General features: G+C 40.4%; 3 protein-coding genes across 17 annotated transcripts; 1 reads left to right on the top strand and 2 right to left on the bottom strand.

The window, feature by feature from the left end:
- Positions 1-14,780: 14,780 nt before the first annotated feature.
- RBPJ (recombination signal binding protein for immunoglobulin kappa J region) lies at positions 14,781-171,751 on the bottom strand. Of its 5 annotated transcripts, XM_087736459.1 has the most exons (12): positions 171,310-171,751; positions 169,834-169,910; positions 44,641-44,679; positions 41,094-41,189; positions 31,379-31,544; positions 30,073-30,247; positions 28,430-28,567; positions 28,106-28,218; positions 25,739-25,879; positions 20,741-20,896; positions 19,788-19,891; positions 14,781-18,977 (listed from the first exon to the last, which is right to left on the bottom strand). In XM_087736459.1, the coding sequence occupies exons 4-12, from the start codon at positions 41,180-41,182 to the stop codon at positions 18,662-18,664; spliced, it is 1,398 nt and encodes a 465-aa protein (XP_087592585.1). In that variant the 5' UTR covers positions 41,183-41,189; positions 44,641-44,679; positions 169,834-169,910; positions 171,310-171,751; the 3' UTR covers positions 14,781-18,661. The 5 variants fall into 5 exon arrangements, with proteins under 5 accessions (XP_087592585.1, XP_087592584.1, XP_087592587.1 ...); XM_087736458.1 differs by lacking the exons at positions 169,834-169,910; positions 171,310-171,751 and adding an exon at positions 77,590-77,699; XM_087736461.1 differs by lacking the exons at positions 169,834-169,910; positions 171,310-171,751 and adding an exon at positions 56,567-56,586.
- Positions 152,831-183,490, bottom strand: SMIM20 (small integral membrane protein 20). Of its 10 annotated transcripts, none has more exons than XM_087736464.1 (4): positions 182,746-182,932; positions 178,816-178,872; positions 176,119-176,299; positions 169,834-169,910 (listed from the first exon to the last, which is right to left on the bottom strand). In XM_087736464.1, the coding sequence occupies exons 1-3, from the start codon at positions 182,852-182,854 to the stop codon at positions 176,145-176,147; spliced, it is 321 nt and encodes a 106-aa protein (XP_087592590.1). In that variant the 5' UTR covers positions 182,855-182,932; the 3' UTR covers positions 169,834-169,910; positions 176,119-176,144. The 10 variants fall into 10 exon arrangements, 6 of the variants coding, with proteins under 6 accessions (XP_087592591.1, XP_087592590.1, XP_087592589.1 ...); XR_015699672.1 differs by lacking the exon at positions 169,834-169,910 and adding an exon at positions 180,585-180,729 and having other exon boundaries at positions 176,269-176,299; positions 182,746-183,490; XR_015699670.1 differs by lacking the exons at positions 169,834-169,910; positions 176,119-176,299 and adding exons at positions 176,970-177,498; positions 180,585-180,729 and having other exon boundaries at positions 182,746-183,490.
- On the top strand, positions 183,490-221,887 carry SEL1L3 (SEL1L family member 3). Of its 2 annotated transcripts, XM_087736456.1 has the most exons (24): positions 183,490-183,702; positions 187,902-188,469; positions 190,039-190,165; positions 192,986-193,107; positions 194,455-194,570; positions 197,991-198,046; positions 199,022-199,154; positions 199,737-199,869; positions 200,606-200,749; positions 201,169-201,380; positions 202,937-203,116; positions 203,998-204,117; positions 204,740-204,880; positions 205,992-206,054; positions 208,253-208,429; positions 210,078-210,205; positions 210,845-210,928; positions 213,339-213,429; positions 213,539-213,623; positions 215,785-215,894; positions 217,194-217,321; positions 219,027-219,129; positions 219,224-219,296; positions 220,600-221,887. In XM_087736456.1, the coding sequence occupies exons 1-24, from the start codon at positions 183,625-183,627 to the stop codon at positions 220,764-220,766; spliced, it is 3,339 nt and encodes a 1,112-aa protein (XP_087592582.1). In that variant the 5' UTR covers positions 183,490-183,624; the 3' UTR covers positions 220,767-221,887. The 2 variants fall into 2 exon arrangements, with proteins under 2 accessions (XP_087592582.1, XP_087592583.1); XM_087736457.1 differs by lacking the exon at positions 202,937-203,116.
- Positions 221,888-229,188: the final 7,301 nt, after the last annotated feature.

The raw sequence follows: 229,188 nt of genomic DNA, 5'->3' as shown, positions 1-229,188 counted from the left end.
GGTGTTCAGGCCATGCCCTCTGCTCTCTGGAGCTTGGCAGGTGAAGTTATATCATTTCTTTTGTTTTGTGAAAATATCCTGTTGGAGATGCTCCTATCTTGTGGCTGAGTCAATAGCGTTTAAAAAACTTGTTAGTAGACAGAGATTAAATTTAAGCACAGTGTGAAATGTAGATGTGGATATTAAATATAACCCCTCTCAAGGTATTTAATCAGGAAAATCTGATCTCTTTACAGAATGATTTTAAATTGGAAATACAGTTTGAGTTCCAGGCACCCAGATGCACATTCTGCACTCAGTTATTGTCTGAAACAGTTTACCCATCGAACTTAGCACACAACTTTGGCTATTATTTTTTTTGCATCCAGCTTGTCCACAGACAGGATATTAAACAAAAATTCTAAACACTGTTTATGCACAATCCATAGAAACAATGTTTTGCCTGCCACATTATAAAGTAGCACTGTTCCCGTACTGAGACTACTGACATCGATCTGACCTTTTGCAAATACCCACCAAATTAAATTATGGGATTTAATTCATAACAATGAAATGAAAATTTTACTTCACTTAAGGATGCAGGATGAGACCCTCTACAAACCTGTCCTGCATGTTGAAACTGAAGAAGGAACAAACTTAGCTGCTTTTGGATTTGTGTGGAATAGTGAGAGCAGAAAAAATATTTGTGAAGCATTTTATACCATTTGAAAGTCTGGTTGTATTATAGAACATAGTTTAAAAATTGTTGTTTAAGGAAAAATAATCACATTTTAATAGTATACTGGATGTGAATATTGCTGACTATGCACTGTATAGAAAGACAGCCTACTTCACAGCTCTGTATGCACTTTAAAAGGCAAATTCCTTTTTGTAGATGTAGATTCTCTGGTACTTTCAGTGCCCATGTAGCAGTACGTGCACCATACACCTGCTCCCACTGATTTAGGCCGAGGATGGTGGTTTCAGATGAAAGGCAAAAGCTATTTTCAACAATGCCTTAATCAGATCACAGCCCCCTGTGGCCTCCAGTACTTGTGGCTGAAAGGAGCAGAGTTTCTGATTGATTCCCCACTCGTAACTATCAGGGAGCACAATTTAGAGGTGATGAAGTTAGGGAGGCAGGAGAAGAAGATCCTGATGGAGTGGCGGTCGGGCGACAATCAGGGAAGGGTTAGAAATGTGCCAGAAGGGACACGCTTCCTTTTGTCCAAGGCTCATCTATGCATGTGTTGCTCTTTCCCTCCATTGCTGCCTACGCACCTTTTTTCTTTTTAAACCAATGCATTAACTCTTTGACCAAGCTCCCAAAGTCAGGAGTCTTAAGTCAAATTCCAGCAAGGAGGAGGAATTAAGTTTTTAAAATGGAATATTGCAATCCAGCCATTTAGTCATCTTCTGCCCTGGTCTCCTAGCACAGGAAATTTCAGCCTTTCTGCAACTTGCATGAATCTGAATGCCATTTTCCCTGATCTGTGCATTGCAGAAGTCATTTCTGGCTCCGAATGTTGCCCTTTCATTGCTAAAGAGTTGTGGAATCCTCCCAGCACCTTTAATTCAGATACTGCTGTTAGTGGAAATATATCTTCAACAATAAATGTGGGTGGAATAAACATATCAAAATAAAAGAGCCCATGAAGTCTCCTTATTTTAACAGTAGTTTATAGGAGTTGGGGGGAGAAATCCTATCCTAAAAGTCTACTTCTACAATGGGCAGTACCTAAAGGCAAACTGTTTCCCAGATGTAGGGCAAACCAATAAATTTCAGGTGTATAATGCCCATAAATCTTTGAAGTCTTTCTCTTCTTCCCCTTTCTCCCCTGACTCCCAGGTTTTTACTCCCTTTGACTTTCTCGTATCTCTTTCAGCTCCACGTCACCATCTTTTTTTCTTCTGTACACTTCCCAGTCTCTAGGTGACTTCCCCCCCCCCCCCAACTGCTAGAATTTTTTTTCCTCTTTGACAGGTTTATTTTCCTTCCCAGATTTACTTTCCCAGAAAGCACTTTCATCTTCATTTCCCCCTATCATCTCTGGTTGACAGACTCCTGAAACGCATTGCTCCAAGCAATATATCCTGCCCACAACGCAACAGTTCTGCGGTCGCCTCTTACAACCCCATGCCTGAATTCACACATCGCCTCTCTTGAACACCGGCTCCTGGCATGCACAAACAAGCAGTATATACTAGTTCATAAAACACAACCATAGCACTAAATAACATCCAAGTCCTCCTTTGCTACTTCTGTCATTGTTACTTGCAACCTCTGTTATTAGGACACGCTTTAAGACAGATGCCTAAAATACTGCTAAATAGAGCACTTGTGGGGGGTCAAATTAAGGATACATTTCACTTGGCAATAAGGCGAAATACAGGTGCTCTGAATGAAAAGTGGCGTGTGGATTTAGAACTGCAGCAACTAAAAGTTGACACCCCCTTACACGAGTCGTGGCCTCTTTTCCGATGCTGCCAAGCCCTTCTCGGCAGGGTGGTGAGGCTGTCCGGGATCCCACCTGCTCCTCCATCCCCTCCTGCTCCTCCTGCCTCCGAGCCCAGGGATGGTGCAACCTGCATTTGTGTATCGTGGCTTGTCGTGACGCTTTTCTGGCTTGGCATAGATTATTTCAGGATCGGATGATACTGAAATAATACAATACAATACAGAAATATTGAAGTGAAAGCATAGCAAATAAACACACACTCACACAGTTTCTAACAGCATTTAGCAGGATTTCCCTTAAAAGCAGGCACTTGCTCAGACCACATGCGCAACCGTACTAGGGCAGAAGGCTGATCTGAAGATCGCTGCCTTTTGCGGGACCTGACAGATAGAGGCTGCCAGGAAAATCTGCGTGAACAACCATGTAGTGCAGGGTATCACACTGCTGGTGTTTCTGAATCAAAGCTAATCTACGGTCAGATGTACTCACACTATGCACAGAACAGAATGCAGTAGGCATTTACTGACTGCAGTCAAACCATCTTGTAATCTTATGATTGCAATGGTGAATGCAGTTTTTTAAATGTTTTTTTCCTCATGAAGCATTAATCTTGGAAGTATTCACTTATGTGCTGAGAGGATTTTAATAGCTACTCATCTTCTTTGTTTTCTCAGATACCGTGCTGGCTTTGGCTGGGGTAGAGTTAATTTTCTTTATAGTAGCTAGTATGGGGCTATGTTTTGGATTTGTGCTGGAAACAGTGTTGATAATACAGGGATGGTTTAGTTATCGCTGAGCAGCGCTTACACAGAGTCAAGGCCTCTTCTGCTTCTCACCCCACCCCACCAGCGAGGAGGCTGGGGGTGCACAAGAAGCTGGGAGGGGACACAGCCAGGACAGCTGACCCCAGCTGACCAAAGGGATATCCTGTACCCTATGACGTCATGCTTCGTGTATAAAACTGGGGGAAGAAGAAGGAAGGGGGGGACGTTCAGAGTGATGGCACTTGTCTTCCCAAGTAACTGTTATGCGTGATGGAGCCCTGCTTTCCTGGAGATGGCTGAACGCCTGCCTGCTGATGGGAAGTAGTGAATGGATTCTTTGTTTTGCTTTGCTTGCGTGTGCAGCTTTTGCTTTACCTATTAACCTGTCTTTATCTCAACCCACAAGTTTTCCCACTTCTACTCTTCCGATTTTCTCCCCCATCCCACCGGGGTGGGAGCGAGCGAGTGGCTGTGTGGGGCTTAGTTGCTGACTGGGGTTAAACCACGACAGATGCCCATTTTTCCATAGCTGATGCTTTTTTATACAAATCAAGATACACAAACTAAGAGTGTCTCCAGATTCAAGGACTGTACTTACTTCCTCTTCCGTTTCTCAGGATTTTGGTAAACATGCCTCTTTTTTTTCCGCAGTCTGAATTGAATGGATGTTGAGCTAAACTTAGGGTTCCTAGTGGCAAAAAATGCCTATTCTCAAGAGGAAAGTGAAGAAAGATAAAACATAATGGCTTTGAGTAGGGATTATTTGAAAGGGGAGGCTGTAATCTTTTTATTACAGCATCAGAGACAGGGTGATAGGTAGTATAAAAAAAAAGTTTGGATTATTTGGATGTTGGGGGTTTTTTGTTTTTGTTTTTTACAAAATGTCTTGCTCTTCCTTTTAGAATACGACACAGACCAACCAAATCACACTTCGCTCAGGTGTGCGTGTAGGTCAGCAGTTTGCTCGCCCTCTGACCCTCTTATCCATTTGTCTAGATGCATTATTCATTTCTGTTAAACAGCTCCAGCTTTTTAGGCACAATCCATCCCTGGCTCTTGTCTAGTAGTTACATCTACATCATAGTAATGTTTCCCTTAAAGATGCCAGAATTTCTGTCTAATTGGTTTATAAAAAGGCTCATTTCTAGCATTACCTGTTTATTTTTTCCTCCTCCAGTGCTTGTTAGGCTGCCTTGGGTACCTACCAAAGAAAAAAAATGCAAAGATGTTCATGAACTGTAAAAGCTCCTGCTTTGCATGCCTAATGGCAAATCATCCCTGTTAGGAGTTATTTGTCTGCATCTCTACAGATAATTATGGCATGAAGGGTTTTCTTTGGCTTCCGCTCCCAGTTGCGTCAAATATTTATTAGAACCAGGATAGACTTCCTTTGCTGCACACTGAAGCCGAGACTGACAAGCCTCCAATTACAGAGGCTGCGTGGAGAGGGAGAGAGAGAGGGAGAGAGCGCAAGCTGCAGGTGTACAGCTTTGCCCGATATTGCTTTTGTAAGATGTGTATGAGATTAATGAGACTGGTAGAAGAGCAAATATTTAGAAAGACAGTGACTGAAGACAAAGCTGAATCTGATGCACTTGCAGCTGGAAACGTGGCTCTGCAGAGCCCAAACACAGGGCTGGGGGAATGGAAGGGAAGGCGAACAGGAAACATTTCAGCCTTGTAGAATGGGAAAAAATTATAATAAGGAGGAAAGGACAATGTGATCTGAGCTGTGGAGAGAGAAGATCGTTGCAAACACTTTTTGGTTTTAGATTGTCAAGATTGAGAGCAAGAGAAAAGGCAGCTGTGCTCTGTATGTGAAGGAGGCACGTGGGGGGCAGACAAAAGTTTCCCCAGGCAGCAAGATGGAAGGAAAATCAAACTTCATTTTGGGTACGAAAGCACTCGTTATAGGCAGGGTTGAAAGTAGAGATTTGAAAAGAAAACAACTGTTGGAGAATGAATTTCTTTTCTACAGGCTTTGCATAGGGTTTTGCTGCTGAAGGGATTCTGAGAGCAGGACAGAGCAGGCGGGAGGAGCTGGGGGTCTCTGCAGCGTGCCCCAAGCAGAGAAGCCAGATGGAGAAGTGCCCTCAGGGCCATGGAGAACCCGCTGCATACAAAGTACTGCTAGCAAGCAGAGTGTGCTGTGTTACACCTGTACGGGTCAGGCATCTCTCACGTGAGGAGTTTAAACTACACTACCACAATATTGTTATGTTCTAGTCTAGCTGATGGGTTAGGAGAATATAAGGCTATGTTCCTCTGTCCCTGAAGCCTAATAGCCCAGAACATGGCACATCCATGGGACTTATTGAGAGCTGCACCTCCACATCTTGTCCACCAGCCAACAGAGACCTCACCTCTGCTACCACTGGCATAGTAGAGGCAGCCTATAGCGACCCTATATTCCATCAGACAGAGCTAGAAGTGACAAAGCTTTCAGAAACCATAGAAACCAGTTGCAGTCAGGCAAGTAGAAAAAGAAGGACCTAAATAAACAAGGGATTATTTAAAAAATAAACCAAAAAACCCCCACAACCAACTCCTCCTTCCCTCCCAAACTGTGGTGCTTGCATTTAATAGTTACCAGTAATCTAAACAGTCTACTCTTCACTAGTGTCCTGTAAACAAACTTAAAGAGAGTGGTACTCTCCGCTAGGAGGAAAGAGGTATTGCCTCTCCTGCCCCACCTCCAGCTCACTTTTGCTGAAGCTCTTTTTCACTGCAGAGCTTCCGTGTCCTCGTTCTGACGACTGACAGCAGCGGTCTGTTATGCATCTCGGTGCTACCGGCTGGCTTCGCTAGATAATAATTTCCAAATCTACGTGTCTGCTTAGACTACAATGCCTCGTACATTCAATTATTCTCCTAACTCTACCAAGAGCAACATGTTTCTAAATTAATATAAACTTACCAAAACGCAATTTTATAACTTATTCATGTTGCATCTGCACTTCCTCCAAATTTAGTTTGAATAATGTTTTCTAATCTACTGCCACATAAAAGAAACTGAAGAACTTTGATATTATTTTCATACGCCTGTGGGCACAAATATAGCCATCTGTGCAACTTCAGGCTCTGCTTCTGAGCCAAGAATTGTTATTTACTTATATTTGTCCTTGGTCCTCTCTGGAGGAACATATTTGTGCAAGTGCTTTTGAGTACTTTCCTGTGTCTGTGAGACTCTCTCCACCTGTGTGATCGCTTATCGGAGATAGCAGTCGGGAGAGCTTTTGAAGAAGGGACACTTGGAAACACCTGCTTTTTAGTTACACGATCAAGTAAGTTTACATCCACTTTTTTTTTTTTTTTTTTAAATACTGCAAAATTTCATATCTGGCTTGAGCTCCCTTTACTTTGTTTCATAGCTTTAATATGAACCTTTCTCTTTCATCTCCTGTGACTGATCTGTAATTCTGGCAATTCCCCTTTTTCATGTGGAGTATGTCAGATCTAACACGCTCACAAACAGGTCAGCAACAAAACCATTGTTGTTTTGTATCCAGAAAATTAAAGCAATTTTTGATTGCTCCTCCTGATGCATTTTGGTTGGTGTCATCAAACTCCAAGGTTAATTTTATTAATATTTCAGGATTTCCATGTTCTCTCTGACAAGTTACACTTTCGAAAACGTTGGACCATCTTGCACATTTTGGTTTCTCGCATTTGGACCCTTCAGCTCTTTCCCGGACATGAAGCGAGACATGATGACTAATCTGCCTCTTACGGAACGGCCTACCAATGGCACTGAAAATAAGGGGAGACACACATGTATTTTCTAGATTTCACTCTTTGTCAATGCATTTTAAGGACTGACAGCACATATATATGTATTGCTAAGGGAGGTGGAGGTTTGGGCAGCAAGGCGAGAGTGGATTAAAACTTTTGGCACCTGGTGAAGTAGGAGCAGCGTTTTCAGGCCACCGAATGAGTACATAGATTGTGTCTGTATTGGCATAAGAGGAAACTAGTTTAAAATGTAGACATTTAAATGTCTTTCGGCCTGGGTAAGCGGATGAGGTAGTTTATACTGCAACAGAAATCTTCAGAAAGGGGAAAATCTTGCAAGAAATGGTCTAAATAAAGGTGCAGAATACCTGAGGTGCTGCTGATGACTTGGAAACCTTGTATACTTCATCAGCTAGTTCTGCTTCAAACCCAGTCTGGGGTCAGTCCCATCTAATCCTATTTATTCCCCAACAGCAGCTTCTGCAAACAACTTTGGGCTTACAGTTACAGATTCTGTTGTCATCAGTGAGAGTTTGCCTGGGTAAGGATGTCAGAGTACAGCACAACTTCCCTTTTCTCTGGCTATCCCAGGAGACTGTATATTTATTTTCAAGTGTTTATTCCCAGTGGTCTTAAATACATCAGCCTGGAATCCCACTCAGGTGTGTCCAGTGGGGCTTTTAATCCTGACCCCAAACACCCATTTATGGGGAGTGGTGTGGGGCTGGGAGGCCACTGAAGCCAAGTCTCCATCGGGCCAGCTGAAGTACAGCTGCCTTTTATTTTCTTTTTTTTTTTTTTTTCCAGGTTATTTAGAGCAGATAGAACCGTTTTAGTGTTGCAGTAAGGTGCTGGAGGGTTTGTATCATTTACAAGAAAACAATTCTTCTTTCACCTTCCTAATGAACTGAAACTTTAGCTCTGCCTCTAAGCTGAGATTCCTGCATCTCTCCACTCAAAAGCTCGGCTGATTACCAGGCTGACTTATTTAGATGGCTTAGCAAGTAGAAACCCAGCACATTATTGGCATATTCCTTATCAAACAGCCAGCAGGGGTTTTCTGGGCAGCAGCTACAGTCTGAAGTCCAGTAGCCCCCATTTTCCCTTATATACAAATCCATTCTTATCCCTTGCATTTTCATCTATGGTCTGCTGTGCCCAGATCCTTATCAAGGACCTGAAAGTACTGAAGGCGATGGTTCTTTAGCATCCTCAGTTAACGTGACTTTGCTTTTCATTCGTGCGCATCAAATCGTTTGTATTTCTCCATCTCAGGGATATAATTCATTCCTTGAAGAGCTTTACAGTTCAACTTCAGCTGGGAAGTTAGGGGAAGTGAGAGTTCATCAGCTTTCCTATTAAACTATCTAAGCAAAAACTTTTTGATGGAGATGAGCCAGTCAGAGGGAACCCTTTTTGGCAGGGAGGAAGCTTCTCTAGTCCAAGCCAAAATTTCTGATTTAAGATGAGAGAGAATCAGGTTTTAGTTCTTTCTGTTCCTGCTTCAGAAAAACAATTTAAACCTCAGTTTGCTCCATTCCAGGCGGAATGGACCCACTAAACGGTTACCTGGAAGGCAGACTTTACAGCCTCTCTGGTCTGGGGTTTTATCAATGCCTATAAACTATTCTTAATTAGAAAAACAGATTATAAATACCTAGAGAAATGATTACTTCAGCGGGATGCAAGAGAGCTACTCATGTCCCAGCTTTGCATCCAAAGCAAGTATCTTGACCAGACTTTTTGGGTTTGTTTGGTTTTGGTTTTTTTTTGTTTGTTTGTTTGTTTTTTTCACTCTTTTCCACTGTTTTTTAAACTTGCTCTATGTGGCCCTATAAAATACATATAATTGGTTAAGATTAGGTGAATTCAAGATGATTTCAACTTGGATGGCACACATGCCTGAGTTTTCCTAGTAGATCTCTTGTATATGATTTGATATTTTATACCTGAGCTCTTGACTGTTTACAAACAAACAAATGACAATGAATTGCTAGAGAAAACCAGATTGTAACTCAGTTCTGCTGAAGTCCAGCAGCTAATTGAATTGTTGTTATCATTCATCTGTTATTTGATTTTTCCCATTTTACTTCGGTAGGTTTTAGAATAAAACAATTCATAACTTCTGGCCATCAAGGCGACACCTTAACTGGTACTCGACAGAGGGGTTTCATGTGTGATCGTCCTTCCTTCTGACCCAACATCACTGTTGGCCAGTGGAAAAAAAAACCCTAGCAAACAGCATATCCTCTATATGACAAGTAACACACAGACTTTAATGACTGCATCCATTACATGATTCATAACTCCCATCAGCCCTGAAATTTCCATCAGCCTGGTTTAAAAACTAGCATTCACCTTTGCTGTTACCTCTCTCCTTCCATCTTATGTAATAATTTGGCAGTACTTATGTTTAACTTAAGGTCTAAACTCATTTTTTCCACCTCCACCTGGGACCTGGACAAACGTCCTTTGCATCAGGATATCACTGTATTGGGACTGTGAATTTCCTGCATCAGGATAATGAAAACAGTTCAATTTGCATTGAACATGCCACAGTGCTTTTGCAGAGGACACTTCACAAGCTGACTAGCATTTAAACATCATTTTTAAAAGAAAGGAACATTTTCCTAGGCACATAAATACTGAATTAATTGAAAAACAAAGTAAACATCGATATTGTTAGTGTTCACTCTAACATGACCAGCTGCAAAAGAAATTTCCTTGTTAAAACAGGATGAAAGTACAGGTGAGAGAAAGAGAAGTTACACTGGAATATAATGTGAAACTGGTTAATAAACTTTTCTCAGATCCCAGCAGATGAATGGCAAAACTCTACCCATATTTCATAACTCTATTCCTCAAGGTAGCTGGAGGAACAAGCTGCCAACAGAGATTCACATATAATTTTCCAAAGCTATGACTGCCCGACATATTTAAATTCTCTTCTTGCTGTGAAGATAATCCCATGCAGGTAGTAAGCTGGGTTTCTTGTTTCACCATCCTAACCTCCAGCGAGAGGAGATGGATTTTTTTGTTTTCTAATTTAACACATTCATATTGGTAGCTGATACCTATTTTCTATAAGTTTAACTGTAAGCTGACAGTAAGTTGTGCAAAAGTAGAATTTTATCAAAATTTATCATTTCAAGCTCTGAATTTTGAAGAAGTCCAGGATATAAAGACACCCAGATCATAAGTTTTAGGATGAAACACACTTGGCTCATGACAGCTCAAGAGCCAAGGTACCTGAAGGCCGAAATACAAAACAACAATAAAACACCCACATTATGTGTTTCTTTGAATGAATAGCATAAAGTTGTTATTAACTTGAAAAATGAACCACTTGGTAGAAAGCGCAGATGTATTTGAAAGCTTAAACACTCACCGATTGCATTTATCCTCCCAAAATAAGGAAAAGAATTTTCCTTATCAACATTACTTGTAAATTAAATAAAGAATAAGCCATTTTTTCAGACCATTTTTTGATTCATACGTCTATTAAATCTCCAAGGTAAAACTGTGTACTAAAAGTTGATTTAGAAGTCCAAAACTTTCTGAGCGTGTGAAACTGGGAAGATGACATAAACATCAGTCTCACAACTGAGGTCATCACATCAAGCAGAGTCCAAAACCCAGACGGCTCCTGAAAGCCAGGCATGCTGTAAAAAGCAGTTATGTAGCAGCAAAAGGACTGTCAAAACAGATACACGTGCCTACACAAAGGCTAATTCACATCAGGCCCTTCAGAAATAATTTAATTTGCTTGGAACTCTATTCTGAAATTTGTGATAACTAATCAGTAATCTGCACAGCACTGCCACAAGACATTTTCATTTGGAAAAAATAAACCAAACTCCTTCGTCAAGAATTTTGTGTTAGTTGCTTACTTTGTCAATACAAGATTTAACACTTTTTTCTTTAATGGTTTCGTATGGCATTCTGCTTTGTATTTCTGTAGATTGCCAGACTGTGCCAACTTAGCAACTATACTTAATCACAGTGCTTGAAATGACTGCTATACACCTCTAAAATCTGAGCAGGATAAAGGAACAACGGGACTTGCTTACTTTCTGCCCTCAAAAGAAGAAAGAAGATGCTGTATTAGAAACTGCATTGACATGAAGAGGCAAATCTGCAGTTGCCTTGTCTGTATGCTGAGGTGCTTGTTTTCTCAATCTTGCAAACGAAGAATTCCACAGAATTATGTTAAACAGTGTGAGAAATTTCAAAGTCTTGCTTTCAAACGCAAAGCATAGAAACACCTTTCGTTAAGACCAAGATATGAGTACATTAAAAAAACCAGATATACCATTTGCTATCCTAATGATTTCTTTCATGTTAAAATCCAATAACGCTGCTAAATCTCTCACATTTGGGGGGAATTCCAAATTATGTTTTTTAACACAGTAAATTCAATCACCATGAATCCTCTATCTCCTTTCGCAATTTCCACAAAGTAAAATTGTTGGCAGTGAGAGAACTGAAATGGAATTTGAAACACACCTAATTGAGAAATAACAGAAAAAAAGTACAAGAATAGGAAAAAGACATAATTTAAGACATTATAGTAATAGATCACTGGGGATGAAAGGGAACAATGGAAGCTAACAAGATACAAAGCAACCATTTGTGTCTTTGGGTTTGGTTTTTTTTTTGTGTGTGTGTATATTTATATGGTGCTGCCTGACGTGTTTATGCAGGGAAAGAAGTATTTAGAGCTCACACTGAACTAAACTCTGCAACTACATGCACATACAGAAGTATCAGGCAAAGTTGTCTTGGATAGAGACCAAAAAACCAAGTTTGAAGTCACTGCTGTCACGTTTGCCATGTGTAACGAACACACCGATGTGGATCTCAGGATCGCATCCCACTTCACAGCACAGATACCTTGGCTGGATTAGCTCTAAACCGATTATGTACAATTCTATCAGAATTATCAAAATCAAGAAGAAACACTAGAACAAACTGTCTCACTCAAAAAAAAAAAAAAATCACTGTGCTCAAACCAGAATTAAACTCACTTGGAGATTCTAAGCACTAATTATATGTTTGTGACCAGTTGGCTATTGAAACAATTTCAAGACAGAGAACATACTATGTATAAAAGGTAGAAGCACAGATACGTACAATTGTTGAAGTTATTCTTCAAGCAGAACTAAGTTCTTAAAAAGATTCTGATTATATGGTCTGTAAGGCTGTGGTTTCTGTAACGAAATCCTTCTGTAAAGGATGGCCAACGGATAGCAAATTACTATCAATGTCTTAAGGTATTGGTACAGCAATGAACAAATGAATGCAGTTGTATGTCAAAGGCCTCAAAGTCAAGTCACTCAGAAGCTCAAGCAGAAAGTGAGAGATGGAGGTAGGGCACAGAAGTAGCTCAAACAGCACAAGGTCCCATCTTGCCTGAGAAACACATCTGTGGGGATCGCCATCGCAGACGTGGAAATGGACAAATTTCCCAGGGAACAAATCAGCAAATAGAACAAAGGTATTATAGTTAAAAGCAGAGAAGATTTAAGGTTTTAATGAACATAGATGAAGGGGCAACATGACAGCAAATATAATTAGAAGATGAATAATAAGGAAAGAACTTCTATATTCAGATAAAGATTCACAGGCACCTTTATAGGGTTCCAAATTACACGTCATCTCCAGATACAGACCTGCAGATCACTAAGGCCAGGTCTGCAGAAACTTCCATTCAATGTACCTACAAGCAGCTTAAAAACCAACCAACTAACATTTCTTTCTCCCCCACCCCACAGCACAACAGTAGAAACAGCACAGAGAGATGACAGCACGTAGTCTCAAAAGTTATAGTTCACCTGACTTAACACCGACTCCTCTCTCCTAAATTATGCAGCAAAATTTCCACATTCTGAGAACAACTGCAATCTAATTAAGGATCTGGAAAAGCACACATGAAAAGTAACAGAACTGAGACTAGAATACAAAGGCAATAGCACATGGAAAAGACAACATCAAACTTTAAACATCCTTTTCCATACTTGAAGGAGATGGAGAACCTGAAAGATGTCAAATTCAGGCTTTATCAGATCTTTTTCAGACAGCAGTTAGCTTGCAAGTTTGCTTCTATAGAGAATCAAGACTTCCTCAACTTATTTCTCTTTAGCATACATAATTAGTGTTGATATTCAATACAAAAGTATTCTTAAATAAATAATATGGGCTGTAACTCTTCATGGTTTTGGCCTCACACTAAGAATGCGCTACTGGATATCAGAAGTAAATATCCTTTACGGACACACTAATTGAGCACACACAGGTTTTTTCTGCTCTTCTCAGAAGCATGCAACTCCAATCCAAATAGGGCACTGCGAAAAGTAAACTACCTGTCCCAGTTCTGTAATTCCGAATGTTCTGAAATGGCATATATTGCATGTAATTCTCCAAATGAATCCTTTCCTCTAGCCAAATAATTTCACACCATTCTCCTTTTAATCCTCTGCTCTAGATTTTAACAGGATTTATTACTGAGACTATCTATATAGCTAATTGCCAAGGTTTAGATGAAGACATTTTTTTATATCTGTAGTTCTTCATCTAAGACCAGCACCATCCCACACAGCTTCTTCCAACTGTACCAACACTGAAGTTTAGCAAGTGACTGTTCTCTTTGCCAAAACTTCAGATCTAATTTCTATTCTGTTCCGGAAGAATCAATTTATCATTCCAGAACCAGACTGCAAGAGTCTTTAGCACAATTTTGAAATGTAATCTGCCCATACTGTCCCTGTTTCAAACAGCAGAAGCTCTACCAGTCTTGAGTTTCTGGCTATTTCATGTGTCTTAATAACAATGACATTCACCTTTGCAGATGTTTCAGTAAAAATCTGTAATGCTTCCTTGTAGTCAAATGATCTATTTTTTCCAATGAAATCTCTCTCTCTCTTGCTCTTGCCACACCTTCTTAACAACCACTTCTGGCCCCTTTGCAGCCTTATGGATAAACTAGCAATTCTTGCATTAGTTTAATACAAAACTAGTACTGGCAGGGTTCTGCCATTCCAAGTTCTCTCTCTGCTGTGTCCACTTCCCATCTCAGAAACTTTTTTCAAGTGACTGTGTCACTTGCGCTTGCAAACTAGAAGAGCACATAATTTCTAGTTGTTCCTTATGACCCTCCTAGAGTATTCTGTCAAAGCAAGAAATAAGCTAGCTTGCTAAACTTCTAGTTCTAATTAGTAACCGACTGAAAGAAGTATCAGGCAGTCTGCAACTAAGAAAAGGATGAAAATAAGTCAGGTATACTAGTTGCAATAATAAAGTTGCTAAAGTTAAACAATTAAACACAGTTCATTTTTTCTTATTTAATAAATAATATAAAAAGTGAACCTTTTTTTTTTTTTTTTTACATTATTGGAAAAAACAGTTTCTTATCTAACTCCAGCAATAATACAAGCAATAATGAAACCGATTTAGATTTTTGGTTGGACATTCCATATCCCGTTTAAGTGGAGTCCAGTGTGCACAGCCTCACAACTATTGATGACTTTTCCACTCCTGGGGTTGGTCTTCTTTTGTGTTGTTCTGGTTCCATAGATGACCTCACTGTTCATTCGAAAAACCAAAACCAAAAACAAAAAACCAAAACCCCAAACATATTCCTTGGTTAACATTGAAAAAAATCCACAAAAACTTGGCAAGTTTCAACACCTGATCAAATCATAACCACTTTTATGGTATAATCATACAGATGTTCAGTTACGTTTGTCACATCAACAGTAACACGGCATTTTATCTTTAGCCTTGTAGAAAAAAATGAAACCCGATAGTATATGCACATACACACACAGAGTACACTTGACAAAAACACTTTTACGTGGTTTACATTTCACTTTTATTTAATCCTCAGAACTGCCCATATTGCAGGGTTTTTCTTGATGAAATATGGAACTGAGCAATTAATTCTACAAAATTACGGTAAAAACTTGCTCATTTTTCTACCTTATTGCTAAGAAACTTTACAGGTGCACAGTTTGTAAAAATAACCCTTTTAAGACTGAATGTATACACATGCTACAGGATTTTAAAAAAATGACATTAGCATAGCACCTCCAGATGGGGCAAATGCAGTGCTGAACACAGACAGAATGTTTACAAAGTTAGAACTGCTCAGTTATTTTACAGCTTCTAAAGGGAAGAAATTGTTCAGTCCTAAAAGGGTTAAGTAGAAACCCTAATATACTTCTTTTTCTAACAAAGCTGCCACTCAATCCCACAGTACAGTGCTTGAAAACAAAGACAAAAGTCTGGCACAGGAAAGTATACACATTTGTTCAGTACTCATAAACACAGCTGCTTTTGAAAGAAAGTAAATAATATGGTTAATAATTGAAGAGCATCTTAGTTTCAAGATGGACACCTCTATGGAGTCATTTAATCAACAAGTGGGTAGCTTACTTCTAATAGATAATTTGTTTCACTTGGCATTAATATTCTGCATATGGGGAATTCACTGATTTATGTCTTGAGTCCATGTCTTTTCAGGTAACCATTCTGATCTTGTAAGTCTGTGCGATGAAAGGAAGTACAGAATACCATTATTAACACAGTTGTGGGATGCCCTCAGGGCAAATAATTAGGGAAAAACATCAGCAGCAGATTATTAAAGACTACGCTAGTGTTGAATTCTGAAATGCAGTTCCAAACAAAAGAAAACAAGAAAAGGCATAGCTAAATTTGAGCACTTAATTTGCTTTTTCTTCCTATAGTTGGAACTATAACAACATTCTGAACACAGACTCAATTTCTATGTATATAGAATTAACAGCAGACTTAACAGCTAGACTTGAACAGTTATAACAGTTTCATACTGAAACATTCTAAAAGTAGTTTTATCAAAATCTTGAGATATTGTTAATATAATGAAAATTGATTAACAGCTCACAAGGCCAATAAATGTAACAATATCACCCCACAGGAAAAAGTTCAGGAAGATAATATATCTGAACAACTGGACATCGTAACAACAGTAAGGACCTGGAAGACCATTTCGGTACGACAGAATAACTACTGGCAACAATGGAGCCACAAGCCCAAGGGAAAAATGGGGTTTAAAATGGTCTTGTAAGCAGAACGTAATAGTCTCTTTTTTTTTCATCCACTTGGCTGTAGTGTGCAGAACAGCAGAAATTAGGCTAAGTCATTAGGTTCTTTACAAGTCAAGGAATATTATATCTATTGGGCAAAATTATTGCAAGTAAAGAAAATGAATATAAAAAGTATTGCATTTATATGTAAAAATTTCAAAATAATGAGTATAAAAGCAGGTGTCAAGTTCCGAAAAGCTATTTTAAATAGTCTTTGAAGGTTAAAAGGCTTGTTATGGTTTGCCTACTGTGTGTATATCATGGTTTGTTCTCGAATACCCTCTAAATCTGAGATATATATATCTTGCTGATTTCAATTCTCAGTCTAATTAGTGATGAAAACTGTGGCTCTTGAATTAAGCTGTACTGTAAGATACTTATGTGCTTCTAACACAAACACTGTGAAATGATTCCTGCCACAACACAATTAAAACGAAATTTATAGCACATACAAAGGTAAACAGATTTGCAAGTAAATGCCAGTAAACAGTTTAAAACAGAGATAAGGCCACAATGAATTCTGCCCTTGGTCACTGAAACAGAGATGAGGTGAGGCAGTATTCACTAGTCTAAGAACCAGCATTGCGACTATGTCATGGAAATAAGTCTCATAATACAGAATAGGAAATATGAAGGCCTGTGGTAGAATACAAGCACATTTTAGAAGGACAGCGGCACTGATTTCACTATTAGCTAAATATGCTTTATAACCAATTTCTTCCTTTAACCACATTGTTTTCACACATACAACGGAACACTAAAGCAAACAAGTAGAGTGGAGCATCAGAATACATAAATATGGTGCCGAGACAATGCTTTAAAATGGTGGTGAGTGTTGAAACTGGAATAAGTGGTCAGAAATAAAAACCCTATGAAAATGGTCAACGGATAAGCTTGTAAAGCAATGCACTGTAGAAAGCCACAGGTTCACATTTACACAGCAGTTGTGGCTCTTGCTTCAGGGTATAGAAAAGGCCGAACACACCGTAAAATTTGTATTTTGGCTTTTAAAGAGGAAGATCACACTATCAGAACTTGCCCTACAAGTCTATGCCTAGTTCTGTGACTACAAATGAACTACTGGGGTATACTTTCAAATACAAACGAAGCAAGCAGGTCTACGAGGAAGGACAAAACATGGCAAAGTCAAAATGAAAAACAAATGCAACAACCAACAAAGTCAAAGTGCAAATGAGCCTTGAATTTATGATGGAGAGAAGACTTGAATGTTGCACAAGCTGTTGGCAGGGAAAGAGAAACCCACAGGAAATAAGGATGGGAGGAGTTGACATCTTCATAGTGCTTTTACGATTTTCTATTTGCCCATTTCTAAGTAATAAAATTTACTTCTAGTTATTATGGTATGATCACTTCACAATGAAAGCACGTTCTCAATACAAGTGTTACACCAAAGTCTGGCCTAATTTACTGAACAGTATGAAGAAAAACATGCTTGTTGTGATTCTCAGGTGATGAAGGGCACCACCTACCAATCCCATTTGTAGCACATACTTCTCATGGTATTTTAGTTACATGCCAACAAGACAGAAGACATGCTGCCAAATGAAGTTATTGGGAACATTCCACTTTCAAAATAAAACATTTAACTTACACTTAATACAAATTATGTACAAGATTAGAAAAACCTGAACAGATCCTGAAACATTTTCAGATGCAATATGACTGAGCAAGGAAGAGGGGGAGTAACCCAGTAACAACCCTTCAAAAACACCAACGTATGCCTGTGACATGAACAATCATTAATACGACTGCTTGAGATGCCACTTTAAAAAAAACTCACGTAATGTTAGAACCTCATGAATTATCACTATAAATACATATTTAAAAAAGGAAAACAGAAATAACTATTAACAATGACTGAAAACAGAGCACTAAAGTTAACATACATTGCATGTATTGCAGGCAAGGCAGAGGCATTTTTTAAAGCTTTTGCACAGACTTCATATAATCTTAAAAAAAATACGCTGGCCTTTACAAGGTTCTACTTGCTGAAATAAAAACAATTTCAGTTCATAAAAAGTCACAAGACTTCAGTTTAAAAAAAGGAACAGTTCCAGCCACAGACCAAAAATATATATATTTTTTTAAAACTGGAAGAGTATGGTAATTAGATTATACAAGCATGGTCAGGCTTGGAACCTGAATATACTTCAGAGCAAAAGCTCAGAGGAAAAAAAAATATAAACTATTTGGTAACAAAAGTGTACTATATGTTGTGATACAAAAAAGGTATGGTGAAAATGTACCTTTTATACTAAAGCTTATACAAGTTCCTTGGTCCATAAAAACTATGTTGTGTTCATGTTTTCTAGTTTGCTCAACATGTATCCCAGCCACATTTTTTGTTTCTTGCCCATTAAAAAAAACAGCTGAAAAATAGATTCTCAATAAAGTTCTTATGTTTCGGATGTATTTTTTTTTTTTTATTGTGGCTTCTATATTTAAGATCAGCACTTGCAGGTAACAAGGTTCAAATAATATCACCTAAAATGGAAAGGTGTTTTCCCATGAAACCACAAAAATTGTTCAGGTCTCTTGAATGTAGCACTTAAAAGTCAGTTAAAGTCCAGACAAACAACAGTAGTTAGGAAACTACAGTTGCTGTAGATGATGTGACATTGGTTGGATTTGTGCTGACGTTTGTGTAACTTCCCTCGCTGTTTGTATTTGTTTCACTGGAAGCCATGAGGCTTGAGTTGGCTCTGAGGATTGCTCCAGCAGCACTGCAGTGTGGTCGTGGCCCTGGTTCCGGTGTATATGTAAAGGTAAGGCTGGTGGAGTAAATTATGCCATCGTTACGGACCAAAGTTACTGGAACCTGGACTGGCTGACGGACCCACCTCCAACCCTCTCGAAATGCAGAAATGTCTGGAACAACACATAGCATGCTCTCTGCGCATCTGAAAAAAAAAGGAGAATCAACTGAGCATAATAAAACTGAAGCTTAAAGAATAGAATAGAACAGAATAGTTCAGTTGGAAGGGACCTACAACAATCATCTAGTCCAAATGCCTGACCAATTCAGGGCTGACCGAAAGTTAAAGCATATTATTAAGGCATTGTTCAAATGCCTCTTAAACACTGACAGGCTTGGGGCACTGACCACCTCTCTAGGAAGCCTGTTCCAGTGTTTGACTGCCCTCTCAGCAAAGAAATGTTTCCTAATGTCAAGTCTGAACCTCCCCTGATGCAGCTTTGAACCACTCCCACGCATCTTGGCACATGATACCAGGGAGAAGAGCTCAGCACCTCCCTCTGCACTTCCCCTCCTCAGGAAGCTGTAGAGAGCAATGAGGTCATCCCTCAGCCTCCTTTTCTCCAAACCAGACAAACCCAAAGTCCTTAGCCACTCCTCACAGGACATGCCTTCCAGCCCTTCACCAGCTTTGTTGCCCTCCTCTGGACGCATTCGAGGACCTTCACATCTTTCTTATATTGTGGGGCCCAGAACTGCACACAGTACTCAAGGTCAGGCTGCACCAATGCTAAATACAGGGGGATAATCACCTCTTTTGACCAGCTGGATGTGGTTTGCCCTCTTGGCTGCCAGGGCACACTGCTGACACATACTGAGCCTACTGTCAACCAGCACTCCCAGATCCCTTTCTGCAGGGCAGAAAGTATACACTTGAGTGTATACACACGAGTATACACTCTTCAAAGCATCCAGTAAAATGTAATCACCATAAAAGTAGTAGGAAATACTGTACCTGTACATGGTTTCAGCTTCCACATCCCCAAACCAGACACGTAAATTTGGAGTGAAGTTCTGTCCTGTAAGTTCCAACATTGCTACATCCCCACCACCATTCAACTGGAAAGGGAGTGAATGGAAGAAAGAAGAAAATCCACAAAAAAAAAATGTATTAATAAAAACAAGCACCCCCTCTCAGAAAAAAAAAAAAACAACAACAAAACAGAAAAAAGTTCTTCACATGCATACAAGAACTGTAAACAGTGCTGTTTCTATCAGCTAGATAAAACTGGAAGAAACACACCTACACAACTGAACTGTAAAGAAGTAACACATCTAAAAGATACTGCCAATTAATTTGATATCCTGAAGCAACTTCTAAGTTTTGATAGTGGCCACTTCGAATAGAAGTGAACAAGGCTTTGAAAACAAAGAACAAAGAATCTTTCAGAGAAAGTGTTAGGAGAGCTTCAAGTTTTTTCCACAGCAGAACGCTGATTTTCTTAATAAGGTTTCAGTCTGGCTCACTTTGATCTATAATTGGCTGTTTTAAGAGCCAAAATCAATTTCTAAATAATCAAACAGAAGTAGAAGTCCTTAGGATATCGCTACCATAGTATTTTAAGAAATAAAATTCTTCATGTATAGAACAATATTAACATTTATGCCAAACATTAGGACGTGGTTCAGTGGTGGACTTGGCAGTGCTAGGTTAACGATTGGACTTGATGATCTTAAAGGTCTTTTCTAACATAAACAATTCTATGATTCTATTATTCTTGTGATGGATAGGCTCATGTATTCTGAAATGTAGGTAAGAAAAATTATTGTAACATAAAGTAATTTTCTCATTTATAAAGCTAATAAGAATGCTCTCCTACAGTATTCCACAAAAGTACCATGAAGGTTAAATCAGTATGACAAAAATAATCTCACATAAAAGATTTTATTTGAAAAAAATAAACTTACTTGAAGACTTTCTACAACAGGCACAGGTGTCACTGGAGCATGGACCGGTCCCATCCCCTCATAAAATGTGTATTCTGCTTTATCTGTGCTAATGATTGTCCAAGAAGCTCCGTCATTAATCATTTCTTTATTTGGTTCTTTTGGGCATGGAGTGGCCTTAGAAAGAAAGTTAAGTTTTAAATCTGACCTGTAGACTCATTTGCCAAGTCACAGAGCTAAAAACCAACTCAGACAGTAACAATGTCTATTATTTCAAAAACATGTTTCCTTATGTTTTTCCTCGAACAAAATGACCTAGAGAAAGTCACATACATTTCAGCAAAACTAGCAGAAAACTAAAACTATAGTGAGAACACTGTAACTCTCACCTATGATACTGTCACCTCTCCAACCTTCTGTTTATTATTTTAGTTCAGCTTTCAACATTTTAACATTATTCAATAGCCATTAACCGACAAACTACAGCAACTAGAAGTAGCAACTTTATAATAGATCTTGTTTTATTAATGCAAAATGACTAAAACAGCTACAGACTGAAGTGGAATACTTTTCATTAGTTACGATTTACATCTGGCCAAGATAGTATACATACATATATACATAGATAGAAAATACACTGTAGACTATTTTTTATGGCAACAAAAGCCTCTCTGAACAATTCCATCATCTAGCAACCAATAAGGAAATTGTGTATAGGTTAAACAGCACAGAAAAAAATGGGACTCAAAAATTCTAATACCTAAATTCTGTTTTCTTCTATTAAGCTTTAAGGATATCTAGGTATGTAACCATAACCTTCACTCTTCAAAACTGTTAGATAAACTTCAATTAGCATGAATTTACCAGTTCAGGTGAAAGGAAGTTAAGATCAAAGCTGCATTCTCATGTAGACTCTTCATTCTGATATGATCACGTAAAAAAGCACTGACAACAGCTTGCAAGGGAAGTATGCAACAGGGATAGTAACTACAGATCTTTCCAAGCTCACGACCCAACTGATACTTTTATGAGAAACACATGGAGCTTCTAAATTACTAGCCCAACTTCAAGAGAGGAACTGTTGTATACTAGTTCAGTGCATGACATTTTTCCTACAGGTTGACTACAATTCCTGTTGCCATGGACTGACGTATTCCAACTCATTACAAATAAGACCATGGATATCAAAAATGAATGACCCTGTACAAGACCCCTGACTGGCTTCTTCAGCTCTACTAAAGCCCTGCCACAAAGTGGAAGGCAATTGCCACAGAATTTATTCTGAAAGTCCTGCTATGTCAAGAATCATTTCAGGAATACATTATTCCTTCTGTCACAGAAGGAATCCTTGAAAAATTACGATTCCTCTTCTAGAGAAGCATTCCTCCTTGTCACTTCCAAATACAGCAGTTTACCTCCAGGCACTTTTTTCCCCACCTCGTTCCTTTCCTTTTATAACTAAACTTTCTCAACAAGCGGCACTGGAAGACTGAAATGCCTTAACACCACGCCTAGTACCTCATGTATTGACTGGCTTCACATGGAGACAGGATGGGAAACAAACAATTGCCTAACTTTAACAGATAAAGGACAGAATTCCCCAAGAACTGATAAACACAGTAAGGGCACAGCAAAAGGAATCCAAGGAACATAATATATTTGGATTTAAAAAAAAAAACCACAAGCAACCAAACACCACTAACCCCTCGCCCCCCAAAAAACCTCAAGAAAGCTCTGTATCAAAGGATATTAAAGACATGAAATTATAATAGATTAGAAGAAGTTGTGGTTTTTTTTTTTTTTTAAAAGAAAGCTAATTACAGGAAAGCAAAAAGCAAAAGGTAGAACTTAACAGTCATCCTCCTTTCAAAACGCATAAAAGCCAACAGTGCAGTCCCCTCCCCGAGGCTGGTGTTGCAATCAGTTTTATTCAACATCCTCACCAGTGTGCTGGTAAAGTCAAATCTTCAAACTTCCGCATGATCCTAAGTTTTTCAGGTAGTTAAATGCTCTTACAATTGCTAGGATTTTATGTCCAGAAAGACATCAAAATGCACACAGAGAGCAAAAAAGTGGCAATGAGCTTCAATTTAGATAAAAGCAAGGTTTCTAAAGATTCTGTAAATGATGCCCACAAAATACTGAACTTGGAACTGGTAGTTACAACTCAGGATCCTGGAGTCACCACTGACAGTTTTATGGAATCACCAGCTCAATGTGCAGTGGCAGCCACAAGTGGCAACACAATGTTGGACACCATCAGAAAAAAATATTGAGAACAAGGTATCAGGTATTATTTTGCCAGTGTAAATCCTTTGTTCATCTCATCCTGGAATACTGCGTGCAGTTCTGGTTTTTCCATCTAAGAAAGCCATGGTGCAAATAAAGTAGGTACAGAAGGAGCAACTAAAATCACCAAGGAGCTGCTGACCTTATGAGAAGATATTGAAAAGACTGTGACTCTCCAATTTGGAAAGAAGAAATCAAGATGATGTTGGGTAAGGTGAATGCAGAACTGTTACTCACTAAATCCTACAAAACTGGAACTACGAATCACTCGGAAACTATTAGATTGTCGGTCTCTTCTCCCTAGTAACAAGCGATAGAACGAGAGGAAACAGCCTCAAGCTGCGCCAGGGGAAGTTTAGGTTGGATATTAGGAAAAACTTCTTCACTGAAAGGGCAGTCAGGCACTGGAACAGGCTGCCCAGGGAAGTGGTTGAGTCTCCATCCCTGGAGGTATTTAAAAGACGGGTAGACGTGGTGTTTGAGGATATGGTTTAGTGGTGGACTTGGCAGTGACAGGTTAATGGTTGGACTCGATGATCTTAAGGGTCTTTTCCAACCTAATGATTCTATGATTCTATGATCATTCAAAACAAATACAGCAGAAGCTTACTACACAGAGGACAGGAAACCACTTGAACTTTCTGCCACAGAATACTGCAGAAAAAGAGAGCATCAGCACATTCAAAAGGAATCAAACTGATCGACTACACATCTACAAAATGATACTAAAATAGAGTCAGGGATACAGCCTTTAACAACACTTACTACAAGAAGTGTGGATGCTGGCAGAGTACAACTGCGGTGGACTACATAAAGCAACCAGGTCTGCCTGCTTCCTGTAAGCACCACATCCTGTTGCTGCTGTTAGACATGCTGTTAGACGATGCTCTGATCCAGTAAGGCATTATTTATATTCTTTCTGTATTCTCCAGAATACATGGACATCTTTACAGAGAGATCTAGCTGGTACTTCAGCAACTGAATTTCAAGGTTTTTGTAGGTTCATGCTGACCTGCTGACTTTTTACAGCCTCTCTGCTTTAAGTCTCTAAGGTATCTATATTAGGCTATTTCCATTCACCCAAAAGAGACTTGGTCTTGGTCTTCTGCTCCAAAGGAAAAAACAGATAAAATGGGATTTCTCTCCTGCCACTGGTAGAAAGAGTTTATCTTCCATAGTGACTTCACCTACCAAAGAGTGGTAACAGCCCGATGTGCACGTTAACAGATTTTATTCAACAAGTAGAAGCAGCAGGTACCTACTCCACTAAAAGAATTCAGAATAGTGGGTTGTCCTTTTATCTAAGCCCAACCCACTTGGAAAGTTCAGAGCTCTTTGCAGATTGGGCTCCATGAGTGCTGCAGAAATTGAAGAGTGGTAGGATGTCCTGGTAGTCCCACAGGCAATTCCAGGATGTTGAACTAAGGCAGCTGTCAGAGAAGCAAGAGTTGCTTCTTCATTTAGCCCTTCCTATAAAGTACTTTGAGAAAGATCAAATAGCAAGGCTGATCCTGAGTTATTGCAATTCAAGTTTCATAGCCTTCTTTTCTTGATGAAGGTCCATTCTCCTTCACAAGAAAGTATCCCGATAGATATATCTCTGCTATGTGCTGTGCGTAGAACCAGTACATCTGGTGCCTTCTGAGCCACAAGTCATGAATGTGTTTCCTGAAATATGAACAAAGCTTCTCATATTCTCTTCCCATTGCCCCAATTCAGGATAGAAGTCAACTGAGCCTTTACCGATCCTTCTCGTCCCTTCCCTTAAATTAAGGGAAATCTTTAAAAAGTTAGCTTCCCCCTTTCCTACTTCTACCTTTCTTACCCAAGAAGCTACAGCTGTTCTCCTAAGGAAGTCCCAAGTCTTTCCCGAGTGTGGCCATCTTCCTGGAGCACAGCATTACCTCTCAACACCCCTTGCTATTTGAGCTGTCCTGGATGTTTAAAGAAAATTGCAATACTTAAGTAGGCCTGAACGTGGTCACAGTCTACTCTGATGGGAACTGCCATGCTGAAAGACTGCTAAAGGCATGCTAACATACATGAGACTAAACCCACAGTTTGTTAGCATACTGTATAAGCTGTCAGAACAATTGTACACTCTGGTATTTTTTTTACAGCTCTCCCTAGGGGTTCATTCCTGTTACAATAACTTGCTAGGGATATTTTTGTCCACCTGCTGGAGAAACAACTACTTGAAGACTGACACATCTACATTCTTTACAGACAAATCAAATTTCTGTGGCTTTGCAAATTACTGTGGTCAACTGCCATAGCTGCCTATGTTTATGCTCTTAGCCAAGAGCAAGACAGTGCACCTCTGCTAAGTTCACCATGAAATAAGACTATCATGAACTGTATCATTTCCTATTTGCTGTCATCTAGAAATGGACACACAAGTAATGCAACTCCACTGGCATATGTCAACATGTTAAGCCACAGTATCATGACTGCATGCACAAGTTCCTAGTATGTTTCCATTTCTTCTGTTAGAGAAAATAGAATTCATTGTCTAGACAGACATGGAAGAAGGTTATGAGGAAAGAACAACAGATTTGGAAAGGGACAGATAAGGTTTGTTGCTTTCCATCCTCTGTCTTTTCAAAACAAAATATTAGACTCGCATTCAAAACCAACTGCAAAACTGGCATTCATATATATTTTGGGAATATTTGGGAAAAACTTTGCAACGACGCTTCTCATCTATTCAAATAGTTTTAAACAACTCACTTGAAATTGGATTATTCTCTCCTGGGAAAGGCACAAATACATTCTCTCAGTGTCTTTAAGGTAAAATGCACATTTATGGAGCTGTGATACTGGATCATCTGCATCCAATAACGCTGTTTGTTTATCTACTTTTCGAATTATCTGTGAATGAAAATTGTACATATATATTTAGAACAATTTTTGTACTTCATTACATTGGAGATTGCATATGTACTGTTAGTAAAGAAAGTGAAAGGTCTTTTTTTTTTTTGATTTCTATGCCTCCTGTTTTAATAGCAACATTAGATTCATAATTCTCAATGCTTTTGAAACAAGAACACAACATTCAAGTGACACTCAGTACTACAGCTTCAATGTGCTGCATGCAAATATAGTTTATCTTTTTTGCTGTAAGAGTGGGGAAAAAACTTGAAGCTTCAGCAAAATCTACTTTTGTTCCATTTCCTGGTACAAAAGAGCAGTAGGTCAAGTATTAGTAGACTTCTACAGAAGCTTCTACCATTGATAGCACCTTTTGGGACAACAGCACCAACAACATTCTGTGGCAGACTGGCTGCTGAATGAGAACAGTTGAAAATAAGGATTTACTCAAAAGGTGTTGAGATGTCCTTAAGTACAGTTTTGCAAACACAGCAATCACAGCTATCTTAACAATAGGTGGTCATTAACTATTACTTAAAGACAACTGCAAAGAACAGTTGTTCTTTACATCTGGTAGTTCAGTGAAAAAATATCTGCTGACTTAATTCAGAGCTGTTATGCTAATTTATTTTTAAAAATTAAAAAAGTTATTCCCTTACAGACAGTGGAAATCTGTAGCTTGGAATTTTAACTCAACTTCTAGAAAAAAGTTTAATACTTCATTTTATGCAACATCAGCAGAAGCAGCAGCCAGTGCTTGAAGATTTCTAAGCCGACAATCAGAAAGCCAACCATGTCCTCTGGGATTTCTAATGATAATAAATGGCATTATTAGCAATATAAGTTTCAAGGTTAACTTGTTTCTTCAAAGTGCTTTGCATTAACCTATAAAATGTCTGCGAGTTACCATTTAATCGCATCACCTTCAATTAGTCTTGTAAGGCAGCATGACAAATGTTCCCAATAGCAAACAAAACAGGAACCTTTAGCCTAATTTGTTTTAATCTACTTCTATGTACAAATAAGGTTTCTGGAATCATAAACGATGGCATCTCCTTTCAGCAATAAGAAAACATTAACATGAAGCTCTCAAATAAAGTGAGATCATATTACTGAATTTCATGTGCACTGAACCAGATCAGTAGTAACCAGGTTTGTATTTTTCTGTCAAACAATGTGATTTAAAAAAAGATCTGTTTCAATGATTATTTTACACCATTTACTCTGAGCAGGCTATCTCCTTTTTTGGCTAAGTTTGATACTGGGAGAGAATTTCATATTACAGTCCTAGTAAAATAAGCCTGGGAAGGGGAACAAAAGCCTTCCTGCAGGGAAGGCTGGTTTTACATTGGCGCATTCTAAACATCATTTCTAGTTAAAAGTGGAATTAGCAAAGCCTTGTATGAAATTCATAATGGGCTGACAAACCACAATTTCACAGAAGACCTCATATGAAGCATTGTTTATTATCCGTCACAAAAAATTCCAATTAGGCTGGCATTAAGTGCACAAAACAGGAGGAAAAAAATCCATAATTATACTTAAATTTATTTATAAAAATCATTACTGTGTATCCAGCAATAATGTTTTTGGTTCACAAACCTTAACTGGTTATAATCGATTTTGTATGTGTGACAAAGACAAGGGCTGAAATTGTCACTTTCTAAAAAAGTTATTCCAAAGGCATTTCCAATGTTCCATATTTAAAACAGACAGTATTAATAAATGTCCAAAATGCTTTTGCAAGCTGGTATTGGTATAATTATGTATCCTTAGAAGTACACAGAAGTGCTTTTACATTCAAATCAGTAGATCATTTTTAAAGCTGTGCTGAACTCAACAAATGGAATAGTCCTACTGGCTGCAAAGCCTTTACTCGTCTATTCAATATCAATATTTAAAGTATTTTGCTACACTGGGACCTACATTACTGTTTTTAAAATAGACATTTTCTTAAGGACAGCTTGCAGATTAACCTACTTTGGCAGGTTTGAATTCTGAAAAATTCCCTATGCTTATTTTACAAGCTGTTCTTTGCTTACAGAATTAATCTGCAGATTTAAAAATACGCTTTTATTAAAATGAATGCCATTTTCCCTATAAAACATGTATTACCAAAAGGAAACATACAAAGCCAAAAATTGTAAACAATGCAAACCCAACTATGTAATTACTTTAAGTAGCCATCTACAAATTAATTACAGCATTGGAGAAATTAAACTGTACCAGTCTTGGGAGTGCCATGCCAGTAACTGAGCATACAAGTTTGACAGTCTGCCCATAATGAATGTAGCCGTCTCTCACTGTGAATTCTTCTCCTTCCGATTCATCATCATCCACTGCATGAAACGAATTTTCACATTATTTGTTTTAATCACTGTTTTCCTCGATAGAAGGAACATTCAACATCACACTATTACATCAAATATACACTCAGTAACAAAACAAATCTGCATATGGGCAATTAATATGGAGGAAAAAATGCAGGACTTTTTTTGTGGGGATGGAGGGAGAGAGGTGAAAAAAATATATTGCTTCATTTTTACTTACAGAGGTGAATGTAAAATGCTCCCCACTGTTGTGAACTGGCATGGAAATTACCACCTTCTACGTGCAAATATCTGGTGCTAACTGTTTGGGATCGAAGTCTATTAAATAGTGCCACTTTTGTCCCTGACGCAATACATACTGCAAGGAACACATACAGACTTGAGATTATAAAATTACTTCATTATTACATAGAAAAGTAACAAAGAGTCACAAATACAGTAAAATAGACTGATGAATACTGGACATCAAGAAATAATTCTCAACTGTTGGTTAATTTAGAAAATATATTTTTGTTCTGTCACAAATATAAAATCACAAAATTACAAGCGGGACAACATACACAGTGGCTGTTCTCCAAAGGCATGCTAGTTCACAGAATTTTGCCACTTAGCCAAACAGGCCAGTGCTTGCCAACTGAAAACTCCTTCCGTTCATAGTTCTCTAACAACTGATTATTTGAGCAGAAGCTTTAGCTTGCCCTTGCAAAGTACTTCAACTTTCAGTGACCATTTGAAGTATAAAGAAAAATTATTCTTACAAATAACAATCAGTTGAAAGGAAGACAGACATAACTATGTAAAATGGTAACCATGCAACTTGACATTTTCTCAGATCTGAACTTACTTATCATTCAAGAGAGAGAAATGCTAAGTCTGCTCCCCTAAAAAAATCAGCAACTAGCATTTTGCCATCAAAACGGCCATGCTTCTTCTACTTGGTTCATATTTACTATCGAAGAATGCTTGGTTCATATTCACTGTCCATCAAAACTATCTGTCTGAATACAAAGTCAGCAGTGCATACTCTGAGCCCATGGGTGTGAACTGCACAGCAACACATTGCAAGCTAGCGGCCCCAGGATCCACATTCCATAGGTGAATGGGTTCCAGCCCAACACAGATGGAAGAGCCTTTTAAAGCACTAGTGAAGAGAGAGAAAAAACAACAACAACAAAAAAAGGGTATCTCTTGAGGTGCTCCAGCGGTATGCAGGCATAAGCTCTGGAGGACAAGCAATAATGCTTGCAATTATACATTAGCACCAGAGATATCTTTAATTGAAAAGCATGGTAAGCAAATAAATCTGGGTGAAATATCACCATACAGATTTCTTAACCAATTACTTAAAAGGAACCACGCAAAAGATATTAAAAATAAAAACATCATGAAGATGGCACGAGACAATAAGAAGGTGGCTGTGATGTGACAAAATGCAGTTTGGATAACATGCTGCTACTCATTTATCACAGTCTGAAAGCTCTCTTTAATACTGATCAAAACATCCTAAGCACCAGATCATGACAGCTTAAGAGATCCATCAGGATCTCTTTCCTTTCTAAGGAAAGCTGAGGTAGAGCATTCTTTATGCATTTGTCTACAAGGATTCACTTCTCAGAATAAAGTTTTTTTGGTGGACCTTCTAGATTTACTAGATAATTAACTGTGACTGCATAAAACTCAGTGTAGCCTATCTATATTGGAATACTTCAAAATACACTGATGTGTACAGTTCTGAAATACATTAGAAAAAACAGAAACTGAAAATTTCATTGTATTTACCTCATAGCCAGACCTCAGAATACATAAGAAAAAATCAGTATGAGGCAAAATGAATTGCTACATAACGAATTGTAAAATACTTACAGTCTGCATTTTTCAGTGACTGTTTCTTTTTAGAAGGTTTGGAGATGACTTTGATCCGTTTACTGAGGAACACACCGATGTCGTCACTATTGCCATAGAACATTTTTACCGATAACATGAAGTGCTTTCTCTTGTCTGAGTCTGATATGTATAATGTTTTGGCAGTGCAATAATTCTGTAGGTGAAAACACACTGTTGTTTCTTCTTTCAAGTCAACCCAGTTCAAGAAACTATGTATATTTAATTATGAATAAAATAGGAAAACCGATGCAATAGTCTCTAAAACAGATCAGAAACTGCTTTTTCCATCTCTTCCATATGGATACTGTTTAGATTTGTGAAATTTAGCACCCAACTTCAGTACTTTAGCATCTTTCTAAAGACCCTTACCAGGACTGGAAAACACATGATTAGAGACTATAGCTGTGCCAAGGCCGTCTCTGAGTGGTTAAGAGCACTACTAAAAATTACATTTCAGTAGAGCTATACAGGCAGTACACTGGACATGTGCAAGAGGCTGCCTGTGCAGAAAATGTGTTGAGCCAAACTTTTCTTGAAAGGATGGGAGATGATTGGGTTTTGAAACACTAGAAAGTTACTTTTGGCTAAGTGTTTATGCTAGGTGACAACAGGAGCTTAAAAAAAAAAAAAAACAACTCAAAAAGAACTTTTATTCTTCTCCTATTCAGCAACATATGAAGCATTTCGAAGTAAACTGTGCTGGGAGTACTAGGTAGCTATAAAACACTGCTTAGTAAAACAACCAGCTAAAATGAGCACTCATGTGCTGCCAGTTCTATTCCAACTGTTTAAGTCATCACAAATATCTTTAAAAAAATCTTGTAACAATTTATATCACTGTAAAAAAATAATCTATTAAATTTGTTAAGATGTTATTATAATTGTATTTTTATGCAAAGGGACTTAAAAGACGACTTCTAGCAGGAGATGTTGTTCAGGTACTTCCTGGATGAGACTATCCATTCATGCAAGCCAGGGAGAGGGACACAGAGTTTGGGCCAGAAACCTTACTGCAGTTAACAATTGATGCCTACCAAATAACCTAACAGTTTACTGACTTTGAATCAACAACCTACAAATGAAAGGTTAGTACCCTTCTATGATCCCATGAACCAAATCCACCTATTTGATTGTCCTTTGAGGCATTTGTTTAAGCCACTTATGTCATATCTGCTACAGTGTAACAAAAGTTATCAAAAATAAGCAAGGGTATTCCTTGAAATATGCACCATGTAGCTATAATATCCTTTGCAGTAATCTGAGTGGTTTATTACAATTCTTCTACCTTTCCTTCTAAGTTCAGCTGCTGCATTTCTTGGTCGCTGTTTCCTATTCCAATGAAGGCGCAAGGTTGTGACTCTTGCTCAGTGCAACCATCCCGTTCCATTTGCTCTTTTTTTTTCTTCCATCCACTGCCCATAAGATACACACATGGAGGAGGACAAAAGAACCTGAAAATGAAAAATGCATTATGAGATTACACACAGCTTTAAGAAAATTCTTGAGACAGAAACTGTTGTGTACCCAAAGCCTTCTCAGCCCATTCACACTTTGCATTCGAGTTTATACGTGCATGCCCTTCATTTGCCTTGAAGATTTTCTAAAATGCAAATCAAAAAAAGAAAAAAATGCAAGGAAAATCAGCATTAGATTGTACTGTCACTGAGTATCTTTCCAGTTCAATATATGACAGGTAACAAAAACGAAAATGCTTTCTACCCTTACAAAGAAGAGATTCTAAAATAAAGAGACCTTGAAAGTGATGACAGTGTTTTGCTTTTGTAGGTGCTTAACATGATGCAGCGATTAATACACAGAACAGTTCCACAAACTAATTTAATGGACAACTGCTGACTACAATTCCTAAACATTTAATGTTCCATCATTAGCAATGAGGGAGTCTATTCCGTCCAAGCATAAATCTCCTTTCAGTGTTTAAACAGAATAGATGATTTTACATCTTCATCAGTAACTGTAAAAGGTATGATCTAGTCTTTAGCAGCACTGACTGAAATCAGTCTAGATGCTACTTACAGCAACGTGTTCAAAATTAAAGGCAGCGTTATAACACACGGTATTGGTCTTGAAGTTTCTGCAAATTGTTAAAACACAAATCCTAATTGCTTTTGGGTTTAGTATAGCCAACAGCTGCAGTGTTTTTATCATCATTTAGTTAAGATCAAAGTTAAAAAAGCAGAATAAGTACATCCAGTTGTGAGGTAAAGAGGCATGAAGGGAGAGGATAACTGAAGAAATTTTTAAATATTCTATTCATTTCAAATCGGAGAGTAGTGCTTAACTTGGCACTTGTAAAATCCAAAAGACGACTCCTACCTTATACAGGTACAGAGGTAGGATTTTTTTTTCTTTAAATTTGGCTTGGGACAACTGAATTAATGGATTATTTCTATTAAACACCATATAAACCTCGATTAGTGGAAGCCAGCTTTATTATGAAAATCAAGTCTAATATACTTCTTTATCTCGCCTGTTCAGTAAAATTATCTTTAAGATATAAAATGCTTTTCTAAGTAACAGAATTCTTAATAGATGAAACCAAAGTCCTGAGTTAATAATCACATAATAATAAAATGGAAATATTAAGAATCCATATAAATAAATGCAAAGATTTGTAATCATGTCAGTTAATGCACACAATTACTGCATATTCTTTGTTAGAGAAACAAACAACCAAATTTTAAGTTTTACTGCAATTCAAAATGTCTCAGTAGTTATGATAATGGGAAAAAGTTAGCCCCTGCAGGCAAAAAAAAAAAAAAAAAAAAAAATCAAACCTTCTATCTTGCCACATTGAAAATTTTTCACTTAATTTTGCTCTTTTTAAAACACAACAAAACTGATGATATACCAATATGCATACAGCTTAAACATCTATGAATATCTTTCAAAAATATTGTGCTCTGGTTTGAAAAAAGACTGCCTACAAAAGAGAATTTGTAGAAAGTAGCTCACTACGTGACATCAAAAGATCTGCATGTTTGAGAAGCCCATTAATTTGTGAAACTGCTCCTACAGATTGCTTTTTAAACTTAATAATTCTAAACAAATAGAAACAAATGCTGTATTTCTGCCATTATGATAATCCATTTCAGCAAAGACTTATAACAATTATTTGCTCCTTTTATTGCCTTCACACTGTTCTGAAGCATAGAAATTTTGATAAATATGGAATAATGAATCAACAGAAAACCACTTGTAGAAGCAAACTGTTCAAAGTTTAACAACTATATTTTTTTTATGTGCTTACTGCATCAGTTTTAACTATTTATATTTTATTCTTTGGGGTGATTATGGGTCATATGAAGACTCTGGAATTTTTTTTCTTCCAATTGAAAATGCAGAACACAGAGAACCAAGGCAACAGGTAGAAACTTGCCAATTTGCAAAGCAGATGTTTCCTGATGGAACTGTCAACTTGAGAAACTACACAATAAACTGCCTCAAAAATAAAATTTAACTCTTTCACAGTAGCAGCACAAGAGAATACTTCCACTAGCCCAGCCATGAATCATAAAGCTGAAATAGTTATCTGACATTAGAATGGGTTATTGTAACTTTTTTGCTGTAAGAATAGAAGTTCTGAAATTTGAAAATCACCACAAATAGAAAGAGTAAGCACTAATAAATGCTATCAAACAGCACACACTGTGTATCCCCTTTTTGCTTGCTATTATGCCTTTTGCTTCTTATATTCTGCTACCTGGCCTCCGTTCCAGCTTTCTTCATGAAGATGCTGAATGATACAGTAGGGGTATATTTAAGAACACTATGAGTTTCCGTTACATGCCAATTAAGTCCTCCCCTTCCTACTACAAATTTTTGATCTCAAAACCAGGAATGCATTTCCTACTTTTCAATTGCATTTATTTCAAACATTAGATCAGCACAGATGATGTGACCTAATCTCCCCCAAATGCTTCTCTACCCTAAAATAATCTTAACAGGACTTATGTTTGTGGGGGAGACAGTGCAATGACAATGGTCAAAATCATAGAATTCATATTAAAGTACAAGGTGTAGACTTACTTTCTACATTACCAATCTAATTTATATGTCTTGTATCACCCCACATCTTGATGTAAATACCATAACTGTTGTTAAAAATCTGTTCTGAGGCTCATTTACTTGTTGCTGCAGCTTTCAGCATGTTTTAGGAACACAGAAAACCAAAACAAAGCAAGAAATAACAGCTTTAGCATTACACTGAGAACTGTAGACAATTGTGATCACATTTAAAAAAAATACATAGATACGCACAGATATTTACACACACACACACACACACATATATATAGGGGTGGGAAGGAAGCAAGAGGATAAGAAAGAGTCACGTTTTTATTAGACTGGCAAGGGGTCAAGCGACAGCAACGATCATGCCCAAGTACTGTTTAGGAGGCCTACTCTACTTTGCCATCCCAGATACAGGACCACTGTCATGTTTCCCCTGTGAACAATACTTTTCAAATGGGGGTTATGAACTAACTCCAAGGATAGGAAATGCAAGGGGACGGGACACTTCAAGTAACAGATGCATTTATTCAAGAGTTGATCTTTTGGAAACAACCTCAGATTGCCAGAAAAAGCACACCACATATATAGTCAGCTTCTGAACTCTCAAACTCAAATGATAATACAAGATCCTTTCAGTGTTAATGGATGTATCCCAGTAATCTTCTTCTCAACAATTATAAGTTATTTCCAATAGACAAATTATACATAAAAAAATTAATATCAACCTTTATTAATGGAGAACGCTTTGCAAAAAAGAAACCAAACCCCTTGTATTCCAAGTAGGTATAATACCATAAAGCAAACATCACACATTTACCTTTCTTCCTTACGTACTCTTTTGTATTTGTCTTACTGGTTAGAACACAAGAAAAAAAACCCCAAACTTTTTTCATATCCTTTTTCGTTTCAGCCTTATTCTAAACCAAGTCCTTTGAATAACTATGGCCACTAGATGGCAATGGAGACCTATAAGAAACAAGTTTTAACCCATTGATGAAGAGAAAACAAGACACAACAATTAAAACACTCTTTCTAAATTAGAACACAGAAAAACCTTGGAAAACTACGACTTACTGAACAAAGAAACTTTTGAAGCTGAGAGAATTTTAATTTTGGTTAAAACTACCAAACAAGAGAAAGAGTCTGGACATTCACAATTTGAATGAGTTTTCTTATGTGTCAGCCTCTTACTCAACCTTCAGATATAGACAAGTAGAGTCTGGGGGCTTTTTACTTCATATTTACAATCCCAGGAACTCACGTATATAAGAGATTAACTATAAATTTTCTATCCGATATAGTGCGAGTAAACCATGAGTATCCTTGTATTTCTAATTTTCAGAGGATTAAAGAAAGTGTCTTTGATATGTATAAAATAACTGCTGGAAACAGGTTCTCTCATTAATAAAACATTCCCAATGTAAATAGGAATGTAAATGTTGATGTGAGAGGCTGGCTTTCACTTAACTATAAAGAGGAAAAGAGAAAGAAAATCACCTCCCCAAAACAAGTAAAGTAATTTAGGTAAAGTAATTTCCAGTATTACTGATGGGATATAAGGTAGGACAATGTTTGGTGGAAAAAATGAAAACACTCTTCCTTCGACCTTTGATTTACAGGGCCTACCTCTCTTCTTTAACCACAAAACTAAAGTAAGACTGAGTAGGAGGTAAAAATTCTTCTGACCTATAGTATTAGTATTAGCCTGACCTACAGTAAAGAGACTATATGTTGGAGGGAAAGGCAGCTGTGTCTGGTTCTCTGAGCTTGTTCAGAATTTTCAGTACAAGAAGTAATGGTGGAAAATCATGTAGGAAGTAATTTTCTCACTGAAATTATAACATATTCTCTTAATACCTCTTCTCTATGCCATGAGCAGACTGGCAATTTCTTGCTGAATGAGCAGTAAAACAACACAGGACATTCTTCCATGAGGTAAACATCTAACAACTTGATCTAAAAACCACATGAGATCTGTTAGGGATCAACTCTGTGAGCTCCTTCATAACAACCAGGACTGTATTTCCTGGACAAAACCTATTCCACACTTGTTAGAGCTGCATGACAAGACGCAGATTCAGTGCCTCCCACCTGCTGATATAAAGCACAGCGACTGAACCAGGGTAGCATTTTGCAATACCAGGTCTCTGCAAATACTTCATGTATTTAACATCTCTCTACAACATTTTGTTGAGGACTCCTATTTCCTCAGAAGAGGCTCTCTGTGATGCTCCTCCTATGCATCTTCCAAGAATCTGTGACCAGCGTAATTAAAACAATGGGCAGTTTTAAATGAAGCTAACATTGGGACTGATATTAGCCAGGAAAGGTCAGAGAATCAATCTTACACTATAATTTCAGGGGCTGCTCAACTGAAGAAAGACCATAGTGTTACCAACCTCACGTTAAGACTCCAGGCTCAGTAACTCAATACAGCAAACAGAAGCAAGCTGTTACTCATCTGTTCTGACAGATCTGTTCCATCAGACCAACTGGAAACTGAATATTCTTCCACGGCAAGAAAACCAAGCTGAGATTTGTCTAAGGATGCTCCCCTTTATTCCAAATGACTTGAAGGGAAGAACAAGATAATTTCTAGTGGTTTCTGAGTCTTAACTGCAACAACAGAAATTGGAGTAGGTTGTCTTTGGCACCTCCTGGACTATTATTTTAAATCAGACCAAAGAAGAAAATATTCCTTCAGTCAATTCAGTCCAATCAATACAGAGAAAACATGGTACTTCAAGTAGAGAAGCTACCCTAACTGAACTTGCCAGGAAGCAAGGGGTAGAAAGTAAAATAAAATCAGCTCATGTCATCGCTACGTAGTTCTATTGCACTCAATGCTCTTTTCAAACCACAGGCTTCTGTTCAAAGGTTTGCTTTTTCAAATCATCCAAGTCATCCCTGTGTTCATCTTATGGAAGTCTTCTCCTTCAGGAGGATTTAGAGGGGTCTACCAGCTGGTTTTCTTTATGTCCAGGGTGACATTAGCAGGGAAGTTTTTCCTTTGTACCTGTTGGTCAGTTCCGAGGTGGTCAAGGCAAGAAGCGTGTTTGTCAATTACACACATTGATCTGAGCATGAAACTACTCAGCAGTCTTCTTTCCTTCTTAGTAGCTGACAGAACTAATAACATCTGCTAAAGAATTCAATGCAACAACAAACAAATGAAAAATCATTAGGTTCTGGAGTGCTAAGGATGAAGTAGTGGAGCCATGGGGTAAGCCCTGGAAAAGGTTATGCTCTCAATAACAAAAGCATTAACCAGAGGGTAGGCACACTCAGTTCGGTGAAGGGAAGTATTTGAGCAGAAATTACAGAAGCTCCTTCACTAACAGCCGTAAAACAAGACACAGCTAGACCATTCCCAGGCTAATCAGTAGTGATAATGTTTAAACTCAGAACAGCATGTAATCCACAAATACCAGTCTGGCTCACAGTCTTTGATGAACTATGTCTTGGAATCAAAAACACTTCAGTCCTTTACACTGTTGAATGTTCACACTGTTCAGACTCTGAAGAGAGACGTCTCAGTGAATGGTAAATATGGAAAAAATAGAAGAAGCACAAGCCAAACACCCACACTCATCAGGACTAAACATCACCTGAGTCTCTATCAGCTGCACGCCTTTGAAAGATGACAGCCATCCAACAGGAAACATTAGGCAAAAAGTCTTAAATTCAACTGAAGTCCATCCCCGAGCTTCTTACCTCCTGGCTTCTTTGTTAAACTAAACTACATTAACTGTGGGAAGAGCAAGGCTAATAAGAAGAGTCCACTCAAAAAAGAAAGAAGCCTCCTTTCATTACTGGTTTTTAGGGGCAAGTATCAAGAACACTCTCAAATTAATCCAGAAAGTCTCCATCCTTGTGGCAACAACCTGGAATATTGTGTTTCTGTGAGGCCTATTTAAACCACACCACACTACGTGAGATCTGCGCCATCTACAACGAGTTTTCAACAGAATATTTCACCATCTACTCAGCCTCATCAAAACACTGAAAGGTAGTTATTGTGCTAACCATTTAATTATGCCATGCAAAGTTTATTAATGATAAATATTTTCCAGGACCTCACAACAAACAAGGTTTAAAGACTGGAACAAAAGGTGGAAGTTTGTTTAGGGTTTTTTTAGGTTCTATATTTACTTGAAAGACATCTCAAATTTAAGAAATAATTCCTTTTCTAACTTGAATTCTTAGTTACAAAGATAGTGCAATTTAACTTACTCTTTATGGATGAAAAGTTAACTAGATTATATCCATGCCATAATAAAGTCCCATGGAAAACATGAATTTTCTCCATAAAAACAGGTGTGAAACAGTTTTCTGTCTATAAAGCAGATGTATGCAAAACAACTCACTTCAGACATAGTATTTAATGTAAACATGATGAAAACTCGATTGACCAGTTGCATAAAGCAGCCTTAAACCTTTACTAACTTTGCTCAGTCCAGCAGTATGAAGAACCAAAGGGCATGTTCTGCTATGAATAAAATAGAAGCAATTAAAAAATACTCAAAAAAAGAAAGAAAAAAGAAAGAAGCTAATTCATCATTCAGTTTCACTAAGTACCTTAGGGCACACATGGACCCAAGGATTTAATAACTGGCATTTTTCTGTACGCTGATAACAACAGGACATCATTACTGATGCTAAGTCTGGGAAGTAGCAGAACAGTACCAGAGATAGTCTAAATGGTGTGTTAAAACATAAGAAAAACTAAAATATTTAAACTGAAAAATGAAATCTTAGTATGTATTTCAAACTTTCATTTCATACCCATACCAGAATGGCCATAATTTCAGCATCATATTATTTTATAAAAAAAAACATCCAACCATTTTCATTTCTAGTTGTCTTTTGCAAAGCTCTGAAATTCTCTACACTCATTTGACAGGCTTCCACTTTTAAAGAGGTGAATCTGAGATACCTTTCATGAACAAATGCAGCTGTGCTGAGACAGGCAACTGAACTGCACCTGACAAAATCTAAAGTGGTAAAAGAATGTCTAATTCCAGTTAGCAATCGTTTCAAGCGGTGAGAAACCAATGACTAGTTTACCCAACATTACCAGTACTTAGGTAATGCATGTGCCACAGTGACTTTTAACAGCATCAAATGAAGTATACATGTATATTCAAGGCAACAGGAATTTATGGCAATGCTATGAAATGCACAGAGGAGCTTTCAAAAGCTGTTAGCAAATAACAATTTGAAGCTTTGACCTGTACGCTTCAGAACACTTATGTAAGGTTTCCAAGCAGTAATGAAACTTTTAATAATCAAAATTACATACTTTATGATTTTATTTTCTCCCTTCTTTTGATGCAATTTGTTCTCCAAAATAATGATACACAGGACAGATTTGCAAAATGTTCCCGCCCTCGTGAACTGGTCTGGCCCCAGGAGAACAAACTGACTGAAGTTACAGATAAACTGTTTAGAAAGTCACTTTCTTATCTGCAGGCACACCCCTCATGTTTTGGGAGTAATATGCTTAACTCATCTGCGGTGATGAGTTAACTATGCAACTCTTGAATGACAATACAATCTGAGAAGACAACAAAGGTCCCTATATTGTTATGATAAATCTTTTTGGCTGTTGCGTTTGCTGCAAAGGTTTAAAGTTATCATTTACTGCTAGTAATGCCTTGCACTGCAACCCTTTTCCATTTAAGTATGGCAGTGAGCAAGAGGGCTGCACAGTTACATAGCAGGTACGCAGCATGCTTGTCTGCTTTCGTGCCCTTCCTCCTTCCTCTTTCACTGACTTCCCATTTGATTCTCGTCAAGAATTTCAGAAAGATCTAAAAAGCAGTTTGAGTAAACAATTCCATGGAGCTACAGAACCTGGACACTGCCCAAAAGAACGTACTTGACACACTGGCTAACAGAAAAGATGACACATTGAATGGCAAGTACTCAGGCACAGAATACTAAAGACCAGTTGAAAATATAGTCTGCATCTCTGTGATTCACAGACATCAGGAAATGTGATTTAGATTGGTAGCAACAAACCGAGAACTTTGCAGGCTTAATTCTAACATTCCTGTTTTCTAACACTTTCATACGTAAATGTGTTAAAATCTCAAATCTCAGAAAACTGTAAAAAACATAATGATGTAACAGGACTTACACAACAGTGGCAAAAGAAAGGTTAAAACTTCAAAACCATTAACATGCTGAATATGTCCTCTTTTGTGGTGAAAAAATATTAATAACAAAGTGTCTGAAAACTAACCAAATACTGCGCTATTTATTTTAGTGAAATTTATGGTAGAAAATTATAATTTATACTTAAAGAAAATTCTATTTCATCATGAGAAGACTAGAAATCTGTATATGAAGGACCATCCTATTTGCTTCTACTGACACATAAAAACATCACATAGAGAAGACTGCAGGAAATTCACCTTTGCCTAAAAGGCATTCATCCTCACGTCTTCTTGTAGATTCTGTCCCTTAGAAAACTACCTATTATTGTAGCTTGTACTGTATTTCTACGAGAGAACGTTTATCATGAATATGGTTATGATTGACCTGTCATTCTTTTTAACGCTATTACAGATCTGATTCAGAAAAGTATCTTACTGAGGCTAGCAATTTCTCCTTCATATTAATTTGAATTAACTCAGGAGAAAACTCCTCTACAAATAGTCTCCGTTAATCACCTTGTTTACTCCAGACTTAAAATGGAAGGTTTAAAATTAGAGCCGTTTTAGTTCAATGGAAGAAAAAGTTCACCCACAGATGGAGAACCCTGTTGGTAGAAATAGGCATCACTACATTGAATGCCACAGGTCTGCAGCATTTGTTAAATAATTAAATGATTTACAAGAACACATTTTGTTTTATGTTTCTTCAGACTATAGCGCAAACTGAGGAATTCTGCAGTGTACTACACACTATAGTTTCCCTAGCTAGGAGCTGTAAAGGAAAGCCAGGAAAGAATAGACACTTACCTTTTTTCATTTCCATACGATTTCTGCGCAACTTTCGCATGGAGTATTAGCACTGTTTGATCACCTCGCTCCTTTAGGTAATTTCGCATTGCTTCCCTAAAAATTAAAAGACAAAATAAGCTTTGAAAGTTCCTTTGGTTTTGTTTGTTTGTAACTATAATAATCCAAAACCAACTTTAGGACAAAAAAACCCACCTAAATTCAAGAAAGGCAACCATTAATAGGGTCAAGATGAGTTTGTTTAGTTTTTTAAGACAATTACACAGCAAAAAGCAGCAACTATCTTTCATGAAGCTAGCAGTACGGGTCTGTGGTCATTTACAATTACTACATTTCCCAGAAAAAAAGATGTTTGTGATGTACAATTGTACCAATGCCAATCACTACACCATGTTCAAAGCCTGATTTTATAAAGTACCTTGCCACAAATATTTGATTAGAACATGCTTTATTAATTCAATATTGTCGCCTTAACCAATTTATTCTCTCATGATAATGACAAATTGTTCTGAAATTTTGTTTAAGCTATTAACTAAATCAGTGCAATGTTTATATAAAAGTTTTCTTTTGATTGTGAAGATACTATGAAAAAGTTAAATTCTTCAGTTTATTGTTTCATCTAGTTTTCTAGAGAAAGCCTCTATTTCCTGCATACAATCAGGTAAAAAAAATTATTAGATTTTGTTGTTCATCATCACTGTAATGACAGACATCATATAAAAGCTATAATTACCTCAAACACACCAACAGCAATTCCTTGACAGAAGTAAGAGAACAACACACCCTATCATTCTTCTGTATAATAATCTAACTGTTCATTAAGCAGCATGCCAAATTCAACACTCTAGGGTTTAGCTGTGTCGGAGTGCTGACAGAACACTTTTAAGTCCCTGGAGGAGCTTTTGCAGGTTGAATGCCCACCAATGCACACATATTCAAAGTCATCAAGCAGAGAAACAAATTATGAATTTAACAGGAAGTTATAGGAAGAGATGAAACCGTACAGAAGAGGGATTTTTTTTTTTTTTGTGAATGGCACCCAACTGTTGAATTCCCTTCAGACAGGTCTACAAACCCAAACATGTCCAGTGAAAAAAGATGGAAGATAAAAAGCAATATTTTGGTGACAAGACCTTTTCTAAAAGAAATCTCCATAACCAGTTTCACAGAGGAAAGCAAGTAGATTGGGAGGGGGGTGGGGGGAAGGTGGTCGGACAACAACAACAATCCAGCTTTGCTAATGATGTTTTGTAAATTCTTGCATTTGTCATGCCTGGATAAGACAGTGATCAGTGTGCTAGATTTTCTGTGTAAATAGCAGGATATAAGATAAGAGAAAAGACTTGAATTACTGTTTTAAATTTGGACTAACTTGATCAATTTACATTTGACATTGGTAAAACTGATGTTTATCCATGAAAGCAGAGATGGAAGAACACTCTCAAAGCACACAGTCTTACTTTATTTCCAACCATTGTTGAAGAATATATTTCAAACAACAAAACATAATTCACTGTGAAATTATTGTTACACATTTCTTTATGATATATATTAGCTGCATTTAAGTGGTTTAAAAACTTTTTATCTAACAATTTGAAATACTCTATTAAGAATATTGTCATACTAAATTAAGAACATCCATCATACTAAAAACTTTTGAGTTGACTACCATTTTAAAAAACACTCAAAACCAGTAACCCATGCACAAAAACGCTAGGTGCTACCTAATGTTTATTTAGCATTGTATGAGGAAGAAATTCTGCCTTTTTTACTGGTCTGTTGCTACAGTGGACTTGTACAGTCCAAGCTCCTAGGAGAACTAGGAATGTTCCCCTTCAACCCCTCCCACCGATAAAGAAAACACATAATCATTGCAATTCTTAAACGACATTTTTCATTATTAAATCTTAACACTCTCCACAAAGGGAGTACTATTATAGTTTACATCTAAAAACAACTTGTACAGTATGAACAAAGTACTGTTGTTCCACTGGAGCTTGCATGACGATGAATAGATTATTAGACAAACAGGACTACTTTACACAAAAAAGCAGAATAGTTTTCCAATAATTGAACTAAATGCCTTTAAGTGTTTACAGATGCATTTTTTAGAATTACACAAACAAATCATACTCTTAAAAACTTGTGTGACGGTTTTTCCATTTCAGCATTTTTCTCTTCGGAGAAAGAAAGTTAGGTTGCTCATTTCCAGCCTCTATCAGTATACAAAAGGTTTGCAAACTACTGCTTTGAAGGATGGCCAGCAGTTCCCAGATGCCTACCCTGTACTCACAGGAAAGCGTACCTGCCACATCTAGTAGCTAAAATCCTGCACATGAAATTTAGAGGCACTGTAGTTAATAGGTAACTTAGTTAAAACACCTTACACTGAATAGTCATTGCTTTTGTTGTTCTTTTTAAATCGTAGAAGATAAATGCTATCAGTAACTTCGGGGTGATACTAACAGGTGTTAAAGATGGAAAAGGCGCTCAAGATGGAAAGCAGTTCATTACTTAAAAATTGGTATCTTCAAATACCCCTTAAAATAGGTAGGCCAACAGGAAACAGCAATGTTTGTTCAATTACTTAAGTCAGTATAGATCAATTTTGCATTAAATGAAGCTTAACAATGACATAGGTTAACCTGAAGCTTACCCAGAAATGCAATGAGACAGCCGCAACACAAAATGTAAATGCTCTCCCCCACCCTGTGCTTTACATGAGGCACCATAATTTCATTCAAAACAGAAGTAGGCCAGAGCGACAATGGGTTTCCATGTCTTTATACAGCACTATTGCCACACAAAACTATAAAAAAATTGCACATCTTTTATAATTCAAGCGAACAGTGGATTTTAAACTCAGTGGCTACTTATAATCAGCACAGTTTGTAGCACAGAATAATAAAAATTTGCATAGACTGTGTTACAACAGTTTGAAAAAATGGTGACTAGTTAACAGGTTCTAGTATAAATACTTCCCAGGCAGACCAGGAGCAAATCAGGCATGGCACTCCCTCCAATCACGCTTAACACTTCTCAGAATAAATCGACTAGATGGTACTATTTAATGCTATCTCTGACTGTTTGGGTTTCACCAAAAATTGGTTAAGATCACTCCTTGACAGCACTGTGTTCATTTTGCTCTTACCTGCTGCATGACAGCAGTAACGTAATAGCTGGATTTTGGCAGTAAAAAGTGTTATTTTACATGACCTCACAAGACACTTTTACCCAATAAAAGAAACCTGGCTCATTCCTGGTGATTTAAAACTACGCAGATTCACATCCTACTGAACAATCTACAATAACTGGTATGTGAAGTCAATACTGTTTCTAAAAAGGCATTTTGAGTATCATATTAAAACCAAGCCACTCACTGTTCAAAATTTTACTTCTGGCTTCTGATTGCATACAATAATTGAAAAGCTTTGATATTTAGAATTCTAGGATTAGCAAGCCATATTTTTTTAACTTAGAAATCCTTCTGAAAATGAAAAGGGTAACTTTAGAAAATTGTTAAAAACACAGTTTCTTTAATGCTTACCTGGTGAGCCGTTTCGGTTGAGGTCGCTCTCCAAATTTCCTGAAAAAAGAAGAAGTTGCTAATTTAAAACAAAAGTGTTTAGTCATAATTTTACAGTGAAATACTATCCCAATTTTAAAATTTTTGGAAATGTATTGGAATTTGGTGTCTTTTCTTTGTCATTTCCTAGCTAGATTACTATTAGAATATCAACCACCTCCTTGCAACAGCTTTTCTCACAATAGCAGAGGCTTTTTTTTTTAATTTGGAACACTAGGTAACTTTCTTTGCTGAAGTCACATTTACTTTCTCTCTGAATTGCTCTTGAAAAGTTCAGATATCACAAGTATGTAAATAACCAGGAGATCTTTGCCACAGCATTGACCAAAAGTGCCAACAAAAAGCAGTTGTTATTAACATCCAGAAATTAACAGACCTCTCTCTGAGTTGACAAATCACACTGAATGGTTCTTATCAAGACAATTTCTCAGAAAGCTGTTTTTCCTTAGTGACTTTTTACAAAAAGGTTGACAACGTATTTCACACATGCCAGTACAGAATTATAAGAAAAATCTCCCTTGTGGAATGTAGCCAAGCATGATCCAGAAACATCCTGCTATACACTTAATATTTTTTAGCCATAAAGTGTTTTGAGACAGCTATATTTCATTCAGTGCTTTAATGCTGTTCTTGAGAGAGAGTACACTCTTTACACTAGGTTAAGACTTTCCACAACAGTCTTTATTTACATAAGACACTGAATTTACACAGGACAGAAACATTTTCATTAACAAAAACATCCTCAGATTAAACGAAAATGGTCAGGTAAAAGACCTGAAAAAAAGGAAGGCTGTACCCAGCGACATACATCTGCTCAACCTGGTAAGGCAGTATATCCAACAGGCTAAAATGAGGACAAAGAGGGAAGAGGGGAGGGGAAGAAGAAGGGGCCGGGGGGGCGGGGAAAGGCAGGCTTAGCTTAACACCTTTCTATCTAAAAATAAATTGAGGCACAAGAGACTGCTTCTGCTGCCACTGTTCATAAATATCTCTATGACTTGCCAAACTCTTTGATAAGTGGGCATATCTTTCCCTTTATGCTTCCTGGATAGTGAAAAACACCCTCCCCTACTATTGCCCTACAACAGTGTTGGAGGCTCCCTAGGACAATAAGAACTTGATCATTCAATGATACGGCAAGAAATTCCCCTGTTCACGCAGTGGATCTGTCCTGAGCTCTACAGCAACTGGTGGTGGAATGATTTGATACATTCCGACTTCATTTGAGTAATTCTAGAAACGTACAAAGTAAAATACATAGCTATTGCCATCTATATAGTTGAGCAGAACAGCACTCTCCTGAAAAGATAATGACAAGAACATTCAGCAAATTTTGAAGTTATTTTTCAATACTTGAGAAATTAGACTTCTTAAATAGTGGTAGTCCACTCTACGTAGAGGAACTGAATAAACAAGATGAAGCCAAATTATTTTTTTTTCAGTTTAAACAATGAAATTAAAATTTACTTTTCCAACCAGACATAAGTTCCTTTCACGTTTTACTTTGTTGTTGTTAGTATACTGTTCACTTGTTTGGCTTTATTTTAACTTTAAATGAAACAATGAAACTAAAATTCTTGCTGCAAGATTTGTTTCTATGTATTTTAAATTTCAAGGTCTACTGGACACGTACTTCATTTATATTTTTCTGTGGTATGTATCACTGTGTTGTCATATTTGTAATGCAGAAAAGTAACTAGAAAATCAAAATAGCTTTGCAGTTTGGCAGCAGGAAAGTTATATCCCAAAGCCTTTCTGCTTCTACCACTTATCTTTTCAGGATCTGCCTAGCTTCATCTCCCAAGCATGTCCTGTGCCTCTGATTCTCCCTGGATAACAGTGTAAGTGGGTGTGCGTTTCCCACTCCCCTCCTGGTACTATCTATGTAGTTACTGTTCTCCCCTGAAGACCTAGGATCATAATATCTGGCAGAGGACTCACCTGTCTGTGACTCTCTGACTAGACAACAGATTACCTTTAAGCAATACTCTTACAGGCACACAACATCCCTATAGATTAGCTCCCTGATTTTGAGTAAAACTCCAGTCTTTGTTTCAATCCCTCTGCACATTTTAATTCACCATGAAAAAAAAAATTAAGAGGTGCCTATTTTGGAGCAAAGGAGGCATTAAGGACACCATGCTTGCTTGTACTGTGGCCAATAGATCCGATCCGAGATGAGGACATTAGTACATCAGAAACTGCATTAGACACAAAAAAACCTCCCAGATAAAATCTGACACTCCCCTAAGGCAACATCTACCCGTGCAGAACTCTTGAGCACAGCAGATATATTCCCCTTGCACATATGCTTATTGCTGCTTAAGAAGAACTTTATTAACAAGGCATCTACAACAAAACAGTTGCAATTACTTAAAGAAATAAACCCCATCTTTTTCTTCAGTCAAATCCTGACTACACAGCACAGGAAAAAGTACCAAAATCCCCATTCTTCAGAGGCCAAGCTAAAGCACTGAGTCATTCTGGAGCTGCACAGCATGCACAGGGTAAACTCCGATCATCTGATGCTCAGTGCAGTACCTTTATAAATCACATGCCAGCTTTCCCTAGCCTTCTCCATCCAAAATAAAGTTAAAGATGTCACTGTAATCAACTTGTGAACACATATAAATGCTACCTTTAGCAACACGAACCTTCCAAAGAGACAATGCAAACTAAATTTGCTAAATCTTTTATTATTCTTTCAATATACATCAGAGGGAGAGGTAGAATAGGAAGAAACCACATATTCATCTTTACTTAAAGTCCGATTTTTTTCTCCAAATTAAATTCAGCTACTTTTTCCTGAATAACATCACCTTGACAGATGACTGATAGTTATATACCCCAGCCTTGGTGTCAATGAACAGCACTTTCCTGTGCCACCTCAAAATCATTTCAAAGATCCCATAAATGTTCTTCAGAACTAATAACTCTAGGACTTGACCTACAAACCACTTAGATTAGTAGACATTTTCACAGGGATAATTACACTTTAGGAAAAATTAATGTGACTTGTACAAGAATGCCATAAATCAAATTATTTAAATAAGTGACCAATATGTACCTGAATAAGGTTTATTGACATTGCGTTCTTACACATCCAGTAAAAAACCTCCCTAGCTCAATAGCAAGTCAAAGAAGTTAGAATTCAGAAATGATTAAGAATGGAATAGGAAACACAAACATTACCATTTCATAGCATTATTCTGCCACACACCAACAATTCTGAAAACTGCCTGAAGTTCACTGAAAACGTAGCAGAAAAAAGTTCTCAGAGTAATAAAAGGTACCACAAAAATCTATATGGATGATCAATAGTTTTCATATGCAATTGGCTAAAACTCTTTAACCTTTAGTGAGAGCACAAGACAAAAAGTGACAGAGGCAAAGACCTAACAGACTAATAAAAGATATGCAAAATATGAAAAGGAGGTGGTTATTTTCTCCCACAAACACAGGAATCAGGACATATAGCTAATATCTGAAAATTTCACTTAGGATGAGAAAATTTTTCCTTGCTCTACAAACACTGTTATAACTCAGTTGTGAAACATATTGCTAGAGGATATTGTGGAGGCTGAAAGCACAAATAGACTCAAAAGATACAGAAGGTACAGAACTCCATTAGCTTCTATTAAGCATAATGACCTATTTTTTACAACCTTGTTCTCAGGAAAACCTAAACCATGTTCTACCAGCAGCAAAGAAGTTACCAGGAGGAAAAAAAAAAAAAGCCTACATTTACCCTGTCTTTCATATTCTTTTCTTAATCGTCCATTACTGATGACCAGCAGGTACTGTCCAGTATGTATACTCCTATCAACCTGGTATATTCCACAGCAGCAATTGTATCCAGCATGCCAGATTTTCAGTCACATTGCAAAACTCAAGACATACAAATAACACAAGAAAATTGAAAAAAAAGAAGTATCACATGTATTTCATTTAATGGTTCATCGGGTTTACTCTTTCCATATGTTCGCAACTTGATGTAGATACCTGTATTGACAACACAACCTGAAGTACAAAAGCTATCAGAAACTGCCATATAGAAGAAAAGACTAAGAGGCTTTTTAATTTTTCTGATGTTAAGACAGCCCATTTGAAAGTGCAAGAAACAAATCATCTATGGTTTTGTACTAAATGACAGACATTGTACAAGCTATGATTTGTATTTGACTGGCATGTTGAAAAATGAGCCAGTTCAGACATTTCAAGGTTGCCTGTCAGAGATGACAAGAGACTGCAACATTTTTCTTGTGCAGGTTTTCCCTGAATTTCACTGTTCTGGAATTTCTTTTTATATTCAGTATTACTATTCCTCCTCGTTGTTTACATCTTGAAAATATGCAGATTGATGGATAACAAAAATATACAGGAGAAGAAACTAAAAATGTATCATAGTTCTATTCCCATAGTGGTTATTAAACAAACCAAATATATGTAATTTGAAATCCTAATTATAAGTTATATATCATTATATCTGAATGCTCACCAAGTTCCTTTCCTTTCCTGTCTTTGTTATTTTACTACCCAAGACTAAGCGCTGTTTCAGGTGTACTGTATTGGAATTCTGGACATACACTTAAGTTGCCATTTCAATTCACAAAACTAATTCAGTGCAAACTGTATTTTATTAGTATTTCCCTAACACACTGCACTGCAAACATGAGCGTGAGCATTAGTCACACCATAATCACTTGCAGTTGCAGCAAGTTCTACTTGTTCTAATAATTTTTTTCCCAGTCCTGTATTTTCTCCAACCACTAGTTTGTATTCTGTTCTGTCCTGTACTTTGTCTTCTGATGCTTTGCATAAATTAATTTCACTTCCACATTTTGCACTGCAGGAATCTTTTCTCCCACATCATGTCCCAAATCATTCTTCTTTTCAAGTCCACCTTTTTCATTTAGCAAATCCCAGTCTGCCATTCAAACTTTTATTCAAACTTCTTTTCCCCATTCACAGAATGGGAAGTGAACTTACTGTTTTTCTTTTTACCTCTTTACTGCCTTTCAAGTAACTATGGAAATGAACAAGTGCACTAACATTAATCTTACAGGTACACAAACTAGTTTTGCTCAAACTTTTAATATTCTCAGGTTAGGTAAAAACATAACACAACATATAGGGTAAGTTTCAAATGTTTTCAGAAAATAGCAGAATGACAAATCCTGTTTAGAATTCCTAGCTCCAATACAATACATGCTATACTACAGTTTTCTATGGCTGCAGGAGTATGAATTTCCACTCTTTCCAGCATCTACAAAGGAGCACAAAGACAAAGAAAATCTATCAGTTATGATATGCCTCTACTAATAGTACCAAACTTTTTTTCTGTTATACAGTCTTACTTTCTGGAGAGAAACTTAACTGTTTGGGCTGAATTTTTTTGTCAACTTTTTTTTCAATTTTTTTTTCCCCCAATGGTTCTATGTGTCAAGTCAACTTTGGAAGGAAAAATAAAAAAAAATTAACCAAGACAGTTTTGCCATTTGCAAGAACAAAACTATTAAAAAAATATATATTAAAAAAATCACATGCTGTCCCATCGTCAACTTTCACTGAAAAATCAGGGGTCACTACACTGCTCTAGCATCCTCCTGCCTGGAATATGAACTTCAATTTTTCCCAGTATTGGCCTTCAGCCAAGAATATGCTTTTTACAGTCCCTGAGAAAGTCCATTCACCTTTATTTACCAAGCACAGAAGCCTTAAAAAAATATTTCTACAACATTCAAACAGAGGCAAACTTTAGCAATTTGCCTGAAGAATTCTATCTTCACTTGGCCTAGAGACTGACACAATTTTTGGCATCTAGTAAGAATAGCACGGATCTTTCTGTAAATAATGCTCTCCAGAGAGGCAAAAAGCAAAAGGGAGTTGTCAAATTTTAATACAGTAGGAATAACAGCTAAGCAGAAAGCAAGCATGTTGGAGAGGCCAACATGGGGGGAACAGCAGGAAGAGTGAGGACTGAGAACGGGAAGAAACGAGTGGCAAACTAAGACTCGCTAGGTGAGAACAATGGGCCCGAGAACAGTATGGGAGATGAGGCACCAGAAAAGCCTGTGGCGAGGCAAAACATTCAGATTTAACTCCAGAATATACAAAGACTAGTAAAAATACACTACAGTTACTGTTTTCTCTGTTGACTTTTTTTGGGACAGAAGTTTTCACAGTGTCTCAAAAATTTCAACGTTGAAAATAAAAGCAAAACGCTTGCCTTACCCTGAAGAATCCCGAAACACATTACAGCAGATATCCATGTGTTGAGATCTGCATTGAGATCTCTTTATTTTCTTTTTGCCTTACACAAGCATGAAGAGATCATCATGGGTGCTGGGGGCTAAGCCCAGTAGGCAACTAAGCGCCACACAGCCGCTTACTCCCTGCTGCCATCAGATGGGTGAAGAGAAAAGCATGAGTAAAAAGCAAGAGAACTTGTAGGTCGAGATAAAAACTGTTTAGCAAACAAAGGAGAAGTGGAAGGAGAGAGAAACAAAACAAAACAAGCCAATCACTCACCACGTCCCACGGGCAGACCGATGCCCAGCCAGTTCCCAAGAAAAAGCTGGGTAACCTCTCTAAACCCCCCTCCATTTTATTGCTGAGCATGACAATATATGGCATGGAATATCTCTTTGGCTGGTTCAGGTCGTCTGCCTGATTGTGCCCCCTCCCAGCGTCTTGCGCACCCCCCAGTCACTGTGGGGGGACAGACACGTGCAGAGTGAGAAACAGAGAAGGCCTTGATGCTGTGCAAACACTGTTCAGCAAGAGCTAAAACACTCATGTGTTATCAACACTGTTTTGGTCACAAAGAACGCAGCACCATACCAGCTGCTATGAAGAAAATTAACTCCATCCCAGCCAGACCCAGTACAACAAGAAAAATTAAAGAAAAATGGATGCTTTCTACATGGGAAACAAGTGCCGGATTTTGAAAAGGCACAGAGCGCCTGTTCATTGGAACAGTTTCACTCCCAAACGTCTGACTGCCAAATCATTTCCAATTGGACCTACACACTTGTTGGTGCTTTTGACTGATCTAGTAAGGGCCTAACATATTTCCTGAACAGCGAAACCAATTCTTTATTAGTCCAGTTATATGACAGCACGTATCACGGTACTTGCTGCAGAGCACATTAGAGGATCTCTTTAATAAGCTACAAGAGATGACTGTAATACCTCAGTAAGGGTTCTGGAAACGATCCCCAGACAAGTGCTCAGAAGGAAACTTCCCTGGAAGGAAGTGATCCCATAACTGTTCAGTGCAATCATTCCAGCTCCTCCTCCTGAAGCACAAACCTCTCAACATTGTCAGAAATAAGATACGGCAATCACTATTCCAGGGCAGTAGAAAACCCAGAGACTGAGTGGCAAGTCCCACTTGCCTTAAACAAAGCTGTCAAATAAATGGGTTTTGAGACAAACACAGTGTTCTTCGCATAGGCTTACTAGGGGATAGAGATGATTAAGAATAGTAAATTAAATACAGGAGAGAGACTAAAGGAAGTTTTTACTTTCTCAGAGGAGGTCTGAGGGGAAAATATGCTTGAAACAGGAGGAGTCTAATGAAAAGAATTTCAGAATCTATCCAAAAGTTTCAGAATACACTATGCAATTCAGAAAGAAAGAACGTAAGAAATTCCAACCTCTGCTCTCCAACAATACGAAGTGACAATGAAGTTTGGTGAGAGGCTGAAGTTAAGTTCCAACATTTCTAATATCTACTAAATAGCTGGTATCCCAAAAGCCATTAAGCGTGACAGGACTGGGGAGAAAGAAATACTGCCATTTCAACTACTATAGGTATACTGTAGTTAGGAATGTAGCAAAAGAAAGCTCTGTGCTTCGTTTAATCCCACTCCTAAAAACACAGTCAACTGTCAGATGCAACCTTCTTCTAGACCGCTTCTATAGCCATGAAACTTGTGAAAGAATGTGAAGATTTTGGGGTTGGACAGTGAGACAAAAGCCTTTTAAAGAAAGAAATTAAAATAAGACTAGTCATTTACAGGTATTTTTTAATCATTCTCCCTCAACTTTAAAACAGCTGCTACATATCTGGAAAGCTAGAAAGTCGTCCAAATGTACATTCAGCCTTTAGCACAAGACAACCCTCATCATAACAGGGCCTACTGCTTCTACCATAAGAAACAAAAATACTTTTCAAAGAATTCATTTCAAGTTGCTATGTGATCAGTTATCATAAACCTATTAAAGGTGGTGTACTACAAGCTCAGCAGTATGTGAGCTCACTCGGTTTGCCTACTGAGGTTGTCCAAGATCTAGGAAAGTAAAATACTAGGTTTTCTAGCTTTACATTTACAGTTTGAGGATTAATATAAAAGTATTCCTTTTCAGCTGTTAACAGAGACATCATCTGAGAAAAGCTGAAAGAGATGGATTCAAATAGCATGCTGGGACTCTATTTTCTCTCTTTCTTTTAATCCTCTATCCTCTGCCCATTTCCAGCTTCAATTTGCTTACCACAGACAAATTAGTGAGGAACTGAAGAAGCACTGAGGAAAGTTCATAGTCATGGAGTTTAAACATGCTTAAAATCATCAAAGCCAACATATATACAACAGTGCCCATGTACAGGACACACTGAATAGTTCTCAGGAGCTATCCCTTAATCTTCCATTTGTTAAAAATGTGTCATACAAGTTAAGCAGTATACTGCAACCTACATGGTAAGACAGCTACTCCACATCAGCTTTGTTTTGGTTTTGCTGATTTCTACATTTAGAGTAACATGTTACATCAATAGTAAAAGCAAAGTAGCAGATGTACGTTTTAAAACACAGGAATTTTCTGTTAATGTAATATTTTCCTGTGCGCAGATTTCTGTGAAGACAAGATGCAAATACTTAAAACATTTCTGTGCATTCACCTACACAACCATATTCTCTTACAAACATTTTGGAACAACTCCCAAGGGAAAGGATCTATCACTAGGAAACATTATCCCATCTGGTGGTTTCACAGACACAAAGAGAATTCCTACGTATTAAAAAATGGCCATTTATGATCTGGCACAAGCTGGCATATAAAAAAGATCACAAAATTTCATACAGTGGTTTCTGCTATGATCGGTCTATGAAATATACATTAAATGTAGCTGTTGATTCATATCACTCTAATATTTGTTTGCTGTTGGAGATAACTGATGCATGTCATTTCTATAGGTGCACCTTATTCCACACTGATATCCTTTATTTTTTAACTGAAGCTGAAATAGGGCACTGTTATGATTTGTCAGTGGTAAAAATGCGCAGCTCAAAAGTTATGTTCTGAAGGTTTAGCACATGATTAAAAAAACCAAAACACCTAAAGGACACAATTTCTAAGAAATTAATGCAAAAGACATATCATTGGATATATGAATTCAGTTAAGATGGAAGTAAACACAAGCAATTATTACTTATGCTCAAATAGAACATTTCACATTTATCTTTTCCATGGATGAGGATATTGAATAAATGAACCATACAAATGGCTAAAACAAAGACCTTCAGAAGGAAAATTTTATCTCTTCCAAAACAAAAAATGAGTTCAATATCCACAAGTTTGATCATTAAGGGAAACAGAGACAGTTGTACTACCAGTAACATCCAGTGCTAAACAAACACCACATTGGAAACAAACTAAAAGGAAAGAACTAAAATAAACTTACATGGTCAAAAGAAAGGACAGGTCATGAATTCTTCTCTCAGCCACTTTATACTCCACAGCCTACAATTCCACACAGCCTTAATTCTTCAGAAAGTTCTGAGTAATTTACTTTTCTCAGGCTACCCACCTCCATGTCCCACACGTATTTTTTCTTTGCCCTCCACTGATCTTTACAGTTATAACTTAATGCCATACAGCCTAATACAACCCAACCTACACTGTGAGTGTCCCTAACTACTGTGGCTTTATCTGTGTAGCATTTTAGAGAAAGGAGTTTTTAAATCCTTAAGACTACTCATACCCTAAACGTTTTATGGTCTTCTACTATTTCCTTTCACTTAGCAGAGCCACAGAAGTTGTTGCTGTGCTACTTCCTCAATAAAAATACCGCTGTGGCCATTACTCAGTTCTATGAAAGGTGCAGAAGACACTGAAGATTATGTAGATCCATTACTTTGCAGCGATATATATATATCTTAGGAGTGGTTTTTTTTTTTTTGCTATGAACATACTTACGTTTATGTAACATGACATATGCAACTAAATACACAGATAAATGATGCATTTCAGAGGCTCTTATTCTTTCTATAATACCACACACCTGAGGTACGGAAACTGCTGAAGAAATGACACCTATCTCCCCTGTTGCTCCCTCCAGATGCAACTGTGTTCATAAGCACGATCCTCTAGAGCTGATGAAGTCAGCAAAATGACAGTTTCCAGATCACCCATCAGGCCGCAGGCTGGTTCATCATTCAGGATGAACACATGCACAGAGTCACATGCAGTCATAAACTCACTCTCACTTTCACCTGCCAGCAGCACTTAGGCCCTGATTCTCATTAGGGTGTCTGCTGTAATAAATATTGCTATGAAGACTTTGTCCTGAAGATTAGGAGTTGAACTAAAAGCTTACCTGTTTTGAAAAATATATACAGTTTTCATATCCACACATAATGTACAAAGAGCCAACCTCAACCAACCTGCTCTGAAATACTACTGACTCAATATACCCTCTTGCTTATCCATCCTACAAAAGGAGATAAAATTAATTAAAACCTCACCATTCGAGAATGTGTAAGGGACATGAACAATGCTAGCATTTCTCCTACTCCTAAAGTCCTTTTCTCCCCGTAAAGAGCGAATGATGGGTGGTCCAACTGCACTGTGGCTCTTTGGAAGTAGGGGGCACAGCAGCCCCTGAAATCACAAAACCAGAAAGTTTTTGATCGATACACAAAACGTTCCCTCTCTTCAAGGAAAAAAAAAAAAAAAGACCCACCTGCTCCAGGATGAATGCCACCAACCACGCACTATCACATCTTTGTACTGCATGATCCTGTACCGCTCCAGCCTATACTAAAAGAATTTAAGTCCTCCAGCACAGGGAACATGTTACGTGTTTGAAACAAGTCTTCTACTGTACAGCACTATATACACTTTTGGCACTATATCAAATAATACTGACATAAATACAATAGAAAAAGCTCTGCTTCATTTAGTCACGCCCTCTCACTGGAAGTCACTGGTTCAATTAGAAACTCCCTCTCCCTTTTCTGACCCGCTTTCATCCTCCCACGTTGCTTTCATTATTGTCCTCTCTCTTTTCCAATTCCCATAAAAAGAAACCACAACTGCAATTTAAATACAGCTTGCACCGTATCAGTAAATAGACTCACTTTTAAACAACTTACAGAAGTAAACAAATTCACTTCTTTATAATAGTCTACCTACATTTGGAAAAAAACTTCATCCAGTAAATCACTGTACTTCTACATGATTTTAAAAATCAAAGGTCTAGTCCAAAATGAACATAATTTTAATCCAGACAGAACCTGCACAACTCTGCCACACTAAGTAAGGAAAGGAAATCAGTAATGACAACTTATTTAAGAACAAGAAAGTGGCTAAACATATATCTGGAGATGTGTTTTCCCTGCTTTTGCTTTTTGCTGTAGGTACCTGCTGCAAGAAGCTACAGTAGGCCAAAGATCTCAACTATACTAAAGAACTTAGATACTACCACCTTAAAGCATGCCATTAAAATGTTAGAATGGTGTAGAATGCGAGAAACATCATCAAAAATTACTCCATTTATTAAGATTTCTTTACATTCACAGGCTATTATTGCTTTTTGATTGACTCCCTAATAATGTTGGCTCAAATGTTCATTGGCAACTGCAGATTTGCACACACTTACCTCAGCAACTGAAAGAGTTATCAGCTTGAAAAATCAGCATGCCAACAGAATCTCAGTCCCTAAAACACAATATAATTTGGCTCAGCTATTTGTAACTCCATAGAGAATATGCAATACAAAGCTCATTATTTTTATCTTCATCCACGCAAACCAAAAAAGAGTAACTGCTAGGAAAAAGGTTCATGGTTTTCTTCGAATTGCCACCATTCGCTGTAATGCCAAAAATACATAATAGAAGCAGAAATTGTGAATGATTTTGCAAGGAAGTGGTAAAGAATCATACTGAGCTTGCAAAGGAGGAAGATTCTCAATAGCCAGCCTAACCTCACTAACCATAAAGGCAAATATGTATTTCTTTTGAACACCTCTTAAAGAGGTAACAGGTTCTTGACAGGGACAGTCATCGATCAGCGCAAAATTTCTAACCACCGCTCTATTAAAGTAATAGGTTAATCAGTCTTCCATATGCTTTTCCTTACTCTATACCCACATCAACAAAGGAGCTTCATTACTACAGTGACCTGCTTCCTATCAGCAGAAAAACAAGGAGAACGTACTAATTAATCTGTCTCTAAGGGGCTTACTGTCCTGCCCCAAGCTCCTCAACCAGCTTCCCCTGCACCACCTGCAGAGCTCAGACCTTCAGCAGGAGCCAGCTCAGTCCATCAATCTGTCACATCACCAATACACTGGGAAGCAGGAGACAGGGGGAATCGAGTGGGTTTGGTTGCAGAAAGCTGTTCGGTCACCTCATCAAATTCAACAGAAGCCAAAAAAGATTACACAGGAGGAGCAGCTAAGCTTGTTTTCTCCTACATTCTAGCAAGTCTGTAACTCTCATGGAAAAGAATTATATGTAAGAAAATAAAACACAGAAGAATTCTGTAACCTAGAAAGTTAAAAAAGTGTATCCACTACACTATTTGAATTTTTAATGTCTTGAGTCAGTTGTTTCCTTTTGTTTAAGGAAAAGGACTTGCAAAAAACAAGTCTTAAGCATAATTAAGAGATCTTACCAGCAGACTAACATCCTCAAAGTTTAGCTTAGGATAGTTCTAAGACTGTCACCCCAAACGCAGTCAGAACTTAATGCAAAATGACAGCTAAGTATACTGACATCTCTAAGGTTTAAGCAGACCAACTCTGACAAGTCTTGCCGTGACAGTTTAAGTCACCACTGTCTCAAATGCCTCTCCCACCTCTCTGCCGGGTCAGGGCACGCAGACGTGTCTGTGTCCAGCTGCTCCAGCTCACAGTTGGACTGCGGCTTCACAGGCAGCTGAGCTGATTTGTCACCACCAAACACAGGTCTTTCCTGCCAGTTCCCCCAGCTACCCTGACCTACCCTTACACACCAAACTCCAGCACTTGTCAGACCTTTCCACAGATAGATTCAAATCAGTAACCCAGAACAAAAACTATCTTTTTGGGGAGGAGGGGGATGAAAGGAAGGACGGGAAGTGAATTTTAGTGATTCAGTCAAAAACCCAATGAATGCCAGTGCCACCACAATGCAATCAACAGGAACACTCAGAGCAGAATGTGACCCCCCACTTCGGTAGCAGCGCGCTATTAGAAATCTGCTGCATCCATAGCTTCAGTTTAGTCCCACTTCACTGTGTTTTAAATAACGCAATTAAAAAAACCACAATTCATACATTCCCTTTACTGATCTTTTCTTAGCTCTGATAGCAATAGTATATACAGTGCTTAGCCCACCAAAGCAAAATTTTCAAGAGCCATTTTAAAAAAAATTATTATATTTTTATACTTCTAAACAACACCTTTAGGAAATGGGGACGATTCCCTATCATCTCCCTCCTCCAGCAACTCAGTCAGTTGAGTCAACTTTCTGTATTTTAGAGGTTTTTTTTAAAACAGTATTATTACAGTCTGCACCCTCTCCTTTCATTCCCTTTCTCCCTCCAACTTCCAAACTGCTGCAATCCTTCAAAATGCAAAATGGAAGCAGCTCCTCATATTCATTAAAAGGAAACTGCTAGAGTTGTATCAGCTTACTTCTATGCAACTCTCTCTCATCCACTGATTCTAGACTTGTAAAACAATTCACAAATGATATCAGTATGTAAGCAGAGAATAGGTTATCAGCTCAGAAGCAGGTTTCCATGCACACAGTAATTTCCAAATTGGCAAACAGAATTCATCTCTTCAGTAGATTAAAATGATGACACAAAACCTGTGAATACATACACTTTTTAACAAAGCCATATTTGGCACCAACCTGTTCTACAAAATTACAGGTTTTCCTAGATTTCAGATGTTTTCTTATTGCATCACCCAGGAATTATGTGGTTACACCAACATTAACTGGGCGCAGTTGCAAAATGAGCTGTCAGTATCCTAGAATTAATCAATCTCAAGGATATTGTTTCGTAATTAAGCTTATGAATACATAGTCCCATGAATATAAAAACAGCAGCAATAAACACACATCCCAGAAAAGAGGGAGAATTAGAAGGCTCGTTTTCAACTTTCTAGGACAGCTAAATCATTTGGAGGCCATTCTTCATCGTCAATCTTTTTCACTGCGGTTGTGCTAATGGTCTCCAACTGGGGAGCATTTTATATAAGCAAATTATTCTTAAAACCTTTGAAGTCACATAACTAGACAGCAAAATTAGGTGATATTCCCTCTGCAGTTTACAAACCTGTGTTTTAATAAAAACATAAATGTTTTAAAAGATTTAAAAGCTTTGGATTTGTTGTTGTTGTTGAATTGATTCATAGATTAATTACTTCTGTGTTTCTAAGAGATTAATTTATACTTCAGCTACAGCCCCTGCAATAATTAATTGAGCATTCCCACACAGGAAAGACACAGGAAATTCATATTCCCATTTGACAAATGCTTGACTCTTGAAAAAGGAAAACAGGGTATGTATAAAAACACATATATTTCTGTTCACACGGTATAAGCTAGAAATTCCTTTCAATTACTGCTATTATTAATTGCAAAACTCAAATATTTGCAAACAAATTGCCAGAGAAATATAATCTCCACAATACCTATCATCAAATATGATAATACTTTTAATAACTGTTGTGGTAAATGGGTCAATGATCCCCGAACAAGATAATTAAACGGACACTCCAAAAATACACTTTTAGTTCTCCTTATCACAGTAAATTTACAACAACCATACAAAAAGATTAGATTATGTGTCTGGGATGTCAGCAGGCTAAGACCATATCATCCTTTCTTCTGGTATTATAATATTACAGCTCTCTTACATAGTTACACATGCTCCTGTTGTGCACAAATAGCTCTTATGGGGCATTTTTCATAAGAAAAAAAAATCTGCAGAGCACAAATGCAAAGCAGTTATTATTGTCCATTTTTTTAAATGGAAATTGTGTGAATCATACTTAATTCAAGTAGGCTTGCTTTTCAGGTTTGTCAAGTTTAAACTCCACACAGATGCAAATTACTGGTAAAACTTCTCCCTGCATCTTAATGAGGTACACTATAAACTGTGAAGCCAACTTCAAAACAAGAATGTTTCTGAGACAGATTTTACTTGACCTAGGCATTCTGAGTGTTTAAGGAACTAGTATTTTAAAAGAAAGTTTTACCCAACAGCACTTAACTTCTGCATGATCTTGAACCTGTGACTGCTACAACACTAGTTTCCCAGAATAATGCCTGTGCTGGCACAGATTTTTGTGTAAGGGTTTTGCTGCATGATAAGCGTGCCTAAGCAGTGTTGCGAAGACTCCCAACTGCTGAGCTCGGAACCCAACCTCTTTTCAAAACATTGTCTCACCCTTTCAAGTACATTCAGGCCAGAAGGGAAAGTAAATTGTCAAAACTGTTTTGAAGTACTAAACAGCCAAAGTTAAGAAGTCATTTCAGTTAGCAGCTACTGCCGTCTCACTCTTATCTCGACCGGTTTAAAAATGATTGCCAACATAGGACTGCCAAGTGCGTAGTACCTGGAACACACTAATCAATAGGGAGATTTCCTTCCTGCAATTCCTGCCTACTGCTGCTTCACACAGGGCAGACTGAGCTCTCCAAGAAAAATGGGAAAATCAAGGACAAATGCAGTCATTAAGGTTCGGCAATCAGATAGATAAGCTGAACTCCTGAATTAAAACATGCAGATGCCTGTGCAGCCAAGACAAATGAACAAAAGAAGTCTCGTCCTAAAGAAAATCAGGGGATGACCTATATTAAAAGTTACGGCTTAGAATTCAGCATTTTAGAGAGATGGTATCTTTTCTTCCAAGGCATTAATGCATTCTGGAAAATATGGACACACTAATGTGTCCACAGAGCAGGCTTAGTATTCTACTAACAGCTAATACTACTTCATTGCTTCAGTTTCCCAGTTTACTAAAAAATGAAGCTTATGCTATGAAACTGATCAGCCATCCTTGCAATAACTTTGGAATCCATAAATCAGTTCTAAGTTTAAAAAGAAGAAAAGAGTTTTTAAAGTTGCTATGAGTTTTATGAAAACTGGAGGCTGGATAGACATTTCCAAAATACTGATGTCATTGAAAAAGACAAGCAGAACTTGGAAATTACGTACTGTTTCACAGCTGGTCACTTTGCATATGCCATTTGGATAGATAGTAAGCATATGCCTCAGCTATACTACAGCTACGCTTTGCCCATTAGGGATGAAGGAGCTCATGGTATTGTCCTGTAAACTTTCCCCACCATGCAGGGCACATATAAGAAACACAAGTTCTTTAGTCTTGGTGTTTATAGAACAACGTTGAGACCAAAAGAAACCTCTGTTACTTGACAATAGCATATGCAAAATGCAGTCTAAACAAATCAAGAAAATTCAGAATGACAATTTTAAAGTGCTTAAATTATCTTATATGGTTATGGGCAAGTTTAAATACTGTCAAAACAGCATTCACGCATATAGAATAGAATAACAGCATTTCATCTTACAAGTCTTTTCAATTTGTTATCTACATGCTGTTCACCCAGGCATAAGAAATATAGAAACCAACTGTTTGCTCTACAGTCAGACTGTAAGCAGAGGGCCTCCAGAATTTCTAATGACAATAATAAATTACGAAATGCAACTTAACTGTTGAGTTACACACAATTTAAGGGCCCCTGCCTTAAGTGGATTTTTAAACAAAACAAAAAAACCCATGAGTTGCATACTAGATTTATTTATGACTATAAACCTCTTGGAACAGGTATCAAATTCTGTTATGTTTACTAGCCTGAAGAAAGCCTAATAAAACGTTCTGGCAACTTAAAGATAAACACCAGAAAAGTATTTCACTGTGTAACTTAATTTTTTTTTTTTATTTCCCCAGTGGTTCACAGGTTGTTGTAATAATTTTGTGTGCCAAGTTACCTACCATATTAGCTATGATGGTGTCTAGCTCTTTAAATAGATGGTATTGCTGTGGAGACAGAGGAAGAACTGCCGGACTGTTTCTATGATGAGAAGGGTAGTGGGAGAAGTGAAATGTGAGTGGCAGGTTTGGAAGCCTGAGGTATTTCTCACTTCTGTTTTGTATTTTTTCCATATACACAGGAAACTCCCTTGGGGGGAGAAAGACCAACTTCCCTACAGCTAAATACAAGAACATGTGTAAAACAGAAAAGCCGTAAAGTCTTCAATGTTTCCATATATTAACAAAAAAAAATTTAAAGAATCAGACAAAAACTTCAACACTGAGATACTGAAATCTAATTTTCCCACCTCCAAAATTTGTTCAGACAACAAAGTCTTTACAGTAGTAGAAAATTCAAGAGAATCAAGAGACAAAAGAAGATTAGGATGCCTCCACACACACATCATCATCTGCCTTTGTGTTTAGAGAGTCCATTCACTTCCCCAACCCCAGACTACTGTCCATCCATTCCCCTCCACTCCCTTTTGCTGCTGCAAAGCAAGTGAAGCAGTGATGAAGAAGGGCAGAGTTAAGACAGTCCACCCAGAGGTGCAGGGCCTTCTGCTCCCACTGTTAGTGGACGCAGTGGTTATTCTTACTCAGGTCAAGGCTCCAGCAACCCATTTGTCCATCTCCAATAGCAAGATCAATGGACAGCTGAAGAAGAGTAAGAACCAGACAAACCTAAACGGTACTTCCCCTGAGCATTCTCCTGTCTATGACTATTTTCAGTTCAGGGGATTTCCGAGCCCAATGCTGATGCCAGGAATTAACAAAGCTTTTATTAATAACTGGACCTCACATGGTCCAAGCATACTGTAGGTAGTAAAGGACACATACCATGTGCTTTGGAGACCAGTGGGGCAGAGAAGAGATCAAGGGAGAGTCCTGCTATAGAATGTGCAAGGGAATCCCAAGGCAACTTGGCATCATCAGTATGATCAGCCTCAAAGGGTCACCCCACCCCAAAACTAAAATTCAGTTTTAACACCTCAGCAAAGCCAGTTTCATATCGGAGTGACACTTGAAAAGCCTGCAAATCACAGGGCTCAGAAGCCACAGACCTGAGCGCGGCGACAGAATGCCACAGCTGTCTGAAGGCACGCACAGAAAGCCAGCTGTCAAGTGCAGTATGATAATACAAATGTTTATTAATAAAATTAACTACAAACAGTAAGGGAAAGCATAATGAATCTCTACTAGTCATGTATCTGCTTTTCAGAAAGCTAATTTAAATAAGAAACCAGAGCTTCTACATTTGAGTGTCCCAAGCAGTTTTGCTTTGGTACCAGGCAACACAGCCCTGCTACCAGATGTTTCTAACTTCTGAGAACAAAATAAGACTTTTTTTTTTTTTTTTAAGAAAAAAAAAAACAGAAGCTGCAGATCCAACTGAGTTTTTTGGGGGGTTTTGTGGGGTGTTTTTTTGTTTGGTTTGGTCTATTTAAGGTTTTGTTTTTTTTTTTTTTTTCCAAAGAAAGGATTTTCCAGTTTTCCACAGAGACTGGCAACTACAAAGCACAATGTCCTTTAGGAAATATATCTTTGTTAACTACACAAACAATGTCATGACAAGCACCCAACAACTGCTCAGCTATGCTACTTTTAATAGTTACAAGATCTTGTCGACCATCCCAGCACACCTTAGGACAAACCTGAAGCATACTCACCATCAGGGCACCACTCTTCACAACACATAAGGTGTATAGAGAGCTCCTGAGAGCCCCAGTTATCCTGACTGGTTTTGTAATGAAAGCCAACACAGTCCATCCTTTCAGGTATACTAGAGCCCCTGTTAAAAGGGCTCCCTGAACCTGCATGCCACCCAACAGATAAAGTTTGCAAGCAGTATCAGTTATAGGTGAATACAGGCTACTTACAGGAACGATACCGTGCCAAGACCTAGGGCACTTTGAACTCAAAGAGTCCTCAAGAAGATGTTTCTAACAGCTACAATTAACTGTAGACGCTGTAGAAAACAGACAGAATAAGGAATCAAGACGACTGAGACAGAAACGCAAAAGCAAGTGGACGACGCAATAAATGGCCGCAGGCAGAAGAAAATGTAGTGGATTCCATTACAGATTATTTGGCAAAGGAGAAGCTGATAAATGACTCAACTCTTAGCAGAACAGCATGAAGTTACTTTTGGCTTCCAAGATAGAAATTTAGAAAGCAGCTGAAAAAAGGAAGAAGCCACAGACCGAAGGAGCAACGAAGATCTGGGACAAAGCTTAAGTGTTTGCTTCCTGTTTCTCCAACTACGGTCCAGTGTTGCAAGACCGAATGTTCGAAGGTTCCTTTTACCAAAGGAGAAAGGTTGCACACATTAAGGCTCGCTGGCTGGAATTACTATCCAATTCTGATATCCAAAGGACATGCCTATATGACTTTTCGAATTTTCTTGCAAAATGAAGGGAGGAGGAGTGTTTTAGCCAAAGGGCCACATGAGCTGCTTAATCACCGAGAGTAAACTGAGGCTCACTGTTAAAAGAAAAAGTGCACCAGTATTACACATCTACTTCAGGAATATCTTGGTGTTAACCTTTCAAATACATATTTTTTTATGACGTAACAATAGCAAGCAAATTCATGACAAGTGTATCCCAAAATCTACAAACTGCTAAAGATTCCTTCTCTGATGAGAAAAACAAATGTAGGAGAGAACTATTTCAATCAAACTGGCAGTTTTTAACCTGTATTAAAACACCCCAGTATAAATACCATTTCTCCAAGGTTCTGAAAAGGTATTAAGCAAAGCAAATCTAATGTTTGTATTCAACCACCGAACCAGGCAAAAAGAAAAGTTACAACTTAATGCAGAAAGTTACACATGTTCTTTTAACCCATCTTATGTTAGGAGAAACTTTCTGTGTAGTAAATATAAATTCAAGTTGTATAACAAAGCTGTGTAACAAACAGCCTGAAGTTTATCTGTATACACATACACACCCCTTTTTGGGCAATGCTTATTTACAGAATTTAGCTTTCAAAACCTGGTCTCAGCTTTCCTTTGTTTACTTTCATCACTTCAAAAACAATCCTTTCTCCCAGTTCTGTTGCTTTAGAAATGAACCATGTTAGTAAGAACAAAGTGTCCTGTTTCTTCACAGCTTTCAATACACTCCCTACAAAGCCACTAGCAACAGACTGCAGTCTCCGAATTCATTCAAGGTTCTATTTTATCCATCCCTCTTGGAGTAGCAAAAGGATAACAAAATAGTAATAGCTTCCCATACACTTCTAAGATGATGAAGAGGGCTGAAACATGCCAAAAGAGAGAAGGGTAGTGAAATGAACTAATGAAACTCCTCCAAAATAAAGTGATTCTCCACTATGCCTTCTTCCTGCCCCTCCCAAAATACATTTCCTACTTTCACAATATTAACATTTAGGGTCTTTCTTTGGCTTTCCCCATATAACTTAATTTTCTTCATCTCTCTGTATCAATGTTTTGTCTTTTGTTACAGAAGATAATTTGGGTTCTTCAATTCTTCAGATTCTATTTTCTCTCCAATCCTCACCAGTTCTTTAGCTGGGAGACGAGCAGCATACCGGTGCTCATGAGACATCCCCTCCCACAATCAAAGACACCGATATGGCCAAGCTCCAGAAAGCAAGGAACAGGGTTTGGACTTGACTTAAAACATATAGTTGTTAGATTATAACATTGGTTGAGTAGTAACAGTGACTTCCCCATTCTGTAGATAATGGTGATGATGCCCTAAGCACACCACAAGCCTTGCAGGGCTAGTAACACTTCGGTGTTACTGGAGGAAAGAAAGGAACATGACAGATGCAGAGTAAGGAGCAACACTGTTGGGAAGTACTCTGGAAGTACTGCTCTGGACAAAGGTAAGTGAACACAGACTGCCCAGGAACAAAGAGAATAGGGCTTATACAGAAATTTCACAGGGAAAAACGGGGAGAGAGAATACTCTGGTGTACTACACCATTAGGAAAAAAAATATGTAGAAGCAAAACTAATTGAGGGCTGGTCACTAATTCAGGAGAGAACAAGACTGAAAGCAACTACGTAAAATTAAAAAAACAACATCATTTCAATATGCTGCATATATAACAAGAGGAAGCAGAATTGGCTGGATCTAAATTGGAATCAGAGGAAAGGAATGCCAAGCAGTGGCTATACATATTTTTCAACTAATGTCAAAACAAAAAGGAGAAAATTGGTTGACAGCCGCCTGAACATGAGCCAGCAGTGTGCCCAGGTGGCCAACAGGGCCAATGGCATCCTGGCCTGTATCAAGAATAGTGTGGCCAGCAGGACCAGGGAGGTGATAGTGCCCCTGTACTGGGCACTGGTGAGGCCGCACCTTGAGTACTGTGTTCAGTTTTGGGCCCCTCACTACAAGAAGGACATCGAGGTGCTGGAGTGTGTCCAGAGGAGGGCAACGAAGTTGGTGAAGGGTCTAGAGCGCAATTCTTATGCGGAGCGGCTGAGGGAACTGGGGTTGTTTAGCCTGGAGAAGAGGAGGCTGAGGGGAGACCTTATTGCTCTCTACAACTACCTGAAAGGAGGTTGCAGCGAGGTGGGGGTCGGCCTCTTCTCCCTAGTAACAAGCGATAGAACGAGAGGAAACAGCCTCAAGCTGCGCCAGGGGAGGTTTAGGTTAGATATTAGGAAAAACTTCTTCACTGAGAGGGTGGTCAAGCATTGGAACAGGCTGCCCCGGGAAGTGGTTGAGTTTCCATCCCTGAAGGTATTTAAAGAACAGATAGATACAGTGCTTGAAGACATGGTATAGATGGACTTGGCAGTGATAGCGTTGACGGTTGGACTCGATCTTAAGGGTCTTTTCCAACCTTGACGATTCTATGATTCTATGAATATTAGTTAGGAAAGCAATTTGGACACTGGTAGAATAGTATCTTCTATCTTAAAAAAAAAAAAAGTAATATCATTACTGAAGGAAATTGCCTAAAATCAGGGCATTAAATAGGAGAATACTCAGTACAGCAGAGAAAGTATCACAAGCGCCACCAGTAAAATATATGTTAAGAAAGCACCTTAAACAACAATATCCACAGTTTGAATCCTATGCACCAGAGGCACAGAGGAAAACTTCCAGTAAGTGAAGTCTCTTATCTTTACAGATGTAACTCATTACTGCCTAACAACTTCTAGCAAGCATAGGTCTGTTGGTTTTTGCATTTTTTAAGAACTGTTCTAACCGAAAAAGATAAACTTTCAAATTTGAACTGATGCAATACAACTTTCATGACTATGCAAACTGACAAGTCTAACCAGTCTACTGCTAACTTTAAGTGCCATACAGCAATATGGTGAAACAGCTAAGAGTCAGTTCAGTTTTTCTGATTGCTTACTAAGTATTGAACGATATTAAAAAATAAATTAAGATTTTGTCCAGAAAAACTATCTGGATGAAACACTGGAAAATCACTGGAGATGTCCAGAGAGTTCTTTCTTATATATTTTATTTCCATATGGAAATTCAGCCTAGATTCAGGGAACACTCACACAAGCTGGGCCTTGACAGGTATCTTCAGCACATCTTCTGAGGTCACCTTTTATTTACTGTAGTCTCAAAAGCTACATATAGATGAAGCAGCTAGTTGAAAAGAACAACAATTATCATTACAGCTCAAGGGATCCAATAAAAGGAGTTGTCCTATATTTTCTAGTAGCCTTTACCACTTGCAAATGACTGTAAGAGCCTGGTCCACTTTTCCTTTGCTACCATTTGAAGCATGGTTTATCATTTCAACAAGCTACTTGTGAGTAAAACTTCTCAATAAGACCTTTTTTAAACATTGTTTCATAACGACTCCTTTGTTTTGCGTGTTCACTATTGTGAAATACAGGTATTTTGCCCATTGCAAATAAAAATGCAGAAGGTTCTGACATTTGGTTCGGTGTAGTTCTCACTTTTGTTTTAACACAGTTCTTAGTATTTTTAGAGTACTGCTATCAAACATAAGCACTGCAAACACAAATCTTACTTAATGTATTATCAAAACTGAACATGAACCTGGCCAATGTCTGTATTATTAAAATAGATACTAGAATAAGTTTTTATGCCTTAACTTTCATGTTTCTGAGGACCTTTATGGCTAAAAATTACTTCAGATCTAGAGAACTCCCTATTTTCTCTCTCTACATAATATATTCTTCTATCACTCTTGCAGACAAACTAAGAGGCACATTCACCTCCAGACTCAGCAGCAAAACAATTAATATTGGAAGCCACCCTTGTAAATTTAGAGATCTTCACATAAGTACTCAAACTTTTACATCATTATTAGGATTCATTAGTATCATCTGGGCTGACTGAAAGAGTTTGTCACAATGCATCAAGTGTGCTAAAAGCCTCTTCCAAAGAGAAAGCCCAATCCCAAATACTTATTTTGATTAACTGCTCTGCATAGCTTACTAATGAGAGATTTGTAATGCACATGTAAACAAAACAAAATCAACACCAACAATGCAATACTAAAAAAAAAAACTGAAATGCAAAAGGAAAATAAATAAATAAAAAAAAAACCCAAAACCCAAAAACAACACCCCAGGACTCAGTGCTGGCAAAGAAGTGCTGAACAGCAGAAGAAAAAAATTTGGCAGAAAAATACTTGGACAGAAAAGACACGTCTAAAATAGTTTTGTTATATCCCCTTCACTTCTGGAAGATATTACATTCTTATGGATTTTACTAGTCATCACTGTATATCTACTACAAAACTAAGAGAGCATGTAAAGAAACACACGCATGCAGATTAACACCAGTCTTTCAATAAAGCTTTTTCTTTTCTGAATTCTTACACTCACTGCTGAAGCCAGAGCTGGCTGGCTGATTTGGAAAGTGGTAAAATATTTTGAATTTTAAAAATAAATACCTATACAGAGTAATTTCTTCAGTAGTATAAAGACAGCTATGGCATACTGCAGCGCCACTTCATTTTTCTTCACACCATATTTATCCACTGGCCATGCCCTATCCATTGTTTTTACGTCTCAATTATGTAAAAGCGGCATCTTTCTAATGTCTATTCTAATATCCCTCACTTTTACCAAAACACATTAATTATGAATATGGTCACTCTTAGTCTTCCTTACCATATCTTTCTGTTATGCAGATTAAAAACCTAAGAAAGTCTGGTATCTTCTGACCATCTTTCACAGCCGCAGTAAGGAGAGAAGACATGGTGCCACCTGTCAAAACCCAGCAAACAGCCCATAACCACACAGAGCAACAAGAACCAAATCAGGAGACAGTAATTCTATTTCCACCTCTCCATGGACTCTGCATTTGACCTTGGCAAGTCACTGTTTTTTTGTGCTTGTTTTTTCACGTTCAGGACATGAAGGGCTTTTACGCAGATGGCTGGAACAACAACAACAACAAAATAACTGAGTAAGTTTAATTACTATTTATTCTATTATGCCAGGCCTTAGAACTCTTCCGCAATGGCATAAATTGAGAGTGAGTGCAAGCACCTCTGATTCTCTAGACCTTCATTTTGAAGTTCCCTTTACGTAAGAACACTGGTGAAAGCAGTAACTCATTACCAGAGACCCCCCCCACATTGTATCAAACTGATAAAAGCTTGGTTTCACAAATTCTTCCGCTGAGCAAACAAGTTTAACCTTATTTTCTACACTAGCAGCTCCTAATCCAGAGCTTACAAAAGAAACACTGCCTGCAAGATCCTCTGCCACTATTCACAGCCAAAATTAAACTATAAAGTTAAAATAAGAGCTGCCAGGAAAAGGAAAGTAGGATATTGCCTAGAGAGTATTTTTTACTCTGTGCCATCTCTGTGCTCCGGCAAAAATTAGGGACCAGTATTTTACACAATTCAATTCCCCTCTCTCAGGCTTAGAAAATTCTGAATTTCATGGCTGCCTGATCAAGTTTCATTCTGATACCAAGTTTTCCGGTAATCTCCCAAAGCACCACACACTGGAAATACGCCACAAGTATAGCTTTGAAAAAAATAAAGTGCAGATGAAACTTTCTACAGACCAAGCAATGTTATCAAGAATACTAGTAGAAAGACTTTTTCTGGCACATACAGAAAAATGTCTACATTTGTCCGTACTCACAAAGGGAAAAATTATAAATGTTCGTTCTGCTAGTCAAATAACTATAAATAATTAGATTAACTATCAAAAGACTGACTAAGACCCATTGCAATATATACCCTTGAATCTCACCTACCAGAAGCAGAAAAATTAAATGAAGTAACAGGTGTAATCTCACATAGAGCAGTCGAAAATCACCACTTGCCAATACAGCTTGTTGCCTATTACAAGTGTTCTAGATTTTTAATATACTGATTAAATGGCACTTCATACAAGTAAGTCACGCAATTACAATGAAAAGAAGATAGTTTTTGCTCCCGAGTAAGAAATAAATAAGGAAAAGTTACACCTTAACACAACCACCTTAATGTCTTCATGTTTTCCAAGTGAAGCAATGAAAGCAACTTTATTTAAATAATTACAGAAATATATACTTAAATTCAACAAGAAAGTTTTCAAGACTTATCTATGTAAAAAGACCACGTTCAAAAAAGAGCCTCACAAACTTACTGAAGAAACATGCTGTTGACTGAAATGTTCAGTTTGCTTTAGAAAGAATGCCTCAGCAGTATGTCATTCATCAAATAATCTGATTAATCAAAATAGTAGAACATTATAATGATTGTATCTTATGGTAAAATTTTATAGACCAGTCAAGCTTTTCAAAAATTACAAAAAATATTAAATGGAACACAAAAATAGTATTTATCCTTGTAAACTTATAGCTTCTGTCTATTGTAAGGATGTAAAACTGTGACCTTAATCAAGAGATTTCTCACACTGCACACACTGAAACCCCTACCTTCCTTCCTTTCTTGGTAAAAAAGTTTACCACTGCAAACATGTAGTTTATGCATTTACAAGGAAAAGAGCATGGAGATACATCGCCATATATCACTATCTGGCTAATTAAACTCCAGTTGAAGAGTATGAAGTAATTTTCAGAAAATGAAATCATTTTAATAGTATACATAGGCTCTGAAAAGTGGCCTATGATGTCCCATAGAAACAGGCAATAGCTCTTTAGGTTGCAAAGGCTAATTAACATTTTTCTTTAAAAAAAAGGTAGCAACCACAAAACACACACACACACGCGCGCGAATTATGAGTAGGAGCACCATAACATAAGTAGAACCCCAGGAAATGAGATAAAGTCAAACTCCAAGTTTAGCACTTACTTTTCCAAGACTCAGTAAGAATATAATGATATGGAAATTGCTACTTTCTATTAATAATTTTCTCTTCAAAGAAATTTATCGGCCATTTCCTTTTCTGAGTTTTTACATTGGAAAGAGATTACCATAATTCCATATTATTTCCTTGCCTCATATAATCTTAATTATTAATTATTGCAATTATGTTCAAGACAAGTATGAAAAGTGTACAATATTAGAACATTATAAGCATTTCCACATAAAAATAATGAAAATTCAGTAAGATCAAGAATATAATTTTACACTTATAATTATAAACTTGCCTTGAAATACTATGTGTCAACAGAATTAAGATTTCATCTGACAAGACAGCTAGTGACATTTACCTTTTTTTCTTCACCTAAATACAGAAAAAAATAAGCAACTCTTTAAAAGCAGGCAGACACTACAATTGCTTGACTTTTTAAAATACTGCAATAACGTAAATTAAGAAAAAATCCACTTAAAAGTACACCTCCCTGGTGAAGTGCTCTTGGGAGACAGTGATTCAGCACATTGCAGTGCCATATAGGTCAGTTAATAATGTGCTTGCAATTAACATCCAAAGAATTTAGGGTGGCAAGAATTACAAACATAGAAAAGATGTCCTGAAACTTTAAAATTCTGCTGATATGATTTGCTCTCCAAATGTGAAGCTAATATTTTGCATTAAATACATTCTTCATTCCCAACAGAGATTCAAATGTATTTCATAAGATAGAATACTTGTTTGTATTAAATATCTATTTTACAAATCTAAAATTACAATTTCTCTCTTCAATGCTATCAAAAAAACAGAGTAGAATAGGTACGTATTGCACCTTAACTGTACTCTTCACCAAAAATGAGTTACTAACTATAAAAGCTTTTTCCAAAACATTTGCCCATGAAGGCACCACAGGTCTTTTAGGAAGGCTTTATAAGTAGCTGTAGGCTACTTTAGGTTCTTTTCACGTTCTTTTTAAATATAGAAATTGCTTAAGATGAAAATAATGAAAAACAACCCTAGAATGAATTATTACTGCAAAGCAGAAATTAGCAAGTCAGAGGAAAGAAACTCTCTCTCATTCACAAACCCATGATCCTTTATGCAATTCATAGTACGGAATACCATACTTAAAAGAGAGTTATCTGCAAAGAGTTATCGGCAAAGGATATTGCCTTTTAACTAGCAGTAAAAAACACACAAATATTAAGCCTAATAAAACAGTCTACAGATTATTTCTGGAGAAATCAAGCTATAAAAAGATTATTTTCAAAGTTTTTTGTGCTCTATATCAAGTAGAATAAGTCAGAAATGACAGAGCTACTTAATACAATGAATAAACAATGAAAGCAAATAAAATACAAATCAAGAGCTTAACTTCATAAAATTGCTCCTACTGAAACTACAAAAGGTTAAAAGTATATTTGCAAGCATCTCAGAAGGCTCCTTCAAGAATATTGTGCTCACAAAGACTTCCCAATAGCCAGACTTAAGACACTGACACGATCCTTGATAATGATTTAAATGTTAGTCACACAAAACTATCTACTCATTTGATTGTAAATGAGTTTTCCCCAACCTTTAACACTCATCATGTGCACATACACAATACAATAGCCATAGTTATGCTGTTACTCAAATCTTAATAAGCACTACGTTTAAACCTCCAGTGACAGTAAAAACTATAGCCTGAAGATCCCATCCTTGAATTCTACTCCTATAGTCTATATTTTCTGTTTCCACTCCTCGAGCTTCACTGAAACCATTCTGACTAACAGCTCTTGCAGCCTAACCCTATGATGAGGCTCAGAATCAATATGTGATTCTTATCTTCCTAGACCTGTCAATCACCCAAGACTACCAGCAATCCTTCTTTTCCAGAAATATTCTCCCTGGTTTCCTTGGCATTGTTGCTCTCATGATTCATCCCTTATCATTCTACTTGTTCTTTCAGTGTATCCTCCTGAAGGAGCCTCCTCATTCACCTGTACTATTTTATGAATCATTTAATAGGTTTCTGTCTTGCATCCCTTTCCATTCTCCTTCACTTTATCCAGGGCCAGGATTCAAATTCAACTATTAACTCCCTGCCATTAATCAGAAACATACTTTCTCCTTCGTATCTCCCATGTTTGTCCAAGCTAACACCTCAGCTTGCGTCTCTCTTTCTCTGTACAGATGCCTCACTATCAGCTCAGTCTCAGCATAGACAAAACACCAGTCTTACTCTTTCTGTCATTGCTTCAGTCTCCTTTCCACCACTGCAAGTCATTAACTTTCAGGACTCCTAACTAAGCATTAGCCCTCGAACCATGGTTCTTTATAGATCCTAGAAATAACCTGGTTTTGAGATCCTGGCAATGCCCACCACATCGCTAAGTCACGCCTTTAGTAGTGTAAATTTTATCCTGTGACCACAGCAGTTCACATCTGAACTAGTGAAGCATCCTTCTTCATCTTTCAAAATCCAGATTTGACCCTGTTCTATTCATTCTGAACATTCCTCCCTAGACAGCTTTTTTAGCCGAAGGTCAGATCATACAAGTCCCCCCCACCCACCCTACCTCACCCCCCCATCTCTTGAGCAGCATTCGCTTCACTCTCTACTTCAAGACCCTTACTGGTCAATGTCCTCATCCTAAAACTACTAATCAGGATGTAGATGAGGTTACAGCTTCAATAAACTGTTATATTTTCATCTCTGAACTTCCCTTCTGCTGCCCTCATGGTTGGGAGAGCCCCACAAAGCAGCACCACCTTCTTTCAAACCAAGTTTTTCCATAGTTCTCATTAAAAACAAACAAACAAAACGACCAGATGGCTGGCACACCTAGACCACTACACTAAAATTCAGTGCACTGATGCCAAACATTCTCCTGTGTCATCCGACATCTGATGTATCTTCGCTTACCCTTAAATCGTTTAGTATTCTGGGTGAGGAAACACCTCTTAACCACAGAACTTTGGGATGACTAATTCAGACACATAACTGAAATAGTCTGATACTTAGAAAAGTGTTACTAAAACAATTTTCTACTTTACAGTGCCTATGGAAAACATCATACCAGTGATAAGCCCACTCAGTTATTTTTGTCTTTTTCAAGGCTTCTCAGTCTGTTTGACAAATAATCCAAGTACTATCTTGTATACTGCTATTACAGAGGTTTTCACTGCTAATCAAGTACTCAAACCTATGTCGAGCATTTATCATTTTTATCTACCCTTTCTAAACTTTGTTCACTTGTTTGGTGGTAGAGTAATCTTTGCAAGCATTTTTTTGCGATGGCTTCTTCCATTATTTTCTTGTATTTTAAAGCTCAGGTCACCCCAGGCTGCAGAGAAGACACTGTTCCATATTTTATGTCATTTTAAAATGACACAAATTCTTAGGATTAGAAATTCTCTCTGTCATATGATTATGTTAGGCGTAGCATAGCAATTTTCGAACTAATTTAGGCCTACAGGTATTTTTGTAGTATCAGTAATTATTTAAAACAAAGTGCTTTGCACTCAAAACGTGCTTCTCTAATTAAATAACACTTTCATTACTTTTGTCATCTTAAAATGATGAGTTTCCCTAAACCATTCACAAGCAAAACCAAAAATACTCCACAAAACCCCAAAATACTATCCTATTATCCCAGCCATAAATTAGCCACTTCATTTTAAATAATAGTTCAAATAGCTAATAATTCCTTTTCAGTTACTTGTCTCACGTTTCTGTGTACTTTCTCATTATATCTATTTCTCCCTTTGTGCAATTTAGGTTCAGTCATACTGTACATACAAGCAATTTTGATCAAAATGTCCCTTGTGATGCAAGTAGCAGGAGTGTGCCACACGCTGCAAACGAGAAACTGGTAATGTACTCTGACTGCCCCCCCAAAATTACTGCAGTAAATTCCTACTGTTCCATTCCAACACAGCATAAACCTACGTACCATAATTTAGGCTTAGGCATACAGTTTTCACAGGAAAGACTGTATTCTTACACTGACTGCAGAAAAGCTTTATCTCAAAGTTTGAGCACCCATAAGAACTGCAAGCTGCCCGTTAAAATACAATGCTGTATTTGGGTACTACATTCTTCAGTTATAGCTTTTTTATTTCAAGCATTTTGTTTCTGTGCAAGTCGGCTTTTACGGAACAGTCTAGAAAGAAAACTGTCTTTACCGACTATTTTGAAAAAGAAAAAATCAGCTACTGGAGTATCATCAATTTTTAACCCTAATACACGCAGACAACACCGCATCAGAGCTGCACTCCAAAAACAGGTCATAGAATAAAAAAAATCAGGCTCCTTAATGTAATCTAACTATAACATTAAGGAAAGCTAACAGAATTCATTTTACCTACACTAAAAATGTTTTAAAATAAGAAAACAAGACTACTTTTTCAGAGAATTATTTGACTTACAGGGTTTGAACAATAAATTTAGCATTGAAATCCTAAACTCTTTTTTCACTCTTGCTAAAATGCTGTTTTTTCTAACGTTCAAATTATTTGATCATTTATTTTAAAAAAATAACAACCTACAGTTGTTATTGTCAACATTTTAAGACATCTCTGAGAAGGATAAAAGTCACATCACAAACATGAGAACACTTCTGACAAACCTGTAACAATCAATAAACAAAAGGAAATGAAGCCCAAATATTCAGATGAGTAAACTAACAGAAACGTGGAAAACCTTAATCACTAACTAGAGTGCAGACTAATACTTACAGCACACTTTAAAAGCATTTGTTCCCTTCTTTCAACTCTAACCTCTAAAATAGTACACTCCAGGAACCATAACAAACAAGACCAGCTTCCCTAAAGAACATTTAATTGGGAAAACGTGTATGAGCTGCAAGAGGCCTTTATCAGGAGACAAATCAAGCAAAAGCTTCGATTTAGTTTTCGACAAACAAGAGTGTGCAATTGGAAACACTACTGCAGCCAAACAAAACAACAAAATACCATAATGCTACCTTCTCCATGAGAACAAAAGCTTCAACCACCAACTCCACCCCACCCCCAAGCAGGCTGTTGCTCTCTAACCACAGAGCCAATGCTGTAGACAATGTAATCCCACAGGGAAGACAGAAGGTCACAGACACACTGTGAAATCATAAAATAAGGTCCACGTTTTAAAAAAACAGAGCGGTACTTTCACCAGTCAAGATTTCATTTGCAACAAACAGGTGGAGCATAGAAACAGCGTGTTCTTCTTTTGACTGTCGCTTCACTCAGCACATAGAGGGAGGTCACACGTGCTCAGCGTAGTCCAAAATTAAGGACGTGGCACTTACAATAAGCAGCAGAATTCAAGATGTGGTGAGGATGGCAATATGCAATGTAACACTGCAGGTGAGATTGCGTACTGTATACCAGCAGTGGATCTGTTATTATTCATCAGCTGTAGGTGGCTAAGAGGGTGTCACTTATTACAGTGACACACGCTGCAGCTGGCTAGCCATGATTCAGTATTACCCAGTGTGGCTGAAAGGGATGGCAACTATCATTCACGATGATCCAGCGTGGCTTAGTGGGGCGGGGAGGCTGCTACCCTTCGCTGCAATGCAACATCAGGAGGAAGGCAGCTAAAACTCAACAAAGCCCTGGGAACGGTGCACAGGGAGGAGAGAAAGGCAACCTCAGGCCCCCGGCCCGAGAGAGCGGGTGTCCCGCTAGCAGGGGCGGAAAGCCTGGCCGCTCTCGGCGCGACCGAGAGCGCTCCACCGCAGCCGCGGCAGTGACAGAGCCGCTCCGCTCCCCAGCCCGGCCCGGGGGCCTCCCGCCGGCCCCCGCCCTGCGAGAGGGGCTGCGGCGGGGCAGCGACACCGCGCTCAACTTCTCCTGCCCGCAGCAGCAGCAGCCTTTGTCCGGGCGCAGTGGCCGAGGGAGCCCGGGGGTCCCCCTCCTGCGGCAGGAGGAGCTGGGGCGACGGAGAACGGGGAACGGCCTGCGCCAGCCCGGGGCGCCCTCCCCGCCGGGCTCCGCTGGTCCCTGGGAAGCCCCCAGAGACGGACCCCCCCCGAGCAGCCGGAGCGAGCAGTGACCCTGCACGGAGTCCCGACCGGTGTGCCCGTGCCGGAGAGACGGAGAGCAAAGGAAGAGCCCGGCCCTGCCGGGACCCCCGCGCCGGGGGGCCGCCAGAGAGGCCGGCCGCCGGCGGCCCGTCACCCGGGGCGCGGGGGGCCTGCTCCCGCCTGCCCACCCGGGGGGGATCCCAGCCCCCCGGGGTTTGCGTCTCGGGGCCTGCCGCCGGGCCGTCCGCAGGGCAGCCCTCGCTTCCCCTCAGCGGCGGCGGAGGCGCCGACGGGCGGAGGCCGCGCAGCTGGGGCCCCGGCACCCCCGGGAACAGACGGCTCCCGGCGCGGCGCGGCGAACCCCCCGCACTTACCCTGTCACAACAGGCGCCATCTTCCACAAACTCTCGCCAAAACTCCTACTCTCGCGAGAGCGCCCCCCTCCACGGGCCCGGAGCGCGCGTGCGCGGGCCCGTGAGACACGCGCGGGGCGGGGGGCGGCGCGCGCCGCCCACTCAGCGCCTGGGCTCTCCCCTCAGACACAACAGCCCGGGCGTGGGAACCGCGCCGCTCTCGCGAGAGCGGGGCGCCGCCAGCCGGCGCGCAGACCGGAGCGCGGGGCGGCTCTCGCGAGAGCAGAGGGCGCGGGGGGGGCGGGGCGGGGGGGAACCGAGGGATTCCCTCTGCCCGCTCGCGCTTCTCGCTCCTGCGCCTTCCCCCGCCCGCGGGGAGGGGCGGGCCAGCGCGGGGCGGGGGAGAAACCGTTCGGGGCGGGGAGGGAGGGGAGAGGTGGCCGGGGATTGGCCGCGAGCGCCGGCGGGGAGAGCTCGCGGGCGCCGCCTGCCTTCCCCCCCCCCGCCCCCCGCGGGAAGCGCGCGTGGGGCCGCCCGCCTCGTGCGGCCCGCGGGCCCGGCACGTGCGCGGCCTCGGCGGGCTCCGCGCTGCCCCGCCGCGCGCCCCGGCTGGGCCCCGCGGGGTCTGCAGCCCGCTGCGGGCCCGGCCGGCGCGGACGCGGGGCCTTCAGGCGGCGGCGGGGCGAGGCGGGTAGGCGCTGGGTGTACTGGGGAGACGGAGAGGGTTTTTCCCCCAGTATGAGGTGAATATTCTCTCAGGAGTTCAAACCGGAGCTTTCGCGGGAGGTTGGTCAGTAAGTGACGTGCCTGCTCTGCCTGAATCACTTAAATCGTACAGAACCAAACCCAAGGTGCTAACTGTTGAGCAGCTTGGGTTTCCTACCAGAGCTGTAAAGAAAGCAAAACCCACGGACTGGAGGTAAGCTGTGCCGTTGCTTTTGACAGCTCTGTCAGGCGGTGCGGACCAAACCCTTTTTTATTCGTATTTATTGAGTTTAAAAATTAATTCATACAGAGCTTGGAAACCAGCGGGAAATGGAAAACAAATTATTTTCCAAATAGTGAATGAAAACTGCAGTAGGAGGCTGGGATCTAGAGGCACAGCTATTGGGAAGATCTGTTAGATTTCTTACATAGAAATGTTACATCATGTTTTGAAAAATCAGTTTTAAATGAAAAGCCTGGTTTCATAATTTTGTTGTCATCTGCAACCAAAATGCATAAGATAGATACATTTGTTTAGCAAGCAAAAATTGTTGAGTCTGCTAAGACTCCAACCAATAAAGCAAACCTTGCGGTGACCTCTCGGATAGACTGCTGAATACAGGCACGGGAGCAGAAGGTACCTGCAGAACGAAATTACCTGGATGTCCTCCAACATTTTGACATAAAAAAAAAAGACGACCCCAATTTTGGATTCATTTAACAACATTACCGTTTCAAGGTGAGGGTCTGATCATCCATTAGAAGACTGTTTAAAAATTAATCCTTTTACCTCAAGGATTCTGTCCTGTCCGTTCCACTTCCTCTATGTCTTTAGTATAACGTCAACATAAATGCAACGTTGATTTAAAGATCTCCTGAGGTTCCAAAACCCACATCATTTTTATTACTTCACCTCTGTACCTCTGCTGTCTCCCAAATCAGGGAAAAAGATAACATTTCAGTAATCCTGTGAATATGATTTTGGGTTTCTCTCCCACTTATGCTCTCCGCTGCTAATACTAATTCAATGAATAATGTCTCAGATGAGTAAAATCATGTTTTAAGAGATTGCTTGGCAACAAAGTTTGCTGTAATTCTACTCACTGTACAAACAGCTATTGTTTGCTATCATTAGGGGACTTTCCCCATCGTGATTTCCCCCTCCTCATTAGGTATGAAAGGACTTCGATTGGCTCCCTCATAGGCGCAGTTCTCGGTAAAAGCACAATGCATACTGGAAATCCTTTGTATTGTTTGCAAAGAGCAACTCATAATCCCTTTGGAAATCTCTTCCTAAAAACATCTTCTCTCTCTCTTTTTTTTTTTTTTTTTTTTTCCTCCCAAGGCTAAAGAATGATCTCAGCTCATGCTAGCTCCATTGCATTAAGAATGGTTTCTGGATATTTGCCATGGACTGTCTCTAGATGGTCATTTTCTGGGGCCCCTCTTTAGTGTGTTTTGAATCAAACTGGAAAATCTAAAAATATAGCGCACAATAATCTGCAGTGTCTAGACTCTTTTAATATTTTACAAAGAAGGCATTTTGATTAATAACCAGATTAATTGGATACTGGAACAGGTATATTACTTTGAAAAATTAATAATTACATAAACTATGGTAGTCCTTTCCGTCACTGACAGAGGTACATTATAAAACAAATAACCATTGAATTTTTTTTTCTTTTTGATTATAAATAATCTGTAGTTCAAAAGGCCAGGAATACTATTCAAATCAAAAACAATAGCCTGAAATTATGTGAGTAGCCGGTGGAAGGAAAGATAATAAAACCACAGAGGGTTTTTTAATATTGTTCATGCATTGAATTTTCTTCTTGCTGCTAAAAGTTTGCATTTCACGTAGTAGAGTGAGGGCAATTCCTGTTGACTTTATTGGCAACTGAAAGCATCTAGTGCCTGGGGGAACTAGACCCCGCTTTCTGGTCTGTAATGAATGTAAATGCTTCCAGAGCTGAGGCAGAAAAGCAAATTTAAATACAAGGTTTGCACCATTTAAAATTCTGTGTTTGCTATGCAAATCGGTAGTTTGGCTTTTTGATTTAAGCCTTGCTGAGGTTGGTGGAAGGGTTCTGAATCAGGCCCATCACTACAGAGATGATTTGGAGAAGCACAGCGTGGAGGTGCCTTTGAAGGATGTGATTTCAACAAGTATTGGGCTTCACTCTTCTTCCAAGCAGACGCTCTGCCAGGTGACTTCAGCTGGCTGCTCAGAATCATTAGCTGCCGTTGAAAACGGAAGGCTCAAAGAAGGAAATCCAGTTTACTCTCACTTGTAAACTGGGGGACAGGACCACCTCCTGTTTCTTTGGATTCACCGACACGTGCAGATGTGGACAGAGCCAGGTCCGCATGCCTTTGCTAAGTGGATGCCAGCAGCTTCATTTGGGAATTCATACAGTTCCACTGTCCTCTCAGGATCCTACTTTGGGTGGAAAGAGGAGAAAAGACAGGGAGCCTAGCAAGAGCCCACAGAGTCATTAGGGATCAGGCCCTCTATGTGGACAGGGAGGAGGTCCTTTGGCCTGGAGTTTTGTCTCACCGATGGCACTGAAGGAGCTGCTGGGCAGTGGAGCACGAGCAGCCCAGCTCTGGAGCAGAAGGGCAAACGGGAGCAGGGAGTGCTGGATGCAAGATGTGAGAAATGGGCCGAAGATTTCAACAGCTTGTTCGACCAGTCTGGACCAAACTTTCTTCAGCTCAGCCTTGGCTCTGGGCTTCCCCTAAGCTCATTCCTTTGGGCACAACACCAGCTAACATGCTGTCTGGCTTCTCGTTTGGCAAGTGCCTCCCTCCTCACTGGCAGGGAGAAAGATAAAAAGACAACAGACCTGCACCCATTTGTGTCGAAGCACCCCATGTCTCTTATGTGCTTAGCACAAGCATGTAAGGAAAAGACATGCAAGGGAACAAGAGTCCCCTTCCCAGCTGAGTGTCTTTTTATAAAAACTAACTCAGTGTGTGTCTTGTAAAATCCTAGCTATTTATAAAATCCAGTGACCTTAAAAAGCATGGTAGGCAGTAGAACCACACAATTATCTGAATCTTCATTATAAGCAGCAGGTTTCTCTCAAGATGTTGCAGTTTGTATCTGATGGTGTAAGTCACACGTTCTAGTAGTAGGTACTGTGATACAACCTTGCTGGAATTTTATAAGCACAGGATGTACAATGTGGTTTAACCGCATGTCTAGGAAAGAAAATAAACAGGCAGTTGCCCGCAGAACATATCTTACATCTGAACTTCGGTGTATATGCCAACAAAAGTTATCGCTTCAGCTGCTGGCTGGACAACTCAATGTCAGAAGTGCCTCTGCTGTGTCAAATGGAAGCTATTGTTCAACATAGCTCAGAGGATTGTTGCAATGTCTTGAGGATGATAGGGATAAAGGATGGGCTAGTTAGCAATCTGCAGCAGGAGTGTTGTTAAATAATTTTCGCTTGTGTGTCATAACCTCAGAGAGGATGGTAGCGCAAAGAAAAATCTGAATCTGCATCTTTATGACAGTTAAGGCGTAAGTATGCCTTAGTGTGGTCGTTCCCAAAAGCTACAGTGGGGCTTGGGCCTCACTCGTGTGCCTTGCAAACAAGTACAGTCCCTTCACGGAGAGTTTTTATAATGTAAAGGCAAGATGCAAGAAGTGAGTATAGCAAACAATAGGAAGGAAGAGGGGGAGGGAAGATGAGGTTAACAGTAATAACATCATGTGGTTATGTAGGTTAACAGTGTGAACAGCTTGATGAGTGGCTTCTGTAACCTCTTATTTTTAAATACTTTTTAGAACACAGTTAAGACACATTGCATTGCATTAAATTTTGCTCCTCACCCTACCCCAGAAAAGTATATTCAGTTATTTTCCATTAGGTGAAGTTTTCTTTCTGTTTGCATGTAAACTATCCTGCATCTTTCTTCTCCTTAGTTTTACTGAGCTTTTCAAAGAAACAGCTGTCCATCTCTGAACTTCTCTTACAGAGCACTCCTCTCCACTCGTGCACATGGTGCCTGTCCACAGGTTATGTGTGGCACCAGGTTATTCCCTTAGCCCTGCTCTCCGTACACAGCCCTCTTCTGCAGCGGTGCTGTCTGCAGCAGTGGCTGGTGCCCCTGCAGGCACCACCAGACTTCAGTGAACCTGTGAATCAGCTGCAGAGTAAGATGTCCTGGAGGCTGGCAGAGCCTGCCCACCACCCACCAGGTACCTCTCGCCCCTGCACCCCGGCATTGGCAACCGCAAACACCGGTGGAGCGGAGGTTCACTGGGCCCCACCTGGGTGCTGCCGGGAGCATGGCTCCCGCACCGCCCTGACATCGTGCCGTGGTTAGCGTGCGTACCCACCAAACCAGTTCTAAGATTAAACCGCAGTACGCAGGATTACAAAGTCATTACTGACAAGGAGTACAGCAGGATAAACTGTGTCAAAATCTCCTCCGCGCTTCCAAAGCATGCTAGAGATGATACAGCTCCTTTTCAGTCTGTCTGCTCCCCATAGGAGTGACTTTGAGCAGAGTACGCCAAAGGAAGTTAGTTGCATCCCACTGAAATCAAGAGGACAGGAAAGACTGAACTAGTCAGACTATGAATTATCACAAGTAATTAACAAAGCAAGAGGAAGATTTAAAGATTATGATATGGCTCCACATGTTTTATCGATTTTATTCATATATAAATACAAATTGAATTTGCAATGCTACAGTTTTGAGCCAATGTGAAAACAGATGTCTTTGCGCAGAAAAACTATTTAACCTTTGAGAAAATGTATGCTGACATGCTTCACCTTTACCTGCAAGTAAAATGTGTTTTTGGGAAAGCCTCCAAAGAATGAAAACTCATTTGGTTCGACAAAACATGAGAGAAACCCACACTCTTGATTATACACTTTTTTCTGCTGGATATAGCGCTTAAGGGAATTTCAGACTAAGTATAACAAGGTACAAAAAAAGAGCTCAGCAGCCTCCTCTAAAAGAAAACCACAAACTGCACATAACCCCTTGATAAAACTACCACTAAAGACCTATTTGACATTATAAACCAGCCCATTTTTCTATGTACTAGGAACGTCTAGGTCCCAGTCATAACCACACACTATGTAGAATGGGAGGAAACATAGACAGAAATCCTTAACCTGTAATTCTGCATACAAATACGTGCACACAGGAATTTTCCTGCTTATGGGTAGACAGAGGAGTTAGGAAATTAACTGCTTCACAGAAAGTATAAAGCTAGGTACTGCGTAAACACTATTTGGAGAATTTAGTGATGGTTAAGCATTGTGCTGGTCCTGTATGAAGAAGTTAAACTAATTTTGTGTGTTTAGTGGCTTACAGAGGCTATCCGTGGCCTCAGGCTATGAAGATAATACTTGGTTTTGGGCTGTTTCTTTATATAAAACACTGAGGAAGTTATACATGCCTGAAACAGAGGATTTTTTGAAGTAACGTAAGAACACGTAATCCTAAAAAATAATTATCTTGTAATACTGCCATGTTGATATCTATTTGAACTATCTCTTTTGTCAAGAACAGTTGGACAAGTTCTAGTTGTTGTGGACTTAGTCCAACTTTCATACCACTCTCATTTTGAACCTCTGCTGTTCTATAGCCCATTTTCCATAATCCTCATCCTGAAAAAAGAAAGGCTATTTCTGGCAGTAATTAATGAAAATAAATTCCATACAAATTGCCTGAGAATATTTCATTGCTCAGATCCAGGGTGGCTGACACTTGTGAATAAAATAACCTTCTGAATTTTTTCCTTTTGGGGGATTACACGTGACCTTTTAATGCTAAAGTTCATTAGTGCTTGGATATCATATTGATGAGCTTTGTATAAATGAATGGATGAACAGATAAGTCATAACTAAGGTAATGAGCTTATAGCTGTTATGAAGGTAACTGACGACCTGTCATGGATGCTAATTAATTGAAGAATTTCTGTATAATTTTATTTAGTGTCAGTCTCGGTTCAGAATTCACTCTCTCTCCTTTAATCTTAACAAGTGATGTTTCATTTTTCCAACGTTAGACAGTTATATCTTTTTTCTAGAAATCCAGATATCCAGCCATTCTTATTACTCATGGCTTCATTATCAGTTTGTTTTTCTGCTCATTACTGGCACTGACCTTGCCAAGAGCTAAGCACATGCATAATTTTACTCATGTGATTAGAGTCATTAAAGCTAATGGGATTAGTCAAGAAAGTAAAGCTACTTCTGTTTAAGTGTTTGTCGTTTGAGGTAGTGCAACTAGAAACAAGATCAGGAAGGTCTGGAAAGAATTCAGACCAAACAATAATTTTCATTAAAAGTCATCTAAAGAGAAATTCAAACATTTTTCCCTTGACCCAAGCCTGATGGGTGATGAATACAAGGTAGTTTCACACTGGAGGTGAACAGGGATTTTATAACCTTGTTTTTTCTTCAGAAGATGGGGTCTTGTCAAAACTGAAGCTGGTCTCAGCAAAATTTACTGGGTCATTTCTCAAGTCTAAGATGAAATTTCTAAATGAAAGATAATGAGAAATACACATCCCAGCCAACGGCCCAGCAGCAGTCTGACTGTAACCTGATAGCAATGTCACAATGCTGCAACCTGGGAGACTTCAGGTGCCCCCAGGAATATTTCATTAATGTGAGGGTTTGAGAGAGGCAAACCCAGGACAGGTTTCCCCTGCACAGGAAGAGGGAGGGAGATTGCTCTGAATTGAACAACGTAAAGGTGTCCACTCTCTCAGAGGAACAGTCTGACAGTTTGGATGTGGGTTTATAAGTTGAGGGTCTTGTGTGCGAAATCTTCAAGAGGTGTTTATGCCGGTACAGAGTGGGGAAAAAGTCTGAAGAGGTTCTGTGGAAAAGGAAATGCATTTCCTTGCCATTACTTGTGCCCTACCTTTGTTCCTCATTTTGAGTGCTGCAAGTCTGCCTTTCTTTGACCTGCCAGCTGAAAGCCTCGCAGAAGCGTTACAGCAGCCAGAAATACAATGTTTAGAGTGCAGCTGGTTTTCAGCCCCTTTCTTTGATAGCCATCTCGGCTGGGGCTGGGAGAGGAGGGGCAGGGAGCAGTTATTCCGTTCATCCGAAGGAAGTTCCCTTCCAGACCATCAGGACAATTTTATGGCGATTGGTAACAGAGGCCAAACATACAGTGGATGATTATTAACTCCAACATGCTATAATTTGTCATTTTTGACCTCTCATGAGATGCCCCATATACAATGAATTATAAAAAATCTGGCCTCTCACTTACAAAAACAAATACCAACTGCTCCGCTATCATTCTGAAGCAATAAATTTCCCGTGGCCTTGGAAAAAAACATCACTTGTGGACTTTCACCCATTTTATACCTTCCTTTCAAAACAAACACTTATTTTGGTCCCTGATAAAAACAAATAAAAATGACAATGAAAACTTATTAAAGCTACAGTAGAGGCTACTTGTAGTCTAAAAGTTAAAATTCTTAGTTAATACTGACTCCTGTACCCTGGCTTTTTCTGGGTAGAGGTTAAAAAACAGCAAATCCACCACTACTGAGTCTAATATGGGGGGTGGTGGATATTTTTAACTATTACTTACTTTTTTCTAGGAAAGCAACTGATCTATGCCCCAACGCACACAATTTTATTAACGTTGGAAAGAGCCATGTGGTGTTCATGTAGTGTTTAATCTTGACGAAGTCTCAGCACCCAAGGTTTTCTGATTAATGGCAGAGGAGGAAGACTGGAGCGACAGTTAGGGTTTCGCCAGTTTGTACTGTATATACAGCTGTTGCTGCGCAGGGGAGGGAAACACAGGGTCTGGCTGTCTGTTCCAAACAAAAAGAAATGGCACATGCTATTACTTCCAGATCATTGCAGTCCCTGCACCACCATCTGCTGGGGGTCAGAGCAGTTGTCCGGGTCGGCGTCAGTCATGCACAAACTCAATGCCTTCCACTGAGCTGCGCCCAGCAGTACATATTTACAAGAACAATAAAGCGAACCTGCTCCCTGGACACAGGCACCACAATGTTCCGTCACATTGGGAACAAAGGCGCACAACGAAAGTTCATATGCATTACAAAGGAGGTTCTCGGGGATCACAGCTTTGTGATTTCGGGCTGTAACGCAAATTGAAGGGAAGAAAAACTGTCACCGATAAGCCCAAACCTAGCGATCATTGTATTTGTAATTGACGTAGCATCGCTAAAAGGGTGCCTGGGTCTCTATGTTTCCCCTTTTCCTTTTTACGAAGTCCTCTGTACAAGATAGTTAAATGGGAAAAGCTTTGACGATAAATGTTAAACACTTGGGTATATTATTCTGTAACAGCAGCAAGATGATCTCTGCCACCTATCCCAGCTTGTCTGTGCGTATCTCTTTTTACAGGGCTTGTGCCACGTGCTGGAGCAAGGCGCAGAGAGCCCTGACTGACGTAAACTGAACAGTTCCTGGAAACAGGACGAGTACAACTGTGTCACTGTGATGTTGAAACCGAATGAGCAGTTTTAGCATCTCTTCGGCCCGAACAACAACTAGTGAGTAATGCATTTCTTCTGCTAAAAATGGCTGCTTCAACAACACCAGTGTGACACATCGGGTGTTACTGTAGGGTATTGCAAACCTTTCACTTAGTGCTGTTCTGCACCCCTTGGCTGAACACATGCACACAGACGTGACGATACCTTTGGTGCCTAGAACTGGAGGTGGGTCTCCTTGCTGTACGTTAAGGCATAGAGGTAAAGCACAACTTTTCTTTTGAATCTGGGCTAGCTTGCTGCAGGGCTAAATCCAATGTTTCTGCACTGCATCAGAATGGAAGCAGGGGAGCAATGGAGCCCAGTGCAAAGACATCTACATTGCTTGGGACAAACTCAGCAGTATTCAACTGAGTTTATTAGTTTGGTCTCAGAATCAGCACTGTTAATACAGGCAGCAGTGCCAGCATGGGGTGAGAGGAATGGGCAGCAGCCCTGGAAAGCTATGAAAAGGGCAGGTGGAGCTGGACCCAGAACATTTTTTAAGTGAGGCTTATTGCCAAATAACTAGAAACTGCGCCGTACTAGCAAAAACACACGAAGGACCGCTGTGCTCCCTGCCTCACATAGCTGCAGTGTCTGTCACAACACTACCACATACATAATCTTTGGCATTTCATCTGATAATTAGTTGTTTTGGCACAAGCAAACCCAGTCTTGTTAGGTCCTATCCTCAGTCGCTTTTTACTAACCTCCGCTCTGGGCATTTTTGCATAAAGCCTCTCCAGTCCATTTAGCGTTTGACAGCCGCCTTGGATGCTTTGGCTGAAACATCATATGGAAGAGGAGACCTCCAGGTAGCTGCACACATGCCTTCCAGGCTCCACGTCCCTGGCCTGGCTGGCACCAGGACACCCCAGGTGCTGGAGCTGCAGAGCTGGTTCTGGAGCCTGCGGGGACATGCGGAGCAGCCTTTGCCGTGCTTCCTTGGAAAATGTCACCAGGCTTACATACTTGTACTTGGAGGGCACTTGCCCTGAGCCGTGCGGCACAGAGCTGAACTGCGCAGGTTCATGCTGCACTTGGGCAGTCTTTCGGTGTCGGATCAGAACTAAAAGAAGGATTTTTTTTTTTTTACAATCTAGTGCTGTGGAACTGAGTTTGAAGCAAAAAGTTGCAGAAGAGTAGTCAATGTATAGTTTAGATACATATTAAAATGTATGCAAAGTGTAAATAACTTGATGTCTCTAATTTTGGAGAGGAGAAGGCAGGGGATAGGAAGCTGGCAGAGTGGCTCTCTCAGGACACTAGTCATAAAATGAAAGGATAAAGAGCCTTTAACCTGTAGGTAATTGATATAAATCTGCCCCAAATGTGTAGGAACTGAAAGTCATTCCCCTCAGTAGTCCAAGAGAAGTGGTGTGTTGCTCTGTGTGTCTAGCCCACAATAGACAGGTGCTACGCCGTGGAAATCATTCCTTTTGGCACTCGCTTGCACCTGTGTTGGCAGCTTTATTCTAGCAGCCAGAGACTAGATTAGCACAGGGAATAGACTGGGTTTCTCAGTCATCCTTCTGGACACAGTTCAGACATATTCTTCAAATAATGCTGGGGAAATTTAGGGCTAGTTTCATGTTTTCTGCAGATAACTAAGGGACTTCAGTATTAAGGAGGTATTTTACAAGTCCTGTGTTTACTAACAAATGCAAAACACAAGAGCAGATACATTCTGCCTAATAAAATAACTTTTCTGATAAAAATAAAGCTTTTGCTAAACAAGCAATTGAATAACTGTGTTGGTACTCTTGTTCTATGGCATGTTCCTGCTAAACCATGCTCTTTTATGGAATACTCCCTCCTCCTCAACCATATTGTAGCATGCCCAATAGAAATGGTGCCCTGGATAAACTGTATTTTTAACTTCTATTTTGTAAATCTGTCATTGTGTGAACAAAAGAGTTCAGTTTTATTTTTTTTGCCTAGATGAAATGAATTTATATAGTGCCCGGCCCAATGGGTATCCAGTCAGGCATACAGCTTAGGAGTCTAATGCTGAAACCACACAGCATCCAGGGGCTGCACTGGAAATTTTTTGTTTAGGTACTTATGTGGGAGATGAGCTGCTGGGAAAATCTAGGCCAGAATAACAGTTTCAGTTTTTATATTGCCTCTTTACGTCATCAACATCACCCTTTATCTCTGAGGCTGTAGATATGTTTTTATAAAGACCAGTTCTACGAGTTACGATCTCTGGGCAATACAAATTCAGTCCAGATCAGGCACAATGAAACGTATATTGAATCAGCCAGAGCACATACTACATACACATAATGGCTGTTTATGCCAGCTTTATTCTTTGTGCTGCCTCAGTGACAACTATGGGAGAAAAGGTGATATTTGATCAAACCCGAACTGCACAGAGTCAAGGTTTTGCCTTTTTGAACAAATTTAATCTATTACCTTAAGCTGTACCAGTTGAGTACATTGCATCAAGAGGCGGTGATGTTTTTGATCCGGGATTAACTGCTGTAACTTTGGATTTACTGCCTGGTGGAGCCTTGGCCTGATTTTTACCCCCAAACCACTTATATGCTGTTTCTTAATGTATCTGCCTTGAACTCATTTACAAATCCACTAACCTGTCTTCTTCCAAATCTTTTCTCTGAATTGCTTCTGCAGTAACGTCTGCCAGAAGTTTCTAATGCTTAATGGCCAGATAAATGACCATTAGGAACTAATGGATTCATAAAATACAATTATGTAGCTTTATGAAAGCAATATTTTACTGATTTGCAGCTGGCCTAGGGCACACATACAGTTATTGTGGACTTCTGTTGCTTTTGTCCTCCATCCCTTCTCACTGCTTGCCCTATCCACTTACAGCATTGTATTTTAGTTCCCTGGATTTGCCTGACTGAATAAGTCTTTGCAGTGGTATTTCCTAAGCGTATAATACAGGAGGTTCCCCAGGCATACTGGAGATGCTTAAAACTTCAGGAGGGAGAAAAAATATATTCCAAGCTTTTAATATTTAAATATATTTCTTCCCATTGTTTATGGTATTACTTTTCGTAGTTATAGAAATCTTCTGAAAGGATTATTGAAAGGGTTGTCTTGCTTTAATCAACTTTGTGTTGTCCTTTATGTTGATTACAAAAGCAGCTGACATATTACTCCGTTTTACTTGCACCTTTCAAGCCATTGCAGTGTGTTAACGGCTGAGTAGCACCTCACTGAGCAACAGAACTCTGCTTGTTCAGTTTAAATACTGCTGCAAAAGTAGCACAAGAGAAAAATGGTGTCTTTAAGGTCCTACAGAAACTCTGGCTAAGCTGGAGTAGTGGACTGGAAAGAGATGCGGAAGAGAGAGAAATCACAGAAGTGAAGGAAAAAGGGGTAGAAAGGCAAAGGGAGGGACTGTTGCTTCGATAAATAGAGAGAGGGATGGCTGAGCAGACAGCATCAAATTGCTCCCCATCTCTGTTCTGGCACTTGCGGGTCTATTGAAAACAGGCCAGAAGGACATGCTGAATTTGTTGCTCCCATGTGCCAGCCTTTTCTGCAGCAGCGAGAGAAACCAATCAGTGCTGCTTCAAAAGCAGCTGGAAACTAAGAAAACCCTGGTCCCCTGCTGCCTGGCAAGCAGCAGTACAGGGTCTTCTCGGTTTCCAGCCACTACAGAGGCTCCATTGACAAAATGTGTGCGGCATTTGAAGGAGCACAATGTGACAATGAAAGAACCTGAGGGAGACAAAACAAGGAAGGAGGAGAAAAGAGGGAGCGGGGAGAATTAAATGGGAAAGTGGGAGCAAGCTGAAGGCAGGAGGACAAAAATGAAAAGAAAAATATGCTAATCACTGCAAAAAGGGTGATAAAAATAAATCATCATTGTCATATTCAGCACCTCTGCACTGCTTTATCAAAGAATATAGTTGCGATAGCAAGACTCCAGGAAACAAATCAAGACTTTACTAATGTTTGCTCTCTGAGAAACGGACATGCTTACTTTCGTGAATACCGTTACGAAGTACAGAGCGGCTGTCCCACACCGGGGACCATGTGGCGCTGCAAACAGGACAGTTCACATCCTCATCCTCTGCTTCAGAGAGAAGCAGAAAGAGTTAAAGAGCCCTGGAAGCCAGGAGGATGGTATGTCTTACTGTTACACAGAACAACTGGGGGAGGAAACAAATGCTGCCTGAAACAAAGCCATGGAGCTGGCTCATTTTCTCCTTTCCCTTGTACTTCACTGCATCAGCTAAGAGAGTAGAAATCCGGGTATCGCCGATAGCTCAGACCGAAGCAGCATGCCTAGATTTTATTTCATTTACCAGTGTCTGCCTGGCCGTGTGGTGGGACATCTAAGAGGGGCATCCAAGAGCTCACGGGATGTGCCTGTGGTAGCATTTTTGTGATCTCCCAGCTGTCCCCGCTTGCGGTGCTTGTTCAGGGTTAAGGGTGGTCTGGGGGTGCAAGAGCTGAATTTTGTTACAAAGCAACTAAATTGGAATGAGTTCCCCAGATGTCCTCACACGGCTCTTGGCTTTTCAGTCCACGGGTCCAGCTTGAGCTACTTTGAAGTAAAGTCCACTGAAACGTACACAGGGTGAATGCAGGGTCTTCGCCACCAACAGTTTCACTCCATACAGCTGCTCGTATTGGAAATAGTTTGGCAGTGTAGACATGCAAAATTGAATATTGCTTGGGAGGGAGCACTAATGTCTACAGATTTTCTGGGAATTCTTGGTACTTTCTGAAAGGTCAGAGAAGTGCACCATAAAAATTGAGATAGAAGAATAGAAATGCTGCTGTTAGTTTCAAGAGGCATATCAGCCAGGAACCAAGAAGAGGGTAAATTCTGTATTGCCCAAGTTGGAAGTGGGTAAGCTCAATTTACCTTCATTTGCCTTTGAGCACCCTGCTGTCATCATCTTAAATGAGTTTTTCTTTTTAACCAGAGGAAGGCTCCTGTCCTGATGACAGGAGTTTTGGAGTTAGTAAAGCCTTCTTAAAAAACACTCAGTTATCATTCAGGTTTAAAACAAAATGCTTTCATTTGCTCTTTCAAGTTGGCAGTTACTTTCAGTCTTGAGGAATTACTCTGGAAAAGTAGGTTAATGCTTAGGTCAAAAAAATAGTCTGTTTCTCCAAAGCAAACTTAATTTGAGCATGACAAATGGCATCTACGCAATCCCCAATTTTTAGATCAGTGATCAATTTGTCTTTCTCTGTAAGAATGGTAGGCAGCATAGAATGGAACTGATTTTCTTGTGATATTTTTACTAGCAAGTTACTGCATGTTATAATTTTGAAAGAACCTACAGGTGCTTCAGCAGCTGTAAAATTAGACCACCATCACATCTCTCTCATCAGAAATCCCCCATTGTATAGTAGTTTGAAACGATGGGATTGTGTTTATTATTTCATCTGTTCGGTTCATGTATAGCAGACCAAAATTAATACCATATTTTCAAATTTATCATTTCAGGATTTTTCCATCTGAACTGTAAGTTAATTTAAAGTAAACGTATCTTGCTTCATCTGTAAAATCTTAGCTGTACATTTTATGTCGTAGGAGGAAGTGATAGCAAGGGCTGTAGAGGAACTACCAGCACGATAAACAAACATATAGAGATACCTCTCAAAATATTGTGCGAAAACCTATTTGATACTTTTAGGGATTTTTGTTTTCTTTTTTGAGGTATGTCTCGTGGGCTGGCTATGTCTACATTAATGAGTAATTCGTCATAACAGCAATAAATCACCATATTGAAGCAGTCAGTGCTGAGAATCAGGATGTTTGTTATGAGCACTTCAAAGATTTGAACTTCAGGCTACCTTTAACGTGATCCCTTGGATTGGCTCCTCTTCCCATGCAGGTGGTTTAAAGCTGCCCAAAGGCCCACTGGTTGGTTTGGGCTCTTACATCCCCGGTGGAGGCTGGAGTGCATTTCATGTGCACGGGGCAGAGCTTCTGGGTTAGTTCCTGCAAAGGGAATTCAGTGCTTCTCTGCACCCAAAACTGCTCTGTGAACCACACCAATGTGCAGTAAATGGGGATGGTCAGGGGATGGGATTTGTTTCAAAACTGTGCTACTGCTCTGAACCAAAATGCTAATGTATAGGCAACCATATATATTTTTGTGGCTTTGGGAAGATACTGCATATTTTTCTGTTGTATGCAAACCCAGCAATTTTGCATGGTAATGCTCGTAAACCTGCTTGTATACTTTTCTGGCCAGCAACCTCTGGTAAGTTCCCTGTGTTTAATGATGCAAAGACCGAAGCCAGCTACGCTGAATCATTATGTAAGCAGGGAAATCCTTACATACGTACTTCACATGCAACTCAGAAGAGCAGGTTTTATTTTATCAAGTGATAACAATTGTGGTCCTCACATAAACAATATGAAAAACTGGTTTCCAAGCTGCATGATGAAATAACTGCAATGCAATTTAAGGAAGTTTTACTCCATTTCTCCAAAAAAGAGAAAGTGATGGGTTTGCCAAATCAGGAAAAGAGACTAACTGTCTGTGATTGAAGAAGGTCCTGCTCTACATAGGATTTCATGAGAACACATAAAGGGTGAAGGAAAGAAAAAATCTGTAATCGTGTAGGCTTCATTTAAAGCGATGTGCTTGAAAATTCATTCACTTCAATGTTAGATATTAAAATAAATGAAATAAGTCCCTTCTGTCTTCTCAGTTGGAAAAAAAACCACAATACTGATCGCTTCCCTTAGCTGACGAACTTGGGGCAGCCTGCAGGAAAAAGGACACAGCTGTGGTAACTCGAAATGATGATACTTGGGATCTTTAAGCAGCTGATATTTAAAACTTCACCTGCATTAGAAGTTTGATTTTGCTGCTAGGATTAACCTTTCTCTTTCATATCTCAGCTTGTATCATAGACTTCTCTTTTCATGTAAGTTTTAAGCAGTGAGTACAGCATATAAATGTATTTCAGCATCTGACCAAAAGAGAACATTTTCTTTCCAGCTCATTTATTTTGATGCTTAAACTTGAAAAGCAAGTTGATACATTCTAAAGCTCCATGAAAAGCAACCTCTGTCTTCTGCTTCTACATTTCTCAAGGAAAAAGTTAACCAGAAGCATCAGTCAAACCTGGAAAGAATCAGATCTGAAGTCTGAAAAAAAGTAGTGAGCTCACCAGAGGCCATTACAAGTAACATTAGAAATGCAGATACAACAGAGTACATTGATGTATTGATCACAAAATCAGAAGTCAGAACTCCCAAATGCTAATTCTGACTTTGCCGATGATTTTCATCTTCTGTCAAGTTGTTACTATTTGAAGTTTCCCACCCAAGCAAAGGAATATTGCTGCTTTGAAGGCAGAAGAAAGAGTTCAACACTTAACAATTCACCTTTCTGATTTCTAGTTTATTTATTTGAATGAATCATTACTTTGCCGTTAAAACGCTGCTGTGAATTTCGCTTACTACTGCTGGCTAACTTTTTGCACTGAATGTTTTAATTTTGATTAGTCACATTCATTTGTGTAATTTCAGTTCCCTGGCTGGATTGCCAGAGCTCAGGCAAGTTTCTAGTGCAGCTGCTGGTACGAGTACAAAATCTAGTTTCAGTTGATTCTTGCGTACATGATTTTCGCATTTGCTCTCAACAAATGATCAGGCACATTTTCAGTGAATGCATGTTTCCAGAAAGCCAGTAGAAAGGAATGTAAAGTGAATAGTGAAAAAGCATCTGACTGCTAAAAAAGAGAATTCCTGCAGTAATGTTCTCTATTGGCTTTGCTCTAATACCCTTGAATTTCTTCCACTGGGGTCTGATCCATAAAGGGATTTGGTCACTTAAAATAGCAATTAAGTCCTAAAGTTCAGAGTATGTGCTGTTAGAACTTCAGCTCAGCTTCTCTTTAAGCTTAATAGAGAGTACCCATGTTTACACCACAGATTATACCCATGACCTGCCTTCCAGGTTGCTTTGCTAGCTGCCAAAGGGAATGGTGGCACCTAAAACCACGGGCACTGCAGGAAATTCAGACAAATGTGCTCTGCTGCCATGGAGGTGCCTGAGCTCCCTGAAAGCCTCCTTATTTTAACCTGGAGGCTCCTTTGGCACCTGAGGTTTTGCATTTGCGCATATTCAGAGCTGTGTCTGTCAACTTGCAGCTTACTGCCATTGAGACCTGACCGATACCCCAGCTTCGGTGCAGCAACACCAGGGCTCTCATAAGGGCTGAGTCTGGTGTGAACGGCAGGAGCAGGACAGATTTCTCTTTGTAAAAGGCAGACGTAGGGATTGCCACCATCCACTTTTGTGCAATATCCAGTTTGGTCCAGATTCCTGCCAATAATATTTTGAGGATAGTGTCCCAAGCTGTAATTTTCCTATCCCCAGATTAGAGGCTAAATTTGGCCAGGGAGCTGGGAGATGCTGCTTCCCGGGGAGCTAAGATGTTGTCAGTCAAGTGTGGCTCCAAACTCCTGGCACGTCACACGCTAATTAAAACCTGCTTCTAGAATGTCTTTTGCACTTATGCCTTGAAATGTCATTCTAGTTTAGGAAACTTTCAGAGACAGCCATGCTCAGCTCCTTTCTGAGTCGGAGAGGACAAACCTACATTTTCCACCTCCTGGGCTTCCTCTGCCTCAGCACACCTTATCTCCCTTTCCAGTTCTGGCCCTAGAACAACACAAGTGTATTTGTTTCCTGATCAGAAGATATTTTTGTAAAGTTTTCCACCTCTTTTTTGCAAAACTAGAAGTTTGCTCATAGTCAGACCCTACGGATAGCCTGAGATTTAGTTTTTAATCTGGACTGTAGGTGATCCACAGGGATGTTCAGAGATAAGGTCTCAGTTCAGCCTCATAAAAGACCAGGAGCTGTTTGTAAAACTGGCATCCAGATTTTGAACATCTCCTAGGTGTTTCTGATTTTCTTCTCTTAATTTAACACAAAAATGTAAAGTATCTTCCCTTCCACCCCAAGTTTATGACAAGTTTAAGAGTTGCAGGAGTTGTAACAACTGCATCTCTCAAACAGATTTTTTTTTTTTTATTATTTGATCAGGCTTTTTAAATTTAAATTTGGTCAGCCTTTTTAAATTTGATCTCTAAAGAAAGCTTGCAGAACTCCTGAGTAATTGTTAATGAGTCACCTGATAGGTCATGGAGATCAGTTCTTCTTATCCTCAACCACTACATCCCTATTACAAGTGAATACACAGAGACAGACAGTGCAGGCTTTTACTTTAGCTTAGTCCATACAGATTAATTAAAAAACAGGCCCAGTGCAGATGATGCCAAAAGAAAAAGTCCAAAGCATGGAAAAAAAACAACAAAAAAAGGATTACATCATTTCCTTGTATCTTCCCTAAGGACAAGGGATTGGAGACTATGAGTCAGTCTGAAGAAATGAAATAAAAACAGTCCAGCTTTTAGTGACTTTTCCTTGTTCTTACCTTTTGGAGCAGAGCAGGCCATCGAGAACAAGCAGCAGAAATCTGACTGCTTGCTAGGTTTTAAAATAGGAGTAAGGGTGTACATGTGGATAGCTTGGCTTTACAATTTGTGAGAAAGATATAGTGACCAGGAGAAGTAGACTTGAGTATGGGGCAGCATGGCCTTGTGGACATCAGATTTACTGCTGCCTGCAGTCAAGTACAAAGTAGGTGTGCTCTGCACCTAGTGGGTGAAATATTTTCAAAGCTCCTTAGAGAGAAGAACATGTTGCCTGTCCTTTTGGGTGCTCAAGCCTCTTCTTTATACCCCTGCTTTCCATCTACAATAAAGAGGCGCTGGGAGGATGAAGTGGTGGATGACTTATACATTCCTTTCTTGGTATAGGGACAGTATATTTTGTCCATGACTTACGGCTTGCAGATCACTTTGCCATGTACTCGCCTTGCTCTCCATCCGACATCACAATGTTGAATATTCTAGCAAATTATGTTTAATAATGCAACCTATTTTTCTGCTTAATAATTCAGTGAGTGAGAATTATCTGGATACTAATGGACTTCTACTGTGTCAAAATGGTATTGTTCACTTCTGTTTAAATACTGCTTAAGATAATGGAAGGCTCGGCTGTTTGAGCCAGGGGTTCATTTGATAGCATCATTCGCAATTCCTTTACTATCAAGGATATTCACCAGGTCAGTTTCTCTGAGGAGGTAGTTACACATATGACTATAGAATGTTTGTTGTACACTCAGAAAAAAGTGGGTTTGTCTATGGCTAACAGCCCCTCTCTTCACATGAAAATCTGTATTTTGGAGTTAGAAGACTACATGTCCTCCTTCAGCTTTATGCATTATCATAGGGAAGTGGTAGTCATCAGGCCAATTTTAACATCCACAGTACCTTCAGCAAAAAAAAAAATCATGTTTTTCCATTAAATGTCATCATTAGTTAAAAGAAATTGGATTTTTGAAATATATAGGAGAAATATTTATTTTTATGGGGAAAGGCTGAACTTCTATTTTATCCCCTATAAGTTCATAAGTGTATCTTGCTTACAAGCTGCTTGTTTGCCCGTTATTGTGCTGTGTTATATATCCCACTGCTGGCACATGTTACAGTGTCTGGGAGTCCTTGCGGCGGACATTTCGGTGTTGCTTTGTGTGAGGTATCACTTTCGATGACAGAACAGACAATTCAAGAAATTACTCTGATAGACATAATTCTGTGTGGTAGACATTAGTGGAGAAAACAAAAAAGGCAGTACAACATATTTTTGTTCACGCTCTCGGATGTCAGTGAAGCCTTTCAGTGATCAAACTCGGTAAGTTCCAGGACTATCCTGGAGCCTCCCAGGTCAGAGCTTACAGGGCAGAGGGCTTAACTACCCAACTCAAGTTTCATTGTCCCCCGATTCCTGAAATTTCATTTCAGAAGGAAAGGACTTGGGGTCTCCTTTTGCCCATATCTTTGCATTTTTTTATTCTTTTCTGTTTTTCACCTCTAATTTCCACAGTCACTTCTGTCTTTTTATATCATATTCCTTCCCTGCTCCAAATAGCTAGTCTGGCAAGCACAAAGACATTTACAGGACTTAAGCAAGATAAGAGTGTGTGTAGAACTGATGCAGGATTTAAGATGAGAAGATGGGAAAGACCTACCTGGCAGTATACGTATAATTTCTTTTAATAGAGCCGAAACCTCCTGAGATTCATTTGATTGTATTACAGTCTCAGTTTTCATTTAAAAATAAGTCCCTGTGGAGAAATATTCATGCTCATACTGATGCCTGAGCGTGCAGTCTGAAACAATAGCTGTGAGCAATGCTGATCTGCATCATGAAGTTAATACTTCAAGGAGAGGTGTTCAGTAGCTTCAGGGCTCCCTGAAAACTTTATCAAACGACTCCACGTGCCAGGAGGAGAAAAACCTGAAGACCCTATTAAACCCTCCAAAACCTTGGCTTTTGCAGTAATGACCTCTGTGCCTCCATCAGCCTATGAGGGGCAAATGGGAATGAACCGTGGGACGGGCGTGAGAAGCCAGGACCACTCAGTCTTCATGTCATGGTATGCCTTGGGCAGAGGCTTACAATCATCTGACCCCTCAGCATCTGTTTCCCCCAATTGCAAATAGTTCCATTATCATCATGCTGTTTTGCCATCCTACAAATGCAAATTTGCCCTACGAGAGAACTAGTCCTACCTCTGATGGAACAGATTTCGCCATCCTGTATCATGTGCGTGCTTTATGCTGCAGGTCCTACGTAAGCCTAAGAAAAACCTTCTGATGTGTACTACTGATTGTTTACATCTGTTATCAGAGGGAAAAAAAACAGGAAAGGAAAGCTGGCAGCTCACGCTGCCAAGAGACCTGGCAGTGGCTAGAATCACATTCAGATCATTTCCAGTCAATACGCTTTGTTTTCTTTTAAAAAAAACCCCTTCCTAGAAAGTTGCTGCACTGTTCTTTTTTCTCCGCTACAATCAGTCCAGAGGAATACTTGCAATGACTCCTGTCCTTACGACCAAAGCAGGCAACGTTGGGAGATGCTTCCAGACAGAAGGTAGAAGGTGTGGTAAGATACTGTGCTTTATACAAGTTCAAAATATGCAGTGCTGCTTGGAGCTGTGATCACGGTTCTGTGTGATAAAGGCCTTTTAATGATAGTGAAATAAGGGACTTGTGATGCAAGTAGAAATTGATGCCAAAAGAAGAAGGAACAATGTGATAAAGTTTAGGACCGAGGCATGTTTCTCATCTTCAGGTCAAGCTCTGCAATGGGACTAAAAAGGATGAGTGCTGGAGGACTGGGACTCCAGCTGCCTGCACCTAAAGATCGCCTGTAGCAGAGGGAATGTTTCCTTGGCCAGCAAAGCCAGAAGAGCTCATGGCTTTTCTGAAAACAAAATATTGGCAGGAATAGATACTAAAGCAAGTTTAATTAGTCTAAGTCAAATTCTCTCAAATGTGTTTAAATCTGTGTGGTATCAGCTGATCTGTGCCCATTCACGTGTACAGGGAATACTGGAAACTTTATTAGGGTGAAATAAAAGTTGCAAACTTACATTAGCATCTTAACTACTACAGTCCCAGCTAGTCCAGGCCCAAGCTTTGGGAGTCCTTGGGTTTCAATATAAAACTATTCCCATAAGGTTAAGCATTTGGGGACTCAAGACTGCAGTTTTTGAAAGTGCTGACTCATTTTCCAGTAACAGCCTTAACATTAACTCTGCCTGAAGAGATACAACATAAGCAAAAATAAAATGTAAACTTTAGTATCAGCATAAATATTGGACATTCATACCAGCATCATCCAGAGAGAGAAAAAAACCCCGATGTTCAAGTGCAAGCAATCACAGTGGTAAAGATCTCTAGCATGAATTCTGTGTGAAAAGATGCAGTGTTATTAGCATCAGCATTTCTTTTGACATTTTAGTCGTCAGGAGCACCAGGATGGCAGCTGTCGTGCTGCAGTGGCAGTAAGGCAGTGATAAATTCACATCCAGTGTCAGATTCCAGATGCAAAACCAAAACATAAGGATTCTCTTCTGTTGTTGTAAGCATGTAGGAAAGTGACAAAAGCTATCTGCTTTTGACATGTAAATGAGATATATGCTGAGGAGACTACAGTTAGGATCCTAGTTTTACTGTGTCATCCCTAGGTAAGGGAAGGCCAAAGAGCACCTGTTAGATGAAGTTGCCTACAGGTTACAATGTGCTACTAGAGATACGGTCATGTCAGAGATTCTGGCTGTTCGATCACATGCCCCAGTATACCAGTGCAAGACATAAAAAGCTGTCAGTGACACAGGAAAACCAAAGCAATGCTGTAGGCTGAGATGTCAGAGAGATGATGAAAACCATAGCTGAAAAGGAAACCAAAAAAGTGATGTTAACATTTCAGTCAGAATTTGGTGGGGAACTACCAGCTTCTGCTGTATTTTTCTTGCGAGAGGAACAAAGATGTTTTCTCCTAAAGGCTGACAATGGTAGGACTTTGGCGTGCCGAAATTTCATACCTGGAGCCATTCCAGACCAACAGAAGTGGAAAAGAAAACAACCTTGAAATAAATAGACTTCGGTGCCCAAATCGTCATCCAGAAGACCTAAGCCTGATCTGAGCTACTTCAGATGGCAACAATCATTTGTGCCAGATTCCCAAACTTACCCCCATCTATGACCTTTTTACACATTCGGGAGTGGGGGGAAAGGTTGGATGAGCTAGTTCTGGCTGAGGATATCCTGGTTCCCTGTTGCAAGCCGATGAGGAATATTTTTGAATTTAGCTCTTCTGCAAGAACTGTCTGACTTCTTTCCATGAGAAGAGTGAAAGAGGACCAACCCTGTTAATCATTTTACAGAAAAGCTGTCGTCCACCTTCATTTCACACCCATGACTCCTGCAAATGTTAGGCAGGCTCTGGCTCAGAGTCAGCACATGGTAGTGGCAGCAAGAACTCCTTTCCATTAGTTTCTCTAATTCACTGTTTCCCTTGCAGACCTGAAAAGAGATGAATCAAAAATAATTGCTTGCTTATAAAGGAATACCGACTTGTTCATTAAACCTTGTTGGGGCACTTGAATGATCTGGAAAATATGAAAAGAACTTGGCTGGGGAACAAAAACAGAGCTGATACGTGATAATGGCAAAAGCAGAAGTAGAAGCTATATAATACAGGCAAATTCCCATTGAATGCCTCTTTGTCTTGCTTTAAAGAAATACAGAGAAGCACTCAAGATGCACAGATAACTAGCCAGTGTTCCTCACTGCAGAGCTCAAGGAAAGAAGGAAATGCTTCAAGGGTTAGTTCCTGGCTATATGGAATATTGCTGGGCTGAAGGCAGTCAGCTGGAGTTCATCCTGATAGTCCCGCAAACCATTTTATCACAAAAATGTACAGTAATCAGTAAGGAGCAGCCACAGTCTTTTCCCACCACTGTGTGCTTTATAGGCATATGGGGAAGGAGGGAGAGACTAGAGTGTGGGGTTCATGCTGCATGTGAATACTGAGCTTGGTCCATGTTTAAAAAAATGTATCTTGTGGAAAGGGAAAAAAAAGAAACTATGATGGCATGTGAACTTCAGCTCTTCCTCCTGCCTACTAATTATTTGTTCTGTTTGTAAGGGCAACGTTTCTTGCATATCTGTTCATATACCATACTGAAGGAATAAAGATGAGTCAATAAACTGATGGATGTTACATTCTGAATGTCTTTTCATCTGCCTCCACTGCTGCACTACCAGGTGCGGAGAGACTCTAGAAACATCAGTCCTGCTTCACAGGCTGATCACTAGCTCGGTGAAGACAAAATTTCTCCTACTTACAGAAGTATGAAATTAGAAGGAGCAGAGTATTATACTTTCAGAGAAAGTGATATTAGTTACTTTCAGAGATAAGAGTATTGGCTTAGCCTTCTCCACAAGACTGCAGTTTTAGCATCTGTTTTTTATTTATGCCAATCTGGGTCTTAAATTGAATCACTGTATTTCAATGTGATGTTTCATAATGTTTTTGATATACAGCTTTCATTGTCTCAGTGTAAGGGTACAACTCTGTCATCTTAAAAAACAAGATGTGTTGTGCACCAACATACTTTGCAGTTTAGATTCAGGAGTACAATCGCTCTTCAGTTTGTACTCAGTTCCCAGGTCAAAGTGCAGACCTGCTTTAATTGGATCCTTTGAACACCGACATTGAAAAAAAATAATTATAGTGATAGTAAAGTCAAAGGCAAAATGACGCAGTGAGGTTTCTGGTTCAGGCAAGTTCTTACACTGTTGTCCTTCTACTAGTTCACTTCCAGCTGACACATGATGTGTAGATAGTTGTTAATGTGCTATGACCCAGTTATTAGAAAGAAAATCCCAGTCTTGGCCTCAGTAAGATAATTAAGATGAGAAGGAAGAGTTTTTATCCTATTTTGTAGGGTTAAAAGCCATAGGATTGATGTCATGACAGCCAACACCTCTTCTGGCATTTTAGAGACACATTTACTAACTCTGAAATTATGATACAATCTTTGTTCAGTTTGAGGTATTTATTTTCCTCTTACACGTCACATCCCTGTGGCCAGGGTGGAAGCATTGGTTCAGAGGTCAGCTCGTCAGTTTAAGAAAAAAAGTTACAAAGTTTTTCTACAAATCTGTCAAACCTGAAGTGCTCCCTCCTGGTCCTGATGGGCTGCAGCGGCATTGCTGTGCGGTTTCTGTCTCGGAGCCCATGCTCCTGGAGCTCACGGCTCCAGAACAGCCCTCTGCACAAGAAGTCCTGGGGCCAGGGGCTGGGGGGGGGTGTTGGGATCCTACTTGAGCCAAGAGCAAGGAAGCCTTGGAAGCTCTGGATTTAACTTTATTTTGGCCTCCATATCTGTAGCAGTCAGTCTGCACCCTCAGCTCAAGCCAAAATTTGCCTGCCTGCCAGGCGTCCTGCCACGGCAGAGGCTGCAGAGGTTTATTCTAATTCAGACTGACCTGGGCTGAGGGTCCCAGGGTTTCCAGGCTCCCAGTCCAGCTGGCTTTCTAGGCTCCCCAAGCCCACCTGGAGCCTCGAAGCCGTGGCAGATGCTGACATGATTCCTGTTCATTTCACCACTGCTTACCCTGACTAGCAGCCACTTTCTCAAAACTGCTGCTGCGATCCTGGGAGAGCACCATTCCTTTTGGAAGTTATGTGTGTTGGTATTTCCAGAATTATTTTTTTCACTTTGCCTGCTCAATGGGAAATTTCGCAGGCTTTTTTCCCCTCTAACCTGCAAATAAGCAAATTTCAAAATGCCAAAATTTCATTCCTTCAGATATTCTGGGGTTTGGCCACCTCCAGTGTAAACACTGGTATTTAAATCCCAAGAAAGATTTAATAGATTCAAAGGGAGAGACTCTCAAAATGTAGCAGATTGCACAGAGTTACCCTAACAGAGGGAAAGGTAGAGCTCTGTTGACAAGGTCCAGCTTCTTTATGTTTAAAATTTGAGAAAGTTCACCCCATGAATGGATTGTAGCCAGGTTCTTTGGTTTTCCATATTCTTTACGCTGAACAAGAACTGGAAATTCAGAAAAGCAATTTTTTCTCCCTCTGCAACTCTGGTAAAGTCTCTGCCCAGTTGTAGAACTGTGACTAACTGTCACTTCTTTGTGAAGATAGCAGCTGTAATTTTTAATGCTCTCCTTTGTGGATTCTTTTGTAAAATGTCTCCTTTTAAGGCTGACAAACAAGCACCTAATTGCTCATGAAAAAAAAAGGTTAATGTCAATGCATAAGGAAAAGTCCATAGCTTCCTAATTCTTAAACTTCCTGTGCTCCTGTGGCTGAACAATATAGAATTGTGTTGAGAAGGAAAGCACGTTCCCAGTGGTACCTGTCTGAGCTTGGGGTTACACTGTCACTTAAGGATACATCTAAATGCAGTTTTAGAAGGCTCCAAAGCTGACGTTTGCCTGAACATCTAGTGTTGCCTTAGTGTTCGTACTGGTTTTATCTACCTTCTGCAGTTAACAATGTATATTTTTAGATGATTCTGGGGTGCTATGGTTTCCAAACCAGAAGCCCCTGCAGCCATTGTGCTGGGTCAGATGAGTTGGAAAAAGAGAGCAAAGCATCACGGCTTTGTAAGTACCATATCTCTCTGCAAGGCTTCTGAAAAAAAAAAAAAATTAAAAATAGCTTCCTGCTTTAGCAGGAAACTTCCTGTTATTTATATAGTCCTCTCTGCCACCTAATGCAAGGTGTCAAGTTTTAACTGAAATTCAATGTATCAAGTATTATACCTTCATGAAGCTGAACTAATTCTCATTTCCATTGCTTCATTCTCATGGGCACTACTAGGAGTGGCATGAACAGAAAAGCAAAATGAGGAAGTTTTTGGATGACTGTTTTCTGCTAGCAGTTCTCGTTCTTTTTATATTAGAAGGAATTTTGTGAGGGGGGGGAAAAGAGTCTCTTTACATAATGCACCTTCAACATGCTGTATGTGCTTTCAGCTCTCTATTTTGCCTCCAACCAAGCCTTCAGGAATAGGGCCTTTAACCTTGCAGGTATTTAAAGCTTCAAGGCTGTAAACAAGACACGGGAGAATATTATTTCTTTTGTGTGTTAATGTAGAAGAGAATAGTGTGGTATGGCAGAATGGTATTTGGCACTGTGAGACGACAGGGCTAAAAATTAGGAGACTGTGTTATTTTTTCTGCCTCTTTAATATTTTAATTTTCTTGGCAAGTGTATCTTCATTACGTATTACACCTCCTATCCCTGTATCGTCAGTAGAATAAAGGCTATTACAGAGTGTTTGGAGTAGCAGGACAGAAAGTATAGTGTGGGTCCTCTTACTGTAAAGCAATTCCATTGCCACAGACTGCACCTGAATTTACAAAGGTGCAAGCATGGAAGTGGGCAGTCTGGCTCCACAGGCAAAGTACTGTTTTACTGGTGCAGATCCAAGGAATCCAGAACCCCAAGAAACAGCAATCAGCAGGTGTCCATGCTGTGGCTCTTCTTTAGGGAAGGAAGGTACAAACCCAAAACAAGATATTTTTCTTGGTCTGTACTACCATCATAAGAGGTTTGCTCGTCAGGAAGAGCTGTGTATAGGTACCTATCATTTTAAGTGATAAACAAGAAGAAGAGTATCAAAGCGCCCTGCTCAAGCGTGTGTTTCCTGCAAAACTCTCTGTGTCCCCTCTTCCCTCTCCCTGGGCAGCAACAGATGGAACAAATCTTTCCAACTTACAAAGGTGCAGTAGGCTTTTCTGCAGACTGTTTTCATTGCCTCTCCCCAACTGTTTTGGTTTTTGAGGTGAGACTGGTTTAATTTTTCAGATCTGCTAGGATTTGGCCTGCATGTTTTGTTTTCCTTTTCCTGTGTTATTGCAGACTTGTGCCCTTCTTGCTTACTTATTGATTGGCAGCCAGATAATGACACTCAAGAACTGATTTTTTGTGAGGGTTTTTTTTCAGGAATATTTTCTTTTTCCGTGGTAGAAAAAACAAAGGCAGTGAAATCGAGTTTAAAAGTTTAGCATTCACAAGCATTGGTTTTATTCAGAATAACTTTCAATTTTCTCACTTTAAAATACAAACAGCCAGAACTGTTATAACAACAATGGTGTCATAACAAGTCCCAGATTTGTTCATTGTTGTCCAGCCTGCTTTTAATTGTCTGAGTGTTATAAAAGTAAATTCAAAAGTTTTGAATTAGCAGCATTTAAAAATCTGTGCAAATCTGGAACTAATAAGGCTTGTACTTCATATTAGTTCTAGAAAGGAAGACCATTTCAAAATATATTCATTTGTGACCTTTGCAAGCTTAAGTTTTGGCCTGAGTTGACTTTGTACAGAACTGAGGGACATTATGTATGATTTTAAGAGAGAAGCCAAGCCCGGAACTCAAGAGGATGGACAATGCTAGATGTGATCAGGGAAACAGAGACGCCTGATAATGTAAGAGTCGTGAAGAAATTGCAACCATATCGCTGTAAAACAACACATAAACAAAAATGAGGGTAGATGCACTTTTGAGAATTGTGTGTGAAAGAAAGTATCGCTAATTTGGATTGCAGAAGAGATGGAAAAAAAAAACAAACATGAGTTTGTGAAGCCACCTGCCATTAACTAACCTAGAGTTAAGTGAAAGTTATTGTGTGGCTATACAGACAGAAAGGAAGAGTACTAAAAGTACTAAAATGAAACAGCCGAGCTTTCCTACTACAGCTACAGATATAAGGCATAAAGTGAAAGAATAATCAAGGAGAATTTGAACCTAGTAATGATTAGATCAATAAAAAAGAATTCGTTTAGGACAACTGGGAACTTAAGAATGTAAAAGCAAGCACAAAAGTGATGTTTTGGCCAGGAACGTCTGGACAGGGAAAACAATTTTTTTTTTTTCTAATGTCAGCAGAAAACTTTGTCTAAATGTCAGCAGCAAGAAGAAAATGTGGAATCGTCAGCAAAAAGAAACATTTATCGTTCCTGAACTTCCATGTCACCTATGGCAACTTCTGGGAACAAGTTTTTCTGCAGGGAATATTATGAATATTTACTGGCAATGGATTTCAAATAGTTTTAAACATCTCCCCGAAAACAAAATATGTCATTGGATGGCCACTCCAGAATGGCCTTCTGTATCTGAGAGGAAAAAAAGTGAACAGTACACCTACTTTTAAGCAAGATCCAGGATGATTTTCAAAAAAGCAAAGGCTGAAGAGGGTAGGGTTTTCTGGTTTTGCTGTATGCACACAGTTGATCCTAAAATGCTGAACAAATGAACCCAATGTAGCCTTATAAATCACTGCTCATCACAGTGAAGCAGTTATGGAGGAGCCCTTTAAAAAACCCTGAATCAAATAAGAAGAGGTAGAGAAAATTCCTAATAGGTTCTTAGCAGATAAATGTGGGAAGTGTAGCCACGCTCTGGTATGTACCCAGTCCACCACTGCTTCCCAGGTCCCACAGGTCCAACTGGCTCATAGCACCTTACAGCCATAAGGGCTGAAAAATGGCAGCAGCGTCACCTCATCACTTTCAAGTGTGTGAAACCTTCAGGCGAGGCCACCACAGTGCAAACCACTCAGTCTGCAAGGCAGCATATGTAACCACAGCAGAAGACTGGATTGCCCCCTGTCAACCAGGCTGGCCATCAGAGCCCTCTCCTGCTGTGAAATGCCCCTTCTGACCACCAGAGTAGGAGCTTGTCCTCCCCTCTGTCCCTTCCCCATTGAATACTTGGTGGTGGTGTATCCAAAGTGCTGCTGGGAGCTTTTCATGGTACTATGCCCTACTCCTCATTTTGTGGGATCCGTCGGAGTTCTGGGCTGAGGTTGATAGAAAGTGCCTACGTTGTTGGATGGAGGGAGGGCTTGGCTCTGCTGGTGGGGTAGAGGAAGGGGTCGTTATCTTTGCTTGCCATAAAACCAGAACAAGTTACACCTAATAAAGAAAAGATAATTGACCTGCAGGTAAAGACTAGGGGTAAGTAGGTATTTCTCTACATACTAACATCCGAGTGGGATGCTCATTTTGAAGCCACACTTAAAAGTTAGTTTCATGGAGTTTAATAACCCAGCACCTGGGGACAAGGGGTTTCTTTGAGAAAATGTTTTGGGGCTTGGGTTTGGCTTTTTTTGTAAATTGTGACACTAGCTGCATGAAATGTACGTCCTACCACAGAGTCTATGCCAGGACTATGATACCCAAAAGTTAAAGCATGGCATAGCCTAAGACCACAATAATGCATGGTTTCTGGAAGAATTAGACCTATCCTCCATGAGTGTTCATCAGTAAACAGCACAGATTCTTATTTCTTCTGCTTAGAAGAAGATCCAAAGGACTTTCAGAATACCTAAAAGGACAATACCCTTTTTGTATTTTTGTACCAAATTCCCACTCTGTAATACGCTAGGTTATTCATTTTACAGCCTCATTACCAGATACTGGACTATATAATCCACCACTTTATTTTTTACGGAGAGTACTTCAAAAAAGCTAAGTGAAATTGATGCAATTTGCATTCATTTTGTCATAATCACAGGCATTCCTATTTACAAAAGCATACCTCTGAGTTCTAAGAAGACAGTAAGAAAACGGCACAGTCCCCTGTCGCATCCAGGATTACCATGTAACGCACTCAGTGAGGAGGAATTGAAGCCACTGCTGTCTCTTGTGTCACAAGATAGAAACTGTAAGTCCCATGTGTGTGAAGGCACAAAGAGGAACTGCTACGGTCCTTAGACTGTCTTGGGCCGCTGAAATGGTAAAAGTGAGGAGAAGAAAGCACTATCTCCACTCAGTGCAATGAATAACCAGAATTTTTAGCAAATAGGCATGTACGGGTTTGTTTTAGGAGTGAGTTAACATTGGAAATGATAATTGGTTCCAACCACTTCACTCTCAAGCTAGGAAAGCAAAAATCCTAAATCTAAGGAAAGAGCAAAGCAGGACCCTCAGAGTACCATATAAGCCTGTTGAAAATCTGATGTCTATGCTATGGTTCCAGGAATTTAAAGGCTATGAAAATAAACCAAATTTTACCATTCAATATCTAAGGAAGACGCTTCATCATTACCTAAATGGCCTGCCAAAGCTAGATAGCAGTACGCACTAATATTTCAAGAACACCTTGATAGTGCTATTTAGAACACAGATTATTACTCAAAACTTTCAAAAGTGCAGCTCCCACTTATTGAAGTGTCTGAAGAGTAGTTGAAAACTTGGCTTTTTTTTTTGTCTACATATTATCTAAAGCTCCTATAGGGTGTCTCACAAAATGAAGCCCAGATTCTGGAATATAATCCTTGACTGGAATTGTGCAAATCTCTTGCTAAGAGAGATAAACATTTGCATAGCCTCTTCTGGGTCTGTGTAGTTCTGGACATATTATTACCATGGAAAATTCAGGAATATTTGACTGGTTCTGTTAAAGAAACATCTTAAGGAAAAGGTTAAATAAATCTCATGCCTATGGAATGATTCAATGGATTTACGATTATAAAACCCAAGCTTGTGGAATTTTGAACCCAACACAATTTTTATTTTGCTGGATTGGAAGAGCAGACATTTTATCAACACACAGGAGATCCTGCAAATTTCATTTATTCATACTGCATAATTCTCTTTTCTTAGTCTCAAACTAAATTTCAGTGATCCAGAAAAATCTGAAGTGCCATTTTTTTATATAAGATTTGTAAAGTAGCTTTTTGTGTATATATATCACACACACATGCACGTGTGCACGCACCCACGTTCTCTTTGCTGTCATTTCACCATTAGGTTCTATATAAAAACTGTGGAGGTTCTTTAGATAATTTCTGATGGCTCAGAATACCCACTGAGGCTGAGAGCAAGCCAGAGTTTCTGGAAACCTAAATCCTCTCATTTTAATAGTTTTGAAAATCCTTGGCGTTTAGCTTTGAACTTTAACCAAGAAAAGTTATATCTTATAAACAATGGCATTTGTTGATTGGATGAAGGACTAGATCAATATTGATTTTGGCAACTTGTTTTGGCTGGGTTTGCCTGAAGAAATATGCTGGTTGTGGTGTTAAAAAGTTATGTCAGTTCCTCAACATGTGCCTCTTTTTCTTGGAGCGTTGCCTGAAAATTAGTTTCCAAAGTTACTTCCAGAAGTTAACCTCGAGGCTGGCCTCCTCAGCAAAGGAAGCTACACAAAAAATATTGGAATATAATCTATTATTGTGAGCTAACAACAGCCTTCTGATGAGCTATCACCATGTGTGAAATAAAACCATTCAAGAAGGAAGATTAAAGACATATAAAGCAATGGATTTTTGTTTCACAGAAGTGCTAAAGCACAGGACCCAATTCTCATTTCCACTGAGTCTGATTTACACTGCTCTTGCAATTATAAAGGAGCTGTACATTAAATAAGTAGAATGATAGCAACAAGATTTTAGGCACTATGGGAATTACCTAGTTGACACACAGCAAAATAGGAGCCATATGATTTCCATGAATCAGTTCCTGATTCAAGACCAGTTCTATGAATGAAGAAAAATATACATTTTAGAGAAGATGTGCCATTTTCATTTCAAAGTTTCCACTGAGACAGACTCTACTGCAAAGTGATAAATTGATACAATTAGCATCACAATTAAAATGTTCATTTCGTTTGGATTTGAATTTTTCTCATTTCAGCTTCCAGCTGTTTGGAAAGAGACACTTTGAATGTGACTATCTATCTATCTACCTACACATCTATCTATCTACTTACCTATCTCCCATTTCCTGTATATGCTGTTAGTTCACATATCTTTCTCCTCTCGTGGTGCTCAGCCGTCTGATGTATTTCCAGAAAGCAATCATATCGCATCCCAGCCTTTCTTTTGCTATGGTAAACAAGACAAGCTCCTTCATGCCTGCTCTACAAGAGCAATTTTCCCCATTTCGTCCAGGTGCCTGCTCTACCCATGCGCAAGCTTGAATTCTCAAACATGAGTGAACAGAGTTTCCAGATAACATCTTACCAATAGTCTTGGCAAATAGCATTAATATTTCCCCATTTTTAAAAAGAACTTCGCTCACCTGATTCATCCTGAGATTACTTGTCCCTTTTCGTGTTCAGGTCACTTTGTTCCCCTGACTGCATCCCGTGGCTGACTAGCCTTTTCGGGGTTTTTTTATTGTGCCCTGATGAGGAATGCCACTTTACAACATAAATTTGTGTTCTTTGACCCAGAGGATGGAATACAGCTCCTCTGTCTTTAGGCACTTTCAGAAAGGGATTTAGTGAGAGAGGAGCCCAAGACAGGTGGGATAAATGAGCATTAAAAACCTCCCTTTTTTATACATTGAATAGAGATGCCTTTTGAAAACTGCTATAGTGGAAAGTATTTCATCAACAGATTATGTGAATACAGTATTGTATTCCTCCTCCCCTAGAAAAGAACAAAACCACTTACTGAACGTTTTTGGATTTTCTGCATTATTTCTAATTTTCCTCTAATAATGGCTAAATACATTGTTTGTGGTCCTCTCTGGTGATTACTTTTGGCTCTTGATTTTATATATAGATATACAAAAGTTGTAATTAAATATTTATGATGTATGGGAATTGTCCCTTCCCCCATCCTATTCAGAACCAAGGATATTTTCTTAATTTTTAACATTCAAAATAATTATTTCTTAAGGCCACACAAAGGAGACAAAACAGCCCCTACTACCAAGGATATACAAAGTAGCATATACTTTTTGATGTTATATATAGAAAACTTTTCCAATGGACTGTCCTTTATTAAATGGCTTCACTTTCACTTTAGCATCAAGTTTATTTTTTAGGAAAAAATGTGCTGTTTCAAGTTTTTTACTGTTGTAAATTATTGCTAATGAGAATGGGTTACGAATCACATTATAAAATTAAGTTTACATTAGAGATGTTAATCCATCATAATTTAAGGGTCTTGCTCTTATAGTAAACTGTTGCATTTATAATAATCTATGAAATGACGTAGTCATTCCATAGTTTTTATCTTTTTCCCCACTATCATGGTGATGCAATAGTTCTGTGTGAGTATTTTATTAATAAGCTAGGTTTGCTTAGGAATTTGTGCACTGTATCTGTAGCTGCCTTTATAATTTTCATCGAGCAACTTTTTCCTTAAAGAATTCAAAAGATTTTACAAACAAACAAACAAACATTCCAGCTGTACATCAGAATTATTTTATTCAATAAAGGAACGTAGGTAGCACTGAGGTATGAGAGGGTATGATGGTGTCAGTCAGTTTAGGCAAGAGGTGGATTTCAGGTGGAATTTAATTATGGGTTGGAATTTGACCAGTTAAATGTTACTCTTCCAAAAACCAATGGAGAAAATTTAATGACAATAAATATTCTGTGCTTGGTTTTGCTTAGTTTTCCCTTGATATGAAGAATATAATTTTGGAAGCCTGCTTTACCCTACATTAGGACAACCAGAGTGAAGTGATGCATCAGTAGAGCTGCTGTTACAGAGTTCCTTTGAAGATTTTTGTGATGACTTTTTCCATTCTCTGAAAGTTCTTTCATTATTCCAGAAAACCTTTCCAGTGTACACTCAGTTAAATGTAAGTTTTTCATCGCCAAATCTAATAATTTCAAGAAAAGGAGAGAAAATGTTCTAAAAGTAAGTGGCCCTCTTTCTTTACTGTACAAGAAAATTTTCAGCCAGTTTTGTAAGCCCAGCAGCAGTTCCTGCAGTCATTGGGAGTCTGCTGCCTGAGTTTTGGTCAATGCCAGTTTTGATGGCAGGACCTGTTATCAGTTTGAAGTGGTATGTGATAGGAGATTCTTTAACATTTTACTCTGAGTTTGTCTAGATATCTGAAATTCTCTAGCACCCTTTTACCTGAAATGCTGATTCTGAATTATCATGAGAGCAGAAATAATTTCCTTATTGCTCCAGAATTTGTCAGTCATCTGTGGGAGCAAGCTCTATCATGGGATTTCTGTGTCTCTGCCTCTGACCTTACTTTGCCAAATTCAATGATAAGAACACCAAAAAATGAAAAAAAAAAAGTTCTTTCTCCAAGGGCTAAAATGAGATTTATTTCCCTTTTGTCCCTGTTTGCTCAATCCTAATATACATTAAAAAGACTGCTTTACCAGGCCCAGTCCATGGTACTAAAGTCAATCCAGACTTCTTGAGAATCAATCAGCAATGCAGAGGTGACCTGTCAGCTATATGGCCATTATCTTGCCTGGAGGCTTTTCTAATGCGTGGTGCATTTGATGCAGTGGTGTGTCCTTGCTTCTGAGGCCAAACCAGGGCCATGGCCACAGCTTGTCTTGCTCGAGGCAGTGCCTGCGCTGGATTCAGCAGAGGGAACAGTTCCCTCCACGACCATCTCAGTTGGACCAAAGTGGAGCTGTTGGGAAGGACTTTCTTTTCTGTTGGGCTTTTAGGGAAGGCCTCAGATCACATCTACTAGGTCTTGTACTTTTGTTTATTGGATCAGAAAGCCCTTTATCATCAAATTGTTTCTTCCTCAATGAGCATGAATTGCAGACTCTCCCCTGACTTTATCACCTACCTGATACATAGCTTGAACTCCTATGAGTCTTTGTGTGTCCTCCAGTCCTTTAACCATTGCTGTGCATCCTCTTTGAGTTCTTTCCAATTTTTTGAGATTGTTCTTGAATAGTAAAAACAAGAACTTCACTATTCTAGAAGCTGTTGAAGCAATGCCAAGTACAGAAACTTTTAGCCAACTCGCTTGCTTGTCTTCTCAGGTTGATGTTTTACATACTGAATTCCACCACTTAGCTCCACCCTTCTGCTAAGAGGCAGAGAATAATCAATGGCGTTATCAGTCATCTCTGAGATCTTCATTAAAGGCCCACAAATATGAGACATAGGTTCCCCAGCCATACAAATGGCATGTCAACCCGCACACTCACACGCGAGTTCGCAGTTCAGTGAGATTCGAATGCTCACTGTCTCCCCACCAGCTCCTGGGAAGGACTTGTGGGCAAGCAGGAGCCAACACACAGTTCAGCCACGTGCTTGTAAGTGGACAACTGGAATACAGCCATGTTGAGGTGCTTCACAGCACATATCTGCTGTACAATTTAAACATACCCAGAGAGACATTCAGACTCTGTTTAGAGGCCCAAAACTGTGGAGCCATATGGCTTACGGAGAGAAAATAGCTAGAAATACAGACTAAAAGCGCAGTCTCTTTACCTTCCAATATGAGATCTCTCAAAACTAGGCATGAAGGGCAGGCAAAATGTAACTGACTTCAATGACATAGTTATGCTTCTTTATAGCACCAGGCACAGATCATTTAATTAATTCTTATATCAAGTCCTCTTTTCTGGAAAATATATTGCTAAAAGAGCCAATATGAAGTGGGACAGAGGCAGAGTAACAGTGCGGAAAGGTTTAAAAGCATGTTTAAATAGTATAATAAGCACTTGCAAGACTTTCATTGAGTCTGGTTTGCAGTATCAGCACGTGATGTTCTTGCAGTGCTTTGACCTACTGAGCCACAGGACTGACAGTCTCCTACTTTATCCCCATCCCTTTGTATCCCTCTGGCTTCTGGGCTGGGCTACATTATTTTTAGCTTGAAGTGGGAAAAGGAAGTTATTCAGATCTTTCATCTGAAATTCACTAACTCTACATAAAAGAGTAGACTTCCTGGTTCATATATGGAGCAGGTCATATTCCTCTTTCGCTATGACTGTCAGATCTGTGATATAACCTCCACAAACCCACTGCAGAGAAATTCAGACAGATTTTAGAGAAGTCGTTTACTTTTGCTAAATATAAAAGGGCAGGGACTTGCTTTTAAAGACTGAAATTTTGCTTTAAAAGTGATCTTAGTAAGAGAAGGAAAATGAGTCAGTGACATGTGAAACATGTATTATGTGTGAGACATCTTACCCACGCAAGAGGAGAGGGGATACAGAGAGGAGTTTTGCCTGCACTTTTAACAGCCTCAGAAACTGCTTTCTTCTTACCTTGCAGGACAGTGTATTTCTTTGTTTATATACAAAACCAGTCATTATGTGTATCTAGTCTTCTAACCGAGCAGGCTGCTCAGCGACATCCTTCTGTCTAGTATGACTACTTTGAGTGGCATTGCCAGTGTGATCTACCAATAGAAACATATTAAGTGGCCAAGGGAGAATCATCTGAGCTTCAGGACAGGTCTTAACGCAGGGTGCCTCCCATCTCACATCCTGCTGCGGTGGCAGCAGAAGAAGGAAGTGGCTGGAAAGCTTCTGACCAGCCAGCTTTCCACTGCCTTGGAGGCCTTCTGTAACTCACAGAGCCCCAGCATCAGCTCTCTGATAACTCTGTCTCGCCCCTTTCTCACCATTGCTCCGGACTGTTGCACTCTCCAAACGTGGATGTGACTAATAGGAGGGAAACAGGATAAAAGCAGGACTGTGGATGAAATTATGAAAACACATGGCCAGTTGGCATCGATCAGGTTCAAAATTCACAAAGTTGTCAGAAAGAGAGACCTGAGATACTAGACAGGTCTAGTACCCTTTACAAGAAACACCCACATGCTTTTCTATCTTCTAACGTTTTCCCTTTTACATGTGTGCAAGGCAGGAGGAGGCTATTACTGCTTTCATTTTACACCCAAAGAACTGAGACCCAGTGGTTATAACTAAGCAGCGCAGTGCAGGCACACATAAATCTGTCCAACTTAATCATGTTGTGGCAAAGCAGGCACTGGAAAAATAACAGCCATGCTTGCTTAGCTAGTCAGCCCTGCTGGAAAGCAACCTGTGCCTTGCTAATGAGATTATCCTGCTTTCAGAAACCAGGATTGCTCATTTAGGGACTATCTTTTAGTATCTGAAACTTGGCTTTAGAAATTATCTTGGTATGAAAAGGTTCAGAGTTGGCTTGGTCATCCCTGCATGGAAAAGTACCCAAAGGAATTGAATGGATCATCCTAAAAGTACTGAAGACTTTCAGAGCAAGTGGGGGCAGAGCAAGTAGTTGTACCTACATCTGTTTGCCAAACTAACCCCCAAACCAATGAAACGTGTGCTGTTCTGTCAATGGCTATGGAGACTCTCGCTCACATGAAAAAGCTTTGAGTTGGGCTCCTGGGTATTTCAATGGTTCCACTGAAATTATATTGCTGTTTTCATAAGCTATTTATTTCCTGTGAATACCTTGGAAAAATTCTTAGAAGAGACTTAAATGAAGACAGTATTGTAACTTGGCAAGTTCACTTCAAAATTCATTAGTGCTTATTTTTTCTTTTCCTTTGCGGAGCTCTGGTGCTTGTCGTCAATAGTCAAGGGGAGAGATGGGGGCTGTTTTGTTTTATTCTGATTCTACAGAGGAAAATCCTATTGGCTTCAGTGTTTGGCCCTAAAAAATGATTGAATTTCCCCTAGGAAGCTGCAACTTTAAAATATTCTGTGCTGATGCATTTTTAAGTCTGCCCAGATGTAAAAAGTTTACATGAATTAACTTCACTTTTTGAGTACCTGAGACAGAAAGATTTCCTAATTAAAGAAGATATATTCTGTATTAGTCTTTCCTATCTATTGTGATTCAATCCATATGATCAATCTATATTCCTTATGTCATGGATTGCAGAGATCATTCAACCGTGGTGATTTAACATAGTGCCATGCTGTGTTTGTACAGAAACACTGCACAAGGGAGATTCCAAAGGGATTTTAGCAACCCCCGTCTAACACAGGAATTTTGAATAACATCACTTGGCCATAGGCAAAAGAATTTCCTTTTGGCAGTTTTTCTCTCCAAAGAAAACACAAAAAGTGGAAGTTAGATAGTACTGTTATTAGAGCTTTGTTGCAATGAGAGAAAAAGCAGTGTTCACAACAGCATGGCTACAGCAGCAGCTGAGAGACAGCTCCTCTGCTGGACCTTCAATTGCTCAGCCTCTTTCCTGGATTCAGGTCTTCACGGAGCTGATCCCTCTCTTGGACCATGCCTGCACATCCCGCTTCCTTTTCTTAACATCCTCTATATCACTGGGAGTTTTGGAGGGCAGAGAGCAAGCAATGAGGTCAATGTTGAGATTTTTCTATTTTAAGCGTTGGTTACTAAGGAGATGCTTGGAAATATTAAGGTTTGCTCTGTGTGAAGTTCTAATGGAAATAAAAAGATGAAGACTGAACAATCCTGTCAAAAAACTTGCAAGCAAAAAAAGCCACCCATACTTCCCCTTGGCTGCAACCTGAATGGTGTAGGAAGCACCAGAACATACCACTCACTAAAGCCAGGGAAAAATGTTAATATTTTCATAGAAAACATTTCAAAATAATCTCCCTTCTGCAACAGTTTTTGGGTTCTCAGTTTTTTTCTGGTTTGTGGTTTTTTCCCTTGCTCTCCTTCCATTTCACCTTTACTGGTGATAGAAAAGAAAGCAGAAAGATGGTAAGTGATCTAGCTAGTTAGACATATAGGTAGGTATCTTGCAGTGACAGGGCAGTAAACATGCCTTGAGGTAATCAGGTCTGTTGAACTGAAATTTAGTTTTCAAAGATTTCCTCCCATATGCTCAGCATGCGTCAGACTCGTGCTTCGGTTCCAGTGAGTGGCATGCCAGGCTGAAGGCATTTACGCAGTCATGCACGTGGCAGCTAATGGCACAGTGTGACACTATTTGCTGTCCAGCCAAGAGAACATGTATTCCTGCTCCACTGCGAACACAAGACAGAATTGACTCTAAACAGTCCATTTATTCTTTTGACTGCCATTTATCACCTGTATATGTTGACTTCTAACTTAGACTTGTTTCCATTTACTTGTCCTTTATGCTGTGCATGGACAAAGCAGCAGTAGATCCTTGAAGAGTTCCCAGTTTTCCTTAATAGTTCTCATGTTAAGTTTCTGTTCCTAATTAACTATACCTAGAACTGCTTTAGGCTTCAGAGAACTGGCTCGCTCTTTTCCTTTAGTCGTTTCATGTTGTATTCTGATTGCATAAGGTAACAAAATCATAGAGCGCTCCTCTTCCTATGTTAGACCAAGCTCCTATTTTAAGTCATCCTCCCTCTGGGTGCAAGGCTTTCTGTATTTAAAAGTTGGTTCTTATTTTTAGTCTCTTTTAGAGTTCAGCATTAGATACCTAACAAATCCAAACTGAAGTCACACAAGATTTTTTTTCTTCTTCTTAATACTACCAAATAGATGTCCCAGGCAGTTGCATAAAATGACCAGGTGGTCTGTGAAAGCTAGTCACTGGTTCCTCCTTCAGAATTTCACAGATGTGACCCATGTGCATAGGTAAGGCTTGGCGCTCGCCAGACCTCTTTGTCACTAGCAGACCGGGCTGTGCCCACCGCGGCATGCAGCACCTCCTCACCCCGCTCCACCTGCCCGGACCAAGCTGCTGCCACGGGTGCTCACGTTCCGGTCATGAGACCCACCTCATGCCATTGCAGCCATACTAATTAGGTTTTATTAGTGGTACACATGGTAGCACTTAGAGGAAGAAAGTAGGTTTTTGAAATGTGATTTAATATGAGTAACTGAACCGAAGAATGATGCAGAGAAGCAGAGCTGAAAGGGAAGCCAGCATATCTCCAAGAACACAGGCATGACTCAGAGTCACAGGACCCTGAACACTCAAAGTTCTAGTGTGTAAAACTTAATATGAAAGGACTACTGGCTTTTCCTTCCATCTCCTTATTTTGTCTTTCTTTGGGCCATTTTTTATAGTAGCTTCTCCATCAGCTACATGGAACACCAGATGAACTAAGAAATACTAGCTTTCTGCCTCTCGGAATGGAATGTCATTTGTAACGGGGTAGCCCTTTGTACCACAAAGAGGTAATATGCACTAGAGGGTGACTATTTCTATTTCAGAGTTGATTGTGTTACTGAGGCAAACAGTGTAACAAAACCCATCATTAAACTTTGAGGAACTTGAGACAACTTTGAAAAAAATCATTTCTGAACAGAAGACTTTCTAGTCTATGTTTGGACTACCATTTAAATGTCTAATAAAAATTTGGCCATAAGCCCGCTTCCCTCCTTCTCCCTTCCCCCCTTCTGCTAGTGCTGCAATTTACAGAAGCAAAAAGAGGAAATCTGATGATGACATTTTTTCCAACTGTAGAACAATTTTTGCTTAGTGTTCCCTGCAGTGTTCTTTGCATAATATTCTCATTTCTTACTCCCTTTGTACATGACAGTAGGAAGAAACGGTTGCTGCTTGCTGTGCCCATGCTAGCTGTCCTTCAGAGAGCAAGGCCAACGCGAAGGCTGAGGACCCAACTGCACGGCTTTTAGCCAAGGTCCCAGGTAGTTACCGGTGCCAAGGCTGAACCCCGTGCTGCCGCACAATCACTTCTGTGGATACACTGCCTAGGGCATAGCTGGTATCTTCTAACTGATTCTGTTGAGGCTACTGTCTGAATATATCCTTAAGTTATTTCTGTTTATTATGAATCTTTAAGGAGACAGGCAAATAGCACAATGACACTTCCACAGTGATTTCCATCAGATGGTCTCAAGATATTTTGCAAGGCGTATTTGTGAGAGGAATACACCTTTAGAAAGTGGCAGTCCACTATCCCAGAAGCCCTAGGACTGCTGGCGTATCAGCATTCAGTGGCCCTTTCTGATAGCAGCCAATATCAGATTTTTTTAGAAGGCAATGAAAAAATCCTTGTAAAATAATAGTTTATTTATTTTTAAAGGAGAGTAATAGTGGCTAAGTTGCTGGACCAAAACTGCTAATCCCAAACTAACAAGATATGTTGCATGGACACATCAATGTCCAAACAACAAAAGTCTCCCTCTGCTTGTTATATAGAAGAGTTTATAAAGTCAGGAAAGATTATAGACAAAAAGGCTTAAGAAGTTTGGAGAAAAATGCTTGCTGAATGAAGTGCTGGGTGAGATTACATCTCAGAAATGAGAGCAATGGCCCAAAACTGATGAGCAGGAAATTTGGCTTACTTGGCAAACAACAAAAGAGTAATTCTTTTTTGCTTATTGCCCTTTTGTGTCCATAATTTGATGCCAAGAGGGCTGAAAGGAGTGAGATTTACCTTCGTGGCACAAAATGCCTACCGTCTGCTGGGACTTGAGCGTTCTTTATGGCATTGTTGGACCTTAATTCTCCTAATGCTAAGAGATGATGTGGGCAGACAGAGTCGATGGGAAGGATCCAAAAGATAACCCCATTTCTAACTTCTGAATGATATCCAGTATGTGAGGCTCAGGTTCCTGTTCCCAGCCTCTGCCTCCTATCTCCTTTTCCTTCTCCAGTTCAATTAATCTGTCTCTATTCTTGCCATCTGTTTAGTTAGTCTGTCCTAAACTGTTTCTTTTGCAATGTTGCTGCAAGCCTGCAACCAGCAAGATAACCAAGAGCACTGCCTTTGACAGCCCAACACTAATGTAAATTTGCCAGGTCTCAGTGTGGCTGATAAGGCTTTCTGCTACTTTTTTCTTTCTTTAGCAGCAAGCTTGGAAGAAATAGAATGAGAAAAGGACTCTGTTGCTGTTTTGCTGTCCTGTTCTCCCTCTCCTCTTAAGTTTGTCTTCTGTTGTCCTCAAGAAACCAGGAGTCAGTTTTAAGTAAGAATAACAAAACCACCTTTTTTCTGTTCTACCAAATGGACAGTTAACACCCTAAAAGATTCAGAATAAGGGAGTGAAGGAATCTTCATAAGAACTTGCTGCAGCTAAATGGAAAGGGAAAAAGAAGGAGGGTTAACTCCTTTTCCTGCTTTGCCCAGGTCTCCGAAAATGTCCAAGTGATTATTAACAGTGAATGTTTGTCAGCATGCTGTAAAAGAGAAGATTAGGTTAACACCTGTAATCTCTATGCCCAGTAGTTTCATTGAAAAGAACTCAGAGCAAATGTGCCTCCTCTGCTTCTGCCTTCTTTTCTGCCTATTTGTGCCATTGCCACAATCAGTGCACATGGCATGATGCACGCTTCAGCCTTCATATGATATTTAGAAAGGCAGTTAAATGCTCTGGCATCTGTATAAGAAAATTTCCCACCTTCAGATTGTCCATGATGAAGGGGACATAACTTCTCAGCCACTAAGTTCTTCTCCTTAATCATTTTATGGCAATGGAAATTTGGCATTTATACCTGTTTCCAATATGTTCCCTCGAGTCTGTTTCTTTTTAGAGAATGCTACTTTTTACTTCCTTTTTCATTGAGTTCAGCTGATGACAAAGCGTAGCAAGGAAGGCTGACTGGAAAATTGGAATTCTGTTTCATTAAACTGCGTCTAGTTCCAAAATTTGTTTCTGTATGCATGCGAACGCAACCCGCAACCTTTCCACTGAAAACAAAACACAACTCTGAGACAAAGCCCCCCAAGAAGGTTCATAGTGGCTGCACTCCCCAGGAAAGGGTGAGAGCCCTCTGGAGCGCTTTCGCTAACTGGACTGGGGTTGGAAAGTTGGTTTTCCACACCTGGGAGAAAGCCAAGGCCTTTCTCTTAGCTTAATCTCTCCTTCCCTCCATATATCATCTGGAGAAGCTATGGTGCCAAATTTTGGTGAACTGACATTTCAATGTTTGAATGCTGCAACAAAATGACATTTTCTGACAAAAAAAGATTTGTCAAAAGACTCCTAATGTTTTATAGTTGAGTGCCCAAATAACGTTCTCTGTACAATTCATTATTGTATAATCTTTTTTGAAAAGAAGCAGCCCTCCAATTTTTTTCTCTCATCAGTTGCACTGAAACCAGCATTCCAGTCTCGACACTTAAGAATCAAGTCTTTTATCCCACAACTTTGACAACACAACTGTAGAAAAATAAATTGACAACACAACATTTAAGAAAACTGAACTGTACAGCAAACCCAACTTGTAAACAAAAATTAGACTCACTTTTTTCTGAACTGCTGTGTTTTTCTGCAGTATTACTTGTAGGGTTTCATATGCCTTACTTAGCATGGAAAATAAAAAAAAATATTGCAAACAGCTGAGCTATAGGTGAAGCTTGAGCCAGAGACAATAAAATGAGTTCTCATTGTAGCTGAACTGGCAAAGTAGCCCATTCACCTCCGAGAGCTGAAAACGTACCCTCAAGTGTACGGTGACGTACTTTAACCAGCATAAAATGGAACTGCCCCTAAAAATATGGATCTCACCCTTGATGCAGTTTATACTTCTCTTTCCCACCTTCATCTCTTGTCTATATGGTCCATTCTGACACAAACAACAAACTGGGAATGAATGAGCAGCTGGAGGCAGAAAGAACAAGATTTTTTTATTCCAGTGGCAATGCCAGTTTAAGCAGGATAAGGGCATTTGCTGCTACCTGGTAGTTTCTCCTGATAAGGTCACCAGAAGCTGCAAATTTCCCTATAAAAGTTGGGGTATGGGGAGACCTGTTTTTTATGTCAATTGTCCCTCTGCGTTTTCAGTACAACAGAAAGGAAGCATATTTGGACCATCCTGAGAAAACCCATTTTCCTGAACCATAGCAGATGGCCATGAACTCTTTAATAGGTGCTTGGCGTCCCCCAGGCCTGGGCTGTATTATATCAAAGGTAACGGGTCTGGCACACACAACAGCAGCGTGTGATGTGCAGCATAACACTGTATTTCACTCTCTCATTTGGAAGATTCACATACCTGTTATTTCTTCAGCTATCGGGAGTGGGAGTTACATGCTTAAATTCCTTAGTTGAAAAAACAGACTATTTTATTGACTAAACAGTATTGTTCCTCTAAAAAAAACACACACACAAGACATAAATGCAGATGAACTGTTAAGTAATTTCCAATAGTTTGAAATACTTATATTCATACCATGCTTGTACACTTTTTTACATTGGAATACATTTTGCACTCATTAACAAAGATGCTATTCCATTTAAGTCAATTGGGGCTTCTCTGGTGTATCTTAGAACAGAACTGGAGCCAAGATATGTATCTTACTCAGTTCATTAGACTCTCCAATGCTGTAGATTAAATAAGCAAGTATGTCACTAAATCTGTTCAGCATTAAAATGATACAAAATGTATTTTTCTTCTTCCAGCTAAATAGTTCTCTTCAAATCTGAACCAGATGGAAACACAGTGAGTTATCTGAGATGAGCTCATCTGGACTTCTGAGTGGAATGTCCGACATTTGGTCACACATCTTGAGATGTGAGTTAGGGTCTAAACGGGAAAATTTTTATCATCTTATGTTTACTCTTGTGGATAGGCTCATTAGCTTCAATGGACAACAAGTAAAATAAAAGACACGCACACACAGAGCAAGACCATGCAGGATACGTTTCTGTATAAAATCTCTCAAATGTAGTTCGCATTCCCATAGACAATTGTCCCCCAAAAGTCCAGCAAACACAGTAAGTGGAAACTCAGCACCAAAATTAGTTAAGAAATCTGGAGCAGCTCTTTTTTTCTGTCTTCCATTAAATCTGCTTTTGCTATGTTTGTCTGGGAGATTAATATTTCTGGGGGCACACTGACTTGTAAGTCTTTTATAGAACCAAGCATACTGTTGCCATTTGACTAATTAAAAAAAGGAGGCATCTAAATTATTCCTTTTTATAGTTATGGAAAAATTATGAGGGGAGTTTACAAATGTAAAGTGGCAGATATTAAATCCTCTTGTTTACAGGATTAAAAACAAACGGTTCCAATGAGAACTCACTCCCACATGGCAATGCTACCAGGAACTACCTATGTTTCAGCTGTAGAGTCACTTCTGTTGTCAGGTACACTGAATGCTGCAGTGAAACTGCTCTTGTGTTGAAGAAGTACCTGTCCTTTATTAGCCCAATCAGGCTAATCTTGCCTCACTGAATCCAGGGGAGCTTTGCCGTTGCCTTCACTTGACGCTAGAATTTTACCTTTAGTCAAGAGCCTGAATATGAAATGCATTGAGCTCCCACATCTTCAGCAAAGTAAATGAGACCTGAAAGTACTTAGTACCTTCTCTACCTTATCCACATCTGAATTTTAGACAGTCTGGTCATGGCTGCTTCAGGCTAATTTACCAGGCTTCCTGATAAGACAAATTAGCATAAGTGGAACTCTCTCAGTGAGAATTAAGCTGCTTCTAATATTTAGACAGAACAGGTTTGGTTCTTTACACTGCATTGAACTGGGCCCAGCATATTTTTAATGTGCAACTCTCCTGACTCCCATGAGCAAGTTGGAAGAGTGTTCTGTGGCAATGAAGAACAGAAAATCTGTATATCTGAGAGAGATTTAGCACCCATCTGCCTGAAAGTTTCTCCAAACTCTAAAATAGGTTTTTGTTGTTGGGGGTTTTTTATTTTGTTGTGTTTTTTTTTAAAAAAAAAACAAAACACTTCCTATCACAGTCCTAGAATAAAGGACTCACTCCGGACATCACCAAACATCAAACATCACAGAAATTCAAACAAAAACATTTCTAATCAGAATGGCCTGACTTTATTCCTCCTATGAGTCCACTGCAGTTCAGTAAGTTTTTTGTATTTATGCTTTCCCTCTTTTGGAAGGAAGACAGTGAAAATAACTGCATTTAAACAAACTTCAGACTCATAAGACAGCTTTCTATTCTGAAGAATTCAAGGTTTTTGTGGTTTGTTTTTTTAATCAAAATCAGAGACATGAGATCTGATTTGTATTGGTTAAATTCCAATTTATTCCTCTTGGCTAATGTTTCCTCCTGGCTGGCCCTGTATCTTCAGCCATGTGTAGCCAAGAGGAATCACCAGGCATGGGGACGTTAGTGGAATTTAAACTGACTAAATCTGGGCCTTGGTGCCTTCATTTTGTGACTTTCTTTTTTGATATCCTTGAAATGCTTGACAGAGGCTTAAGAGTTTGTGGACCGAGATCTAGATTATTACTTGAACGGCAAAAGATGAAACAGAATATTCTGAAACATAAATGAATTTGCACATGAACTCAAAGCTGAATTTATCCAGCAGAAATTTCTCTGTAGGACTTAACGGACACCAGAAAGAATGAAAAATAGTGGGATTAAAAAAAAAAAGAATCATACTTACTGGAGCTGTGGACATTCTCAGGATAATTAGTTACATATGTTTTGGTTGTGCCCTAGGGTAAAATAAGTTCTGGGATGAGGTAATAAATAAATTAAATGTGGTTTTGGAAATAGTTATCCCTAACTACCCAAAATGTCCACTGCTAGAAGAATTTGGATGGAGCTGACTTTGGAAATCTGAAAGGACCACAGAAACAACTTTTATAAGAGCAACAATACTGCAAAGAAGACACCACAAAAACTGAAGTCAGCACAATCTTGCATGTTGCTGATTGATGCACTGAGCTAATCTAATTGATACATTTTGAAAAGATTTGTTTGAATAAGCTAGGTAATTTGGAAATGAGGTATATAATAATGTACCCCCACATAAAATCATCAATTATTATAGCACCAACTGAAATACTAGCTGCATCTTTTGTTCACATGCATGAATTCTATAAATACTGAATTGCTTTCCACTGATAGCACCCTTTTTTTTTTCTTTTTCACTTTTTAGAGTGGAAAATGTAAATACAGCTTAGCTTCACTTATCATGTCATATGTTCATTTACTACTGTTACTCAGTCTTGCTTGCAGTACCTCCAGAGCAAACTTTTTTTAACTGTTATGGGTTAGATCCTGGTTAGATCCTGGTTAGATCCTGTCCTGCCCCTGTGATGAAATACAGAACCTGCTTGACCCAGCCACTCTGAGAAGACAGGTTTTAAGTCCTTGACTAATCACTAGGCTTGTACTTAGGGCTAATTTCCATTTTCAGTGGAAAACACAGATTTCAAGGATTTGACAACATGCTAGGGCTTTATTTGGTCTTGTAGGGGCAAGAAGCTATCAGTAAATTTACACAAGTCTCCTGAGGTTTTGGTAAATTGCATAATTTTCTTCTCACAACATGGCTGATTAGCCTCACAACTTGTTCATCAAATTTTCCAGAGGACTTCATAGAGATCTCACCATTTTAATCGTATTCTTGGGTTGGACAACAAAATATTAATACTTAGTCTACAGGATCTAACGCATTTCTACATGTCTTTGCTGTAAAGTCAGCTATTCAGTTGTTTGACTCCATTTTAGCTCTTCTTATTCCTCCTCCATTAGATGCAGGATGATTCTGGGCTGGCAGCTCCATACGAAGAGCCTCCAAAGTAAGAAGGACTCTGCCAGTGGGACGAATCAAGGCCAGGCCATCTTACCACTCCTGCCCCTTTGTGCCAGTTTAAGCCTCAGCCCAGTCAGAGAGAATGGAAAATTCAAATTACTCCAACATCCAAAGGATTGTACTCAAGGACTTGACTTTGGTCTCTTCTGGCCAGGTCTTCAGTCCCCTGCCATTAATATAGTCACTTGAATTAGAGAAGAAGCTCTGATCACCTACCCCGTGAAGTTAGCAGAAATTTACTCTCATTTCAGCATCTGTATATAGCTATACAAGGTCACTAACAGAATCCAGGTGAAGTATTTTACTCCACAGTCAGGTCCTCACTCATCTGGGTACCTCACATGAAAGCTGGAACCTTTCTTCTCTTTAAGAAATGGAGTACCCAAGCAACATAAGAAATTAGGTATTTAACTGAAATCTTGAAGGCGAGAAGTAACTCTACAGGCAAAAGATATCATGGAAACGCCCAGAATGAATTCAGGGTCATCAGAATAACAAAAGAAGAGATGATTATTGCTGTACAAGACTAGCAGAGGTAGACTGATCAGAGACAAAAGAACTGTGTTTCAAATAAGCTTAATCAATCTTTGTTTGGCTACTTACCTCATCTGAAAACTGTTTCAGCTGTGGTAGGATTTTACTTCAGACTGACTAACTCTAACCACAGCTTCTCCCCTCTTCTTGTCATGAAATCAAACACTACAATTTTACCTTGCATTATGTAGCAAGGATAGTCAAACCTCATGAACACACACCCAAAAGAAGAGAAAGAGAAGACAGGATTTGTGGCTAGCTGATAAGAACATGTTTCTGATGCTAATTATCAACAACTGATAGGAACACCCTCACAGATTAGAAATCCAGTGTTGAATCATTTCTTACCAACATGTTTTTCTAGAACCTCCTTAAGAATACAGGTTACAGCTGGGAAATATTGTTCACTTTATTAAAATGATTATTATTACCAAAGCTTCCAATGCAAATCTGACAGTGTGCAAGTTCTAGTTTTGTTTCCCTTGTGCCTGTGTAGCAAACACTTTATTAGTCAGCTTTCTAGCAGAGCTTGGAAGGAACAGGGACTCCCCCAGCACTGCCTCTGAGCAACAACATAGCATGAAAAAATTGCTCCAGGACCCAAATTCTTTCCCCAACCTTCCTTACATACACTGGACACCCATGCAATCATGCTGTTAACCCTTTAAGCACTGACCATTATTTGCTTATTCGGTATTTGTTCCACATATCTCCTGACTACTTCTCTTGCAATGTCTCTTTGCTGAAAGCCTTGCTTTTCAAGCCTCCTAAGCCTCTAATCGTTTTTCCTTTTTTCACTGATACCCTATTCCTATACATTCAAGTGTCGATGGTAAGAATTCTGCAAGCAGGTGACTAATGAATCAAAGAGGAAGAGATTGTCCACTTAACATCATTCAGACTGGATGCCTCACTGCTGAGTTCCTCAGCCTTTTTTTCCTTGATGTGAAATTATTTGGGGTAACTAGTGGATTTTAAAAATCTGTATGAATATTCACTTTGGGCATGAAAGCTAATACAGGATGCTTGTGCAAGCACCTTAAACCTAATTTACATGGACCGTCATCTTACTGTAGAGACTACTAGGTGAGCATTTATTAACACAGCCAGAACTTCTGAAGAAAAAGTTGTGTTCATTTTCCATTGGGAAGGTCCCTTCAGAAGATCTTGTGATGCTTTTGTCCAGAATCAGGCTTACAGTAATACCCACACCTAAATCCACATCCTACTAAATACCTTCAGAATGACCTTTACCTGAAAGCAGTATTAAGAGAATTCATCATATTCCAAGGAGAACAAGGACTGCACCTACCTCAGAAGGCTACAGATCAACGGGTGTGCATGAAAGTAACCTGAGAAATACTGCTGGTTGCCTGTCCTGTTCCTGTACTCTTCCCGAAGTGCCTGAAGTTGACCACTCTTCCTAGTGGATTTTCCTCCAAAAGTAATGGGTCATAGCCAGTTTCTAACAAAGCTGAACACCCTCTCCCCACGACCTCCCAGAAAAGTATGTGAGCAAAAGAAAAACTGGGGAGAAAACAAATAATGATGGGAGGAAACAAATGAAAGAAAGGGAGAGACTTCATGGTCAAAGGTTAGAAATGAAAAAACAGTATTTGGAGATGGAAGGAGACAACAAGAGGAGGACACTTCCAAGGGTCGCTGAAACCAACCAAGGAGCTGGTGGATGCTGTGCAGCAGTGCTCTGCCCAGAGACATGACAGACGAGAGAATGAAAATAGGCTCAAGTCCCTGGGATCTCCATCAGGCATCCCCTCCTGAGGCTGTGACAGAGCAGCTGACGAACAGCAGAGGAGACTGCTGGGGAGGTGTCCTACAACCTCATGCGTCTTGGGTTGAAGCATATAAATAAAAAGGCAAGGGGAAAACTGAAACCAAAACCTGATTGAGAGGTTTTGAAGGAGCCTGAAGAGGGACTGCCACATAGTGAACTCAATATGCTTATACATCCTGGTCTTACAGTTGCCACAGAAAGGACACGTGTCAAGGGATCCACACAAGTTGCAAAGTAGCCCATGTCCTTATTATATGAGCACTTCCACATAATATCAAAGATACAGGCTAAATCTAAAAAAGTTGTATGAGCAACGATATCTTCTCAACTGAATTTAGCAACACATTCTGTCCAAAGCCATTGAAAATCATCTTTTAATAGCAGTCACCAACTCTGTTCTATCAGCTTATTTCTGAAACATATTCAAGGATGTTACAGAAATAGGAGATATTGTGCGTAAGGTAATCTGGACTCTGTGCGTAAGTGGGCAGTAACAAAACACACATTAACCATAGATGGTGACTAGAGTGAGGATAGAGTTAAGCAGTTTTCTACAAGATTGCACCTTACAATGGTAGGAGGGAAATAATCTTAATCACATAAGTAGAACAAGTACCGTTCATTCACTTGTTGCCATAATGGTATGTCAACACTTGTAGACCTTGCTCAAAAATCCTGTGTTCTGAGCAGCAGCAATTTGCAGTAACATGACTGGTAGAACTTAAGTAAATTAGGATTCATAACTACTAGATATAGGGCTATGCATTGCATCATTCTTAATATATTAAAAGTTAATAATCATCTTGATTTTTTACAATATCGAATGTAGGGCTTTAGCACAACTCATACTTATTTTTTTTTTTGGCAAGCAGAGAGCTGCTGCTGTAGTTGCACCACCAGATTGGCATTCAGGAGATGTAGGGTTAGCCACACGTTTCCTGTGTGACTTCGTATAAATTGCTTAATCTCTGTTTCTCAACTCCTCATGCATGAAACAGAATTATTTCCTTGTGCCACAGGAATGTGTATTAAAACACATGTATTAATGAGCAGGTACAATGGTGACACAAACTGTGTGTGACACAAACTGTGTAAAACGACACTTAGGAGAATGTCAGTATTACTTGAAACTAACAGTGAAAGCTCTCTGTATTCGTACCTGTAATTTATTCCTAAGTTAAGCCCACTCTACTATTTCTGCAGACCTATGCCAACACTGGTAATTTTTTAAATTTTCTGCTTAATTCCCTGGAGAACATTGCAAAAACACAGTGTTTATCTGGATAGTATTCTATCAGAATAATGTTTTTACTATTTCTTTCAACATGTTGTGGCTAAAATACATGAAAAAAATTCAAAGTAGAAAATTATCAAAAACAATTTGCATGAGAAATGAAGTATCATATGAGGAAATAATCCCAAAAAACTTTGTCTCCTTCAACAATTTTTGCCAGTGATAAAAGTATTGTTGAAAATTCGTCCAATGTGAAATTCAGATATGTTAGAGATGAAACTGTAGGTAATCTGATACGTAGAAAAAATGCAAATAGATTATAGCAATGCCTACTTTAGGACCTTTGATTAAAAAATGCTCTGGTTATGTCTTGAATATATTGGAGCAACTGTTTTCATGGCAGGTAAGGAAAATGGGGAGGCGAAGAGTGAGGGATGATGTAAGATTGCACAATTGCTCCACGTGGAGTGAATCTGCTCTAGCACTGAGGAACCGTTTGAGGAAGCTGGGAAAAGGAGAAGGGTGTGGCTGGTGAAACCGTGTCTCTCAGAGCCGTAACCACATGTTTAAAATAGCATTGAAAAAATACACTCCGGACCATCTTTGTTGTTTTTTAGTGCAGTAAGCTTTATACACAACTCCTTTAAAACAAGCATGCATACAGAACAAAAAATGGGAGCCATCGGCGGCATAAAGCATGTCCTTAATTTCCACACTCCTCTCAGCTCTAGGCAAGAAGGAGCTCCCCAAGCCAAGACTCTATGTAGTTATTGTCTAACTGAAGTATCCTCTCTAGTGATGCACAGTGACAGAAAATGTTTATTATTGATTCCATAGAAAATGAAAGAACAGAAAGACAGGGAAAATATTCTCATTCGTAATAAAAAGAAATGTGTGGGCTTCTGCGTCATGAGTATAGATAGGTCACAGTCAGGAGGAACATAGTATTCTGGTAAAATGAGTCTCCACTTTATTTTTATTGAAGAAAAATATTTCATTTAGGCAGGGCAAGAGATTTTTCAATGCTAAAGAAATAACAAAGAAAGCCATGCAGCTAAAAGCAGTAACTGCGCTGAAGGTCTCTTTCTAACCAGTTATTTAAAGGGAGGGGAAGTAGACGTGGAACTACCACAATCACAGCTATTGTTTGAATTTGACAAAATGCTTCAGGGGACAGTAAAATGACAGAATGAAAACAAAAGAGATCCTCAAAGTGATCCATCTCAAAACAGGTCAAAAGGCCCTTATGTCACTGTGCTAGCCCCTATTTCAAAATGGTTCAGAAAGCCCTTTCCAGAGAGCAGCAATCCCACACCTGGCCGGCTGAGTCAGTTCTGAGTAGCCACGCAAGAAACTTCCTTTCTACTTGTGTAGCTGCTTCTTTTTTTGTTTTGATTTAAACTGAGGGGTGATACCAAGGCATGTACCCTGACGTGACACTGGGATTTGGTTTTCATTGTATGGAGTCAATACAGTTGTTTGAACAGTTACTAAGGTAAAAGGCGTCCTGAATAAACAGGTACAAGACAGTGCATCACACAACTGAAAAAATATTTCTTGCTGTGTCTCAATGCTGTAGATCTTTCTGTATTGGATATGGTATTCATATCCTTCAAATTGCTAGGAAAGGGCCTGAGTCCTCTCACTGAGGTCTCACAGACTATCAATCATTTGAATTCTTGACTGGACTCATCAGCCTTATTGCAGATATTTGCTCTCTCCTGAATGCTGGCTCAGGGTGATATGAGCAGGTCATTCCCTGAAAAGCTGCTCTTTTGTCAAGGTCTGTAAAGCAAAATTTACAGTATCACAGAATCAATCACAGAATGGTTGAGGTTGGAAGGGACCTCCAGAGGTCATCTGGTCCAACCCCCCTGCTCAAGCGGGGTCACTTAGAGCCCGTTGCCCAGGACCATGTCCAGACAGCTTTTGAATATCTCCAAGGATGGAGACTCCACAGCCTCTCTGGGCAATCTGTGCCAGTGCTTGGTCACCCTCACAGTGAAACAGTGTTTCCTGACATTTAGAGGGTTTGTGATTGATTGTGCCTGTTGCCTCTAGTCCTGTCAGTGAGCACCACTGAAAAGAGGCTGGCTCCATCCTCTTTGCACCCTCCGTTCAAATATTTATATACACTGATGAGATCCCCCTGTGCCTTCTCTCCTCGGGCTGAACAGTCCCAGCTCTCTCAGCCTTTCCTCGTAGGAGTGATGCTGCAGTCTCTTAGTCAAATTCATGGTCCTTCACTGGACTCTCTCCAGTAGATGTTTTACAATAAACCTCCTCATAATTGGCCAAGCTGAGGAAGGACTGTATTTATTTCTTGCTTTCCAAGAAAGAAGCATTGGCCAACACCAGCCTTGTCTAAGAAAGTGTCACAACTTTGTTCTTATAACATACGGCACTCTCTCAATCTCCTGCCTTCCAGCTTTGCACACTCTGAGATCTTTTGTAGAGGAAAAATGAGCTAATTACAGAACTAAATGGACTTCATTGTGATCAAATAAGCTTTTCTGAACTTTCAAATATTTTGGCAAACTTAACTTGGCTAATTGACCTTGCTTTCATCTGAGGCACTGGCATCCCGCGCAGCAGCAGGGGTAGGTTCCAGTTTTGCCCTCCCGTGCAGGGGTGGCTCGTGATGTGTGCCTGCTGCGCCGTGCCGGGGCACACGCATGGAGAGGCACCTTCCCACCCTGCTCTTCTCACTTGCAGCACAAACACCTGCGGCTCTGCAACTCGCTGCCCGGGGTTCGCAGGCACTGTAAGCGTGCAGCTGCTGGAGATCTGCTCTGTTGTCAGATATCCACTCCCTTTCACCCCTGGGGACAAGGTAGCAGGTCAGGTCCAGCCTCTTCCTCTGACTGTCCTGGGCCACATCTCTACACCACCATGGGGAAGAGTGCAGCACACTCCAGGTGAGAGTCAAGCGAGTGGGCAGGACCAAGTCTGGGCAGTTACTACTTCAGATCCCCAAAGCAGTTCTGCTGCATTTCACTGTTGGGTCAAAGCTATTCAGCACAGGTTTCAGCTGGAGATGTGAAAGACTGCAGTAAGCTCCTGGAAAAAATGTAAAACCTCCTTCACATGAGGCTTATAATGACAAGCTAGGACGCCTGTCAGGAAGGTGTATGGATACCTGATCCTGCATCAGTGCTGGGCAGTTTCAGGTCCAAGTTTTTTCCACTCTGCCGTTTCTACAATACCTAGCTAAGAGCTTCCTTTCTCCACTGGGAATCAGTTCTTAGGCTGAAATTCTCCAGCCACAGCTTCCTTATTACACAGCTATGCACAGGCCAGTTGAACCTGAATAAAATCACTTCCAGCACTAGTGCTTCTACTTACTTCTGACTGGTCTCATATGGGCAGCACATCAGGCTGGCATCATGCCCCTAGGCTCATGCAGCAATCCCAGCCCACCAACGCCACCTCTCCTTCTTCTACAGAGAATCACCTTAAAGAGACCATTTCACCCCGCTTGCACCTGTTTAACATTTGCCTTGATTTATTGATCACACATGGAAGTGCAGGAAGGAAATATTTTCTTACTACTTTATAATTTTTTCATGTCACCTTGTAAGTTTCTGTGTATTGATGTGTTATTACAGAAAACATAGCTCTTGTTGGGGAGCTCACAACTACTCCTGGCCTGGTAATCAGATAAGAATATTGCAGAAGGGAGAGTCTACGAGATGCTCCAGAATACTTCAAAGATTAATTGCAAATATTTTTTTTTGTTTAGATTGAGCTGACTTTAGATTAATTAGAACTGCTGTTAATAAACAGCAAATGACTTTATGCTGAATGTTGCTGCCAGTTACTTCATTTAACTGTGCTCACAGTGAGAGTATTAAAAAAGATCTTATGGGAATCATTACATTCCATCACTGTGAAAGGATTTCTTCTTGTTTATCTTATATACTCTTACTGCCAGTTCAGGCATTCAGCTTTTAAAAAGTTCCCCGTCACTTTCTTGGCCTGACACTGCCAATTCTCAACCACTGTCACCACCCTATTACCCAAAATGTGTACAATGGCTGCCATTCAGATCTCTAGAACACTGCCTTTTATTAGTTAACTGTAATATTACAGTTACTACTACAATACTATTGCAGTAGTCCCAGTGTGTATCATGATAGTAACACTTCCAATATGCAAATATAAATAAATTAATATCACAGCCCAAAGTGCTTACAGCATTTCCCTATGATCCCCTGGTTAGGACCCCAACCTTGGAGCAATGATACCTGTGTTGTCACACTCATTCATGCCCACTCTGCTGTCTTGGGCCTGTCTTCAAACATCTGCGTCCTTCAGTTTCATCATTTGTGAAACAGAGACAATAACACCTTTGTAGACCTTCTTTATAATGTTTGTGAAAAGCTTTGAAATACTGGGTTTAAAAGACGCTAGCAAAACCCAGAGTAAAGTTAGGAGCTTCGTTCGTTTGATTGTGTCTTACCTAGAATCTATGTGATCATCAGGTCCAACTCTAAATGGCCCGGTGACAGGGCAAGAAAAAACCCAGACTGTAGGCATGATAAAAGATTAGAAACAAAAGATGTCTACAACAGGCTTGCCACCTGGCATTCACCGGGCTTTTGTTTAGCTGTCCCAGAGATCTGCTAGACTCCTGCCCAGGGTAGCTGGACTCTGGGAAACCCGAGCCCATCCTGCCCATACTCCAACCTGGCCAGCTGTGAGCTAGCTGTGGTCTGCAAGCCAGGTAACCATGTCCAAGCTGAGATACCCTGTGTTAGCATGGGTCAGGGCTTTCGGGTCAGAGCGTGGCCATATTCAGTTAGCTCAACAGACTCTTGGACTGTCTACACCAGCACAAATACACCTGGCCATATTCAGTATTTCCCCATCTCCAGACAGGTATGGTTATTGTTAAACCTCTCACTGTAATAATTTTGCATCTCATGAAGACTAGGTCCCTATTTACCTCTGTTCACAAACCCACTTCCCCACAGTCCTTGTTCTTTAGGAAAGGAAATTACAGGTCGCTGCATCAGAAGGGACTCATGGATTCTCAACAGAGCAGACAAAAATGCATTTTGCCTCCCTGTGGATGAGAGGTCAGACTCTGTCACTGGAGGGGAGGGCAAATGGCAGAGGTAAGACAAAGGCTGAGGGGAGAGCCCTCATTACTCATCCTGCTGTTGGAAGAGGCCCTAAGCTCAACAACTCCTGCCCTCCTGCTCATTCCAGCCAAAGACCATGCCAAAGCCAAGGAGCAGAACCTCCAACAGACCAAGCAAGCTGCAGAACGTTTTTGCTGCCACTAGACATCTGCCACCCTTGATAATGCTCTGCTTTGGCTATGCCGGCAGCTGGCCTCGACTGAAGCCTACCTCTACAAACAGCACTATCGTCTCCAGTGCCTCCCCAGCTCTCGTCGTGAGTGTGGGCCCTGGGGCACTGGCAGCCATGGCTGTGGGGGTACAGGAGCTGCTGTTGTCCTTGTGGTCTAAACCTTTGTCTCTGACAGCGCTTAATGCCAACTTCATCTGGGAAGGGCTTTAGAAAATCTGTGCAAGCAATTAGGGGATGAACCGCCTCCAAGGAAACTTTCTCTCTAACCCTTATTAGTAGTTAGAGGTTGGCCGCAAAGCAAGTAGCTTTACATTCTCAGACTTGCAGACACCATTATGATGGACGCCCCGACAGGAGCCAATTCAAAACAGATACACGGCACTTTGTTCGGTAACGTGGGTGCGCTGGTTTGTGTGAGGTACTAGCACTGCAACTCCGTACTGGATTGACGTGGCTTTATCTTTTCTAAGCACTGGTCTTTAAGAGATTAAAGAAGATTTTTTTTTTTTAATCTAAAGCCAAAATAACTTGATTTTGACAAGACTTCATATTGCCCTGAAACCAAAACCAGACAATCTATGAACATTTTCAAATGAAATGTTATAAAAAGTCATTTATTTTTAGGGCGTTTAAAAATATTATTATTGACATCTCATGCAGTAGTGTAGCAACGCTGTCTCACAGGACATGTACAATACCCTCAATATTCTATGAGCTGATTCTCATGTTTTATTTTATATATGGACAGCTGCATCTTAGTCAAGGCAGAAACTCTTATTTTATGGATTGGGAGGTCTTCTGTTTGTACTGTGACACATTTTTTACAGAATATTTCAGCAGAATTTCCATTCCACAGGAAGTTTCAGACTGTTTTCATTCTGAAGAAGAGCAATTTGCAAAGTGACAATATTTTCCATGACATGGAAATCCCAGCTTTTAACTCATTCCTGTCCCAAAGCAAGGAACTGTGTGGGTGACTCCTTCCACCTCACTCCCAGTTCCAGTGCCAATCCTGACACTTCCTGCATTACTTACTGTTGCTTTTCAGCTCAGGATTTATGTCTCCAAGGTTAGCAGGTATGATCCTGAGTACGTGGCTAGGAAGAGGAGTTCATGAAATGAGCATGCCATTTTTTTAGAGGTGTCTCTCTTCAGATCAGAATCACACTCTAAAGCCAAAGTCACAGCCCCAGATTAAATGTATGTTGTGCGTGACCAAGCCCTGCATTTTCCAGGCCATAAGAGTTAGTTATTATGACCTGGTCTTAAAGGGAGTTGGGTCCTGAGTTGTGCAACTATTTTGCAGATCCTTTTATTTGCATGAACAGCTTTGTCTGTAATCATACATGCACCATATGCAAAGTCCTGTTTGCAATGCACATAAATTATTAATTCACAGCTTAAGCTGCACATTTCCTCTATTAGTCACATTTCTTAGAGGCTTCTCATTACTGCAGCATATGGAAGTCCTCTTTCCCTATGGTGCTGTGCAGTGATTAATTGTGAGAATCAAAAGGTAAGTAAAAGACATAATTTAGGACCAAACTCAACACAGGAATTTCCCTAGCACAAACCTCAAGCAAGCTGTAGAGTTACTGAAAGTTTATATTACTGCAAGCTTTTTCAGTGTTTGAAGACAATGTATTTTCATCTTGTCCAATACCAAATGGACAACAGGAGTTTGAGAACTGTTTGTAGGGATTAATGACTAGCTGGGAGGAGCTGATGGCTCAAATGCAGTTGAGGGCCATTAATCGTGGACAGTCATTAATTCTCAGGCAACACCCAGTGTCAGAGTTGTTACTCTTATGAATCGTTGTTTAAAATCATGTGTATGAATGTTTTTAGGGTTAGGTAGTTATAGTCAGCATGCATGGGGCATTTCTAGAAAATTAGCGCGTCGTATGTTAGACAGATTGCTTATGTCAGCTCTCCCCATGGCTCTCATTTGCTAATATAATTTATTTTGGGTGATGGATTGTGGTTTATGTTCTTATACACTCCCAGCACAGGACATTTAAGTCACATCTGTTGATTTTTCAACAGCTTCGCTGTACATTTGTGTGTGTGTGTGTGTGTCTCCCTGCCTTTTAAGACAGTGTATTGCAGAAGACAAACTCCATGTTGATACATGGACATAACTTGTAAAAACCAAAGGAAAGAATTTTAGGGAAATCACAAATGAAAGGGAAAACCTCCCAGGATGTTGCAGGTTATGTCAGTATGCAAGAAAAGGACAAAGGAAGGTAGAGCAAACTGCTGACAACAACCATACCTGCAAGGTATTCTTAAGTCAATTGCAAACATGCAGACACATGCCTGTTGGACATGCTGCAAACTTCTCCAAGATGGGTACAGGACTGGTAAAAATGTGCAAGTTCAAAGAACTATGAGAAGCTCAGGAAAATTATTCTGGCATATGAACTAGTTTTCTTATCAGGCCTCCAATTAAAACCTTGCCAATGATAACCCATACCTATTTTTATGGGTTGTATGAAATGGAGATGTTGTTTCAATTCCATTCTCAGCAAAGGCCTATTTGCATTACATAAGTCGTCATCAGAGAAGATGTTAATATGACTTCCTTGTTGGGGAAGCCAAGACCTAAAGGACTATGGAAAATGAAGCTTCCTTTTCCTATGAGAGTTGTTTTCTCCAGGTTGAGTTGGAAAGATATTGGTAGTGAAACACAAAAAATATTTCTGTCCTGTGTATGTCTCCCAGGTGTCTCAGCATGCCTAGTTAACACCTTTCACAAGTGCAATATCCATTTTTAATGGTCATTTTAAGGAAAGAAAAATCTATTGTGTTTTTGAATATGACTACTAAAGCCAGCAAGGAGACATATAAAACAGAGAGCACATGAGCAGCTGCAGATGTAATCCAGGCAGCCAAAAGACTAGTGCGAGCATATTCTTCTAGACCTCAAAGCCTGCCAGAGGACATCCATCCTCTCTTCCCTTTCAAAATCCCATTTGCCATCTTGCGGTTCTGTTTATTTTCCCTACAAATCCCTAGGTTCTGATGGGTTTTTCTGAAATAAGAAAATAAACCCCGAGTTACTGGTGGGAGGACTTAGAAGTCCTATTGAGATCAAGGTTCCGTAAGAACATACCAGTCTCCAATATGAGCTTATTACTAATCTTGCTTCACATTGTGCTGTCTCTCAGGGCAGAGCATTTTAGAAGCATTAGATTGCTCTGCAGGGAGAAATTGTATCCTATGCACATGGAAAACAGAAGGGTCAGGGAAAGAAGTAAGGAAAGAGTTTAATTCTCAGATAAAACCGGGTACTTAAGTCGCCCTTTTAAAACAGAGAGACATCCATGCAAATTTGAGAGTTGTATATTTCCATGATAGGGAAACTGCCTCATCTGCAGATGCAGCAGAGTATTTTATGCACACCTGTTTGCCTGCACAACAGCTTAGATTCTTGATCTTGCAATGAACTCTTCGTAAGCAGGTCCCTGTGCGTAGGTGCTTATTTTTTGATAATGTAGCCTCTAAGTCTCTCTTAAGAATAGTTTTAAGGTTTCCATGAACTTTGCTCAAAAATGTGCCAAAAGACTTCCAAGTAACAAACATGCTTTTGCAATTTACTGAAACTTTCCCCTTGTGTTCCAGAGAAGCGACCTCCCCATTACTCACCAGAGAGACACATGAGCCAAGGAGGAAGGAAAGGGAATCAGCTAGTAAAAACAGGCAATTCCCTTCTTTAGTGTCTACACTTAGTCATTAAATAAAAAATAGAAGTGAAATCCAAACTTTTTTTTTTCCAAATGGGTCATTGCCTCAGTGAAGACTGAATAGATGAGGACTATTTGTATCTTGGTTTTGATCAGAACTTTTTGTAATCAGTTGCTTTTTCAAAATAATACTGCTGCACTTCATACTGTAGCAGGGGCTATTGTGCATTTGAGGTACTCTGCATCCCTCCAAAGGAATGCAGCCTCCCAAGTATATCTTTTTACACTTCTTTAACTGACTAGTGAACTATATTACCCAATAAGCAAGGGGGTTGGGGTATTTTTGCCAGATACTAATTTTACTTGGAAAAAATTGAGTCAAGGCCAAGGCACAAAGTTCAGATCTAAATCAAATTCACTTTCCTCTAAAGTTAGAGTGTGTTGCAGCCTGAGGTTTCCAACTGACTCTTTTCAAAAGTGGACTTTTACAAACTTGCAGTGTTGAGCTTGCTTGGGTTCTAGGCTTGGTTAACTGGGAATTGTAAAATTAGTTTTTGCAGGCTATGTCACGTGGAAGGAAAAGCACAGGAGATCATAACGTCCCTTCTAGCCTTAAGAATATGGCGATCTAGTAGATGTTGAATTTTCAAAGGAAAATGTCAGCTGATACGTGATGAAATGATAATTCCTGTTCATTTCACACTACAATGTATTCAAGGCCTGAGAGCGATATTCAAACCTTGCATCCTGCAAGACAGTACTGTACTTAGTAACACACTGTGTAGTATGAGTTGTACACTCGTCACTCACGAAACCCCCCTGCAGTTTTTCAAGAGTAGTCAGTGGTAGGTAGCAAAAACTAAGCACGACTCCTTTTTCTTGAGTTATTCTCTGAAACCTTTCTCCACAAGATCACCGGAAAGATTTTTGGGGGCTACCCCCTGTATGCTTGCTACATCAAAGTGTAGAAATCCATAAAATAATCAGTGTTACATTGTTAGCGAAGCGTTCTTTCCATGCATCCTGGCCAGAGCAAATTCTGAAAGGCTTTCTGGTGCCAAAGCATTTGAATTAAATGAAAAATGGCTATATTTAGCCATCCCTCCTGATTTCAGTTTCTGAATATCATTTGGCTGCAGATGAAGGTGCAGAAGGACTCACAATCATGGGTCGAGTTATCGTAAATCAGCTGAGCCCCAGGAAATACCTGGCTGTACGCTTTTAATTTGGCCAAACACAGGGCAGTATGGCTTAGTTTAGCCATCTTTCCCTGCAGGCAAAGCTATGTCAAATTGCCTTACATTTTCCGTGGGCTAAAAGCATTCGCACTGGATTTACCAAGTCTCAGCTGACAGATGGTAACTTATTAAACATCAGTATGCTGATGAAGATTTTGAGCCCACAAGATTTCTGAGGCTTTGAAAAGAAATAGTTTCTGAAGTATGCTGCACAACTTCGACCTACACTGCTAGCTATACATTTGCAAATGCTTGGTGGGTATAAGGTGCCATATTTGCAAAGCCAAGCAGACGTGGCACTTCAGCCCCTCTCTCTCCTCCCTCCTAGTCTCACGAATTATCATCCTATTGAAACAAGCAGGCTATCTGGCACAGTTGTAAGTGTGGTTACATAACAAAGCCAAAAAAAGCAGCTCCCACAAATCCAAACCACAGATTAAGTCCAGTTTTAGAAGATAATATGTACAGTATTGACAATGAGAATTATGCCATAAGAAGGAACAACTTTCTAACTCCATTGCCCCCAAAAATTATGTTTAAAGGCTCATATGTAAATATTCCAAAATACAATAAAAATCAAGTATAATAGTCAGGATGGCATTTTCCATTCATATCTTTTTCCCACACCTACAAGCCCACACTGGAGGTAAGCAAACTACTTTGCACTCACTAACATAAGAGCTGTCTCTGGAAGCAGTACTGTTGGCATTCTGTGTTCGTGTACACAAAAAGATGATGGAAGAAGGAAAAGGAAGAACTTTTTTAGTTCTGAAAGGCTTCAGAACTAGTGTGTCTTGAACTTCTGGAAGAGTCAAAAAAGTGCACCTATAGAGCCTTAAGAAGTCTTTGCTGGCCCAGAATACCATTTGACTCCTGTCTGAGGCACACCTATTCTAGAGGCAGATGCACAGCCACATTCCTCTGCTTGCGGGTATTGAGTAACAAGTGTTTGGAGATTTTGGTAGGTGAAACATTATTTTTCTCACATCATTTGGGAAATGCTTCTCATTGCTACCTTTTCCAGCATTTTGAAAAGAACTAGTTGATTGTCAGATGAGCTGCCTACATGGGGCTCCCAAAGTATGCATCCTCCAGTGGGACTTGACAATCAGCTAGAGGCTCTTCACTATTTATATTTGTTTTGTAGCTTCACATTATCATCATTAATGAGGCCAAGAATGAAAATGAAAAGCTATGTGCTTTGTTAATGGGAACTAAAACAGGAAAGACATGGTTTTGGCTAAACTTGAATACAACAGTAGTTGAGAATACAATTGGTGAAAAGACCGAGAATTTTCAGATGCTGTAAATTGTGATATTCACAGGCTTAACAAAGTGTCACATGTGTCTTGAGGTTCTGGCCCTCTTACGTGTATTTATTTTTCAGTCCCAACGGTTGATGTAGGAGGAAATGCGCAGCTACCATTTCATAAAATACTTGATAGAACTGGAATGGATTATGAATGACGAGAAACAGAAGTGAGTTTGAAACGTTCCAGAAATACAGTCACAGCTCTCATTTAAAAAGAAAAAAAAAAAAAAACCAAGAAAGAAAACCCCAACAAATAAGGCAACTGACTCCCCCAACCCTAAAGCTAATTTGTAGTATATGAAGCATAAGAACTAATTCTTTATTATTATACTAACAGTTGTCTTAGATATGTTGGCAGGTTGCATGTTGGGTAAGGACTAGCCAGCCTTGTCCAGGACACAATTTCTGGTGTTTCTTGAGTCTACAGAACTCTTTGTCTGTGAGAACAATTCACAGAATGAACAAATCGAAAATAGAGGGTGGCTGCGTAGCCATTTTAGACCAGAATCTACTACTGGACAGGAGACCAATAGGGAAGGTAATACCTGTAAGGTTTTCACTGAAAGTGGTGAAACAGAGAAAGCACACCGGCTGAACAAGGTACATGCCCTACAGATCTTCTGCCTAGGATTGAGCACTTAGGAGTGGCTGATGGAGTGAAACCAACATACCACTTTTCTGGTTTGATCAGGACATTATCAAGCCCAAGTTCCTCCTTTCACCACTGCTCTCTCAGTGCTTTGCAGCTTTCTCACCAAACAAGTCTGCCTCTAAAAAGAACCTCCCCTCTGGAAAGCTCACTCACCTTAGGAGAACAGGAATACTCATTCATTAATGCCTTAACCAGCAGCCCAACTACCTGATGTTAATTGTCATCAATGTGTAAATTCCAAACTGCCCACACTGATAGGAAGTTCATCATGGTTCAGAGATGGCTCAAGGCCAATGAATCAGACAGACAGAAATCACTCTTTAAAAAGTGTAGCACAATTACAACCAAAATAGTTCGCTATGTAAAACAGCTCATCAAGCCAGGCAGTTTAATTAAGATGTTAGACTGGAGCCCTGGAATCTGTGAAGAATCATCAATATACAGGACTGGTAAGATCAAGTAAACCCACACAGGAAAAATAGCTCCATCTTTCAACAGATAACCATTACCTGTTTCATCACTTCTGGATGATCCCATCCCATATACATACGGCAAAGCTCAAGAATAGGGTAAAAAATTAGAGCCATAAACTATGAAACAGTTCTGTGGTTTTCTGTGTTGGTCACAGTGCAGAAGTTTGCCTGCCAAAAATGGAAATAGCCAGTGCCTCAGTCAGAGAGATTCACCTATCAAGCTCCTTGAAAAATAAGTAGTTTTTCCACTCCTCAGGAAGGAAACACTATCCCCTGAAGATCTCTGCAATTGCCATCTCATTTCTGGGCAAAACTATTAAAAATGCAGTAACCAGAAAGTGCCAACAGCATACAACCGCCAGCTTTCTGGAGGCCTCGCAGTCAGGGTTCACATCAGGACACAGAATAGAGACTGTCTTTATTGCCACTCAGGCTACCACTAACAGAGAAAAGCCTGATACTCCCATATAGAGCCATATGCAGGGGTGCAATAAGCCACGGAATGCTGGATACAGAAAGAGGTGACCATGCACTGTGGTACCTGCAATGTCTTGTTTGAAGCAGAGCTCAGAATGACATGTGATTGTATCTTCTGTCCAGGCCTTCACCTGCAGGGTCACACATGTTATCCATTTTCTTTAATGGGTACACAAGATCGCTGGTGGATACTCCAAGGTGGCAGAGGCATAGCTGATAACACTGCAAGGACACTTACTCTCAACAGCTACAGCCATTAGTATTATTGAAAAGACAGAACACATACAGGAATTCAGCTCTTTGATAAAGCATGGCTGGCTGGCTCAAGCTGAACTTGGGCAAGACTGAATCAGTGTTGGACATACTGGGGGAAATGCTTTGAGCTGCCTGAAAATACTCCCAAAACCTTCAGAGTTGAGCTATCACAGTCATGCAGTGAACCAGGGCATTGACCCCTGCTACGTGTGGGTGGCCAGAGAGCACCTCTTCCCTCCTTTGCTCTGCTGGAAAACTTGTTCCTTACTCCTTAGTGAAGGACCCATGCCTTGGTCAGATCCAAATTTAGGCACCTTCATTTGCTGTAGCTAAACAACTTGTAAGCATTGACAGACTTCCTCTGTCCTGTTTCTCATGGACTCAGACCGCTGTGTCAAGATGCCCTTCCAGAAGTTTTGGAAGCCGGTTTGAAAACTTGCTCCTAATTTCTAAAGCAGTCAATGGGCTAAACCCCAGAAACTAAAATGAATTCTGATCAACAAGCCTCTGCAGCTGCTTTATCCTCTGGGACAACACAATCACAATGCAGCAAAGCCTTCCACCACATCATGGCCCTTGTCTCAAATAAAACCCAAACAACTTCCCTGCCGTGCAAAGAACTCTACCCTAAGCACTTTTTTTTTAAAATGAACATGGGCAGTGTACCAGAAACAACATAAAATCTACTAGGCATCTAGCTAATTTGTAGAGAGAGCATTTGCACATCGTGGTGATAGGCAGTGATACCGATCCCGTAAATAGGTAAGTTCAATATTGAGGAGGAATAAAAACAGGAACATAGGCAGTCAGATCAAAGAGTGATGGTAACTAGAATAGGAAGATAAACAAGGGAGAAGTCGAAGGAAAAGGAAGGCTTTTTTTACTCCTGTGGAAAGAAGGTCAAGAACAGAAAGGCAGAAGCACAAGCTTATGAAGATGGGTTTCTCAGCTGAGTACCCTAAATACTGCTCAGTTTTGTCGTGGATATCATTAAATTCAACGTTTCCTAGTTTTAGATAGTACCCTATGGCTTCTAACATGGACCATGCAAAGAATAAAAATACAAGAGTAACAGCCTGTGTATCTGGGCCAGAGTGAATGGGACATTTTTGTGCCATTCTGGTGATGCAGAACAACTGGAATGGACCTTGAATGTGTCTCCATGATTTGACAACTTGGAATCTAAACTGGCTTCTCCCCTTTTCCTTCTATTTTCTTTTAAACAGTCCCCCAGCAGTTCTGAAGAGGTACTCCTCTTGCATACTGTATACTAATCACCATTTGTGTGCTCCTCAGAATTAAGCACTGACTTCATTGCATGGAAAGTCTTTAAAAAATGTGGAGGTGTGTGTGGGGGAAGTCATTTCCAAGTGACATTCCAAGCCCCTCCTTCTCCCTGGCTCCGAGGAGTAATTACTCAGCTGGAAAATGAAACAACGCTGCTATTTTAGTGTGGCTTAGGACCTTGGGCCTGGTTTCATGTTTCAGATTAATGCTTTCTGTGCCTTTTGGAAATTCAGAATAGCAGAAAAGCCACCCTTCAGAGAGCGCTGCATCCTATAGATGCAAAGCATTCTGGAGACATGTATGACTTGCTGCCCCTTTCCTATTTTGCTCTGTCCCATTGAGACACATAGCTATTTTCCCTCCCACTTGAATGAACTTCTAACCTGCATCTACAAAGCCACATCTGTTCTTCCTGACCCCCTGTCCCCTCTGTGATGAACACTTAGTATACTTGGTTGCAAAATACTAATAAAGCAAACCAGACTAAACCAAACTGTTTAAAAATGAAGTACCAACATAAGCCACTTCAAGTCAACTGAAAAATCTGGTCTTACGCTATCTTATGATCCTACCTAATTCTAGTCATAGTAGGACACGGCTGGCTAGAATCCCAGATCTTTAAAAAAGGAGCTGAAATGCTTTCTTCAGCATATTCTTTAGTATTTCAATAAGCAACGCGTAAAGTGCTTCAGTTATAGTTCTACCATTTCTTATATTGCTGTGTGGTGGTTGCTCCAAGAATACAGGCACACCAGGGCACTGGCGAGATGCCACGCAAGGGGAACTTCGACGTAACCTATCAGACGGAGAAACAAGTCGAAGCAAGGTACCACTTTACAGAAACAGGACGGTCTGAGACCAAAGTTTGGAAATTGACAACGATTTCCAGATTGTGAGAACAAAGTAAAGAATAAAAGCTTCCAAAAGCAACATGACCAAGGAATTATCAACAGCTAAGGAAAAAATGATTAGAACACTGACTCAGTAACTTGTCTTTCCAATATAATAACAAATCAGAATGAAAGAAACTGTGAACTCTGTGAATATCTGTATCCTCATTTCCACATCTTTAAAGGACTACAAAAAGAAATGGATATAATTTTAATAGCATTCTATAATGTATCTTCTCCTTTATTTGTATATTCTAGAAACAGTTTAACATTTAACATAGAAATTGCCAGATCCACTCAGACGCAAGGTCCATTTAGACCAGAATACTTCCATTTAAGTGTCCAGCAGGAAATGTTTCAGAAAAGGGCACAAGAAGCCTCACCAAAAAAAAAAAAAAAAAAAAAGCCAAATGTGGTATACTTTGTAGCCTTACTTTCCACCCCAGCTCTCCATGAACTCTCTTCTTCATCACTTAATAAAAGACAAGGGTCCTTTGCAAAAGTCTGCACGCTCTTCAATGTACCAACAATAACAATCCATACTGCTATAAATTCTTTCAGCAAAAGTAAGACAGTTTATTAATAAAGCATGAGAAAAATGAATTCCCAAAGCTGTGGGTAGGACACTCACCTATAAATCCCACATACACAGTTGCCAGCAGTAACAGTTCATAGCAACTAGACTGTGCAGCATCAGATCCCACCGTCTGCCCTCTGCTGAGAATATTATTGACCAGGTGATTGTCTCTGTTTGTGAAGTCTGGGAATGTTTTCAATAGTGCAAAAGCAGACACACAGACAAACCTCAGGTCTACCATATGTGTAGAACAAATACCTGGTTGATTCTGCAAAGTTCAGAGCTCTTAAAAATTCTGGCACCATGCATTTTGTTTCTGCTTTACTAAGGCAAGCATACATTTTATAGGGAAAGTACAAAAGTGAAATCTCACTGCTTGAAATAATTCCTTCATACTTCAAGAATTCTAATAATGCAAAATGATTCATTGATCTCTAACAGGCTGCCTAGAGATGGTCACAGAGACTCCTAAAGCTTTGCATATTGTCGCATTCTTCCTCCTGGTGACAAGATACCCAGAGGTGGAAATTGCCATCCCTTAGCTCCTTAACAGTGAACAGAGATCGGTCTCCAAAAAACAAATTATCACTCTCTTTTCCTTATGAAAAGCCATGATAACTCACTCACAGCAATAACAGGATTAGTTCGCCATGCAAGTACATAAACACCTCTCCATTCTTTTTGATGTCTCTCATCCAAGTTACTCTTTCAAATCCCCCAAACAATTCAGCCCTATCTGATAGCAGTGATAAGAGAAAGTGAAAAGCTCTGCTTCCTCAGGTAAGCTTTAATTTGTCCTCTCGCGGTGCCACAAGGGTCGTCTTGTTCTTTGAACGACGTAGGACACCATTGCCACCAAAGTGGCGCCATCACTTCCTCCTACTGCTGCTGAGTCTCCACAAGTTCTGCATAAAAACTGCCTTCAGTCACAGCTATCTTGCAAGAACGTCAGCAGGAACTTCTTCTGTCAGCACTGAACTTGGGGTTTAGCCTTTGTTTAGTGAAAAAACCTCTGGAAATATTATTACACTCTGTCTACCTCCAGAAAATGATGGGACTTTGAACTTTATTATATTTCCTGAAATCTTCCAGGACCTACCATAAATTGCTGCTTCAGGGAGCTGTTCCAAGAACTGAGTGCCAGGTTTCTAGAGAATAATGCAATACAGTGGCAAAGTGACTGGCGCAGGGACATAAAGTACAGGGACAGCTGAATAAAGATGGCTGTTGTTCACTGTTGTTCCTTGTACTAATAGTATGAGTTCATACCATTCTAGCCAAAGCCACAACAGTTAACAGGTTTCTTTTTTCAATACAAATAAGTTCACTTAGGGGGAGAATATATAAATATTTTCTATCAAGCATAGAACTTTACTCCAGAAAAAAATTACTTCCTTCCTTGAAGCCATGAGAGATTTCATGGCATTTTCCAATCCCATGCCCTAGCCGAGGAAGCTAAGAAACACATAAATCCTTAGAACAAATAAAACAAGAGGCATTGAGTTACATAATTATTTAATAAAACACTTAAATAAAAGTTGAGAGTATTAGAGATAATTCCATAATACCTTGGTCAGTTAACTATAGCTTTTGACTCTCAACACCTTTTATTTCATATTTTCTCTGTTTTACACATCGTGCCAGCAAAATGATTTTTATTCAAGATCACTGAAATTGGAGACAATTTCTGCTGCAGCATGTGAAAAAGAAGGAAATAAATCCTGATCTTCAGTTTCTGAATGATGAGGCAACACTTTAAACAATTCCTGTTTGGGCCCTGCATGCCCAAATTGTTTCTCTTGCATTTTGGGTGACATAGGTGAATGAAACAGTCTGAGAAATCCAAGCCTGAAGTTTTCTAACACCAACCAAATGTTACAGCCAGTAGAAGGACTGGATTCTAAAAACTGAGCTTTATCCAAAACAAGTTTGGGGATTGAAAAAAAAAATCTATTTAATATTTTCACAGAAATTTTTAAAAGAAAATCCAACAAAAGATTTCAAATTGAATTTTGTTTGGTTTTTTGCTCACTTCACCCTGCTATGGAATGTAACAAGTTTAGCAGAGCTATGGGCTATGGGGATGCTCCTTCCTTTACTATTTTCATGTCTATTGTTTCACTTACTCAACAAACTTCCTTCCAACTGGGAAACTTGGGGAGCAACAAAGTATCATGACTGTGGTGCCCTTAAGAGTCATGAAGTTACAGAGCAGGAAACAAGCTCTTTCTATGTGAAGATAGCTGGACATTATAAAATTTTGTGGTGCACTTTCTTAAAGGGAGGAAAAAATTAAGAATATACAAACAACTGTTTGCCCCTTATTTTTAAAAGAAAATTCATTTCACGTCAAGCCCTATGATGGAATTGCAATAGCATTCCAATATTTAATTTTAATTAGCTTTCTATTTTTTCACCTGCTGTAGTCACTGCTCTATCAGAGCTGGTGTGCATGAGTTTTTCTTGCACAGCGCTTGCAAGAACTTGGACACAGTGGCTGAAGACATTTGAGGATGGGGACAGATTTTACCTTTTAAAAGTGAAGTGGTGGAAGCTAGGACAGTGTTATCTACCAGAGCAAGGCCCATTCACCTGTGCAACTGACAGATTTCCAGTGTGTTGGGGTAATTTCCTGATTAATTTCCTAACAATTGCTTTGTCTGCTTTTCTCCCATGTTTCTGTCACTTCTTTCTTCTGTCACCTGTATGTCCTTCCCCTTTTTGCTGCCTTTTCCTTGTCTTTCTTCACCATCTCTTTGGTCTCAGATGGGTATTCCTCACTCTTTATCAGTGCACTTTCTTCAACACAAGGAACTTTACTGGTGCCAGCATTAGTTATCTGTGTCTAAAACACCTACAGAAAAAAAAATATTTAATAGTTTATCCCTTTGTGCTGATTGTGAAATGCAAAATATTCCTCCTGACCAACACAGCCCAAGGTCTCAGTACTACCACTTTTTCATGTCCATCACAATTCCTTGCTGCAGGAATTCTACCTAAAAATTTATTAATCCCTTGCTTGTGTCTTCTTATTTCTCTCCAAAAAAGGAAACAACCTATTTCAAGAGACCAAAGATTCCTCACCGCCCAGGAGTCATGACAAATTCAGCCCTGGGGAGGAGCGGTGGCTCCACGTTAGCCAAAGTATACACTGAAATGCTGTTCTGGTGCTTATGGTTTCCAAACATTTGTCGTGTGGCAAAGATGTCACTTGGTACTTGATAGTTTAATCAAACCCTCAGGGGTAGCAGACATTAATTATCTTGTAGTCCAAAAACATTATTCCCTTCCCAAAGTGACATCATTTCAGTATGACAAATGCATCTCCTTTCACTTTTCTGACTGGAACACTAACACCAAATAATTCATCAACAGTATCATTTTTTTCTTTAATAGCATTGTTGCTTGGGTAGAAAACATTGCACAAATGAAGAATATTGCTATGAGCACGGAGGCAAAAGTCAGGTCTCTGAAACAGAATAAAGCCTCTCCCATCGTGCCATCTTTTCCTTAGCGGTTGTTAAGCAGCAAGTTATTCTCAGTTCTTACTTACCTGTTCGAAACTAACCTTGGCATTGGGATCCTTTTACCCACTTACAGATGTTTACCTCTCTGTGAGGTGACTTTTCAGATGCCAAGTGCTTGACGTTCTCCTTGGGTTTCCACGCAGAAGCACTCTGCTGAGGCGTAAACTTACTCCAGTTTGCAGGGAGACTTTAATTCAAATGGGCATAAACATTTTGATTATAGTCAGAAGGCCAGGCTGGTGCTGAGGTTTCGGACTCACCTTCAACAAATGGTTTTGTTTACCGCCTGGCCAGATGATAATTTTGTCTGGCTACACCCAAGAGACATCAGCATTTCTAAAGCATCTCTAGCTATCCAGGAAAAAAAACAGATTCTAGCAGTCACCCTCTTCTGGCAAAAGCATTAAAATCTGGTATTTGATTAAGTTTCAGGTTTATGACTTGGAGAAGGCACTCGGGGGCAGTTTCAGCATGGAGCAGGCAGGTGTGTTCATCCCCAGGCCCACGGCCTGCACGTGCTGCTGCCGGCAGGGCTCCCGCGCAGGGCGGTGCTGGTGCCAGGAAGCCAAAGCGGCCCCCAGGGCCCTGTCAGCCCCCCGGGGCTCCCCCACCCTGCCCAGGGCCCAGGAACCCCTTTCGTTATCCCCTGGGGCCATCAGTCCCTGTCCCAGCGGCGCCGCAGCAGGGCCAGCCTCCAGCTCCCCACAGCCCTGCCCTGCCTGGCCGTGGGCCCCATGTCCTGGCTTGGCCTCCACCTGTCCCTAGGATGGTGCCTGCTCCTGGCTGGGGCGGTGGGACGGACCCCGGCTGCCAGGCCCGGCAGCAGTAAGCAGTACCACAATCAGCAGCGTCCAAAAGGGAGGCTCTTGCCAGCAGCCTGTCAGGCAACAAAAGCACCCTGGCACCATTTTAGCTGAGGAAAAGAGAAAGAGCTCTTAGAGCCGCTGTAAAGCGGCAACAGCTACCAGCATGGCTTTCATTTATTTCTGTGAATGTCCTTACACGCAGCAATTGCTATGCAAGTGGTACGTTTCATTGCAGTCAGCTCAGTTTTTGCTTTTAGCTGCAAATTTGTTGGATGGTAAGGGTGATTTCAGAGTGGCTGGTGAACTACAGTTTGCTGGAAAGGGCCGTTTCATCGGTCATGGCCCGCTACACCTGGGCCAGCACCCCTGCACAAGATCTGTAGGTGTCATCCCAGTGGAGACCCTGCAGTAAAGGGTCAGTTTGGGAATAAAGCCTCTCGGGATGACTGCCCCTCCTGTACATAGCAAGACTGTGAGAGAACGTCCGAGTCCCAAGAGCAACGCAAAGCTGTCACACACGCTCCTCTGGAAAGCCGGCCCCTCAGCAAGCGCACAGGCGTTTAAAGCAGGTGCAAGAGCGGGTTAGATGGTATTTACTGATGGCTGTGTGTAGAGCAGGCAGGCAAGAGAGACACAGCACCCACTCCCAAGGAGCACTACAGCTTCGGACAGATGTGTGCGGCCTCCGCACAGTTCCTCAGTGGGATGCTTGGGAAGAAGAAACGAAGTGTGAGACAGAGCAAGCAGGAGACACAACAGAGAGAGAGAGTCTTAGTCATAAAGCTAGCAAGGGGTGAATGAAAGCAGGGTGGAAATGACAGATTTTTGTCTTGACATACAAACACAGGGATTTCCCCCGTTCACGTGGAAGTGAGAGCTTGGCCATGTGTGGCCAGATATTGGCATAGTTTCATATCCCCCAGATTCACCCCCTCATACAAGCATGGTTTGTACCACAAACCTGTGTTGCTCTCCGGCACATTGGCTTTTCTCCACATGGCTGGCAGATAATATAACACCATGGGTGCCACTTACTTTCACACTGCTTTAGTCCCCCACCCCCACCTTTCAGAGTGATGGTAGAATCATGGATAGAAGAAAGGGCAAATACGATGAATCAAAGCCTTCTCCAGCAATTCTGCTCTGCACGTCAGCTCGGAAGGGTCGGGAGAGGATTTCCTCTCCTGCACGGTGCCATTTTCTCCTCATCCGTATCTGAAGGTTTGTCTCAAGTTGCAATCCTATCATCTCGCAACCTGCAGTTTTACCTTCCTTTGTGCCTTATTGTTCAATGCTGTAAACGCAATTTTGTTCACTTGACTTGCATACATTACTTCATTTAGCTCTACTGGACTCAAGCCTGTGCCATCAAAAGGCTACTTCCATGTGCTACTTAATTGCACACTAATAGTCCTCTGTCTAGGAAGCCACTGCACTGACGCATACAGGGTTTATTTACAAGGTACATCGCAGGCAGATGTTTCAGCACCCTGAGCCGACTGGAAGCTGTGTAGCCATGTTAGAGAAGTGTTAAGCCACAGCTGCAGGTTTATGGGTTGGGCGCTGCACCCTGCTAACTACAGTCACAGCTCGGAGCATGGGCAGAGGGAGCTCATATGTGCTGGTGAGTGACCACGTAGCTATAGGTAAAGGTTTAAGGAAGTGAATAATAATAAGAAAAGCCACATACAAAAATTTGCTGGAATGAAGTCGTCTGCTATGTTTTACTTTGTTGAAGAGTATAAAGTTCAAAGACAGCAACTTTAACTTTATGAAATCCAGCAATGAGGAAGTAAACATGTATCACCACAAGGTTATTAATCATAGCCAGATCAAAGGTCCTGTTTAAAATGAACAGGATAAGGTAATAAAGACTATCTGTGAAAAGTGAGACGTCACAAAAAAGCAATCAAACGGGTTATCAAAATAATTGATTTTTGGATGGCAGCTTGATCTGCATTAGCGGGGGAAAAAAAGAGTAGTTTTTGACAGTAGCACCTGTAGGTTGAAACAGTCCGAAGCTTATCCTCTGTTCTATGAGACCAAGTCAAATTATGTGCAACAAGCCTCAGATGTGGAGAAAAATCCAGTGTCAGAGGATACCAGGCCAAGGTATCCTTCGAGCCCCGAGCCTTCCCGGTAACTGCCATGCTCAGTCCTCAGACCATCACTGGTGGTTCATCTTCCTCGACCCGTCTTCCCCCTCATGCTTCCAGGCATTTGGTGCTGTCATTACTGATTAGGGTATCTTTAATGTTCAGGTGACCTAAGTTGCTTCTCATGGCTGGTAGCCACCTCCTCCCCACCCTTAGCTAAGATGGAATACTTTACAATGGATGGAAAATGTGCATGTATCATCTGGAGATTTACTTATACCCCTCCAGAGATGTTTCAAGGAGACCTATTTTACTTTACCCTAAACTTGAACAGAAGCATGCATTTAGATACAGAGTCATCTCATTCCATCTTAAGGAAAAAAAGAACAGAGGGATAGGATAACAGAAGACTAATGTGTGTACCGTCTTAACTGTGCTTGGCACTACTGTAAGATTTAACTAGTCCCAAACTTTTCAGGTCCCTCATCGCCTGGAAGAGGAAGTGCAGTCTGCCTTCCTTCCATGTCCTGACTACCTTGTAGCTTCAAGGCTGATGCTTTTAAATCTCAAAGTCCTTTTCTCCTTATTTTCTTCCCCAGGGTCTCCTTCCCCTTGCAGGCTCACCTGTAATGCACATCAGGAAGTGGTGGTAAACCCACAAGTCTCAATACTTGAATTGCTAGCCAGGCATCAGCAAGTATCTGCCTACACACAACTACACATTTGCAGGAAGGATGGGGTAAAACCATCTTAGACTGAAATCACCACCTGCCCAGCTGTAGCTGTGTGGTATAAGTAAAAAGGCAAAAGGTATATATAACGTGCCAAAAAACGTCTCTGTCTTACCGCTTAGTTGTACATGGCAACTAAGTGAGCCCATACATGGTAAAAATCAGTTTAATGTAGGAAGTCTCTTATGTGACGAGGGAGGTATAACATAGTGTACTGTCTTTACACTTTTCTGTGTGCTTGAAGGATACGCATCTGGAATGGTTCCACATTTTCAGTGTATAAAATCTAATTTTATGTTTACTATTCAAGAGAAGGCAAATTAGTTCAGTATCCTGCATCAACAACTTACTTTGATAATCAAATTATGTATTTAATACTAGCCCACAGAACATGAACTCTGACAGGTCCAGTCTCCTCTCAATGCCCAGTGAAGTCCACAGTCTCATTCAGTCTTGGATTACGCTTGAAGAACTGCACATAGTAAAATGGTGCCTGCAGAGAGAGGGCAGGAGAGCTGCAGCCTGCGCACTGGACTGTGCTGTGAGAAGCTGAGAACTTTGCAAGCACAGTATCCAAATGTCCCGAAGACGTTACGAAGCGATACCTGTTAAGTAAGGCCACTTTCATCCATTTTGACAGTCTTAGTTCTCCACAGCTAGAGGGAGGGAAACAAAGCATCGTAGGCATGGAACAGATCTCTAGGCACCATCCAATCTATTTGCCCGCCTTGTTACTTCTTCTAGATTTTAACACAGGCTTGGAAATTTATATTATTCCTCTCTACTGTATTTGAAGATTTAAATCCCTCCTCAATTTGGTTATTTGCCATAGGTATGTTTTCGGTTCCTATCCTCTTAAAAGCAAAATAAAACAAGTCACATATCCTAAGTATGTTCAGTCCCTGCTGGGGTCAAGCAGTCTCGCAGAGCCAGCTATTGCACAGGGGGGACTACGTGATGTGCAGGCTCCATCTGCCCCCGAAGTGTGCGTGCAGCACCGGGCCAGCAGCGTGCTGAGCCACGGCTCCGTTCCATGGAGACACTTTCCACATTTATTGTTCTTGATTAGAAAAACATTCCAAATTTTAGAATTGACATTTAAGACTGAATAAAGTTCCAGTTTGGTTTTATCAGGGCAAACGTTAAAATAGATTGTCTATTAGCCTTTGTTCCTATATTTCTTTTATGAGTGTGAGTGGGAGGAGCATTAAGGCAGGCTATAAATCAGATGCATACTTCTGGTGAGTGCAGGAAATCCTTTAACCTTTATGTTTCATAGAAATAGGAATAAATGCGGATTTATTCATATTGTCTACATTTTCCAAAACATCACCCAAGGAGGCATTTCCAGAAGCAAAATGATCAGAAGAAGAAAACAAAGACAACAACAAAAAAAATCCCCTGAAAACACACTGGTGCCTAAAGCACCAATTAAAAGCCATTGCCTCCTACTCATATAAGACAGAAGACGAGACCAAAAAACCCCTGCATTTTTATTTTCTTTTGGGTTTTTTTGGGTTGGGCATGGAGGATAAAGAAAAAAAGCAACAAAAAAGCCACACCACGGTACTGAGACTTGAGACAAGTCTCTTAACACCGATAGCGTGCAAGCATGTCCATTGGAAAATAATCTGCCCTTAGTGACTAACTCCCAGCAGAAAACTTGGCTGCTTGCCAAAATGTAAATATCCCTTCATGTATGCAGGAAATAATTTTCAGCAAACCCAGAGCTGGTCTAGCAGGATGGGAGATTCTGAGCAGCGCACCCTCCATATATTCTTATTGGAATGGGTTAAAAGACGCTCACAGCGGCAAGTTATGGATGACACCAGCGAGAATTTAAGCATGCAGCATAATGGTAAAGCAATTAATAAGAGCAGTTGCTAGCAGTTGCACAACAGAGGAGTGTTTTAAAATTCCTGTACTCTTTAACAGTAACGTGGAGAGATGCTGTGAAGGTGGGGGGGGGAAGCCTGGCATGGAAGGGACATTCCTTCAGTTCCTCTCAAAAGTTTGAAAAACCTCTGGATAGGAAAATAGTATTGAGCAGCCAATTCTTTCCACATTTGGCTAAGCCCAATGCCCAAAATACACAGAACACTACTTCACTTTGAAAGGATTGCAATACTCCTATCTGAGTCATCTGAAAGCAAATAAAATGAGACCTAAACAAATAAACCTAATTGTGCATGGAAACAAATCCAGCTCTCCAGCTTGGCCATGGCTTTGTTTTTGTTAGTTTAAAGCCTGCATATGCAGTTTTAGTGGCATCAGGAGTTATACAAATATTGACAACAAATTGCCAAATGTTGTTTTTTTCCCCTCAGCGCACAGTGTGAAGAAGGTGGGGGAATGCTTCTAGGAACCTTCCCTAGTGCACTGAACCAAATCACAGCTTGATGGGATCCGCTCCAGCCTCTTCTCTGAAGGGTAGACACTAATGAGATTGAGCTTGTTGATTGTTATCGTCAAAGACTTTTATTTTTCACTCATGAACTCTGCTGAACACAAACCCAGGCTTTCGAAACGTAGCTCAAATGTTTGCACCATAGCCAGGGCATTGTCACATGCTCTGTCCTCCACCCCGTGATTTGTTGCTAGTTTGTGTCATCCTTAACCTGCTTCTGGTGGTTCGGCCAGGAGAGAAACAAATAACGATGACAAGTGAGAAAACCAAGCTGCTCTCTGATATCTCCTTCCTTTAAAATGCTATTGCCACTTGCTGGTTGTGGAGAAGGGGCAGTCATCTTGAGATAGAAATCACTCGGGAAATCCTGCTGTCATCTGTCAAAGGTAGATTTTGATCAAGTTGGTCTGAAGCCTTAGCAGCTCACAAGGAGAAATAAGAACATGTCAAATCTTGATGTGTCGCAAGCCAAAGTTAGAAAAAAAAATATTTACATTTGACTTTTAAATGAAGCCCAGACTTTCCTCTCACACAGAGCCAATGAAACAACACATTTTCTTCTTCTTCTTTGCCTCACGTTCACAAGACACCTACAACTTTTATTATTCTAGCTGGCTGGATAACAAGGTTTCCATTTTGCAAAAACATAAACTTTTCATCCCAGGTTAAAAAAAAAAAAAAAAAAAATAAAAAGGAGGAAGAATTTTAGACCCTGAGAGCTTTCACAGAAAGAAACCACAGAAATCAGACTCATGCACCCTCCTCAAAAGCCCAACGGTTAAGACACTTATCTACAACACTGGAGAGGTAAATCCATATTCCTTTTTTTTTTTTTTTTCCTAATTCATCCTTAGAACTTAGACCTTGGTCTTGTACATCTCAAAGATCACCCAGCTACCAGGTTATTGAACACTCTGCAATGAGCTTCTCTCTCTCTTTTTTGTCAGAAATGGCATGCTACACATAAGAAACTCCCCTAAGAGTTTCATCACAAGTACTGAATTTCCAGGAAGAGTTAAGTTTTAGTTTTAACATCTCCAGAAAAAAAAGTTCTTGACTAATTGTACATCTCTTAGCTTTCACTATTATAACATCCAGTCTTTAGTTATTATAGCATTACATATATTCAGTATATGTATATATATATGAGTATATTCAGTAAGACCTCAGTATATTCAGTAAGACATTAATGCAGAAGCATCTACATAGGCTTTCTGTATTGCATTTCTTAGCACAGTGCAAGTACCCCTAAGCACAGTAAAGCATGGATCAGTAAATTGTTGGAAGGAAGGCATAATGGAAAGGCATGAGAACTTGTGGGTTTGTGAGAAAGTGGTGGAAAAAAGATCCTCTCTATTTCACTGACTCTGGGCCTTCATAAAAAAACCAACACAATGCTTGGGACTGTTCGTGCTGCAAGCAAACACTGAAATATGACAAGGCATCAAGGCATGGTGCGTTACATGATATTCAGGCAGCTGCTGTGATGGCAGTTTCAATCCACCAACTGGTGCAACGAAACAAATCTGAAATGTAAAAGCTAGATTTCCACCAAAATATTTCATTAATATTACATGCATGTAAGTCAGGGAACTCAGACTACTAATCCTCACAGCTACCCTAAGTCAGCCCTGGCGGACAAAGCAACAACGCAGCTGCATAGATAGGGTCTCAGAAGGTATTCTAGGTTTCAGTTTGCTGACTGGAGCGTGCAAAATTTCTCTAACAATGTTTTGTTAGTGTATTTTCTTTGAAAATTGTTGAAGGGGGAAAATACCCGTTGCTTTTCTGTGGAATGCAAGTGTGAAATGACTGCACACCAACATATGAAGGTAGCCAGATATAGCCACATTTGTATGAACACCTACTAGTGGAAAGTCCCGCCCTGTGCAACAGACCTCAGCAACATGCTTTAGGTCAGAGGAGGAGAAGAAAGATGAATTTTCTTCTGTCCTTGATTGCAATTTGGACACCAATGAACTTCATAGCATATGCCACCCTTGAAACCCGGCCTGCGCTAAAAGCAGTCCCACCCCTCTCTGAAGCCCCACCAGCCAGTCTGTCAGCACAGGGGGTGGGTTGCCATAAACCCTCGCAAGGGGCGCAGACCCATTGCGCACAGCACCGGAGCCCTGCTTGCCGCATCTCAGCCGAAATACCCTGCAGGTCCCACGCCACGGGGGAGGGAGAATGACCTATCACTGAAAGTCACCACCAAGGCAGGAGAATGACATACTTCCCAGCGAAATAAGAGAGCGAGCAGGAGGGCAGGTTTTGTCTGGTTTAGCAAAGCACCTTCTGTTCATGGGGAGATCCATTCAAGCCACTTACAAATTTCCAGAGATTAAAGCAACAGGGAATGATGATGAGAAGTAGAAAGGAAAGCGGCATCTGAAGCTGTCTGTAAAACAGGGCCATCCACGTCTGGATAACAGATTATGAGATGTAAAGGGCACCTCACCAGCCTGCTCTCTCCCCACCTCTTCTGTCTCTCTTTTTCACACACTCACCCACTCTCCCTTGGGCTGGGCGCCTTCTTGAGCACTGAGGCAAGTCAATCAAGACCAAATAAAAACTATGAATATCACACATCGGAAGGAGACTGCCCTCCCAACGCTGACAGCTGCTACTGCCAACCTGAACCGGGCAGGGGCACCCAGCGTCGTCCCTCCTGACCTTCCCTCCCGCCGGCTCCCTCACGCCACAGCTCCCCAGACGCGGAGATGCCCGTCTCCCAGCGCAGCATACAAACTCCCCCTGAGCACGACAAGGCAATCTGTCATTTTCCACCTTGGCTGCCGTCGTGGGTGGTCACACTGGTGCCTGCTCACATTTGCACGGTACGGTACGCCGTGGAGTGTACAAACTGTTCCATGTGGCACACAAAGGGAAACGTCCTGGGCAGAGAGCGCCATGCTAGCAATACGTTACAAAGCTGTATTTAGCAGTCATGTTACCATATGGAGCCCCTGGTCTGTATTCGACTTGGCACATCTGAACTCTTATAAGGATAAACGAGAAAAATCATGCTTCTAAGTTCATGAAAACGCAGGAAGAGTGGCTACTAGCAAGTCCACGTGCTTTATCTTGCTTTTCTTGTCGCCCTTCTGCTTGGTATTTGCCACATGTTTAACTGTTTCTTACAAATCTTCATTGTTCTGTTTAAATAGCTTTTACTCCTTCCTCTTAACTTTCTGGGCCACCTACTTGTTTAATACCTGATCTTCTCGTGCTAATTATTTGACTGCTATTTCTGAGACACTTTGTCGAGTTATTTACCTTGCTGAAGTGACATAAGTTCTCCCCCCCCCCCCGCCCCGCCATCCGCCCCCTGTCTGTCTGGTTTCCCCCCTCTAGTCTGGCTGAAGTGACAAACTCTCTCCCCTAGCCAAACATTTGTTTTTACAAGGTATTTTTATACCATCACCTCTTCCCTGCATCTCCCCCGCCTACCCACCACAAACATATGCTGTGGTGGGAGGACATTCTGGTTTCACATCATTTGCAATGTTAAGGTGACAAATTTCCCCTCCTTCAAGTAATTTTTTTTTTTCAAGATTTGGTTTGTAAAATGCAAATGGCAAAGGGCTAGTTTTTCTTTGCCTTTTTTACCCTGTGCATGGAGATGTCCTTCTTTGCTTAGAAGAAATCAGCGGAGGAGAAAGCAAACCCCACTTGATTTATGTTATTTGAAACCTATTTATACTATAAAAAGATTCAAAAATATACAGAAAAAATATTGTCATTGATAGATTCCTTTTATTCATCCCAAGGAAGACGGGAATGATGAAGATTTACAGGAAAGTAGGCAAATGTAACCACCCTACTGACTTCATTAGTCTATCACAGTCTGTTTTTCCCTGTATTAAAATGCACATGCAGTCATATTCACACAGTAAAAACAACCTCAAGTGCTCTAAGCATCAGGCTTGGAACCATGAAAAACATGACTGTGGCCTTCATCATACCCAATTAGGGGTACATGTACTCAGCAGTGATTCTGGTGTGGTGGAGAAATGCCTAAGCCAGCTTTAAATTAGGCAGGAACAATCTAGTTAAAACAGCACAGAGCCCAAATTGGGCTCAGCCACTCTAAATATTTACCCTACTCTGAGCTAGAGGTTGCAGGGGCATGCATACTACCACGACTGGAGAACTTCCAGTACCTACATTCACCACTGCAAAGCTAAGTCTGATGTGCTAAACATCCTGGTCATTCTAGCAGCATACGCGCATGGAATGGGCCAAATTAAGACTGTTTATAAAGAGACTGAGTTTACACAGAAGGATGCCTGAAAAATGTTTTTTATATGGAGACTATCTATTCAGTGCACACCATTAGAATTTTTGAAGCAGGATGAAGTCTTATTCCCTGTTCCAGGACCAAACTGAATGGATGTCAGCTGCATTTTAATTCCCATTTTATACAGAACTTTTAGTGCAACACACGACAGCCAAAAAAAGTATGCATCTTTGTTAATTTAATCTTGTGATTTTGTCTGATATAAGAAGGGCAAAGAAAGGTAACTTTGAAAAACAAAACAGGGTGGGTCAACTCTCTGCCAGCAGCAAGGGGAACAAAAAGGGAAAGTACTAAACAGTGAAATTTATTTATACTGTGCAGCAACAGGCTCCAGAGAACAAATTATTAGCAGAAGGAGCCAGTCACAGCACATGCAAGGCTTCCCTCAAATCAAGCAGATACGGCTGTCACTGTGGGCAGCCAGAGAGCAGAGAGAACAAGAGCAGACAAAACCCTCTCCACAGACTGAAAACATTTTGTAGTTAAGGGACTCAGAGCAGAAAGTGGGTAGGGCCTTTTGTTTCACTTTGGTTCGAGCAAGGTCATTTGGGGAAAATGTCCGCGGAAAACCACAAGGAGCGAGCTAAGCAAAGGAGGAGAAGGGAACAAAGCAAGTTTCTCAGTAAAAAAGTAGGCAAGTTGGAAGGACATGAGCAGTTTGTCCATCCCAAGAATTTTCAGAGATTGCCCCTTTTTGCATGTTGTGGAAAAGTGAGTAGAGGGCCACCAGACCATTGCAGAGGAGACATCCACCCGAATTATCTGGGGATACATCAGAGAGGAAGAGCCATCCCCCAGTCATCCTAGAGCTATTAGCCTCCAGGGCTCTGCTGGAAACTGTTCAGGGCAGCAGAGTCCCGCTGGCTCCTAACTCATCGCCTAACCCCTGGCACGTACCCAGAACCAGGTGATATTTATTTGGCAGCACATTCTTTACTAGAAAAACAATATGAAATCCGTGCTTTAACACCCTGCTGTTGGCTAAAGATACAGTCCTCTTCTGTATGCCACTGAAGACTAACAGGTGACCTCTGGATCTCAAAATAAACATCTGAAGAGGTATCTGTTTGTCCATAAGGAAAATACGCACACACATGAAGAGACTACTTCTGTCCCTTCTGGGTCACTGGACATTTCCCTGTATTAGACATTGGCTGAACATTCACTCAGCAGGTAGACATGGCACAACCTAGCCTGAACCTACTTTCACTACTGATAATCTACTCAGTACTTCACTTTTTCCATTTTCTTCCCCTCAAAAGAAGCATTAGAAAAGAGAGATGTGTCTTTGCAACCTGTCTTTTGTCTTCAGTCCAGGTCTTAGATTTTTTATTTTTTTTTCCCCTCCTAAAAATAGGACACACATCTTTACACTAAAGTGACTGCAGCTCACATATACCTACCTGAGCTAACCGTGCAGTGGCCCGCTCAGGTCCCGTTACCAACATAGCTGCGTCAGCGCGAGCTCAGCACCAGCTGCAGAAGCCATCTATGCAGCTACGGAAACACTCGGCCAAGTAGCCATTGCAGTACCACACTCAGTGTAGGCTATGTGAATGGCAGTATCCAAAACAGGCAGTAAAAAGCTGGCTCAAATACATCTGCAAACACTGGCATTAGCCTACCTTTGTTAATGCTTTCAAAATGTTCAGAGATTTTGGGTGAAAGATGCTGCATCAGCACAAAATCATTCCCGCAGCAGTAAACACACTTGGCTGGACCACTGCCTTTTCTTGAGCTCTGATTTGCTTCAAGTAAATACAGTCATTTATTGCATGTTTCACCTTCTCATGGAACATCTGCTGTCTGTGAGGAGCCAAATAGCAGTCAGACTCTCAATCCTCCTGAGATACCTCTGGATAACAGCACGCACAGCTCTCCTCAGAGGCCAGCATGTCACTGAACAGTTGGCTTACTATAAACCACCGCACGCCATAGGTGTTTTCAGCTGCCTCACACTGCATTTGTGTCACAGCCCACGTTCCTGAGGAGCCTGTGCAGTCTGAGCCATGCTTTATACCCACCCCGGGAGCAGTACGTAAAGCAGCTCTTTCCATCCACAAAGCAGAAAATTAAGAGAAAAATCACTGGCTCTTGAGGGAAGGTCAGGAGTAGAGTGTGAAAGTAGGGTGGTTGAGTGCTAGTAACACTGCTCAGCTTATTAGGAGAACATCTTTTCAGAAACAGGGAAGGATATGAAGAAAATAGAGGAAGACCAGGAGGACAGGGGTGAAGTCAGAGGATGCTGGATGGTCAAGACCCACACAATGAAGAAAATGCAAAAGCTGCCTGAAAACGGACTGAGGAATTTAAATGTCATTCAAAACATAGTGAGCCAATGAAAACATTCAAAGGCGAAGGTAGATATGACAGGAGCCAGAGGAATTTTTGCTGTAGGACTGTCAGTAGACTGAATGGAAAGTAAAGAAAGCAGAACTGCGGCAGGCTGTAGGAATTTGGCTGCGAGAAGCCTGGTCTGAGTCAGGATGCTCACCGTGGAGGAGGCAGAGTTAGAGATGAGGTCTAAGGGCATCACGAGGCTGCGAAAGAGGGAGAAGCTGAAGCAACCTTTGAGTGACATGAGGAAAAGCTAACACAAATTGCTCCTCCAAAATACAGAATAGGTTAAGCAAGAGCACAAAGTCATGCTAATTCAGCCAAGAATTCCTCAGTGTTCCTTCCCATCCCGAGAAAAGTTTTGGATATCACAAACGGATAATGACAGATGGTGGCACATAGACCACCGTGCTAAACTAGTCAAAGCCCAGCAGCTGAGGCTTTCCCTACATATCCGAGAAGGTAGGCTCACATCTGGTAGGCTCACATCTATTCCCCCGTTTCAGTTTTTGAAGGTTTGAGGAGAAAGAGTTGAGATTTTTTGTTTGGTTTTGGCTTTTTTTGGTTGGTTGGGTTGGGTTTTTTTTAAATCTTTAGCTAAGCTGTTTTGTTTTATATTAACATGTTGTATTTGTCTGGCCTATCCAGTTTAATATAGATACAAGTTTCTTCACCCCTCCACCCAACTATCTCAGGAAGCTTGCCCCACTCTAAAATAAAACAGGATAGATATATCATTACCTTTTATTCAAGGCTTAACAGTGGGAGCTGCTTCCACAAGGGCAAGATACACCCAGCTAGCCAAACAATGATATCTTGTCTATGAGACAAGCAGAAGCTCCCCACCATCACTGGGCTCTGCACCTGCGGAAACTCCTACCTCACACAAGGCCAACTTCACTGGAGTTGTTTGCCTCAGTGTAAGGCAGCAAATGGTTCTTGCACCTGCACCACATTGCCTGCAAGAACACAACCAGCTCCAGGACTCACACGACCAAGCTGAGCTCCAAGGAGCGGGGACAAAGCAGAGCAAGCTTAGGGAGCTCACATGTAGAAGAACAGGCAGAAGTGCGATTGTGGCTAAAAGGAAACTGAGGAATCTACGTTCCTACATGTTAAAGAAAAAGCTTTTACTCCTTATAACAGGCAGTATTCAGGGACTGACTTATTTTGAGAGTCAGCCTCTCTTTGGATAAGTACATCACATGAAGCGTGAACAGGAAGCCAGAGGAGTGGGCAGAAAGCAACTGTGGCCAGCAACTGTGGTCACTCATGTAGTCTGTAGAAGTCTGGTGCATCGATAAATATATATAAGTGACAACAGCTTCTGGAGGAGAGAATCGGAGAAGATGACCCAAAGGCAGGTAAGGTGATCTTATCATTGGTACACTCTACAGGCACATGGAGGACTACCAGGGACCAAAACTTGGATCCTTTGCATCCCCGTGAGCGTTGTAAACACCTAACTATTGGCTAGTTTTGGGGAGGGAACACTCATTCCCGTATCTTCGCACAACAAAACCTTCAAAAGATTTGTTTCCATCCCTGTGTAAAGAAAGGAACATAATTTTAAATCTCAGAATTTCAAGGAACAGAACAATTGTTTACGACACATGTTTGTAAAGAAAATAGTCCAGTTGCGTCAAAGTACGTAATTTACCCTTACAGTACAAAGGTAAAGAGCCTTCAAACTAGACTGTTGACCTACGAGCCAATGAGAGCTACATTTTAACCTTGCATTCAGAAAAAGCTTGACCATAACTGTAAGGAGGCTCACTTGCCCCATCTACTGGTCAATGGGAAGATTGGATTTACACTACAATTAGCATCACCACCGAGGCCCCGATTCAGTTGAATTCTCACGTTCTCATTTCTAACTTTAAACAGATCTGTAACTGCCATTGACAGTAGCATTTCTGTAAGCACATAAGTGCTTTGCCGAACTGGAGCCTCAGGCTGATTGTTCACTATGGCAGGAATAGGGTAATGACTTCTTTCATTCTGAAAATGCACTATTTTCAAAGAAAATACTAGGACAGCCTGTTCAGTAACGCTTGCTTGTTAACCATGAAAAATTAAATAAATATGTTCTTCTTTTGTTCTGAAGTGGTCTAAGGTCATTTAATACTATAAAATAGCAGCCTGCAGAACCCTTGTCACAAAGCAGCCATATGCACTGCAGCTCAGTAAAGTCATCACAAGGTTACCATGGCCTCTTAGGGATTTTTTTTTTTTTTTTAGAAGTACTTATTTACTAAATAGCAATTCCAATTTCCTAAAGTCCTGTTGACCTTATATTTTCCATCACTGTATGCAGTACATCTGTCCCTCTGAAGTGGGTCTGTTCCTCCAGGGGACAAGCTGGAGTCTACAGTGAAAATGTGAAGTTTGGGTTGACTCAAAGAGGCCTTTTACCTTACCCCAGGCAGGAAGACTGGTCGGATGTCTTGCTTTGAGCACACGCCTCACTCTCATCCACATTCTTTGAGAGCAGCACCTGCGTTCATACTGTAACATCCCCCTGCTCCATGACTTGATATCAAAGTCAATGGTTCGATGTCCAAGTGGAGATCAGTGATGCATGGTGTTCCTCAGGGGAAGGTACTGGGACCGGCACTGTTTAACATCTTTGTTGGTGACATGGACAGTGGGATTGAGTGCACCCTCAGCAAGTTTGCAGATGACACCAAGCTGTGTGGTGCGGTGGACACGCTGGAGGAAAGGGATGCCATCCAGAGGGACCTTGACAGGCTTGAGAGGTGGGCCTGTGAGAACCTCATGAAGTTCAACAAGGCCAAGTGCAAGGTCCTGCACATGGGCTGGGGCAATCCCAAGCACAAATACAGGCTGGGCAGAGAATGGATTGAGAGCAGCCCTGAGGAGAAGGACTTGGGGGTGTTGGTTGATGAGAAGCTCAGCATGACCCAGCAATGTGCACTTGCAGCCCAGAAAGCCAGCCATATGCTGGGCCACATCAAAATAAGTGTGGCCAGCAGGTTGAGGCAAGTGATTCTCCCCCTCTACTCTGCTCTCATGAGACCCCACCTTGAGTACTGCGTTCAGCTCTGGAGCCCCCAACATAAGGACATGGACCTGTTGGAGCGGGTCCAGAGGAGGGCCACGAAGATGATCAGAGGGCTGGAGCACCTCTTCTATGAAGAAAGGCTGAGAGAGTTGGGGTTGTTCAGCCTGCAGAAGAGAAGGCTCCAGGGAAACCTTACAGCAGCCTTCCAGTACCTGAAGGGGGCCTACAAGAAAGCTGGAGAAGGACTTTTTACAAGGGCATGTAGTGATAGGACAAGGGCTAACGGCTTGAAACTGAAGGAGGGTAGATTGAGCTTAGATATAAGGAAGGAGTTCTTCAGTGTGAGGGTGGTGAGGCACTGGAGCAGGTTGCCCAGAGAAGCTGTGGATGCCCCATCCCTGGCAGTGTTCAAGGCCAGGTTGGATGGAGCTTTGAGCAACCTGGTCTAGTGGAAGGTGTCCCTGCCCACGGCAGAGGGGTTGGAACCAGATGATCTTTAAAGTCTCTTCCAATCCAAACCATTCTATGATTCTGTAACTCCCATGCTGGGTGCAGGTCTGACCAGATGTGCCTAGAGAGAAGCTGCAGCCAACAGAAAGACTACCAAAAATCATTGCAGCAAGCTGCCCACCAGGTAACCCAATATACCTGCAAGCTGATTCACCATGAGATCTTACACGCAGCCATGCACTCTCCACATGACTCCAGCAAGCCTATGACAGTTTGCTTAGGCAGATACTCAGTATGCAAGTAACTACACTTCCTGCATGACACACAAATCTCCTTCCCAAAGGACTGCCATGTCTTGAAAAGTCTAAGCAGAGACGGGACTAAACTATCAGCATGTCTGTGTAGGCCCAGGCATGAAAGTTCGCAGAGGAGTTATTGTCACAACCACAACAGAGAATGATGAACCATCATTCTCAGCAAGCAGAGCCCAAAATTGTCTTCAGGAAGCACAGGTGGCAAAGCACAAATGTAACCATCTATCTTAAGGAGCTATGACTCTAGTTACCTAGCAAACTCTGTGAGAATAAACCAGCCACAGCATGGAAGAGACTGTAAAGGAGGAAGAGGAACAGCATCCCCACTGAGGCTCATTCATCTCAGGTGATAAACCTGAGAAGCAATTATGACTACTTTTATCAATTTCTAGAGCAGGCAAGGAAAGAAATCATTGGCAATAGATCTAGAGCTCCTGGTATAGCAAGTGATATGTCGCACATGAGAGTTCATAAAGCACATGCACTACTCTGAAGATCATCACAAAAGCTTTGCTTAGCCTCCTCCCAGAAGGACATTTTAGGCTGAGTTATTTGTCTTAAGGGTATGGCCAAATGTTTCTGAAATCACTAGAGTCCAAGACTCTGTAATGGAAAAAACAATGGATGATAGTCTCTTGGAGCACATGCTTGCACAGCCTCACAACTGCAGCTTAAGCTGGGATCCAGCATTTCTAGCTAGCATCCGTAGAGAGGTCACAAAAACGGCCAAGAGATTTCTCAGATGAAGCATGTAATAGCTAGCACCTCAGTTGCCCAGGGACTGGAGCAGAAGAAACACTGTCAGTGTCCAGAAGCATCTGCAAGGAGAGTCCCCTGAAGACAGGCCCCGAGGGCTACCTCCCCGAGTTCTCTGCGCATCACAAGCCGGCTGGGAGATTCTCCCCAGGCACGCAACCACCCAGCACGCTTGCACTAGACAGCAGTCGGCTAAGGACGGTGGACAGAGATGTGAACTACAGGCAGCGCCCAGAACTGCTTGCAGCGTAAACTGGCTTCCTCGAGGGCAGGTGCTTTGGGAGTCCTGTAGCTGAGTACGCCTGGCTTCCTCAGTAATTCCTCAGCCGCATGGGACCAGTAGCACAACTTAAGAGTGTTTCAATTCTTCAGCCTACAAAATACTGAGTGATGGAAGAGGGGCCAAAATTTACACCTGAGGAAACAGGTGTCAACTCTGCCTGGGCTTGTGAATTCACGCACAACTCCCCGTGCATGAACACCCGCACAGAGCAGCGTACCACCCAACAGCTCAGGCTTCCTCCCTCCTGCAAGGATGCACAGCGCTTACCTCCCCAAGAAGCCACCCCCACAGCAAAAGCTTCAGCCCTGTTGGGCTGGGGGGGACCCACTGAGACCAGCTGGTCAGGTGGAAGCTGCTGGAAAAGGAGCCATAACAGGTAGTTGTGAAAGAGGGGACCCTGCTGAGGAGAGATGCTGAAAGGATGCTTGCCCAGTTTTACTAGCCATGGAGTAGTATTGCTCTCAAAAGCAGCCTCCACAGAAAAGGGTCAGACTTCATTAATTCTCTAGTCCTTCATGGCAGACACCTTTGACAGGCCAAGTTCTGGCTTGTTAGGCTGGGAAAACCCACTCTGTTCCCTCTACAAGGCCAGATTTAGACATCTGACTTACATCACGGTCCCAAAGCTTATTATGTCAATCTGAACTGATAAATAATGCAGAAACTGGCAAAAGCAAATGTTTGGCAAGAGCTTTGAATATAAACCAGACTTTAACTGAAAGCTACGACCATGACTGCACAGAAACCATTCGGTATTTCTTTTTCTGTTGCCATCAATGTACATGAGACAATCCTCCTCATCCTATAACTCCCCAATCTCTGTCCCATAATCTGTGTTCAGAAACAATCTTCAACTGCTATCTGCATGGCACTCAACAGATTGAGGACCCTTATTTTTTTTTGTAAAACAAGGTGAATCAAACATCCTCGTTGGTGGTTGTGAATAATTCTATAATTAATTATGTTAGTTATATACAATACCTTTGAGGGGGAAAAGCTAGCACTATTCTTCTTTGAAAGAATTTATTTTCTTGGTTACATAACAGAATTGAATGCAATTTTTCTTTCCTTTTACTTTTTTCCTGGGAACAAAGTCTGCATTCTTCAGCTGTGATCACTCAGGCTACTGGTTGTTTTGTTGTTTTGGTTTTTTGGGTTTTTTTGTTTTTCTAAATAATAATGCACAAGAAGTATACAAAGACAGGTTCCTTAGAGACTGAACCATGTATTTTATATCAAAAGGCAATTTGCTTTCACTGGAAGATAAGCAGCACAGAAAATACTGAACCAGAAGTTTCATTTTACATTCAGACACTTAGGAGTGGGCAATTATCCAGTTGATCAGTCTCTGTTTCGGCGGTTCTTCTGGGGTGCAGGGATAACTATATCTTTAGTCATAGGTATTCTAAAATTCAGAACAAAAGGAATAGGCAAAGCAACTACTATATCACTTCTTGCTACCATCACAAGCATTCGGAATATTCTTAAACATGCCACTCACCAGGAAATAAACATCAGAAGGAGCTGGAAATCACTGCTTTGCCACCGCTCAGCTTTGACACTGTCACTTTCCACCTCCTTGCAGAAGTCTGGCAGCACCTTTCCAAGCACCACCTGCGTCAGGGAACACTGTAACGTCCCACGGGATCAGCCAGCTCTACTCTGACATAAAACTAGGCTCAGGTGCTGGAATCAGCCCAGGGGCCAAGTCCCAGCTGGCAAATCTAAAATGATTTCCAGCCCAAGGGAAATGAGAGAGGAGTGTTTGGAAAGAGCTTGCGTAGAGGGCTTCCAAACTGTAGTAGCCCTCCTTTAGAGAAACAGGAATACTGCCTAGGCTGAAGATCAATAGACGGTTTGGACTGTTTGACGTGTGTTGGAGGGATGGTTCTCTTCTTGTCCTGGACTGGGCTGAGCAGCCCCCATTCTTTTGCTGGTGAGTAAAAGGAGTTTGCACAAATGTGACTGTGGCTCTTGCTTTGCTGGGCAGAGAGAGGTGCGATTATCACTTGTGCCCCACTGCATGGCTGCCTTCCAGCTGCCAAAGCCATCCTGCCAGTGAAGCTTCAGAAGGGAGGATCGCTGGCCAGTTTGCCCAGAAATAGCTCCTCACCGCTCCTGGCAGTGCAAACACCTCTTCAAAAGCCCATTCCATCCATAGTCTCACTGGGCAGTAACTGCTGGTCCCTCATCTGTGGTGGGAAAAGCAAACACAGTTTTCTAGCTTTTCTTTGCACTATGGACATGTAATGAGTGTGTTCATAGGCCCCTACTCAGATAAAGGCTAAGACTTCACCATGACCCTCCACTTCCCTAAAAATACTGCAGGTTGAATGGAGCCTCCTGGCAAGACAGGTAAATCCAGCCAATGGCACATGTTCCTGCCCAAAGAATGTCTTGGGTCCTTTCCTATGCGTAATTCCTCTTCAGAAACTCCCTGTCACTTCCTGCAGCAGCAAATATATGGAGTAACATCATATTAACTACAGTAATTCCCCAGATGCCCAGCCTCTGCAAATTTAAGTGGATGTGGCCCTTCCTTCATTACTTTATATAAAAGTATCGCTGTGAAGTTTTCTATGACGATAGAAGATGGTAAATCTATTAGAATTACGATGAAGGCTTTCAGCATAACAGCTGGCATTCAACTTAGAAAGACTCATATGAAGCTGACCATAAAGAAAACACACTTAGGATATGCAGATAGTTTTAAGGGCTCTCCTCTGCCATGTTTCTGAGAGAGAAGTTTAATGGTAGGTAACAGGATAGTCAACACTAACTAACACAACGTGTTAGGAGGGTGAACAGAGGGTATAACTTCTGTTCCCATCCAGGTTATATCAGCAAAGCAGACATAAATATTACCATACTGCTTGTATGCAGTAGAGGTAACATTTCATAAGCTGTTTCATACACAAAGGCAGCTATTCACCCAGAACACGGTCTTGAAAATATCAGAAGATATTTTAACATAGTTGGGAGCTGAAAATCCCACTCAGGATCTATTTCAGGACAGATAGACCATGAGTGAAAAAGGTCCCTATACAGTAAGTAGGAACTACAGTATTTCCCTTTATTTATCTCAAAACCTGCAGAGAAGACAAAATTGCTGAATCCTGAAAGAATTAAGTGGTAAGAAACCTCATACCTGTTGTAGATATTTGCCCCAAGAGCCAGGTTCCTAAGCAAAGTAATCCTAAATTCTTCTTCAGAATGAAACTGTGTTTGCGATTTAGCATTTCTGTACTACCAGCAGAACACCTGACATAGACACTTGTAGCATTGGAGCTGTCTGCCTGCACATGTAGATAGCAAAAAGAATCCAGAAGATGAGAAATCTTCCATAGATTCAGGGCTAGAATTAGAACCTGGTCTTGAAGATTCATGATAGTCTCAACAGAGAGTAGCACGCAAACTTATTTTATCTTGGAAGACAGAAAATAACAGAAACAAAGTATCTTTCACTCTTCTAAGACTTAGAGATGATCAGAACTTTAGCTAGAACATGCTATCATGGGAAGATTCCTGGAAAAGGGTGGGGCGAAGTGACTGACTGTAAATAGGGCATGAAATTGGATAAAGTAAGTCATCTTTAGAATATCTAGGATCCAACAGAGCATACAGATCATATTCCAGGTAGTTCCCAAAGGACACGACAGTTCACAAATGAACCACAAAGTGCCATCCACATCATTCCACTAAAACCATTGGCACAATTGAAATGATGTATTTTTACCTTTATCTGTATCTCTTCTGCAATTTCAAAGGATTGAAGCAAAGGGAAACTTCTTACCTTCTTGAAAGCAGTCATTATCTGGGTGTCATGCCTGCCTTGTCAGGAGCCTTTCTAAGTGATATGCACCCAATGACCTGTGGAAACCAGAACCAGGTGTAAATTATTTTGCACCCCCTGAATAATTTTGCTAATGAATGCAGATGTGACAATTCACTTAATCACATTTTGTCAATAAGGCTTGATAAGTGCCCTTACTCTTCTGCAAGTTTGATGAGTGATGGTTTTTCTGACTAAATAAAACCAGCCTTGTGTTCTTATACTATGTTTACAGCATTTTGCTATTAGCTGGGCCTGGTTCTTATCAGCCAATAATCGATGAGACAGAGACAGGATGAATATAAACTTCTGAGCTTTTGAAAGGAACCAACAGCAGCAAACATCTCCTTTCTGCCTGGGCTGGAGAGGCAGGTCACTCTCACGATGTTTAGGTAGTTGTAACAGACCCAGTCTTTCATTTGATATGCATTACGATGCATCCAGAGAGAAAGAGTATGAGTATGTCTGGGTACTTCTGGGACTTCTTTTGGAAAACATCTACCAAGCTGTTATTCTTTCTAGAAGAACACATATGAATCATGGCAAACTCTGAAGTAACAAAAAGTGGGGACACAAATGCGAATTCCCAAAGTAGAACATGTCAGAGTAGTAATCTTGCTACTTAATCAGGTAACCAGCTTGTCAACGTGACAAAAATTCAGGGGATGTATTCCATCTGGACTTTAGCAAAGCACTTGGAATGATGTCACGTGGGAAACAATTAGTGCTGCAAGAGGTGTAGGCCAAGTATGGAAGCAGCTAAAGCGGAAATGACAAACGGGAAGTCATTGGCCTGGAGGGATTTTACTGGTGGCGTTCCTCAAACAACTGTCCTGGGACAAATTTAACGTAATTGTTTGGCGCAAAAATAGCAGTATACTAATGAAATGTTCTGATTAAACAACTTGGGAGGCAATGTCAGTGCAAAAGAATAGCTGGAATGGTAGCTATGGGACAAAATTTAACTGTGCTAAGTGCAATAGGGAATAATAACAAGAGTTTTTGCTGTGAACCGAAAGCTCGTCAGCTGAAAACAACTAGGAAGAATTCTGACACATATTAGTAGGGTTGCCAGACTTCATGTATGGGAATGCCTCCCTTAGATCCTCACAGCTCCCTACAGGCTCCTTCAGCTAGTGGTGCTGCTGGCATCGTTGCTTTGATCCAGAGGCAGAGAGAGGTAGGCAGGGAGCAGGCAGCAGAGGCCAGAAAAATCACATAACCCACATTAAAAACACACAGGGAGAAGTAATACCCCACAAGTTCTTAATGTGGGACATGGGATTTTGGATTGAACTCTGAGAAATTCTTTTGTTATATGGGACATCCAGCAAGCCTGTATTAGCCACACACAGGATGACAATAAGGACCGGGGGAATGGAGCTCATTTCAGAGGAAGCTACAAGCAGACAGTGCAGATTCTGTTACTAAGATTACCTGCTTTCCAGGCTTCAGAGGACTCCTAATGGTGCTGTTCAGCCAGTAACGGCACAAGTGAGAGTTCTTGTATGAACCTTGCTCTTATCTGTAGATGGGAGCACATCTGGATCTAGAGCTGGCCTGCTACAATCACTGGCACCCCAAAAGTCACAGATAAGAGACCAGGGAGCAAATGCTTCTGATTTAATATCCACAGTGGTTTCTCTTCATCCAGGGTGGAAGAATAAATACATTCCTAAACTGTGCCTGAGCCAGCCAGTTCTGGGAGCGAATGGGTGGCTGAGGAGGACTCCTCCTCCAGGAATTTTGGCTGAAGCAATGGGAGTACCTTCCTCCTCTACCCTGATTGGTATTGCTGATATTCACCGTACTGATTTACAGGAAGAAGCTGATAGCAAAGGAGGCACCTTTCCCTGTGACCTGGGGCCTGAAAGATACTTTTCAGCATGAGGCCCCTTCCAACCCAAGTTATTCTGTGATTTCTGACCTCTCAAGGTAGGCTAGAGTGAAGGACAGTTATATCATTTCTCCTTAGATGCTTTCTCCTCACGATAACCTCCTTGTCTTGACTAGGAACTTTCTTTAGAAATGTTTACCTATGATCTGCTGGGGAGGAAACAGAAAAGAGGGAAAGAGGTATCCCAATCTGCTCTGCGAGCAACAGAGCCTATGAAGGCTGTATTCCAATGGATTTATGTCCTATGTCCCTCATGCTCCTGCCCATTCAACTGACCAGTATGCCCTGTCTCCGCTTCATATCCACCACCCTGCCTCCAAGGTGCTCCTCCAGGGCTACAGGAGGAACACTCTTTTCCCTGCAGTACCTCCAGTTCTTCCTCGCCTCCTTTAACTGCCACCCGGCTTCCCCTGCTCAGTACTTGTTAGCTCTCTTCGAAGACTTCTAGCTACTTTTTTGGCATGCCAAGGTCAGAAGGGAGGACCCATTGTTACAGAAGACAAGGGAAGTGGCAAGGCAAAATACTGAAAACTGCTGAGTCTCAGAAAATTGCTGAGGCACCTGGGCCCATAACAAAAGCTGACCAATTTTCTGCTTTTTTGTGCAACTGTAGTAACATTCGTATTGGGTTGGATTTCAACTTATATGTAATTCAAGTTTGGAGATCTTCTAAAAAAACATTAGTATTGTGAAAAGCAGGTGAGTTTTCTGTTTGACTCCCAAAATATAAAATTTCCATACCCAGAACATAATATTTCAGCAGTATAAAGTCCTGGGAAATATCAGAAGTTGTTTTCTTTTGGAAAAGATTCTCCAAAACATATTAAGTTCTTGAACCAAAGTATCTGGTTCCCACACAAATCCAGACCTATTTTTCCTAACCATGAAGAAAACTTCTCAGACAAAAAACAAAAATGTTTTCTAGAGCATCAAAACCCCCCACCCTTGTATTTACCTTCATCATGCCTTGCAAGGAAGGGGAGTACTATTATTGCTATTTTACAGATGGAGCTGAAGCGCAAAGGCTAAATTACCTGCTGCTAGACAAAAGCATGGTGGAACAGGGAACTGACCACACCAGTCCTAATTTCCAAGACGGTGTCTTAAACACTGCGCCATTTTTCTTGCAAGGCCCACACAGCCTGCACTATGCACAAATACACCTCGGATCATAGGCTAGTATGTGAAAATGAGAGCTTTAATATGCTTTGACCTGCACTTTGGTTTTTTGCTCTCTCCTCTTATACACTGTCCACATGGAAACAGTGTATATTCTGCAGCACTTTCTCAGAAGCTGGAAAATAATTTCCTTCCACTAGCAAACACACTATCTGGGCTATGTGGCACCACAGAAAAAGCCAATGCAGCTTTTCATTTACTGCTGTGTGTGCACGTTAATACGAAGAAGGTCAGTAGGAGTGTACACAGTACTGAGAAAATGAGTAGTTAATTATTGCTAGACTGCAAGAAGGGAAAATACATGATTTATTTTGGTTTAGAAGACTGCAAATCATGAGAACTGCTTCTTTTTCTGGACTGTTTTTTGTGGGAGGGCCTATGTACAGTAAAATCTGCAACAATCAGCTGAGGCCATTCAATGTGCTTTGAGTATTACAGAAAAAAAAAAAATCCCCTCATCAGTGGGAACAATCTTAATAAATGAAGTACAATATTCAGCAAGAAAAATCCCATTTTTCTTGCTCATGTGCATAATCTGGCAACTTGCCAATATCTTTTGCCATACTTACTCCTCCTGAAGTGTTTGTGCTTGAGGGTTTCAATTGCATCATCAACAGTCTATAATGCTTCAAAACTACGCTGCGTTTAGACCAAAATGCCAGATTTGCTCTACATGGCACAAGTTTTAATAATTTCAGAACTTATCAGCATACAACAGCAGGCCTGAAATTAGTACAACCAGATCTTTCCGTTGGGATGTCAAAGCACCATTTAAGACTTTTCTCCAGTCCTCCAAAGGCTGAAGTTATATTTGCTGTTCATATTCCAGCTAGAATAAATACGCAAAATGCATTCATATTACAGAATAGACATACCTGTTTTAAAAACATTCTAAGGCGGCACTTTTACCAAATGTTTTGTCCCAACCTTTCTATGAGAACAGACAGACCACAACTAGCAAATCAGTTCCTCTGCAAAAGGCAGACTAGTCCCTCCCAAATACTAATAATTATATAAAAATTATGCATAATTATAAACACGTTTAACATCTTTGTGTGATTGTGTTGAAAAATAATCGTTGTTGCAGGCTACAGAAGTAGCAAAAACTTACTTCCAGAGCAAGATAAGGAAAGAGTCCTGGGGAGCGGAATTTGCTATAGTCAACTTCACCTGTACTGGGTAGCTAGGAGGAGAGGCTTATCGCCGGTGTCCACGAGCAGAACAAAGCATTGTCACAAAGCCCAGAAAGCCAGCTGAGGGATTAGGACTTCCCACGTGAGTCTTGGGCAAGTCTCCAGGCAACTGGCAAACGCCAGAGCAATCATAGAAAATTTCAGTGTAAATTCTGGAGAATCATTGCAGTATTTTCCTTGTTAACTTAACAGTTTTATCCAGACAGAATACCAATGATTTGAAAAAGACATTCACTATCCTAATGCTTTTAAAGACATGGCCAATCAGCCCACTTTATTAGGTGGAACACAGCACGTGAGAAGTGATGATCATTAAAACCAATGTACACCATTTTCAGAGTTTACATTCACTTCAGTAGGATTCAACAGATATGCACTGCTGCAAATTCTATATAGGCAATTACAAAACTTACCAAGCTTTTTTGCACTGGAACAAACTAGAGATCATGACCCACAGACATGTACAGTTCTATAAATGCTAAATAACTGAGTTCATGTACTCAAATCATAGAATCCCAGAATGGGTTGGGTTGGAAGGGACCTTAAATATCATCTGGTTCCAACCCCCCTGCCATGGTCAGGGACACCTTCCACTAGACCAGGTTGCTCAAAGCCCCATCCAAGCTGGCCTTGAACACTTCCAGGGAAATGTTTTGCAACATTTAAGTGACATGAAGGCAAAAGGCTCAGCACCTGCCAGCAACAGCCGCTGTTCTGAAACCATCTAGCATTTTTCTAGGCAAGATACAGACTCACCAAATTGCTCAACTTCACAAAGTAAATGAGTAGCAGAGATTGTCTTATCTCCTAACTCTAAACTAACTAATTTAATATCCTCCGTCACATCATTTATCCTGGAAGAGTGGTTTAATAATCATTTCACACTACCATGATGTATGTTTTTTAAGCATTTGTTTCACAAAGTGACAGAAGCAGCATTATTGAACAATTCCCAGTTTCTCCCAAAACTCTTTGTTTTGCAGCTAGTCACTTATAGATTATATAGTTATATCTGCATTTAAGCAATGCTCTGTTTCCCCTAGAAAGGTATTTTAGACAGAACAACTTGGCTGAAACTGTCTGATGCATCAGTATAATGTTTTGTTCAAGAAAACAAAATCCAAGGCTCCCTCATTTCCCCAGTCTCATTGAAGAAACATTTAGGTGATAAAAACCTCTTTGTTCTTCAGTTTAATCGATTCTTCTTTTCCTAGCAAACACCGAATTAGCTTTGTGACAGTGTTGCTCTGTGCTATGTAGTGAAACTTCGGTCAACATCCCTACTGTGAATGCGTACACTCACTCTGACTTCAGCCATCACGTGAAATCACTTGAGAACTCAAAGGAATCAAATATGGTCACATTTTCCCAGCAAGCAAACCAAAAAAACCTATAATGCTTACAGTGACAATAGGAAACGAAAAAAACATAAACTCAGAAGAGGAAACATGTCTCTGAGTGGGAGGGGAATGACAATGACAGATAGAAAAGGAATAGCAAGTAACAGAATGGCGGTTTGGAAAAGAACACTGTAAACATTGAGTCTTTCATCTGTCTTCTTAATAAAACTGAGTGATGTCTGAAAAAAATAACAAACTAACATCTGCTAACTTTATAAATAACACTCACTGTGCATACATTCTTCGTAACATACACGATCCTGCAATGGTCTTTAAAACGTTGTGTACCATAATGAACTGCTAAAAATAAATCAAGATGAGAGTATATTAAAGTTAAATGTGCATGCTACACCTGTACTCAAGAACAATATTGGTTAGATTATAGACTGTAACTGTAGCTTACAGACTGTTTTTCTTTTGAAATCTGAAAACACATGGTTTATTCAGAACCTATTATTAAGACAGACATCCAATTTGGGTAAAGATTTTCAGTAGGGGCAATCCTTTACTCGCCTCTTCTAATGATTGTTATGCTCACCATGAAAAAGTGCTTTTTAAAAGAGATTCTTTAAAGTACCTGCTTTTCTACCCCAATATTTGGTGTTAACCTCCTGTATCAGCTGTACCAGTCAAGGTTTTGGCAGCCAGGAAGGCGGGCAGCAGGTGTCGCCCCATGCCGGCCACAGACAGTTCCAGCTGGCTCTGCAAAGGACCCCGCTGCAAGACACAGCTCAGCCCAGCAGCCGAGTGGGTGGCACCTTTGTGAAGACACCAGACAAGCAGAGGAATGAGGGGGGGAAAAAGTGAGGAACAGCAGCATGAACACCGCAGTCAGAAAAGAAGGAGGGGGAGGAGGTGCTCCAGGCACCAGAGCAGATATTCCCCTGCAGTCCATGCAGAAGACCAGGTTGGAGCAGATATCCACACCGCGGCCTGGGGAGGAGCCTGCACTGGAGCAGCTGGGTGTTTCCTGAAGGAATTGCAGCTCACGAAGAGTCCATACAGGAGCAGGGGAAAAGTGTGAGAAGGAAGGAGCAGAAGAAGAACTGTTACAAACTGACTGTAACCCCCATCCACCGCCCAGGGGACCGGGGCAGAGGAAACAGAGGACTCAGGAGTGAAGTTGATCCTGGAAAAAGGGAGGCAGTAGGAAGATGTTATTTTAATTTTTGTTTTTGTTTCTCACTATCCAAATCTACTTCACTTGGCAATAAACTACATTAATTTTCCCCAAGATGAGTCTGTTTTGCTTGCAACAGTAACTGGTAAGCAATCTCCCTGTGTTTATCCAGACCCATGAGCTTTGTCATCCTATTTTCTACCCTTGTCCTGCTGAGGAGGGGGAGTGCGAGAGTGGCTGGGTGGGCAGCTGGCCAAGGCTAACCAGCCACAACTACTTGCAAAACAAACGAAAAAAATACACATTGGTTTAAAAGGAAGAAATTTTAATGTACAAATTTACACTCACCATGTTATATTTTCTACACTGATCTCTCTCAGGATATACTTCTATCATGTTTTCATAATAAAACCACAAAAAGTAATTCTTAAACTAGGGAGGAAACTGCAGCAGTCTGCATGATTTATTCTATTCACAATTTATTCTACAAGTGTTTACAGATTACCCACAAAAATAATTCCTCTTCCCTTTTCTCAAGGAAATAAATACGTCACTTCTGAACTCAGGAATCATTCAGCTTTCTAACAGTCTGTGCACTATGCCCCAGCATCTTCTGTCAAAACTAGCATGTTTTTATCTCTTGGGATTCCAACCAGTAGCATTTGTTGCTCCTCACGTGCCCACACAGCATATTCAGAATTCTTCTCCAGCAACACCCAAAGCCACACTTCAGTGAAAGAAGAAACAGCTGAAGATGTCCATCTTCAGTTTTGCCTTGCAATACTCTCAGCCAGCAACGTTACTTTCTTCCAAATGGATCAGACCACACTTTTAACCCTACGAATCAAATATGAGAATACCAGCAGTTCACAACTAGACTGTTGGAGGCAAAAAAAAAATTGGTCTGCTATTCCAGCCTTGTGTATGAAACAATGAAAGAACCTAACAATTTCTGCACTGAACTCACAACTCTGCTTAAACTTGCAAAAATACTTAGAAAGACAACCTCATCTTGATCTTAAGCTTCAGCTAATGGAAAAAATCTCTCACACCCATAGGTAAGGTGTTCTAATATTGTTGGAACAACCATCTAGAATTGCACCTTGCACTTGAATCTGTCTAGATTTCACTTTCAGCTAGTGGACCTCGTAACTTCTCATCAGCAGCTAAATTTAGATGAAGAAGTTATACTGAGGAGAACTGGTCATCAAGTACCTGCATCTTGGATAAACGAGCGAGTCCAGTCCTTTTTAATGTTTAATAAAAAAGGCAGGTTTACCAGACTTCTATTTCACAATACGCTTCCTACTCCTCTTCAGCATTTCACCACTTTCCTGGAAAGTAATTCCTGCACTGATGATTTAACTGATATGTGTACTAAGGACATGACATTAATCCTATTTGGTTTTCCCCTGCTGCTGATGTTAGGCTTTTCTAAAAACAGGAACAAGTTACCGTTTAACATACTCAGATATGAACGGTTTCATCAAGACAAGCACTCTCATGTCTTTAAACGAGAAGTGCCAACCTTGCATAATGAACAGCGAGTTCCATCACCTATGAAACAATGAACTGTCCAGGATGGTCTGCCATACTTTAATTTTTATTCCCTTGATATGCTTTTCTACACCTTCTACTGGCAACAGCAGGGATCAAAAAGCTATTAGCACTGTATTCCGAATTTTCCTTTATGTGTAGTGGATTTCTGCCTTACCTCACCACCCGTGAGGCTGGGAGGTACTAACAAAGTGCTCATAAATCATGTTTCAGCTGAGTTGTAAAGCAGTATTCCACAAAACAAGGGTGCAATAGTGTATTTTTCACAGCTAGAGCTCAGCCCGCCCATGGTTCTTGCTTGCTCTGAGCTGGTTCACAGGTTAATTTCTGGTGTGGAAACTGGCATCTATTTAAGAAAGTGTGAAGATAACAGAATCTCTACAACTTATTTGGCCAGTCAAGTCAATTTAAAATAAGTTTCGTTAAATCCATAATTTTCAAGTGAAGAATTATCCTGAAAAAATATTTTCATGGTAAGTTTATTATATATGTATTCTTTGAATATATTCTTCACTGTATTATTTAAATCCATATATTCAGGTCTTACTTTAAGAAGGTCTTTGAAACAATCAATGCAAATACATGAAGCAAGTATACCTGCAGGCTGAATATCCTCTTGAACAATACCAGCTCGGTTTATTGACTGTTCTTTCTCTGGAAAACAGAATAGAAAGGACACCACTAAACAAAAAGAAAATACCACACATCTTGACTGCACCCAATAAAATACTATTGAAAATTTTATTCATTCTGGATGCTACACAGTAAAATTCTGGTGAGTATCCACCTACACAATGCGAACGTAGTATTCACGCTTCACTGAGAAACTAACAGCTAGTCTGTTTTGAGAGATTACAAACAATAAGATAATCATCTTAAAGTAATGACTACTGTTTAATAAAAGATGCCAAAATACCTGCCATGATGCCATCACTTAAGGAATGACTAGTACTTTTAGGAGCTATCACTCACATGTTCAACATAAAACTCTTCAAAAGATTTATTCTTTCCAGAATCAGTGATGCCCATTTCAGGCCCCGAAACATCTTGCATCTTATCACAAGTAGATTTCATGACAACATCTACAAAATAATTGCTTGTAAACTTTGTGAAATGAAGTATCGGAGGGATATTTTCCATAAAATGGGCCTGTCTCAGGCTTTTCTTTTTTGTTTGAAAGATTCAACCACTTTCAAGAAGAGCAATGGACAAAAGTGTATTATTTCCCCTTATTAAATGCCCCTCCTTTTTCTTCCCTTCCAGCTAAGCACTTTACCACCGTGGTACTTTCAAGCAGGAAGGCAAAGCTCAGCTGGGTTAGCCTTTTGCCCATACCACTCAACTTTTTAAGCCTTTAAAAAATTGCAGGGTGCACATTCTCAGGGGAAACTCAGAACTACACTCACCTTAAAACTGAAACTTTTCAGCATCCTATCCCACTGAGAACGCTCAGGCACTACATGTTATTAGCCTGTCTAGGTACAAGCCTAATGCTACCAGAGGCGAGCAGGCATATCACAATAACTGATTCTCCTTGCAAGGGGGCAAGAGCTAGAGGGAGATCCAGCTTCTCCAGTCCTGTTCACTGACCATGGTAACTGCCGTTCCATCCTTTTTAGCAGACAAAATCTCAGGGAACTGCCTAATTTCAAAGGAAAAGGTACAAAACCCAGACAGAGAAAAGAGAATAAATCAGGGCGAGTTATCAGACTTATTCTAGGACATGGAGGAGAAAGATACTAAGTCTTAGGGGGAGACCAAAATCAGAAGAGAGGCAGAGACCAAATGGGAATCAATCTGAGAGGTCTTGGAACACACTTCAAGTGAACAGAAAGAGCTGCTAACTGGTCAGGCAAAGAAATGAATGCAGGGAAGTAACAGATGAGAAATACAGAGATAGAAGACGGAACAGTCAGTAGGGAGACTGGGGCAGGGCCAGGAAACAACTTGGAAAACAGGTAAGCCAAAAGAAAGGACAATGAGGAAGAGCCAGCCTTGATGAGAGGACAACCACCTCACGCGGTGGGGTAGGAGCTGAGTCTCACAGTTCAGCAAAATCACAAAATCTACTGTGAAAATGCACCAATATCAATCCAAATGTCAGCTGTTGACCCACTGTTTTAATTAATCCAAGTGGAAGATGTCTGTGCTGAAGACCTCAAAGTTTCAAGACTGCCACTAAACTATGTGTTTCACATGAGGAAACAGTCTTTTTTAAAGCTAGTTACAGACAGGAAAATATTAGAAACATCAAGGCACCAAACTGAGGTACTAAAAACCTACAAAATGATAGTAGTTCTGTATGAAATTAAGTCAAACCCCGGTGTGCACAATTTAAGACACATATTAACAATTTGATTACATACAGTTTTTCCAAGTATCTTGCATTTTATTTGTTAAACTGCTAGGAACTCCTCTGAAGATGTGTGAGAATTGTGCAGAAAAGTCATCTTCCTGAATGTATTGTGCCTCGTTTGTGTAGAACTTGGGAGATACACAAGAAAAACAAGACTGAAGAAAGAAAAGACAGCATTTCACGTTTACATAATTGAATGTCACTCCAGAGAACTAAAATCCATTCTTGCCTTTTGCGGGATTACTACATGATGCTAATCCAAATGTCCGACTTCAGATCCAGAGTCCCAAAACACAGAAATACCGAGTATTCACCCATACCTCAAGCCAATGGGGGGGTGTGAGCTTCTACAGAAGTTGTCATACAGCTTACGAGAATGAACTCTGGAAAATCAAATCCTTTGCACCCCAAAGGTTAAAATGCTTCCGCTCAAGTACCACAACTGTGAAACTCCATGTTCCTGTCTAAAATATTATGACAATGAATGCTTGTGCTTCTCTTGTACCGCAGCAACGAACATCAAGAAAAGCACACAAGGAATTAATAAAGGTGCGATCAACGGAGAGTTTGAGCAGCAAGCAATAAATAAAGTTTAGAATCAGGTATTAAATAGCAACTTTAAGCACTTGCAAACTACACATCGCTCATCTTATGTGCTAAATGGAGATTAAAAAAAAATCCCTAACCTGCTGGGGAATACTTGCTCATGTAATTCACAAGTTCAAAAGAGGACGTTGTCCACTAGTTCTGTTCTTTCCTTAATGATGAATCACACTTCTAATATTATATTTTGGGAAAGTGCACCATAAGCAAAAATTAGTTAAGAATAAAGTTTTTAAAGGGGAACGCAGAGTAGAGAACCTATCTTTGTGGGCAGTTTCCAACTTCACAAACATAGCTTCCTTAAATAAAAACTTGCTTGCAAGTTAAATTTTACTTCAGCTTTGATGCAGGGCTAAAGTCCCTCCAAGATCAATAAGTTTGTTACCCTTTTCCTTTTTTTTTTTCTTCCTAGAAATCTCTTCAGTTGTCTTAGCAGATTAACCACATGCATCTTCAGTTTATGGCCAACAGCTTGCTTAGCTTTATAGAAGTTAAGGCAAGGGGATGAGACTTGTTACACCAAACTATTCCCTGCTTCCTTCAGCAGTAGTTAACAGAAGTTTAGGACTAACGGGTGCTCCCCCTACCACTCCCACCACATGGAGCGCCTGCCTGGAGCCACTGAGGCTTCGCACCCGAAGCTTCAGGTGCCTTCGAGTGCTCGAGAGCTCCCCGGTTACAGTCAGCTGTGGGCTTTGGTGGGTTTTCTGTGTTTCTGGCAGGAAAGTGGGGTTTTCCTCAGCAGTCAGTTTCAGGGAAAACTCTGCAGACTGAGACCAGCTCTAACAAATCATCATAATCAGTAAAGAATCTGTTACCATTAAACTTTTCAGCTGTGGCTGGAAAACATCTCAAACAACTTATAAAATCATAGAATGGTTTGGGTTGGAAGGGGCCTTTGAAGGTCATCTAGTCCAACCCCCCTGCAACAACCAGGGACATCTTCAACGAGATCAGGTTGCTCAGAGCCCCGTCCTGCCTGACCTTGAACGTTTCCAGGGATGGGGCATCTACCACCTCCCTAGGCAACCTGTTCCAGGGTTTTACCATCCTCATCGTAGAAAATGTCTTCCTTGTATCTAGTCTGAATCTATTCTCCTTTAGTTTAAAACCATTACTCCTTGTCCTATCGCAACAGGCCCTGCTAAAAAGTCTGTCCCCGCCTTTCTTATAAGCCCCCTTTAAGCACGGGAAGGCCGCAATAAGGTCTCCCCGGCGCCTTCTCTTCTCCGGGCTGAACAGCCCCAGCTCTTTCAGCCTGTTCTCACAGGAGAGGCGCTCCAGCCCTCTGACTGTAACTTCTTTAACTGCATACAAGTCCTCTTCATCACTTCAGAAAACAGCTAAAGAGTGTTCTTCATCACATGCCGGCCAACAACTTGAAACAAGAGTACTACGGGTTTGGTTTTTTTTTTTAAGCGTCTCTTAGCCGAGCAGAAAGCCTCTCGGGAGTTACTGACCCGGCGGCAGCCCCCAGCACGCCCTCAGCCCGGGTACGCCCGCCTGCGCTCCCGCCCCCGCCGCCCGGCCGGGGCCCGGCCCGCTCCCCGCCTCGCCCCGGCACTCACTGTACTCCTCCGGCAGCAGCAGCGGCCGGAAGTAGATGGGGTAAAAGGCCGCCGCCACCACGGCCACGAAGCCGCCGAAGATACCGAGCGTGCGGGACAGCCCCGCCATCGCCGCGGGGGCCACGACCCGGAAGCGGCGGCTGCGCAGCTTCCGGGACACACCGGAAGCGCCGCGGTAAAGCACCTGCCGGCTCCGCCCCCTCCGGCCCGGCCCGGCCCGGCCGCGGACAGCGCCCCCGCGCGGGGCGGCGGGACCCCCCCGGCCCCGCTGAGGCGGGGACGGTGCCGTTACCGGCGCCGTTAGCGGCGCCGTTGCGCACCCGCCGCGCCGCGTTGTCTCACGCCCGACCAGGCCAGCGGCGGCACCACCTCGGGCAGCGCCGGCGCCCGTGAGGCGGCCCTGCCCCGCCCTTGCCGCCCTCGAGCCACCCCGCGGCCGCGCGCCGCCCGCCAGCGGCACCGGGGAGCTGCCCCGGCGGGGGCCGCGCTGGCAGCGCGGAGCCGCGGCGTCAGGGTGGGGACGAGGGCGGGGGGAGCCACCGCGGAGCCCCCGGGCCACGCTGCCGCCGGGAGGGAGGAGGCGGCCCTGCGGCGGGGTCCCGCCCGGGGCGCGCCGCTGCCGGGCCGCCGCCCGGTGCCTCTTTGATTGGGGTGCGCGGGGGCCTCCGAGGCGCCTGGCAGCGCGGCCGGGGGGCTCCGCACCCCCAGGGGCCTCGGCCCCTCCGCTCCCCTCCGCACCTGCGGCGGCGCGGCCCTGCCCTGCCCTGCCCGGGCGGCGGCCCCTCCTCCAGGAAGCCGGATCTGCCGCATCCTTGTCGGCTGGGCCGGCCGCGCACTCCCGGCCGCGCTGGGCAGCGCTGCCGCCGCCGCCGCGGCAGCATGCGGGCCCCGGCTGAGTCCCCCGCCGCGCCCCGCCGCCGCCGCCGCCCCCCCCTGCTGCTCCTCCTCCTCCTCACGGTGAGTGGCGGCCGGCCCCGCACCTGCCCCCGGGCCCCGGCCCTGCCCGCCGCCGCCGCGGAAGATGGTGGCCGCGGCGAGGGCCCGGGCCGGGCGGCGGCCCCCGGGTGAGCGCCGAGCCCCGCGGGCGGGGGCTGCCCGGCACCCCGCGGCTTGGCGGCGCGGCTCGGCGCTCGGCCGGGCCGCTGCGGGGTGCAGGCGGTGCGCGCGGGGCGGGGGGCGCCGGAGCGGGTGTCCGGGGCGCGCGGGGCCGCGGCCGCCTCTCGGCGCCAGCCCGGCCGTTGCCCGGCCTGACCCGGCTGCCCCCTCTCCAGCCCCCGGGGCTACGCTGCCTCGTCGGGCTGGGGGACGTCAGGTCGTTAAATCGAAGTGTTAACAAGCTTTCGTCCTGGCTGGCGTTACGTTTCTGGGTTTGAAAGAAGCGGGGTGCCTCTGACATGTAGTTACAGATGGACGTGTGAGCACGCTGCTGCGCTGGCTTACGGAAACAACTGCATTGTAGGGGCATCTACTGAACTGCTTTTTCCTCTTTTATGCTGCCAAACACAAACTCCGGTTAAAGTCTCTGTATGGCTGTGCAATATTGATGCTGATTGGGGGCAGATCAACACTCTTTTTGGCGTGTCTCCTTTTCACACATCTTAAAATCTAGCATGACGTGGCAGGCATTCACAGGTAAAGGACTGCAGTTATCTTCAGACTTCGTGCAAACAGGTGCGCTTTCATAGGGTTACGTGGAATTTCTGCAGGGGTGAACTCAGGGAGGGTCCTGCTGGGATCTTATTCCAGCAAGTGAAAGAACATTTTCTGATTATTTCTGTAATATTACACTACTGAAAATTTGCACTTTCCTACCAATTGTTGTGATTGCCTCCCCCAGCGGTTGTTATCCCAGCATCTGATGGGATGACTTGGGCTAACTCCTTGAGATTCAGCAGGTTTTAAGAAAAAGATCAAGAAAAAAATTTTTACAGCTTTTTGTGGCTAATTTGCCCCACACAACGAAGCCTCTGTATCTTTCTTGTTGAACTCTGCCTAGTTTATGGTAACGTTTTGAACCCTGTATAGCTGACCTCTTTAGCGTGCAGGGAAACTTTTGTATTTAAATCTCATAATCACACTCCGTGTGTAATCCTTTTGTCCTCGCTCTCTGTAGTCAGAGATTATGCACAATTAACACTGCCGTGTCTGAGATAACGGGGAGGGAAGAACTAGGGTTCCTCACGGAGGAGGAACATCTAGGTAATACGCGTGCTGTGGAGTGCACTGGGAGCACTGTGTAGAGGCAACCAAGTGGTAACAGAGACTCAGCCATGGCCTGGAAGAGTTACGGTCTGCGGCCTCTGCCACGGCTGCATCGGTGTGGGGTCACTCAAGGGTCTTTGCACCGTGCTCCTTACTGGATGAGCCTCCCGAAGGGTTTCTTGGGTGTGGTGTAACAGCAGACCCGAACATCCTTCATGCATTTTTGCAGTACATGTCTCAACTAATACCCAGGTACCAAAGACTAAAAAGAAAAGTTTCTTGAGTAACTCTGTGGGAGCCATTTAGCAGAACAGGTGCTAAGGGAAAGGCAGGGAGACCATCGTCGCTGAAGCTAGCCTTATGCATCAGCAGTCATGGTACATCATGCTTAAGTGCTCTAGGAACATCATGGAGTTTGTTCTACAAGGAGCCGGCTTTGGGTTGCAGAGCTTACTACCTTGGGATCCGCACCACAAAATTTCTGCTATTCACTGGAAGTCGGGTGGCCGCATTCATACACTGCTGCATCTTTGTTAACAAACTGTGCCAGACCGAAGCTGCCCTTGCTGGAGGCCAGCTCCCATATCTCTGTGTTGGATAAACCCCTGAGAAAATTGAGAGCTGGCTGTGTGTATTTTGACAGTAAATGTACGTATGTGGTAAGCACACAGTGGTACCACAGTGCTTTGTAGTGTCTACCTGGTAGACGGCTACATTTTGTGATAACCACATGGCATTGCTTTCATAACATATTACCATCTTCCTTATGACACAGCCCCCATATCACAAGGATTAAGCTGTTTACAAGTACTCTTTATTGTAAGGTAAAAAAAAAAAGTAAGAAATACAAATGATAACCATCAAGTAGAAGTGGTTTAGAATAATGTGTGGTTGCTGCTATGTGCTTTTAATGCTTTTAGAGGTATTTATAACCAAAGAATTATGTAGGAAACGTGAAAGAATAGTATCTTTGTCAAGTCAAGCTCTAAAAGATACTCAAATTAGTATTAAAATTAAGGTTCTCTCATGAACTTTCATATCAGTATTTGTGCATGTGTGTTATTCGTGATATGGTGGTAACTTTTCCAATGGACACCAGCCTCCTGTTGCTATTGCTTTTTTAGCCCCTTCAGTACGCATCATTTTTACAACGTTCATTTTATAGAATGGGAAACAAGGCAGAGAGGAAGGCTATCGCTCTGAAGAGAATACCTATTGTAGAAAGCCTAGATACTGATATTGTGGAGTGTTCTGCATTTTTATAGCATTTTCTTTGTTCAAAATCTGCACATCTGGCTTCCAGTGTCTCTTGTCAGACACAAGAAGGTAAAAAGTACTGGGTTGTTCTTCTGGAAAGTGGTTTAAGTGACAAGTTCAGAAAGACCTAGGAACACTAAAGAAATCTGGTTATCTAGACTTACCCAGCTGCTAGCAATGATATCCAGCTTTCTCATCCCAAAGTTCCCCCATTCAGTTATGTCTTCCAGCTTCTGCCTTAAATAAAGTCAAGGTCTTGGGGTAAATAGTCTCCTCTATGCACAGTTGTGTTCCACTTGCAACCCTAGAGCTCTTTTGTGCCTTTAAGGAGGCAGGGATCTGAGGGAAAAATAGCATTTGATCACATAGTTAAATCCAAAATCCTCAGTTATAGGAACAAGGAAGTAGTATAGATAAACTTAGTTCTGACTTTTCCTAATATTTACACCTGCTCAGGTTTTGCTGGCTTGATGTTTTTTCAGTGTAGCTCTCAAGGAGTGTCACCATATTCTTAAGAAATAAGAAGCAAAATAGTTTATCATTAGGGACTTTTACTGATCCCCGTATTGGATCATGGGCATGGTCCTCCAGGTGCACGATACATAATTCCAATAATTAGAAATGTACTAATGACTTGGCCAAAGCTTTTAAATATTTTGAGAATCACAGTGAAAAAGCCATCAATCCAAGGTAGATATCCAAGATAAATTTCAGTTTGATTTCTTCAAGCTTAGCAAAGTTAAAAGTCACCCAGGACAGATCTTCTCAATCTAAGATATCTTAATGACCGGCTTCCCTGGTAATCCTAAGTGACAATTCTGAGTATTTTAGATGGATCAGGGGACCTGGCAGAAGTGCCGTACTGGTGGCTGGCCCTCTGAGCTGAGTAATCCTCAGTATCCTTGGCAGCGTATCAAGCTGGACGCTGACTGCAGAGCAGAAAGAAAAGAAGCTGCTGGAAGCCTTAGAGACAAGAACTTCAGCATGGAGGATGATCCTGGTCTATGTCCAAGCACTCACTCTCAAAATATATTCTAATGTGCATAGCTATAGAGAGCAAAAACTGAGCAAATGCTGCCTGCTGGTCTTGCTGCTCAGATTTGTAAGTCTGTCTTTAGGACAGGAATGTTTCTGTAATAAGCTCCTAAACGTTTTATGAACATGAATTCATTCTCAGGAAACCACTGTGAGCTGCCTTAGTTGTTATTCTGCTCTTCAGGTACCTGCATAAGCAGTAACAAAATTAGCTAACTTTAAAAAGATACAGGAACATCAGGTTGTGACAGCACAAGTGAGCAACAATATGATGAATAAACGCCGGTACATTTTAGTATATACTCTTTAGGCCTGATCCTAGGAGCATGTGTAAATAGCATGACGTGTAAGTCAGTATCTTAGACCGGATTCCGCTTGCGGAAGGGCTGAAGGATACACCCTGTAAATAGGGTTTGTTTGTAGACACGTATGTAACTTGGAGAACTTTGTGTAGGAGAGTTGTTGCCATTAAAACCTTGATGGTAGCTCTTCAGTAATCCACATCTACTTGCTCTGTGAAAGAATCCTGGTATTTTGGAGTTCGAATATCGTATATAAACCTTCTGCTTGTGCAATGTTCTGTTATTGCTGGGAGTATATTAGTGATCACGTAAACTTAGATTCTCTGGTTAACATGTTTTGTGGTTTGGGTTTTTTTCCAGAATTTTGTGCCATCCTTTGGAAAGGAGACATTACGGACAACGGCAGTTACTCCACAGTTTGAACAAAACATGGATTACGTGGACTTTATTCATTTAAATATTTTAGAAAAGAAAGTTCTCAACAGTTCTGAGGTTTCAGTTCAGTATTTATGTTCTAAGCCTTGTATCGTCAACTTGGAAGCAGTAGCTTCCTCCGAATTCAGGACTGGTGTACCAGTGTACAGAAGGAGATGGAAGGATGAGAAAAACCTTTACGTTAGCAGAACTCGACAAGTACATTTGAAATTCCCGAGCGTCATGATTTACAGAGATGATTATATCATCAGAAACTCAATAATAGTGCATAGTGTGATATTATATGCATGGATTAGTCACAAATCGGTTAGCAGCTATGATGCTGAGCAGAACGAAGACTACCAGGATGCAGTTGCCAAGAATTACACTTTTTTAGAAGCAGTTCCACCTTTTGAACGCCCATATAAGGACCACAAAGTTTGTCTTCAGTGGGGTGCTGACTATTTGTGGATGCTCCAGGCAAACAGGATACCTCAATGCCCTCATGAAAGTGGTAGGTGTAATGTCACTTTTTTCCCCAAGGAAACTAATGGGACCCAAACAACATCTTTCGTAAGCTGTTAAAAAGTGCATACCTGTAGTAAATAGTAAATGTTATGTAGAATGATTTACTTGGCAAACGTTGAATACGTAAGCTTCATAACTGTGGGGTTAGAGTTGCAAATGACTGAAGCCGTCATGTCCTTCAGAGCTGGCTTTTTTCATCACAGCCAGCCTGGAGATTTGTAGCAGCGTGGCCTTCTGTTTTCTAAGCGTATTCAAACAACTTTGTTTAAAACCCACTGATGTCAGTGGACGTCATTCCGTTGTCTTCAGAGAGAGTTATTCAATCCCTTACTGCGTTATTTCAGGGTCAGTCCTGCAGTTCTTACATACATAATTCTCACACAGGTAGTCGACTTCTGCTTAAGATGATGGCTACACACTCTGAAACATATTTTTAAGTCTTCATAGCTCAATAAACTTTATAGTACTTTTTTTTTTTTTCCAAAACCATTATGGACAAGCACTTTTGTTTTAAAAAATAATAGCTTTACATAAAAAAAAAGTGTCTTGCCAACTGTATAAATTACTGAAACTCACAAATCTGCTTTCTAGATTTTCTCAGAGTTCTCTTTTTTTTTTTTTTCTGTCTGCCTATCTCTAGCTTTACACCTGCTGACAATTCTTTTTGTCCACAATATATATTCAAAGCAAAACCTAAAAGGAAAAAGGTTGTTTGCTTCTAAAGGATTCTCTCCTAGAAATTCCCATAATGGTATTTGTGTCATTTATTTTTACTGCATTGGCATGTAAACGCTCTGAAGACAAACAGGGAAGCGATACTCATTGGAGAGAGCACGTCATCTCTGACAACAGTGTGAAACATCTTATGTATTAGCTAATTATATTATAGATGAAAACAGTAAAACAAGGAATAGGAGGAAATAACATTTTATTCAAATTTCTTTTTTAAAATAAGCTTGTAACAAATTGCTTGGGGTTTGGTTTTTGGGCGGTTTTTGGTTTTTTGTTTTTGGGGTTTTTCTAGGAAAGCTGATGATGTGCCATGGCCTTGAAGATCTTTTTCCTGTTTCTTATCGGGGGCAGCTTTATCAGATTTATTACAGGATTATGCATATCAGTTAAGAACAGAATTGGTATCTATGCATACATACAGTATAAACTGGAGAGCTGAAAATGGAAAGCAAGTCCAAGAGCTGTGGAGTAATGTCATGTAGGCATAACCAAAGATAGGATGAGATTTAAGTGAATAACATAAAGGAAGACTTCTTCCTTACTAACTGGTTCTTTAAGTATCTTAGATTTAAATGAGTCTGTTCTTCCCCTGCTTCTAATACCAGCTGGAAATGGACTCCATTTCACTTTCCATGGGTTATTCGGTCCAAGACTATAATGTATTTAATAACAGCAAGTCAACTTGTGTTTAAGGACTTACTGAAGGTTTGTGTTAATTTTTAATCTGTTGTGTGATTCAAATGTTTGACTGTATGAATGTGAGCTAATTAACTAGTTGTCAATGCTTGTTGTCTGGCAGATTAAGAAAGATTGTATTTTGCAGATGGTGTCCAGATTCTCAACTTTATATATGCTTCCAGTGGGGAGAAAACAGGAATCGTGAAGAAATTTGAACAATTTGAAAACAGAGAACTTGAGACAGTCAGACAACATCAGATTGATTACCCCATGTAAGTATAGGCAAATAATTGAAGCGGGCTGTAATTGATTATTGAAGGCTATAGAATGTACTTAAACTCTTAGGCTATACCGCAAATTAAAGGAATACTGCCTACTAATTTGAGAAAAGGCTCAAAAGGAAACTAGTCAGCAATTCCTTCTGTTCTCCGATTTCAGTGGAGAGGATTAAGCTGAACCTCAGAAAGATACTTACAATACGTGTTGGTGCAGTGCTGTGTAAGAGGTACCAACAGTAGGTGTCACTGAGCTGGTTAGGTACAGTTAGGAGGGTAAGTTAGCTCTTATGTGCTGTCGTGATCAGACTGCTGTCTCATGACTAGCTAGCCTGGGGTTTTCTGCATTACAAAGAGATCTGCATTTCAAACATCATTTGCAGACCAAGTGTAGAGTAGGGTTTCTTGCAAGGGCAAGCAGTGTGGAGCAGCTTTTTCCCTATAAATTCACACTCTAGTTTATTTTGCAGCTGACAAGCCCTTAGAGTTCCCTGCCTAGATAAGTCTTCCAGCTTGAGTTTACACTATTTCCTTCCATCATCCCTGTGTAAACTCTCCTGGTTGGACAGGAGTAAAACCCTTTGGCCTCTGCACACAGAGGAATCACTGTGGGAAGATCATCTTTCTCTACTCTTCTCCCCCTTCCCAAAACTGTCACAACTCTTCAGTCATATTTTGCAACTTCAGAGGAAAAAGTATATACATAGATATATAAATATATCTCCCTTCCACCAGATGCTGTTACCCTGGCAACATTATTACAGAAACGGGAAATGATCACAGGAACTGGAACTTGCCTGCTGGTTTCTGTTTGGCTTGTGACCACAAGAAGAGTGCCAAAGACTTGCCAGATAGCACAGGCTGCATACAAATTACTAGCCCTCAAACTGTAGCTCTGAAGTCATAAGTACAGAGCAATTTTTAGCTCCTGGCCTCTTCAGGATGGGTGACAGCCTGGTTTGCACAGCCTGCTGCCCTTTGCTCACCAGCACAGTTGCTGTCTGCTTCTGGCCCTGAGGTGCTCAAGCTCTGGTTGAGAATATGTGGCATGAATTTATGCAGCTCTTTACCTGCTCCACACAGTTCCACCTTCTCTTGCCTTCGGGTGGTGTCTCCAGTGTTAACATAAAGCATTGCCTGTGTGTTGCGATTGCGTGACAGCCTGGGGCAGCTCTGTTAAGAAGAAGGAAGAGAGTTTTCCTTCAGCTCTCTGTATGAGTGGTGGTTCCCTGCTGCACCGAAAAGCCGACAGAAGCAGATGGATCTAACTGAAGTTACTCGTTTGACTTCAGTCAGGGATTTGTAAAGAAAGAGGACTGGAGATAGACAACTGTCATTTGAGGTAGCTACAGCGGACAGCCGGCAGCAAGGATAGGCTGGGTCTGTCAGGGGCTGCTCACACTGTACGGCATTCTGCAGCAATGGGGTATCTGAAATGAGTCAGCATTGTCCCAAACTCTGTCCCAAGAAATTGTCCAGAACAGTTATGTGCTCAGACTGGCAATCAAGGATTAAATGGAGACTGCGGCATTTAAGTTTGCTATATTGCCACAGATGAAAGATGAAAAGAGCGATATATAGGCATAAGCAGTATTTCTGGAAGCACAGTGTTTGCCTGTAGGTCATAACAATCAATATACAAGTGATTGTGATTTACAAATCCTTCTACCTCACCCATGTACCATCTTTGGAGGATATGGTGCTATTAGCTATTTAAGGTGTAGACTATTGGGGAAAACTTCACCACCCTTGCATTTTTTTTTAAGCAGGAGAGCAGGTGCCAAGCTTTCAGACCTATGTTGGTTTAGTTTAGGAAAAGATACAAAGTACTCTATGTTCAGCAACTTCTTGAGAGAGAAGCAAGGCAAGCTGACCCAATTCTAAAGTATTAAAACCAAATATTAACATTTTTTTCTTAATTATAGAAATACAAAACCGGAATAGTATCTCCTTCTAAAAGTCACTAAGAAAAGGACCTTCTTTATCAGAGATGATAATAATCATAATGCTTTGCTGGGTTGTACATTGGAGGTGCGGTTTTCAAAGGCGTTCAGCATTGGCCTAACTGCAATGGAAATGTTATGGAAATAAGCAGTCAAGTTTCTGTTAAGAGCACTGAAGCACAGAGGAACTCCTTAAAATTAGATACTGTGGTATAAATTCTGCTTTTAGTGCCTCAGCCAGTTTTGTACAGAAGTTTCTAAGTAGATAGCCTTGTCGGGTCTTTGTTTTTTTTTTTAATTTTGCACTGCTCCATGGTTTGCACAGGCTCCACCTTTATTTATCCTGCGATAGCTCTGCGACAGCTATTCATACCTATCTGTACTACTCAGAGGCTGGATTCATGTTTAACTGCTTTTTCGAAGCACATTTTCACAGTTGGCATTTAGTATAGAAGACAGTTTAGTTTTTACTGGCTTCCACAATGAAGTTTACGAGACCATGCATTTGGGGATTTTGTACTGTAGCCTGCATGCAGGAGGTTGGCTCCAAGTTGTCTCGGTCATGTTTTCAGTTCTCTGTTGATGTGGGATCTGGCGGTAGCTCTGACCCACCATTCTGGAATTGATTCAGATAACACTCCCTTTCTCTCCTCTCATGTTGTTACCACAAAAGTGCGTGGTTAAAAAGAGATCACAGATCCAAGAGTCTTAAGTACTGTTGCTCTGAAGGTTTTCACTGCAGAGGATGTGTTCCCTTCTGAGGATTACATGTGTGAAACAGGTTTGCTAAATTAAAATGAAATGCATGCTTTTCAAATTATATAGGGAGATTTCTCATCAGGAGTGGATTTTTTGTTTATTTTTGCTCATGCAGGTTCACCGTGTCAATCTGGCTATATTTACTCCATCACTGTGAAAAGGATCTGTGTGGTATACTGTATTTTATTGATCCGAAAGAAATGTATAGTACTCCTGCTGTATTTCTAAATGAGGAAGGTAAGGGGTATTATTAATGGCCTTCAGGAGGAGTCTAATATAGTCTTTATAGATCCGTGCCTAGGAATAACATTTATAAATATATTATTAGACCTATTTTGTGAAACTGATCCCTTGCAAAATGCTTTTTTTTTGACTATAGTGTCTCAGTAGGAAAGTAGCTATGAAATTAATAGGGTAAAACTGCGAAATAATTGCATAGCATCTAGTCTTGGCTAACTTCAGAAAAGGTCTGCTTTGTCAGGAGAACAGACAGAATCTTACAGGTCAGGAACATACACTGGGATTAAACAGTCTTATCTCAATGATCAACCTTTGTTATTATTATTGAAGTATTATTTTAATATTGTTCTCAATTCTTATATATGTACTACATGAAAATGCCTGTATTGCAGTGTTCAAGAAGCACAGTCTATTTCCCTGATCCAAAAAAAAGTTAAGAGCTAGCACTGTCTTAGTCTAGCAACACTTGCAGTAGAGGAACATTCCTGCTAGAAGACGGCTCCTCAGCCTCTGATAGAGAATGAAATTCAGCAGCTGGGGGCTGGCTGGCAGGCTCACAGAGGAAATAAGTGTGCAGAGTTTTAAAAGTGCACATCTGGCTTTCTCATAAGTCATTACATTTTTTCCCCTGGAAGTTTCACAACTAATCTTTTCCTCTCTGTTATTTTTGCTATTTCTATTTTTTCTGTCTTGTAACCAATCTAGATAATTAATCTCTCCATTAGAAACTGGATGCTTTTCTTTGAAGAACAAACGAAAATGGCAGCTCAACTGGAAGTTACCAGCTTGACATGACATTTGCTTGGAGAGGTTTTAGGGCCAGTTTTGTTCTCAGTGTTACACTAGATTATCATAATAGCCTGTTCTGGTCTCAAGAGCCCAGACCATGAGTCTAGCTTCTGCAGGTCCAAATAACGGAGGGTAGAGTCATCTTGTACTTGGTCATTGCGCTGTCACATGCTAGCATTTGAGTGTTGAGTAGATACCATTGTCTGCTGTTTGCTGCAAGTCATGTCTGCTTTCTGGTGTTTGAGACCAACTGTGACACCCTCCCTGTTTGCCTTATGTTTAGTGTGTTTATCCCTCAGAGAGTTGGTTTTGAGTCTGTGGTTTCATGTGGGAGCCTGAGCATTAACATTCAAGATGTATAACTGAAATGTGGAGCACGTTTCCCTGGGATTCTGCGAGAGCCTATGTCTGGCTTGGCAAGTGCCCAGATCTCTGTTGGTGATGAAGATGAGGAAGAAGACAGAATCACTATGAATAGTACATTAGGAAGCCCATTCTTAATGTTGATATTTCTGTGGTATTTATTTCCTTTTTCTTCCTTTGTTGCTCTGTCAGGTTATGTGCATATTCAAATGCACCTCATGAGAGGAGATGACCTTGCAGTGAAAACTAGCTTCAGCCTTCCTCTGAAGCAATGGTTTCGACTGGATCTCTCTTTTAAGGGTGGACAGGTATGTGGGCTACTGAATTACAGGGTCAAGGCTGAGATTTGTCTAATTTGATTATGCCTCCGACAGACCCCTTAATAGCTGAGGCTGAGAGAAATACTGTAATTTATACATGATCACATAGCAAAAGAAGGAAAAATCTAAATCTAGACATTGTCCAGGGATGTTCAGACCATCCAACTTTGGGAAATCAACTTAGATGCTTAAGATAAGAGCATAGAATTACTGTATATTCAGTGGCTATCTTGGCACACGGTTGCTTTCCGGAGACTTTATTGACTGTACAGGCAACCAGGACTCCTGGCTTAGATACCTTATCCAGATACTTTTAAGTTACATGGTGTGAATAGCTCTGAGGGACTTTGCATTTGGAGGCTTAGGCGTTTTTACCATTTTGATATGAAAATTTAAGTGTCTGGGCTTCTCTACAGTAGCATGCTTCTAGCCTAGATGTGTTAGCTAACAGGAGGCATGTGCAGTTTCCAAGTTTTGCGTATTTAACAAAATGGCATAGGATTGACTACCATTAAAAGACAAAAAATATTGCAGTATCCCTCTGTAGTAGATAAAATATACAATTTACATTTTAACAAATCACAATTTTTTTTTCACAAAACCTTCCAAAAACAGCTCTGAAAATGGACTCCTTGCTCAAGTTCTTGTCTGAACCTCCAGCTATTGAGATACAGAGTGTTAAAATAATCAAACACCTTAGTCTTCTATTTCTCAACTTCTTTCTTCTTGAAAATGGTTGAATAGATTACAGTCTAAATTGTAAAAATAATTGCTAATTAATGGCAAGAACAACTAAGCAAATTTAAAGTATGAGGTAAATGACTGATAAAGCTGAAACAATGCTGTGCTGAGAGAGCAATGTACAGACTACACTACTGCTGTTCCTTTTGCACTTCACGTTTTTTCAAGTATGTAATTTGTGAGCAGATTGATTGTCTTGCAAGAAAATCAGGTAGAAACGTGTATTTACTTTTACTATAATATGCTTTTAAATATATTGTTAAAAGGAGAAGTGAAGAAAGTGATTTATAGAATCAGAACTGTCTTTTTCTGCTTGTTTAAATTGTAGTTATAATTTAAATTCATGGAAAGAGAAGACCCTATGGATTTTGAAGCACAGCTTCAGGTGCAAATGTGAGGGAGCTGGCAGAGGAGCTTGCCAAGCCACTCTCCATCATCTCTCAGCAGTCCTGGTCAACTGGGGAGGTCCCAGCTGACTGGAAGTTAGCAAATGTGACGCCCCTCTACAAGAAGGGTCAGAAGGAGGATCCGGGGAACTACAGGCCTGTCAGCCTGACTTCGGTGCCGGGGAAGGTCATGGAGCAGATCATCTTCAGTGCCATTAAGCGGCACGTGTGGGAGGACCCGGGGATCAGGCTCAGCCAGCATGGGTTTATGAAAGGCAGGTCCTGCTTCACTAACCTGGTCTCCTTCTATGACAAGGTGACCCGCTTAGTGGATGAGGGGAAGGCTGTGGATGTTGTCCACTTGGACTTTAGTAAGGCCTTTGAAACTGCCTCCCACAGCATTCTCCTGGAGAAGCTGGCTGCTCACGGCTTGGATAAGTGCACTCTGTGCTGGGTTAAAAACTGGCTGGACGGCCGAGCCCAGAGAGTGGTGGTGAATGGAGTTAAATCCAGTTGGCAGCCGGTCATGAGTGGTGTTCCCCAGGGCTCAGTGTTGGGGCCAGTCCTGTTCAATATCTTCACTCGTGATCTGGATGAGGGGATTGAGTGCACCCTCAGTAAGTTTGCAGATGACACCAAGTTGAGTGGAAGTGTTGATCTGCTGGAGGGTAGGAAGGCCCTACAGAGGGACCTGGACAGGCTGGGTCGTTGGGCCAGGGCCAACTGTATGAGATTCAACAAGGCTAAGTGTTGGCTCCTGCACTTGGGTCACAAGAACCCCATGCAAGGCTGCAGGCTGGGGGAGGAGTGGCTGGAGAGCTGCCTGGCAGAAAAGGACCTGGGGGTGTTGGTTGACAGCTGCCTGAGCATGAGCCAGCAGTGTGCTCAGGTGGCCAAGAGGGCCAATGGCATCCTGGCTTGTATCAGGAATAGTGTGTCCAGCAGGACCAGGGAGGTGATAGTGCCCCTGTACTGGGCACTGGTGAGGCCGCACCTCGAGTACTGTGTTCAGTTTTGGGCCCCTCACTCCAAGAAGGACACTGAGGTGCTGGAGTGTGTCCAGAGAAGGGCAACGAAGTTGGTGAAGGGTCTAGAGCACAAGTCTTCTGAGGAGTAGCTGAGGGAACTGGGGTTGTTTAGCCTGGGGAAGAGGAGGCTGAGGGGAGACCTTATTGCTCTCTACAACTACCTGAAAGGAGGTTGTAGCAAGGTCGGAGTCAGTCTCTTCTCCCTAGTAACAAGCGACAGGATGAGAGGAAATGGCCTCAAGCTGCGCCAGGGGAGGTTTAGGTTGGATATTAGGAAAAATTTCTTCACCGAGAGGGTGGTCAAGCATTGGAACAGGCTGCCCCGGGAAGTGGTTGAGTCACCGTCCCTGAAGGTATTTAAAAGACGTGTAGTTGTGGCACTTATGGACATGGTTTAGTGATGGACTTGGCAGTGTTAGGTTAACGGTTGGAATTGATGATCTTAAAGGTTTTTTCCAACCTTAACGATTCTGTGATTCTATGATTATTTCAATTCCATTGATTTAGATACATTTAGTCCAGCACAATCTGAGACAAAATATATAAATTAGGGAAGGCTGGGAAATTGAGGCATTGAGAAATTAAAAGCCAGATTTTAAGAGCATCTGAAGATGCAGATGAATCCCTAAAAATACCTAGGCACTTGAGAAAGTTTTGCAGTATTGTTTTGTGAGTCCTTAGGCAACTTTTTACAATACCAACATGTATGAAAATCTTTTCTTCCTTCTCAGGCATCTGAACTCCTTTAACCATTCTGGCACTGAAAGTCTACTGAAAGTACCTCTCCTATAGAAGTGGGAGTCGAACCTAGATTTTTTTAAATCACAGCTTGTTACATTAGCTTTATGGCCATTCTTCACCTGTAAGCTACAATTTCTTGAGGAGATCAATATTCTCTTCATTTAGCATCCCTGCTATATAAAAGCAAAACAGCCATTCACACTTCGGAAGAATAAAAGCTTCAGCAGAGTGCAGATGACCTGTAACTGAACAGAGGAATGAAATAGCTGAAGTAGGCGACATCTGTGCTGTTTGCTATTTTTCATTGCTCATGGTTGGCTAGGACAGACCAGTGCCAATGCTTTCCATTAAACTCTTCTTACATATGTCAAGATACATAACACCATCCTCTTTAATGCAGAGGAGATGCAACAAGCTGCATCTGTAGTCTTCTGAACTATGAGTTCAAATGGCTAAATAAATGTACCTTGTAATATTTCATTTATTATAATTAATATTTTGTGTCCTTTTAGATAGAAGTAAGCAGTGTTGGGAAGAATTTGAAAAGACATCATCATCAGTCTTTTAAGTAAGTAGCATTTTCCCCTTTGCTGAGTAATATGTGTGTACGTATTCAGATATGGAAAATGGGAGAAGGAGAGCACAAGTTTGTAACTGAGATTCTAAATGATTTTCAAAACGTCTGTGGTCTTCTTCCACTCTGTGCTTTCAAAAACAGTTTGCAGTACTGTGCTTGCATTAGGCATGAGCTGAATAATTTTGTTAATGCCATGAGCTAGTTGGGTTAACATGCTGTGTAATCTAGTACTAGAGTCTGACAACCCTCACTAAAAACTGATTGGAAGGTCAATGGCATTAGGATCAGTCTTCCAACGAAGTCTTGGCCTTACTGAAGTCACGGGAAGTTTTGCTGTTGCTGTGAGAGAGCTAGGATTTCACCAGTGAAATTATTACCTGCTTTGCTTAGGTAGAGAGCAAAATTTCTACCAGAAATGTTCTTGCTCTATCCTTTATTCTAAGCAATTGAATAATTTTTCTAAATGGATCTTTAATCGTTCTCTTTCACTGTAATTTAAGGTTGTCTCTTTCTTGTGCAAATAATTAAAAAAAAACCCCAGACTTTTAATATGGAAACTATGTAACAGTAAATTGCATGGCAGACTTCAGTGTTGTTCCTTCTCTGCTATGCTTTACAAACCAGAATTTTTCATATGCCAATTTTAGAAAAGTGCAAGGGAGAGGTGGAACTGAAATCTTCGAAGTTGTGTAATGATGCATAAAATGCCAGAAGATACCTACAGGTCAGAAAAATAAAACACCCTCCTGGTTCAATATGTTCATAAACAAGGGATGTGTTAAATTTACTCCAGAATTTATCACACTAAATTGCAGGGTAGATTTTGAGAGTAAACAGATGAGAAAAGAAAAAGATACTGGCAATGAGTTTAAGGCTGTCAGTTACAGAAATTCTGAGATACAAATTTCTTTTTTTCTTTCATAGTACCTCTTGATAGCCAGCTTACTTCTCTTTCATGTTCTCAAGTTTTAGGGAAGATTTCTATTATGATGACACTGCCGGATACTTTGTTCTTGGAGGCAGTGGATATGTAAATGGTATTGAAGCATTCTTTGGACCTGTGAAATACTATCGCCTCAGTGTGTTGGAAACAGAACAGGTAAACAAAAGCAGTATTTGGAAATGTTTAAATATTAGCAGCCAGATATGGCTGTATTTTAGATTTTTTTAACTGAAGATCTTATCAAGTGATAAACTTGCTATTCAGCGTAATAGTACTTGGGAATATATAACCAAAATATGACAATTTTCTCTTGAAATCTAGGAATGTTAGTTACCACTTCAAATGCTAAAAAATAAGACTTCTAGAAGTGAGTATGTAAGGCAGTGTTCCGAAATCTATATTTAAGTAAGGACTTATTTTCTGTATTGCTTTGTTTCCCAAAGTTTTTGATGATACAGTATTGAACACATTTGATTAATGTATAGTTTTGTTGAAATCGGTGGTAAAAGTCACATAGACTTGGTCAATTTTGGAAGTTCATCCATGGTTTCTTGGATTATGCTGCCTGTTGTGGCCAGCATCAGGTTGTCTGGCACATTAGCATAATGTGCCAGATAAGCTGATTGTAGTAAACAATCTGTTTCCTTTTGTTATTTGCCTACAACACTTCTTTCTAGCCAAGCATAGACAACAACAGATACTGTAGATGCCATTTATCCATCATTTGCCTTTTTATAGATTTCTAACCCTCTTCATGACAAAGAAACAGTGGAACAAATTGAACTCTACTACGAGAGATGTATGGACATTCAAGAAATAGTTTATGAGTACAGATATATTGTAAGGCAAGGCGAAAAAGCACAAAGAAATTGTAAGTGTTGATCTATGAGCTACGAATTTTAAACTGTCATCTTTGGAGACCTCTTTTCTTTCCCTTTACCAGAATCTGGATAATGATCATCAAAAGTAAACTTAAATTCAGCCATAACAAGAAAAAAGGCAGTTTGAAGAGTTTAGCCTTGTTACTGGTAGCTAAAACTGTGGTTTTGTCCCTGCAAAGACTTTCGTGCCATGGAATACAAACTTAAATCATGCTCTTGATATTTCTTATCTAATAAGACGGGTCTGTAAAGGGACGAAGAAACACTTTCAGGCTTACATGTAAGCTGTTCAATTGCCTTCTTTCCATTTCCTTCCCAAATGACCCTAAAGGCACATGTATTTTAAGCCCTTTCCCACAAATGGGTGGGTTTTGCTACAATGTCTCTGCCACAGTTGCCTGATGTGCAGTAATTGACAGGTTTATACCAAGCAAGCACTTCAGTGAAAAAAGAATAACATAGCTCAAATGTGTGCTGAAAACTAGCTTATGTTTCCAATTAGAATTTGATTGTATGCATTGTGACCAGAGTATGGAAGAGAGTAGAAGTATTTGTAAGCGGCTTGTGCTAGCTGTATGAGTTTTTAGCGCTACTTTGTGTTAAGGATGTGCTCATCTTGTCCATGAATTTTTAGTTTACCCTAGAAACATCTTTTTTACTACCAGAAGCTTGTTTTAAAGACCAGGCAAGTCAGCTTTCATGTCTTAAATATGTTGTTTTCTCTAGGTTACTATGAAAACTATTATTTGGAGCTGATTCACAAATATGGAGAAAAGTCCAAATGTGATGCCTTCATGTGGGGAAAAGAGCTCAGGAAAAAGTACCACACTTTGTTCAAACTGTTACAAGAGATGGATTTCAGTGCTCCAGGTGGTAATCATATTTTATTTTATTGTTCTTAAATAACTCCACAATATATGTCGTGTAAGTTAGTATGCTTTGACTTCAGTTCATGTTTTATACTTTTTTTTTTTTTCATATCATCTAACTTAGTAAAGGAGTGTCATGTGTCTTATATGTTGTGCTGCAAATGAAGGACGGCTTATTATGTAGAAAGAAATCCTTACATTTTTAGTGGTTAGTTACTTTGAGACTGTCTTTTGGATTTTTATTCACCCTTCCTATTCAATAGTACCTTGTATCTCTAGGAATTTTGGTTGTCTGCATTGAGAATACCATTCAGCATGAGAAATAACAGAATCTGTCTCAGTCCTGTTAAACTAAGGAGGGGAAATCAATTCCTGTTTTTAACTCTTGCAATAATTGTGTCTCCTATGTTTTATTTTTAGTGTTAGAAGATGGAAGTGATACGGTTCTAGAAGTTGGCCGGAGGATATTTGAGAAGGTTGCAAAGGGTCTGTCCAGTGCTGATGGCCTCAGCAATATGGGCTCCTCTGTCCCTCTCTTGCTGGATTCCAGCTGTTGTGGATACCATAAGGCTTCCTATTTCCTTGCAGTCATATTTGAAACAGGGCTCGGTGTGTCTGTGGATCGTACAAAGGTAGTATATTTAATACGTTTGGTTATGTCTGTGAAATTAATTACCTTTAAAGGCAATTTCGAAATGGGGTGAATTTTTGATCAATTGAATTAAAAATGTGAAATGACCTCCAGATCCAGGATGCAGGGATTCCCCAATACAGCTACTCCTAAATAGCATGATGGCAGTGAAGTCTTTATGAAGTCCTGATGGTGGGAATCTTTATCCTGCTCATCCAGAACAAGGAAATCAATGATTTAGTAAGACCTAAAAATGGTGGTAAAGTGAACAGCATGGAACATACTGCTTTTCCCAGTCACTGAGGAGGTAGGATGAGGTAATAATCCTCGAGTCACCCACAGCCATTTGCAGATGGGTACAAAAAAAGTCTAACATCAGGCAAATCACCTAAAGTGGAAAGGTTGCTTAGTACAGTCAGGAAAGAAGTCCCATTTTACAGTGTGCAAAAATGTGGCACTGAGTACATTATGGTCAAATGATTAAAGGTAACCAAAGTAAATCAGTTTTCTTTTGGAAAAAAACTGACGGTGCTTCAGCTGAGCAACTGCAGAGCATGTGAACTCCTGACCTTTTGGGCAGGTTGCAAATAACTGAAATGTTTCCATGTGATTCCATTGCAAGGTCAAATAAAGGGGAGGTGTTTACATATCACTGGAAGAGGGCTGTACTGAAATTGCCAACAGATATTTAATTGTGATATAATAGTGTAATATAAAATGTTCATAAAGAATAGCAGATCTGCCTAATGTGGTTACAGGACACTAAATCAGAAGAACTCCTCAGAGGCCAATCTGAGACCAAGCTCACTCCAGTTTCTCAAACACAAGAAACCTTAGACAGGACCTTTTTTATACCCTAATTATGGCGTATACCTAGTGCTAATTATGGAGACTAATTAATTTCATTATTGGATATGCTTCAGATAGTGTAGGAAATAATTTAATATACAGTGCAAATGGGACACCACTCTTTATTGCTGTACAGGTGAAAAATAATAGTCGTGCTGAAAACGGTTTTGGCAAACGTGCGGTACCTAGACTATTTCTAGCACCAATTAACGTGTATCTCAAGGGAGCTTTGTGCTGAAACCTTGTCAGCCATAAGTCCCATCATTCTAGTCCTGTCAGATCCTTAGGTTAAGATTTTCAAGTGCTGTTTGTTAACTTCCATATGTTTCCACTGAATTTAGTGTGAAAACTCCAGTTGACATCAGTGAGTCTAGTTAAGTCACTACTGAGTGTAAAAAGTGTTGGTATAATTAACAGTATAATAAAGTGGCATTAAAAACTTAATGCACACTTAGTGGTGGCAGAATAAGTGCAATACTTGAAAAGTATTTAGAAAGGCTAGTTTTTCTTTCAAATCTTTCTATACATATAGAAGACATTTTAACTACTTTAGGGCTGTGCTTGATTCTATAACTGTGTTTACATGGTATAGCTAGTATATCAGCTACCACTATGAACACTCTGTTCCCTGTAAATCTTCACCAAAGTGCTAAACCTGTGAGATGTGCAGTGAATTCACTCTTGTTTATGTCCGTGGAATTTTGCCAGGGACTGCTGTATAGTTTGGTTGGCGCTCAGGGGAACGAGAGACTTGCTGTGATGAATCTTGGCTATAAACATTACCAAGGCATTAATAACTATCCACTTGATTTGGAGCTATCATATGCTTATTACAGTAATATTGCAATAAAGACATCGTTGGATCAACATACTATAAAAGGGGAACAGGTAAAAGAGTTATAAGTGTATCTGAATTTGGGTTTTTGCAAATGACTTTTCATATATTAATATTAATTATGTGGCCAGAACATTTTTGTCTTGATTTACAAATATTAGTTCATCTGATTGGTGTCCCTGCCCATGGCAGGGGTGTTGGACTAAATGATCTTTAAAGGTCCCTTCCAACCCAAACCATTCTATGATTCTATGATTGTTACAAAATCCCCCCAATTATATGTAGGTATCATTACTCCGTTTCTTAGCAAGGGGGACAACAAATCAAAGTTAGGCTCAAATCCTCAGAATTGTCCACATGCCTATCTTTCAGTAAAGTCTAAATCTTATTCTTGGGCCCTAATTCCTCACTCAGATTTTTAATTATTAATAGAATTGGATGTGTTTATTAAGCAACTGGTCTGCTGTTTCAATAGCCAAACATCATGGAGTTCATGCAAAAGGTGAATTGTCCTCTCCATACTTATACCTCTTCTATAATCAAATGTCAAGATTTGGCTCTTAAAGACCTATCTGATGAGATAACATTACAGTAAAATGATGAGAGCTGCTAAAGAGGAGGTAACACAACTTTATCTGTAAAGGATACTCAAGGTAGGCCAGTACTAGGATCCTGGCTTATCAGAAAGAATGATTATTGTACAAAAAATAGAGAGATTACAGTTTTGTACTGTAACGAAGCAGTAAATGATTTTTACACTGAACATAAGCATGGTTCTTAATGCACTGGCCAACAGAGGGGTGGTGAGAATTTTGAAACCCAGAATTGATGACAAATTTTTAGGGATAAACAGGAAATGGGCAACATTTTCATTTTGGTGGCAGATGTATGAATTTGTTGTGTAGTAATTTTTTTCTGTTCACCTACTCTTCAGGCATTTGTTGAAACTATAAGGCTGATGGATGATGAACTGCTAAAAGCTCAAACAAAAGAAAATGGTGATGTCTTTATGTGGTTAAAACATGAAGCAACAAGAGGAAATGCAGCTGCACAGGTATAAAGTAATACATTTCCTCTTTCTTGGTTTTATATATACATCATGTATGTACATCTATAGACTATGTAGGAAAGTTGTGGAGGAGAGTGAAGCAGACGGACATTTTCTCTTTCCACCCAGAACTGCTTCCTTTTTATGAGCTTGAACTATTTCCCATGTTTCTGTCTGATAATATCCAGTGACCATGCAAAAAGCTATAACAATGATGCAAGGCAGAAGGGAAGAGAAGGAGGCTGCTAAGTCATTTTCCCTGGGTTTTTATTTGACACGGTGCAGTTATTGCTGCTGATCTGAGACCAGCAGCAATATGTTGTAACACTGAGCCACTTGCATGCATCAGATCTGCCTTTATCACTTACCTCTCACTTAAATCAAGCCAGACTTTTGTCGTACTGACAGCTGTAAAAAATAACCCTGCTGTAGATTTAATATCAGTACATTTCACCACTGGGAAGCCCTCTGAATATTCCTGATAACCAATTGTTTTCAAACTGTTGAGGATGTATAACTAGTTTCTTCACATATTTAAAATCCATTTAAGCCTGCAAAAGTCTGCTCCTGCAATTCCAGTTTCAATACTAGCATTTATAACATTAATGCTTATGTTGTTTTCTTTTAGCAACGATTGGCTCAGATGCTGTTTTGGGGCCAACAAGGAGTGGCAAAAAATCCTGAAGCTGCAATAGAATGGTATGCAAAGGGTGCAATAGAAACAGAAGATCCAGTGTTAATATACGATTATGCCATTGTGTTATTTAAGGTAAGTCACGTTTCATATTTTCACTTTAAAAAAATCATTCCTATGACATGGATGTTTGTAAGTTATCTGCAGTCACACACTGTGAGAGTATATACAAGTGTTTTTAGATGTACTCTGAAAATCAATCAATAGTTACGAAGCTAATGTTGATTTTTACCAGATATGCACAAAAATTTTAAAAAGAGCAAGTTAAAAGCTGTTTAATTGCTTTGTTCCTAGCCAGATTCAGGATGAAAATATGACCTATATTGTGGATCCTAATTTTTCCTAATGGCTTGTCACCTCAAAAATCTAACCAGCTAGTAGGCATAGGCCTTGGTATAGAGATGTAGGTGAAAGTTCGATCCTTTCTTAGAATGCCCTTTATTAGATCTCTGGGAATTTTTTTTTTTAGTAGGAATTAAATAGTCTCTGCATGCAGTTAGTTTTTCCCTGCTAGAAGCAGTAGACAGCAAAGGCTAAACTCAGGCATAACCCCACCTGAGTCAAATAAGTTGTATCAGCTAAGCGGTGTCACCCGTGAGATATTCAACAGTACTAAAGGTATAGAGATATTGGTGAAGAACTGTTAGGTCTTCATCTCATTCCTTTGACAGTGGAGGGCTGTTCTCTACAAAATGCTTGCTTAAGTTTTGCTTGTGTTAATTTTGAACACCCATAGTCTGTTTGACCCATGTCTGGAATTCATTTATATGGACATCGTCAGCATAACATCTGTGTATTTCCTCTGGAGACGCTCTGACATCCTTTTTCATGAAAGCCGAGAGCTCATACTCATTGCCAAATCATGAACAATCTATGCACCTTCGAATACTGTTCATTCTTCCTTAGGTGTTGAAAATTAAAGGTCTGTGATATTATTTACCCATAAAAATCACTTGGATCGACTGTTGAAATAGTTTTTCCTAGACTGAATCATTGAGATTTTGAAAAGCTGTGAATGAGGGATGAGCACAAAGCTGCTTTTTTGTTGTAGCTGTTTAAAGCTGAATAACACCTAGTAAATAATAGTATCAATGGTAAAATGCATTTTGAATGTGTATATGTGAATTTTCATCAGCCTGTATTCTGTATTTGTAAACAATGATTGTTTCATACACCCATTTCCTAGGGCCAAGGTGTGAAAAAGAATACAAAACTTGCTTTGGAATTGATGAAGAAAGCAGCAGCCAAGGTAAAAAGTAATAAATATTTTATTGTAAAAGTCCTATACCAGGTGTTAATAATAATAATGAACTCTGATTTATATAAAATGCATATTATCATAATTCTGTGTAAATACTTGTTGCTTCTCCCAGTGTCTTCACCATGAATGGTGAAAGCCTTATTTCCCCCTATTGGGAGACTAGACCACTCAAAATCAGCCAAAATTTCTATGGAAGAAAAAGAATTCTCTCTACTGACATCTTTTGGAACCTGATGATGGTTGAGTGACTTACAGAGTGGATAGTTGATCCAGGAGTATGTTTTGCCTCATGTTCCTAAGCATTTTCTTCTAGACCATACTAGGTATGTTTTTTCATAGTAGTGCCTACCAGGCTTGAGCTTTTGACATGGTGATCTCTCCAGAGTCACGTAGAGATAACTGCCATCTTTGAAAATCCATGCCAGCAGGCTTTGCTATAATAACAGAGTGTCTTTAAGTTGTAACGTGAATGAAAATTAGTAAAGACCAAGGTCTGGATTGGACTTGTGCAGTCTGCACTGAGTGATGGTGCATTCCTGCAGCACAAGAGCTGAATGCAGAATGGTGGCTTCCTGTCCCACCACCCCTGAGCTGTGGTGGTTTATGCTTAGTTCTCTTTGCTTGGAGTTAGAAGTCCTCCAGGGGATGCTGGTGACTGGAAAAAGACTGTATGAGTTCTCTCTGGCCAGCTCTTCCCTACTTCAGGGAGAAGACCTGGATGTCCCAAAACCTTCTGTTTTTTCCATAGCAGGGGGAAACATTGACAGACACCACAGAGAGGAGGAGCCTCACTCTGTTTAATGATCTAGTACAGTCAGATTACCCAGGCCATGACCTGGTCCTTAGTATAAAAATAAGAGAGTACCTAGACCTTAAGTACCTTCCTAGCTCTAGAACCAGAACTAGTTAAATTACTGACAATGACAATAGGACTTCACTGCTGACCACCATCAGAAAAGAATTGTGCTGGTTCTATCATTCCCTTGAAACAGGAGAGACTACCTGTTCTATTGCCTGTTTGGGAAAGGCTTGAAAAAACTGAGTGGTTTTCACAGTGTGATCAAAATTCCCTTGACTCAGGATCTGAGGAACATCTTCCAGGAAGCATCCTAGAGACTACAATTTCCTTACTCTTGTTGAACCCAGATACTTATGGTTTTATGCCGCGGTGCACATTTTCTATACAAAAATAACACCATAATTGAAAAAGTTTAACTGCTCTTGCATTTTGATGGGTAAGCTGGTAACACTGTTCAAATCTGAAAGGAAAAGGAATCCTTTTCCAGCAGGGCTTTGTTAAGTGCCAGTAGTATGCAGTTCTTTCTGTGGAGATTACAGGAGACTGTGCAGTGTAGAAGGCAACAGTAGCAAGCAAATAACTTGTATTTGTGCACTGAGATGTTTTAGGTAGGTTTTACCTTATGTCACTGTTCTGGCATGGTTGCTATTAAACATACCTTATAAAATAAGAGTAAATAGCATGTTTATTGGTACAGAGTAATTTGAACTGCTGGCATGCTTACAGCCACCATATGATCCACCAGTTTATGCAAGGAGAAGGTGACTCGTTGCAACCAAAATAAAAACTGTCTCAGGAAGATTTTCCCCTCTTGATCCATAATTATTGATGCAAAGATGCAACTTAGTAATAGCATGTAGCGCTATCTTAAGCAGATCTGTAAGGTGTTGGTCAAATACATTTTGAAAACAGTGTCGCAAAATGGCAAACAATCGAAACAGCAGGCTTCCTATTTATTCTTAGGGAAATGTTCTTGTTTAAAAGAAGTGGGTTTTTTGATTGCTAATTCTGTCAGCCAGGTTCTGGGAGTTCACAAGAGTAGGTGTCCCGTTTTGGCTTTGCAGAGGAAACAGGTGAAAAACAGTCGCGGTTTGTTCTTGCCAACAAGGACAAATCTCAATGCAGATACGGCTGAGACTCTATAGAAAGACGACACTGGAGTCTTATTCCTTGCTGTCAATATGAGGCCGCATGAGGCTTTTTTCAAAAGCCAGGAAACCTTTATATCCCTTAGTCCCAGATCAGTGTAATTTTGGCTGGATCCTTGTGCCAGGCATCTAGATAAACAAGGTCACAGGAGCACCCAAAGTCAAGCAGCAGGTTGGAATTGCAAAGTGACCCAAAGCAGAATCAAGCGTGTGACCTGAGACTGCTCTTCTTCCCTCAGGGCTTGCCCCAGGCAGTCAATGGATTGGGATGGTATTACCACAATTTTAAAAGAGACTACAGAAAAGCAGCTGAACACTGGTTAATTGCTGAAGAATTGGGAAATCCAGATGCATCGTACAACCTTGGTGTCCTTTATTTAGATGGGATTTACCCTGGTGTACCTGGTAGAAATCAAGTGAGTAAAGATTTAATAATACTATTTCTTACATATGGGCCCAGTTTAGAAGTTTTTGCTTCATTCTTGAGACTGCTCTGTTCACTCTGAGTCAGATTTTGATACCTTTTATCACAAAGAAGGGTGTTACCAGAGAATTCAGTCAGATTTCTTAGAGAGAGAGATGTTACTCAAATGTCTCAGTCATACTTACGTGCGTGTGCTTGTGTTCCTTTAATTTAGAAGCAAAGCAGGTGCAGGTTTAGCTCCAGGGACTGCCTTTGCTTTCCTCCTTCCAGTGACACCGGCCAGGATAGTGTGTACTCTCACATCGTGTGATCCTTTTAGTTTCTCTCAGTTTTAGACTGGAAAGGATATAGGGAAAGGATGCTTTCCACAACAGATGAAAGCAGAACCTTGTTCCTGAACTTGTAATCGGCTATGCTACGTTCACATAGCTTCTGTGAACCTCAGAACTGCAGTAAAACACCTTCAAGCCAGACTTCTATATGTAACTTTAATATAGTCTTGATGAACTGCACTAATTTGATTTATCTTTCTGTGACATGGTCCATTTATTTAATTTTGCATGTGCCAATGAGAAAAGTTATTTTCCCCTAGTGGGAAGAGTCTGCTTTCGTTATATTTCTTTTAATTAACTTCGCAAAAAATGCTCTGTGTAGGTAGTTCATGACCGACAGCACAAACATAGTGAGGTAGGCTGTAATAAATGCAAGCGGTCCTTGTGCTTGGAGTTAAAAGATGTCTCCAGTGTGGCCTTAGAGTTCTGAAACCTGGATATACTCCAGACAGTGAGCATTTCTGCTGCCAACAGCAGCAGTGCTCACCAACACATGCATTTGACAAATATGTTTTCCTTCCCTGGGGACCAAAATCCACATTTCGGAGTGGACTGATTATAAGAGTACACCTAAAAGTGCCCAGGTTTCTTTATTCACCAAAGCCATGGGAATAAAGTTCTTTGTTATGCCTGTGATGGATGCTCTGAAGCCTATGCTCACTCACAGAAAACATATATCTGTGGTTAAAAGTTTCCTGAAATAAATTATTTCAGGCTGTATGCTGCTTTGGTTTACATTACAGATTACTGTTTCTGAGTGTAACACATGCAGGGTCACACAGCCCTCCCGCTTCTGCGTCCCTGGCCCTGCCTACTCAGCTGCTGTTACGTTGTGTAAGCCGGTTTCAGAGGCTTGAGCGCTGTCGCTGTGCGCTGCTGGGCATACTGAGCATTGCCACTGCTCCCCAGCCTTCACTTAGGCATCGCCGGTGTAAAAGTCCCGTTCTGTGTCTCTTCTCCAGGATTCCTTATTAATCTCCCTACTAGAGAATAACTAATTTTACTTTTGTCAGTGCACACAAGACTTGTATGCTACCAGGTGTTAGTAACACATTTAGACACTTTTCTATGTGTCATTCAATGTATTATCAGAATTCATGTTTTTAAAAAGCTTTTTTCCAGCCTAAACTATTAAATAGTTAGAAGAAAGGAATTCTGTTCACCTAAGTACATTAGAAGTAGTTAAATTGGCTTGCCCTCATTAGCCATTTGCCTCTTTTAATTAATTTGATGAGATAAGTCCCGGGAAACAAAACTCAATAAACATTAATAACACAGAGTTGCTAATTGTGTCTTGTTTCTTCACAGACAGTTGCTGCACGCTATTTCTATAAAGCTGCTCAAGGAGGACACATAGAAGGGACTTTACGATGTTCTCTGTACTACATCACAGGAAATATGGACGACTTCCCTAGAGATCCAGAAAAAGCTGTAATGTAAGGAATGAAACCATTTGTTAAAGGACATATATTTCTGGTGGTATCATTTTGATTATTGGTGATTTCTTTTAAGCCCATGGTCTAAATGTCTTGTACTTCATGGTGCTTACCTCCTCGACAAAAGGTTCTTCTGCAGTAAAGTTTGATCCACATGAATATGTGTATTATTTAAATGACCAGTAGATTTTGAGAGATGCTGAGTACTTTTAGTACTTTTTTTTCTGGAACAACTCGGAGAGGTTGTATCTAACAAAGCCATGCTTATTTGATTTTCAAGAAAATAACAGGCTCCTGATGTGGTAGAACTGGTATTTTGCATCAAGAAAAAGAGAGATAATTAGTTATAGCACTTATTAACTTAGGTCTGCTTTCTTAAAAAAAAAGAAAAAGTAATTTTGTCAAGAAAAAACATAGGATGTCTCTGATATGCTCATGGAGATGAATGGACAAAATGTTCTCATTCGGTCAACAGTGACAAGACTGATGCAGCAATTACTGTGAAATCCCATAGTTTGCCTTATGGAAGAAGTCAGAAGGTGATCCCATATCCTTTTGTGTCCTTTGAGTCAGTGTGAGTTGGGATAACATTACTGGAGCACAGCTGTTCTTTTTTTTATTGTTTGTTCTTTTCTACAGCTGGGCAAAACACATTGCAGAGAAGAATGGCTACTTAGGTCATGTCATCAGAAAAGCTCTCAATGCTTATCTAGAACTTTCATGGTATGTTTGTTCTGTTCTCTTCAAGTTCATTTTCTATTTTTCACTTACTTCATATCATGGTAAAATAATTAACATTGGGCCATCACCTCAAAAAACCACAAATAGCAGCACCACTGAAACTGGTAGCAAAACACCCATTGATAAAAGGGAAGGAGGAGTTGACCTGAAGCATAACTCAACAGTTCTGACAGAATCAAGTGAAAAAGAGGGAGTTTGTAGAATGAAATAGTGTTGTATCTGCTGCCTGTGATTTTCATCCCATAGTACCGTAGCGTGTAATGTGCCCTGGATTAGCCAGAGGAATGCCTTTCACTTTTAATATTCCCTCTGTTCCAAAAACCATGCTTTCCTTTCTGTCTTCCGTGTAATTCCATGTCATGAAGACTCAGGTGCTGGATTAGACTTGTTCTTTTTTGTATATGGTTAATATTATCTTTTCTGTAAAGTATAATAGGAGGCTACAATATCCAGTGAGCCAACCAAGAAGTTTCAAAATAGCCTCCAGGTTAATCCTCCATTTTTTCAACAACCTGTAGGCATGAGCATCCGATACTGTATGTGCAGGCATTAGACTGTCATATGTGATTAAGACAATGTCTCGTTTAGTCCTGCAGTGTCCCCTCTGCTAGTACTTAATTAGCACTTCAGGCTTAGGAGGTCTACAAGAAACTATCGGTGGACTGTTCTGGAGTAACCCATTCCTAGAAGAAGTTTCTTTTTATTCGGTCCGTCACAGGCATTCCTCCTGAGACTTGACCTCAGTTTTCTATACTGAAAAACTCTCGGTTAATGTTTTTGTAGCATGTTCTGATGTACAAGCCTGTGACTCTACCCAGCTCGCTCTGCATACAGTCACGTGAAAGTCCGGTGCACATGACAGGTAGAGCATTAAGATCCCAGAAGGTCTGGTCTCAACAGCTGGGAGGGAAAATCTGCTGGAGTCCCACTTGAGATGCCAGTGACTGGGAGTATATGGGTAGTTACTTATAAATACTGGTCCTAGACATCTCTGGTTTTAGAAGTATGTTCACGTTGAAATCTTTGCTTCTGAATATTTCTTCATGTGTCTTGCATAGGTGTAAATTGTTACACTGCCAAGCAGGCCAAGTAATACGTGTTCCTCAGTTGTTGGTGTTAGCAGCCACATGTTCTACACACCTGTTAGTCATGGTAGTGTGATCTTCAGAGACTGATTTACAGGCCTTAAATCTAGTTTCTTGTCTGAATTGCCCTTTGAGACTTAAGAATCAGAAGAACTAACTTCCCAGCTTAGGTATCCTGAATTCCTTCTGTGGCACCAGGTCTCCATTGTTCCAGATGTTTTTACAGGGCAAGTACAAGGAAGAATTTGTAATCTTGCAGAAGCAGTTGGGAAACAGGAGGTTACACCTGTTAATTCTGTAAGGGCAGCTGCTTTCACAATTTCTTTTAAAGTTTCTTTGCTTAAGCACCTACTGTTGAAGTCAAATGCGTATTTAACCATATTTGCTTCCAGTTAAACAAACCATTGAACCCTTGCCATGGTTTTAGCTTTGTGTAGTGGAGGAAATCACTGGAAGCTTGACCCTTTATAGCAAGCTTTAGTAGGAAAAAAGTACACCAAATGTTTTTTTATCTTGTAATTTTAAAACCAAATCCATGATTTCAAAGACTTCCTCGTAATTTTGAATGCTTAAACATTGAGTAGATGAGTGACAGAGAACAGGACAGAGATGCTCTCATCTGGAATCATGAGTAGTGCTGTACCACTGTACTGCAATACTGAATTGCTATACTGCAAATGTAAAATTAGCTTTTATTACTTGCTTTACAGTCAGTGAGGTGCCTAGAGCCCATTGAGGGACTGAGACTGTTATTTTATTCACACATTCAAATATAATGAGAGACAATTCCTGTTCCAAAAAGCCCATAGTCTAAAAAGACAAGACAAGCAAGTCATAGAAATAGAAGGGTAAAGCATACCAAAGAAGTACTCAGATGAATGTTTGACGGATACATACACAGCTAATTTAACAGATTTTTTTAAGTGGAGGAGGTAAGAGTCTTTTAAGAATGTTTTCTCTGAAACATTTAAGTAGATAATTGGGCTTAATATCAATTCAACTTTATCATCAGACTTGCACTTAGAGTAAACGCACACTGGAGCCAATCTAGTTTCAACCAAGAGAGAAAACACTGCAAATTCTTGATACCCAGCATGGCTTGTTACACCAAGCATTGCCAGTAGATGTAGCTGTTGCATGGCTTTGCCAGCTTTTAAACCTTGTACCAAAATTTTGCTCTTAGGTGATTTTATCAATTTATTTAGTGGGGTTTTTTTAACTATAACAAAAAAGCATGGGTTTTTTTTGTTATTTTTGTTATTATATTTTTGTTAGGTTTTACACTCATTTATTTTATCTAACGTTAGGCATGAAGCTCTGCTGCATTACGTTTTAGCAGCTGAAACTGGGATTGAAGTGTCACAGTCAAATTTAGCACACATCTGTGAAGAAAGACCAGTAAGTAAATGTATTCATAACTCATTACCCTAAAAGGAGCACTTGTTAATAGTAATTTGATCCTAATCTCTTATCTGTGATATGAATGGATCAATTATTTTCTTTCCAGGACCTAGCAAGGCAATACCTAGCAACTGATTGTGTTTGGAGATACTACAATTTCTCTGTTTCTCAAGTCAATGCACCCTCATTTGGTATGTATAAGGAATTCTTTCTGAATTTTAATTTTACCTTCTTTACATTTCAAAAACTACGTTTGTTACAACTTCTGTGTGAGTGAGCAAGTTAAGGGAAGAATAACCACTGTTCATCACACATTTCCTTTTTAGTGTTTTGATAGGAATATCAGGGGAAAAAAGGTATTTTAAGTCATGTGTTTCAGCACAGCTTTTCTGAGAATTTCCTTTTTTATGGCATAAAACAGATAAAATTTGAGTAAAATAAAATAAAAAAGCTAAGCCCTGAGAAGGGGCTAGATATTTAGGAGCCTGAGCAATTGACTTCAGGTTTAAGGAAAAAAAAAATAGCAGTAGACTTTAGGAGCTCATGCTGTTAATTTATCAAAGAGAAAATCCAAAAGCAAATATATTTCCATATCATAATTGAGTCATGAGAAACTAATGAAGGTTAAAGATTCCTTATCTAATTTATTATGTGTTTTTCTGTTAGGGTACAGAGTTTATCAACATTGGCACAGCTTACTTTGCGGAACTAAAGGATTCTCTGTTTAAAAAAAAAAAAAAAAAAAGCTTTTCTGGAAGAGAAGGTTTATTTACATACAAGTTACATTCCTCTGGTCTTAAATTTTACTACATCTGTGACTTTCGTGACTAAGTCATTTTGGTGCCTTTGAAAGAGTTATTCAGTATTTGAAAACATTTATCTGTCTCACAAGAAGGTTTAAGTGCTTTGTAATAAGCATGTGGAAAAGTGGAGTGTAAAAATAATTCAAGCTATTCATTTAAATACACAGCAGCGTGGAAACTGAATACCACATTGATACAGCCTGAAGCCACAGGAGCTGACAAACCCTGTTAGCTTTCATGAGGAGTTTGTAGATGCCTTAGCAAGATGCAGTTTGGATGACCCTGTGGCAGATCCACTGGTACGGTCTTACATTAGAGAAGCTTCTGAAGGTCAGACTCATGGGGTGAGACTGTGATTCCATTCAAGTAAAGGAGAGAAGACTTGCTGGCTTCAACAGGGGAAGGATTTTATTACTGTAGCTCTTCCTCACATGAGTAACATAAGGGGAATTTTATCTCAGACCCCTCTCTGCAGTAGTGGAGGATCAAATCCCCAGTGTGGGGCCTGGGACAGAGAGTCTAACCCTGGAAGCAGAGATTCCCAGGGCTACGTTATCAGTGCAACACAGGGTGACTTCAAGACTGATTACAGGAGTGCTCTCTGGGCCAGGGGTGGAATGACGCAGTTGGTGTGGTTGAGGGGAACTCTCTTGATGATTCACTACAGAGTTCATGGCCTTGCACTCTGCATCTGTGCCAGCCCGTCCATGCAGTCTTTCTGCCTTTGCTGTTGGGTCAGTGACTGACTTGCTTTCTGGAAGAGCTTTGCTATAGTCCACTGCAAAAATGGGTGGGATTTCTAGGTAGCTGCTGTAGACACACAAGGCAATGTATAGAAGCGTTTCAAACCATTTGGGGAAAGCTTAGGTCAGATGAGTGTAGACATAGTCAAGGGAGTTTTTAAACTCTTTAGTGTAGACTAGTGCAATGTTATGCTTACTCCTGTCTGGGTCAATGCCCACTTTGCTGGCACATTTCGTTGCTGTGCGATATCACAGAAAGATGTCTGTAAAATATTTGTGGGGCTTTGCTTCCTTCTAGACTGGGACAATTCTATACCTATCGTTGTCCTGCATTGTGTTGGATTTGAAACTAATGAAATTATCATCGGCAAAGTTCTGTAACTTTTGGGATGGATTCAGCCACCGTAGTGACAGGTACAGAACAAGCACTTAGACAGCATGTTTTTAAGTCTCATCAGGTTAGTAGGGCTAACCTGAATAATAAGGCTACAGGTTGCCCAAAGACAGATTCAACAAGTGAAGAAAGAAAACAGTATTAAAGTCGCTAAGTCTTAGTTTCTGTAAAAGTAGGAATATCATTCACTAAATTCATTCAAGAGAAACCGTGAGAAATTTCAGCTAGGATAAATATTTTCAGTAGTCAGTCTGCTGTAAAGTAGCCACAGAGACAACGAGAGAGAAAGAGTATCTTTTTTTTAATATGCTGCTTTAAACAGAATTACTATTAACTTCTCCATCACGCTAATAGTTGGTTAATTCTTTCTCTACGAATACTCTAAATCATCTGCTACTGGTTTCTTCCACAGCTTATTTGAAGATGGGTGATTTCTACTACTATGGTTACCAGAACCAGTCTAAAGACCTTGAGCTCTCAATGCGGATGTACGCACAAGCTGCATTAGAAGGAGATTCACAGGTGCGTCTGCAGTTGTAATGCATTTATAAAAAAACATCAGAGTTTAGAACAATGTGAGGAGTCACATGAGACTGGTTATTCTGCTTGGCTACATCTGTGCACTGAAGACACCTGCTAGAATAAGTTATAATTATTTCAAAATACCTTGTGAGTCAGTAGTTGCTGTTTCATGATAATAGAAGGTAAACCTAGCGTAGATGGACAGTCCTAGAATTAGGCTGTTTTGCAAGCTAAAGGTGAATGGCCTAATTCAGTGCTACCCTACCATGACACAATTGATTCTGTTGTGACCTTGGTATTTTTGCTCCTGCAAGGGGAAGAATTAACAGACTGCTGAGTTTTATTCCAGTCCTATCCTCTGCTATTTTAGGAAATAAACAAGATGACTGATCCATTTCCCTTGGTATACTGAGTGAATCCTAGGGTGAATTTTTTTCACTCCACCAACAAAAGTTTCATGTTAAAATGTTTTATAATTAAAAGATGCACCATGTCACATTACCAAAGACATGGAGTGTTTGAACATGGAGTGTCCTGCCTGCAGACCCTCCTGAAGCATCCTCGGTGCAATACTCTGTTCTCCCTGTCCCTGTGACCATGTCCCCAGTGTCTTGTATGCGAATTTATTAGAGGTAGCACAGTTGAGTTCTGTTTTGAGGATACTGGGACAAAACATTACTGCTAAACTAGCGAAGGGAAGGAGAGAGGCATGAACAGTTACTTTAAAGTATGAAAGCCAAACTGATGGGGAATCCTGTAATACATCTCCTGTGTGTTCATCCTCATGACTCTGAAAAGACATAAGGATGCCTAAGACTTGTCAAAACTGTAAGATTAAGGATTCAAATTGTGTGGAGCAAACTTATGCTCTCAGTTTCACTATTCAGATTGCTATTGATCTATAGAGCTAGGTGGAGGAGAATTAAACAGTAATGGGACAGGAATCCATTTCTGCTTTCAGCCTATATTTCCCTAGCAGATAAAAGATTACAGTGTGATATGGTGGCTGTGTTTAAAGAGCAACTAAAAATGAGAAAGCTCAGATCTTTTTCCAGATGGTTTCTAAGAAAATGGTGTCACAACAAATGAACACTAATTCTTTTTCATTTTCAGTATTTACCTGGGTTATGGTTAGGAGAGAAGGCTCTTGTAATTATTCAGTGAAGATCACATTGTACTAAATGAATTTAAAGAAAGACGGCAGTTATAATTATTTAGATACTTGATGCTTACGTTAGACCTTAAATATACATGTGAAAATTTAATGGTTAAAAAGTGTGTATACTTTTTAATTGTTAGGGTTTCTTTAATTTGGCCCTTGTCATAGAAGAGGGCAACTCCATACCTTCCTACATTCTGGATCACTTGGAAATTGATCAGGCATTGCATTCTAGTAATACTTCACTTCTTCAGGAACTTTATTACAGGTGAGTCTTTTTTCCCCTTAATCAGCATCTTCTGTTTTTTCCACGTGAGTAGCATTTACTCTGGAGAACAGCAACTCCTGTGATTAACTTTGTTGACTTGCATGATTTAAGGCAGGTTAAGGTCGACATGCTTGAAATGCTTAAACTGCCTAAATATATTTCAGTTTATGCCTCTTTTGAGAGACCTGATTGTATGTGGGTACCTGAAATAGCAGAGACTAGATTTAATGATCCAGGAGGTCTTTGCTAATCCTACATATTTAAGTAAGTTCCTAAGTTAGGCACTGACAATTTGTAAACTGTCCAAAACAATCTTTTAATGATAAATACAGTGTAATTTTAACGTGGAATTTAAAAGTATGTAATTGGGATAATAGGAGTCCTTCCTATTTACTCTGCAAAGACATTCCAGCCTGTTTCTGCTCACACTGTGCCCCAGAGCATCCTGGCACAGATGTTGTGGCACTGAATATTAGATATGTGAGAAGGTTACAGGTGTGCTGTCTGAAATGCCTGTGCCAGCACTGTTCGTGCACAAACCATGTAGAGACCTCTGGTTCCGGTACAGAACTTAGGTTTCCTTTACCTGGGTAAAGCAACGTGTTGAAAAGCACAGTGGGAAGGGGAAGCTTACGCAATGTTTGGTGGATTTGTGGAATTGCCTTTTAGATATTTGAAGAAGGAGGAGTTGAGGGTTAATACATGAGGCTGTGAACCAAGAATGAGTGTTTTATCTTCTGTTTTGCTACTGAGTGTTGTGTGACCCAAAAAAAGTGGAGCTGATATCAACATTAGAACCTCATTTGTCAATTCATGAACAATCTGCTGAAATTGTTCTTCACTGCAGTCAGCCTGAACTTGCACCCTAAATTACCTCCACTCCACATGAAATTACCAGTCAGATAACCAGGGCTTCTGGACCAGCTGGTCCATCTGGGATTGTAAGCTTGAGGCTGAATTCTGCCTTCACTTGGGCTGAATCCATCTGCTTTGCAGTGAGAACAACTGCAGAGCTGACAGCACTGCAGGGATTTCCTACACTTTTGTCCAGAAGGGCACATACATACTTTTACACACACACTCACTCACCCACCCACCTCCCTACTCAGCTTGGTAGAAAAGAATCAGTTGTAACTTAAAATAGGTGTCTGTGATTCAGCTGTCTAAACTCCCTTAGTTGGTGAAGTCCTAACTGATTGAACTGAGAAGCAACTCAGCTCATGCCACAACAGATACCTTGTAGCTACTCAGCTAAAGCACTCTTTAAGCTCTGATTGCATTATGTAGTACTCCATTGTCTCTAAAGGGGGTTTAGCCACCAGTTTCCTGCAGAGGCAACTAGATTTTGTACATCTAATCTAGAATCAAGTCCTGCTGCTATTGACTCATATTAGTTAAAAGAAAGTATCTTGGGTAGGACCTTGTACTGTGACTGCTTGGCAAGGGTAGCCTGGATGCTTAGACCCATTGTTGACTAGTAAGAAAATAAAAATATACTCCTAGAGTAAGGTATTTTGTGCTTAATGAGGTTAAACTGGTATTTCTATGAATTTTTACTTCACCATCTGTGAGACAGGGATGATAATATCTGCTTGTTTTTCTGGATTACTGAGGTTTGCTGCAAACCCACTTGAGATTCCCAGATGACAGATGCCACCAAACTGTGGAGCAGGACTGATTAGTTGTTTTAATCTTCTTTTTGTAGGTGCTGGAATCATAGTAACCAAGAATCAATTAGTCCATGCTCATTAGCATTGCTTTATTTTTACATGAGAGTTTTCTGGAACAATATTTTGCAATCTACTCTGGTACGTATTGCTCCTTGGTACACGCACAGTTCATTTGGAGCACTACCTTGGCTTTGCACTGCTCTAATATATGTTTTTAAACTTACTGTCACAGATCTACTTCATGGGGACCTTTCTTTTATCGATTCTGGTTGCATTTGCAGTGCAGTATTTTCAGTCTTTATCTGGTAAGTAGTTGTCATAGTAAAACCAAAGAAAGAAGAGTCTTCTTTTTATTTTAGTAAAAACTTCAAAAATAAAAGCAGGAATTCTAGATTTTGTAGAGCTACTTCTGAACAGCCACTTCCTTGACACTCAAGTCATTTTTTTGATCATTAAAAAGGCATAGGTTTAAACCTGTTAGTTTCTGGAGAATTTCTGGAGATTCTTAGTAAAAACATTAACTGCAGGAGATTATGACTGAAAATAGATTATTTCCCCTGTCTTAACATGCAGTATTGTTAGAGCAATTGTACGACTTTGATTTCATATGTTGTCTCCACAATATGTGATGAGACTGTGTTTCCTATTTCATATGACCGGATCTGTTCAGATACAAGGTGGGAGAAAAAGTGAGGTTCAGAGAGCTGGTACATTGGAGTAACTTAGGAGGAGGCAGTTCAGCCTCTTCAGATCAGTAACAGAATCAGTAAATACATTCAATCAGCACTTGCAGACTCCTCCTGTCCTGAACTAGAAGGGTTTGCTGTACGTATGTTCTCTGTTCTGAGGGGACAGAGAATATTTAGGGACAAAAAACCAAATGCCAGACTTCAGTCTCTTAAAATTCCCATTATTTTCTCACCATATTGAAAGAGATATCAGAGCCAAAACTGCATTGTTCAGGAAAGGGGAAAAAAAAAAAAACCCTACCATCACATGCAAAAATAATGAGTCATTAGAAAGCATTGCTAGCTTCAACCAAGTGTTTCACTTTAAATTGCAAGACAGGATCTTGATCAGGAAGTTGTGAAATGAATATTACCAGTTATGAAAAGAATTTCTTCCACTAAATTAGATTTTCTTATGTTGTGGTTTAACCCCAGTAGGCAGCTTAAGCCTATGTCAAAAAATACTGTTTTCTGACATATTTCTGTAATAAAATACGGAAAAAATTACTTTCTATGTTGACAACCCACAGTTATAGGGAATACTATTTAAAAAAAAATTAAATATAAAAAGATTATTTGAATTTTGTAATTCCTAGATAGCATTTAAGACATGTAGCTGTGAATAAAATGCTGACTATGGAAATAATTCTGAAACCTTACTTTCCTTTCTTACTAGCTATAATTGATGTAACTTGGGAATCATACTACATATGTGTAAAGCATATAAAGTTACAGATATTCTTCTTTCAATATTTCATAACCTTTGAGTATTACCTCTATATTGTGATTTTATATCCACAGAATATTTAAATATTGATGAATAGACTCCCTAGATGCAGCAGGGTCTTTTTTAATCATTTCTTTTGACGTTTTTCCAAAGCCCATAATTCTCCTGGAACAAGATCAGAACTATCGTCAGATGAACCTTCCTCCTCAGGGAATAGCAACGAGAATGCTACCAGCCTAGTACAGCAAGATGAATCTACTTACTCAAACAATTTAGCACAGCAGGATTCAAACCCTCAGAATCCTCTTGTTACAAGCTGAAGTGTAGTTTTCTTAAGGTTGACATCCCATCGGGAAGATGGGATATGAACAACTACAAATCTAAGAACTGGCAACCAACCTTATTAGTGGCATTAATAATGCAGTCCAACAGCCAAAATCATAGGGGAATTCACTGATCTAATTTCTCCACTCTAGAGGAAAACCATCTCTATAATTTATTTAGCACTCCAAACAGATAATGGAGATTATCTTACTATACCCAACGCGTGATCATACTGTATTTCATTGAAGGCCTGGAAGAAAACATGCAAAGTCTTTGCCTAATTGAAGAATGAGCAAACCTCCCACTGGTTTTGACAAAGAAATTTTACTCACATATCTAATATCTTATTTAATTGTCTTTACTGCATTTCAGCTTATTTTATTGGTGAAGTTACTAGAGTTTTCTGAGTTGGAAGCATGGAAATGATATAAAAGTGAAACCCAGTCATAAACACTTTCTAAGTTCCATGGCACAGCCGCCAGGACTTCGGTACATGCAGTGATGACAATTACTTTTTTGGCATTTTGTATTCCATCCTAACTCTTTGACGTGAAAAGTAGTTTGTTGTGAAAGAAAAACACCAGGAAGATTTGCAATATGATCATAACATAGTAGTTCCGCTGGCTAACCCTTGAAATGTCAGAGTTTCACCAGTGTCAGCAATACCCTGTGGGGCACAACAGTTAATATTTCCAGCTCTGCCAAAGAAAGTAGCTTCCCTAATGAATAAATAAAAGAAAATTTAAGTGTGAACAGGTGACACAAAGTGAAGGAACAATTTATTTTTGGTTTCTTACGTAGATAACATTGGAAAGGATTTATTTCATGTTCTGTGGTAACTCTTAAAGACACCTGTTTAAATGACAGTTTATGTGGTAAATGTTAGATGGGCTATATGAATAATAAGTATGGAGTGCAAATGCCTCCTGTCTGATTTAAAGCTGTCAGGTAAGTGGCTGTAGGAAAGGTCTGACTTTTAAAGTAGGTGTGCATGCACCTCTGCAAAATGATGGAGATCAGAGTATAAATTGCATCAATCTATGCATTATTGAGGGTTAAATCACTCTCCTTGCACTACATTATTTACTCTGGTAAATAAAAATATTTTTCTAATTCAGCCTGTATGTGAAAGATATTTTTTTTTAAAGCACCTGTCAGATGAAGTTCTCTCATTATAATATCTTGTTATTGCAAGTTCTCAAGAACATCATTTAGGTGCTTGTTTTCTTAGCTTCAGGTGCAACAATCAACCTTTGCTCTCTTTGAGGAGTGCAGCATTCTCACAGAGCAGACCTGGAAGAGTTTTTGTCTTGTTTTTCGATCAAGACATGGCATTTGTCAGTAAGAAAGGAATTATTTAAAGGAGGAAAGAAAAAAAAAAAAACCACCACCTTCAGGAGAGATTAAAATATATATATAAATGTATGTATACACATATGATCAGGGTATGTTTCTCTTGCAGAAAACTGAAAATTCAAAAGTGTTTGGAGAAGAGTTGATACTTCAAGACAGCAGTTCCATTGAGTAAGCAAGGGGGAAAAAAATCTAGATGTTGAAGCTTTTTTTTTTCCTCCACGCATATAATGAGAAAGTGAATTAAGTGTGCCATGCTACTGATTTTTTTTTTCATTTATTTGAGCAAGAACAGTGCAAATAGAGTACTTTTTGTTTGTAGTACAGTTCTATAGAGAGGCCAGGTAACACATTTTGTTGTGCTTTTTATGCATAGCTTGGTATTCCTTTCTGTTAAGTATTTTGAAGTGTTACAAAGGAGCTTCACTTTTACATCCTAAACAGTCGTTGACTTGCAGAGGTTATATGCAAATGGAGCACCAGCATTTTTTAAGTCTATTTTGACTTGCAAAACCTTGTGTGGCTAAATTCAATTATGTCAAATTCCTTAACAGAAATGCATGGATATTTTAAGAATCATCTCAACTTTACATTTATCACTTAATAAAAGAAAACAGTGTGCATTTGTAGTAAAGCTGGCAGGGTCAGCTAGTGGACCCTGCGGTATTGCAGAAAGTCAGGTGTAGCCTTTGAAGACGAGTAGACAATTTTCACAACATGGGCATGATGTTAGGCACAAAATAAGTGTTAGCAGTCAGGCTGACTGCATTTTCCTCTCCAAAAGTAAGCCGATGTTCTCAACTTTACTAATTAACTAATTTGAGGAGGTTTGCCAGAAACGTGATTTCACATCTGTATTTCAGAAGACAATTGCTGAAGCTGAACAAAAAAAAATATATTTCTTGACGCCAGCAGTTAATAGTTAGGTCTTTGTTTTTTGTTATCTATCTATTACATCAGAAGTTCCACCAAAGAATAGTTAAAGTATGTTAAGATAAGCAACTCTTCACAATAAACTGGCAATACTTAAGGCTGAAATAATACTTAGTTACATTATTATCCTTCACTTCTTATAAGATCCAGGAGGCTATTATTTGACAACCTAGAGAATCAAACAATTCCCAGAGAGAACGAGAAGATGGTTAGTTAAGCAAAGCAGCTATATATTTCTACTACATCCACAAGAAACCAAACAAACAGGAACAGAAGTGGACATCCTTATGTGGGTAGTTTTGTGGCCACTGCATAATGCAGTTTTGCAGTCCATACAGTGATGAACATTACATCCCAATATACAGGCTTGTTATATGTTAATACATAGTGAAAATTCATACCATGCAATAAAAGTTTATTCAGTAACAAAAAGGGCCAATTCATGGAAATTAGTCCTGATACATTGATTGTGATTATATAAATGATTATAAATATAGCTCCTATTGGGACTTTTGTATTCCCATTTGAGCTTCAGGGAAAGCATAGATGGTCTTTCAAAGCATACGGAAAACATGGATTATGTGTGAAGAGATTTGTTTTATAGCAGACTCGTGTCTGTGTAAGCTGTCCTCACTGACTAATGAACTATGACATTTAACAATGGGTGTTGACCCTTATCCTGGATAAAACACAGCAGAAAGGTAGGAAACGGGTTGAATAAACTTCGGCTGAGGAATTTTACCCACACACCCTCTCCTCCCTCCTGTAAATGCATGAGCTGCATTAAGAGACTGGGATGTAGAAAGAAAACAAGAGAGAAGGAAACAGCTGGAATTTTTGAAGAGCAAGCCCAAGAGTAAGGAAGATGATAGAGAACGATGAGGAAAGTCCAAGCATGGAGCAATTTCCCATGCTTGCTTCTAAGATCTAGGTGGCAGGAGCAATTCCTGAATAATCAGAGCATTGTAAATGGAGAAACAGCAGTCACTGGGATATAGACGTGCTGGAAATGCATCACGGCTTGAATGTTTATGGAAAGACCTATGCCAGAAGGCCAAATTATTATTTATGGTAAAAAAATGTAACAGTCTCTGCCTAAATACAAGGTGTCTGCGTTAAAAGCAGCTGGGTACAGGTTCATGTAAGTGGGCATCACAACCAGAAAAGATCAGGAGTAATGAGTAACCAAAATGGAAAGGAAAAAGATCACTTACACAATTGCGGGGGGGGGGGGGGCGAGGAATGACGACAAAAAACCCCTTGCTGTAGACTAGTTATTCTGAAGCACTGAGGTTCCAAACTTAAATTGCATCAGTGCTATGTGCCCATTAACTTAAGGGGCTTGGTTTTTGTGGTAAGTGCTATCAGGCACCCAGCAGTTCTGCCAGGTGAAGAGGAGAAAGAACAAGTCGGTTAGCAGAGCCTGGCACCATTTTATAGCAGTCCACCAAAGCAGGAACTGAGATACCTGCACAGCCTTTTCTGTCATCTGTTCATTATGGCATGGCCTTGAGTCACGGATTTACACAGCAAGTATCTTTAATTGTGCAAGTTAGAAGCAAGTCTCCCTGGTTAGATTGTATTGGTAAACTAACAGAGGCCAGGCTCCACTATCTGGCTGTGAGTAGTTAAACTTCCTGAGAATCAGTTTGCGTGGTGTACTGCTTGTTGGGACCAGTCCTGGTCCATAAAAATCCCACAAGTGGTGCCAGGCCATTGCCTAGGAGGGTACTACTTGAATAGGCTCAAGTTAGGCCAGGAAGCGCACTACCAGATGGTGGAGATGATCATGAGCCGTTGCCCAAGCATATCCTTTAGGCCTTGTTGGATTAATTGTGCAGACAAACTGAGACTGCTGGCTTCTTTGATTTAGGCTGCGAGACTCCATTCCACCCCCATGCCCCAAGCAACTGCTCCGAGATCAGTCCTCCTGATTTCACCAGCCTGTTTATCAATGCGCACCTTCCAGCAGCCCAGATGTTCAGAGCTGGTTTGAAGGCTTGCTGTACTGGGATCAGCGTGCTCAGCAGGTGTGCTGACTGACTGAAATAAGTCAGAGTCTCCACTCATGCTTTACCTCATTCTGGGGAGACCAAAGCACAGTTTTCTCCCCTGCTCTGCAGAGTTGGTTAGTGGCAATAAGGCTGTCCCTGCCTCCTCATCCCCTGCCAACTCCATCTGCTGAGGTTTAGAGGCTCACATCTGCTCATCGGTGTTACATTGCCCTTCCAAGCCAGCTCCAGCTGCACGTGGACAGCTCTTCTGATTTAATTTTCAAGTCAACCACAGCACGCTGGTCCCAGAAAACAAGTTAATCACTTCAATTCAGTTGGTTACAATACCAATAGGGGAAACCCAGGTACACTTACTGTAATGGAAAGGGCTGGAGCTGTCTACAGTAAACAAATACAAGAAATTGTGGAGAATCAGAAATCCTTCCTCTAGATGTTTTTAAATCTTTATTGCTCAGCTGTGTCTGGTACCAAGCAATAATAACTTATATATCAAAATCAGCAGCAGCCTTCAGAAGCACCAACAGGCCAATATTTAGGAGTTAATTTCCTGACCTGGAAAGCTGTGATAGAGACATGAATCCAAATATTCCATAGCCTCAAGTAATTCTGGCCAAATTCTTCAGATACTCAACTCAGACTAACAGCATTAAAGGTGGTCTCCTACACTCATCAAAAGCACACAGATGTCCTTAGAGAGGCTGAAATCCACAACAGAAATGACAGCCACGCAGCAATAACCATGGCAAGTGCAGATGCGACCTCAGAGGCTCTTGGGGCCAGGGTCCAGAGGCAGGCTGGCTGCACAGCCTGTTTCTTGGGCTCTCCTAGGGCAAACTCTTCTATCCTGCGTGGCACTGTGTTATTGTGCTCTGCAAACATACCCTCTGTGCCTTTCCAACATTAAAGAAGATAAAAAGCTTCACTTTCATGCGTTGTGTATCCGGGGAGAATACACCGGAGATCCTTGGCACTTGTATACTATCAGCACCACACGGGTTTGCACAGAGGAACGGCATATGATGGAGTCAGTTACACTGATGCTGATATCAAGGATAGGAAACACCTTGTTCAGCATTTTGAGTAATAAAATACCTATGCACCTTTCCAAGAAAGCTTTATTACCCCACGTGCATAAATAAAAAAAACTATTCCAACTGAAAGAGGGATTTTATGGTCGTAAGTCTGCCTATAAAAACCATAACGGTTAAATTCCCCAGGCATGCACATATCCCATCACCACTTGCAGATGAAAGCAGAAATTTAGATATCTACCCGCCACTTTGTGTACCTGCCTCGTGTAATTCCAGAACTATTTGAAGGGCTGAAAATGGGAGGCTGGGTTTAATAAAGGCCCCTACTGCAAATATGTAAAGATACATAAAATCAATTCTTTCACTGAATCCAGTAAAAGGATTTTCTTGGAAACATTTAAAAGATTGTGCTAGTGTTGACGACTACACTCCTAGGACAAAGAGAAGTTCAGCTTCTAAGACGCAACTTTTGAAGATACACAATATCAATGCTCCTTAACTGAAGAATGGTTCATCTAAAAACTCCAGATGTTTGTCTGACCCTTGATCTCCTCCACACACAAAACCATCATGGCAGAGTCTTGTGCTTTAAATTGAGGCTAGCTGAAAGCCATTTTTGTTTGGCTGTGAATAAGTCGAAGCAAGAAGAAAAGAAGAAGGGAGAAGGACACACAAAAAAAAAACCCCACAGCCAAAAGTCACTGGAGTCCTGAGCGTCTTCCAAAGCCCTTTACAGTCTCCATCACTCTTCTAACCAGAAAAGAGGAGCAGTTCTCTGGGTCTTTACTGCAGTTCTCTGATAAATACAGTAACTTTTTTTATGGCAGCACAAAAGGGCTTAGAATATTCACCTGCAAGTCCCTGTGTAGCACCAGTCAAGACAGTAGTTCCTTGCATTGGCTACCCCAGGTGCTATCAGCAAGTTAACCTCTACTTGCTCTTCAGCGCAGAGATTACTGTCCCTTTTCACCCCACAGTACTGGGCAAAGGTCCAGATAGCAGTAGTACTTGAACCCTGCTTCGGGTTATAAGCCATGGCAGGTAACTGATGTTGACTGGTAATGCCACAGGGAGCAGCACAGCATTTGAACACCCATAATTGGTCCAGGGCATGGCTCAACTGTGATCTGGGGCTTGTACCCTGTAAGTTTTCCATACTGTTGGCCTTGCCATAGTTTCCATTCCACCAGCCCTACATACATCTGAACTGCTCAAGGCTAGTCCATGCTGACATACGTTTATCAGCACAGGTGAAATGAATTCATGAGGTGCATAACCTACACTACAAGACAAATTTATTTTATCTCCATCAGGTTAAGAACATTGATTAACTCTCACAGTGTCCTCCTTCAAGGCTTTTCCTCGCTAGAAGCAAATATAAGAGCATGTCCTCAGGATTTGTGTCTCACCAATAAAAAAAAAAAAAAAAGTAATTGATTAGATTGTTCCCTTGGACATTTGACTTCCAGGTGAAATATTGTACACATTCAGCAGGACAGTTTGATAGAAATATGTTATTGTTGCAGAAAGACTGGACTTTATACCACCATGCAAATAAAACAGAGTTCTCCTGAGCAGTTCCCCTCACCACAGAAAGAAATATCACATGACTGTCCTTGTGTTTTATGACAGAAAACTGAATTACTCTGCTAGATCTGACTGTAAATATGAGCCTTTACAGGAATTTTTTTCCTATTCAAAGACTATGAGAGAAAGGCCCACAGGCCTTGGAAAGTGTGAGTACTCAGGAGCTAAAGGGCAAATTTGGGAGCTAAATGTTCAACTTCATTAAAAATTAATATTTGTAACAGTTTCTTCCACACACAAGTAACTCGGGTAGTTGATTTTTAAGAGTTCAGAATAGTTACATTCTCAGTCCAAGCTTTTTCCTGCCTTACAAGCTGGAATTTAGACACCTAATTTTGGGGCCTTATAATTGCAGACATCAACAAAATCTATTTGGAATACCTGTCCTTATTTTTGCCTAATTTGCTTCAGCACTCTAAGACTCAGAGAAATAGCAATAGGGAACTCAACACTCAGATATCTTTCTGACCAACTTTGGTTACAGCTTCTGGTTACTGTAAACACCAAAAAACTGTTTGTGTGAAGGTGCCCCAGTGCCTAGTATGTCCAAGAATCTGCTACTCCACTGCTACCTTTTATATATATATATATACACACATATATATATAAGTGTGTGTGTTATATATACACATATATAAAGTAAAAGCATGCCCAATACACTGATAGGTCTATGTGATTATGCTACTGTCTTTGTATAAAGAGGCAGCTTTTTGATAATAAAAAATAGCTTTGTGACCAGATGTTGTGGTTTAACTCCAGCCAGCAACTAGGCACCACACAGCAGCGCACTTGCTCCCGCCCGCGGCGGGATGGGGAAGAGTAAAAATGAGAAAACTCATTGGTTGAGATAAAGACAGGTTAATAGGTAAAGCAAAAGCTGCACACGCAAGCAAAGCAAAATAAGGAATTCAGTCACTACTTCCCATCAGCAGGCAGGTGTCCAGCCATCTCCAGGAAAGCAGGGCTCCGTCATGCGTAACGGCTACATGGGAAAACAAACGCCATCACTCCGAACGTCCCCCCCCTTCCTTCTTCTTCCCCCAGCTTCATATGCTGAGCATGATGTCATAGGGTACAGGATATCCCTTTGGTCAGTTGGGGTCAGCTGTCCCAGCTGTGTCCCCTCCCAGCTTTTTGTGCACCCCCAGCCTACTCACTGGTGGGGTGGGGTGAGGAGCAGAAAAGGCCTTGACTCTGTGTAAGCGCTGCTCAGCGGTAACGAAAACATCCCTGTGTTATCAACACTGTTTCCAGCACAAATCCAAAACATAGCCCCATACTAGTTTCTATGAAGAAAATTAACTCTATCCCAGCCAAAATCAGCACATTCTCTACCCCTTATCCCATACCATTTACATCACGCTCAGGTCCCACACTATCCAATACACCCTCATCAACCACCACTTTCCTTCCCATCCTTTGGGATAATACACAGGTATCATTCCCTTAGTCTATGCACCACCCCTGTAAACTGTCAGTAAAATGTCCACAAAATGTCC

The sequence above is a fragment of the Nipponia nippon genome, unplaced genomic scaffold, assembly GCF_047370975.1.
Source record: "Nipponia nippon isolate SJK-2023a ecotype South Korea unplaced genomic scaffold, ASM4737097v1 scaffold_6, whole genome shotgun sequence".
Classification (NCBI taxonomy): Eukaryota; Metazoa; Chordata; class Aves; order Pelecaniformes; family Threskiornithidae; genus Nipponia; species Nipponia nippon.
Note: the sequence above shows the minus strand (reverse complement) of the source record. Positions and strands in the feature narration are given on the sequence as shown.

Bases quoted from the DNA above. Each gene is read 5' to 3' on its own strand.
- RBPJ (XM_087736458.1), bottom strand. From the start codon at position 77,609: ATGGCGCCTGTTGTGACAGG. The intron at 31,545-41,093 runs GTAAGTGTCTAT...TTTCATTTTCAG, and splicing joins TCGTATGGAAATGAAAAAAG to GTTCTTTTGTCCTCCTCCAT. The intron at 28,219-28,429 runs GTAAGTAAAAAT...CGTTTCATGCAG, and splicing joins AGCATTTTACATTCACCTCT to TGGATGATGATGAATCGGAA.
- SMIM20 (XM_087736464.1), bottom strand. From the start codon at position 182,854: ATGGCGGGGCTGTCCCGCACGCTCGGTATCTTCGGCGGCTTCGTGGCC. The intron at 178,873-182,745 runs GTGAGTGCCGGG...TCTGTTTTCCAG, and splicing joins GCTGCTGCCGGAGGAGTACA to AGAAAGAACAGTCAATAAAC. The intron at 176,300-178,815 runs GTATACTTGCTT...GTCTTCACAAAG, and splicing joins AGAGGATATTCAGCCTGCAG to GTGCCACCCACTCGGCTGCT.
- SEL1L3 (XM_087736456.1), top strand. From the start codon at position 183,625: ATGCGGGCCCCGGCTGAGTCCCCCGCCGCGCCCCGCCGCCGCCGCCGC. The intron at 193,108-194,454 runs GTAAGGGGTATT...TTGCTCTGTCAG, and splicing joins TGTATTTCTAAATGAGGAAG to GTTATGTGCATATTCAAATG. The intron at 210,929-213,338 runs GTATGTTTGTTC...ATCTAACGTTAG, and splicing joins GCTTATCTAGAACTTTCATG to GCATGAAGCTCTGCTGCATT.